This window comes from Lissotriton vulgaris, chromosome 11 (genome assembly GCF_964263255.1).
Source record: "Lissotriton vulgaris chromosome 11, aLisVul1.2, whole genome shotgun sequence".
NCBI lineage: Eukaryota > Metazoa > Chordata > Amphibia > Caudata > Salamandridae > Lissotriton > Lissotriton vulgaris.
In genome coordinates, this window is record NC_141699.1 from 537,757,719 (window position 1) to 538,043,772 (window position 286,054).

General features: G+C 45.2%; 1 protein-coding gene across 1 annotated transcript; it reads left to right on the forward strand.

The window, feature by feature from the left end:
• Positions 1-131,772: 131,772 nt before the first annotated feature.
• LOC147683107 (fish-egg lectin-like) lies at positions 131,773-239,069 on the forward strand. The gene is made up of 4 exons (XM_086942500.1): positions 131,773-132,382; positions 169,972-170,199; positions 175,745-176,066; positions 238,761-239,069. Exons 1-4 carry the CDS (start codon positions 131,773-131,775, stop codon positions 238,903-238,905), a joined length of 1,305 nt encoding a protein of 434 aa, XP_086798626.1. The 3' UTR covers positions 238,906-239,069.
• The last annotated feature ends 46,985 nt before the right edge of the window (positions 239,070-286,054 follow it).

Sequence of the window (286,054 nt, forward strand, 5' to 3'; positions counted from 1 at the left end):
TGCTCCATTTCGAAGTCTTTACGACTCCGGCGGTGCCGTTAGGGATGCCCGGATTCAAGCATTGCGACGAGTGCGACCGTACCATGTCGGTCACGGATCCCCACCGCCTGTGCCTGATGGAGCAGGCCTCGTCGTCATGGTCGACGCCCAAACATGACTGTCGGGCCCTTTCGAGGAAGGCCAGGCGGGAGTGGTCCCGCAGGCGACTCGAGATCCGCCAGTCGGCTCCGCGCCGTGTGAGGTCCCGGTCCCAGTCCCACGGGAGGTCGAGGGACAGGTCGGGGGACGGAGCCGTCACAGCTCCGGGAGTCGGCGCCACTCCTCCGGGTCCAAGTCGTCAGGTAAAAAGCATAAGAAGTCGAAGAGACATCATCGCTCTTCTGACTCCCCCGACGCTTGCGCGATGCGGCCGGGGGTTCGGGTGACACCACCCACGCGGCTCCTCGGGAGTCGCGGGCGCCGCGTTCGGCCCCATACCCCCCGGTCCCTGGGCTGAACGCGACGCCGGAGGAGATCGAGCGTTTCCTCATGGCCATGAGGTCCCTTTCTCCTCCGACGGGTTCCGCGGCGCCTTCGGGCCCAGCGAACCCGTCTCGGGGCCCTAGTGGGTCGGGTGCTTCGGCCTCCGCCGGCGCCGCAAGGCCCCACGATCCCGACACCGCCGGTGCCCTCGGGCCCCGCGCCGCAGGGTACAGCGGCCCCGGCGTCGTCGGCGCCCTCGCGCCCGGCGCCGCAGGGCGCCGCTGGACCCTCCTCGGGCGATGGATCGTCACCGGTGGACCTTACGACCCCCCCGGCGTCGGTCGGTGTGGTGTCTCCTCCGGCGTCGTCCTCGGGCGGCGCAGTCCCCGATGCCTCCTCTCAATCGGTTCCGACGTCGGGACGACGCCTATCGGCGCCGATCTCGACGCCGTTTGGAGATTTTAGTTTCTATGAACCGACCTCATTCACTTACGACCCTGAATCTCAGGAGATGGGGGAAGAGGAGAATTGGGAGGGGCCTGAGGACCTTCTGGCAAGAGAGTGCCAGTCTAACATGGACTGGACAGGAGACCTTGGGGAGGCCTGTGGCCTGGACACCTCTCCAGACACTGGATTTGTCTCTCCTCCTACCGTGGCTTCGGAGGAGGGTGCTACTTATGGTGTGGTGTTGATGAGAGCAGCCAAGGCCTTGGGCCTTGAGCTCCCCGTCGCGGCCGTGAGGACTAACCTCCTCACTGAGGTCCTTAAGCCGCAGTCATGCTCCATGGAGCCTCTGCTGCCGTTTAATGAGGCCTTGACGGACGTTCTTTTGGGCACTTGGTCCAGGCCCGCTACAGGTTTGCCTGTAGATAGGAACGTGGCCAGACGCCACCGTCCGGCCCCGGGCGACCCATGTTTCCTGTCCACCCACCCCACCCCCGAGAGTCTGGTTATCCAGGCCTCTAACTCCCAGACCGCCTTCCCGACGGCCCCGCCGGACAGGGAGTCCAAGAGGTACGAGAACTATGGCAAGAAGATCTTCTCGTCCCTTAGCTTGGGACTGCGGTCTTCCAACACCGCATGCCTCTTGGGCCGTTACACCCACTTTCTGTGGGAAACGGTGGCAGAAGTGCTGCCAGAGTGTCCGTTGGAGGTACGGGCCAAACTCGGCCAAGCCCTAGTGGAAGGCCGGGACGCAGCAAAGTATTCAATCAGGTGCGGACTGGATACTACTGACTCGCTGGGCAGAGCGATGGCTACGATGGTGGCGGTACGACGCCACGCCTGGCTGAGATTCGCCAACTTTTCAGCAGACGTCCAAAATACACTCATGGACATGCCGTTCGATGGCCGTCGCCTCTTTGGCGACAAGGCAGACCACGCGCTTGAGCGCTTTAAGGACTCCAGGGCTACGGCCAAGTCCTTGGGCCTCTCGGCCCCGCGCCAGCAAATGGGTGCCTTTCGCTCCTTTCGTGGCCAAGGAAGGGGCGCCCCCACACGTGCCGCCAGCCACTCGCCGCAAACTGTCGTCCAGCGTGGCGGCGGCCATGGTAACCGCCGTGGAGGCGGTCGGGGGAACAAGCGGAGCCAGTCCACACCTGCCCCCGCAGCATCCGCCTGTAAACCCTCCTAGTCCGTGCTTTTCGGCCCATGTGACGCCAGTGCGAGGCAGGGTTCGCCATCACCACTCTCAATGGCGCACAGTCACTTCGGACAGGTGGGTGCTGCAGATCGTCCAAAGGGGCTACTCCCTCCCCTTTGAGACGACCCCTCAAGCCATGCCACCGCAACACCACCGCATATCGGGGGATGACTTGCGGCTCCTGCAGGAGGAAGTTTCGTCCCTCTTGGCCAAGGGGGCCATCGAGCGCGTTCCTGGGCCAGAAGTAGGACGTGGTTGCTACTCCCACTACTTCCTGGTACCCAAGAAGGGCAAAGGGGGCCTACGCCCTATCTTGGATCTGAGGAACGTCAACGGCTTCCTCCGGAAGGAGAAGTTCAAAATGCTGACACTGGCTCAGGTCTTGGCTGCCCTAGACCCAGGAGACTGGATGGTAGCGTTGGACTTGCAGGACGCATATTTCCACATCCCCGTCCTGCCGGCCCACCGGCGTTACCTGCGGTTCACAGTAGGCCTCGAGCACTTTCAGTTTACCGTGCTCCCCTTCGGCCTTACCAGCGCCCCACGGGTGTTCACGAAGGTGATGGCGGTGGTCGCAGCTCATCTGCGCAGGTTAGGGGTCTCAGTCTTCCCCTACCTAGACGACTGGTTGTTGAAGGCGGGCTCCCCCCACACAGTCGTCAGCCACCTCCAGACTACGGCGGATCTCCTGCACCAGCTGGGATTTTCCATCAATGTGCCGAAGTCACACCTGTGTCCCTCTCAGAAGCTCCTTTTCATCGGAGCGGTTCTCGACTCGGCGCAGTTTCGGGTTTACCTGCCCAAACAGCGGGTTCGGGATATACAGGCTCTGATTCCGGTCTTCGGGCCGTTATCCCGGGTTTCGGTCAGGTTGACGCTGCAGCTTCTGGGGCTGATGGCCTCCTGCATCCTTCTGGTGCATCACGCACGGTGGCGGATGCGGGCTCTGCAGTGGGACCTGAAATTTCAGTGGGCCCAGCACCGGGGCAACCTGTCCGACCATGTCCTGATCTCGGAGGGCACTGCGAGACAGCTGCAGTGGTGGCTCACGGACCGCGATTGGGTCAACGGCAGATCCCTCTCCCTTCCCCAACCGGAGCACGTAGTTGTGACGGACGCGTCCCTCCAGGGCTGGGGAGGCCACTTGGGAGAGGTGGAAATCAGAGGACTCTGGTCTCCGGCGGAGTCCCGGCTCCATATCAATCTGTTGGAGCTGCGGGCGATTCGTCTGGCACTGAAAGCATTCCTCCCGTCTGTCCGAGGGAGTGCAGTGCAGGTGTTCACGGACAACACCACCGCCATGTGGTACTGCAACAAACAGGGCAGGGTGGGGTCGTGGACCCTTTGCCAGGAGGCTCTGCGTCTCTGGCAATGGCTGGAACATCAGGGCGTGACTCTGGTGGTTCAACACCTGGCAGGTTCTCTGAACGCCAGGGTGGACGAACTCAGCCGTCGGTGCTCGATGGATCACGAATGGTGTCTGAACTCGGACGTGGCGCAAGGCCTCTTTCTGCGATGGGGAGAGCCTTGGCTAGATCTATTCGCCACCGAAGAGAACGCGCAATGTCATCAGTTCTGCGCGTTGGAATTTCCAAGGCGGCACTCGCTCGGAGACACTTTTCGTCGCGAGTGGAGCTGCGGTCTGTTGTACGCCTTTCCGCCTATACCTCTTCTGCCCAGAGTGCTGAAGAAGATCAAGCGCGACCGGGCACAAGTCATCCTTGTGGCTCCGGACTGGGCACGAAGGTACTGGTATCCCGAGCTACTCAGTATGTCAGTCGATCCCCCGGTTTGTCTGCCTCTTCAGGAGGACCTTCTGTCGCAGCAGCAGGGGACGGTCCTCCACCCGAACCTGTCCAGTCTCCACCTCAATGCTTGGAGATTGAGCGGCGACAGTTGAGGCCATTTGACTTGCCTCCTGAAGTTTGCAACATCATTCTGGCAACATCATTTTGTCAGCCAGGCGTCCCTCCACAAAGACGGTATACGCCTGCAGGTGGAACAGATTTGTGGCATGGTGCACAGCAAAGGCTGTGGATCCCCTCAATGCCCCTCTCTCTGAGGTTCTTCTCCTACTTCTTTCTCTTGCCCAGCAGGGCTCTGCTCTGGGCACTGTCAAGGGCTATCTTTCGGCTCTATCAGCCTTTCTAAGGCTGCCTGACCAACCTTCTTTATTCAAGTCCCCTATCGTAAATCGATTCCTGAAGGGCATCACTCATACCTTTCCTCCTGTTCCCTTCGTGATGCCTCAGTGGGACTTGAACCTGGTTCTAACATTTCTTATGTGCGCTCCCTTTGAGCCACTTCACAACTGTCCTCTTCGCCTTCTTTCTTTGAAGACTGCCTTCCTGGTAGCCATTACCTCTGCCAGGAGAGTGAGTGAGCTCCAGGCTCTCTCTTGTAAGCCTCCTTTCCTTTCAGTCCATCCGGACAAGGTTGTTTTGAGGACTAGGCCCTCCTTCTTGCCTAAGGTGATCACTGCCTTACACATTGGGCAGTCCATCACATTGCCCACCTTCTTTCCGCCTCCGCACTCCTCGAGAGAGGAGGAGAGGCTCCACCGTCTGGACCCAAAATGTGCGCTCTCATTTTATCTGAACCGCACACAGCAGTTCCGGGTGGATGATCAACTCTTTGTGCACCGCTTTCCCTTTCTTAGCGCCCGCGTACCCAACAAACGGGCCATCTCTCGATGGATTATCATGTGCATCCAGGCATGTTACTCCTTGGCTAAGAAGGAACACCCTGTTGGGCTGAGGGCTCATTCCACTCGACGAACGGCCACTACAACTGCCTTGGGCCGAGGTGTGCCCTTGCAGGACATTTGCCAGGCAGCTACGTGGGCCTCGTTGCACACGTTTGCAAAGCACTACTGCCTGGACAGTCAAGTCCGGAGGGACGGCTACTTCGGCCGTTCCGTTCTCCAGGACTTTCTGGTGTAATTATTGGTTCGCAGACCCACCACCACGGGGATGGTATTGATGGGGTATCTATTCTAAGGTAAGTAATCTATCACTAACGTGTCTCTTTCAGATGCACAAGTTACTACTTGTGTAACGATATATCTGTAAGAGACATTAGTTAGTGATAGATTCCTTACCGACCCACCCATCCTCCCCGTTCTGAGAACCGATATCTAGGGTTAAGGTCATCCCCCTTTCAGGGCCCTAGTTTCTTGGCACCAGTGTCGGTTTTTGTCATGGCTCTGCGCTTCTGGCGCGGAAAAGCTGTGGCTAAGAACTGACGTCAGCACGCGGAGGCGGCGTCTAAGTACTCCGACGACGTCATCACGGCGCCCACGACGCCGACGACGGACGCGGAGCCGCAGACGACGCCTACCGACGCGCAAGGGTACTGCTACGCAAAACTTTCCGGATCCAGTCTGACGCCTGGGGATATTCTAAGGTAAGGAATCTATCACTAACTAATGTCTCTTACAGATATATCGTTACACAAGTAGTAACTTGTGCTTTAGTTGTTGGCAAAAAGAGTGGCCAATGTAGTAAACGACTGTCTGGCATGAAGAGGTAATGTAAAAAATAATTACCAAAATGTAGAGGCCTTTGGCAAACATAATTCAAAAATATAGGGGCCTGTGGTAACCATAATAGCGCACAAGGAATGTGAGGGGAATCCAAAAATGGAGATTAAAGGACATCTACTTTAGGACAAGAGAAGGGGCTGTGGGTAGTCTGGATAAGCCGAGTGATATCTGTCATCACTTTTCTATATCTATACAGCTGATACTCTCGTCTTTTGCTCCTTCTTAGCCTAACCCCATGCCTTGTACTCTATTAACTGTTCAGTTGCATTCATTAGTGCACCCTGATACTACAGTGTTATCCCATGACCAGCCCTTGTGCCCCTGTCTGGAGTCAAAGCACATAATATTGAGATAAAAAACACCAGGGCACATCCTGCAATAAAATTCAGGTGTGTGAAAGGATCAAGTGTTCTGGTATTTGTCACTCATATTGTGTGCCTATTCCCATCCATCAATGCTTAATTTGTGCTAGTGGTTGCAGGTGGTGGTCAACAGGACTGATGTTTCATCATCAAAATTTGATCCAGAGCAAGAGAGACAAAGGCAAAAAAGGATGAAATTGGAAAGATAAAAGATAGGAAAACAGTGGAAGAAGGAGAAAGAAGAACCTCAAAAAGTGAGATTTAAGAGACAGAAATTTAGGTTAGGGTGTGGAAGAAAGAGGCATGAGATGGAATCAAGATCAGGCAACCTTTGTTCTCAGCAACCCAGGTACTGAACAGAGCAAGCAGGACTCACAAGCAAAACTTTGGACTGGACCCTTATGGTTTTTTGGTAAATTAAGCACTGCTACTCACAGCATGCTATGGTAAGGCTTGCACAGCGTATCTCTCCACAAAAGACATGTCATCCTTGGCCAAATGAAGTATGACAGAAGCACCGGCTTAAATGTCTCTGCCTCTCACTGCACACTTTTGTCATGATCAAGGACACTGGAATTATGTCATTTGCAGCTGCGTCGTTTTCCACATAATTATGAATTTACCACATTATGCATCACCTGCTGCATAATCTGAAGATTTCAACATTAAAAAATAGTTTTTAGATCAAACGGATCAATAGTTACTAAAAACGCAGCAGCATCTGAGGCTGCAAAGTGGCAGCCACTCGCAAAGGTTGATTGGTCACTTTTTCTGTTGCTTAATGTTGTATTCGGGTGTCAAACTGGTACTAGTGAGGAGAAACTTTCGCCCAGCTAGTGTAAAGATTACGAAATAATGAGGTAATACTTAAACAACTCTGCACCAATCACTTGGTGTAAAAATTGGTCTCAGACATCTTGCATAACCAGTGCCTTCAATGAGCAGGTTCTTGCACTTTTTTAATTTGAAAAGATGAGCACTTGCCCTTACCAGCGGACGTTCAATACATGTTTAATGGGAGAGCACCTGCACTTCTCAATAGCACACTGGTACTCGGGGAGAGCAAGTGCCTACACTTCTGTGATTCTATTTCAACCACTGTGTACAATTACTTCAAAACAAAAACAGGCCGATGAAAATACTCTTTTCGGAAAGGCCTTTTCACAAAGTACCTGGGGGCATATTATCAAGGGTGGCGATAGAATTATCGCCGCTTAGCGGCCGAAAACGGTCGCTAAAGCGGGGAAAATTCCCTATCGCCCTCTTAGCAAGCTGTTGCTAACTGCTGTTAGCGACAGCTTTTAGGTGATAGCGAGCGGTTTGGGGCCCTATAACGACCGGGTTCTAGACTAGATGGGATCAGCTCCTGAGAGCCCCTCCAACCCAGCCGGAACGTAACCACCTCCCTCCTCAGGACCATCTATCCAGGCGCCTGGGTACCTCGCAAAATACAAGCTCATATCATCAGAAACACCACTAAATCTATAGGGATACTAAGAATACTCACTGATTACTAAGGACATCCATGCCCTACACCACACTCATACCTCATAGTCTTGCGACCACATGGGTCCAGACTAATCTACCCTGGGGCAGTTCTGATTATCTACCATTACACACTGATTACCCTCAGTGCTCACTCAAGCCGCAATCTTGCGGGTATACACACTGCTCACCCTCAGTGCTCACTCGACACACAATCCGGCGTGCCATACACACTGGGCTGCAGCCCCAGTGCTCACTCACTTCAATCCGATCTGCAATCCGGCAGATCTACACACTGACTACCCTCAGTGCTCACTCAAGCCGCAATCTGGCGGGTATACACACTGACCACAATCAGTGCTCTCACTAACGCCACTTACCAATGACGACCACTTTCCTATGAATACCTTTAGCTCTCTGTCTCTATGTTGGGAAGTCTCTCTCACTATTCACTAAGGGTTTGCTACTACAATAATATTATGGGATGGCCGAATTACTTAGTATATCAATTATCCCTTAGTTGCAGGTCTCCTCTCTCTCCCTAATTATTCAGTTATCACTTACCTGATCAGGAGTAACATCTGTTCAAACAGTAATACCTGACTAGGAGACAAGGCTACCTCCACTGTATGGGGACAAAAGATATACACACTGTATGCAGGAATAAAAATGCTCTCTATCATAAAAACAACACATGCACACTAGTTCACTAAGAACTGGGGTATCTTTATTACAAAATGGCAATAGAATACACATACATAAATCTGCGGGGTCTCTGTGACTAACAGGAACTTTTAACACACCGCTGGAAGAAAAGGATTAGACATACAATAGCCTAGGGAATAAGGACAAGATTAATATTTGTAAAGTAAAGAACGAGGTCACCTTGGAAGTATGAAGTCTTGCTCTAGCTGTCATCTGGGCTCCTCTCTCGTCTGTGCCTCAGCTCGTCTTAGATTCTCTCCTGCACTCTTGGACACACCTCTGCGCTGATCACTTTGCACTGGATTTCTCTCCCCCACGGACTCTCTCCACCTTCCAACTTCAATCTAATGGTTTCTGCCGCTCTGATAACTGTTCATTCCACTAGCTTGTTCACTCTGTGTAAATGTCCCTGTGCCAATGTCCAATTAACTCCAGCTGCTCCCACAGGTTAATCCACGATATAACTTCAGTCTCTTCTAAAAGGCATTACTTCAGACTCCAGCTATTCACAACTCCTCCTGATAAGTAACTGCTTCTGATGGCTTCCTTCAGTTTCAACTCACTGACTGTCTGTTTGTCCTCTCTTTGTTCCAAGCATCTTCTTTCTCTTCTCCTCCTGCAATTCCACTCCTCAAACTCTACCAACACTCTCCGCTTCTCCAATTCAACTCAACTGCTTCTACCACTCCAGCTCAACTCGACTCACTTCAGCTCAGCTCTTTCTAGCTCGAACTCTTTCTACAACTCCAACAACTAACTGACTCCGCATCCGCACTTCACTAATATAGAATGCTGTCTCCTCATGGAAAGTTCCAGCCAGCAGCTTCCTCCCACCGATTCCATGTACCAGGCTCCTTGCGCTAGACGCTCCCACAGTGACCAGCTGCTTGTTTCGTCTAGAGACCTGAGCCCAGAGACACTTCCTGATTAGATTCAGCTCTGGCCGGTTCGCTCCGGTTCGCTTAGGGCGAACAACAGCTCAAAACCAAAATATTACCTTTTCCCTTAAAGCAGCTCAGCTCTATCAACATGGAGTCTCTCTAGTTCTGGGCCTTGTAGGCCTGAGAAGGATGAAATAACCCTTAGCTCCGTCAGAGTACCTACATAAACCATGCCAATGTATAATATAAAGTCAGGACCACAGGATCCACCCTCTACTATAATGAAAGGCAAAGCCAATAGGCAATAGATGGATTAGAGTAAGGAATCTATCATCATATAAAGCAACTATCCTCTTCTAGGTCTGGAAGAAAGGGCTTAAAAGAGCCAACACAAGCTAGGAATACATATCCTAGATGTGAGCAAGATTAAAGTCTTTATCACTCCGAAATAGAGCCAAAAAGCCTGTCAAGACAGGCCCGCTTTGCATGTTAGCGATATTTATCGCTAATGACATGCAAAGTGGGCGTACCCAAACTGTTAGGCGATAGCAACTGAAAACAGTTGCTAACATTGCTATTTGCAAGGCAGGCTTAGTGATACTAACACCTGCCCAGACCAGTTCTTAGCCATGTTATCCAATGGGAGGTGGATAACATGGCTAAGAGAATTTTGTCGCTAATGCGTGAATATCGCTGTTATCTCAGCGATATTCACACATTTCGCCACTATCGCCGGAAAAGTTATCACTTTGGAGATAAACGTTGCTAATAGCACGTTATCTCAGCGATAAATTCTGGCGATGCTCAGCGATAAAAAAAATAGTCGCTAAGCCTATTTAGCGATAAATATCGCTACTTGTTGGTAATATGCCCCCTGGTGTTCATCTTCCATCACGTTACTGGCGAACTCGAATACCAACTCATTAGCTGTACGACAGAAGTCATGGTGCTGCCTCCCCTGGGTCTCAGCAGCGCCTGAGAAGTTCAAGCATAGCCTCCTGGCTGGACTGTACACTGATGATGTCCGAGGGCGGCAGTCTGGTGAGTCAGCCTTGTGAGGTTTCTCCGTCACCAACCATGCACAACAGGGGTGGCAGTTCCAGGTTTCCCCTTTCAGTCAAAAGCGTCTCCACCCCAAGACAAACAGAAAAACTTAATAAACCCATCTTTTACTCACCAAACACATCGAGGCAAGTGCAACAATTCCCACAGTCAGAAGTAAAGTCAGCCGCTCCCATCTCAGTTCCTCTTATACTTTCCATGGTCACTTCAAATTCCACATCTGACAACATTTAGATGCTTGTGGACTGTGGGCTTCGGCGGGCCGGAATAACAAGCGGGGAGGCCAGATATAGTGCACTATGGTTAGCTGGTTTTATTGTTGACACAGTCAGGGGGTGATATACAGTCTCTGGGAGGGGGCCGCTGGTGTCCTCGATGGTATCCGGAGGACAGAAGACGTCGGACGGGGATGGGTTGTAGGTGATTTCCCGCTGCTGGGCTGAGGTAGTCAGGGTGGTGTGCACCGTCTCTCTCGGCTGCGTCGTCGTGTCCTGGATATACACCGGTGGGCCTCGGAGGTTTGGGACGAGAGAAATTACAGAGCCGTTAGTCTTACGCTCTCGTGAAGTAACGTATCTACCACCGACACCGGGATGTGAGGGTACGGAAGAGGTGATGATGAGGGAGGGGTGGATAGGGAAGTGGAAGAGACAGACAATAGAGGGGGCAAAAGGGGTGAACAGGGTGCTTACGGGGTGGAAGGGACCTATATATATATATATATATACAGTTCTATAGTGCTCAGGGTTGTGCAGCTTTATACAATATTTACAACTATCTACAAGAGACACACAGAGACGGATGTTGGTTACTCACGTGGCCCGCCGCAACTCCCTGGTGAGTTGCGGCCGCTCTCCAGCCACCTCCTGAGGACTCCACCAGTCCTCAGACCACACGTCGCCGTCGGCGTCCTCCTCCTCTGCTTCAGTTTGACTCTCCGACTCCTCGCTCCTCGCTCTCAGCTCCGGTTCCTTCCTTGCTGCCTCCTGCCACGAGTCCGCTGGTTGGAACGCCCTTCCTGGTGGATCGTCGGCTTTTCTACCTTCCGGGTCGTAGCTGGGGGCGGGACTTCCGGGATTGTGGAGAACTGCTTCCGGTATCACGTTTTCCGTGTTCGGGTCCTGGCGTACCTGCAGGGGATGAGAGAGAGAAGAACTCCTGGGGAAAGGAAACAAGGTGTAATCGGGGTTAGACAAGTCGGCACCCGCGTGAGGCGGCCGCCCCGCTAAGGGAGGGACCGTGACCTTTCCACAATGCTTTAAACGACTTTGCCCTCATATTGTAAAAGGAGCACAGTGGATAAACAATTCAAATGACATTTACCTAAAAGTATTTCATTTTATCAATAGCACAGACAATAAATATACCGTCCTTATTTATAGCGCCAATTAAAAAAAGGTTTATGTTACTCAGCTAACTGGTCGGCTGAAATAAGGGGTGAGAAAAAGAAAACGTACTTTTCAGATTCTGTTCCAATTCAGCAGTCCGTCGGCAGTCTGACATAGAGTTCTTGACAGCCTTTGGCCGCACTGTGAATGTGTGTCCTTATCTCTAGCGCAGGCCTGCTTGAGGGCAGGAAGGAAAGGAAACCGCAAAACCCGAGTCATAGCACATTAACATACAAAAACAAGAGACTTGGTGCTGATGAGCAGTCCTGCAGTTCCCCCGGGGCACAAGCAGGCATCCACTTCTGTCAGAACAGCTGATCGCAACAAAAAGTGGATGCCTACTTGTGCTGGGGAACTGCCAGCAAAAGAAAAAAAGCTTGCGCAGCAGCAGGAGGAGGCGCGGCAGCGGGGGGGAGGAGGGGGGACTGCACTTGCAGGAGCGATAAGAGCTGCCATATGGCGGTGCACGCTCCCACAAGTAGATCACCTCATGTGCATGCGTTGCCATTGATGGCAATGGAACGTGGGCACGTGTCCGATTGGAAAAGGTATTTTTGCCTATGCAGCGCATGCGCGCTGCGTAGGCGAGACCTTAAAAGGGGACAGGGCAGACCCTAAAAAATTATAGACCAATTTCCCTGCTGGATACTACCTCCAAATTGATGGGACGGCTTTTACTCTCCAAACTAGAGGACTGGGCACAGGAGAATAATCTACTAATGCAGGCCCAGTATGGGTTTCAGCAAGGAAGGGCTACTGTGGACCAGTGTTTAAATTTAGAAATGACTATAGAAAAATATGTCAAAATAAAGGGAGGAAAAATCTACATGGCTTTCATGGATTTGTCGGCGGCATTCGACTGCGTTGCCCATGAAAAGTTTTGGAAGATATAGGAGGAGACAGGGGCTGATCATGCCATAATAAATTGTATCAGACCAATTTATACAAATGCAACAGTAATGGTCCGATACACCAAAAATGGTGACTGCACACGCCCTTTTCAAATTGCTAGAGGAGTAAGGCAAGGCTGTGTCCTTGCCCCTTTTCTCTTCTCTATTTACACAAATGGTGTTGAAAAAGCACTTATTAAGGCTTCTTGTGATGTCCTTATATTTGGTTCTCATGCCCTTCCTATCTCGGCATTCGCAGACAACGTGGTATTGATAGCCAGGACAGGGCGCGGCCTCCAAAGCCTGATAAACACGTATATATATCATGTATGGACTCCCTGGATTTAAGGGTCAACCACACCAAGGGGCATATTATCAATAGGGGCGATAGAATTATCGCCGCTTAGTAGCCGAAAACGGCCGCTAAAGAGGCGATAATTTCCTATCCCCCTATTAGCAAGCTGTCGATAACAGCAGTTAGCGACAGCTTGTAGGCGATAGCGAGCGGTTTGGGGTCCACTTTGCATGTCATTAGCGATAAATATCGCTGACATGCAAAGTGGGCATACCCAACCTGTTAGCGCCTATTACCAACACAGGAGTGGCGATGGAAATATTCGCGCTAAGCGCAAATATCTCCAAAAACTGACGCCTGCTCAGACCAGTTCTTAGCCATTATATCCAATGGGAGGTGGATATAATGGCTAAAATCCTGTTAGCGATAACGCGTGAACATCGCTGTATTCTCAGCGATATTCACGGATTTTGCCGCTATCGCCGGGAATTGTATCGCTTTTGAGATAAACATTGCTAATAGCACGTTATCTCAGCGATAAAATCCGGTGATGCGCGGCGATTAAAAAATTGCCGCTAAGCCTACTTAGCGATAAATATCGCTATTTGTTGATAATATGCCCCCCGGTCCTTTGCCATCATAGTCGGGGCCAGGAAAAGGAATAAAACCCCCTACTTACATGTAGATGGAGAGAAAATGGAGGTGGTTGACATTTTTTCCTATTTGGGGGGTCCTCTTTGATAAAGACTCGTCCTTGCCAAATCTGGTGGAAGGTAGGAAGAGGGGAATGGAGAGAGGCCTCTCAGCAATAAAAACCCTTGCACAGAAAAGGGGTGTAAGACCACTGATTCCCCTAAAAAACATTTATCAAGCCAAGGTTAAGCTGCAGCAACCTATGGGGCCGTAGTATGGGGCCGGATAACATCAAATATCCTCCAAACTACTGAAAATAATTATTTCAAGTCCCTGGTAGGCCTTCCCTCCTCTTCTTCAAACTATATCTTACATCAAGAATTGGGCCTCCTGTACATACAAGATGTAATCCAATTGGCCCCAATCCTTTTGTGGCACTCCAATTTGTGCAGGGAAACAGCGCCACTCGCACCACTTATACTAAGTGATTGTCTAAGCATGGAAAAAAGCAGAAATTTGTTGTGGCTCAGCTATGTGGAATCAGACTTGAAGGAGCTTGGTCTCCATGGTCTATTTAAGGAACCCTCAATGTGCAGAAGGGTCTCAAAGAAAAAGGTCTCCCGTATCTTTATTGCACAGGTGGACTATAAGAGGAAGGAGCACTACAAAGGAACAGCTGCAGTCATCACGTACTGCCTGAATCCACCATTGTCAGAGAGAGGGATTTACTATCTAGCAGATGTCACCATTCCTCAGCACAGATTTATACTGTTGAGGTTCCGTATGAACGTGATTCCTTTAATGTTAGGATACCCTGAGTAAAAGTGTAACCATGCGGAGCGCAGCTTATGCCCATGTGACTCCCTCTCAAGACAAATTGAGCTGCATCTGGTTTTATTTTGTAGGCTCTACAAGAAAGAGAGGTATCACTTTCTTAAGCCCCTTTCAAAGTAGAACAACACTAGGCAATGTCGAGTTGCGCTCTTCTTTTTAAAATCATTACACAACTTTTTAACATGTTTTTCACTAGCTTCTTTTCTTTGGGCCTGTATGAGAAAAAGGAAGAAGGGTCAGCTCGTATCTAAGGACCGTGGAAAAGTTACCCACTACTGCATCTTAGAGAGTGGCTCACAGAAGGTTGTGGTTAAATGGGTACCTATATTATATTATTATTCTCGTATTTTTTATTCTTATGCAAGGGACATGAAATTGGTACTTTGTATTTATTCTGTGCTTTTATGATCTTTTTAAACTGATCGAATAAATAAATGAATGGATGAATGAATGAGTGCTCCTTGGGCTGGTACTTTGCAATCTTGCTCAAGGTCCCCTCGCGACTCCTGGTTCTTTGGCCTGTGGGTCCCCCTGAGGGTCATCTTGATTTCTGCTGGGCTTTCCGGGTTGCTCCAGATGTGCCCTGACTCTCCATTGCTCGGTGAGTCCCCTGGACCTTGCTGGTCCACACTGTAAGCTGCTTGATCCTCCGTGGGGTGCTTTTGCCAAGGCTTGTTGGTGCTCCTACTGGACACCGACCCTTCAGCCCTCGACATCCTTTGTGGGACAGCTTACCTCTGGTTCCTGGTTGTCCTCGACATCTACTAGTCCTCGTGGCTGCAGAGTCAAGCACCCCTTCTTCTCACCTGAAGCACCCGAAATTGGTGGGCATTCGTCTACCGAGCCCCTGGTCACCTTGTAGTGACCCAGACTCTGGCCCCTCTGCTTTCAGGTCCCTTTCTTCCAGAATCCAGGCCTGTATTCCTCCAGACCCTTTTCACCATCACAGCAGCAGTACTTCTTCACAGCCCTTGAGAACGACTGTGGTTTATGACACCACTCCAGACCTATGCTCTCGGCTCCTCTGGGATAGGTAACTCGGGCACTACGGTATCCACTGGTGGGGTTGCTCTCCAACTTCTTAAGCTCCAAAGGGTTTGTGCGAAGTCCTCCTACAAGGGTCCTTAAACTTTAAAATTGTAACCGCAACTTCCCCATAGAATTGTACGAAGCCCGGGGTCAAGTTAGCACACTGCCCTGGTCCTCCGTGGTGTCCCCATCTATTCACCCTGTGTGGTTCCTTGGGGTCCCAGCGACTCTATGTGCCCTAGACTGTGTCTTGACTCAAGTTGTGATTGTTATACCACTATTTTAGCATATGGTTTGGTCTCCCTCTGGAGCCCACTGTGTATTGTGCTACTTACAACTGTTCTATTGATCTTGTATCGTGTGCTTTGTGTGCTTTGTGTTCTATTCTCGTGTAGAGGATACTAGAGAGTGTTATATTAATAAATATGTATTTATTATATATTATTATTAAATATGTAACTACTGTGTGGTTCTCCTTTCATTTAGTCTATATAGGATGTGATATTCTGGTAAAACAAGCTGCTTTACATTCCTTCATGTCAAGTACCCCACAAGACTCACCTGGGCTTGTGAGGCAATCCCGCAGAGAGGACATAAACTACCGCCCCTGATCCCAACAAACCCTCACGGGGAACAATGCCCGACAAGGATGAGATGGATCCAGGGATGGGGGCCAAAAGGAACAAAGGAAGTGGCTTTGGTGGTAGGGACGTTGGGACGGGTCTTGGCACAGCTGAGGGAACAAGAAACAGATTAGGGCAAGGTACTACGCGTGTGCTGGACAACACCCCACAAGACACATGCAGACAGGAGCCCCTGTTTCTGACACTCACCACTAACTATTGTTCGGGTTGTCTTAAAGAAGAGGCCAGTGCAGTGTCGTCCAGGAGCCTCACGTCCATGGCTAGGGAAACGAAGAATGAGGCACTTCTGCGCCAGGACCACCAAGGAACCAATAGTACTTAAAGAAAAGCAGACAAGGACAAGAACTCCAGGGTAAGCGCTATAGCGCGGCCCAAATGAACAATGCTCCTACGCGTTCTGCGTGTAGGAGCCAAGCAGTAGCGCTCCTGTGCCACCACCAAGGCAAATGTCTCTCCAAAGGAAAAGAATGTTAAGCGCTCCTGCGCCTCGGGCAAAAGAACAGAGGAACCAGAAGGCAAAGTGCACCTGCACTTCGAACTACAAACAGGCAGTAACGCTCCTGCGCCACTGCCAGCAAAACGAACCAAGGCTGGGAAGTAGCAGCGTGCCTTTGCAGCTGCTTCGTGAGTGTGTAATCAGCTGCGCTCCTGTGCGGCTGACACCAAAGATACAGACTGAAGCAGTCACGTAACGCGTGAGGAAAGACAGCGTTACCGTGACCTGAAGAAACCCTCAGCGTCTGCTGGGCTTCAATGCGTCTGTCAGGTAGGATTAGAAGCACCGATCCGGCGGCTTCATGCACTTTTAAATGTGCTGGCCCGGAAGTGCTTAATGCGGTGAAGGACTGCAACGGGACACCACTTCTGGCCGGAAGCGGGTATCTAAATGTCTGTGGTGGCGGACTAGACCGGGACACCACTTCCGGCCGGAAGTGAGTGTCCCGATATCTGCATGTATCCTGCGGCGCCCGGGACCACTGAAAGCCGCCACACGACACTTCAAGATTAAGCCTGAAGGCTGCTCCCCACAGCTACCAATAAGATAGCTTTCTAAAGGTTATCTTTGACCTCATACATCATAAGGGTCGTTTGGACTGGTGCAAGGTGCCCACTTTAATTAGTTTTTTTTTATAAAGGGGGGCGTGGGCCCCTTACAACACCCAAACTGGGCCTCAACAATAGTTTTAAACATGAAAATGGTAGGGTGTGTAGGTTTGAAGATAATTCTGAAAAGCACTTTGACAATTAAAGTGAGTTTGGTGTCTTTATTCCATCAATCTTAGTTAAGTAATTTTAGAAAAACACGATCAACATTTACGTCATGTCAAACATGGAAAAACACTTGATTAAGAGAGTTCTCAAACACAACAAAAAGTACATTTGACAGTCAACTGACACAAACCAATGGAATGACAGTACATGCCCAACAAACAAAAGACCAGTCCAAGTTTGAAAACAAGTGGCGGCAAAAATTATTTACAGCATTTTAAAAATACAGCCTGCCACAACAAGCTAGCCTTATGTAGAGGCGGTGCAACAGGCTGATTGCCTTGTTTTCACTCAGGGTTAATCTGTATGTTCACTTGTTTTTACGGCTAGCTGGTAAAGGGCAATGCGTTTCTGAACCCTTAATCTCTTTAGGGTTCTCCTCAGGACCGGGCCGTGCGTCAGGCTAATTTCAATGATTGAGAGAGCACAGTGGCGGTTACCAAATGGTGGAATCAATGCCCTTGAGTGTGTTCAGATGTGCTTAGTTGTGAAGGTGTAAGTTATCTGACAGACATAGATTAACTATTTGCAGTCGTGACTTTTTGATTTTATATTAATGCTGAGCTCATGAGACAGCTGGCAGCAAGTCAGTTTCTTGATTGATGAATACAAAGATTTCCACCCGATAGTGAGTAATCGAGTGCTGGATCCTGCGTATAACAACTTTCAGCGTTTACAGCTTCCTTCTCAGTATCAGTGTCCTCGACATTTTAGAATGGCCGAAGTACCACTTTATTTAGTGGACAGCATACACCAGGCCAACTTCTCACATAGGTGTGCAGCGGTTGGGATTCAAGCCTACATTGTTTTTTCCAGATACATTTATTTGTAGTGATTAACTGAAAACCACTAAAGTATTAAGGCACATATAATACTAGATTAGAATAAGTAAGTTCTACTGAACTTAGGGTTGGGTAGTTAAGGGTCTAGCACACCCTTTCTCCAACCTAAGAGAGTTTAGTTCACACAGTAGGTTAGGTAGGTGCATACACCACACCGCACTAGTTATGTCTTCTAAAGGAGAAGCCAGTGGCTCTCTGCCTTCTAGGTACAATGGTCTCACATTTTTGGATTTGAAAGCCATGTGTGCTTCTAGGATGCTGAAGACAGGGAGAAATGCCAACACCCAACGTCTCATTGAGGTGTTACTCTTGGATGACCTTAGAAAGACCCCTGGGTCAGATGAGGTAGAAACAGTGGGTGGAGCAGGGAACGAAGACCGGTCAGGAGGTGACACCTTTTATGACCTAGACTCTAACCCTGGCCATGAGTATCAAAATTATTCCAACCTGTACACCTTAGATCCTCAGGAAGAGGGTGGAGAAGGCCCCAGTGGCCATCTCTTTACTCCTCCTGGGAGAGTGCAGAGTTTACCCAGGAGATCTAGATCTCACTCTGCAGAATCTGACCATTCAGGACATTCTACAGGGACCTCAATATCTAATAAGACAAACAACTCTTATGAAAGACAGTGCCAATTTCTAGAGCTTGAGAAAGTCAAGCTTAGGCTCAGGCAAGAGCAGTTGGCCCTGGATAAGGAATCATTAGAACTCCAGAAGGAGAGAAGGAAATTTGGAATAGAGTCCCATGGTGGCAGCAACAGTGTCCCCAGGGTTAAGGAGAATACTGACTTGAGCAAGATAGTCCCTACTGACTTGAGCAAGATAGTCCCTCCCTAACATGGTGGGGATGAAATCCACAAATGGCTAATTGCTTTAGAGAGGGTCTGTAAAGTACAGAGGGTCCCTCAAGAGCAGTGGGCAGCTATCTTGTGGCTCTCCTTTGCTGACAAAGGTAGAAATAAGCTCCTCACTGTTAGAGAAGAGGATGCTGACAACTATTCAGTCCTGAAGAGTGCTCTCATTGATGGGTTTGGCTTAACCACTGAACAGTACAGGATTAAGTCCAGAGACATCCAGAAGACACAGACTCTGGACTGGGTAGACTTTGTATATTTTGCTACTAAGGCTCTGGAAGGCTGGTTGCTTGGCAGCAAATAGAATGATTTCAAGGGATTGTACAGTTTGATTTTGAGGGAGCAGATCCTTAATAATTGCCAAGACCAGTTGTTGCATCAGTACTTGGTTGACTCTGATCTGACTTCTCTCCAAGAATTGGAAAAGAAGGCAGAAAAATGGGTCAGAACCAGAGTGAAGCTGAAAACTCAGACCACAGGTGGTGACCAGAACAAGCAAGATGCTAAACCTGCAGATAAGGGTGGGGAGAAGGGTAAAGACCAGAAGTCTTCATCAGAGCCCCACAAACCTGCATGGGGGGTGGGTTGGGGTGGTCACAGTCTAACACAGGTAAAGGCAGAAATAAACCTTGGTGCTTCCTGTGTAAGGAGAAAACCCATTGGACAAAGGATGCCAATTGTCCAAGGACCAAGGATCCTCCAACCGCCACCACTGCCCCTATGGCAACTCCCCCCCCACTAGTTTAGCTCCAAGTGGGGGTATAGGGAACAAGGGTATGGTAGGGTTAACCCTGGGTTCTGAGATGGATTCTGGCCACGTCAAAACTCCAGCTCAGGCTTTTCTAGTCTGTGAAGGAGCCATCGATATTGCCTCCCTAATTGTAAGGCCCAGTAACCTAAGCAAATACAGACAACAGCCTTTAAAAATGGTAAGGAGGCCATGGCATACAGGGACACAGGAGCAAGTGTCACAATGGTGACAAAAGATCTTGTGGACCCTGACCAGATCATACTTGGTGAGATGTACCAAGTGACAAATGCTAACAATGTCAGGACAGACCATTCCTTGGCAGTTGTTCATTTCAGCTGGGGAGAGGTAACTGGCCCTAGAAAGGTTGTGGTTAGCTCAGACCTCCCTGTAGAATGCTTGTTGGGCAATGACTTGGAAACTTCAGCCAGGACACATGCAGCAATGTTGGGCATCTCTGCAAATGTGTTTGCTGTGACTAGGTCACAGGCCAAACTGTCTTCCACTGAACAGGCCCCGGATCCTGGAAAAATTGGCTAGGTGCCTTCCAAGAGAATGAGTCCGGGGTAAGACACTGCCTTACCCCTACTGCTCTGAGTGAGGATCCGTCTCCTGAGGAAGATTAACCCAGTCCCTGTGAAGGAACTGTCTTAGAGGAACTTAAACCTGATCAGGTTGAGTTCTTGGGGACAGGGGGCCCTTCCAGAGCAGATCTGAGTCAAGAGGAGCACAGCTGCCCCTCTCTTGAACCCCTCAGACAGCAAGCTGCTGCTGAGGCTGCTGGGAGTGCCAGTGGGCCCCACAGGATCTACTGGGATGAAGGACTCCTTTACTCAGAGTGTAGTGACCCCAAGCCTGGTAATACCTGGAGGTTTGTCATACCTCTGAGGTTTAGGGGCATCCTACTGACATTGGCCTAGATGTCCTGCTAAAGGGATGTCATGTGCCAAAGTAAGACTTGGGACAGACTTGTCCCTCACGTTCACTGGCCTCATATGTCAGAGGACCACAAAGGCCCCCTGATAGCACTACCTGTGTTGGGGGCTCCCTTTGAGAGGGTTGGGATTGGCATAATTGAGTACAGAAATTAGCCCTGGCAAACTGCTCAGCTCCCCCCCCCCCCCGGGTGAGGGGGAGTGCAGCCGAGCAGTTTGTGAGGGCCAATTTTGGCTGATTTTGTTACCAGGGGCTGATATTGCCGACCCACGATAAGAAAAAGGGCCCCCCAGGAGGCCACAATTGGGCCCCACCCTAGATGCCTACCAGGGAAACGCCCAGTGCCTGCTACGGCCAGTCCGGCCCTGGTCCCATGGATCCTCCAACTTCATCTGGGCACAGATATATTCTAGTGCTGGTGGACCATGCCACTAGGTACCCAGTGCACTACCCCTTAGAACCACCACAGCTCCTGTGGTGGCCAGGGCCCTCCTGGGAATTCTTTCCACAGTGGGTTTCCCTAAGGAGGTCTTAGCAGTGATAGAGGTACAAAATTGATGTCTAGTTATGTCAGTTATGTGGAAGGAGTGTTAAGTAAATTACAAATTTACCATACCCTATCACCCACAATGCAATGGGTTAGTTGAAAGATTCAACAAAACCCTGAAGAACATGATCATGGGCCTCACAGAAAAGCTCGGGTGAAAATGGGATATCCTGTTGCCCTGCCTTCTCTTTGCCTACAGAGAGGTTCCTCAGAAGGGGGATGGCTACTGCCCTTTTGAACTTCTGTTAGGACATCCAGTTAGGGGTCCCTTATGTTTAGTGAAGGAGGGATGGGAGTTACCTCTCAAACCACCTAAACAAGACATAGTGAACTATGTACTTGGTCGCCACTCCAGGATGGCTGAGTATATGAAGAAGGCAAGCAAAAACCTTAAGGCTAGCCAAGAATTGCAGAAAGCTTTGAATGACCAAAAGGCTGTGCTGACTGTCGACCAGCCAGGTCAGAAGGTATGGGTGTTGGAGCCTGTGGCCCGAGCAGCCCTTCAGGACATATTGAGTGGACCCAATACCACACCTGAGCAGAAGTAAGAGGTTACCTGCCTGGTAGACCTTGGAACTCCCTGGAGCCCCCACAGGGTGCTCCATGGGAACAGGCTCAAGACATATGTTGACATCAGCATCCATGAGCAAGCCCATGTCTGCCCTGAGGGACAGGAGGAAGAGAGCGACCCACTCCCTGACCTCCTGTCACAGAACGCTGATGATGGCTCAGTAGATGGTGTAGCTTTGGTAGGGAGCCTCACTGAGCAGCAACAGACTGATTGCAGGAAGGTCCTCAATCGGTACAGTCATATGTTTTCCCTGACTCCTAGTTAGACCACTTGGTGTACCCATGAAGTGGACACAGGTGAAAGTCTGTTAAAAATAAGATTAACAGGCAACCTGACCATGTCAGGGACTGCATCAGGACTGAGGTCTAAAAGATGTTGGAATTGGGAGTCATTGAGCCCTCAAATAGCCCTTGGACTAGCCCAGTAGTCCTGGTACCCAAACCTCACCTCATACCCAGGGTGGTAAAAGAGAAATTAGGTTTTGTGTAGACTACAGGGGACTCAATGCAGTCACTAGGACTGATGCTCACCCTATTCCTAGGGCAGATGAATTGTTGATACTTTGGCCTCAGCCTAGATCTTGATTACATTTGACCTCACTGCTGGTTATTGGCAAATCAGACTAACTGAGGATGCTAAACCCAGGACAGCATTCTCAACCCCGAGTGGGCATTATCAATTTATTGTGATGCCCTTTGGCTTGAAGAATGCACCTGCTGCATTTCAAAGGTTGGTGAATAAAGTTCTCACAGGCCTGGAAGACTATAGTGCAGCTTATATTGATGATATTAATGTCTTTAGTTTCACCTGGGAGGATCGCCTGGTCTTCCTAAAAAATGTTCTGGAGGCCCTGCAAAAAGCATGCCTCACTATCAAGGCCAGCAAGTGCCAGATAGGACAGAGTAAGGTTATGTACCTGGGCCACCTTGTGGGTGGAGGCCAGGTTAAACCATTACAAAGCAAAATCCAGACCATCATGATATGGGTTGCCTCAACTGAGTTACCCAGACTCAGGTCAGAGCTTTCTTGGGCCTGACTGGGTACTACAGGAGGTTTGTCAATTGATATGGATCTATAGGGACCCCCTTGGATGATCTGACCTCTAAAAGAATGCCTAAGAGAGATAAGTGGATAGTTAGCTGTCAAAAGGCATTTGATGACCTAAAGCAGGCCATTTGCACTGCTACCATTCTGCAAAGTCCTGACTATTCCAAACAATTCATTTTTCAAACTGATGCATCTGAGTTGGGGGTAGGGGCTGTGTTATCACAACTGAATGAAGAGGGTCAGGATCAACCAGTAGTTTTTATAAGGAGAAGGCTAACCCCCAGAGAGAAGCGTTGGTCGGAGGGAAGCCTTTTCTGTGGTTTGGGCTCTGAAGAAGCTGAAACCATACTTGTTTGGCACTCACTTCATTGCTCAGACAGACCATAAGCCCCTCTAATGGCTAAAACAGATGAAGGGAAAAAACCCCAATCTTTCGAGGTGGTCCATTTACTTACAGGGGATGGACTATACAGTGGAACATAGACCGGGGAGTAACCATGCCAATGCAGATTGTATTGGGAGATATTTTAAGTTAGAAAATGAAGACTCAACTGGTCAAGGTTAGTCTCATGTCCTTTCGTTTGGTGGGGGGGGTTGTGTAGGAAAGTAGGATCTGCTTTTTATGGTTACCCCCACTTTTTTGCTTGATGTTTCACTGTTATTGACTAGTCCGACTGGGACCCTGCTAATCAGGACCCCAGTCTATCTGCTTTTTTACTTAAGTTGCATGTATGTACTTTAGGTGCTCTCCAGATTGGATACTGGGGTACCTTATGAGTACCTTGTATATGGTACCCATGTACTCAGGGCATAGGTTCCCCAGAGGCCTCCCATGGGCTGAAGCATGTATATTGCCACCCACGAGAAGCTATTTAAATTAACACAACAAGCCTGCTACAGCAGACTGTGTAAGCTGGTGCTTGCACCACTTACTTAAGATATAGGTTCACTATATCTAAATCACTACACTTAAATACCTTTCAGTCACTCCTATGACAGGCCTTATCAATCCTGAAGGCAGGGTGCTGGGTTTTACATGAGAGGGTGGCCCTGCATGAGCAGAGTCCCTCTGCAGCCTTCAGAGGCCAGTCTCCTGGGTTGTCTGTGACTCAGTCGGACATATAGGTAGAGGTGCAATATAACCTTGCGGCAACTGCTATCTCGAAAACTGCTGCCTCGAAACATATCGTGTTTGGTCAAACACCTTGGAATCATATCTCCACATCGGTAACTGATGTGAGAGGTATGATTCCACCCTTCAGAAGCAAGCTTTGTGGGGTCACTGGTCTATCAGGTGCTAGCCTTCTCGATCCGGACAGCACAAAATGGATGCAGCCGACCAGGGACACATTTCTGCCCTCCTGCGGCTGAGTCAAGCTTGAGCAGAGGAAGGCAGCACCATAGGCATCCTGTCACAGGGAGGTGTGACCACCTTCCAGACAAGATTTAGTGTATTGGGGCTAGGTGGGTGCACTCGAAAAGTGCCTGAAAGTCTGCACTGGGGGCACATTTGGTATCCCTGTGCATAGTCCAACTCAAACCAGTTCTTAGAGCCATTGGCTCCTGCTCTGATGCGAAACTGGACAAAGGACATGGGTGTAACTACCCCTCTGTCCTGACCCTCCCGTAGGAGGGTCCCCCAAATCTGTCCAACCCTCTCCCGTGGGTATAAAAGGGCTTACTGGCTGTAAGACTTTAGATTTTATGTGGACAAGATTCTACAAGAAGAAACCACTGACCTTCAACCGTTTCGACACTCTGGACTTCGCTGGACTTCGACAGGGACCAACTTCGTCTCCCTCTCCGTCCAAAGCTTTGTCTGTTCCCTTGCTCCATACAGACCTGCGGTGCACTAAGGACAACTGACGAATTGCCCTCGGAGTGAAGGAGTCACTCCCCTGCAACTGCAGGCACCTTAACACATTTGACCTGTCTGCTGCTCCTGAGCTCCTGCGAACGCTGAAGACTTGAGCAACACAGGAGGTAGGTTTTTGAAGGTCCCTGGGGTTGATCTACCCTCTCAGCAAGTTTGAGGCCAGTATTCCTCGTGGGGACTGTATAACCCGAACCCCTGTGCCCTGCTTCCATTTGCAGTTGCATATGCTTGTTGGCAATTCCTGAGCTTGTGCATTGGACTCCTTGTAGTCCTGACCCTGAGCAGTATTTGCATCAAAGAACTCCATCCTCTTTGCACCAAGCACTCTGTGGGATGGTACTTTGCAATCTTGCTTGAGGTCCCCTAAGGACTTCTGGTCCTTTGGCCTGTGGCTCCCCCTGAGGGTCATCTTGATTTCTGTTGGGCTTTCCAGGTTGCTCCAGGTGTTCCCTGACTCTCCATTGCTTGGCGAGTCCCCTGGATCTTGCTGGTTCAGACATTAACCTGCTTGACCTGCATCCGTGGGTTGCTTTTGCCAAGGCTTGTTGGTGCTCCTGCCAGACACCGACCCCTCAGTACTCAACATCCTTCATGGGACAACTCACCTCCAGCTTGTCCTCAACATCTCCTGGTCCTCGTGGCTGCAGAGTCAAGCATCCCTTCTTCGCACCTGAAGCACCCAACATCGGTGGGCATTCGTCTACTGAGCCCCTGATCACCTTGAATTGACCTGGACTCTGTCTCCTCGGCTTTCAGGTCCCTTCCTTCCAGAAGCCAGGCTTGGGGTTCTCCGGACCATTTTTACCTTCACGGCAGCAGTACTTCTTCACAGTGCACCATTGAGAATGACAGCGGTTTCCGACACCAATCCAGACCTATGCACTTGGATTCTCTGGGATAGGTAACTCGGGTACTATGGGATCCACAAGTGAGTTGGCTCTCCAACCTCCTAAGTTCCAAAAGGTTTTCTCAAAGTCCTCCTAGAATAGTCCTGAAACTTTAAAACTGTAACCGCGACTTCCCCAGAGAATTGTTATGTATCATTTTAGAACCCTATTGTAATTTTCCGGGTTCATGCCCTTATATAGGTATAAATCAATATAGGCATAGAAATCATAACCATATTTAGGCATAGCTCATGCAGTCCAAATACGGCAGGGCTACTTCCACTAGTTCCTAAATCTACAACGATTTCTTGGAAAACTCAGCTTCAGCAGCTAGGGACTTTCCCCTGCTTGAATATTGATTTGTCCAAGAACTAATGGAGTTATCAAAGAACTGAGACTCTTTGATGACGTTATTATGTCCAACTGTACGTCAAACTCGGCAACTTCAAGGTATAAATATGCCCACACTTGCCCAAGCAAACACACGGTGGTTTGGAGCAGTTCAACTATCTACTTGCTCGATGCACCCTGCTACAGCAAGTGCCGAATGAAGCCGACCCTCCAGCAGACGCACTGAAAGAGTCGTCGTCTTTTCTCCTGCCGAGAAATCCAGCTCCAGTGTTTCCAAGCTACCCTTGCGATTTGTTGGGAAATCGATTCCCGAGACTGACCTTCTTCATTCTAAACTAAGGTACGGAGCTGATTAGACCCTACGAGAAATCTTGGACAGGTTCTTGGCAAAAGAATACTACATTTATGCTGCACCTCACTTACTTCTTCCCTCGTACTAAGCTTAGGTTAGGTACACCAGGGTAGGTGTATTTTAGAAGCACCAGTTGAATACTTTCAGCCTCTGTTATTTATGTATGTATTTATGTACGGTTTAGAAACCCTACAATTCTCTTACAGTATCATTTTATTCTACTCTTTTTACTGTACGCATTATATTTTACAACCAGTTTTACGATTGTAGCAGTTCATTTCTTATGCTTGAGAAAGAAGATTGTTCAATAAATCCTATTATTGAAAACGCTGTCTATCTATTTCTCTGCACCTCTGGAGAAACGAAGCATGCACAATTGACTGAGTGAAATATCTGTCTATTGTTTCCACGACTCTGAAGATCAGTTTTATCTTGGGTAAACAAAGTTGTCATGATTATGCGGTTGTCAGAAACGAATCCCTTCTTGTTTATTCGCGAAAGTTTCTAGTTACCTCTGAGCTAGCTGGCACTCACAATTAAGTCTAATATATTCGATAAAGACCTAGTCGACCTCAGTCATACGTCTAAACTATAGGATATATTATTCCAATGCGCAGAGCCTATTGGGAATATAGGAACTACACTACATTGTGCCCAATGTTTGGTAAAGGCACTAATTTAACCCTAGATACTAGAGTAACTCAGTCGTGCTTTTCACAAAGACCCCTTTATCCCGTAAAATACTCCAATAGACTTCTGGAGTGGGTTAAAGGATAAAATATCCGCCTTAAACTGAAGAGGACGAAAAATCCTATTTATTAGTTTTTGGTTTTGTTCAATGTTGAAGGATACAGTGTTCCAAAATTTTGTGCACCTTATCTTTATTTCCATGAAACTTGCTCTGCAAACTTTTCAACAAAATGTCCGACGAGGATAATCCCGGGGGCAGTGGAAGTACAGTAAATGCAAACCAACAAAGTTTTGACACCACAGGGTTTATTGAAGAAGACGTGGATGCAATAATCATCCTGGAAAACGTAAGGGAAGCCATAGCTATAAAGCTTACAGAAAATGGCCTATCACCAAGAGGTCGTACGGTTATATTTGTCATAGAGGCACATGAGTATCGGCTGACAGAGGTATTCAATTCATGGATTGTCTTTCCACAAGCAAATCCAACAATACATGTGTTCCACTTCTACAAGATGGAGGAACATCCAGCGGAATAAGTTCCTTCGAGGACGTTGAAATTCCACTAACTTACCAAGAGCATCAGCTCTGGTTTAAAGGCGCCCTGCAACATCAAAATCACATTACCAGGCTCGGTCCACTAGGTAGACCAGGAGCAACATGGCCGGTACTAGCCAGATATACACCACATCCTAACATTGAAAGAATGTCAGATGTAGAATTGTTAGCTCAGCTAAAACATCTAATAAAAATACGTAGACAAGTGGTACAATATGTCATGCGGACTTTAACAGTCCAACCTGCTATTAGAATTCCACAGCACACCCCTCATCAGGGGAACCAAAACAAAATCACACCACAGACTATACAACAGTCATTGGTAAATTGCCCACAAAAAGGGAACAAATTCCATTCTGGTTAGCCCAGAAAATTACTCAAATAGAGGCAGTATTTCCCGATAGTTCACCTCATGAAAAACACAGGATTCTAACAATCTGTTTAACTATGGGGATTGCACCACACGTGGAGGTCTGTGACACTTGGTGTACATTCTTTGCTTCAATCTACACAAAAACACATGGTGTCCCGTCTATGGCGGTAATACCAGACGTCCTGAGACAGATTAAAAATGAATATGGTCCAGAACCAGCCTTGAATCTTGGTATGAAATTACTGAAAGATTTCAAACAGGTCTCAGCTATTTTATTAGCTAACATTAAAGGTGAAGCAGCATCCGTGGCAATCTGCCAAAAATTAAAAGAACTTGATATTACTGAGCAACCTTATGAACTTGCCAGAATTATTGAAAAAACCTATGAAGAACTAGGAAGAGATAGTTTGGGAGGGAAACCTGTAAAGCCTGAACTGACAGAAAATCCTGTAAAAGTTTTTATCAAAAAAAATCTAACTACTCCTAAAAAGAAATGGGAAAATAGTAGACAGCCCATTCCTTTTAGGAAGTGACTCTCAGTCCAGAGGTAGATCTCCTCAAAAGGAGCACTCTGAAAAGAAGTATAACCTTAGAAATATGGATAATTTAAGAAAACCTGATAGATATCAAGATACTGATACACGTTGCTCTCGTACCTTTCAGACTTCCTCGCAGAAATCCGAAAGAAGAGGACGATCATAACACAAGGAAGAATGCGTGAAGTCCAAAGACGATCAACATGTCCAAAAAATTTTAAAAATACATTCTCCAAAAAGAAGGTAGCAAGTATAACAATCAGACATGCGGAGGATTTTGAGGACACAACTAAAGAACGGGGAGTGGGCCCAGACAATGCTGGACAGTGCAGCAGAGGTCACCATAGCTCTCAGGATCCTGAAAGATCATCTGGAAACAGTCGATCTGAATGAATGCATTCAGGTTGAAACTGCTGACACCAGGGTTAGTGTACCCCATAAGTTATATGAAGTAACACTCCGGATAGAGGGGGACATAAATAGAAAAATAAAAACACTCTTTTGGGAAAAGCTATCTAATCGTTATGACATCCTTCGGGCTGAAAAAGACTGGCAACCTAAATTTGTCAGGGAGTGCCCACATGGCGAAGAGATCATTATGCCAGCCTTCTCTAATCATATTCCTATTCATAAATAATACACCTATGCCAGAAAATGGGCTGTGGCCCGGGCTCCAGCATTACATAAAAATCATGTGGGATAGGATGAGGACTCTCTTCATCATAAAATCCAGTTAAAAATTCAACCTACTGCTCAGAGGCAGTTTCCAGCAAAACAGGAAGCTAAAAAATAAGTCAGGGAACTCTTAGATCAACTTGAATACCAAAGGGTGATTGAAAGATGCACCTCGTCAATTAACAATCCCTTGTTTCCTGACTCCAAACCAGATAATACATATCGTCTAGTTTTGGACTACAGACATTTAAACTCTTTTTGCAAAACTTTTGCAGTACAAAATGCACTCAGTGCAGCACTGATGAATAACATTGTTCGTAAAAAAAATTAAACTACATTAGATATTTCAAACGGTTTCTTCTGTCAAAACATTGCACCTGAATTCAGGTATGTGACTGCTTTCTCAATAATGGGGACACAACGACACTTTTGTCGTCTCCCCCAGGAATTCAAGAACAGTCCTGGATTATTTTCAGCCAGAGTAACAGAGTTACTACAAATGTATGATGATGAAGCATTATCTTATGTCGATATCTACCTTACAAATGATGATTTGGACAGGTACTTGAATAGGCTGACCACCATAAATACTTGGATTCGCCTCTGAAGGGTATAAATTCAACTTTAAAAAATCAAGAATTGCCCACCTCAATGTCCTATTCTTGGGATACAAACTTTCAAGTGAAGGAAAAAGCCTGGCAGCAGACTTTTTAGAAAAATGTGCGCTGCTCCAACCTCCAAAAACACTGAAAAACTTAGTCAATTCTAGGATTCCTAAACTTCGGAAGAACTTACATTCTGAATTACGCAGAAAGGGTTAAACCTCTCTGCAAACTAATCAAACCCGATTTCAAACCTACTAATTGGACTCAAAAACATACAGAAATTTTGCGTTCAGTGCAAACAGACATGTTAGCAACAAAACACCTACAAACACGCGACAATGTACACGTACCTAACCTTTAATGAAGGTGAAAAGGTACCAATAGCTTACAAATCACACTTGTACACACAAGCCGAAATGAAATTCACTTCAACAGAAAAAATTCTGACAGCGGTTCAGACTGCGGTAGCAAAGGAGAGAGCCCTTGCACAGGGTAAACGCATTAAAGTCGTTACACCTGTACCTGCCTTAGAGGCAGTGACAAAGGCAAGCATTCCAAATGCAAAAGCTCTACATCCGAGATGGATACAATGGGTTAATTCTCTTGCTGCATCAGACGTTAAATAAGTTTTTGACCCTTACTTGAAGACACAAGAATTTCTCCAATATGAACAAGAATGTCCTCTGCCTCCTGAAATTCTGCCTCTAGAACATTACGACTGTATAATATATACAGACGGATCAGCACAGCCCGCGATTGGGGGTAAACAAGCTTATAGTGCTGCGTGCGCGATTGTTAAAGGTCGCTGGCGCGATGGTAAATTCAGACCTATGGTAACAAATACTCAATGCCTAGGAGACTGTACAGCTCAGTGAGCTGAACTCCAAAGTTTCAAGATGGCGCTTGGAAATACCGATCGCTAATTCCCCACACTCATAGTGTGCGATTTTTATAACTGCGTCCAGAATTACAATGAACATCTGCAGACCTGCGTTCAAAATGGTTTTAAAAAGACAAAAGGTGTCACAAGCAAGCATAAAATGCTTTGGGAACAAGTAGTTCTTTTACAGAACGAACTACAAAAGACTCACGTGATCCATACACTGAGTCATCAGCGTGATGGCGTTCACGTTAAAGGGAATTCATTGGCTGATGAAGCTGCAAAGGTAGCTGTGCAAACGGCTTCCGTAGCTGCAATCAATCGTTCAAAAACAACAAAAGACGGTGAAACCATGCTCGCTGTCAATACTACGAGCAAAGTCAGCGGAGCCGTGTTACCTCTAAATTATCCACTTAAATATGGATACATAATTGATGCAAAGTCCGTTCCTTTTGCTCGAATCCCTGGAGTGGGGGAGAGAGTAATACCAAACAGGAACCGGAGAAGTGCTTTAATAAGAGAAGCACATTTGGGAAAGGGTCTGATACATCAGGGGATCTCTAAATCAATACTAGAATTAAGAGAAGAGTACTGGTGGCCAGAGATGAATGGTCACATTCACTAATTTGCATTACATTGCCACAACTGCAATAGAGATCGAAGGAGAAAAAGCCACCAGATTCCTGACTATAGCGTAGCCAGCCCAGTACAGACACCACTGTTAGACAGCATAAGGCTATCTACATGCGGACGTCCGAAGGGTCTAATGCAGTCCCACAAATATTAAAACAAGATTAATTTTTGATGTGGCCTCAGCACTTGGCTGACGCCCGAACTGTTATTCAAGATTTGCGAGTCTTTATCGGCACATATGCAATCGGCACGCTACATTCTGACCAAGGTCGTGCATTTAGTTCTCGAGCTTACAAGAAGGCCATGGCCAGCTTGGGTGTTGCATTGTGATTTTCGAGTCCATTCCATCCTTAGGGAAATTCGGTTGTGGAGAGAAAAAAACGTGACATAAAGCAATCTATAACAGCTAGGGTATTAGGTTCAGGTGATGGGTGGGTCAAACATCTAATAAGTGTCCAACGTAGTCTTAATAACCTGCCAAGAAATTCTCTGGGTGGAATCCCTCCATATGAAATCCTTTTTGGTACTAGAATGTTGGTTGAAGATCTCGATCGTCACACTTCAGTGGTGGAACAAAAACCCTTTGATATCAAAGATCATTTGGCTGTTTTACAGGACTTAGACTTCTTCTTGTTTCATTTAAGCAATGCCAGTGAAAAACAAACGACCACTGAAGAAAAACCACCTGTCCCAGCAAGACCTGTCTGGATTCCAAAGATTGGGGATCTGGTCAGGGAGAAAATAGCGGACAAGAAATAATTTGGGCCTTCTTACAAAAAAACAGTACCTGTACTAGCAATCCACGGATCAAGAATAGTGTTACTGCCACCCCTTGCTAGAAGAAAGGAGAACCAGTCTGTGTCAATTGACCTGGTAAAACCACATCATGTGGCAGATAATAAGTAGTAGGCCCAGTGGACTCCCGAGATGTAGCAGACAACCAAATCTTGCTACTATCCAAGAGGTTCAAACTGAAAGACTCATCACTTTTGAAGATTCTGCAGTGAGAAAAGAAGGACTATGCAATAAAGCCATGGAACTTGTGCCTCTTGAAACCCAAATAACAGTTCGTCCAGAAACTCCAGTCTACAATGATGTAGCAACTGACTATACAAACATGTCAAGGGAACAAACAGCTCCAGGGATTTCAAAGAATCCGGATGCAATACCAACTATTGACAGAACTGCCTCTGGCTATTTTATCAACTTTGATAACTATTCTGAGGATCCTAGTGAACCGGAAACTACACCAGCAAATAAAACTTTCAAGGAAAAAGTAACAGAAATTGGTCAAGAGCTTGCAAAAACATATCTGGTTTCACCATGGGTCGAATTTTGGATTGGGTTAGGTGTATTTTATCTCCTGCTATGGCTCATTCGTGTTTTAAGTCTGGGAAAGCTGATAGATGGAAAACTCATTAAAATGGACACAGCAAGTAAGAACATTAACTTGCTCCTGAAGCCCCACAAATCGTCTCATCGTGAACAACGAGACCTGTCATCAGTGAACATCACAGCGGTTCCACTACCAGGTGGAATAGCTTGGGATACTACTGACTATGACATTTATGGCCCTGTCGAGCTGCTGAAAATACTACACCAATTTAAGGTTTCCTTGAGTGATTTTTATTTCACCCAGCACATTTTCTGATGATTGGGACTTTGAAACTGTTAATAACATGATGGCAGACTTAGAAATGTCAGCAACATTTACAAAACATGAATACTTAGAAGGTTCATCAAATTATGAAGAAATGTATTGTTTTAATCATTTTGGCCATCATTTCTTGCATAAATCTGCAAACCCTTGAAATGTTTTAACTTATAATCAATGGAAACATTGTCCAACACCTCCAAAAGGTAGTTCTAAAACATTTTTTTAGACAATGTCCATATTTTACAGGTTTTAATGTTACAAACCCAGAAAGTTTTTACTTTAAAAATGTGAATAAGACAGGCATAAAAAGTATGTTGACAAATACTAAACAAATTTATTCTGCGGCCTTTTATGCTCAGTTGTCCACCTTAGGCTTTGACTTTTGGAAAGACAACATTGAGACAAAAACTGTTTTGGGGCACAAAAGACTGGCAGGTACATGGTTTAGAAGCATTGTTCAGAGCCTGCATAATCCCATAACAGATATTGTTCTTAAATGACACTGTTCAACAGACATCTTGTCTTGGCATTGTTAAGATAAAAGATTTAAACAAACCATATATACCTAAGCCCGCATTGATAGTAATACCACTTGATTGAGGAGGTAGACGTAAATTATATTCTACAACAAAACAGAACAAATCCTGAATGGAAAAAATGGTTAATATGGCCCACAGACACGAATAACTGTCAAGATAGATTCCTGAACAAGACACAAGGGTTTACAGTAACTCGGCCAGATCCAAGATATGTCCAGAGACAACATCCAGGGATAATAACAACTTATACTGTAGGAAAACTATGCCTTGAATGGCTACAGAAATTCACACTCCCGGATATAAAACAACACTTATCTTTGCTTAAAGATGGCGTTGATTTACGAGAATTCTTACTTGGACCTCGTAATCTACATCATAAACGTTTCATATACGCCGGTATATACGCTGCTTACAATGAAGCATGGAAAGTCACGCAAACGGAAACAGTGGAAAGAATACGAGAAATTGATCGTATTCATTTAGAGAAATCACTCTCTGTAATTGACAATGGGTTAACAACTCTGACGACCAGAATTTATTCTTTGGACAGCATTGTATCATCTGCCATAGACATAATGGAACAGGACTTGCTAATGTTACAACATGTCCAGTCTCAATTACGTTCTATAATACTAGTAGGCTGGACGTTGCAAAACCTTCGTTCTGGCTATATGCCTTGGCATCTAATCAACACTAAGTAATTATTTACTGTATTTAAACTTACAGATAAGCAAATCTCATTGGCACAGAGGGGAGCAGACTATACGGTGCTGAATATTAAAAAACTGGAGAGATTACTATTGACCGTTTCTGAGAAACCATCAGTTGAATGGATAATACATGGCACCATCACAAGGCCTGTATGAAGGGTTGGGTACAGAATACATTAAGTCGACCTGGGATTTACCATACACACACAAAGGTTGGAGAGGAGGAAAGGGAGTATTTCTTGGTGGTAAAAATTGTGAAAACTCACTAAGCGGTACACTAATGTGTCAAGGTATTAATTTACATGTAGCCTGCGAGGGTTCTTCCAATAACCTTTCTTGCCACCTGCAGGGTTCGCCCACAGGGGTGATAGATCCAATTTTTAGGCAGCTTTCCAATGGTAGCTACATTATATTAAATGATCACAGCTGTTGTGGAATGATGCCAGGAATAGGCTATCTTGTTACTGTGTCAGCCAGGGTCACTTGTTGTATGCAAGTATTGTTTCCTAAAACTAAGACAGACGGGGAGTCGCCGCTATGGCCTTCACTGAACATCTCTACTGTACAAATTGATACTTTAAGCAGAATGAAAGCCATTCTTTTACAAAAAACTGTGCCACTGACCTCGTCCAGAGAGACGTATGATCAGCAAGTTGCAAGGACTTCTGCAGAGATACATGCATTATTATCAACAAACTGCCCAGTACATTTCGCAGAAGTTATAGGTCGTATCTTAACCACTTGGATGCTAATGACAAGGGTAACTCGTCATGATGCACTGGTTGACCTGTGCTGATGACAAGGATAACTCGTCATGTATCATGGGGATCACGAATCTTCAGCACAGGACGGGAAAACCCCTTAGCATCCATGTGGTTAAACATGTCTGATACCAGCTGTATTGTACATGTATTTAAGAAAACAATTTCGGGACTGTTATCACCCTTTGAAGCAGTCCTGGGCATTTTTCCTAACTTCGTGTTCGGCGACCTGCATAGCATTTTGGGACTCGTAGCAGGGATCTTATTTTTATTCCTCCTGCTCCGTTATGGCAAATCCGGCCACCAGCGAAACCCAAGTCAGCATGGAGAATGCGCTCCAGGTCATGAGGTATCGTAACAGAATAACACAGATCCTTGGCTTGGCTCGTTTGAGTGATCTGAATACCATATGGTTCCTGTCATTCAGACCAATCTGGCAAGATTGCATCTTACCTGTTCTACGATGCCTGCTTTGTGTTGCCCCCCGACCGCTACCAATCCTGATGACGGCATTCATTGAGCTCTCACAGGCAAATCCAACTGAAGGTGAGATATGCGGACCAACAGGCACACAGGCACCATCTGCTATGAACATTGCTAACGCGGCTGACGCTGACGGCGATGCTTCACATCTGTGTACAATTGACCTCCTTAACGAAGTAGTTCAACTTTCATCCACTGTGGTAGACGATTTCTTTGCCAGCCTTGACAACTTAATGTTTTCTCCCGACACGAGAACAACTTTTGAAGTTAGCACACAGCGTTCTTTTGCACTCTTAAATTCGACCTTCGCTTTTTAGAAAAAAAAACTTCTAACTTTGGAACTGAATTTTTCAACGATTTGATTTGACTTTTTTTCCAAAATTGAACTTTGGCACAAGAGTAATCTGCTTAAAGTAGAACTATTCTTGGAGAACAAGAATTCTTTGAACACTTCCTAGAAACAATATTAGCCTAATCCACAAATCAAAACAGTTTGTATATTCTACTATGGGATGGTCTCGACCTTTTACTTCTGTAACTAAGAGCCATTTCATAAATCTAATTTTCGTGATTCATTCGGTTAGCATTGCCAATATCATATCATATGCTTACAATGAAATCATTGCCTTTAAATGTGTACTGTACAAAATGCTAATTTTTCGTGTGCAACCATTTCAAATGCATTTTATATGATTTTTTAGGGGTTGTAAACACATGCTATAGATTATATGTTTTAGTGCTTGAACTTAGATGAACATGATAACGTGGAGTGGGTGTTATGCATCATTTTAAGACCCTATTGTAATTTTCCCGATTCATGCCCTTCTATAGGTATAAATCACCATATCCTTATATAGGCATAGAAATCATAACCATATTTAGACACAGCTAATGCAGTCCAAATACGGCAGGGCTACTTCCACTAGTATATACAACGAGTTCTTAGAAAACTCAGCTTCAGCAGCTAGGGACTTCCCCTTGCTTGAATATTGAGTTGTCCAAGAACTCATGGAGTTTTCAAAAAACTGAGTCTCTTTGAATTACAGTTGGACATAATAACGTCATCAAACTCGGCAACTTCAAGGTATACATATGCCCACATTTGCCCAAGCAAACACACAGTGGTTTGGAGCAGTTCGACTATCTACTTGCCCGACGCGCCCTGCTACAGCAAGTGCAGAATGAAGCCAACCCTCCAGCAGACGCACTGAGAGAGACGTTGTCTTTTCTCCTGCCGAGAAATCCAGCTCCAGTGTTTCGAAGCTACCCTTGCGGGTTGTTGGGAAATCAAGTCCCGAGACTGACCTTCTTCATTCTAAACTAAGGTACGGAGCTGATTAGACACTAAGAGAAATTTTGGACAGAATCTTGGCAAAAGAGTACTACATTTATGCTACACCTCACTTACTTCTTCCCTCATGCTAAGCTCAGGTTAGGTACACCGGGGTAGGCGTATTTTAGAAGCACCAGTTGAGTACTTTTAGCCTCTGTTATTTATGTATGTATTTATTTATGGTTCAGGAACCCTACAATGCTCTTTTTTTTAATCCTCATCTTGCGAATGTATAGATAAGGAGGCTTCGGGAGTCTGATGGCTCTTCGTTCTAAGCCTTCACTGCCCCGTTGTTGTCGGTTGTCCTTGGGGAGTATACCCTTATCTATTATGACCAATCAGTTTACTCCTATCACTCTTTATTGTAATCAATAATTCCGGAGTTTGGGGGAGGAGCTAGCCTGGTAGGCTACTCGGCAGTAATCATTCCTGCCTGGAATTATTGTCTCCGCTTTAATCATTGGATTTTGTTTTCCGGTGACATAAAGGAGTTAATGGTTTGTCTGGAAATGTTGTTCCCAAATTTCCCAGAAGCTTATTCTCTTGGAACATTTACCTTTCCTATCAAATTTGTTAGTTTTTATTATAGAATTTAGCCAGTTATCATGTGTAGGCGGTGCTGGTTTAACCCAGTTGATGCAGATCTCTCTTCGCGCTAGCAAGATCAATATGAACATCAGGCTTTCATGCTTATTACTTTGGGATATATAACAACATAGTTTACCCACACCAGTTTCAAAGATGATAAGAGGGGTACTTACAGTTATGTGAGTTCCCATTACCATGGTTAGCGTCTTACCAATCTCGAGCCAGTAGGGGGCGAATGCAGGGCAGTTCTGGAACATGTGGACGTCATCTGCTTTTGCCTCTCCGCACTTGGGGCATGACTTTATGTTTGTACCTTTAAATTTAGACAGTCTTTTTGGGGTCCAATATGCTCTGTGTAATGAGAACAAGTGATTCCTTTTTAGTGAAGCTGGTTTTACACAGGACTAGCATTTTTCCAAAGATTTCTTCCAAATAGACTGTAAGTCCAAGTCTTGATCAGGTATATCTTTTCTCCATATTGTTTCCGGGACTAAGAAATCTTCTTCTCCTGACTCGATGAAGGCCCAATACCATTTTGATATTTCTTTCTTTATTGGTGTTATTTTTGTCATTTCACTTTCAAGGTTCTCATTGTCTCTTTTTCCTTTTGGTAGAGAGTTAGCCCAGCTACTTAGTTGGTAGAATTTAAATTTTGATAATTTGTCTTCAGTGATTGTATATATTTGGTCCCACATGATTAGAGCGTTTTCTACCAACAGTTGTCCCCATCTTTCAATTCTTGCTTTTTTGAGTGGTACCGCTAATGAATCTTTCAGGCAATCTGGAGTCCCAGGAGAGTCCCATATTGGGGCCATTTTACTGTAGTACGGTATGTTTACTGTAATTCTGATTTGACTCCAGAGCTTTGCAGCATTGTGTAGGATCTTTAGTTTTATTTTTTTGAAAAATTTTGGATGGCCGAACTTGAACAGGAAGTGGTCTGCTCCATCTGTCATATTCTGTAGGAAGTTTGGGTATGATTGATGTTTCCTTAGGAGGGGTCTAAAGTTCTTAAATTGGAATGATCTGTAATACTCGTGTATATCAGGGCTTGCTATTCCGCCTTGCTCTTTCCTTCTCCTGAGATTATTCCAGGCTATTCTTGTGCTTTTTGATGCCCAGATGAAGCTGGATATTTCTCCTTGGATCTTCTTCAAGGATTCCTTTCTAAATTCCAATGGAATAATGTTAAAAATGTAAGTAAATTTAGGAATGATGGTCATTTTTACTGCATTGGATCTACCCAGAAAACTTAGTGGTAATCCTGACCAGATTTTAAGAAGTCTTCTCATTTCTTTGGCTACTATATTCAGGTTCAATTGTGGGATGTTTTCGAGTTCTTTTACCATCGTGATTCCCAGATATTTTATTTTATCCCTAGTGAATGGCGTGTTGGGGCTCGTGTTCCAGCTCATCGCCTCTGTTTTGTCTTTATTTGTTAGATATCCTGAGACTTTACCAAAGTTGTTCATCGTGTCTTCGATTGCCTGATTGGCATCTTCATAGTTGTCTGTGAATACCATTAGGTCATCCGCGTATAGTGCCAGTTTTTTTGACCAGTTTTGATGTTTGAAAGTTGTTATTGAAGGATGGTTTCTGATCGAGCAGGCCAGTGGCTCAATATGTAGATTGAAAAGTAACGGCAACAGTGGGCAGCCTTGCCTTGTGCCTCTTTGTATCTCGATGTTGCTAGTCAGATTCCCGTTGATTATTATTTTTGCTCTTGGGTTCTTATATACTTACCATATGGCCAAAGCTTTCCCCGAGTTTGTTTTTCTTAATGATTTCATTTAGAAAGGCCCAGTTGACTCGATCAAACGCTTTGGCTGCGTCGTAGGTAATTATGGTTAAGGGTAATTTTTCACAAGTGGCAATATCAGCTGCTGCAAATAGTTCATGGGTGATCTCATGAATTTGTCAACCTTTTATGAAGCCCTTCTGGTCTAGGTTGATCAATTTTGGCTAATGGTGTTTGCATTACCTTGGCTTGTTGCGTGTTTATCTAGGTTCCTGATCGATACTGTGACCTTATGCCCCTATTCGGCTATAAATCCATTTATTCCCTATATTGGCTAAACCGTTCAAGTGCGATATTCAGAAAGTCATCTCTGGCCTCACACGAACAGAGCCACATTCCAGAATAGCTCTCTGCCACTTCCTTTGCAACCAATTAGTGCAATGACAGAGCAGAAGTCACTATCTGATATTCCTAGATTAACACTCCGAGTTCTTCAACAAGATAAAAACTCAGCAAACCTGGAAATCCCCGCTTGCTGTGTTTTGATTAGTAATGGAACTCTAATGAGCAACTGATCGCTATCACTTCCTAGTGACATCTTTAATTGACGTCTTATGTCCAGAAAACTTGCGTCAAACAAGGCACCTTTCAGGTATAAATACTACCAACGTTGCCTTAAGCAATTGCTATTGTCCCATTGCTGTTGTATGCTGTATGCAGTACGCTGATGCTGCTGCTGTCCCTTTGGTGGTGAAGCTACTGATACCATTATCGCTGCTAAAGCGCGAATGATGGTGTGGTGAGCTTAGGAGCTGAACAGCCGTCCCTCTGCGAAGAGCCCAGCAGATGCCAAGCTGCCCGCGGACGCTGTCCCCTCTCCTCCTCCTCGACGCGCTGAAGAGAGGCGCTGCCTTTCTTCTGCTGAGAAATCCAGCTCCAGCGTTTCTAGTCTGCCCTCACGGGTGACTGGGATACCGAGTGCCTCCTGAAGGAGATACCAGACCTCCATCATTCTATTCAGAGGTATGGTGTTGACTAAACCCTTAGATGAGAATTCTTGAAGCAAACCTTGGCAAAACCAACTTAACTTAAAGCTACTTACTTACTCCCCTTCCAAGTGTTAGGCTTAGGTCAGGTACACTGGGGTAGGCGTAGTTAGAAGCACCAGTTGAGTATGTTAGCCTAATGTATATATAACTGTATATATGTTTTATTACTTTTAAACCATTGTATGGCTAAGAAACCATATCAATGCTTTTACAGTATTATCTTGCAATACTTATCTTACTGTACGTACTTTTTATAATAACAAGTCTTGCAATTGTGGCAATACATTTCTCTTGTACGAGAAGAAAGACTGTTCAATAAATGTTAACCCTTTATGGACAAACGCTCGTCTCTCTATTCTCTACATATCGTGAAAGTAAACTGCACTAACCTGACTGAGTGAAATACCTGTCTATTGTTTCACACGACCCTAGAGATTGACTCTTGATCTGAGGAGCAAAGTTGTCATGTTGCACGGTTGTTGGAAAGCTGAATCCCTTCTTGTCTGTGCCAGGGAAGCTGATCACTTCCTATGCAGAGAAGAAAGTTTCCAGTGACCTCTGAGCTAGTTGGTAACAAACCCAATTAAGTTTAGCATAGTCAGTAGAGGCCTGGAAGATCCGCACTTCTACGTCGATACTACTGTTTGTTATTCCAATGCGCAGGGCCTAGTGGGAAACTAGGAACTACACTACATGGCGCCCAACGTTTGGTAAGGCGATAAACTAACGCAAGACGTTAGAGTAACTCAGTCGTGCATTTTTCACACAGACCCCTTTCTCCCGTAAATACTCCAATAGACGTCTGGAGTGGGTGAAAGGTTAAAATCCGCCCGAACTCAGTAGGAAAAGATTCCTATGTAAAGCTCTGGTTTATTCAACGTTGAAGGATACAGTGTTCCAAAATATTGTGCACCTAATCTTTGTCTCCTTGGAGACCAACTCTGCAAAGCCTGCATTTATAAAAAATGACAGACAGTGAAGAAGAAAGGGAAGCAGTTAGACTGGCAACCCTACTAATAGAGGAGGACTCGAGTCTCCTACAGACAGACCCGGATGCTATTATCATCCCGGTCCACTTAAGAAAATCTATAACGTTAAAACTTATAGAGAACGGACTGACACCACAAGGTGGTACAGTAATTTTCGTGATAGAGGCTCACGAATATCGGCAGACAGAGGTATTCTATTCATGGATAAACTTTCCAGCGGCAAACGCTACAACAAAAGAGTTTCACTATTACAAAATAGAGGAACCTCCGGAAGAGTACGCTCCTTTCGAGGAGACTGAAATCCCACTAAAATTCCAAGAGCACCTGCTCTGGTTTAATGGCGCCCTAAAACATAATGATCACATAACCAGGCTCGGTCCACTAGGTAGACCAGGAGCAACGTGGCCGGTTCTAGCCAGCTACACACCACATCCTGACATTGCAAGAATGTCAAAAGAAGAACTCTTAGTTAACATAAGAGAATTAACAAAAGCATATAGAGAGTTAGTAAAATTATTTATTAAAAATAACTCAAACACTCCTAAAAAGAGCTGGGATGGAAATAAACAATCCACTCCCAAGGAAAAAGTTTTCCAGTCCAGAGGAAGGTCTCCTCGACGGAGGGAAAGAACTCCGACTCGAGAACACCAGTCTCCCCAGAGGGAGCCCTCTGAGAAAAGATATAACCTTAGAAATAGGGATAATCTGAAAAAACCTGATAGGTATCAAAGTATTGATACACGTCCCTCTCGATCTTTTTCGCAGAAATCGGAAAGAAGAGGACGGTCAGACCCAGGAGAGCACACCAAGTCCAAAGACAAGGAACCTGCTCAGAGTAAAAAAATCTCAATTTTCAAAAAAGAAGGTAGCCAGTATTAGAGTAATCAACCATGCCGAGAATACTGAGGACACAGTTGAAAAACGGGGAGTGGGCATTGACAATGTTGGACAGTGCAGCAGAAATCAGTATAGCGCGCAAGATCTTGATGAGTCATCTGGAGACAGTGGACACGAATGAATACATTCAGGTTGAAACTGCCGACACCAGACTTAGCGAGCCCCATAAAATATACGAAATAACATTGCGTATAGAGGGTGATAAGACTAGGAAAATAAGAGGTCTATTTTGGGATAAGCTCTCAAAAGGCTATGATATTATGTTAGCTGAAAAAGATTGGTCCCCAGAGTTTGTCAGGGAGTGCCCTCGTGGCGAAGAAGTGATTATGCCTGCCTTCTCGAATCACATTCCGATTCACAAAAAATATACATATGCAAGGAAATGGGCAGTGGCCCAGGCACCTGCATTGTATAAAAATCATGTAGGATGGGATGAGGACTCAACTCCTCACAAAATCCAATTAAAAAGTGAACCAACTGCCCAACGGCAGTATCCCATTAAGCAAGAAGCTAAAAAACAAGTCAGGGAGATCTTAGATCAACTTGAATACCAGGGGTTGATTGAAACATGCACCTCTCAAATGAACAATCCTTTGTTTCCTGTCTCCAAGCCAGACAATTCATATCGTCTAGTTTTGGACTACAGACACCTTAATACATGTTGTAAAACATTTGCAGTACAAAACTCGCATAGTGCAGCCCTAATGAATAACATAGTTAGGAATAAATACAAAACAACATTAGACATATCTAATGGTTTCTTTTGTCAAAACATTGCACCGGAAAGCAGATATTTGACCGCTTTCTCTGCATTTGGGTCACAGAAAAAATTCTGTCGACTCCCACAGGGGTTCAAGAACAGCCCAGGACTATTCTCAGCTAGGATAACAGAGTTACTACAAATATATGATGATGAGGCATTATCTTACGTGGATGATATCTATCTCACAGACGACGACTTGGATACTCACTTGAAAAGAGTGAACACCATTATACTTGGGTTCGCAGCAGAGGGTTACAAATTCAACTTTAAAAAGTCCCGAATTGCCCATCTGACAGTACTATTTTTAGGGTACGAATTATCAAGTGAAGGGAAAAACCTAGCGGACAACTTCTTAGAGAAGTGCGCTGTACTCCAAGCTCCAAAAACGCTGAAGAATTTACAATCCATTCTAGGTTTTCTGAATTTCGGAAGAACATGCATTCTAAATTACGCAGATAGGGTTAAACCTCTCTACGGACTAATTAAACCTGATTTTAAACAAATCAATTGGACTCAAAAACACACAGAAATTTTGAGATCACTGCAAACAGACATGTTAGCAAAAACAAAATTAGATACACGTGACAACACACGCGATCTTGTAATCCGAGTCATCCCAGGAAGATGCGGATTCACATACCTAACCTCTAATGAGGGAGAAAAGGTACCTATTTCAATTAAATCTCACTTGTACACACAAGTAGAAAAAACATTCAGTCACACAGAAAGAACTGTAAAAGCAGTGCAAATTGCATTAGCAAATGAAAGAGAACAAGCACATGGTAAAAGGATTAATATCCTCACAGCGGAATCCGCCTTCGAGGCGCTATTCAGCCCAGTAAACCTGCCTACAGTGTCACTGGATCCGAAATCGATACAGTGTGTAGATTCTCTAGGAGCGGAAGATGTGAAATACTATTTCGCCCCGCAATTTGAAGAACTGAATGATTTAGAGTATGAAGAAGAATATCCTCTGCCAATCGAAATTCTGCCTCTCCCACAATACGCCTGTATAATCTATACAGATAGTTTTGTACAGCATTTCAACGTAGAGAGCAAATCCTACGATGCAGCATGTGCGATCATTAAAGGTCGTTGGCTGTGCGGTAAATTCAGACCGAAGGTAACAAAAACTGAATCTGTAAGAAACTGTTCGGTATAGAGAACTGGAATCAGATGTTTAAAGATGGCGCTCGAAAATGCAGAACGTGAATTCCCGACACTTATCGTGTGTGATTCTCATTTTTGCGTCAACTCTTACAACAATAAACTGCAGAGGTGGATTGAAAACGATTACAAAGATGACACAGGTGCCACAATAAAACATAAACTGCTCTGGAAACAGGTAGCTCTTTTATACAAAGAACTACAAAAGACTCACGTGATTCACGCACAGAGTCTTCAACGTGATGGCGTTCACGTTGCAGGGAATTCATTGGCTAATACAGCCACAGCGGAAGCAACTAAACCGGCTTCCGTAGCCACAAAAAAGCGTACAGAAAAATACATAGACGGGGAAACCATGCTGGCAGTAAAAACGACCGTAAAAGGCGACTGTGCAGCACTACCCGTAAACTATCCACTCAATTATGCATACGTAATAGATGCAAACTCCGTTCCTTTTGCTTGCATCCCTGGAGTGGGGGACAGAGTAATTCCAAACAGGAGCAGGAGGGGCTTCCTCTTACTGGAAGCACACATGGGGTTGGGTCTGAGACACCAAACAATCAAGGTTTCTCTGAAAGAATTACAATCAGAGTACTGGTGGCCAGGAATGAGCATAGATATTCAATGTTTTGCTCAAAATTGTGAAGACTGCAACAGAGATCGCAGTAATGAACAGGCCAGTGTAGTTTCAGGATCCCTGCTAGACAGCATAAGGCGGTCTATCTGCGCAATCAAAGAAGAGAAGCGCGTCCCATTGTACACAGTTAAGGCTAAACACACTTAAAAATGTAGCCTCCAGCGCTCGGCTGACGCTAGAACTGTTATAAGAGAGATCTGCTAGTCCATATTGGCATATACGCAATTACCACGTTCCATTCTGACCAGGGTCCTGCTTTCAGCTCTCGAGCTTATAAGGAGGCCATGGCCAGCATGGGAATTGGGTTGCGGTACTCTTGTCCGTCGCACCCCGAAGGGAATAGTGTGGTAGGAAGAAAAAAACGGGACATAAACGATCTATAACAGCGAAGGTATTAGGTTCAGGCGCTGGGTGGGTCAAACATTTAATAAGTGTCCAGACTAGTCTTAATAACTTGCCAAGAAATTCTCTAAAAGGTTTCAGCCCATACAAACTATTGTTCGGAATTAGAATGAACATTCAGGACCTCGATAGTCAGATGTCAGTGGTACAAGAAAAAACAACAGACTTTGATGTAAAGGATCGTTTGGCTGTTTTAAAGGGACTGAATGAAACCAGAAAATCCTTAAGCAACATAAAGTTAAAGCAACAGCCAGATACCACTGACGAGGCACCACAAGCAACAGCCCCAGCAAGGCCTGTCTGGATTCCAAAGATTGGGGATCTAGTCAGAGAAAAGATCGCGGTGAAGAAGGAATTTGGGCCTTCTTACAGAAAAGCAGTACCTGTCTTGGCAGTCACCGGAACAAGATCAGTTGTACTACCACCCCTTGCTGGTAAAAAGGAGAACAGAGTCGTGTCTATCGACCTGGTAAAACCACAAGCATGTGGCCTATAATCAACAGTAGGCCCAGTGGACTCCCAAGAAACAACAGAATACCCAAACTTGCAACAATCCAAGAGGTTCAAACTGAAAGACTAATCACATTCGATCAGCCTGCAGTGCACAGAGAAGGACTATGCAATGATGCCATGGAACTCGTGCCTCTTGAGACACAGATTGAAACAGTTCGTCAAGAAACAACACCAGTCTACACTAATGTGGCATCAGAAAATGCTACCGAAAGACAGATTGAAAGAACAATCCCATCAATTGACAGAACAGCCTCTGGTTATTTCATCAACTTCGACAACTTCTCTGAAGATCAAAACGACCCTGAAGTGATGCCAGAAACAAAAAAGACTTTTAAAGAAAAAGCAACGGAACTCTTTCATCAACTAAAAGAAATCTACCTTCTTTCTCCTTGGCTAGAGTTCTGGTTCGGTCTAGGTGTATTTTTCCTCCTGCTTTGGCTCAGCATGGTACTGTGTTTGGGAAAATTAATTGAGGGAAAGTATAGTACAATGGACACAGCAAGTCAGAACATCAACCTAGTCCTGAAACCACACAGATCATCCCACGTGAAGAAAAGAGAACTGTCAACAGTAAATGTCACAGCAATTCCAATACCTGGTGGGGTAGTATGGGAGAAAACAGACTATGACATCTATGGTCCGGTCGAAATCCTGAAGTATCCTCATCAACTGAAGGTTTCCTTAAGTGACTTTGTAAAACCTAGTACATTCTCTGATGATTGGGACTTTAACAGTATTAATGACATGATGTCTGATTTAGTAATGTCAGCTAGATTCACAGATCATGATTATTTACAAGGTTCATCTAGTTATGAGCAGTTATTCTGCTACACACACTATGGTGATCATTACTTGCATAAATCTGCACAGCCTAGAAATGTTTTTATGTATAATCAATGGGAACATTGTGCTACACCACCTAAAAGCAGTTCTAAAGCATTTTTTGAGAAATTCAAATACTTCTCAGGGTTTAACACCAGTAATGCAGAAACGTTTTATTACAAACTGTTAGATAAAACAGGAATGAAAACAATGCTGACAAATTCTAAATTGATATATTCAGAAGCATTTTATGACAAAATGATGACATTTGGTTTTGATTATTGGAAAGATAACATTGAAACGAAAACCATTTGGGGTACAAAAGATTGGCAGGTACAAGGCCTTGAAGCACTATTCAGAACCTGCAGGATACCAGAACAAATGATGTTTTTAAATGACACAATACACCAAACATCCTGTCTTGGCCTAGCTGAGATCAAAGACCTTAACAAACCGTCTATTCCAAAGCCAATGCCTGAAAATACAACTGCAGATATTGAGTTAGACGTGTCACAAATTTTACATTTTAACAGAACACATCCTGATTGGAAACAGTGGTTAATCTGGCCTACTGACACAAACAACTGTCAAGATAGATTCCTGAACAAAACACAGGGGTTAAAAATGTCCAGACTAGACCCTAGATACTCCCAGAGACAACATCCAGGGATAATAACAACATACAGTGTAGGGAAACTCTGCCTTGAATGGCTAACATCATCCACACTGGCTGAAATTAAGCAACACTTGTCTTTACTAAAAGATGGTGCTGATTTGCGCGATTTCATTCTTGGACCACGCAAACAGCGTCAAAAGCGTTTCATAGCGACCAGTATCTATGCTGCTTACAACAAGGCTTGGAAAGTCACACAAATTGAAACAGCTGAAAAAATACGAGAAATTGATCGTATTAATTTGGAAAAATCACTTTCTGTGGTAGACAATGGGTTAATGACTCTGTCTTCCAGAATATATTCGTTGGACAATATTGTATCTTCTGCCTTTGATGTGATAGATAGAGACTTGCTAATGTTACAACATGGCCAATCTCAATTACGTTCTATTGTACAATTAGGCTGGACGCTGCAAAATCTTCGTTCAGGCTATGTGCCTTGGCGTTTAATCAACACAACGTCATTATTTCCCATTTTTTAACCTTACTGATAAACAGATCAGTTTGGCACAGAAAGGAGCAGACTATACAATCCTGAGCATCGAAAAACTTGAGAGATTACCATTGACAATGTCAGAGAGTCCTGTCATTGAATGGATAATACACGGAATTATCACAATTCCGATAACAACTTTCCGATTTAAAAAGTGCCTTGAATACATACCTACTGGCCAGTATGAACAATTGGGTAAAGGATATGTAAAATCCGAATTGAAATTAGCATACACACATTCTTGCTATAGTGACAGCGACAAAAATGTATTTCTTAGTGGTGACAACAGTAAACATTCACTGAGCGGTACACTTTTGTGTCAAGGTATTAATTTACATGGAGCATGTGATGGAAATTCTAACAACCTTTCATGCCACCAGCTAGTCACACCTGCAACTCATATAGAGCCCTTCTTTATGCAACTTGCAAACGGGAGTTACATTCTTAGAACGGATCACAGATGTTGTGGCCTTGTGCCAGGGAAAAGTTATCTAGTAAGCGTAACATCCATGGTCAAATGCTGTATGCAGGCATTGTTCCCGAGTGGGCCTGCAGACACAGTGACTCCCATCTGGCCTCGTCTGAATCTCTATTCTATACGAATTGATACTTTAAGCAAAATTAAGTCTGTGCTTTCGCAGACAACAGTGCCTATAACGTCATCAAAAGAGACGTATGATCTTCTAGTTGCAAGGACAGCTACTGAAGTTCATGATCTTTTATCAACAAATTGCCCCGTGCATTTCGTAGAAATGCTTAGCCAACTCCTTAACCTGTCTAGTGCCACAGGCATCCCAGGCATATTTAAGACGATTTTTATGGGACTGCTAACACCTTTTCAGGCAATTTTGGGAATCGTTCCTAATTTTGTAGCAGGGATTTTATTTTTGTCCGTCCTGCTTCGTTATGGCAAGCCGAAACTCAGACATAGCTCCCATGGGAATGGAAGAGACAATCCTAGCAATGCGCTACCGGGACAGGATAACTAACGTCCTCGGATTGGCCAGGCTGAGAGATCTAAACATGACCTGGTTCCTTTCATTCAGACCTATATGGCAGAACTGTATCTTACCGGTACTTCGATGTATGCTATGCGGAGATGAGTGCGTGTTAGACATCTGTCTTTCACTTCCATCAGCAGTACCAATGGACGTCGATACTTTGTCCAGTCCAATAACGGCTCACGCATTGTATTGTCCCCAGCGGCTACCAATCCTGATGACGGCATTCGTTGAGACTCCTGTGCTACGACTAGGTGGTAACAGTGGAGCGAATGACAAAAGCAACATCACCCAGGTACGACCTTCTGTGAGCATTGCTGCTCCCGACTATGAAGACAGCAATCATTCTCACACCTGCCAAGTTACAGCACTATCGAATTTGGTTGAACTGTCACCTGATTTTGTAGACCAATTCTTTGAGAGCCTGTCTGATACGATGTTCTCACCCGTACAGAAACAATAACTTTTGAGAAGCTTTCCGACACACAGCGTTCCCATGAACTCTGAATTCGGCCTTCAGTTTTGATCAACAAAAACTGCTAAAAGCGTTGGAACTCTATTTTCCCGTTCAAGCATTAATTTTTTTTAATTGAACACTTTTTAATATTGACCCTTTTTTGGCACGAACAATTCTTTTCTTAACGTAAAAACTATTCTTAGAGAACAGAAGCTTCAAACTTCTATTTCTACACACATCTAGAGACATAATAACTTACATCAGCCTCTAGCACATGTTATTGCAATGCATTTATATGTGATGATTTATCTCGCCCTTCTTCTGTTTCAGAGATAATTCATGTGTAATTATTTTTGCATAATCGTTCATTGATTTCATATGCAATAATTTTTGAATGATTTCTATGCTTCAAAAACGTACAGTACCTAAATTTCACGTATTGCAATATACGCCTATTTCGATTGCATTTATGTATTTTGGGGTGGGCAATGTTACACATGCATCCTATTGCTCTAGTTTTAGTAATTTGATGGACATGAAAACGTGGAGTGGGTGTTGCGTGTTTATCTAGGTTCCTGATCGATACTGTGACCTTATGCCCCTATTCGGCTATAAATCCATTTATTCCCTATATTGGCATAACCGTTCAAGTGCGATATTCAGAAAGTCATCTCTGGCCTCACACGAACAGAGCCACATTCCAGAATAGCTCTCTGCCACTTCCTTTGCAACCAATTAGTGCAATGACAGAGCAGAAGTCACTATCTGATATTCCTAGATTAACACTCCGAGTTCTTCAACAAGATAAAAACTCAGCAAACCTGGAAATCCCCGCTTGCTGTGTTTTGATTAGTAATGGAACTCTAATGAGCAACTGATAGCTATCACTTCCTAGTGACATCTTTAATTGACGTCTTATGTCCAGCAAACTTGCGTCACACAAGGCACCTTTCAGGTATAAATACTACCAACGTTGCCTTAAGCAATTGCTGGTGTCCCATTGCTGTTGTATGCTGTATGCAGTACGCTGATGCTGCTGCTGTCCCTTTGGTGGTGAAGCTACTGATACCATTATCGCTGCTAAAGCGCGAACAACGGTGTGGTGAGCTTAGGAGCTGAACAGCCGTCCCTCTGCGAAGCCCCAGCAGATGCCAAGCTGCCCGCGGACGCTGTCCCCCCTCCTCCTCCTCGACGCGCTGAAGAGAGACGCTGCCTTTCTTCTGCTGAGAAATCCAGCTCCAGCGTTTCTAGTCTGCCCTCACGGGTGACTGGGATACCGAGTGCCTCCTGAAGGAGATACCAGACCTCCATCATTCTATTCAGAGGTATGGTGTTGACTAAACCCTTAGATGAGAATTCTTGAAGCAAACTTTGGCAAAACCAACTTAACTTAAAGCTACTTACTTACTCCCCTTCCAAGTGTTAGGCTTAGGTCAGGTACACTGGGGTAGGCGTAGTTAGAAGCACCAGTTGAGTATGTTAGCCTAATGTATATATAACTGTATATATGTTTTATTACTTTTAAACCATTGTATGGCTAAGAAACCATATCAATGCTTTTACAGTATTATCTTGCAATACTTATCTTACTGTACGTACTTTTTATAATAACAAGTCTTGCAATTGTGGCAATACATTTCTCTTGTACGAGAAGAAATACTGTTCAATAAATGTTAACCCTTTATTGACAAACGCCCGTCTCTCTATTCTCTACATATCGTGAAAGTAAACTGCACTAACCTGACTGAGTGAAATACCTGTCTATTGTTTCACACGACCCTAGAGATTGACTCTTGTCTGAGGAGCAAAGTTGTCATGTTGCACGGTTGTTGGAAAGCTGAATCCCTTCTTGTCTGTGCCAGGGAAGCTGATCACTTCCTATGCAGAGAAGAAAGTTTCCAGTGACCTCTGAGCTAGTTGGTAACAAACCCAATTAAGTTTAGCATAGTCAGTAGAGGCCTGGAAGATCCGCACTTCTACGTCGATACTACTGTTTATGTTATTCCAATGCGCAGGGCCTAGTGGGAAACTAGGAACTACACTACAGGCTAATCTTTTAGCTGTGACTTGCATGAATAGCTGGTAGTCACAGTTAAGTAATGATATAGGTCTATAAGACTCACATAGTTTTGGGTTTTTACCAGGTTTTAGGATAATGCTAATCGTCGCATCGTTCCAAGAGTCGGGTATTTTTTCTTGGTCCAGGTATATGTTGTTCATAATTTCTGCTAACTGGTTAACTAGGGATTCTTCTAATGCTATGTAAAATTCATTTGGGAGCGCGTCAGGGCCCGCAGCTTTTCCTTTTTCAGGCCTCTTATAGCCGCTCTAACTTCCTCAGGTTTAATTTCGCTGTTTAGTTCTGACACTTCTTCTTCTGTTAAGGTTGGAAGTGGTACGGCATTGAGATATTTCCTGATCTCGTCTTTTGTTCGGTTTATGCCTTCTTTGTATAAACTGGAGAAGAAATTTGTGAACTCCTGTCTTATTATGGCATCGTCCGAACTTTGTGATATTTTGTCTTGAGTCTGGATACATGGTATGTTATTCCTTGACTGGTCAGTTGTAATTCTCCATGCCAGCGTTTTCCCGCATCCTTCCCCGTATTCATAGTTTGATAATTTACTATTTTCCCATTTTTCTTGTACTATGCTCTCCAAATAGTCGGCCAGAGTCTCTTTAAGTTTACGGCTCTTTTCTAATAAATCTCCCTTTGGTTCTAAATGATTTCCGTTGACTAGTTATATCTCTGCCGCTTTAATCTCCGCTTCCATCTTCTTGATCTGCTGTTTTTTGATCTTTGTTTTATGTGCGCCTAGGCTAAGTAATTTCCCCCTGATCACGGCTTTGTAAGCATCCCAAGTAATTCGTTTCGGCGTGCCGATTGCCTCTACACACTATTTTGAGGATAATGCAGTTTCAAGCTGGTTCACACTTTGTGTGTCTTTGAATATAGACCGTTCTACTGTCCATCTAGGGAGGGTTTTGTTTTTCGGAAGCGAGAGAGTTAATTGTACTGCAGAGTGATCCGATAGGTGAGCTGGGAGGTGTTCAATACCTTTAACACTATCTTGGAGACTCCTGTTCACTAAAAAGAAGTCTATTCTTGACCTGTGACCTAGTTTTTTATTGTGGAATGTGTAAGGGTGCGTTTTCTCTCCTTTTTGTTTACAAATATCCTCCAAGTCTAGATCTTTTTTATAAATTCCTAACCACTCTGTCATTTTAGGTAAGTTCATCTGTTTGTTTGGAGGTGATCTATCCAATTTGGGGTCGGGTATAAGGTTATAATCTCCTCCTACTATTATGGGGGCGGTGGTTGTTAGGAGTTCCGTGTAAAGTGTTTGAAGGGGGGCAGAATCGTCCAGGTTCGGACCATAGTATCCAGCTATGGTTAAGATATTGTCTTCTATTCTGATTTTGGCCACTACCCATCTTCCTTTGTTATCTACTACTTTGGTTTCTATCTTTGCTTTTAAAGATTTTTTTATGATAATTGCAACCCCCTTTATGTTACAGTCGTGCGTAGTATATATACAATCATCTACCCAGTTTAGCTTTTTTACTATTTGGTCCCACTCAGTACTTATTATTATTATTTTATTATTATATTTCTTATATAGCGCCAGAATCGACCCCCGAAGGGGTATCTCTGCGCTTGCCTTGGGAACCCGTCCTGGTTTTTCCCTGTGAGATAGCCCCTACAGGGCATCCCCAAGGTGAAAGCCAGGCATCCCGCCGCGGGGGGCCGTTGTGGAGATTAAGCAAGCTTAATGCCCAGAGTTGCAGAGTGTGAACCCATGATTAGGTCAGGCACCGAAGCGAGAATTATCGAGTCCGTGGACATTTGAGCTCAACACCCTGCTGCGTCGGGAATCGAACCCTGGTCCCGGGTCTGACCCCTGCTTCAGGGTCTGCCTGCTCTAACCAGTGAGCCACACTTCTCCACGGTGAGTCTCTTGGAGGATAATAATCTTGCTTTCAACTTCCTTTAAATATTCCAGAATTCTTCTTCTTCTATTGGGGGTTCTGAGCCCGTTAACATTCCATGAAAGGACTTTAACTAGTTTTTCTTTTATCATTTTATGTCTGGTTTTGTGTCTTCCTGTTCTGAGCTGGGGCGGATATTGTATGGTCTAATTGACTCCCATTTTACTCCATTTTTTTGTTTAATGAGGACATTTTTTCTAATTTTTTTCCCTAGTTTGCTGCCCACCCTTGTCTTGTCATAACTAGCGTCATTAAGTAAATGTGAGGTTTGATATTCCCACCCTGAGGAAGCCTCTCTTCTTCTTCTTTTGGGTAGTATCTCTACCCAATTTGTGCTCCGATTTCACCAATTTATTTAGTTTTGTATAGTTATGTGATCACTTTCCTTCCTTGGTTCTATATTGCAGATCCATTTTAGGGCCTCTTAGCGCTCTATTGTATCATATAATTTTACTTTGTTCTGAGTGACTTACAAAGGCTTGTTATGACGTTTATACGTTTATTACAAGTAATTTTAGTATTATCGTCTATTTTATTTTAGCGTCCTTTCTTTAGTTGGATTTCTCAGTTTGGATCTGGTCCTTTATCAGCTGTATGAGGTTCTCTACCTCCTGTGATTCCCTAATGTTGTGCATTTTATTGCACCACATGATTCTCAGTGCTGCCGGGAATTTTATTTGCACAGTCGCTCCTAGGTTTTTTAGCTCTTGCATATGCTGCCCCAGTTCCCATTGTCTGTCTTGCATGGCCTTGCATATGTCAGACCGAATTCTAAAAGACCAGTTATCCTTGTTTTGTGTTCCACTTTTTAGACCCTCGCTTAAGATTTTCTCTTTCAGGGTATAGGTCTTAAAGTTAATTAAGATTTTTCTTTGGGCTTTTCTGTCTTTACTTTTCCTGAAGGGGTCCCTGTGAACCCGTTGGATGTCCTCTGTCAGGTTGCAGTCTTTCGTCCATGGGAAAAACTCTTCAAAGAGGGAGACAATAAAACTTTTTATATCTGCTCCTTCTAAGTTCTCGGGTACATTTAGCACCCTGAGGTTGTTTTTTCTTCATTGATTCTCCAGAGACTCGAGTTTCTCCTTGGTAAATCTCTCACTATCTTTCAAGTGTCTTATTTCGTTTTGATTTAAGTCAACCTTTTTGCTAAGGGTCCCAACTGCCATTTCCACTGCGGTGACCCTCTCGCCCAGATCATTTCGTTTTTGGTCCAAATTTTCACATACCTCGCGTATCTTGCATTGGTTTCCCTCAGAAATAGAGAATTTTCCCCTCATTTCTCCCATTATTTTGTCCATAAACATCTCCATCATTTTTCCCATTTGATTTTCTACCAAGGGATCATTGCTTGCTTGTTCTGATGGACGATCGGGGATTTCTATTTGAGGTAACGTAGGGGTACCTTTATTTGTGTCTGCAAGTGGCGTGGGGCGGTTGGAGGTATAGTCGACATTTCACCTTCGTGCTTCTTTGCTAACCCCTTTGATGGTGTAAGTTCCAGTTCCTCTTCCGACGTGGTGACTATGCTTTGGTCGTCAGGGTTTACAAGTGAAGAAGGGGTTTCGATCTGCGAAGAGTTTTGACCTCCTCTCACTTGTACTGATTGCTGCACTTTAATGTAAGACCTTAGAGAGGGAGTTACTTTGATTTTTTGTTTTGATCTTCTAGACCCCTGTGCTTTTAGTTTTGAAGATCTTGATTTTATATTTTCCGACAGTTCCACTAAGTTGGGGAGCACCCTCTGTTTTCTCTTTGTGCTTCTCGGGGTCACACTCTTTTTCTGGGGAGGGATGAGGTTCTGTTTTGCAAGTTGGCGATTTCTAAGGCAATATGAAAACCTACCTCCACTTCCCAGCGTTTTTTCTGGCTCTTGCTGGGTAACCTTTCCCCCCCCTCAATTTTTCTGGACCTTGTGGTGTAAAGATGTTTTTCTAACTGTGAAAGGGTGCCTCTCTCCCCCTCACCCCTGCCGCTGCTTACTTGTATTGCCGTGGGGTGTTGGTTGCAACCTTTAATTAAGTCTGGGGCTAATTTCACAATGTCAATATCTATGTCAATATCAATCCCCCTGCATCGTACCTGTATTTCATCTGCACTGTACCGCTCTCACTCTCTTAACCCCTCGATCTGTTGCCCAGGATGTGTCGATGCTTCTTCTGCGTTCAACTCAGCCTCAGGTTCAGGGGTCAAGTGGATTCCCCTCCTGCTACTCATCCGATGCGGGGCTCCCTAGAAACTCACACACAGTAAACCGGCATCACTTCGCCCTGCATCGTGAGCTAGCATCTCCCCAGGTTCAGCATGCATCAACAGCAGCTGTGCCGGCTTCTTTCCTGGGAGTGAAATCAACCTCTCTGTTTTGACCAGCACGTCTCCCTGTCTAGAGGTCGAGCCGCTGACTCTGTCGCTCGTGTCCCGGAACAGGAAGTAAATCCTGCGGTACGCCCTGCGGCAACTCCGTGTAGCACCCAGCGCTTTTGCCTAGACTCCAGTATATGACAACAGCGGACCTTCAGGTACGTTTATGCTACTCCCCCACTGAACTCAGTTAGTCATGTTATTTAAGTAATATTAGTGCTTTCTCTGAACAGTCTTTGTAAGGTCGGTAATCCGTTGTCCGTGGTCGGCGATCAGGTCAGCAGGGGGCTGGAGGTAGCACAAAAGGCAAACTGTCAGATGGCGCTTTTCAGACTGCTTCGGGTCTATATTTCTTTTTTTACATTGCTTAGTTTTGGGATTTAGTGCATCAAATCCCCTGAGGAGTGATCAGCATATCCCATTGTGCGCTGGTGTGTCGGAGCTCGCGACCGAGCGTCTCAGCCGGCCGCCATCTTCCTCCCTCCCCTACAATGCTCTTACAGTATTATTTTATTCTACTCTTTTTACTGTACGCATTATATTTTACAACCAGTTTTACGATTGTAGCAGTTAATTTCTTATGCTTGAGAAAGAAGACTGTTCAACAAATCCTTTTATTGAAAACGCCTGTCTATCTATTTCTCTGCTCCTCTGGTGAAACGAAGCATGCACGATTGACTGAGTGAAATATCTATCTATTGTTTCCATGACTCTGAAGATCAGTTTTATCTTGGGGAAACAAAGTTGTCATGTTTATGCGGTTGTCAGAAACTAATCCCTTCTTCTTTATTCGAGAAAGTTTCTAGTGACCTCTGAGCTAGCTGGCACTCACAATTAAGTCTAATATATTCGATAGAGACCTAGTCGACCTCAGTCCTACGTCTGTGCATTGGAATAATATATCCTATAGTTTAGAGTCTATTGGGAATATAGGAACTACACTACAGAATTGCACACATTTTTATATAACTACTGTGTGGTTCTCCTTTCATTTAGTCAACATAGGAGGAGATATTCTGGTAATACAAGCTGCTTTACATTCCTTCAAGATTAAGCCTGAAGTCTGCTCTAGGATAGGTTTCTAAAGTTTATCTTTGACCTCATACATCATAAGGGTCGTTTGGACTGGTGCAAGGTGCCCAATTTAATTAGTAGACAGCATATACCAATCCAACATCTCACAGTAGGCGTCTGTCTATTAGCCCCAAGGTCTTTATACCTAGAATTGGCTGAAATGGCCTTTAAGTGATCATACTATTTGAATAGTTTATTAAAATTAAATTTTTTTGGCTAAAGCCAGAAATAAACATATGCTCACTATCTAAACCTGCATTTGAAATACAAAATTGTTTAACAGAGCACAATGTTGCTCCTGCTCAGGTTCAGCCATATGCAGATTTTCACCTATAACTACAATTTAAAAAAAAAACTATGGAACACTGTTAGCCAACTCACAGTTTGTCAAACAGCCAAACTATAAGAATGTATTACCCCCAAACATAAGATAAGCGGATAGCTATCATATCTTCAGAAGACTACTCAAGAGTTGGCTTTTTCCTACATAGCCAGCATACTCAAACACTGATGTACAGCATATTCCTGTATATGTAAACATTTGATTATATGTATGTATTTATATATGTGTATTTATTTGTAAAAATATTTATAATAACTATGCTTTTTAAAATACATAGATATTCTTCAGATCTGCTTGATAAATGTATATCTTATTTAAGGTTAAATATAAATATATTGTAATTGCAGTGAGAAAGCACAACTAAAATTGGCACTTAGAGGAAAGATTCACAGTAAGGGGTTATAATACTGAAGTTATGAGGACAGCAAAGACTAAAGCAAACAGTAAAGAAAGTGCTACATTGCTCTTTACGGAGAGTAAGTGAAAAGAATCTGAACAAGAACTACAATTCATCACTAGATTTAACACTCAACCTGGTGAATTGAGCCACATATTTCGAAGAAATTGGCACTTATTGTGTAGTGACCCAGTCAATAGCCACAAGGTAAGTAAAGGACATTTCAAAGGGCGATGTCGCTGAGGGATGACTTAGTTGTCAGTAGTCCAGAAATGATCATGGGTGGAACATGGTTGATAGGCAGAGGAGGTTTCTTCAAGTGCATAGATGTAAGGCTTGTAAATATGGAGTTAACATTCAGCGTTTACCTGTACCATTCACAGATGGGGATAATTCAACAACCTCTGCACTGCAATAGTGATCATGTAGTGAATGTTCTATGATGTAGTTGTCAGAAAATGTATATGTGCGGTACTATATTGAATGTCCACCAGAGAATACTTCAACATATCAGTGCGATCGTAAACAAGGACTCTACCTATCCAGTGGCGAGGCACTTTGAGTCAGTACATGACAGCAATTTGGGCAATTTGCAATATTTTGCCATAGATCAGGTACCAATTCGGAGTAGAGGAGGTAATAGAGAACATTGCTTGAGACAGTTGGAATCGAAACACATTTTAAGATTCAATACGAAGGCCCCTACGGGTCTTAACATTGAAGAGGACCTACATGTACATTTATAGTTTGGATTTACGGTCTGACACCCAATCTGAAAAATGACCTGAGAGGAAGGGAGGGGAAGTTTTATAACTTTTAGCACAGAGCACTAGTAATAGGAGGTACATTGCACATTAGGGCACTTGCCCAGAAATCTTAAACATCTTAGGAATTATAAAAAACTTAAGAATCTTAAAACATCTTTGAGGATTACATGACGTTTGCACTAGGCACTTTTATTTGTGACAGGACAGTAATTTGTATATGGCAGCTGAAAGTTGTATTTACTTCCATCAGTTTGTTGCTTTATATACAATACCTTCGTATTTGTTCTGCCTTGTTAGGCATTAGTTCATTGTTTGCACTTTGTTTGAGTGTATATGTTTACATACTAAATTATCACTTTATTGATATGGTCAAACAACTGCGGGTCTTAGAACAGAAAAGTTGCAACGTATGATTGTGCACTATAGCTTCATATTAAATGACACTTTGCAGAACAACAATTGCTTTCTCTCAAAACGGTACAAATAGCACTTTAGGAACAACTAGCGCTGGATTATGAAGAAAGTAATAATATATTTTCTTTTTAATATTTGGAACAAGGGTCCATTATGAGAGAGGCACTATGCACTTTGATAATAAAGTTACCATGATTTGCACTAGCACTTTCATAACCTTTGGAAAGCTAAGGGATATTTGAACCCCCGCAGAACAAACAGTTACTGTGAAGATTGACTTCTTATACCTCAATTTAGTAGGACAATCGTCAGAGGTTTACAGCACCGTATTTGCAATATTGCCCATAATGTTTTATAATCACAGTCTGCATTATTAGATTGAGCAAATATTAGAAAGTCATGATTTATGTTTAATTTTGGAGTCAGCAATTATGATGTTGATGTTAATTTTTATTGTTAAGTTTAATTTCGTTCGAGGTCTGAAACATATAGTGCAATTGTGGAACTAGTGAACAGAAACTTTATTGATTGTAAAAAATTAACAAAATTTGCACTGTCACTTTAAGAAAAAAATGTCTAAATTGCACTGTTGGACTTGGCCATTTTTGCCGCGTCCTCCCTGAACTTTTTGCCTTCCTCCTATATTTTTTCTGACCTGTTGTTGGCTATTTTATGACTCTAGCACTGATAAGCAGTGGTATAGTGCCCAGAGTGCATACGCTCTCCCTATTGTAAATTGATGTATGGATTAGTGACTCCATGATTGGCTTGTTTGGTTTACTTGTCAGACCCTAGTACAGTGCACTGAGTGTGCCCTGGGCTTGTAAATCCAAATGCTGCTGGTGGGCTTGCTGCACCGGTTGTGCCACCCACAGAAGCAGGCTTTTAAAATGTGTCTAAGGCATTGCAGAGCCTGTGTGCAGTCTGCTACTGTCATGCTGACTTGGCAACTGCACCCACTTTCCAGTCCCTAAACCGTCCCTTTTCTTCATATCAGACACCCCTAGGGTAGGCCCAAGGGCAGGGTGCATTGTAAGTATAAGGTAGGAGATGACCTGGTGTGTGCAGCATGTCCTAATAGTGAATTACAGCCATGTTCATTTTTCACCATGGCAAGGCTACGTTTTCTCCGTATTTACAACAAGGGGTGGTGAGGGACAGAGTCTCTGAATTAAGCAGAAAGCTCTCACCCAGTCAAGAGATCAGGGCTAGATCCAACACCGTTTTTTAGCTCACTGCACCATCCCAGTTTCAGAACCTGGCTGTATGCAAATTAGTCTGTTCCTGTCCTGTCTTTGGACTGGGTAAGAGTGGTCTGTTTAACTCAGACACTCTGTTCATCACCACCCCCTTTTTGTAAATCGTTTTTGGCCACTATAGGTGTGGCAGGGTATACTCAGACATGAGTCCCTTTCTCACTGCTCCATCAGGATTCAAGCAAGCCGGGCCGAAGAAGGCTGAAATGCCAGAAACCGGTCCCCGGTAGCTTGTCTCCTTTCTGGTGAAGAATTGGCTTGGTAGTTTAGTCTGCCCTGTTCCCATGATGCACTGGGCCAGGGACAGACTGATTTGCATATAGCCAGGTTCTGAGCTGGGATGGGGCAGTGAGATAAATAACGGTGATGGGTCAAGCCCAGATCTTTGGACTGGGTAAGAGTGGTCTGTTTAATTCAGACACTCTGTTCATCACCACCCCCTTTTTGTAAATCGTTTTTGGCCACTATAGGTGTGGCAGGGTATACTCAGACATGAGTCCCTTTTCCCCTGCTCCATCAGGATTCAAGCAAGCCGGGCCGAAGAAGGCTGAAATGCCAGAAACCGGTCCCCGGTAAATTGTCTCCTTTCTGGTGAAGAATTGGCTTGGTAGTTTAGTCTGCCCTGTTCCCATGATGCACTGGGCCAGGGACAGACTGATTTGCATATAGCCAGGTTCTGAGCTGGGATGGGGCAGTGAGATAAATAACGGTGATGGATCAAGCCCTGATCTTTGGACTGGGTAAGAGTGGTCTGTTTAACTCAGACACTCTGTTCATCACCACCCCCTTTTTGTAAATCGTTTTTGGCCACTATAGGTGTGGCAGGGTATACTCAGACATGAGTCTCTTTCTCACTGCTCCATCAGGATTCAAGCAAGCCGGGCCGAAGAAGGCTGAAATGCCAGAAACCGGTCCCCGGTAGCTTGTCTCCTTTCTGGTGAAGAATTGGCTTGGTAGTTTAGTCTGCCCTGTTCCCATGATGCACTGGGCCAGGGACAGACTGATTTGCATATAGCCAGGTTCTGAGCTGGGATGGGGCAGTGAGATAAATAACGGTGATGGATCAAGCCCTGATCTTTGGACTGGGTAAGAGTGGTCTGTTTAACTCAGACACTCTGTTCATCACCACCCCCTTTTTGTAAATACGTTTTCTCCGTAGGCCAGAATGGGCAGTTAGGATTATAAGATGTAATAATCTAACTGACTCAGGGAACATGGTAGAAATTCGAGTTTAGTATGCCTGAACTCAGAATGATAAAATACATCTTTTAATGAAGTTGGTTTTAACATTCTGTGTTTGAAAATGCCACTTTTAGAAAGTAGGTATTTTCTTGTCTAACTATCAAAACCTGCCTCTGCTAGTTTGTGTATTCCTTGTCTGGAGTTTGAGTGACAGGGCTTGGGGGATTCCAGGAGACAGAATGAGTCAGCCCAGTGGTAAATAGAGAGATCTGCATCTGGATGGATGGAAGTTGCACCTGGGACCTGAATAGGACTGTGTCTGCCCCCCACAGTGCTGGCTCCACCCCCTGTGGTGCGTCTGATGTCTCTGCCCTGTCTGTGAAAGGAGAGAAGGAATCATGTCAACAAAGTGCTCCAGGGCTGTGCTTTCCCTCCACAATGCTGGCTCCACCTCCTGTGGGGCGTCTGATGTTTCTGCCCTGCACTGTGAAAGTAAAGAAGGAGTCTTGTCAACAGAGTGCTCCAGAACTGGTTTGGACTGGGCAAAGGCCCCTCTGCCTTCAGAGGTCAAAGGATTTTGGGGTATAAATATTGGGACCATGATCCCAAGAAATTAGATCACTTTTGGACTACAAGAAGAAACCCTTGCTGAGGATAGAAACCTGAAGAAACTGAGGAGAGACTATCCCTAAGCTGAAGTGCTGCTTGGGGGATTGGCCTGCAGTGGTTGCCTGACTGCCAAAGGAAGGAGAAAGGAACTTTGTGTGCTTTATTTAAACTTGTAAAGGATCTCCAAGGGCTTGGAAAAGACCTTGCTCCCTGACCAAAGTCTCAGGACCAGTAGACTTCACCAGCCTTTGTGGATTGCTGCTGAAAACGCTGTTTCAGTGGCTACAGAGGCAGGGAGCTGTGACCGACTCTCATGACTGGCCCGGTCTCCTGTCGGCACTGCATTGAACAACGTTTGCATTGAGCAACGCAAGCTCTGAGCTCACCAATTCTGTCCTGATGCCGTCACCGAGCCGTTTCCTGCACCGCGACTTGTGGACACCGCGACGTGCAACGCCTCGCTATACCAACTGGTACTGGTTTGACCAACGCAATCACTGCTGCTGACTTCGAGTCCTGTGAACGCATCGGAGTTGGGCACCGCTCGCACGCTTTACGATGCACCGCCCAACTTGTACCGCTGTCCAGACTGATCGACACCAGCTCCCGAACTCCGGCTCTGTCGCCGCATCAAAAGCTGCAAGCACCGCAACTAAGCACCGTCTCGCCCTGCAACGTACGCCTTGGACCCGCCGACTCCGTCAACGGGCCATTGCCTGCACCGCATCGAGGGACACGAGTCCTGCAACGCTTTCTTTTCTGCGACGCGTCAAACACCGGAACCGGCTCGCACGCCTGTGCCTGTCACATCAAGTAAAGGTAATGTGACCGAGTCTGTCTACACTTGAGTCAGCCCGGACAGATGCGGTCTGCTGGATTTGTTAGACTCTGTGTTATTTCAGCAGCGCTGTAGCCGAACAGGGCTACCGACTCGCACAGAACTTTGATTTAAGCCTTTTAACAAGAACTCTTGATTTCTAATAGTACTGTGGACTGTTTTTGTCATTTATGGTCTTGTGGTAACTCTATATAAAAGATACTTATTTTTATAAATATACAACCTGTGTGGTGTCCATTTGTAGTGTATGTGTTCACAAATGCTTTACACACTGCCTCTGAGATAAGCCTGACTGCTTGTGCCAAGCTACCAAGGGGGTAAGCAGGGGTTATTTTAGGAGTGTACCCCCTTACCCTGACTAGAGGAGATGGCCCTATTTGTCACAAGTACCTACCTGTGCCAACTAGAGACCCCCGATTCTAGCATGCACAAAATGGCGTCAGGCATTGTTGTGAGAAAGACCACGGAAATGGTCCAAAGAAGTCACCCAAAGTCACAATAAACTCGAGAAAAACAATACCAGCTTGTTGGGACCTGTTTGTTACTGAAAATGGGTTTTGCTGAAAAAGATAAATATATATAGGTTTACTGAGCTGGGATATGTTCAAGTTCATCAAAACGGAGAAACCAGCGATTCCAGTATTCTACATGCTCCCAAAAGTGTACAAGAGTCTTACTAGTCCACCAGGGAGACTGAATATTTCATCTTGTGGTAGTCTGTTTGAAAATGCATCAAGATACATTGATTATTTTCTAAACCCAATTGTAAGATGACTATCAAAAATATATTTCAAAAAGTCAGTGGAGTCCTTGATATATGAGGCTAATCGATGGAACGAAGAAACCATGTTACTGCTAACACTTGACATATCAACTATTTACACAAGCATAAGACGTGCAGATGGTCTTAGAGCAACTGAATATTTCTTGAACAGGAGACCAGTACGATTTCTGAATCACAACAAAATGATTTTAGAATTAATGGAACGGTGTCTAACGAAGAATATTTTTCTCTTTGGTGGTGATCTTTATTTACAGGAACAGGGGACTGTGATGGGCACCTGTTTCACCCCCAGTTATGTGAATTGACATCTTGGCTGGCGGGAGGAACAGGTGCACGGTGGCAGTACCCTGTAACACTGGTCTGAAAATGTGTTGTTATGGGTCCGATTTATAGATGACGTCTTCGTGCTGTGGCAAGGCACGGAGACAGACATCGAATTGTTCATCAAGGGCCTTAACCAGAATTCCCTAAATCTAGAATTTGTGGGGCATTACAGTAGGACCACCATAGATTGTCTGGACATCAGGGTTATACCTGTAGGAGGGAAACTGGAAACAATTGTATTTCGCAAAGCTACTGCTGGGAACTCAGTTCTCCATGCGGAAAGTGCTCCTCCTGCCACATTATTCAGAAGTATCCCCTTTGGGGAATACTATAGAGCATGTAGCAACCAGGAGGAATACAATAAAATAGAGCAGGAAATGACAGAGGTTCACCCAAAGGGGATATTCGTCCGAAATTTTAAAAGGTGCATCAACCAAGGTGAGGAATCTAGAGAGACACAAAATACTGTTTGAGCCATCTAGATCTAAACAACGGCAACAACAGGGAGAGGAATTGAGGAATCAAGACAACTCTAGATTCGTAACAACATTCAATGTGAAAGACAAAGAAATCAGGTCTATCCTGAACCAACACTGGCATTTGATAAGAAACGATCCAGTGTAGGGCTCTAAGGTCAAAAGAAATCCTCAAATTACATAGAACAGATCAAAGTCTCTGAAGGATTTGATGGTCAAGACTGAATTTCAAGAAAGGAAAGGAGGTGCCCCCACATGGCTACATCAGAAACCAGATTTTAAAAAGTGTTCAAAATGCAAAGCATGCCAGCATGGCATGAATTGCACTGATTTTAGAACATTTTTTAATTAAACCATTACTTTTAGAACATTTTTTAATTAAACCATTACTATTAGAAGATTTCTGACTAGTAGATCCAGTTTCGTTGTTTACTTGTTACAATACTCCTGTCCTAAAATTTATATAGGAAGTACAACCTTACCTGTATATAAACGAGCCCTTCAGCATAGGCGAGCGATTGTAAATCAAGACAGAGCGTACCCAATTTCAAGACATTTTGAAACCCACCACTAAAGTAGCCCTGTGAGCCTGCAGTACACATGTATAGCCGAAGTTCCAAGAAAAAGGAGAGGGGGGGGACAAAGAAAAGGAACTCAGGAAATTAGAAACATATGTTATCCTGGAGTTTAACTGCAAGGAACAACATGGGTTAAACGTGGATGAGGATTTATATACTTGCCTGTCTTGAGTAATAGGAAGAAGAGTTGTAAAATGAGAATCTGCACACATGTAAGACCATGAATTCTATGTTTTTAATTATCTTTTGATTTTTAAACTGTAGTGAATATTTAATGAGGGATATACAACATTATGAATTGCTCTACTTTGTTGTTTGGGTAAAAATAACTTTTTTCTTTTGGCTGCTATGCATTTGCACTTTTGAATAATCATTGTACTGTATTGAAGGATGTATATAAGGAGGAGATAAAAGTGCTTATGTAAACCAGAAAAATTCTTCCATATAAGCCTTAACACTTTAAATCTTAAGGTTGTGTGATGATATTAATCACTGAGAATATTATCAAAATTTCTGTTTTATTATTTTAAATTTCTCCTCGTTCTTACTTTTTAATGAATATAAGAAATGGCTCGCTTTCCTGTTTTTTATAGGCCATGATATGTTATATTTATTATGCACTTGCACTTTAAAGTGAAACAATTTAGAGTCCAGAAATCAATGGTTTGACTTGAAAGTAAAAAGTTGTGTTACTTGCACATATGCACTTGCACTTTAGCCTGCCAAAATTTGCACCCAATATAAGTAGGCACTTGCCATAATAGTTTGTTGAAATCAAACTTCTAACATTTTTTGCACTTTAAATATTCGACATGCGCTGATTAAAATTAAAATGTGTTTTATTTCACAAATGTTGTGTGATAGACAAAGCGAGGAATTAACACGCCCGCAAAATATATGCAATCAACATTTGTGAATTACCTTTGGTTTTAAAAAATATGCATTGTCACTTTAATTGAAACCTAGAAATGAGGATTTCAAAATAAGTAAATAGAAGTATTGAGAAAATACGCTCTCTAGCAAAGAATGAACATGTTAAAATATGGCTGCCAGATTGCGAGAGGTAGAGCTCTTTATGCATTGTGTTGTGTCCTTTGTCGGTGTTATTCACTGTTGGTTGTGTATTTTATTGAGAAAAAATGGCGCTCTGACATCGTGAACAAGGCAGCATGAGTCTGCTGAAAGGCATAGATGTTTAAAGTATGTCGTGAATAAATCAGACAGGGTGTCAAAATCTACCCTGGAGTGCCGATGGTTATTTCTGAAAATGAAGGATAATCCTTTAATGCAGATATCTATATCTATATATATATTCACTGAAAAAACCATTGGTTATAGACCATATATAGTTAGGGATTAGCATTTACAAAACCTTAATTTACTCGCACAAAACCATAGAAATTCGCATATATAGTTAGTTGCAATAACTATATATCGCGCACCCGCAATCCACTGCTGATGATGTCACATATTACATCATTCATGACCTGGTCAGTGACATCACTGATGACAACATCCAGTGACTGTATGTTTCTGTAAAGTTAAAATATGACTTACATATTGAAGAATGAGTGGATGTATAAATGTCTGGATGAAGGATTTAGTAGGTGCATGACTGATTGTAAGAGAGAGTGATTAAATGTGTCTCACTGAGTGCATGGGTGAGTGATTAAACTGTCTTAATTTGTGCATCATTATATCTGTTGTTCTGTAAACTGCTGCATGTGTTGATCAGTAGCTATATGAGTAACTATATGGGTTATTGATTGGTTGCCCAAGTATTTGTATGGGAGAGTGAGTGTGTGTGTGGGGGTGGCTGGGAGGTGTGTGACTCTGTGCATAGATGTGTGAGCAGTTGATTCACTAGATGTATGGGTTCAAAAGTGCATGTGGAAACAGCTGCATGGGCAGTTGACTGTGTGCAAGAGTGTATTGGTGAGTGAATGGATATCTCAGTGCTACATGTAAAAGTAAGTACATATGTAAAACACAGTACATGTGAGAGTTGACATATATAAATAACTGTGAATAAGAGCCAGTGAATGTGTGAGTGGCTGTATGGATCATTGAGAACTTGTATCAGGGATTGTATAAGAGAGTAAATATGTGTTAGTATATGTTTGAATAAGTAAGGTGTGTATAACTGTATAGATGAGGAAATGGAGGTGTGATTGATTCTTTGCATGACTGACTAGGTGTGTGAGTAACTCCATGGATAAGGGACAGTCTGTGAGTGTCTGTTTACACTGATTGTATCTAAGGTTATATTAGAGTCGGAAGAGGTTCATCGTATTATCACATGAATGATATTATCAGTGATGTGATCAGTAATGTCTAATGAGATGTCATCAGTGATGTCATCAGTGATGTCACTGACCATGTCATGAATGATGTAATATGTGACATCATCAGCAGTGGATTGTGGGTGCCCGATATATAGTTATTGCAACTAACTATATATGCGAATTTCTATGGTTTTGTGCGAGTAAATTAAGGTTTTGTAAATGCTAATCCCTAACTATATATGGTCTATAACCAATGGTTTTTTCAGTGAATTTTCAAGGTTTTGTAAATGCTAATCCCTAACTATTTATGGTCTATAACCTATGGTTTTTTCAGTGAATTTCATTGGTTTTTTTAAAAGCTAATATCTATAGCTGTAACATATATTCTTATTCTAATTCAGAAATATATTTTATATATATTTGTATTATATTTTTTTAATTCAATTTATATTATAGTTTAAATAATTTTTTCTTGTTTCGCTGCCGGTCCGCGAACCGGTAAACGTTCCGTTAGTGCAAATACCGCGTTAGAAAGGCACATCGTGACACGTCCCGTAAACGCAACATATCGCGTTACTACGTAATGCCCCTTATGACGTGCTGCGTTAGCGCACCCGGAAGCGTTCTGGAACACGAACCAAGGCGCGAAACGTAAAGCCCCGGAAACGATCCGAGGCGCGGCGCGGAACGCGGAACATAAGCATAACAGGTCATGTGACTAGTTCATAAAACTTTTCATTGGTTCATTTTACTTTTAGTTTCCTAATGATGGAACGCTTGATCCTATGACGTAAAATAAACACTTTTCATTGGTTTAGAACATTTTTTTTCTCAAATGATGAAAGTCCCACCTTTTTTCCTCACTCCAACTTTCATTTTTATGAGAGAAAGACCTGTTTTTGTTTGCTTAGACATGGCATTTGTATTAGCTGCAGCTGGTGGATCTCCACCACCTCCACCACCACCAAAGAAGAGAGGACCGACTAGCCAGGTCATCTTCCAAGAAGAAGAAGAAGAAGAGGAAGATGAGGAACAGGAGCAAGGGACAAGGGGGTTTCTGAAAGAAATGCCAAGGACGTCCCATGTGAAAGAGAATTTTATCTGGCAATTTTTTTCTTTTCCTTCTCATGAAAAGAAAGTAAATGTCAGGTACGTTACCTGCCTCATCTGCAAAAATAAACTCTCGAGAGGGACCGAAAAAATATAGCTTGGTAATCATACCATGCATCGACACATGGAGAGGTGGCACCCTCTTAATTATAGTACTGCACAACTTCGAGATTTGGTGGATAACCCCCGACCGGCTAAAACATCCACCAATGACTTAGCAATAAGTGAGTCAGAGGCAAGGGAAACGGTCCCAAATCTCCAAAAGAACTTTGGGAAGAGGAGATTGACATGTGTAGCTTGTGGAAAATTAATTGCATGTGGAGAGAGGAGTATTACTTTAATAAATAGATCATATGAAAATCATCAATGTCCAAAACGTCAAAGAAAGTAATTTTTTTTTGTTGCTCCTGTTGAGCCCTTTGAAGAGAATCATTTTTGTTTCCCCTTCCTCAAAAAAAACACAAAAAAATATAAAACATCAAAAATAATAAAAAAAAGTTCTTTTCAGAACTACCTTCCCTTTTAAAAAAAATTGCTAGAATGTTTAGCACTCTAGCATCCTCTATTTCTTTTGATTCGCTTCCCGGTTAGCGTTCCGGTACGCGAACTGGGAGCGAACTAAAAAAAAATATTTTTTAAAAAAAGACGAGTAAATAAACAGAGAGTAATGTGAAAAGAAAGACAAATAGAGGGAGTAACACAGTTACTGTTGAAAGAGGGACTGATAAAAGAAGTGAAAAGAGTAGTATAAATAAGTAATAGAAAAAGAAATGAAGGAAGTAGCAAAGGCAGGAAACTAAGGGTTAAAGAAAAGAAGCAGTGGAACTAATAAAAGTTAAATCTGATAGACATGTAACGTAAAGAGTACTAAACACTTACCTTATAATTGTCATTACCGTACTGAATTATCATTTTTATACTTTTAATCTGTGTAAGAAAGAACAAAAAAATTTAAATTAGTACAAGGTGGTAAAAAAAGAGTGAGCATGAGAGAAAATGAATACATATTAGAAATCACGATTCAAAGTAGAAAATTAATTAAACATATTTAATGGTTTATTTTTGCTGTTATCAGAAAATATCAAATTTCACTGAAAACAGTGAGTTGAAGGTATTCATCATATAACAGCGGGGAAAAAACCACGATCAAAATGATTGTGTTTAAAAAACCCAAATAATATAACTAAGCAGAAATAGGAACTTCTCCAAAGTAACTTACTTTCTATGACGTCAAAGGATATCCTATGAACAGCTTATACTCTGTTGTGCTGTTACTATTTTCTGCCCGCCACTTTCTGAAAGATAAACTCCATTGTTTTAAGAAAACTGAGACATACAAAGCAATTTAAAACAGCACACTAAGTTACAGCAACACCTAGAATCATTATAGTCCAATTACCTACCCTAAAATCTGACTTCAAAAATCAAGTCAAAAGCCAACATTGCTTCGTACTCAATTAGTAATGTTTGCTGAAAGACTGGCCATTTTTTAAATTTCAAATAAGCTGTGTAATATCCAGATGTTGTCAAAGGACCAGCATATTATATAATAGCTGCAGTTGCAAAGGTTCTTCCTGAAATCGATGACTGTGTAGCCCAACATTTTTTAATTAGACTTAACAACTTTTTTTCATCCAGTTTATGTAGTTCAAATTGTAAAATGACATTTCACCCATAAGTTTCTATAAAAAATATGGACAGCATTGCAGACTTACGTTTCCTCTACTCTTTATTTTGATCTGCTGCTTGACTTAGCTTATAAAAAACAAACAGTTTTCGCTCTGTACTACAATTATCCACAAGGCCATATAGAGTAGGAGCCATTAGAACCTCTGTAAATTCCTCTAAACAAATCCCAAGCTTCCTTTCCTAAAATTTTGGTTGTAAGAACACCAGGTAAGAATTTTGAAGGTGGAAAGGCAATCTTTTTTTGAAAGTTAAAACAGAATCATTGCAGAATGACCAACCGTTTCCAGATTTCAAATAAGCTGTAATATGTCCTGAATTAGTTGAAGGACCGTTATGATATATAATTGCAGTAGTTATAAAAGTCCTTCCTGATATTGACAACTGCGAAGCCACACAATTATTAATTAAAGTTGTCAATTTAGTTCCATCAGGCCTACATCGTTGGAACATTAAAATGACATACTGGCCATAACTTCGTAAAATTAACGTGGACAGCATTCCAGACTTACATTGGCTGCACTCCATGTTTTGATCGGCTGCCTTTACTAGCTTATTGAAGGATACTGATTTACTGTCAGGCAAAGTTAAATATATAAATCTTTCTGAGTCTACACTACTAGTACTTGATAGCCTACAGTTCTCGCAGTCATGCTGCCATTGATAAGAAAGGCCAAATAGATAATCTACATCTACACCCTCATCTTGCAATACATCAAGCATATACATTAAAAACTCCTGACAATCCTGCTGAATATTTTCAGAGAATTCTGTTTGACCTGAACATTCGTCTAACAGAAAACGAATTTCAGACACACTTTCTACTCTCGTTCTATCAGCACTACATTTCTCTAACACAGAATTCAACAAACAGCATAAACTTTGTTCCGAATTGATCACAATCTGTTCTTTGAAAGTCTCTAGTGAAAAGAGAACATTAACAACTACATTAGCATAGCAGTTGACACCAGAACTATTTTCAAATTTAAAACCAACAACATTTTCAACAGAATTCATTTTATTCCTGCTTACAATTTTGGGTTCATCGACTTTTGGTCTTTTTGCTACAACCTCCCTACTATTACTGATATTTCTACGTTTCCGGCCTACCACACGTTTCTCAAACAAAGGATATTGAGGCAAATGTGGCGCATACTCTCTTCTTAACCTATTGTATTCCTTAACACAATCTAGATCCGCACAAATGTTTGTGACATCACAGTCAATCAAGTACAATCCTGATAAAGTTCTGACTCGTGACAATGCTACATAAGCCATACCCTCTTTGAATACAGAACTGCCAATATTCACTAAAGCAGTGTCTACACTTAAACCTTGCGATTTATGAATTGTCACCGCATATGCCAAGCAAACAGGAAACTGCTTACGGCGAACATATAAGTCTTTAACAAGCAAAAACCTAGCAGAGCAACAACCAATTAGCTGTACTTCCTCAATGCCATCAAATTTAATTTTTAAAAATTCAATTCCATCTCTACTTCTGTATTTCTCAAAATCAACAACATTCCCCATTGATCCATTTACCAGACCTCTTTCAACATGTAAATTCCTTCTCAAAATGATTCGGCAATTTAAGCAGATCAGGTCTCTGGGGATATGCCAGCATAAGAACAATCCAAATGGCCGAAAATATGTTTTTGAGACACATTTTAACTCTACCTGAGAGTGTCGAGACTTATATTTGTCATGCAGAACTCGGCCAGCCGCATATCACAGACACAATTAGAATTCAGCCCATCCTTCTATGGCATGGGGCACATCTTTCCAAACTTTTCATGTTGATGACACACCTTTTAGAGAATCTTCAACTAGTGACACGGTAATGCGAGCGAGCCGAACCACCTCAGGGGGTGAAAATGTTGAAAAAATAGTGGGCAAATGGTGCATTTCCAAGCAAATTTGAAAAAGCAGGAAGGTTAATAAAGCAATTGTGAATCTGTTCTAACAAAGACATATTCGTTTTCTATGGTTTATTTTTTATTGTGTAAAGAGAAGAAAAGTTACAATGTGAGCTGCCAGGTTGCTTAGTGATTGTTGCCATGGTGCCCAGGATTTTGATTAGTGATTGCAATCTTGCGTTCAGCTATGGTGGCAGCTCTCCAGAGCAGGCAAGGGAGCTTCATGTATGTGGTTGGTTGTAAATAAACTCGATTTCCCCTGTAGCAGTTGCATGAAGTTTACTTCAGTAGCACAGAAAATTAAGTTAAACTTCTCCACTGAAGTAAAATTCAAAATGCCCCTTGTTTTCTATTCTGGGCTCCAGGAAGCACATGCAGAAGTGATTTCGAAAAGCAAAGTGCCAAGCAGCAAAGTGTATTTCTTGGCAGTGGGGCATGTCTCCCACTGCTGACTGCGCAAAGCAAGGGCTTTCTTTGCTGAAAGGTGGCTAAATTACTCACTGCTGGGTTACAGTGGTTTCAGGGCAGTCATGGTTTTAAACCAGAGGCCCCTCCGGCCCCTATTCATTCATTGCTCATGGAGGGGGGCTGGTAATTTCGAGCAATATCAGTAAACCAACTAAAATTAAAACCAAGTGGACAAGGAAAGAGCACGTGTTAAGGGAATAAAGTTCATGTGTTAAACATCTGTTTTGGAAAATAAAAAAGACTATGAAGTTGCAAATAAAATACAGTGCTTTATCAGGAGTTGTTCAGAAATGAAAAAACACACCACGAGCGGCTCAGGAAACAAATATAATTACAGTGTTTGTTTTTAGCATGCAAAATATGCTCATTGCGTATGCAGACCACGCACGGAACCTAGGCGTCATCCTGGATTCTTCACTCTCAATGAACAGACAAGTCAGCGCCGTATCCTCTTCCTGCTTCAACATTCTTCGCATGCTCAGTAAAACATTTCGCTGGATCCCCACCGAAACAAGGAAAACAGTCACCCATGCTCTGGTCACGAGCCGACTGGACTACGGAAACACCCTCTACGCAGGCACTACCGCTAAACTCCAGAAGAAACTCCAACGAATCCAAAACGCCTCAGCCAGGATCATATTAGACATCCCACGCAACGAACACATCTCTGGTCACCTTAAAGACCTCCACTGGCTACCCGTCAATAAGAGGATCACTTTCCGACTGCTAACCCACGCACACAAATCACTCTACGACATCGGACCAGAATGCCTCAACTCACGACTGTCCTTCTACACCCCCTCCCGCCAACTACGTTCTTCCAGCCAAGCCCTCGCCACTGTACCTCACATCAACAAGACCACCATGGGAGGCAGATCCTTCTCCTACCTGGCTGCTAAAACATGGAACTCACTCCCCGCTTACCTTCGCCTTACCCAGAACCACCTAGCATTCAAAAAGCAACTTAAAACGTGGATATTTGACAAATAATCCTCCTCCCCTTTCTAAGCGCCTTGAGACCCTCTGGGTATGTAGTGCGCTATATAAATTCTCTGACTTGACTTGACTTGACTAAGCATTAGCTACTCCGAGTCAAACGCTTGGTCCATTTCTTTAAATTTGACCTGTACTAAGGCGATGCCAGCACGAATGTGAAGAAAGACCACGTTACTGTAAAATGCAAGGTTCTGTTATTAAAAGTTATATTGCCGCTTTGCATGGTAAGAGCCTTGGTTTTGTTTATCGAAGTCAAATATAAATGCTCCAATTCCAAAACAAAGGCAATTGATCGCCTCCATCCCTTCACAATTACCGCTGTGATTAGTCTCTCTTGTTGACTTTATAAGAATGCCCTGCCAGGCTCCATCCTTTCGATTACGAGTGCTCCGGAGAGAGGGTTGATACACTTTTCTGGGGAAAACATTGACCATTTGCATAAAATGTAACTTTCTGGACAGACCAGATTATGGCACTTTAATAAATAGTTTTCATAAAGTCTTCTGGGCTCCTTTTCAACACCGTAATTCTTTATCGGTTAACTTTAAATTAAAATTGGAAGAATGTAGAAAATTCCAGGATACTCGTTATGGCCTTTAAATTGCATTTGCTGCTTTAAAATGACATTTCAAAGGCAAAAAATGCCGGATTTGGGTGGTTATCTCGAATGTTTTTTTCACTTGTTAATGCAATCCCGTGCGGCCTAAACAGTTTTAAAGCACCGAAGATTTCACTTACTGAGTGCCTGGGGAGCAGAGGTGGCTCCGTGGTCTGCGTGGGAGAGGCCTCACGCTCGCCTAACGCTTCTCCTTCCTCTCCCTACGTCGCTGTACGGTACTGTGTCACTGAATTCAAGCATTCCCCCTAATATGCCCTCAGACTCCATAGCAGCGCGACACACCCACACATGGGAGGCGACACAGTACTGTGTCGGGACACACACTTTGGAAAGCACTGGCATAGGGTATGGACAACAAATGAGTGTGTCCTGAACGGCTCTATTCTTTGGGATGTCTTAAACCTAGAAAAAGTGAGTAGGATCAAGTGGCTTGACTATGTTAAATCTTTCCTTGTTGAAATTGATTGCCAACAATATTACGACGATCCACTAACAATGGTTAATATACCCAGAAAATTACTGAAAAAACTCTGTATGGAACATCTTCAAGAGAAAAGAGTAAAAGAGGAAGTAAAGAAAAAGACGGTTTCTTTACATCAACTGATATTAATAAGGGACAAACTACAGCCATACTTAACCTTATATATGACTAATTATGAGAGGTTTGTCCTGACGCGTTTTAGATTAAACATTGTTTTTAGACTTTTGACTTTCCCTGAAATGAACTCTTGGTCCCATGGTTTAATTATGTGCCCATGTGATGACTCTTCAGCCCAGTCTGATATTCATGTACTATTTTTCTGTAAATTTTATACATTGCCTTGTAGGAAACTTATCATCCCTATCCTCAAGGAAATGAACTTAAATCGATGTCGCCCAGCGTTTTTAGAATTGCAGAGATTAGATACAGTCTTAACTGTTGCAACAGTCTCAGAATTTTTAAAACAAGTATTTATATTGCGGAAATCAATCTGTATGGATGAATTTTAACTGTCTTTTTGTTTGTGTGGAAAACTGTTTTATATAGGCAATTATGTATAATACTTCTTTGTAAATGAAATTTCATGTTGTATGCTTTTATGGTTATTGTCGATTAACCAAATAAAGTATTTGAATTTGATTTGAATTTTGAACCAGCTCCTCAGGCACTCTTCTTCCCAATCTCTGTGTGAATTTTACCAGCGCCATAGTGGATTTTAAAAACTGCAATTTTCTTGCCTCAATGGCTTTTTTCCAAGTGCCCTTCTCGTCTATTAGGACTCCAAGGTACGGATAAGTGGGGGAGTGCTCTATACTGGTATTATCAAGGTAAATAGCTCGCCCTTTACTTCTTTTGTAACCACATGTCATAATGAAGGTTTTTTTTAACATTAATTTTTAGATCTAGGTTTGACATAAATTGGTGTACAAAATAAAAAGGAAGGGGGCCAGTACACAACTCCCCGCTCAACTCTAAACGGTGCTGTCAGCTCACCACCCATGCCAAATCTCACTCTGGCTGTGGCGTTTGAGTAAATCTCCCATAAAAATTTTACCAGCAATAGGTCGACTCCCATTTCCACGCGTTCTCCACCTTTTGCGTCCACAGATTTACCCTTGAGCAGGGGCAGGTTTAGAACCTGCTCAATGGTGCCCAGGCCTTCCCTAAATCCATACTGGATATCGGATATAATCTTTTTATCTTTTGACCAAGACTGTAGTCTTTCTAAAATGATACGCCCCACAGTTTTTCCAAAGGTACCCAGTAGGGAAATAGCACGATAACAGGTTGAATTAAGACGGTCACCCTATTTGAATATTGGTACCAAGATGGATTTTGACCATGAATCCAACAGGCCAATATTACAGGTTGCTTCTAATACCCTGAATAATATTGGGGCCCAAAGATCTGTGTTAAATTTATAGAAGTCAACTGGGACCCCATCGGAGCCCGGGGCTTTTCCCCCTTTACTGGCACTTAATGCATTTTCAACTTCATTTTAAGTAAGTTACAGAGCGAGTGGAAAGGATGGAAGGCTAATAGTGCTTAGGTTTGTCCCCAAGTGGGACAGAACAGTGGGTTGGGTATCCACAATCCCAAATATTTTAGAAAAATGGGCAATCCATGTTGATTCATCTATTGTCACCTCTATTTTATTTGAATCACTGGGACCTGACAAGAATCGGGTGTTTATCACTTTCCAAAAAGCGGCACTGTCTTTTAATCGGCAGCTTTTGTGTAGTTCGGACCAGAGTTCCTCTTTTAGTTCCGACTTTCTTAGTCGTATAGCTTTAATGTAGGTTTTCCTAAGTTGAGCAATCTGTTTTCTATCTCTAATGGGTGCGTTAAGAGCTATTTTCAGGTTTGAGTAGGCTTTGGTACAGGTAGAGTTAAACCAGCCATACTAATTATTTTTTACTCCTTTATATTTTTTGGTTAATGATTGTTTTATGGAGTTGGTCAGTAGTATGAAGTGTCAATATTCTCCTGTGGGGAAGAATGATCTGCCAAGCAGGTGGTTATTTCTCTTGTGAAGTTCTTCACTAGTTTTACTGTGATCTCTACCGGGTCGACCTTAGCCCACTTCAATGCATAACCATTCAACCTGGCCATTAGTAAGTTCTCCTCCCCATAAAGGTTACTCTGTTTATTTCTTTCTTCTATTGTTGGGAGGGAGAGGATAACTGTTAAAAGGAAATGATCGCTAAATACACAATCATGAGTGGTAAAGTTCAAAATAAGGGAAAAAGACGTCCCTGTTAGGAAAATAAAATCTATACAGCTGATAGCACCTTTGCCATTAAAGGTTGGTGACAACGGAACTATGGGGGATACTAATTAATTGGCGACAGTTAATTGGAGGCTCATAATCGTTTCATTCAGACAGGCCTCACTTTGGGAATGGTTGAAATGGGTGATACTTATATCATTCTCATCTAAGAGGCCACATGTTTTTTTTTATTTTGTGGGCAAAGTGCCAAATTAAAGTCGCCCCCCCCCCCAATGATAGTAGGGTTCTTTCCTTGGTGGTGAATATTAAAATCTAAAAGAAACGTACGGATTTCTTTTAATATAGCAATCAGCTTGGGCTGAGTTAGATTATTATAAAAATTAACTAACACAAGGAGATCCGTTTTATTTATATCAATTAAAATTATCTGATAATTTGTCTCTTATTTTAAAACAATAATTTCCCGGACTTGAATTAGGTTTGTGATGTACACTACTAGGCCTGATAATGATGGTATTGCGGGAGAGTAATATGTTTTATAGCCACTTAGATGTATGGGTACAACAGCCCAAGTTTCTTGTAAGCATATAATTCATAATCCCGGGTGAAGGTAAGCCACTCGCCTAGATTTACTTCTGAGAGAAGGCCGGCGATGTTCCAAAAAATAATCTTAAGCGGGACCCCTCTCATGTCATGTGACCCGGATGGTAAAGTCTGATCCCCTTCAGATGGAACCGGGGTGGGATCAGGGAGCATAGGCGGATAGTTGACCCCCCTGTCCACTGCCGGTGGGGATTTAGGGAAAAAGTTAGGGTGATGTGCCTCAATGTTTGCTTCTTTTGGGCCTAATGTTAGCCCACTGCCTTGAGTTAGTTGTCAGTCTATTTCCTCACGAGAAAATATCTGGTCAAATCTGTTCGATGTTATAACTGAACCATTCCCTTCTCTTCGAGTGATTGCTATGGGTTTATAGAACAAGCCCAAGGGAAGCACTGAGATGCTTGGGTGATGGAAGGAGCGAACCTCTTTATTATTTAAAATAGAGTGAACCATTTGTGGGGACCTAAAATTTACAACAATACAGTCACCCTCGATTGTTTTATCTGAGGAGCCCAGCCAGCCCACCCTGCGGACCATGAGTATTTTATTGATATAATCAGGATTAAAAAACTTGTATTTGGTCAACGAGTCTACCACTTTGTTTCAGAGAGATGTCCAAGATTCAGTCTGTCCCTGTTTTAGGGCTGGAACCCCCGAAAGAATTAGAACGTATGGGCAGGAGATTGGTGGTAGATCCAAGTTCACTGTATTCGATCGAATTCCAAAATGAGGTTCGTTTACCCTGTGTGCGAGCCCTTGGGTATCTCTATGCTCCTGCCTAGAAATGGACGTTACGTTTTGGGGCGGTGCATCATGTCTTAAGGAAGTTTTCAAATGTGGTTCCCTTAGCGGTCCTATAGTAGTCTCCCGGGAAGGCTGCTTTGAGCCTTCTCTTTGTACTATAGGACCATCCCTAACATATTTGGTAGGGTTCAGATTCGCTGTGGATGTTCTAAGTGAATCTATATCCTCCTTCAATAGTCCAGCTTCTGCTCTATAGTACTAAATCTTTCATTTATTAAGGAGGTTAATGAGGTCATCATGGCCTTGGTGTGTGCTTCTACAAGACCTCTAATAAGATCTTCTATAGATATATTTGAATCGTTTGGACACTGTGAGGGAGCATTAGAAATCGAAGTGGGTGCATGAATACTAACAGTTACCTCCCTTTGTGTTTTTGCTGATTGTTTTCCTATAGAATCTAGGCCCCCTTGCTCCTTTTTTCTCCCTTCCCTACCACCCTTTGTGCCAGTTTGTTTTAGATTTCCTTGAGTCCCTTTATTTCATTTTGTTTGATTCCGCGTTTTTGGACCTGACCCTCCTAATGAGGGATGTTCTGATTTTCTCTCCTGGTTCGTTGGGGCAGGGGTTTGGGAGAATGATTTGGAGTGGTAATCTGTTGTTGAATAATGACCCTCAGGGCTAAAGGTCTTGTAGTTACTTCCTCTCTGGATAGCGGAAACATTGTGGGGTCGAGGGAGAGTTTTCGCTTCGTTAATGCAATTTCATGAGTAAGAAGCGATTCTGCTCTAACCAGAAAAGCGTCCAAGGTGCCCACTGCGCTCTTTCGTTTGGCCATCTTCCTTTACAACCAACACTATGTGAATGCCTAGGGTAATTATGTACTGCGATCCACGACTAAATATTCAATGTATGTTGCTCTGGAACCAAGGGGGGGTGGCCCTGCCCTGACCCTTCCTGGCCCTGAGAGGCACAGACGGGCCCGCCCTTGGCCCGGGCTTCGCCCGGTGCGCGCCCTGCACGCGTTCCCAAATATATAGGCTATGGGCTGCAGGGGAGGAGCACAGGTGATGGCGGTTGCGGGACTTGGTCTTGGTTGTTCCGCTTAGCTCCCACTCACCCTCGGCGTCCCAAAAACCAGGTAAAAGTCCAAGAAGGCAAAGAAACCGCTGCGAGCATTGATATATTTCTTGAAGTTCCATGATATGAGTCAAGTTCCAAATAAGCAGTAATTTTGAGGAAGGTATTTACAAACAATATGTGTAGCCCATCGCTTAGGAACAATCGAGGATGTACATGCAAAAATCTCATACAATACGATTCAACATTTAACCCACCAATGATGGAAATGTGTATTTATATAGAAAATGCAAACAGAATGTATTATCTATCACAAAATGAGGTTGAAAAAACTGATTTCAATTTACCTCATCAAGTCGAGATTGTATAGCTGCTCAGACAAATATCCACATACATTGTTATGTATATATTTTTTCTATGTTCATTTCTGATTTGCACACATGATGTTTCACCATAGGCACTCGTCCCTTTAAAAATGAGAAGTTTCCTCACTACTGTGTCATGTGATCAAGGCTCTATTGAGCCGAAATGCGTCACACCGACTAACAGTAATAAAGAAAACTTCAGCACAACTCTCAGGTCCTTCTCCGTCTGTGGTACGAATGCTCAGGATGGATTTTCTGCATATATTTATATATTCACTGAAAAAAAATGCAGGTTTCAGGGACATTATATTTAGGCTGACATTTCACTCGTACAAAACCAGAGAAATTCAGCCATTGTACTTAGCTGAGCTAACTATAACTTGCGCCCCCACAATGCACTGCTGATGACATCACATATTACATCACTCATGACATGGTCAGTGACATCACTGATAACATCACTGATGACATCTCAAATGACATTACTGATGACATCACTGAAGACATCATCCTGTGAGTGTGAGTGTTTCTAAAAGGTTTAAGAATGTTATATATATACGCCAAGGTGTAATCGAAGAATGAGTGAGTGTCTGTATGGATGATTTGTTGGGTGTGTGACTGACTGTATGAGTGAGTGATTAAACCTGTATAAGTGAATATATGACTGAGTGAATAATCTATGTAAATGTGTGCATCAGTCTGTTGGTTTGCGTGTAAGTGGCTCCATGGGTTGGTGAGTAGGTAATTAAGTATCTTTATGGGTTATTGATTAGTTGACTGAGTACCTATATGGGTGCCTGAGTGTCTGTGTGGGGGTGGGGGGTTGAGGGGCTGTGTGACTCCCTGCATGGATGTATGAGTGGGTGAATCCCTGGGTGCATGGGTTCATGATTACATCTGTGAGGGACAGTATGGTTGAGTGAGTGTGTGTATGACTTTGTCGGTGAGTGTATGAATGTGTCAGTGGTATATGGGTGAGTAACTGCATATGTGAAAGGTAGTATATGTGAATGTTGGAGTATATAAATTACTGAATGTGTGTTAGTGAGTGAGTATGAGAGTGGCTATATGGGTGAGTGTGTGCTTGTGTTAGTGATTGTAGAAGAGAGTAAGTATGTGTTACTATCTGTATGGATAAGTGAGGTGGTGTGTGTATAACTGAATAGGTGAGTAGATGGCAGTGTAATTGATTCTTTGGGTGACTGCCACTCACCCATAGTTACTCACACACATAGTCAGTGTCTGAATGGGTGTATGAGTGCATATATAAGTGGCTGTATTGATGAGTGGCTGTGTGTAACAGTGACTGTATGGGTGAGTGAATGGATATGTATGTAGACGTATGAATCAGTGAGTGGGCATGTACTAACTGGTATTGGTGTGTCTATGGTTTCAAAAATGGTAGTCTGTATTTTAGAGTGGGTGTTTGAAAGGTTATATTAGGGTGTGAGGAATTGCATCAGATATTAAGTAGATGATGTCATCAGTGATGTCATTTGAGATGTCATCAGTGATGTCATCAGTGATGCCACTGACCATGTCATGAGTGATGTAATATGTGCCGTCACCAGCAGTGCATTTCGGGGCGCGAGTTATAGTTAGCTCCGCTAAATAAAACGGCTGAATTTCTCTGGTTTTGTATAAGTGAAATGTCTGCCTAACTATAACAACCCTGAAACCTGTGGTTTTTCAGTAAATATCTAAGATTTTTTAAATGCTAATTCCTAAGTATAATGTCCCTGAAACCTGTAGTTTTTTCAGTGAATTTCCAAGGTTTTTTAAATGCTAATCCCGAACTATAATGTTCACTATTCATTGACTGCTCAGAATGTTATCCCTACCAAATGTAAAACAGCAATCCTAACCATATCACTGTTGTAAGTCTGGCCAAGTTTATGAAGGTATGCATGCGTGTGTCTCTCCTTTTACCTGGTGACATGTTACATAAAAATAAACATACAAATCCTTGAATACCCATGTTTCAAACAACATACTCTTTAAATTTGTGTACAAGAAGGTGTATGCATTTTTTTTGCTCATGATACAGGGCACATGCGTATTCAATAGTATATTTGAGGGGCTCTATAACACCTATATCCGGAAGGCATGTCTGCCTGTGCAACCGAATGACAGAGCAGAACTTAGAAGATTGGACCACTTATTAGAGAAGCTACCCGCGTTTTACCATCTTCAAATGCATGACACATGTGAATACATGTACAAGAAGACATATACCTCAGTCAGGAGAGCACACAGACCTTTAAACTTGACAGTTTACACTTCCTAGTTCAATATAGAAACAGGAAAGAAAAGTACAGAAAGAAGCAATATAATTGCAGAAAAAAACAAGAGAGGTGCAGAAAGAGTAAGAAATGTGCAGAAAGAGGCAGGAAAAGTTCAGAAAGAGACAAGAGAAGTACAGAAAGAGTCAAGAGAGAAGCAAAATGAGGCAAGAGAGGTGTATAAACAGGAAAGAAAACTTCAGAAAGAGGCAAGAGAGGTGCAGAAACAATGATTCGACAGGAACTCATGGTTCCACCGGTCACATCCTTGCGTACATTGCAGGATACTATGGTATACACCCGGACAGCCATTCATGACGAATTCACATCTCACTATGATATATTATATAAATCCTGCATACAGGCCAGGCCCACTGAGATTCAGTCCTTTTTGGCAGACCTGACGTTACCACAACCTACTCCAGTGCAACAGGAGGAACTAAATGTTCCCCTCTCACAGGAGGAAATCAGAGACTGCCATTAGACAATTAAATATGCTAAGTCACCAGGTCCTGATGGCTTGCCGGTGGAATTTTATAAGGCGTATTCAGACATCTTACTTCTGCAGTTATTGAATTTATATGCAGCTACCATAGAAGATTCTTCACTCACAACCACACAAAACGAGGTGACCCTAATCTCCTTACTTAAGCCGGGTCGAGACCCTCAACTCCTCAGCTCTTATCGCCCCCTAGCGCTCGTTAATACTGACTACAAAATATTTGCATCTGTACTGGCCAAGCGTTTAGCCCCATTTGTAAAGACATTAATTCACCCTGATCAGAATGGATTTGTCCCTACCAGGAGAACATCTATCAACATACGCAGGCTGTTTTGTGTGCATACATATGCCCCAAATGACTGGCCCCGATCTAGGGGCCTGGTTCTCGATTTAGAGAAAGCTTTCAATTCCCTGGAGTGGTCTTATCTTGCAGTGGTCCTACGTAAATATGACTTAGGGGAAGGTTACATACAGATGGTAAGTCTCCTCTATCAACGCCCTACGGTACGGGTTAAGACAGGGAAATTAATATCTGGCGCCTTGAGAATAAGGCAGGGGACACAACAGGGTTGCCCGTTGTCCCCACTGCTTTTCTCCCTAGCTATGGAGACCCTGGCGGTGCTCCTCAGAGCCAGTGGTGATGATTGGGGCATACCATTGGGCGACAGAATGCACGTGATCTCGCTATGTGCAGATGACCTACTACTGTATGTTAGAGATTTACAAGCTATACCTCCAGTTATAGTAACCATTTTCCACCAATTTGAACAATTGTCAGGACTTAAAGTGAACTGGGCAAAATCAGGAGTATACTCTTTCACTAACGCAGTGACCGAAACAGATATTACTATCATTGGAGCCACTCTGGCTTGGTACCTATCCATGTTTAGGTATTTATGCGTTTAGATCTACAGATCCCCCACTGATGTATTGGATGGCAATTTGGTGTGGGCCATAACAGCAATTAGAGCGCCGGTACTTTTTTGGAAAACATTGCCATTAAGTGTAATGGGTCGTGTCACCTTGACAAAAATTATCATTCTACCACGACTGCTATATTATTTCTCAAATCTTCCAATATATGTCCCTGTCAGGATTCTCCAGGGCTTGGAAGTCATTGTTCGTGATTTGATCTGGAATAAAGGCAGACTGCGAATAGCGTTAAGCAAATTATATGCACCCACGAGCAGTGGTGCCCTAGCAGTCCCGAACATGGAATTATACTATCTGGCTTCTCAGCTACAGTGGGTGTCTAAATGGATGAGCGGGAAAGGACTGGCGGACACTGCAGCTATGACACCACCGTGGCCACAATCCCAGTTATACTACTACTTTCACCCCATTAATTGACTTCCCTGTCCATCCCAGATGTATGTAGCATTGGCTCATGAGTGCTATTGAAGAAGTCTCTATCTGACCTGTGATACAACTCCTTATGCTCCACTGATACCAATAGTAGGGACCCCCAGGGGCAAAGAGAAAGTGTTTGAAATTGAATTGCAGACATGGCATGAGGCAGGTTTAGACGCAGTGGGCGACTTGTATGCAGAGGGCAACCTTCTAATATTTGATACTCTGTCCATAGAAAATGATATTCCTGCAGGTCAATTTCTTCTACATGCAGCCATAGTGCGTGTAGAGACTAGGGTCTGCTTCCTATGGTCACCCCCACTTTTTGCTGTGATTCTCTGGTTTTTCGACTTTAATGTGGCTGTGGGCCTGCTAATCAGACCCACAGCCCAGCTGTTCTCTCTCTAAATTGATACCATGCACTTTAGGTGCATACCTGATTGGTTACTGGGTCATCTTTGTGAGCTACTGTACAGTGTACCATAGGTACCCAGGGCATTTATGCGTTTATATCTACAGATCCCCCACTGATGTATTGGATGGCAATTTGGTGTGGGCCATAACAGCAATTAGAGCATGATATAGCCATACCATATACTTTTTAGTGCATTATAATCCTTGCGGTTAATGCAAACTTTGGTTTGGCTTTATCAAAACATGTCGAGTAAGGTGTAAAACACTTTGAAATGCTAATTCCCCCCCCCCGCCAACTCTGGGGTCCGGGGGCAGCATTCCACCCTTCTAGAGGGAAAAGACATGTAGTTTACTGCTTTACCCGGTTAAAGTTAAACAGAGCCTCAGCATCACAAAATGGATGCTGCTGCCACAGACATGAGTCTGACCTCCTGTTGCTGGGGGAAACTCCAGCATGGGCGGCCTGGACAATAGGTTTCCTGTCCAGGGAGGTGCCAGCACCTCCCCAGACAGGGGGTTTGTGTATTGGGGCAGGGAGGGCTGCATTCGGTGAATGCATCTAGACACTGCCTGGGGCACACAAGGTCTCCATGCATAGCCCGGTTCAAACCAGTTGCTGGGGCACTCCAGCTCCAGCTCTGGCACGAAACTGGACAAAGGGAAAGGGGTGTAACCACCCCCTTCTCAGGTCCACCCATAGGTGGGACCTAGTCAGGTAATCCAGCCCCCATCCTTAGTATAAGTATAGGAGCTGTGTCGCCTGGATTTTAGATTATCCTGGACGAATCTTTGTAAGACATATCTTGGACCTTCAATGTTCCATTCTGACTGGAACATGGAAGACATCTCCCTTGTGGTCAAGGAGTGACCACCCTGTGCAAACAGGCACCAACAGCAACTTCACCAGTCTGCAGTTTAAAGGATCCTGTCGGAACCCGAAGACTCTGCGCCTCAAGAACTGGACTTTCAGACTTCTCTGACCCCGACCCACACCCACAGCAAAGCTGAGACGGTGGCAGACACGAGAGACGTGCGACCGGACATCTTGGACATCCTGCATTTTGCTAACTGCACTCTTTTCCTGAAGCCTCAGTAAGTTGTGCATTGGGCTCCGAGAAGCCCCAGCCCCGAGCATCATTTGTACCAAGGCCCAGGCCCCCAGTGTCATGTGGGCCCCGCCTTCACATTTGTGCTAATGCTTCTTCCCGGTTCCTTACCCGTTGGCTAGTGAGCCCTCTGAAGATGCCATCTTGAATTTACTTTGCTATCCTGGTTGCTCCAGGCTTGCCCCAGCTTCCTTCATAAGGAGAAGCACCACAGAAATTGGTGGTCTGCAACAGAGCCAATCTTTACATCCTGCGTGGGTTGCGGTTACCAGGCCCAGACTGGGCATAGCGGGCACCGGGCAATCCCCTGGTGCGCACAAGGGTGGGGGCCGGTTTCGAGCCCTTGGGGGCCGATTTTGTTACAGGGCTGTTTTTGCAGCAAACCGGCCCTAGCAAAGCGCTCGGCGGCACCTCCAACCCCCCCGAGTGGGGAGGGAGGGGGGGGGGCCGCCAAGCACTTTGCCAGGGCCGGTTTTCTTTCCCAGTCCGGGAAGGCTTGCTGGGTCCAAACAGGATACCGACACTGCAGTCATCTAGATCCATTGTGGGACAGCTCGAATCCAGCTCCTGGTCATCGTTGATGCCTCCTGGACCTCATGGCTGAAGAGACAAACTCACCTTCTTCACCTTAAAGCACCTGATATCGCCTGGTTCCTTCCTGGTCACTGGCTAGTGACCAGACTCTGTCCCCTCTGCTTTCAGGTTCTTCACATCTCCGATCCACCCTTGGATCCACCAGGACACTTTTCCTCTGGTCGCCTGCAGCACTTCTTGGCAGCTCTCCATCGAAAACGACGATGCAACCCGACACGAAAGACACCTATGCACCGGGCTTCCCTGGGTGAGGTAGCACGAGTACTCAGATGCTCCTGTGGGTTTTGACTCTCGAAGTGTCCTAGTTTAAAAGCGTTCTATCCTAGTCCATCCGGAAGTGTCATTTATCTGTAACTTTGTAACTTTTACGAACTCCATAGAAAGTCAATGGGAAGCCTTGCCTATGTTTAGACACTGCACGCTGCTCCCGTGGGTCTCCTACTTCCTAACCTTTGGTTGCTTAGTGTAGCCCCAGCGATTCTACAGGCCCTAGGCCTGCTTTCTAACTCTGACGTGGTACTTATACCCATTTCTTAGTATATGGTTAGTGAGGCCCCTAGGGCATAATGTATACTGTGCAACTTATTGTGTATTAACTGTGTGACTTGTATTGTATTTTTACCTCTGACCTCATAAAGAGTGCAGAGGGGTTGTGTTTAGATTAAATACATATATATTTAATATATACCTTGTGTGGTGTCCTTTAATTTGGTATTCAAGGGATTATGTATGGTAAAACAACTTGCTTAACTCACCTACTGAAGTCTTAGACTGAAGACTGCTGGTTCATACTACCACTAGGATAGCTTTTTATAAGGTTGACTCTACAACCACCATCAATAAGGGTTGATTAGACTGGTGAAAGGTGCCCACTAGAACCAGTGGACATCATATGCCAGGCTAACTTCTCACATTGGTGTGCAGCGGTTGGGATAAGAGCTTGCAATTTGTTTTACCGAATAATCTTGTAATATCATCTGAAATATCATATCAAGGTACCTGTAGGTACATATAAATCAAGTCTTAGATATACATAAGTTCTACTGAACTTAGCAGTTGTAGGTGGTAACGGCCTAGCACACCCTGACTACAACTCCTAGAGAGGTTCTAGTAGGAAACCATTTAGTGTAGGTAGTTGCACACACCCCACCTCACTAGAAAATGTCCTTGGAAGCAGGCCTTAGTGGACCTCTTCAAGAAGAAACACAGAGGGTGCCTCCTAAGTATGACACATTTACTTTTCATGAACTGAGAAGTCTGTGTTCAGTCAGAAGACTCAGACAACCTTTAACCACCTGGTAGAAATCTTAGTGGCCTATGATGTAGAGAATTCATCAGACACAGATAACCAAGGTAGCAGATAGTGGGGCCATCTCTCAACAGAGGAAAATACCACTGGAGATGATCCATTGGTATCTGATGAAGATGCTGACCAGGATGCAGCTGATGAAGCTGACCTAGGCAACCTAGGACTAACTGGAAGTGGAGAGGGCCAAGTCAGGCCCCCCTCCACTCACCTCAGTAGGCCTAACACTGGAAACAGAAGGCCCAGGTCACAGTCCAGTGGCTCCGAGCATTCTGATTCCTCAGTAGGGTCCAATGCCTCAGCTCTGAGGAGGATGTCATCCCCTCAGAGAAGAAAGGATAAAGATAGGATGAGAGAAGCCAAGCTTAGGATCAAGAGGCAAGAAATTGCCCTTGCAAAAGAGACCCTGGCTCTTCAAGGAGAGAGAAAGTTGTGTGGACTAGAGCCCACTGGTGGCAGCATAATACCTAGAGATAAGGAAAGGTCTCATGACCATAGAAACCTGAACAAGAAATAGCAACACTGAAATGGCACTGGATTCTGGAACAATGGAACAGTTGCCTACCAGGAGGAGAAGCAGTCTGGTTAAGGCAGTGCCTTCCCCCTTGCCTCAGGAAGTCAAGTCAAGTCAGAGAATTTATATAGCGCACTACATACCCAGAGGGTCTCAAGGCGCTGAGGAAGGGGAGGAGGATTACTTGTCAAATATCCACGTTTTAAGTTGCTTTCTGAATGCTAGGTGGTTCTGGGTGAGGCGAAGGTGAGCGGGGAGTGAGTTCCATGTTTTAGCAGCCAGGTATGAGAAGGATCTGCCTCCCATGGTGGTCTTGTTGATGCGAGGTACAGTGGCGAGGGCTTGGTTGGAAGAACGTAGTTGGCGGGAGGGGGTGTAGAAGGACAGTCGTGAGTTGAGGCATTCCGGTCCGATGTCATAGAGTGATTTGTGTGCGTGGGTTAGCAGTCGGAAAGTGATTCTCTTATTGACGGGTAGCCAGTGGAGGTCTTTCAGGTGACCAGAGATGTGTTCGTTGCGCGGGATGTCTAATATGATCCTGGCTGAGGCGTTTTGGATTCGTTGGAGTTTCTTCTGGAGTTTAGCGGTAGTACCTGCGTAGAGGGTGTTTCCGTAGTCCAGTCGGCTCGTGACCAGAGCATGGGTGACTGTTTTCCTGGTTTCGGTGGGGATCCAGTGAAATGTTTTTTTGAGCATGCGAAGAATGTTGAAGCAGGATGAGGATACGGCGCCGACTTGTTTGTTCATTGAGAGTGAAGAATCCAGGATGACGCCTAGGTTCCGTGCGTAGTCAGTCGGGATGGGTGCTTTACCAAGGGCTTCCAGCCACCAAGAGTCGTCCCATGCAGAGGGGGATGTACCTAAGATGAGGACTTCTGTTTTGTCTGAGTTCAGTTTCAGACAGCTTTGTTTCATCCATTCGGCAACTTCTTTCATTCCTTCGTGTAGGTTAGTTTTGGCGGTGCTGGGGTCATTGGTGAGAGAAAGGATTAGTTGAGTGTCATCCGCGTAAGAGATGATGTTGAGGTTGTGTTGGCGGGCGATGGCCGCGAGGGGGCTCATGTATACGTTGAAGAGGGTGGGGCTGAGTGAGGATGCTTGTGGTACGCCACAGATGACTTCAGTGGCCTCGGACTTGAATGGTGGAAGGCGGACTCTCTGGGCTCTTCCTGTGAGGAACGAGGTGATCCATTCAAGTGCTTTTCCTTGTATTCCGATGTTATTGAGGCGTTGTAAAAGGGTGCTGTGGCAGACTGTGTCGAATGCTGCAGAGAGGTCGAGGAGGATGAGGGCGACTGTGTCTCCATTGTCCAGTAGAGTTCGAATGTCGTCTGTTGCTGCGATGAGGGCGGTCTCAGTGCTGTGTTTTGCTGGGAAGCCCGATTGTGAGGAGTCGAGGGATTTGTTGGCTTTGAGGAAAGCGGCGAGCTGGTTGTTGACAGCTTTCTCGATGACTTTGGCCGGGAATGGAAGGAGCGAAATGGGGCGGTAATTTTTGAGTTCGGTGGGGTCCGCTGTGGGTTTCTTCAGAAGGGCGGTGAGTTCAGCGTGTTTCCAGTGTTCTGGGAAGGTGGCGGAGTTGAAGGAGCAGTTGATGACGTCTCGGAGGTGCGGTGCTATGATGGAGTCTGCTTTGTTGAAGATGTGGTGAGGACATGGGTCTGTGGGGGATCCTGAGTGGATGGAATTCATCAGGCGGATGGTGTCCTCAGTGGAGATTGGATTCCAGTCGTTAAGGGTGTTCACGGGGGGAGAATGTTCAGCAAATGGTTGGGTGGGATGGTCTCTGGGTTGGTTGTCGAAGCTGTTGTGGATGTCTGCAATCTTGTTGTGGAAGAATGAGGCTAGGGAGTCGCAGAGGGCTAGAGAGGGGGTGATGTCGTTGGAGTTGGCCGAGGGGTTGGAAAATTCCTTGACGATGTTGAAAAGTTCCTTGCTGTTGTGGGCGTTGTTGTCGAGTCGATCCTTGAATGCTGTTTTCTTGGCCTTTCGGATAAGTTGGTGGTGAGTGCGGGTGGCGTTTTTGAAGGCGTCCTTGGTGCTAGTGGTTGGGTCTTTTTTCCAGGCCTTTTCAAGGGAGCGGCAGAGTTTCTTGGACTTCTTAAGATCATCATTGAACCATGAGGCCTTCTTGTTGCCAGGTTTGCTTTGACGTTTTTTCAGTGGTGCTAAGGTGTCGGCGGTGTTGGATAACCATAGGGTGAGGTTGGCGGCGGCTTGGTTTGGGTTAGAAGAGTGGGCTGGGGTGTTTAGAAGGAGCGATGCGGAGATCTGGTCAGTGGTGATTTTGTTCCAGTTTCTTTGCAGAGTTGGTTGGAGGTGGTTGGTGGGTGGGTCAGACTTCACAGAAAGCAGATTGTGAGACCCAGGAAGAAACTGTCCTAGAAGAGCTTGAGCCTGATCAGGTTGAGTTTCTTGGGACAGGGGGACCCTCCAGGGCAGATCTGAGGTAGGCGCAGTTAGACTGCCCTTCTCTTGAACCCCTCAGACAGCAAGCGGCTGCTGAGGCTGCTGGGAATGCCAGTGGGACCCACAAAGCTTCCAGGAGGTTGGTTATACCTTTGGCATTCAGGGGCTTTCTTCTCACACTAGCCCATGATATTCCCCTTGCAGGACATCTTGGCCAGAACAAGACTTGGGACAGGCGTGTCCCTCACTTTCAATGGCCTCATATGTCAGAAGATAACAAGGAGTTTTGTCGTTCCTGTGCCCCCTGCCAAGCCAGTGGCAAATCAAGTGGCACCACAAAGGCCCCCCTAATACAACTACCTGTGGTGGGTGTTCCCTTTGAACGTGTAGGGATTGACATTGTTGGAACAATGGATCCCCAAACAGCCTCTGGGCACAGGTTTATTCTGGTGGTAGTGGATCATACCACCAGATACCCAGAAGCTATTCCCCTAAGGACCACAACAGCACCTGTTGTGGCAAGAGCCCTCCTGGGAGTTTTCTCAAGAATGGGTTTTCTGAGGGAGGTTGTCTCAGACAGAGGTGCAAACATTATGTCTGGATATTTAACTGCTATGTGGAAAGAGTGTGGAGTGAACTACAAGTTCACCACACCCTATCATCCACAGTGCAATGGTCTAGTTCAGAGATTCAACAAGACCTTGAAGGGCATGATTGAGGGTTTACCTGAAAAGCTTAGGCGAAGATGGGACATCCTGTTGCCCTGCCTTTTGTTTGCTTACAGAGAGGTTCCACAGAAAGGGGTTGGCTACAGCCCTTTTGAACTTCTGTTTGGGCATCCTGTCAGAGAACCCGTGTGTCTGGTGAAGAAGGGATGGGAGTTACCTCTCAAACCTCCCAAACAGGACATTGTGGATTATGTACTTGGTCTCTGCTCCAGGATGGCCGAGTACATGAAAAAGGCATCTAAAAACCTTGATGCTAGTAAGGAATTGCAAAAGGCCTGGCATGACCGTTTACCAGCCAGGACAGAAAGTGTGCATGTTGGAGCCCGTGGCTCTCCAAGACAAGTGGAGTGGAACCCACACTATTGTTGAGCAGAAGGGAGAAGTCACCTATTTGGTTGACCTTGGAACTCCTAGGAGACCCCACAGGGTGCTTCATGTCAACAGATTGAAACCATATGTTGACAGGGCAGACATGGACTTGCTCATGGCCACAGAAGAGGGACAGGAGGAGAGTGACCCTCTCCCAGACCTGCTTTCTCAGAACCCTGATGATGGTTCAATTTATGGTGTAGCCTTGGCAGGCAGCCTCACTGACCAACAGCAGCAGGATTGCAGACAAGTTCTACAGTCCTACAAACATATGTTTTCTCTGACTCCAAGTCAGACGACCTGGTGCACTCATGAAGTGGACACTGGGAACAGTCTGCCTGTTAAAAGTAAGATTTACAGGCAACCTGATCATGTCAGGGACTGTATCAGGACAGAGGTCCAAAAGATGTTGGATTTGGGAGTCATTGAGCCCTCAGAGAGCCCTTGGGCCAGTCCAGTAGTCCTGGTGCCTACACCTCATGCCCAAGATGGTAGGAGAGAGATGAGGTTTTGCGTGGATTACAGAGGCCTCAATGCTGTCACTAGGACAGATGCCCATCCAATACCAAGGGCAGATGAACTCAGTTGACAGATTGGCATCTGCCAAGTTTTTGAGTATATTTGACTTGACAGCTGGCTACTGGCAGATCAGACTAGCTGATGATGCAAAGCCAAATACAGCATTTTCAACCCCTGGTGGGCATTATCAATTTGTGGTGATGCCCTTTGGTTTGAAGAATGCACCTGCCACATTCCAATGGTTGGTGAACCAAGTCCTCTCAGGTCTGGATGACTACTGTGCAGCTTATCTAGATGATATTGCTGTATTTAGCTCCACTGGGGAAGATCTCCTGATCCACCTAAAGAATGTTTTGGAGGCCCTGCAAAAGGCAGGCCTAACTATCAAGGCTACCAAGTGCCAGATAGGACATAGTCAGGTTGTATACCTGGGCCACCTTGTAGGTGGAGGCCAGGTTCAACCATTGCAGAGCAAGATCCAGACCATAATGGACTGGACTGCTCCAACCACCCATACTCAGGTCAGAGCTTTCTTGGGCCTGACTGGATACTACAGGAAATTTGTCAAAGGGTATGGTTCCATAGTGACACCCCTGAATGACTTGACTTCTAAGAAAATGCCAAAGAAAGTTCAGTGGACAGTAAGCTGTCAAAAGGCATTTGATGACCTGAAGCAAGGCATATGCACTGCTCCTAATCTGCAAAGTCCAGACTACTCCAAATAATTCATTATCCACACAGATGCTTCTGGGTTGGGGGTAGGTGCTGTGCTTTCACAACTGAATAAAGATGGTCAAGACCAGCCAGTAGCTTTTATTAGCAGAAGGCTGACCCCTAGAAAGAAACGCTGGTCAGCTATTGAGAGGGAGGCCTTTGCTCTGGTTTGGGCCCTGAAGAAGCTGAGGCCATACTTGTTTGGTACTCACTTCAAGATTCAGACAGACCATAAGCCCCTCTTGTGGCTAAACCAGATGAAGGGTGAAAATCCCAAACTGCGCAGGTGGTCCATTTCCCTACAGGGGATGGACTTTACAGTGGAACATAGACCTGGGACTGACTATGCCAATGCAGATGGACTCTTCAGATATTTCCACTTAGAACATGAAGACTCAACTGGTCAAGGTTAGTTTAATGTCCCTGCGTTGGGGGTGGGGGGGGGGGTTGTGTAGGAGAGTAGGGTCTGCTTCCTATGGTCACCCCCACTTTTTGCTGTGATTCTCTGGTTTTTCGACTTTAATGTGGCTGTGGGCCTGCTAATCATACCCACATCCCAGCTGTTCTCTCTCTAAATTGATACCATGCACTTTAGGTGCATACCAGATTGGTTACTGGGTCACCCTTGTGAGCCCCTGTATAGAGTGCCATAGGTACCCAGGGCATAGGTGCACCCTAGGCCTACCAGGAGCAATAGGTTTCCTGTCCAAGGAGGTGCTAGCACCTCCCCAGACAGGGGTTTTGTATATTGGGATAGGGAGGGCTGCATTCAGTGAATTTAATGTCATTTAATTTGCGGGTTTATAGCGCGCTAGAATCGTCTCCCGAAGGAGTATCTCTGCGCAATAGACCGCTGGGGAACCCGTCCTGGCTTTCCCTGTGAGATGGTCCCTGCTGGGTATCTCCAAGGTGAAACCAGACATCCCCGGCATATGTGGGGGACCGTTGTGGAGATGAGGCAAGCTAATGCCCAGAGTTGCCGAGTGTGATCCCTGGTTAGAGTAGGCACTGAGGTGAGAATTATCGAGTCTGCTGACCCTGGTCCGCGACCCTGCCGCGTCAGGAATTGAACCCTGGTCCCGGGCCATCCTCAGCTCCTGGGTCTGCCGTATCTAACCAGTGAGCCACACCACTCCACAATGCATCTAGACACTGCCTGGGGCACATAAGGTGCTCCATGCATAGCCCGGTTCAAACCAGTTGCTGGGGCCTCAGCTCTGGCATGAAACTGGACAAAGGGAAAGGGGTGTAACCACCCCCTCCTCAGGTCCACCCATAGAAGGGACCTAGTCAGGCAATCCAGCCCTCATCCTTAGTATAAGTATAGGAGCTGTGTCCCCAGGACTTTAGATTATCCTGGACGAATCTTTGCAAGACATATCTTGGACCTTTGATGTTCCATTCTGACTGGAAGATGGAATACATCTCCCTTGTGGTCAAGGAGTGACCACCCTGTGCAAACAGGCACCAACAGCAACTTCGCTGGTCTGCAGTTTCAAGGCTCCCGTTGGAACCCGAAGACTCTGCAACTCAAGAACTGGACTTCCAGACTTTTCTGACTCCGACCCACAGCAAAGCTGAGACCCGTGGCAGACACGAGAGACGTGGGACTAGACATCTTGGACATCCTGCATTTTGCTAACTGCACTCCTTTCATGAGGCCTCAGTAAGTTGTGCCTTGGGGTACGAGAAGCCCCAGCCCCGAGCATCATTTGTACCAAAGCCCAGGCCCCCACACTCCGCGAGTGTCCCGTGGGGCCCGCCTTCACATTTGTGCTTGACACATCTTCCTGGTTCCTTGCCCGTTGGCTAGTGAGCCCCCTAAATGGCGCCATCTTGAATTTACTTTGCTATCCTGGTTGCTCCATGCTTGCCCCAGCTTCCCTCAAAAGGAGAAGCACCACAAACCTTGCTGGTCTGCAACAGAGCCAATCTCGACATCCTGTGTGGGTTGCGGTTGCCAAGGCTGGTGGGGTCCAATCCAGATACCGATACCGCAGTCATCTAGATCCATTGTGGGACAGCTCGAATCCAGCTCCTGGTCATCGTCAATGCCTCCTGGACCTCGTGGCTGAAGAGACAAACTCACCTTCTTCACCTTAAAGCACCCAATATGGCCTGGTTCCTTCCTGGTCACTGGCTAGTGACCCAGACTCTGTCCCCTCTGCTTTCAGGTTCTTCACATCTCCGATCCACCCTTTGATCCACCCGGACACCTTTCCTCTGGTCGCCTGCAGCACTTCTTTGCAGCTCTCCATAGAAAATGCAGACGAAACCCGACACGAAAAGACACCTATGCACCGGGCTTTCCTTGGTGAGGTAACACGAGTACTCCAGTGCTCCCATGGGTCTTGACTCTCGAAGTGTCCTAGTTTGAAAGGGTTCCATCCTAGTCCACCCGGAAGTGCCCTTTATCTGTAACTTTGTAACTTTTACGAACTCCATATAAACTCAATGCGAACCCGCGCCTATGTTTAGACACTGCACGCGGCTCCCGTGGGTCTCCTACTTCCTAACCTTTGGTTGCTTAGTGTAGCCCCAGAGATTCTACAGGCCCTAGGCCTGCTTTCTAACTCTCACGTGGTATTTATACCACTTTCTTAGTATATGGATAGTGAGGTCCCTAGGGCATAACGTATAATGTGCAACTTATTGTGTATTAACTGTGTGACTTGTATTGTATTTTTACCTCTGACCTCATAAAGAGTGCAGAGGGGTTGTGTTTAGATTAAATACATATATATTTGATATATACCTTGCGTGGTGTCCTTTCATTTGGTATTCAAGGGATTATATATGGTAAAACAACTTGCTTAACTCGCCTACTGAAGTCTTAGCCTGAAGACTGCTGGTTCATGCTACCACCAGGATAGCTTTCTATAAGGTTGACTTTACAACCACCATCAATAAGGGTTGATTAGACTGGTGCAAGGTGCCCACTAGAACTAGTGGACATCATATGCCAGGCTAACTTCTCACAGTGCGTACCCTGATGGCAGCCTGGGGTGACATCACAACTGAACCCCGAATGAATTTACGCATACAATACCTCATGTAATGGGGAAGGGCACACATGTGGTGCACTGGTTGGCGGAAACTCTCCAGATGCACACATTGAAACCACTGACGAGACTTCATGAGAAGTGGGCTATAGACAAGGGACGGTTGTGGACTGACAAGGAGTAGGAAACAATTGTCGCTGGCTCCATATATATACACCATGCAACTCAAGATTTAAACTTATCTAGACATACATAATACATAGGGCATACCTTTCCCCAGATAAGATCAATGACTATTTTCAACTCAATACTTCTGCTTGCCCCAGATGTAAACTAATTGGTGCTGATCTGTTGCACATGTTGTTATATTGTACCTCACTACAGTCCCACTGGCACAGAGTAGTGGACGCATTGACAACATGTACCACGACTCCACTACAATTCAAATGGGAAACCTGTCTGCTAGGGCAATATCCACAGACAAAAAAGAATAAAGTAGTATCCAGATTCAGAGATCTGGGGTTGATAAAGGCAAAATGCCTTATCACGAAATGATGAAAACACACTGACCCTCCAACGCCGGCTAACTGGGAGAAATCCCTTACAATATGGGGCCAAGCCAAGAGTGCCACGCTTCACAAGGAGGAAACTGTGGGATTGCGCAAGTACCTGATTGCGCAGGCCTTGGATGATCCCCTCAAAACACTCACTCGACCAGACACTGCTTAACAAGACTCACAACCCCCCAGAGATATTGATGTGGCCCCAGCGCAGTAAGACACTTTCAATACCCCCTCTCTTATTCTTCATGACGTCAGGTGCTGCCACCAATCAATCATGATGGGGCCACATGCAGAAAGCTGATAACTAGACACCCCCCACACACCGTATCATATCACAAGACTTCGCTATTATTCTTCCTGATTTTGTAATATATTGACCCTCATACTCCTCGACACCTGCAATACGGCATAGCTGTCACGAGCTCAAGATGGCGATCTTTTCTTTTCTATCTTTTGTCATTAGTTATAGTTCACTTATATAGGCATCATAATTAGACCCTTGATACAGTCATTACACATAGAGATAACGAGAAACATATGCAAGGCAACCATATCCATGCCTGAGCAAAGGTGCAAATGTAGACCACATGTCTATATGTAATAATTTGTTCTTTATACAAATGCATAACTTACAAGTGTTCTCAGTATTGTTGGTACATGCTTGATATGATGCAGAACAAATGTATAATGTGCTGAATGTACTTAAAGAGAACATTTTCAATAAAAAGATGTTTAAAAATAAGAGAGGTGCAGAAACAGGCAAGAGAGGTGCAGAAAGAGGGAACAGGGGTGCAGAAAGAGGCAAGAGAAGTGCAGAAAGAAGGAACAGATATACATAGAGAGGCAAGAGAAGTGCAGAAAGAAGCAACAGAAATGCAGAAGGAGGCATGAGAAGTACAGAAAGAAGTAACAGATGTGCAAAAAGAGGCAACAGAAGTACAGAAAGAGGGAAGAGAGGTACAGAAAGAGACAACCGAGGTGCACAAAGAGACAAGAGAGGTACAGAAATAGGGAATACGAGTGCAGAAAAAAGCAGCAGGGGTGCAGAAAGAAGCAACAGAGGTGCAGAAATAGGCAAGAAGGTTGCAGAAAGAGGCAAGAGAAGTCCAAAAAATAAGAAATAGAAATGTAGAAAGAGGCAAGAGAAGTGCAGAAAAAGGCAAGAGAACTGCAGAAAGAACAAACCGAGGTGCAAACAGAGTTAAGAAGTGCGCTGAAAGAGGCAAGAGAAGCGCAGAAAGAAGCAACAAAGATGCAGAAAGAGGCAAGAGAGAAGCAGATGGAGGCAAGAGAGGTGCAGAAGGAGGCAGGAGAGATGCAAAAAGAGGAAAGAGGGATACAGAAAGATGCAAGAGGGGTACAGAAAGAAGCAAGAGAGATACAGAAAGAGGCAAGATATGTGTGCAAAGAAGCAACAGAGGTACAGAAGGAGGCAAGAGAACTGTAGAAAGAGGAAAGAAAGTTGCACAAACAGGCAGAAGTGTAGAAAGAGGCAAGAGAGGTGCATAAAGAGGGAAGAGGGATCCAGAAAGAGGCAAAGGGGTACAGAAATTTGCAATAGAGGTGGCAAAAGAAGCAAGAGGAGTGCAGAAAGAACCAACCGGAGTGCAGAAAGAGGCAAGAGGAGTAGAGAAAAGAGGCAAGAGACATACAGAAAGAAGCAACAGAGGTACAGAAAGAGGCAAGAGAACTGCATAAGGAGGCAAGAGAGGTGCAGCAAGAGGGCAGAGGGATATAGAAAGAGGCAAGAGGGGTGCAGAAAAAAGCAAAAGATGTATAGAAAGAAGCAAATGAAGTATAGAAAGAAGCAACTGTGGTATAGAAAGAACCAACAGAGGTGCAGAAAGAGGCAAGAGAAGTGCAGAAAGAGGCAAGATAGGTACAGAAACTGGAAAGAGGGGTACAGAAAGAGGGAACAAGGGTACAGAAAGAGGCAAGAGTGGTGCAGAAAGAGGGAATAGAGGTGCATAAAGAGGCAAGATGGGTGCAGAAAGAAGCAACAGGGGTGCAGAAAGAAGCAAGAGAAGTGATGAAAGGGACAAGAGAGTTGCAGAAACAGGCAAAATAAGTACAGAAAGAGGCAAGAGAAGTCCTGAAAGAAGCAACAGAGGTGCAGAAAGAATCAAGAGAAGTGATGAAACAGACAAGAGAGTTACAGAGAGAAACAAGAAGGTGCAGAAAAAAGGAAGAGAAATGCAGAAAGAGGCAACTGAGATGCAGAGAGAGGCAAGCCAGGTGCAGAAAGAGGCAAGAGAGGTGCAGATAGCGGCAAGTGAGGTGCAGAATGAGGGAAGAAGGGTCCAGAAAGAGGCAAAGGGGTACGGAAATTTGCAATAGAGGTGGCAAAAGAAGCAAGAGGAGTGCAGAAAGAACCAACGGAGGTGCAGAAAGAGGCAAGAAGAGTAGAGAAAAGAGGCAAGAGACGTGCAGAAAGAAGCAACAGAGGTACAGAAAGAGGCAAGAGAACTGCATAAGGAGGAAAGAGAGGTGCAGCAAGAGGGCAGAGGGATATAGAAAGAGACAAGAGGGGTGCAGAAAAAAGCAAGAGATGTATAGAAAGAAGCAAATGAAGTGCAGAAAGAAGCAACTGTGGTATAGAAAGAACCAACAGAGGTGCAGAAAGAGGCAAGATAGGTACAGAAACTAGAAAGAGGGGTACAGAAAGAGGGAAAAAGGGTACAGAAAGAGGCAAGAGTGGTGCAGAAAGAGGGAATAGAGGTGCATAAAGAGGGAATAGAGGTGCATAAAGAGGCAAGATGGGTGCAGAAAGAAGCAACAGGGGTGCAGAAAGAGGTAAGAGAACTGCAGAAAGTGGCAAGAGAGGTGCAGAAAGAGGCAAGAGAGGTACAGAAAGAGGGAAGAGACTTGCAGAAAGAGGGAAGAGGGGTACAGACAGAGGGAAGAGGGGTGCAGAAAGAAGCAACTGAGGTGCAGAAAGAAGTGTACAGAAAGAGGTAAAAGAGATACAGAAACAGGCTGGAGATGTGCAGAAAGGGGTAACAGGGGGGCAGAAAAAACAACAGAGGTGCAGAAAGAAGCATGAGAAGTGCAGAAAGAGGCAAGAGAGGTGCAGAAACAGGCAGGAGAGGTACAGAAAGGTTGAACAGGGGTACATAAAGAGGCAATCGAGGTACAGAAAGAGGAAACAGGGTTGCAGAAAGTAGCAAGTGAGGTGCAGAAAGTAGCAACAAAGATGCAGAAAGAGGCAAGAGAGGTGAAGAAATGGGCTAGAGAAGTGCAGAAAGAGGCGCAAGAGGTGCATAAATGAGCAACAGATGTACATAACGAGGAGAGAGGGGTGCAGAAAGACCCAAGAGAAGTGCAGAAAGAAGTAACATAGGCGCAGAAAGAGGCAAACGGGTGCAGAAAGAAGTAAGAGAACTGCAGAAAGAAGCAAGTGAGGTGCAAAAAGAGGCAAGAGAAGTGCAGAAACAGGCAAGAGAGGTGCCTGCAGAAAGTAGCACGAGAGGTGCAGAATGAGGGAAGAGGGTGCAGAAAGAGGTAAGAGAAATGCAGAACGAAGAAACAGAGGTGCAGAAAGAGGCAAGAGAGGTGCAGAAGAAAGAACCAAGAGAGGTGCAGAAAGAAGAGTGGCACATAACATGTGTATCTGTAAAGCGCACATTCACCCCAATGAGGTATCTTGGTGCTGAATAACAGATGTTTATTGTTACCCAACTCAATGGTACTCCACCAGGATTTGAACCTGTGACCATGAGGTCAAACACAGGCCTTGCAGCGGATGCATTAGTCCACTAAGACACCAAAACCAGCCCAGAAAGGTACAAAAAGCAGAAGAGATGTGGGGAAAGAGACAAGAGAAGTGCAGAAAAAGGAAGAAAGGTACACAAAGAAGCAAGTGAAATGCAGAAAGAGAGGCGCAGAAAGAAGCAAGAGCGATTTGCGTACCATTAGTACCAATTTAATACCCACATTTAGCAAAAATTAGCAGGTGACCATTCTAGGTTTGCAAAGGGCCTTCCACCACACTGTAACACTTGTCGCTGTATTTTTGGTACTATTTGAGCCGTTTGAGCTAGAAACAAGTTTTTTTTTGTTCAAATCTGACGATTATGCAGCAGATGATGGATTATGTGGCAAATGTGGAAAATGTCTAACTATGCAAAAATCGTGCAGCCGAACAGTCACATAATTCCAGTAGCCCTGCTCATACCTCCGACTAGGTCCAAAAGTGCTCCTCAGTGGCTCCTTCTTTTTTTGTCTCATTGAGTTTATATTTTAGCTTCTATGGAAAAGAGGAAGACTAAACCTGAGGTTACAACTCCACAACACAGACTACCATACCACATACTTACCCTCCATAACACATAACTCCACTCTACATAATTCCTATACACTAAGTACCTCATTCTTTCTATTCACATAATTTCACTGCACAATATATCACATAATTCCACTACACACACCGTACATCCACTCCCCTCCAAAAATCATCCGTAAAAACGTTTAAGATTTTCCAATGCCAATAGCACTAATTTTCGCGAATGCGAGACCTATTACATTGCAAATACTTCTTTAACTAGTAGTCACATTTACAGAGTAGTGGAGAAAGAGTGCTGGGCCTCCGACCAGCGCTCAGGTATTCCGCTGCATAGGACCTACTGGAGGTACCAGGAAGGTTTCTTGGCCCCCAAAGTCCCTCAGGAGCAAAATGGACATCATCCCCCAAATAGTAGTGTACCAGGAGACGCATTTGCAAAGTGGAGGAGAAATGGGGCGTGACCTCCGAAGACTTCTTAGCAATCCCAATGTATGGATCTTACTGCAGGTAACAGGAGGGGTAGTTGGCCCCCAAGGACATCCTTGTGGGCAAATTACCCCTCCTATTACCTCCAATAAGTCCTACAGAGAAGGATTGTTAAGTTTTCATAGCAGGCCACACCCCCTTTGCACACCACTCTGCAAACTCGCTCCCTGGCACGCTCCCTGGTGCCCTATTGGATGGGGATTAAAGTCCCTTCGCTGCTGGGGGTCCTCAGGAGCCAACAAGCCTACCTGTTACCTCCAGTAAGCCCCGCATAGTGGGATTGCTGAGAGGTGGACACAGGTCACGCCACCTTTCTTCACCACTCTGCAAACGCACCTCCTGGTGCGCTATTGGTTGGGCGAAGTGGGTGGTGATTTCACCATGGATGTTGTGTTGCTTAGTGAGTACAGGCCCTGCTGCAGACCGCAGCCTCAGCTCAGGTATCTGAGTACATTCTTGACGGATCATTTGTGCCAACAATCTATCTGCTCTGCGATGCGTAATTTAAACAGTGCAGCCTCTCCATGGAAGGATTGCGTAAAGCGGCGGCCAAAAGACTACTAAAAATGGCTGCTGATCTGAATGTGCATGCCAGGGAACAGGTGGAGCAGGCTAAAGGCGGCCTTCCCTGATCACCTGTGCTTCGCGTTCTAGTTGCTAGCTTCCTGTGGTTCAGAAGCTCTTCCGGGTCATCGCACTCCTCGCGTCGGACCCGGTGTTTTCTCGTGGCGGGACAGCATTCCTAGCATCTCTGCATCCTGTTCCTCCGCTCGATTGCCTGCAGATAAAGAAAAGAACCCAAAAAAAACTCCTTCAGCATTAAGAAATGCGGAAACAGCGCAACACGCTGCTTTATTTACTTTATGTCAATATTACTTTTTACCTGATCTTGAACTTTAGCCTTTGTTTGGCACGCTCGCCTTCCTTCTTCTTTTGGAAGCTGCAGTGTGTCTATATGCCTCCTGGAGAGAAAAAAGACAATACAATGCATTATTGTTTTTAAGCACCTTCTCCAGTGCATTATGCCAACATTCATTGTATGATTACATGTTGACACTTACCTAATCCAGTTCTCTCAGCGCTGTGGGTATTCACTCCGCCTTTTATGATCTAGGAGAGGAAGTACTGGTTTATTTTTTACCTGAGTTTGAGGAATATTGTTTTCAAGAACTATACGGGGTGATCAGGTAGGCACATTTTCAGACCTTTACGCATTATGTCTTCTCATATACATTGGTCCTTTACTTACCTCACTTTTCTTTCCTAGTTCCTGACACAAGCCTCAAAACGCCATTATATTACTTGAGCTCCAGAAGAAGGGATATTCCTAGGTAGGGAAAGGAAGAAATAAAGAATAAGCAAATCATCACATGTCTTTATATTTGTACTTATTCATTGTCTCTTTACTATTTTTTAGTCTTTTACCTTATCCTGGTGAGTCCGGAGGTTGATTGAGTCACCCTGTGAAGTTCTCCCCTTTTTTCCATGTTTTGTTTCCCTTGCTATTTGCCACCTTGTTTAATCTCAGGTGTCATAGGGTGATTTGGAGTGGTTGTGGACGGTGCTTCACATCCCTGACGTACCTGTGGAACTATAGGTGAGATCTATACCGAACACGAAGGCCAAAAAGAATAGCATTTTTTTCTGCCTGAACGCCATGGATGTTAATCAGGTTACTTTAGCTGATTTAGCCCACAGGTTAGGCAACTTACAACTGGAAACACAATCTCTCTCTACCAAGGTGGATTCCTTACTGCGAGAAAGGAGAACTGATCCAGGTGAAAGGTCCGCTAGACCAAGTGCTAATATTCCAGTAATACAAGTAACAACTCCCCTGTCTGTCTCCTTGGCACCTCCCGAGAGTTTCTTTTTAGATACTACTAAGTTTGCTGCCTTTATTAGCCAGTGTCAGCTCCATTTCATGTGCACAGCCTCATGTTTTCCTACAGACCAAGCTATGGTAGCATGTGTTATTTCCTATCTAGGAGGATCTGCAGCCAATTGGACGATACCCCTAATAGAAAGAAACAACCCTTTGTTACAGGATTATAGAGCCTTTAGAAGGGAACTCAGAAAATTGTTTGATAGACACACTTTTATGCACTCAGCTGACACTGAATTGTTAACGTTGAAACAAGGGACCAAGGATTTAACCACATATATTTCCACGTTCTATAGATTAGAGGCCGAAGCCAGATGACCTGAGGAAAAGCGTAGTGCTTTGTTCTATAAAGGATTGAGAGAGGACTTAAAAGATGCATTGGCCCAAGTAGTAGACCCTCCTTAGTCTTGTACTGCCCTTGTTGACTTGGTGGTCAAGTTAGATCATAGAATTAGTGAGCATAAAAGAGAGAGAGGCAGGTCAGAGGGGAGAGTTTGTGCTTATCGTGAAAAGAAGATTGAACCTAATAGAGCAACCGATGAACCCGAACTGATGCAAATCAGAAGCATAAGAGGGCCCCTCAGTGAAGAAGAAAAACAGAGAAGGTGTGCTAAGAAGTTGTGCTTGCACTGTGGGAAACAGAGCCATTTTCTTAGAGAATGTCCTGTCAAACCAAGACAGACAAAGCGGTCGGAAAACTAGTGAGCCCGAAGTCTCAGGAGACAAGTACTTCGGGTACTTCAGACTTAGACTTAATTGTCTCACCTATGGAGGTAACGGCCTCTCAGTCACGTCACTTTCTTCTCTCTTCGTGTTTAAGATGGGAACATCAGACTGTAGAAGTACAGATAATGGTAGATTCAGGTGCTTCAAGTAATTTCATGGATGTTCAGTGGGCTCAGAGCCATAAAATCTCTTGGGTGTCTAAATCTTCTTGGGAAGAGGTAACAACGATTGATGGTAGTACCTTGAAATCCGGTCCCATTAAGCATGCTACGGTTAGTTTGACGTTGATTATTGAGAAGAAACACCAGGAAGACATTGCATTCGATCTGATACAATCTCCCCAATTTCCAGTTATTGTGGGTTTACCCTGGTTATGTCAACATAGCCCGATTATTTATTGGAGGTCTCTGTCCTTAATATTGAACCACGACCTTTGTAAGGAGCATATTCTTCTTGATCCACATACTTTTGAGAAAAATCTTTCACTCACAGTTCCGAATGACTGTGTTTTACCACCTGTTTATCAGGATCTCAGGGAAATATTTGACGTTGAACACTAGTCTTCCACCTCATAGGGTATATGACTGCAGAATTGATTTGCAGCCTGGAGCTCGCATACCTTGCAGTAAAATGTATTCCTTAACCAAGAAGGAGAATGTGTATTTTAGGGAATATCCGAACGATATGTTGAAGATAGGGTTTATCCGTCCTTCTAGATCTCCTAGATCTCCTGCTTCATCTTCTCTTTTTTTTCTCCCGAAGAGAGAAGGGGGTCTTAGATGCTGTATTGACTACAGGGCCCTGAATACCATTACCATCAAGAATAGGTATCCATACCACTAATATCCTCCCTCCTTGATCAAATAAAGAACGCTCAGGTTTTCACCAAGTTAGATCTGCAAGGGGAATACCATCTTGTGAGAATCAGGGAAGGAGATGAGTGGAAGACAGCTTTTTGAACCAAATATGGGCTGTATGAATATCTGGTGATGCCCTTGGAACTATGTAATGCCCCTTCAGCTTTCTAGTTTTGTTATCAGTGGGGTACCAAAAGGCATGCTAGATACCAATGTAATTGCTTATATTGACGACCTCTTTATTTACTCTCCCTCCACGCAGGTACATATAATCCACGTATGGAGGGGTACTAGAACGACTGCGAGACAATCATCTGTATTGTAAACTAGAAAAATGTCACTTCCATACTCAACAAGTTAGCTTTCTGGGATTCATAATTTCCCCACAGGGACTTAGCATGGATCCACAGAAGGTAGAGGCCATTAACCAGCGGCAACCACCTCAAAATGTAAGAAGGTACAGAGCTTTCTTGGCTTTGCCAATTTTTATAGATGCTTAATTAGTGGTTTTTCTGATTTAGCCTCTACAATCACTAGGTTGTTGAAAAAAGAAATGAAGTTTCAACGGACCTCCGAAGCAGATGAGGCCTTTTGCAAACTAAAAGAAGCCTTTACACAAGCACCCATACTAAGGCATCCAGATCCTTCACTTCCTTTTGTGGTCGAGGCTGATGCTTCACAGGTGGCAGTTGGGAGGGTACTTTCTCAAACTGATCCAAGCACAGGAAAACTCCGTCCGGTGGCGTACTATTCACGTAAATTAGCTCCAGCTGAAATAAATTATTTGATAGGAGATAAGGAGTTATTGGCCATAAAAAGTGTTTTCGAGGAATGGAGGCAGTATTTATTGGGGGCAATCACAAAATAACGGTCTTAACAGACCACCGTAATTTGCAATTCTTAAAATCCGCAAGAGCTTTATCCATGTGACAATTACGTTGGACTCAGTTCTTTAGTGATTACGACTTTATCATACAATTCCAAGCAGGCAAAAAGAACGGGAAAGGAGATGCCTTGTCTCGCTTAGGTTATGGGCCCATAGAATCATAAGGTGAACCCCCTCCTATAATAATCAGGGAGCGAATAGTTGGGGTTCTGTGTTCCGAATAAGACTTTCTAAATGAAGTTAAGAAGGCACAATCATCCACAGACATAAAGGAATTAACAGGTACTCTAGAAGTCAATGCAGCTCAAGATCTATCCTATGTATGGGAAGGGCTGGTACTCCCCACTCAAGAGCTTCAATTACAGGCCTTGGAATGGTGTGATACTCATCCCCTTGCAGGGCATCCAGGATATAAGAAGACAATTGACCTGTTACACAGACACGTTTTGTGGCCTACCATGAGAATAGAAACAAGACACTATATTCAGACATGTTATGTATGTGTCCAGGTAAAGACTTCTCACTAGAACCCTGCAAGGTTATTACAGCCTTTACCTACACCACTTACTCCATAGCACACAGTCTCACTGGATTTTATAGTGGATTTACCCAGAACGGCAAAAGGGAACACAACCCTCCTTGTAGTAGTGGACTTATTGACCAAGATGGCCCATTTCATCCCAATGAATAGCCACGCCTCATCTTGAGTGTTAGCCTCTGTATTCATTCAGCAAGTAGTCCATTTTGGTATCAGGGGGGCTCAGTTCATCTCTAAATTCTGGAGAAGGATTGGGGACTTATTGAACATATATGTACGTTTGTCTTCTAGTCGCCACCCTCATACAGACGGTCAACCAGAGAGAGTAAACCAATGTTTAGAACAATACGTCAGGTGCCAGGTCTTCAACACTCTTGCTGATTGGGAGGAGATGGTATAGATAGCGGAATCCACTGCTTACTCACCCTTCTTCTGTACTTATGGATTTCATCCCAGAACCATGCTATCTCCGCTTTCCTCCTCTTTTTTATTTTTATTTTTATTTTTGATTTTGATTTGTTGAGCGCGTAGCTACCCAAGGGCGTCCCAGCGCTATAGTATCAGCCTAAAGTGCTCCTGGGGTGGAATTTATTGGGGGAAGAGCCAGGTCTTCAGTAGCCTGCGGAATGACAGCAGGTTGGTTTCTTTACGGATGCTAAGGGGGAGGCTATTCCAGAACTTAGGGGCGTTGTATGCGAAGCGGCGCCCACCCGTGCGCGCTCTTCTTATTCTGGGAATGCTGGAAAGGTAGTCCGACCTGAGCTGTCTGGTGGATTTATGGGGGACCCTGTAAGATTTGATGAGAGATGCATAGGGTTTTAAAGGCGATGCGCTCCTGAATGGGGAGCCAGTGAAGAGCTTTGAGGGAGGGTTTAGCCGAGCATCTAGATTTCGTCCCCGTGAGGAGTCTTGCTGCGGCATTCTGAGCGTGCTGAAGTTTTTTGATGACAGCTACTGGGGCGCCCAGGTACAGGGCATTTCCATAATCCAGTCTAGAGATAATAAGGCCCTGGATAAGAATTTTTCTAGACTGGGGGGGATAAGAGGGAGGATCTTCCGGGCAGCTCGCATGAGCCCAAAGCATGTGCCGGCTATCTTTCTCGCTGGGGATCTGAAGCTGAGATCCTGGTCGAGCCAGAAGCCTAAGCTCTTGATTTCATTTTTTGGTGTAGGGGGGAGCCCATGCTGGGTGGCCAGGCAAGGGATTTAGGGAGTTTGTGTGAGTCGCCTAGGAGCATAATCTCTGATTTCTCACCGTTGAGCTTTAGTCGGGAGTCGCCCATCCATTTGGATATATTATGCAGGCAGGCGGCCAGATTCTCCATGGACTGGTCGGCCTGATTGATGGAAACGACTAGTTGGGTGTCGTCGGCGTACATGACCACCTTTATGCCAAATGGTGAGGCTATGTCGTCTAAGGGGGCCAAGTAAACGTTAAAAAGTGTGGGGCTCAGGGACGATCCCTGGGGAACCCCACATTGAAGGGGAAGAGCTTTGGAATGGCCGTGACTGTCAGCCACTTGGAAAGTCCTATGCTCCAAAAACGATTTTAAACAAGCCAGGGCGGTCCCAGTGATTCCAGTTTTGTGGAGACGGTGGAGGATGATGGTATGGTCCACCGTGTCAAAGGTGGCGCTCAGGTTCAGGAGGATCACTGCCACTGATCCCCCTGCGTCCAAGATGGATCTAGTCTCCTCTGTCACGACCAGGAGGGTGGTGTCAGTCCCCTGTCCTGGTCTGAACCCTGTCTGGGAGTGGCGAAGAAGGTTGTTGGTCTCTAAAAAGGTTGATAGCTGTTCGTTCACGATTTTTTTCTGCCACTTTGCTGATGCCTGGATGGAGGGGGATAGGTCTAAAGTTTGAGGGATCCGTGGGGAATAGGTGGGGTTTCTTGAGGAGTGCGCGTACTATCGCACTTTTCCAGGTGGCGGGAACTGTCCCTCGGGAGAGGGAGGCATTTATCAGCCTGGTTAGGAGGGGGGGATATTGTAGGAGAAACTAATTTCAGCTTGCTCATGGGCGCTGGATCGTCCGGGGACCCACTCTTCACTTGATTGAGGGTGGCCACCAACCTCTCGATGGAAATGGGGAGGAAGGCATCCAGGAAGGGGGCGTCTTAGTCGATGGACCAGGCTGGTGGGTCTGTCGGGGGGGGGAGATGGGGGAAGGTCTTTAGGATTTTGAGAATTTTAGATGAGAAGAACTCGACGAGTTGGGTGCATCTGGCGCCGGTGGGGTCCGCGGCAGGCTGAGGTTCGGGGACTTTCATAAGTGACCGTACTATACCGTAGGTCTCCTTGGAAGAGTTAGCTGCAGCTAGAATTTTCCCTTCGAAAGAGGCAGCTTGCATATTTTTTATAAGGATTTTATACTGTTTCATGGATGATTTATAAGTTTCTTTTCTGTTTGAGGCCCAATCTTTCCTCCAGAGACTTTCAAGTTTTTTGCATTTTTTTTGTAGTTCACGCAGTTCAGGAGTAAAGCTGAGTGACTTGAATGATCCCCTCTTACTGGGGAGGTGTTTGAATGGGAGGACCGAGTCTAGGGATGTTTCTATCCAGGTTTGAATTTGGGTGTCTGCTAGTGAGGGGTCCGGAACCAAGGTGGGGTGGAAGCTGTCAGCTGGCTGGTCCATGCATCCGTGTCTAGTTTGTGCCAAGGGCGAGAGGGTGCTTAGGGTGGAAGGCTGTGAGTGGGTTCGGTGGTGATTGGGAGTTTGAAAAGGATCAGGTGGTGATCTGTCCAGGGGATGGGGAGGGGTAATGATGTGGTGAGTTCCGGGATGTTGGACCCTATTTTCTCTAAGTGATGGCCCTTATTGTGGGTGGGGTGAACATTTTTCAAGGAGAGGCTGAGTGCGGCTAGATCTTCTTTGTGGTCTTTCCCTACTCCTGCAGCCACAGACTTTATAAAAGAATTACAAGAGGTACACAAGATAGCACAGACGAATCTGGAAAAAGACAAAGCTAGTTATAAAAGGGGAGCGGATGCTCACAGATGCTTAGAGCCTGGATACAAGCAGGGGGACGAGGTCTGGCTATCCTCGAAGAACCTGGTGTTGAGAGGAGTTTCCAAATTTAAGCCCAAGTACCTAGGCCCTTACAAGATATTTAAGGTGGTGAATCATGTAGCTATGAAGTTAGACCTTCCTGCCTCGATGAAAATACATCCAGTGTTTCATGTCTCTCTCCTGAAACCAGTAGAACTGGGCACACGTCTCCCTAATACCCAAACACCTGTAACGGTGGATGATGAACAAGAATACGAAGTTGAGGCGATCATAGATCCACATAGAGTGAGAGGCAAAATTTGATACACTGGAAAGGTTATGGGATTGAGGAACGTACTTTGGAACCAGCTAGTAAAGTACATGCTCAATTGGTGCGTTTATTTCACAAAAGACATCCTGATTAACCCAAACCTGTAGGGGGGTCCATAGAGAGGGTGAACTGTCAGGATTGTGCGAAGCTGCGGCCAAAAGACTACTAAAATGACTACCGCTCTGAATGCTCATGTGCTGGGACGGGTGGAGCAGGCTAAAGCCGGCCTTCCCTGATCACCTGCGCTTTGTGTTCTGGTTGCTAGCTTCCTGTGGTCCAGAAGCTCTTCCAGGTCATCGCGTTCCTTGTGTCAGACTCAGCGTTTACCCCCGGTGTTTTCTCGTAGTGAGACAGCATTCTGGCGTCTCGGCATCCTGTTCCTCCCCTCGATTGCCTGCAGATAAAGAAAAGAACCCATAAAAATTCATTCAGCATTAAGAAATGCGGTAACAGCGCAACGTGCTGCTTTATTTACTTTATGTCAATATTGCCTTTTACCTGATCTTGAGCCATAGCCTTTGCTTGGCACTCTCGCCTTCCTTCTTCTTTTGGAAGCTGCAGTGTCCAGATGCCTCCTGGAGAGGAAAAGAGACAATAAGATGCATTATTGTTTTTAAGCACCTTCTCCGGTTCATTATGCCAACATTCATTGTATGTTTAGATGTTTACACTTACCTAATCCATTTCTCAGCGCTGTGGGTATTCGCTACGCCTTTTGGTATCTAGAAGAGGAAGTACTGGTGTATTTTTTACCTGAGTGGAAGGAATATTGTTTTCAAGAATTATATTGGATGAACAGGTAGGCACATATTCAGACCTTTACACATAATGTCTTCTCATATACATTGGTCCTTTACTTACCTCACTTTTCTTTCCAAGTTCCTGACACAAACCTCAAAACTTATATTACTTGAGTTCCAGAAGAAGGGATATTCCTAGGTAGGGAAAGGAAGAAATAAAGAATAAGCAAATCATCACATATCTTTATACTTGTACTTATGTATTGTCTCTTTCCTATTTTGTAGTCTTTTACCTTATCCTGGTGAGTCTGGAGGTTGATTGAGTCATCATGTGTAGTTCTCCCCTTTTTTCCTTGTTTTGTTTCCCTTCTTCCCCAGATTGCAATTTGCCACCTTGTTTAATCTCAGGTGTCATAGGGTGATTTGGAGAGGTTGTGGACCTTGCTTCACATCCCTGACGATCCAGCGGAAACTATAGGTGAGATCTTTACACTCTAGCACTTCGGCATGATTTAGACGCAGGGTGTCTGTCTTGTTGCACAGCGTTACCCTGCAATAACTCGCTTCAAATTGGGTGACAGCTTCTTCAGAGTGTTTAACTTTGCAGTCCAGTTGTTGCCTAATGCACAAACTTATCCCCATGCAATTCCCTTTGACCACTGCCTTGCCGGCATCCCAAAAAATGCCTCTGTATACAACTGACTCCACGTTGCTTTCGAAATACATCTCTATTGCTGTACCTACTGCTTCTCTGAATGGGGGGGTCTTCTAATGCCAAAGGATCGAGCCTCCATAGGCGGGTGATGGGTTCCCCACCCTCTCCCTGCAGCATCATGATATGTGGGTTATGGTTTGAGTGTGTTTTGCCAAGGTAGTCCACACTGAGACATTTTGCTAATATCTGCATGCTTGCAACAAATCGGTCAATGTGGACATGTAACCCGTGCGGGTGCGAGTAATGTGAGTACAGTCATGCCTGCGGATTAAGGGCTCTCCACACATCGGTCATATCCCAGCTGCACACCACTCCCCTAGATTCCTAGCGTGGAAATGATCAACTCGGTTTTGGACACAACACTTGATAGAAGTCACCCCCCAACAACATGGAAACATCACACGAGAGTGAGAGCAGGTCTGTCAGTGTGTGTCAGAATGTGCCCTGGTCCGTGTTTGGGGCGTATGTGGATCCTAACACTATCCCATTGAGGTGGACGTTTGTGAGCACGTATCTGCTGTCCGTGTCTATTTCAGTCTCTTCCAGCTCGAATTGGGTTTCTAGTTGAATCCAAATTAAGCCCCCCGGCGTAAGCCGAGTAGACCGTGGCCAATATTTGACCTTTCCATCTCTGTTGCAATCTGCTGTTTCTGGTTGTATGATGTGCGTTTCTTGCAGGAGTGCCAGGTGAGTTGCGTGCCATTTAACGTACGCATATATTTCATACCTGCGGACTGGCGAGTGGATCCCCCTAACATTCCAGGTAACTATGTTTGTAAGCAGCATGCAACATATCATTTTGGAGGGGGGCCTCGTGGGCCCCTCGTGAGGCCAAATATAGCCCTGGGGACCCCATGCCCCAGAGCCAGCCTTACATTAAAAATAATAAATAAATAAAAAAGGGAGGGGGGCCACGTAGCCCCCCTCCTCGGACATTTTTTGCCCCAGGGACCCCATCCCCCGGGGCTTGGTCTCCAAGGCCCCCACAGTCCCAGCCGGCTCTCTGCATCCTGCGGGAGCCAGCATTACTTTTGGGCAAAGGGAGTTGCTGACCTGCAGCTCCCTTTGCCCAAAAGCAATTGTGCTTCACCTCATGGAAGCAAGAGCAGTTCTCCTGCTCTTGCTACCATGAAGCGAAGCAGATGTTTGCTATGAAAGGGCGGGAGCAGTGCCCAGGAGCTTCTGATGAGATCATTAGCCTCTGACATAAACCTTGACACTTTCCAAACTCATTGAAATCCTCCAAGCTATGAGTTGTAATTGGAAGCTTACCCCCAACTTGTACCACTGAGCTGTCACACCCTGCAAAAGGTGCAGAATAAAAAAGAAACATCACTGGATGGTGTATCAATAAATTCATCAAATCTGGGAATCATGCTGGAGTCTGACAAAATGGGGCAAGTAATACTACATTTCTTTCTCTCTCCTCACTTTCCATAAAACCTGTGGAATCGTTGCAAATGGTGGGAATGCATAATTGACTCCCTCCATCAAAGGCTGTAGAAACGAGTCCACACCTATTGCCTCCAGAACCGGTCATCAGCTGTAGAAAACCAGCATCTGGACATTCAACCTGTTTGCAAACAAATCTATATCGAATGGACCCCATACTTACTCTAAATTCCAAAAGACATCCTTGTTCAACATCCAATTGCTTAAATCCTTCAAAAACCTCAAATTCCAATCTGCCACAACATTTTTCACCCCCGGAAATTGTTGAGCTTATACCACAATCTTCCTCTTCAGACAAAACTCCCAAAATTGTTTCCTAAAATTTGCTAAAGCTTTTGACCTTGGATGGTTGTGTGGTCTTGCATGATGGTCGATCAGACGTGCTGTGGAATCCCCACGGTAGGAGCCATGTATAGCCTCCTGAGTGTGTTTGATGAGCCTCTTTATTCTGTTGCAACAACTCGCGGACCCAGGAACAGCTATTGTCCCCAGTGTGCAGTCGTTCTTCATCTTGACGGTGGCTGCCATTGTGAATGTGAAGCGGAAAACTCCCCCTGAATATATCAATGCTGTGGCCATCTAAATGAACGAAGGGCCCGACATACATGGTATACCGATATTCCTGCACACTGCCTCCACAAGTGACCTGCCATGCAGTGCATTGTTGAAGCTGAGGTGGTGGCAAAGCTGACCTAAAGCTGAGAGAACTTGAGGAACGTACTGGGAAGAGGAGGCCTGGAAGACTGGCGGTCAGAGGTAGGGGACAGCACCCAACGGTCACGATGTGCTGGATCCCCCGGCTGCTGGTTCCTGGCATGGGGCAGGTGTGCTCTGGCATGCACTAAGCATGTGGCGGATGATTGTCATGTCCCCCGGGGATGAGTGAATTCCGGGTGGCTCTCAGAATAACGGAGCACCTTGTAGAGGAGTACTGGGAAGTAGAGGCCTATTGGTCGCGTGGCCTGAGGTAGTGGGCAGCGACTCACATTCTTACATAGTGGATCATCCTTAGTTCATTCGGAGGTGAGGTGGGTGCGCTCTGAAGCGGGCTCTATGCATAGCGAACGACAGACGGGGCCCCCGAGTGCGAATGAGGCCCTGAACAGAATTTAAAGTAAAGGATCTTGCCCTCAAGCCGTGCAGTGCCCGCGGAGGTACCTGGGATGGGGTGCAGTACCCCGACGGGAACAGAACTATAGTCCCTGGCTGCCTGGAGTGCTGCAAGATCACAGAGTGGACAAGGGAAGCTGCATTGCTGAATTGAGGCCATTGAGGAGATCAGAAGTGACATCGACTCACCAGATGTTTGGGAGCAAATAAACTGCTGTCTGCATGCGCACCTGTCTCTCTTCTTGAGGTGAAGTAGGTGTACCCCTCACCTTCACGTGAACAGTGTTTTAACTATAAGGGAGACCAGCGTTGAGGCGGTGAGGTATTGGAGGTACACTTGAACATTGTGAGCCCATTAACTACGTGATTACTGGCAGTGGGGGGTAGACATGAACCTTGCGGCTGAGTTCTTTGTGGATATTGTGTGACCTAATATATGCAGTGTTTGAATTGGGGCTTTGCTGAACTGTGCCTGGACCTGGGAGAGGGCCCTGGTAATATGTTGGCCTCAGGGGCGGGTAGGAGCACAATTGAAGGTCTCATTTAGTGAATCAGCTGGAACATATCCCCTGCGGTTCCTGTGTCACATTGATTGTTGCTATTGACAAATCCAAACCTAGACTAAGGACCACACAGCTAGAGACAAGAGTGTCCTCCCTCCCACCATTGGGGTAAAAGGAAGTTGAAGAGGTCACAGATGATTTTATCCACCCTCACCTGGGTAGCATATTGGCAGCTATCGTGGACACTATGACGACGCTCCAACAGCACATTTGTATGGTCTCTGTGGGGCTGGGCCTCCTGCAGGCAGAGCACCACAAACTAGTGTATGGTGTAAAAAATGTGGAGCAATTTGTAGATGAAGTTCTCCTCAAACAACAATCAATGGACTGTTAAGTGGAGCATCTCTCTGCTAGACTGCTCACCCTGGAACGAAGAACTGAGGATGCTGAGGGACAGAATCGCTACAACATTAGAGTGATAGGTCTCCCTGAGGGGTTTGAAGGAAAGGACATGGTGCCCTTCCTAGAAAAATGGCCTAGTACAACAGTTGCACTAACCACCTCACTAAGGGGCCTATTACCAAGCAATAGCGATAATTATCGCTATTACTTGGTTAGAGATAAAAATGTATCGCCAACCTGCGGCGAGTTTTACCGCAAATAAACCTTGGTATTACCAAGGTTTATCGCAAATGCGATAAAAATCGGCCGCAATGCATGTATATCGCTGAAAAGTCAGCGATATTCATGCATTACCGAGCTAATGCGCTTAGCCATGTTATCCACCTCCCATTGGATAACATGGCTAAGAACTGCTCAGGGCAGGTGTTAGCTTTTGGAGATATTCACGCTTAGCGCGAATATCTCCAAAATTTGGTAATAGGAGATAGCGATGTTAGCAACTGTTTCCAGTCGCTAACATCTTGGCACGCCCACTTTGCATGTCATTAGTGATACATTTCTCTGACATGCAGAGTGGGGCCCAAGATGGTCCCTATCTCCTACTAGCTGTCGCTAACTGGTGTTAGCGACAGCTAGGTAATAGGAAGATAATTTTATCTCCACTTTCTTGGCTTATAAAGCCAAAAAAGCGGAGATAAACCCCCTTGATAATATGCCCCTAGATTCTTCACCCTAGAAAGGGCTCATATTGTGCCGGCTCGTCCCCCGGCACCAGGGAGACCCCCTCGGCTGGTGGTAGCAATATTACTTCATTATAGGGATTGAGACATTATCTTACACTGGGCTCGAACCAGTGGTCCGTTTGCAATTGAAAATAGTAAGGTGATGGTGTTCCTGGACTTTAATGCTAGAGTGCAAATACCACGTGCGTCCTTTGGGAAAGCCAAGAAACTTTTCTTTGAAGAGAGAATACAGTACTCATTAATGTTCCCTGCCAAACTTTGCATCATACTAGATGACAATACTTATTTCTGCGATACATCAGATGTGGTGTGGACTTGGTTGGAGGCGTACAAGGCAGTTGCACCCCTCTTGGGCTCCCGGGGGAACCAAGAGACAGCTTAAATGGCCCACCAAGATGACTTCCGGAGGAGACTGCCCTCTTCACAAATGGAACACAAGTACAAAGTGGCACTGCATGCTGTGGCAGAAATGGTATCATCAGAAACGACTAAGGCTGGCTTGGATACCTCTTTGGATCCCCAATTAGGGGCCTCTCTTTCTAGGAGCTCGGCCCTGGGTGGAAAGGGCATTCTGGTTGTAACTCTATAGTCTGTAGAGGACATACTTTGAGGCCTTCACCAATTGTTCCTATTGCTTCTGACAGTTGTGGATACTGGACTGCACCTGGGTATACAAAGTCATTGCTTGGTTTGTCCCTCTTTAGTGGTGACAAGGCTGGGGTTTGCACGTGAGATGAGCGCTATGGTAGCATCCGGGGGTAGGCTTGCAGCTCATTACCTCTGAGGGGCATCCCTTCTATATTACCCTAGGTTCTAGGTTGGTGTGTATCTGGGCTCTATTTTGCTTGCCCCCATCTAGATTGCCCCTACTAGGAGTTGGAAGGTGGCATTCTCATAACAATGTTGTTTTTTACAGGTTTGGAAGACCAGCTATTGCTTGACTGCCCTTGGGTGTGGGAGTTAGCAGTTGGAATTTTGTTAATTTGTCCTCTGGGTCATGGATAGCTTTAATATCTCTGGGGAGCGCACAGGGGGTCGGGTGGAAACGGAGCAGGAGTCCTGTAGTATTGCTAGTAATGGAAGACCCTCAATGTAACAGAACATTATTGTCATGGAATATTAGGAGAATGGGTTCTGCTGCCAAACAACATAATATACACAGATATCTGTGTTGGTCCGGTGCGCAAATTGTCATATTGCAGGAGACACATCTTACCCCTGAAGAAGCCATCTACCCACGGCGTACGTGGCATGGCCAACTCTATGCAACCACCTACTCTGCTTATTCCTGGGGGCGTTGTTATCGATCCAGATGGGTCACTTTATGAATCCACCCAAAGTAGTATTTATCCAGAGAGCCGCAACATATTGGTTAAGGGCGAGTTAATGAGTAGGGAAGTCACATTTGGTAGTGTATACACCCCAAACCTGGACCAGGTCCCTTTCCTTTGGGCACTGTCCATCCACTGTCTTCCCTCATAGCGGATGATTTCATCTTAGAAGGCATCTTTAACTGTGTGGCTGATAATTATATAGATAGGTCCAGAACTTCCATGCTAGGGGCACTGGCATACAGGACTTTGGGGGGTTTTTGAGACTGGGTGGGACATGGGGCCTCTCAGATGTCTGAAGAGTGCAACACATACAGGAACTTGATTTTTCTTATTATGCTCACCTTTATAAACTACATACTTTGTTGGATTTGTTTATGCGACCTGTCTGGGTCCACACTTGACCCGCACATAATAGTTAGGGCACACGCTATCTGATCATAGCCCGTTGCTGTTGACATTTTGTCCCATTGCCGAACGCTGGTGACACCCACAAGGCAAGTTAATCCATCCTTCTTGGAAGTAGCATGCCTTTGAGACTCTCTACAAATTGCCACCTCTGAGTATTTTCTTTTTTTTACTTTTTAAATCTTTTTATTAAACCTGCATCGGTTCCAATAAACAATACAGGGGTATCAGTCAAGTTATACATTGTAAAGATACACAGGAGAAAAAGTGTCACATCATTGCATGACATAGGAGGGGAACATTACGGGGTAAGGAGGTCATCTTGTTCAGTACAGCGGGGCGGTCCACAAATCTCTCCGTGGTGCATATTCCAAGTATTCTCTATCCTGAACCACTTTTTGGGGCACATCCTGGCTAGATACACCGTTTTCTCTCTAAACATGCTCCAATCAAGGTCTTTTTCCCAGGCTTCAAGTGTGGCTGGGTGATTTGCGCCCCACAATTGCGCTATGTTTCTTTTAGCAAGCTTGAACCCCAGTGTAGCCCACCGCGTCTGGTCAGTGTTCAGGTCTGTGGGCTCCCATATATTCAGGAGACACCTATGCACTTCTGTATGGAGATGAACATGCAGCACCGTTTTAATTGTGTCATGTACTCTGCTCCAGTAATAACTGATATGTTTGCATTCCCAGATGATATGCATAAATGTTCCCACATGACGGAAACGCCATTTGCATTCACCATTGTTGGACCTCCCCATATGCATCAAACGGTGCCCGGTGAGATATGTTCTGCACTAACCTAAGGCGCGCTGGAATGGCGACTATTCTAGGAGAGGACACTGCCTCTTGCCGGTCTTCATCATCTATTACAACTCCATCTTGCCTCCATTTCTCTCGCAACGTTTGGAGGGGATCTTCCATGTTATTGACTAGTTTCTTGTATATTAAGAAGATAGTTTTGTCGGGTAGGTGGCCATCTAGAACTCTGTTCCCTAAGGGTGAAGCTTCGGGGAGGGGGTTCCCTTGGGAAGATGGGACTGAAGTGAGTTTGAGATCTGTGCATATCGGAAACATTTAGTGCCTTCAAGCTTGCATTCTGTTTGTAATGTGAGGAAGGATTTGATCCCACTCTCTCCCCAAATGTCTTTGATCTCTGAAAGGCCAATAAGTTCCCATTTATCGAACCCTTTTGATTTCCATAGGTTACACAAATTTGCAGAATCCCAAAGCGGGGTGGCCAAAGTTAGTTTCTGTCCTCACCCAAGAGAATTGGTGGCATTGTGCCAGATGTGAACAGCATGGATGGTGGGGCCCGTCAAGGTATTCCTTTTGGGTCGGGAATATAGCGCCCTATTAAAGTTGCCTCCGGGGAGAAGCCACCTATTCATGGCGTAGCCTGGGTCGTCAATACGGCCGTATGTGCCATTGTTGATGGCAGCTAGATGTGCAGCCCAGTAGTATTTTTTGATGTCCGGGAGGCTGATGCCCCTATCGTACCAATTTAATGTCAACTTTTTAAGGGCAATACAAGGCTTTCCGTCCCACAACAAGTCTCTCTGGAGACATTCAACTTCTTTAAAATAATGTGTCGGGACGGGGTCTACAGTGTGCTGTAATGCATATAGGAACCTAGGCAGGGACATCATCTTGAACAGGGCAGCACTGCCCAGGAGTGAGAGGGGAAGTGATTTCCAGCGGGCAATATCTTTTCTAAGCTGACACAAGGGCGGAAGATTTTGGGTGTAACAGATTGTGGGATCGAGAGAGATAAAAATTCCCAATTATTTAAATCCAGTAGTGCTAACCCGTATTTGGCAGCCTCCTGGAGGGACAGATGGATCTCACCAAAGAGCGAACAACAGGGACTTACTCCAGTTAACTGAAAAACCAGAGAATCTACCGAACACAGCTAGGATATCCAATACAGCTATTAGGGATTTTTTGGGGGAAGCCAAATAGAGCAATATGTTGTCCGCATAAAGTGAGACGCAGTCTTCCACATCAGGGGACCACCGCAGTCCTCATATCATAGGATCCCACTGGATCCAGGCTGCCAGTGGTTCCAAAGCTAGGGTGAAGAGAAGAGGCGAAAGTGGGAACACCTGACGGGTACCCCGACCAAGTAGAAATGTAGTCGATAATTTATTATTGACTACCGCTCGGGCCATATATTCCTGGTACAGGAGTCGTACCCATTGGAAATATTGCAGGCCAAAACCCACCTTAGCTAAGACCGCCCAGAGGTAGGGCCAGTCAATAGTGTCAAATGCCATGGTTGCCTCCAAAGACACAATCACAGCTGGCTCTTGGATAGTATATGCTCTGTCCAAAACTCAGTGGATTCTGCACAAGTTTAAAGACATATTTCTGTGGGGCATAAAGCTGGATTGGTTGGGGTGTACTAAGGTACTAATTATTTTAACTAGGCGATTGGCCAAAAGCTTGGCCAGGATTTTAGGCTTGGCATTTAAAAGAGAAATCGGCCTTTATGAGGCACAGTCAGTCTTAGGGTTTCCTTCTTTATGGATGGTGACTATGTTGGCTATCCTTTGTTCACTGGGCAGTAGTCCAATTTGTCTGGATTCCTCAAACATGGCTTTTAGATATGGTGCAAGTTTGTCTGGTCGCAATTTGTATAGCTCGATAGGGATACCATTGGAACCGAGGGCTTTCCCGTAATGTAAGGAACGGATCGCTTGGGCTATCTCTTCTGATGTTAAGTCAGCGTCCATGAACTCTCGGTTTTTTAGGGAAAGGCTGGGGAGTCTAATGACTCGCAGCAAATCCTCTTCGGTGTGCCTCGTGACTGTCTTATAGACAGTCTGGAAGTGACTGGCAAATTTGTCAACTATTTCTTGTGGGTCAGAGAGAGGGATGTCGCCGTCAACTTTGAGTTCTGGGACAAGTTTGCTTGCCCATTCCTTCCTGTCCAGCCATGCTATGAGTTTTTCTGCTTCGTCTCCCAGGTCATATATCCTACCCTGTCGCTCCCTGCCCAGTGACCTGGCCCTGTCAGTAACTAGAGCTTTGTAGTCAAGCTGCTTCAGGCTCAATAAGTAAAGCTTCTCCGGCGTGACTCCGGATTCCAAGTCCCTTTCTAGTCTATAGACTTCAGTCTCGATGTCCAGGACCTCTTTTTGTTTATCTTTCTTTTTCCCAGAGATCAGCAATAATGCCTGACCCCGAATTACAGTCTTGAATGCTTCCCATAAAGACTGGGATGAGGACACAGGCCCCATGTTGTCAGAAAAATAATCGTCCATGGCTTTGATAAGGGTTTTACGGATTGACGGATCCCGTAAGTAATTGGCGCTATTCTTCCCACCTTAACCTGATTGAGGACTAAATGGACCCATGCTGGTGAGTGGCCAGAGATGCCCCTAGCCAAGTGCCTGATTTCGTGGATGTAAGTGGCTTGTTCCGTGGGCATTAAGCAATAGTCCAGGCGGACTAGGCTGCGGTGCGCCCCAGAGTGAAAGGTCTGCTGTATCTGATCTGGATGATATGTTCTCTACCCATCCACCAGTCCCATGGTGTCAAGGAAGTCAGGCGGCCATCAAGAAGAGGGTCCCACTTCCGCCACCCAACAGCCCCCCTCCCTGCTACCCTGCACTCTGGACGTGAAACTACCCATAAAAACTGCAGAGTGCCTGTCGCCCAATAGGAGAACTAAATGCAGAAGAAAGTAAGGACATGGAAATCCGTGTCCCTGTCCCCCCTGAAAAAGGATAAAAATTATAGAATCTCCAAGGTGAGGCTCATATGACAGTTCTAATTGTCCGCCCTCAGGAGGGAAACCCCCCCCTGAGGTTCGGCCGCCATGCAGCCCGATACCTGTCCCAGTCTGCAGATGAAGGCGGTCCCGGCTGTGGAGTCATCACATCCACTTCGGTTTTGTCAGGTCCTCACCTCCGTCTATACCTGGAGACGCGCTGGGAATAGCATCGAATATTTCAGTCCCTTTTCTCTGAGCCGATGTTTCACCGTGATGAACGTCTGCCTCTGCTTCTGCCCTCGTTGTGTGAAGTCTGGGAAAAAAGGAAATGTCTGCATTCTCGTCGCAGAGGGTGTCTCCTATTCTGGCATTTTGAAGGATTACATCCCTGTCCCTGAAATTTAGTACTCTGGCTAGTATCGGGCGCAGGGGCCCGAGCTTGGGGCGACCTCAGGGGACTCCATGTGCCCTCTCGATGACAAAGAATTTGCTGAGGCCTTTCGGTTGAAGATATTTTAATGCAAGGTCTTCCACAAAATGATCTGGGGCCTGACCCTCAGCCTTTTCCGGCACACCCAAAATTTGCAGGTTGTTGCAGCATAGGCGCCCCTCATAAATCATCTAGCTTGAGTTCCGTGGCCTTACGAAATAAGTGTAATTCTTGGATCTCACCCTGAAGCTGGATGACATCACCCATGAGACTGGAATTATTGAGCTCCACCTGCTTGACTTTCTTGTTAAGCTTTGTGAGGTCAGCTCGGATCAGCTTAACCTAGATGGTGATGGTGTCCATTTTATGTTTCAGAGAACTGTGACCACTGGTAATCGCCTTCCTGACATCTTTCAATAACAACTCTTGGTCTTCTCTTTCCTGCTCGCTGGGGGTGTCTCCCCCAGATTGGTGGCCCTGGAGCATGTCCTTGGGGATGGTGTAATGATGAAGTCTGTTTGTTTGCAACGACTTTGACCCCTTCTCACCTGCTGTTTTCATCTCCATTTTTGACCTGCAATTGCGGGCTTCTGCTCCCAGTGCCAGCTGTGTTTCGACGCTTCGCGAGGGCAAGATCCAGGCCTCCTCTGTCCGTCGCCAGGTGTCACATGTACCTCAAGTGCTCAGTCATCAGCACCACCAATGGTCAGGAAGTGGGAGCAATTGTCCCCAGACACTGCCGCAGCTCACCTATAGCCAGCAGCGATGCCAGCAATTTTCTTAGCAGGATGGCTGGCAATCTCCGTTGCCTGGATGGCTCCCAGTCTCACAGGCATGAGAGGAGACCTTAACGCCATTCGCGGCCGTCGCCGTGACCCACCAGCGGGCAAGAGCAAGGGCTCAGCTGTTCGGGAGGCTCCTGGGGGGTGACCCAAACACTCCCGGCTTTCTCACCACGGCCCAGGGAAATGGAGAAGCGGCTGGTTCCTCATCAGTGAGCCAGCGCTCCCAGATCAGTAAGGCAGCTCAACAGGATTATGAGACCAGGGGGCGATGGGGGAAAAGGAGCCCAGTCACGTCCACAGCCACATCTGGGGGCCTCCCTGCTGCCTCACCACTCTCTCAATACTGTGCGATCGAGTTGGGCCACCACCGGCCTCGCATAGCATCAGCTGTTCTCCCCACCGTGGTGCCAGCAGCCCCCGGCTTTGCCTCCGTCCGCTGCTTTCTACACGCTCTGCAGCTTGAACGCGATCTTATCCGGCCTCCACCTCACACGTGACAGCCCAGAAGAGCATTTTGGTAGGGGGCCCATCTGCTGGTCTCAGGCACGGCGTGTCCGTGAGGTCAAGTCCCCGGCTCACAGGATCAGGATAGGCTCTCTGCTTCCGGGACCCAGAACGTCACAGTAGGGTAGTTTCTGGCAGTGGGAGTCAGTGGCAGACGTCCTTCTTGCCTTCCCATTAATTTTCCCACCTCGGAAGAACGGATTGCGTAGCCGGATAAACGGCAGGGGATGAAGGAGTTGCGGAGCTAGTGGCTCAGGCGACATCCACACTGTGTCTTAGCCACGCCCTCCTCTGAGTATTTTCAATTTAATCAGGGTTCTGCTATGGATCAACTTGTTGAATGGGATGCTTTTAAAGTTGTCGTGAGAGGTCACTGCATGGGGCAGACTGTTGGGATTAAGAGGGAGGTAAATAAAGAGCTCTCTTCTATAGAACATAGCTTGCATGATTTTGATAATAAGCTGGGTACTTGCCATCCAAGTGCAACTTACAGAGGTTAGGGGTCGATACAATGCTGCGCTTGACCATCTCCGGTGCCTTGACCTACAGGATTGCCATGCAAAGTTCAAGAAGACGGTATGCTTTTGGCATGGTTGGTGCGCCCCGAGTCAAGGGGAGCGCCCATTGCTCAGATCTTATCTGAAAACGAGACATTGTTTTACTCACCTGGGGCTACTAAGACATTCTTCTGCAACAATTATAAAACTCTCTTCTGACAGCCTTAATCAATTTTACCTGGAGCTCTGACAGCGTTCCTGGACCCATTGCTCTTGCGTACCCTTGATCCTACTCTACGGAAGGACAAGGGGGGGCCCAGTGACAGTACAAGAGATCCGGTTAGCCATCAAGGAATATGGCCATTGGGAAAATCCCTGCGCCTGAATGGACTACCAGCCCAGTTTCACTATATTTGCTGTTTTTTTGGCCCTAGATTAGAGCAATATATGCCGAATTTCGGTGCTTGGGCTCGCTGCCAGACTCCACTAAAGATGCGTTAGTGATCCCTCTTCCCAAGATGAAGACATTTGCAGTGTGTCCATCGGTGTTTCCCCCTCTCTCCATGTTAAATGAAAACTTTAAGATTCTCAGTAAAATACTAGCATTGAGGTTGCTTCCCCACTTGTCCGATCTCATTCATGAATACCAGAATGGGTTTATTTCACTAAGGTCCTCCTCTGGGAAACTCCGCCAGTTATATCATATCCTTTATCATCAGGATATTAGCCTCTATCCAGATGCCCTAGTTATGTCGGTAGACCTGGAAAAGCCCTTTGATTTGATAAGGTGGGATTTCCCTCAGGCAGTAATAAGTGGGATGGGGCTAGGTGATGGCTGGATGAAATGGATACGCCTATTATACATTAACCCAAAAGCGAGAGTCAGAACAGGTGGTGTCGTCTCAGCTCTCTATGAGGTACATTTCCGGCACCAGACAGGGGTGCCCATTTTCTCCCCTTATGTTTTCTTTGGCCATTGAACCCCTGGCAGAGTTCTTTAGACAGAAGGGTTCAGGTCATGGGGTAGTCCTAGAGGGCAGAGAGCATATTATATCTTTATAGGCAGATAACTTACTGTTCTACCTAGCAGATAATCAACAGGGAGTTGCCAATGCTTTGATGTTGCTTGATCAGTTTTCGGTACTTGCAGGCCTCTGGGTTAATAGGATGAAAACCCACCTATTCCCTATGATGGAGGGGGTGGCACAGCCACCTGAAATGCAACGGGGGCTCACCTAGTCACCTCATTCATTTCAATATTTGGGAATCCAGGTATCCATGCTTTGGATGATATTTGGGACCGGCAGTTCTGTCTCTTAGGGCCGGTGTACAATTCTGGCAATCCCTAAAATTACCATGATGGCATTTGGATTCCCTATTCCGAGAATTGATCTGGGATGGAGGGCTCAACAGAGTTTCACTGACAATACTCCAGAGCGTCACCGAAGATGGTGGCTTCGGTGCCCTAGATTTGGAACTATACTATGTGGTTGCTCAACTTCAGTGGTTGGCCCAAAGGTTGGATGTAAAAGGGCATGGTATACAGGGGCTTCTGCTCGCGAAACACCTTAATCCGAAAGTGGTCACACCACCAGCAGGGGTGTTACTGAGAGTGGCACTACAGTGCTGGTGAAGATGCCTAAGGAGGACTACTGGAACTCCACTCCTTGCTCCAGAACTGCAGGGTTACCACATGGAGTTCCTCATTCTCCATTTACGAGCCAACAGCTAACAGATTGGACAATGGCGTGCTTAATCACGGTGAGTGATTGCTTCCAGCTGGGAGAACTTATCCCACTAGATGATTTGCTGACGCAATGTGAGTTGCCCCCCAGTTCTTAAATAATCATGCTTTGAAGAGGACGTTTGGGGATTTGTGGTCTGTTAGCAGACAAGAACCGGAAAACCAGTGTCATTCAGACACTGGTGACCTTGGGCTCTGCACATCCCTTAATTAAGTGGCTTTATAGAGCACAAATTGAGATGATCACAAAACCATTGTTAAGGACTAGGGAGAGGTGGGAAGCATTACTAGGCAGAGACCTTTCAGACTCAGAGTGGGGTAAGATTGTGGTGAGCCCTAAGCGTATTTCTAGGACTACTAAATTTAAATGTGACCAGCTGAATTATCTACATATGACCTGTCTGACTCCCCATAGACTGCAGGTCATGTATGGCGGAGAACTGCATACTTGACTCACTTGCATGGAGCTGGAGGCAGATTTTGGCCACATGAAGTGGAGCTGTCCAGGGTTGAGAGTATTCTGGAATGCAGTAGTTGTCACACTTAATTGCATGCTTGATCACTCGCTCCCTCGCACAGCAGAGGTTTGCCTCTTATGATTCTTCCCTAGACCCAAGGCACATAAATTGGCAGTAGATTTGTGGACCTAGCATTGGTCTTGGCAGGAAGATGTAATGGAAGGCCAGGACAGGTTCTGTGATAGAGACATGGGAAAGGGATGTTGACATTTGGGCCAGAGCAGAGGAGCAAGCTCTGCTTAGAGAAGATGCACAGGGGATCAGATATTGCCCTCTGGTAGGCCTTTGAGTGGAGGTGCTTGGAGCTTGGGATAGCCAGAAAGATAGTAATAGGGGGAAAATGAGGGAGGCCCTCTGCAAGGTGAGGGTACCACAAAATCCCCTTTAAATGGTCTAGATGACTGACTGAAACCTATTTGACTGTGAAGACCTGTCGTTGTGGGGTCTCCCATTCCTCCCCTGCCTCCAGTGTATGGAAGGATATGATTTGGGATCCTTATAGATGTACGGATTGAAGTAGGTCCCTCTCTACTTCTTCAACACTCTTACCACAAGGATAGTTTAGTTATTGGTTTCTTTTTCCTTTTGTTAGTTATTTTCTTTTTATGTTTTGCTGATTACTTTTGCCATTGATGGGGCCAAACTACAACTCCCAATTGTCAATGTATATATAAAGCAATAAATGTTTATAATTCACAGAATTGGTATAACTAACTATTGTCTACACTAGTAGTCAGCATTATACATAATATGGGTTTCACAGAGTCCTGGGCATTTTTGAGAAAGTATTGTTATTGTGATATGGTCTTTGTTTACTTGGACAATATTGTATGTCATTACCCATTTCAAACTGTCAGTTGAATCAAAGAGGCGTTGGACCTTTACACTGATGCAATCAAATACATGTCTCATGTATTGATTCCTGCTCTTATATGCATGCTTGTATCATTCTAATCAAATGTCATTAAAAATATGTTTTTTTTAAAAACCTTGGTGCCGCCAACTTGTTCACATATCTCACCGCTGAAACAATGTCCATCTTGAGCAAAATTGAACACTTTACTGCTTTTTTTGCCAGACTTCTTATAGCAAACAAATCTGCCAAGACTTCTAACAATTTATATGAAAATGTCTCTATGTCTCTGACCATTGCCATCCTGAATTTGCATATGGTTGTGTCCAAACTAGGGTGGCAAGGTGAGCAAAATAATGATGGGTTTAACCCAGATCTCTTGACTAGGGGAGAGTATTTGAAACGTTTTAGCACTTCATCCATCTTCTTCTTGTGTTTGCATGTCCAGTCAGTCAAAAGTACTTTATTCAGTTAATTTAAAACCATAAAAGCATAATATACAATACATAACATTAAGTTGTAAAACTATGAATCACAATAAAAGGTTTCAGACATTGGATGCATATCAAACAGATTATTAATTCTTTTTTGGATGTTTGCTTAAAAACCACTGGTCCAATTAAAGACATGATTAAATGTAATTAATTTAAGCTAGATCATGAGAATTAGTGGCCTTTTTCTTGATTTTCCTCCTCAATCTAACTGCTGCGGTTAGAAAGCTAGCTATACTAAAGGTCTCCCACACATTATATAGCAGCTGCAAATAGAGAAGTGCTGGCTTGACTTGCAAGAAACCATTATCTTTTAAAATTGGGAGAATAAAAGTCTTCCGAATGTGCAAAAAATGCACACAAAAAAAGATAAAGTGCATTGTGTCCTGGATAGAAAAGTAGTCACAGGAACATATCCCCAAATCCATCCAGGACGATCAGCGAGGAGGAAATGAAGTTGATTCAACCTGAATCTGACCAGAAGAAAATGGTGGTTGTGGTTTGTAACAGTATTCAGGTATGTTCAATTGCACAAGATGTTATTAACAATTGGTGAGCTCTTACGGTTGGTTTTACCAACTCCTTTTCTTCTCTATCCATGGCAGCCATTAACAAATATGAATCCTTTGCCCATTTCATATACCCTTTCACCAACATATCAGGCAAGTTAAATATCTCTGGTCGATCCAATTTCCGTGTCAGCCTATGGACATAACTCAGCCAGGGGATATGATTTGCTTGATCAAGAGCCATGCAGCCTCTTAATACTTCACGGTTCAACTCTAATTCAGGGTTTAACCAAGTAGCGATCCACTTCAGGAGAGGTGCAATAACAATTAAATCCTCCAGAAAGCCAGCTGCAAACTTCCCGATAGACAAAGTAGCCAGACGTGGATTGTGAGACGGATAGAATGTTTTTTAAAAACTTGTTCTCGACAACTTGAATTTCCTTTGCATTCCTAATACTCCAAATATCTGCACCATACATCGCGAGGAAGATGCAGTTCACTCCATATACTTTTAAAAGGGCTTGCATTGGTCTGGCCCCTAGTCTACGTGCAAAGCCCAGGACAGCTGCTGTAGATCTGGCCAGAACATTTCTTTTGGCATGTATTTGCGGGTCCTTCCTGTTGACACCTGACCACATCTTGCTCCCCAACCTTCCAACTGGCATCTGACTCTATCTCTATCTCTGTTAAATCTCCAAAAATACCTCTCCCGTTCCAGACTTCCAAATTTTCCAACAACCAATCCAATTCCATCAAAATTTCTTGATTTATTTCTATCTCCTGTGCGAATCTCCAACCCATCCTTAGATGATGCCCCTTTAGTCTCTGTATGCCTTGTTATGAAGGGAGCAGGAAAAATAGACTTGATTGAGCAAGAGAAGAGCCCTAGAATTCTAGCTAACTGACATAATGACATTCTCCCCAATAGTCTCAGGTGCTTCAATTCTCACCAGATCTTCTTCACCTTGTCCATCTGTAACTTCAAAAATAAAATCCAAGGTCTGTATCTGGCAACCTAAATATTTCAACTCCTGACTCAGAACTAAACAAGACTTATCCCTGTTCACAAGAAATCCAACATCCCCCAGAACTCGGAATGCTAACCCTGTGTGTTGCTATGCTAGTTCTCTCCTTACTGCCGTAACGAAGATGCCCGCGAGGTGAACAAAGGAACACTACTCAATCTCAACCAACCCATAACTGGTCTCAACACCTTAGTGAGACACCAAGGTGCTGACATCAGTTTATACCTCTAAATTGTTTCCTGCCATCTGAATTGAAGATAACCCGGAGGTGAACAAATGAGCACTTCTCAATCTCAACCAACCCACAACCGGACTCAACACCAAGGTACTGACATAAGTTTATATGGTAGACCCGTAAACCTCTAAATTGTTTCCTGCCATCTGAATTGAAGATAATCCCTGTGCTCCAGACACATTAGAAAAGATTGAATTACTAACAGAATATCGACGTCAAAAATATCGGAGGCGGAATATCGGTCAAGAATATCGAAGTGCTACTATCTACATCATGGTAAGTACAAAAATATTGAGAAAAGAAATCGTCAAAAATATTGTTGTTGGGGGGCGTGGCTATCAATCAATCAATCATAGGCATTTATAGAGCGCTCTACTTACCCGGAGGGTCTCAAGGCGCTAGGGGGGGGGGTGTGCTGCTGCTACCCGAACAGCCAGGTCTTGAGCTTCTTCCTGAAGGTGAGGTGGTCTTGGGTCAGGCGCAGGTCGGTCGGGAGGGAGTTCCAGGTCTTGGCGGCCAGGTAGGAGAAGGACCTTCCTCCTGTTGTCGTTTTTCGGATGCGGGGGACGGCGGTGAGGGCGTGACTGGCTGATCGGAGGTGTCGTTTGGGAGCGTAGAAGTTGATGCGGTTGTTGAGGTAGCTCGGGCCTTGGTCGTGAAGAGCTTTGTGTGCGTGGGTAAGGAGACGGAAGGTGATTCTCTTGTTGACCGGGAGCCAGTGCAGGTCTTTTAGGTGTCCGGAGATGTGGCTGTGTCGTGGGATGTCGAGGATGAGTCTGGCTAAGGCGTTCTGGATCCGTTGGAGTCTCTTCTGGAGCTTGGCGGTGGTTCCGGCGTAGAGGGCGTTGCCGTAGTCCAGACGGCTGGTGACGAGTGCCTGGGTGACAGTCTTCCTGGTCTCGGTGGGGATCCACCGGAAGATCTTCCGTAGCATGTGCAGGGTGTTGAAGCATGACGAGGAGACGGCGTTGACTTGCTTGGTCATGGAGAGGGAGGAGTCCAGGATGAAGCCCAGGTTGCGTGCGTGGTCTGTCGGTTTGGGTGCGGTGCCCAGGGCAGGGGGGCCACCAGGAGTCGTCCCAGGCGGAGGGCGAGGATCCCAGGATGAGGACTTCCGTCTTGTCCGAGTTCAGCTTCAGGCGGCTGGTCGACATCCAATCGGCTACCTCTTTCATCCCTTCGTGCAGGTTGGCTCTGGCGGCGGCGGGGTCGTTGGTCAGGGAGAGGATCAGCTGGGTGTCGTCGGCGTAGGAGATTATGTTGAGGTTGTGTTGGTGTGCGATGGCCGCGAGGGGGCTCATGTAGACGTTGAAGAGGGTTGGGCTCAGCGAGGATCCTTGAGGGACGCCGCAGATGACTTTGGTGGCCTCTGACTTGTACGGTGGTAGACGGACTCTCTGTGTTCTTCCGTCGAGGAAGGAGATGATCCATTCCAGCGCCTTCTCCTGGATTCCGACGTTGCTGAGGCGCTGCACTAGGGTGCGGTGGCAGACGGTGTCGAAGGCCGCGGAAAGGTCTAGTAGGATGAGGGCCGCTGTTTCTCCGTTGTCCATCAGGGTTCGGATGTCATCGGTGGCAGCGATGAGGGCGGTCTCGGTGCTGTGGTTGGCTCGGAAGCCAGACTGTGAGGGGTCGAGGGATCCGTTCATCTCGAGGAAGGCGGCCAGCTGCTTGTTGACGGTCTTCTCGATGACTTTGGCTGGGAACGGGAGCAGCGAGATGGGGCGGTAATTCTTGAGTTCGGTGGGGTCCGCTGTTGGTTTCTTGAGTAGAGCGCGGAGTTCGGCATGCTTCCAGCTCTCAGGGAAGGTGGCGGTGGTGAAGGAGGTGTTGATGATGTCCCGCAGGTGGGGTGCGATGACGGCGTCGGCCTTGTTGAAGACGTGGTGAGGGCAGGGGTCGGTCGGAGATCCGGAGTGACCGGCTAGTGACCGGCGAAGCTGGCTGCAGCTTAAGGGAGCTCAGGCATCCGCCCGACATTCCCCACAAATCCTGACATTGATCCGGCACCTGTACCGTACTTAAACGGAGACAGAGACACTGTTGCGTCCCAGGCAGCAGCTGCTGCAATTTCAGACGGAAAAAGGAGACCCGGGCCGCCGAAGACGGAGGGGCAGAGTTGCCTGGGTCCTACATTCGAGCCGGGACCTCAAGTGTCGTGAGAAGCCGCCCGCGACAGAGGTGAGACAAGCCAGTCATACGGAGCATCGGACGGAGCCTCAAGACGGGCAGTGAGTGCAGGGAGAGATAGCACAAGACCCGCCCGATATATAACTGGTGCGACTGCCCGATAACGCAGCACGAATTCGGAGACAACCGGAGGGTGGGAGAAAAGTGCGGGAAGCATCAGATTCAATCAGAACAGAGCAGCGGGCACAGCAGCTAGGGCAGGATGCCCACGTACTACAGGCCTGTGATAGACTGCATTGCTGATAAGGACATTCACACACAGACGCGTGCGTGACTGGCCCACGGACAAGGGAATGGAATGCAAAGACACCTGAGCGGCCCTCAGACACCACACAATAAAGCCAGACAGCTTTGGGTACCCTGAAAACTACTAGCACACCACAGTGGGGCAAAGTCGTGGTACCAGCGGTAAGGCAGTCGGCCATGCAGCACGAGAGCCAACAATCATACCGCGCCACATGTACTCATATTGTGCAAATATCAGATGCCCACCCCTAGAGAAGAAGCGCTCCATCTACAGTTGGCGGGACGCAAAGACTAGAGCTCCGGCAGACCCATAGGAGCAGGAGTAGTCTCCACTGACACTGATTGACAACAATAGTGGTGAACCAGGACATGAAAATTGGTAGGCTGCACAAGGGAAGAATCCTACGTTGGCAGGCAGCGGCAAAAACTATCTCCCCAAAGCCAATTGAAAGGACCTAACCCACAGGGTTCATGGTGCCATGGGAGGCAGAGGACCGCGAACGGTACAAAGTAACCGCCTAGATAAGTACACTTTTACTAAAGAACAATCAGACACGCCGGTGCCTGCCCCTTGCACTGGCAGTGGCCAGCAGGCAGCAAAGCCTAAGGAAGTCACGTTGCAGGAAGTGATGACTACCATTCAGCAGATGCAAACCTCTATTGGCACTATATCTTGCGACATAACATAACTGAGAGCAGATTTCTCCAAAATGAACACAAGAATGTCAGAGGTGGAAAACACCACTGCAGCCCTCTTGACGGACACGGCGGCGTTGCAACGACAAGTGCGCCACCTGGAGCTGGCAGCCAAGCAGATGGCAGAGAAGCTGGATGATCAGGAAGGGCGCTCGAGGCGCAACAACATTCGCTTGGTAGAAGTACCGGAAAGCGCCAAAGGGCCGGCGTTGGATCTCTTCGTGGAAGAGCTGGTACAAACACAACTGCAGCCATGTGGACTCTTTTCGGTGGAAAGAGCCCACTGAGTACCAGAAGGGCGACCCATACCAGGAGATCTCTCAAGGCCTATTCTGGCACGAATATTTAACTTCAGAGACCGGGACGCAATTCTACAGGCAGCCAAATTGAACCCCCCTTGAGGGTAGACAACAGTAACATAACACTATACCCTGACCACACAGCTAGCTGTGACAAAGCAACAACGAAATTTCCTGGATGTCAAAAGAGAACTGCGCAACCGAGAACTCAAGTACGCAATGCTCTTCCCAGCAAAACTGAGAGTAGAAGCAGAAGGGAAGAGCTGGTTCTTTGCGACGTTGGAGGAAGCCTAAGAATGGCTGGAGGGCTGGCGCCCCGCCAAAGGGCATAACAGACAAGGGACAAAGCAAAAACACCACCTCACTAGCCTTGCCCTATCAAAAGAGATGGAGGCCGAAACGAGGGTAGATGCCGGCACAAGGATGAACAGTGACACAGAATAATACCTCCCATGATCAAAGCAGGATAAGGAAAGCATCCCAAGGCGGAGTTGCCGTGCCTGGAAAAGAACTTCACGTCATGACATGATTGAAACAACCTACAGATAAGAAATCTGTTCGACAGGATGACTTAGGACCCCATAGACTAAGGGATACCCACCACAGATAACACTCAATGGCTTGTTTGAAAATTGAAGCCGTGGTCGGATCGCTGGAAGGTGCAAAAGTTCGCCACAGACTGTATAGACACGAGGGGAGTGCAAGGGGGACAGGGAGTGACTGTTCACCTTTACGCAAGTACAAAGTTATGGGACTAAAGCACTCTGCTGAGTTGGGATGGCGGGTAGTTTTAAATCCACTGTGCAGGGAGGCAGGGAGGGGGGAGGAGAGATGGGTTCAGTTAATTGGATTATTTTTAGTTATGGTTATATTTTTGACAACAGGTGTTACAACAAGGGTCAGACCAGAAGACGCTAAGGGGAATACATTGCAAATGGCTCAAGGGTGGCTCAACATTGATGATGATCATACAAACCACAAACTTGGAGATCAGTAACGCCGGTTCCTAGACATAGAACACCCGGGGTGATTTTATTGCTACCATGAATGCATCCATAGAACGACAGCCCCCTAGGGGTAACAGTGGTGCCAATCTCAAGTTAGTAGAATTCGTAGACGCTCTTGGCTTAGTAGATGTCTAGAGGACCAGATACCCAACTGAAAGGCAATTTACATTCTACTCTGGAGTACATAATAGCCTCTCCATACTAGACTATATCTACATCTTAGCTACAGGGATGCTAGGAATATCAGAAAGTACGCACCTATCCAGGGGTACATCGGACCACTCACCAATACTCACTACATACACACCCTTCGCCCCGCAACGACAAAGATTGTTCCCAATCCGCCCTAGATACCTTAAAAATCATAAAATCAGTAGAGATCTCATTAAGGCAAAAAAACGCTATTTTCAGGAAAATCAACAATCGGTCTCTCTCCAATGACTCCGTGGGAGGAATACAAGACAGTGCTACGTGGACACGCAATTTCCCTCATTGTGGGACAGAAAAGGGAACGGAAGAGCCATGTTGATAATTTAGAATGGGAGATGCCCCTAGCAGAGGCAGCACATATAGCAGACACAAATGAGGAGACAACACATAGGCTACACCTTGCACAACAAGCGTATAAAGTTTACACACAGGAGGAGGCTACGAAAATGCAGCACACGGACTATGAACTCAGAGATAAAGCAGGTCGGCTACTGGCCCGGTTAGAGAAGAAAGAATGGGAGAGTAAATGGGTGGCGCAGATCTGTTTAGATGACGGACAACTAACATCTGCACCTCAACAAATCACTGAGGCATTGGCGGGATATTATAAAATAATATATACACCAACCGCCACTACCTCAAAGGAGGACAATCTCGTATTTCTCCAAGAGATACGCATGCCCACACTAGCTCCAGATGCAGCAGCAGCTCTGGAAGCAGGCATAACATTGGAGGAACTCTCACAGGCAATAGAAGCACTACACACAGGGATGGCGGTGGGGCCCAACGGAATTCCGGTGGAATTCTATACGCAAGCAGCACCCCAGATGGTTCCACACTTGCTGGCCATGTATGAGGATAGTTTAGATAAAGGGATCCTTCCTAGAGATCAGCGCCTGACTACTATAGTTGCGATACATAAACCCGGCAAACCGCCACAAGAGTGTATGTCCTACAGACCGATTTCCCTGATAAACGCGGAAGCAAAAATATTAGCTAAGACACTGGCCACCAGATTACAACCACACCTCTCCACAGTGATTCATCCGGATCAGTCCGGATTTATGCCCAACCGGAATACTGAGCTCAATTTGAGGAGGTTACATAGTGTTATGGAACTTAGATCCACCATAGCAGAGGACGCAGTTATACTCTCATTAGATGCACAAATGGTGTTCGATTTAGTTGAATGGGCCTTCCTTTTTGCGGTCATCAGCCACTTGGGGTTCGGGCCCAAATTTTGTGCTTGGATCCAATTATTATATACCCAGCTGCTAGCTTAAGTAGTGGTAAACAGCCATATATCGACTGAATTTTCATTAAAAAGGGGGACAAGACAAGGTTGACCACTATCACCACTCCTGTTCGCAATAGTGCTTGAGCCCCTGGCAGCTTGGATGAGGCAAGACCCAGTGATACGTGGACTGCGGTGGTCGCTGGACTGGCAAGACTGAATCTCGCTATACGCGGGCAACATACTACTATATTTAACGTCCCCAGCATGCTCCATTAACTGCCTGTTAGATATCTGCATGGCTTATGGGAGAGTATCCGGATATACTATAAACTGGGCAAAGTCACTCCTCTATATCCTACACGGTTCCGCGCCACGGCTCCCACGCGGATGTACACTTCGGGTGGCTAATGACGGCTTTAAATATTTTGGCGTATTCATAACACATGATCACACACAGTTTATTGCGCAAAACCTGACGTAGCCCTTGACAAGATTCAAAAGCGACGTCAAACACTGGCGTACACTGCCACTAACACGGATGGGATGGGCGGCCCTTTTCAAAAAGGGTGGTACTTCCCAGATTTCTTTATGCACTACAAAATACACCGTTCCCGGTCCCCGCAACATACTTCACAGCGATGAACGCGGAAGTAACGACTCTGCTCTGAGATGGGAAAACTCCCCGTATAGCTGTGCACAAATTAACGAGAAGCTGGTACGATGGCGGTATCGCCCTCCCTGACATTAAAATATATTATTGGGCAGCCCAGTTGGTTGCTATTAATCAATTGCTCCATGTTCCTCAAGAGGACCCAGCGTACCGACTGGATAGGCATCTACTAGAAGCTCTGGGGATTATGAGTGCACTATACAACACCCTCACAGGTCCAACAGCACACACCATACAAGTCTGGTTTGAGGCACAGAGTGCACTAGGATGGGAGGGAGTAATTATACAAGCTATGCCACTATGGGACACAAAAAGGCTACGCAATACTAAAGGCTTTAACCAATGGCATTTGATAGGAATATCAAAAGTTGGAGACCTCTGGAAGAAGGGGAAGGTTGTTACATATGCCCATTTACAGGCTACCTACGGATTAGCGCAGACAGAAATATTCCAATACATGCAGATTAGGCACATACTCCAGTCTTTGATCACACCAGGAACACGACCGCGGCGAACGGTAAGACCATCCGCCGCTTTTCCGCCCCGGTCGCAAGGCGACCAGGCGGAAAAGGTATAATATGGTGGCGGTGTCTGTGAGACACCATCAGCTATATTATGATGGGCCAATTTGAATGCCATTCCGTGGTGGAAGGCATGCGGAGAATCCCTGCGGGGGCCCGTTGCGGGTCCCCAGGGACTCCGGGGGGGTGCACATGCGCATTTCAAAGTGCAACATGGCAGGCACCGCGCGGTGCCTATCTTGTTGTGCTTTAAAATGCACGACGTGCATTTTTACCATTGCGGCGGGCGGGGCTTTCAGCACCACCCGCCGCAATGGTAAAAATACAGGATGCGCCCCCCACTATGGCGGGCGCATCCCAATACCACCATCGGGACCCGCGCCCTTATGGCGGGCGGTCCCTTTTTCCGATGGGATGGCACCCGTCATCCTAATGGGGGCCAATGTTGGGGCTCTAGACTCAACCCTACCCTCGGTCAATGGTGCAAAAATATGAACATGGCAATGGTGGCGGAGAAGTCAGTCTACATTCACCGAGGGTGCCCCAAACAAAATGGACAAGGGTATGAGGGAAGTGGAACGCCTATCTTGGAAATATATGTAAACCCGCCCACCCGCCCACAAGATATGTCTGGGTACATATTAGTGAATGACCATACCTTGACACATGATAATATGGGAAATGTTATAGTTGGTTTCTTATTCCCACTACCACAGATGGACGAGTTGTTTATGTTTATACACAGCGAGAATACAATATGGAAAATATCTCATCGGTTTGTACACCGTAAGCGACTATTGTATTACAAGACATTGTAACAATAAACAAAATGTTAATACAATTGTTTAAAAAATATGTATATTGTTGTTAAAAATATTGTTTATGTAAAATCAAATAAATACTACATATATTTTTTAAATAAACATAGTTTAAATATGTTTAAAATTGTAAGTAGTACATATAATGTAAACAAAAAAACACATATACATATAAAATATAATATATATACTTAATATTTTTAACAATTAATTATTATAATAACGGATAAATTGTTAAAAAACATTTTATAAATTACTAGCTTACCCGTCCTGCGTTGCTGCGATCTCCGAAGAAAGGAAATTCAAGGAAACTCGTTATAATAACATTGAATTTACATTGTGTCATTTTAATTTGGAAAACATTTCAAAGTGTCGTTTTAATTCTATTTATTTATTCGAGTACTTGTGGATACATGATTTTTTGTTTTTCCGTCTGGTGTGTACATCAGTAATCAAAAGATTATGAGGGCCCTGGGGGGCCGATATTTTAAAAATATTTATGCCAGAAACCTTCGCGGGAGTGTACTCAACAACTTCCCAAAGTTTAATGGCGATCGGATGAATGGTGTTTTAATTCTATTTATTCATTCGAGTGCTTGTGGATACACGATTTTTTGTTTTTCCGTCTGGTGAGTACATCAGTATTCGAAACATTATGAGGGCCCTGGGGTACGATATTTAAAAAAAATGTATGCCAGAAACCTTTCCGGGATTGTACTCAACAACTTCCCAAAGTTTCATGGCGATCGGATGAATGGTGTAGTAATGCATAAAGGACAAACAGACAGACAGACAGACATACATACTTTCGTTTTTATATATATAAATACATATTTACACATACACCAATAATATAAATAAAAATATCAAAGCTATATATAAGACATTTAAAAAAAATTATATAAATTATACACTACATTAACTAAACAAGTAAATATTCGATAGCGTAGGGGTAACGATTACTATTCCAACTCCAGATGGTGCAACAGTAGGAAAAGTGTTGGATAGCGTAGGGGTTAAAATTACTATTCCAACTCCAGAGGGTACAACAGTAGGGAAAGTGTTGGATAGCGTAGGGGTAAAAATTACTATTCCAACTCCAGAGGGTGCAACAGTAGGGAAAGTGTGGGATAGCTTAGGGCTATAATTACTATTCCAACTCCAGCGGGTGCAACAGTAGGGAAAGTGTTGGATAGTGAAGGGGTTAAAATTACTATTCCAACTCCAGAGGGTGCAACAGTAGGGAAAGTGTTGGATAGCGTAGGGGTAAAAATTACTATTCCATCTCCAGAGAGTACAACAGTAGGGAAAGTGTTGGATAGCGTAGGGGTAAAAATTACTATTCCAACTCCAGAGTGTGCAACAGTAGGGAAAATGTTGGATACCATAGGGGTTAAAATAGCTTACTAATAATTAAAATATATATTTTTTAAATACATATTTTAATTATTAAATAACAATAAATTAATTAACAATACCAATAAATAATTACTTACAAATAATTACCAATGAATAATTAATTAACAATTAAATTGACGATAAATACAATTAAATAATAATTATTAAAAATTATTTACCAAATAATAATGAAATAAAATATAATTAATTTTCAAAACCAAAACACAATAATTATTAAAAAAGATTTAGCAATTGATAATTAACAATACATTATTGATAAGTACCAATACATTGTAATTAATCAAATTTAATTACCAATTATTAATTCAATGAACAATAAATTAATTTCCCTCAAAAATTATTAATTATTAAAAAGTTATTACCAATTAATAATTAATTAACAATACATTGATTATCAATACTCAAGAATAAAATAAATAATGAATTACTCCCCACCCTATTGCCCTATAACCTCACAACACACTCCAATAATAAATGAATACACTTAATATAATTACCAATTAATCAATTAATAAAAATCAATTACCAATTAATACAAATTAATTACCAATTAATAATTATTTAACATAAAATGTATTATCAATACCAATAAATAAAAATAAATAATTACTTAGTTACAATTACATTTCTTCTCACCTTATTCCCTTATAGACCCACAACCTGCCACAGAATTAAAACACAAAATGTATTTAAAAATAATTATTTATTCCTAAAACAAAATTAATTTACTATAATTAAATTACTTCCCATCCTATTCCCCTATAAACCCACAACCCCCTACAATACTAAAGCGCATAATTTACTTTAACTTCAAATAAATGTAACATATTTTCTAAATCTAGTACAATAATTAACAAAAAATATAGCCTTCACTTTGTCCTTCGAAATATCCTCTTCCATACTGAACTTCAATATCTGAGGTGCCTAATATTGTATGGTTGGGACAGAAACTCTATTTTGTAACCCTGAACTGTTTCTAACACTCATGGATCTCCTAAAATCTCCTTCCATCTCTCTACAAAATGGGCTAGCCTGCCCTGCGATTTTATAGAAGTAAAAGTAAGGCCTTTTTGTACAAATACTTTGAGATTGCTTGGCTCTCCTCTCAGCATGTGTAAATCGGGCCCTGGTTCGCTGCCATTGTGGGGAAAAAAACATCCCTGCTGTCTATAATAGTGTCTGTAAGCTTGTGTACATGATGATGTGTAATACTTTGACCTCAGCTGGAGAATTGACCCCGCAATCTTCTGGCATTGCCAAAACCTTATCACCAAAGACTTTCTTTAAAGCTCTTTGGACTTTGTGTATGAAACTAATGGTTCCCACATAACGGGACAAAATCCTCTATGTAAAGCATCACATTACATGAAGGTCCTCCTTCCTTCCCTGCCCACTTGCCAGTTTTTGGCACAATTTTAATCAACAAACATTTCCTTCTTTCAAAGCAAATAGCTGCAATAGCGTTACCCAAATGACATTCTATACACTGGACCCACCTTTGCATATCCTCAACATTAAGAGTTGCCGTACCAATTAGCATTACCCAAAAGACACACTGTACGCTGGACCCACTGCTACATATCCTCAACACTAAGGGACCGATTCTGATCTGGGTCAGAAATCACTCCGACCGAGCCGGATCCGGGGTGTTTTCTGACCGTTCCAGAGTCCTGTAGTCAGACCCAGCAAGTACGATGCGGCTGTATGCTGTCGGACTCGTTTCGGACTGACTCCCATTGAAGTCAATGGGAGCCTGTCGTACAATGCGTGCATGGGCTTCCATTGACTGAATGGGTACGTTCCGGACAAGTGCACCCCCTACAGTGGGTGCGCGTCAGTGCCATCTGCACCATACATGCCTGTGTTGTGTAGACCCATGGGTCTCCCCCTGTGTCTGAGCCGTAAGGCTGCCAGTAACAGGGGGTCCGATACAGACACCCAAAGTCCAGCTCCGGGAGCTATTGCGCGCCGGAAGCTCCAACTCGATCCAGCTGTTCGAATCAAGCATTGTACTGGCTCCGTCGGAATGCGCCTCCATTGCGCGCCACGGTAAGCTTACAGCCGAGACGTACGGAGCGGTTCGGACCCCGGAAAAGATTTGGACGGAAATTTTGCGCATGTTCGCATCGTACTTCAACGTCCAGACCCGTGTATGAACCGGACGGAAATGCAGCCTCCGAATCCGACCCGCTAATCCCATACCCGATTCGGAGCCCTTCCGACCGAGATTGGAATCAGCCCTTAAGAGTTGCAGTACCAACATGCGCCTTCCCAATCATATCAACAATTTTAGTTACTTGGCCGATGGCATCAAAAATCCTGTCTTGATAACCTTTCAAACCTTTATCTAGTCCCTCTCTGGTATCTCTGACATATTTATTTAAAAATACCACCATCTTAGGGTTCAATTCAGGTGATATGATACCTTATTGGCCAAATTTGGCCTTGGGAACTCAGATCTCATAGGTGTGTTAATCTCTGTTGGAATCTCCCTTCTAATCCAATGCTCCTCATATGGTGCCACATGTTGTGCCACCCATTGAGGTGAAAAAGGATGCTGGATCAAAGACAGTTCAATCATGTAACCCCCAGAAGGGTCTTTCAGCCTCTTTTCTTCTTCTTCACTCTTGGCCTTTTCTCCAACTTTCTTCTCCCACAAATGTCCCCAATCTGAATCAAAACTAGACAAATAACTCAATTCAAATCCCCACTACTAGACAAAACTTCACATGTCACCGCCTTGTGGCCCCTTTTAACGGCCTTTATAGGCTTTTCTTCACTCTTTCCACTTTGACCTTTAAGATTCTTGACTGAATATTTTTCTTATGTATTGACTTCTTGGCCTGAAAGCCAACCCGTTCTTGAGTCTCAACCTCTCCCACAGTCCAAAAGTTCCCTTTGCCTTCTTGTTTGCTCAGTTCTTTTCTAGACTTATTGCTAGCAGGCATACATTTGTCACACAGTCATCTAATCTCTTTCCTAAAGTATCTGCTAAGCTTACAAACTTATTACCCACCATACTCTGAAATTTCTCTTCAATCTCTTTATCATCCTTTCCACTCTGATTCTTCTTACAATGTTTTATATGTTAGAAGTTAAACAAAAAATCCAAACCTGCCTCAACAATAACGAAAAACCATGTCTCCCACTACCACTGACCTCTGTTCGTTTAAGCAAAGATCCAACAAAATTGTCTCAATAATAATAAATCACTTTCCCAAAATATGGCCGATAGAACTCACCGAAAGTTAAAAAAGAGCTTCTCCAAACAAATAAAATGGCCACCACACAGTCACATAAAGATGTGAAATTTACAGAGACTGATAGAGTTCAAAGAGGTAAACAACGATGAGGCGTTCACACATCAACCCTTCGTCTGCAAAAACACAGTGCCACATATATAGTAAATTCCCGGAAAAACAGGATCAGTTCCACTCTTCAATCCCCAACCTCCGGTAATTTGGAAGGTATGTTCACATTCACTAGAACCGATGAAGTAGTTATTATAATTAGTCCTAGGGTGCCGCTTGTAGCGGTTTGTGTGCCTGGAAGCTGCCCAGCTGAGGGAGGAAGGGAGCACAGCGGGACTCAATCTACCAGGAGCCCCGCAGCCACCGTCACCGCGCTCCACCCCCTGACGCTGCCTGAAGACTGCTCGCGGCCCCTGCTCCGCGAAGCCGCTCGTAGCGGTTTGTGTGCCTGGAAGCTGCCCAGCTGAGGGAGGAAGGGAGCACAGCGGGACTCAATCTACCAGGAGCCCCGCAGCCACTGTCGCCGCGCTCCACCCCCTGACGCTGCCTGAAGACTGCTCGCGGCCCCTGCTCCGCGAAGCCGCTCGTAGCGGTTTGTGTGCCTGGAAGCTGCTCAGCTGAGGGAGGAAGGGAGCACAGCGGGACTCCTTCTACCAGGAGCCCCGCAGCCACCGTCACCGCGCTCCACCCTCTGACGCCTTACAGCCTACATCACTGGGAATGCCCCCCGCTTCGCGGGACACACGCGGGTACGCGCCGGGCAAAGCCGGGGCCAAGGGCGGGCCCGTTTGAGCCCGTTCGAGCCGGAGCAGGCTGGGCCGGGCCCACTTTCTAATGTTTGGCCGCAGAGATGGACGTCCAACGTTGTTTGGTAAGTCAAGTACTATAGATTCAAGCTTCTCAAACGAGGGCCAAAACTTTCCATTTATTAGCGACGGAGTCTGGCGTTATCAAGGACAAGTCGTGCAGGAATAGTGGGGGTATGATGGGAACATTGGACTACTGCTTCTCGAGAGCCTCGAATGCGCTTGCGCAAGAGATAGCAGTAACTGAGCGAAGGCTATCACTTGATGTGGTCACACTTTCTAGCCAGCTGGTGGGTGGATATACGCCGGTTAATTCACCAGCACAGGACGTACTATGCGGCAATTCCTCCCCCCTCAGGGATATATCAACAAATGACCTGATAGACCCTGCAACAGAGACAAGGGCACCAGCTGAGATATCTTGCCCTAAAAAAAGGTCGATGACTGCCCCTTTAGCAAGTAGAAAAGATCATCTATCACAGACGCCAGGAGCCACAAAAAAAAAAACGGGATGCAGGCTATTCAAAGAAAAATTGCCCCAGCATATCAAACAAAAGAAGGTTGGATGAGGTTGCGCGGAAGTCCCTGGAACCTCATGAAGAGACTGAGCCAGTGACACTTGTTGCAGAACCCGTGGCTACCGACATGCCAACTGTCCAAGCGCCCATTGTAAACAATGCCTTCTGGGATGAATTGGGGGCCCTTTTCTTTGAACCTTTGTCACCTCTCACTCACAGAATGGCTGCCATTGAAGCTAATTTATCCTATTTAACCAATGCTCTTAACCAGACTGCAGGGGCCGTAGCCAAATTAACAGCGGTTGATGACAAGCACTCACCTGTGATTACTAACGGTCTAAATACTGTGGGTCCAGCCAAGCTAATTGTACCAGATCTTAATGCTTTGCGCTTGGGTAGGCCAGTCATTTCAGACCTAAAAGTACAAGGGCCTGGGAGTGTGGTAGTGGGTACAGCAGGGCAAGACGGAACTGTTTTTAATTCTGGCCTGGATTCAAATTCGCGACACAAATCTACACCACGCAATGATCCTACTATACCCACACAGCAACAACGCACTAGCAACCTAAGGCTCATACAAATTAACGTAACACCTGCATCTAGTCCATATGTGGTGGTTTTATCCGGGGTCCCTGGGTTGAAGAATGTGAGTGAAGAGTCACATACTTCACTCAAGAATAAAGTCAAAGATTGGCTCAATAAAAACAGACCACTGCCGCCTTCTGTGACTAGCGAAATCTTATTTGTTCGTAGGGTGTCTTGGGTGGGCCAAAGGGCAAAGGACATAACAGGGGACTGTGTTGTGATAAATTTCAGAGACCCACAGACAGTGTCCCATATCTGCCATTGGGGCCAGTCCCGTTCTGTGGCAGCTATCCAGTCGCTCCCCCTGTCATACTTTTATCCCCCGGACACACTTCACACTAGCAAAGGTCACAAACAATCCTGGAACCTGGTAAGGCACCCAATAGCGGAAGGAACTAGCCAGGGTGGGCCGAGAGATGCTCCATGTCCAGTGGCATTATGTTTCATAATAGATACAGTGGCCTGGACCTGGTGGATTGACTGTGGTGTACATTGGGCGGAACTAATGGGGAAGTGAATGATTTAGACAGGGTCCAGAGAGTACTGGGTGGAAACACAAAAGTAAGGAAAAGAGATAGTTCTAGTGGAGCCAGGATGGGGGGAAGAAGTAGGGTGAACACACCAACACCACTCATCAATAGTAATAGCCTACTTTTTACTGGTAGAAGCAGTGATACCATAACCTCTGTAGCTGTGGTTGCCAACTCATTGCCGCCCCTAGTGCACACAGTGACTCAGACCAAGGTAGGAAGTGTGGCTTTATCCCAGGACAAGGATGGGGGCCCTGGGCCTGATTCATTCAAAATACTATTGTGGAATCTGGCAGGGTTGCCCAACAAATTGATTTGTCCTGAATGGGGCTCCTTTGTGGACGAAAGCGATGTGTTCCTCTTTCAGGAGACGTGGGCTCGAACTGAGCATCACCGGTTAGGATTTGCTACATTCTATGTCCCGGCTGTCTGGGGAGGGAAGGGCCGCCCGTCCGGGAGTCTCACCATTTGGGTCGGCACCCACCTTGGCTGCACTATCAAATCCCTTAACACCCACTTGAAAGATATTCAATGCATAGTCCTTACTTGGCTCAATGCATTTAAATTGGCGTTGATCAATGTTTATTCCCGCCCTGTAAGTCCAGCTAGCGAGTCTAGCACTATTGAGGATTTATCCCTCTTTATCCCAACAATTTCGAGCGGTACTCGCCTGCTGGTGGGCGGTGACCCGAACTGCCACTTTGAACCCCTCAATGGCCTAAACGATGAAGCCCAAACTGCAGAGGACGACCATTGGTCTATTGCCCGTGACTCAGGCTCCCCCTTCCAAGGCATGGTCGCCGCTAACCATACAAATTACGGCACTCACTTTAAATCACTCCTTACGTGCCTGTAACGGCCGAACTCCCACCGACATCCCAGTCAAATGTACCTATAACAAACCAGGACAAATGTCTCTTCTTGACTACATCTTGGCTGAGACAAGGCTATGGCCACTGGTCATTGATTTTAATGTCACCATAAGAGCAGATAGTGATCATAACACCCTTATCTTAGAACTGGGTTTACCCTATACTAGCAGGAATGGTCTCCCAGCTCCTGACGCCAATGATGGTAATCTTGTCGTCTCTAATGACAGGCGCAGAGTCAGTTGGCACAAATTAGTGGATCTTTCGGAACTACTAGGGAAACTCTATAGTTCAATAATTCCTTTGTTTAGTGAGGTTGCAGCCTTAATCAACCAACCATCTTCTCACGAATATATAACTAGGTTGGAGGCCCTTAATGAGGGCATATTGTTTAACTTGGCCGAGATACTTAATCCTCGGGTGTCCGGGGGGGTAAAAAGGGTGCTCCATCACACATGGTACAATCCAGCATGTAGGAAGGCTAAAAAAGAGCTACTGCAGGCTATAAAAGAAAATGATCGAACTGCAATTAAAACAAGGACGGCACATTATAAATAGTTGACCAATTGCGCCAGGGTAGAGTGGGACCACGAAAAGTGGTCCAGCTTATCTCTGGCACTTGCAACTAAAGATTCCCGCAAATTTTGGTTTATAATTAACAACGGCAGCAGCGATCCGAAAGCAGCAATAGAACCGAACATAGCGCCAGAAGCTTGGGAAGGTCACTATCGGGCCCTTTACTCCACCGAGGGACTTATAGATGACACCAAGGATTTAGCCGCCCTGTCTGCATTAACTATGCACTCTGCGGTGATTGAGTTCACCATGCCAGAAGTCTGTAATGCCATCTCCAAACTTGCCTCAGGCAAAACCCCAGGTTTGGACAAACTTCCGGGGGATCTCTTTAAGCAGGAACCGAAAATCTGGCGTCCATATCTTCAGACATTGTTTAATGCGATCCTGAGAGGCATGAGGGTTCCCTGTTCTTGGCTGGGCACAGAGATAGTGCCTATATTTAAAAAGGGCTCTCCTCTGCTCCCATCCAACTACAGACCCATCAGCCTCATTGATGTCCCCCAGAAGATCTTGGCAAGGCTCATTCTGGACCGGTTGCAGGACTGGATAGAGGAGTCTGCAATCCTTAGCCCCTATCAGGCAGGGTTTAGGAAGAATACCTCCACTGTGGACCAAATCTTTCGTTTACAACTTTTGTTCTGGAAAACAGTGAGATTAGATGGTGGCAGCCTCTATATGGTATTCATTGACCTTCGCTCCGCCTTTGACCTTGTTCCCCGGGGGAAACTTTGGCAGTTCTCCTCGAGCTCGGTATTCCCATCCACCTTCTGTCTGTTCTGATGAGGCTACACAAGGCCAACTTTGGCCAAGACAGATGTGGGAAAACTGTAGACTCTCATCTAGATTCCCTGTTAACAGAAGGGTAAGGCATGGCTGCGTGCTCGCACCGATCCTGTTCTGCCTCTATGTCAATGGGGTAATCACGCATCTCAATAGAGTCCTGCACAACGACGCGCCAAAGCTGGCAGGAAACAGGTTCCCTGCAATTATGTTCGCCGACGACACCCTTTTGCGTTCTAAATCCCCAATGGGAGTACAGCGAATACTGGATGGTTTTAAGGCATTTTGCACCATCCGTGGCTTGGAGATCAACTCTTTAAAAACAAAATTCATGATCTTCAAGCCCCCGAGACCTACACGGCCAAAACCAAGCTTAGGGGCAACGATATTAGAAAGGGTAACTACTTTTGACTACCTGGGGGTCACAATTAATGAAAACTTGACTTGGGGCCCCCAGCAGATTAAGTCACAATTAAAATTGGCCCAACTTTCAGGCGGAATTCCTAAACTATCTAATAAGTCCACATTTAAACCTGTGAGACCACCATTGGAGGTATACAAAGCCCAAGCCAGGGGTGCCATTATGTATGGGGGCAAACTTTGGGGCTACTGCAACATGGCTGAAATCACCAGGACCGAAAACAAATTTTTAAGATGGCTGTTAGCACTACAGTCTAGTACCCCACTCTTCCCCTAAGGTTTGACCTGGGAATCAGACCGATTGACGAAGAGCTAGCGCTAAAACCCTTGAGATTCTGGCGCAGGCTCTGGGTAACTCCGGAGCTGTCACATTACAGAGAAGAACTCAAGGAAATACTGACCTTTACAGGTTCCGGAAATATTCCCTGGCTGGCTTACATAAGAAAAGAACTGACAAGGTTAGAAATCTCTGATTTATGGTCTGACCCAGAGCGGGTTTGTAAAAAGTTGTCGCGCACCCAGCTCACAAACATATTTCGTGCGGATAGACTCAATGCTGCATTATGCAACTCCCAATCTGGCTCTATAACAGCCTCTTTCTTGCTGGCCAAAGATTTTTATTTATTTGAGCAATTCCTTGATGACATTTATCCTCTTTTAGCAAAGAAACTATATGTTCAGTGGAGGCATGGAGTTCTACCACTGCAAGTTTTCACTAGCAGATGGTCACCCTCTGCCCCGAAAAATTGCCCAGCATGCAATTGTGACACTGAAACCGAGCTTCATGTGTTGCTTTTTTACTCGGGGTATCTCAAGGCTAGAAACTATTGGCTTCTTCCTTTATGTAATAACCTAGGCTTTCAACAATGCATGCAGGCATTTAGAATTTTAAAAACGGACACAACTGGTCCGATTGTATTTGCCGTTTCCAAATTTTTGTCTGCCATGTGGCATAAGCGCAGGCTCCTAATTGCTCGAACTTAAGCCTGGATTGTCAGTCCATGGCCACGTATTGATCCTTTTATGTGTTCTTAAATTGTTATGAAATGTATTTATTATTTTAACAAAAATCAATTGTGTTTAACATTCATAAATTTTGACCAAATGTGTCTGTGGTAAAATTTGCTGAAACTATATTTGCTATAACCTATTTCTACTGTCATCTATTTGCATTGTTTTTATATATCTCTGTTCTCTTTTATGGCACACTGCCGAAATAAAGAACTTTGAAGTCTGAATTAGTCCTAGTTCTATGCAGACAAATCTTGCCTTCCCTTTCTGTGACCAGTCCAGAGAAATTGCAGCGTATTTTCGCCCTTCTCATAATTTCCTTCTCTAAAATCACATGGTGGTATTCGGGAATTCTGTCCAGCAGCTTACTTTTGGAAAATTTCTCTTCTAATTTCTACCATTTCGACAAAACTTTTCTCGTCAACCCTTAAACTACAGGTTAAATTATTCTTTTAAGCATATTCTATGTCTAAAGTTTTAGTAATATGGAAGAATTCTCCCATATATTGTGTGTTCTTACCACTTAACACCTTGTTTAATCCTTTAATAACAGGAACTTCAGAAAATACTAAGGCTATATTGGAGAAGTGATACTTAAGTTTCCCCGTTACATAGAACAGGCTGGTAAGAATACTACAAGATACACCATAGGTTAATGGAAGGTGGTGATAAGTCACTCCTTCAGAAACAGAAGGCAATTGCATGCACACATAACAATCACTCACATGCATAGTTTCAATATACTCATAGAGTACCTCAGTGAAGACGTTTAACAAGAGATCACTAACTGATCAATCATGATGGAGAATGCTTCCATCAAAGGGTACTATATTAGTATTTGGGGTTTCATTAGTGACATCATTAATTCTTTCACTTGTTACTTCATTAGTATTGTTTCTTTCATCAGTTACCATTAGAATAGGTATAAGAACAGTTAATAATATCCACATTAATGTTAAAAACAAGACACTACATAAGCAAGCTTTAAATCACCTATGTTTTAAACTAGGTTTTGGAAGTTCAGTAACTTCTGCTTCAGCAATTTTTCTTTTTATAAAAATCAAAATCTATCTATACCTCTAAATTTCTAAAAATAAAAAAAGTTCATAAAATAGTAGTGTAATCCTACACTTCAAGGCTTTCTTCTTTACACCCTTTCTTTTATTCTCTTTCTTCGGTCTGCTTTGGATTTTTATTTCATTTTTATTTCAATCAGCAAGCTTGCACCTTAATTTATCATAGTTCTTTAAGGAGGTCATCAACTTCCTCAGTGTCAGAATTTTATTTTTCTTCACTTGGATCTGTGCTTTTATTTTCTTCTAGTCCATTCAGTTTCTCTGTATTTTTTACTTGGAATTCTTACTCTTTGTGTTTTTCGTACTGATTCTTTTCCTGACTCTTCTTGGTCTGTTTGACTTGAGACATCATTACTTTGTTATGGTCTTTTTCTTAACCTTCTCTTCACAAGAGTGTATTTTAGTCTGTTCACTCCACTTGGCCAATTATCACCTTTCCTTGGTTTCTGTGCATTGACTACGTTTTCACCTTCTACATCTGGGTCACAAGTTCTTTTGTTTGCCCTTTCTTCTGCCTGATTTTCTTCTTGATTTTCAGTTTTTCCAGGACCTTCTGTTTCTACAATACCTTCTCTTTCAACTGTGAACTCACTTCCTTCTGGTTCAAATACAGTTTACCCTGTTTCAGGTTCGGCTGGGAGTTCACTTTTTTCTGGATCATCAGTGAACTCACTTCTTTCTGGTTTAACGACAGTCTCCGGAACCCTAGAATCTTTTGTCCACTCTACTCGACTTGTGCTTGGCTGCTCACCATCTGTTTGTCCTTCAGAATCTGTCACTCTAGATTCATCAGCTTCACACACTTCAGCCACTGACCTTTGATTTTGATTCACCAGTTGTGGCTCTTTCAATCTTTCAGGTGGCTCTAGGGTTCGCTTAGTGTGGCTCGTGTGAATCTAATTTGGCAAGCCAGCACACTTCACTGCTGTTGTTGTCACCAGGATAATTTGTTAAGGTCTGTGCCACCTGGGGTCTAAACACGATTTTCTTACGGGTTTCTTGATGTGGACCCATTCAGGACACAATGTATTGTTGTGGCATCTTCTCCAACCTAGTGAGACACAGAATGTACCAGTTCAGCCAATCCTCTGCAATAGTCAAGCACCATATCATCAGACATACTCATCAGTTTGTTCGCTGGTACATATGCCTGTCTCATTGCTCCTATTATAAGAATTTCATGGGGACTTAATCCAGTCTTTTTGTCAAGAATGCTTCTCAGACTCATCAGCACAAGGGGTAAAGTGTCAGGCCATTTCAGTGATGTGATGCACACAGTTTCCCTAACCTGGATTTTATAGTGCCATTGATTTGCTCGACTACTCCAGATACTTCAGGTTGATAGGCACAGTGCAGCTTCTGTTAAATTTTAAATGCTGCACAAATCCGCCAAATTATCTAATTTTTAAAATGTGTTCCTCTATCTGTCTTCAAAATGACTGGAATTACAAATCTAGGAATCAGTTCTCTCAAAAGTAGTTTATCTACTGCAAGGCTGTCATTTCTTCTCAAGAGATAGGCTTCCACCCAGGGAGAGAATAAGCAAATAATGACTAGTACATATTTCAGCCCATTGCAAGGGGGCAGCTCGATAAAATCAAGTTGGAGTCAGGTAGATGGGCCTCCTGCTCTCCCAATTCATCCCCAACGTACTCTTTCTAACTGGATTTCGCTGATGACATATAATGCACCCCTGGCAAAGGCTCACTGCAATGGCCCTGAACTTCAGATTATACCATGCCTGCTTGAGGAGAATGATCATTGCGTCTCTTCCAATATGTGCATGTCCATTGTAAACCCAGGCCATGTGAGAAAGCAAAGAGTCTGGTAAAACTGGTCTCTCATTCTGATAAACCCACAGTTCATCATCTGATCTTTTACTACAGCCTGTAAATTTCAAAATGTCCTTTTCCTCATCACTTGCCTCTTCCTGCACCTGCCTTACCTCATCCCAAGTTTCAAATGTTGTTGTAGTTCTAAACATAAGATGGCATTTGATAGTTCCTCTTTCAATTGATCTGTTTAAAGCCATTGTGTTTTGTGCACAATAACCTGCAATTTGGTCTGCATATCTGTTGCCTTTTGTCACATAATCATCTCCTGATTGATGTGGGGCACATTTGACTAGTGCAATTCTTTTGGGCAATTGTAAAGCATCCACTAGTTCTTTCACAATTTTACCATTTCAAATAGGTGAACCTGAGGAAGTCAGAAATCCCCTTTGCATCCATAGCTGGAAGAAATTGCGTTCAATTCCCAACCCATATTGGCTGTCTATGAATTTGGTTACTTTCAGGCTTTTGGCAACTTTGCCTGCTCTAGTCAGAGCTATCAGCTCAGCTATTTGGAGTTTACTCCTTTTAGACAGGATGCTTCAATAACTCCTTCTAGGATGCAAACAGCATAGGAAGTGCATAATTCACCCCTTTCATTCCTCAAACACGACCCATCAACAAATATCTCACAATCTGATTCTTCCAAAGGACTATCCTCTATATCTGGCCTAGGTTTGGTGCACAACTCTATCACATCCAGACAATCATGATCCGCTTTCTCGCTCACTTCCCCACAACGAGAATTGGGCAATCGAGTTGCCAGATTCAATGTAGTCCATCTGACCACAGTCACATTTTCAGCACCCAAAATCACTCTTTCGTACTTAGTCAGCCGACTAGAAGTGAGATACTGGGTCCTGGTGTGAGTCAAAAGAATCTCAACAGAATGTGTCACATACACTTTGACTGGATAACCCATCACAATCGGTTCACTCTGTTCCAGACTCATGCAAGTAGCTGCTACTGCTTTCAAACATCCTGGCAATGCTGCAGCCACTGTATCCAACGAAGCAGAAAAATATGCTACTGGACGTTGTGCCATTCCATGTTTCTGAGTTGTGAGAGAGATGGATGTGCACTCTCAGTCCTAACAGTACAATGCTAATTATTTTGTATAGTCTAGCATTCCTAATGCAGGTGCTCTACAGAGACTGCTACTCAGTTTTATGAAAGATCCATACCTTTATCATCCAAAACAATTGGATCTTTTACATCTTTTCATGTTAACCTCTGTAGAGGTTTTGCAATCAGTGAGAAACCACATATCCACTGGCGACGATATCCCACCACTCCCACAAACATTTGCACCTCTTTCTTGAGTTTTGGGTGTATTCATCTGTTTGATAACATATATTCTTTCTGGGGTTACTTTTCTAACTCCCTTTTCTATTTTGTGTCCAAGGAACTGTACTTCCTGTTTACAAAATTGTATTTTTGCTGGGGACACCTTGTGTCCTCCCTCTGACAAATGGTTCAATAAGGCAATTGTGTCTGTCACACATGCCTCTCGTGTCTTTGATACCACCAGTAGGTCATCAATATATTGAACCAAAATCAAATTTCTAGTCATCACTAAAGTCTCTAGGCATTTTTTCAAGCTCTGATTAAAGATTGAGGGACTCTCTGTGTACCCTTGAGGAACTCTTTACCATGCCAAAACACGGTCTCCGAACCGGAAGGCAAATAAATATTGGCTTTCAGGATGCAAAGGAATCGAAAAGAACGCTTGGCACAAATCAATCGCCGTGTACCATTCTGCATCACAAGGAATTTGGTAAAGAATCACTGCTGGATTTGGCACCACTGGACAACAGGGTACTACAATTTTATATATTTTGCGTAAATCCTGCACTATCCGGTACTCCCACTGGGCTCTTTGATACCTATGATTGGCAAATTACAAGGACTGCTCATTATTTCTTTTAGGATTCCCCGTTTAATCATTTAGTTAATTACTGGAGCAACTTCGGCAATCACTTCTGGACTCACTTTGTATTGAGGTGTGTTTGGACACACAGCACCATTCTTAACTATTACCTGAATCGGATCTACTCTTGTCATTAGGCCATTCTCTTTTGCTGTAAAATCACTGCACTCTTTAATTCTTCAGGCAGATTATCTTCTATGAGAAGTGAAAACAACTCATTCACTTCTGTCCCTTGCTTTGCTAACATCATCTTATATTCAACATCCTCATCTGGGGTTTAAAATGCAATTCCATCTGGGGTACAATAGATGGTGCAGTTCCTTTTGCACAGCAAATCTCTTTCCAAGAGATCTACCGGGCTCGAGTCATATACCACAAACCAATGCATGTCTTTGAAGTTTCCAATACGAACTTTTGTGACTGGCGTTCTAATATGTTTATTTGAGTCTCCTATATTTATATAGTGTCTTCCGAGAGCGGTAGGTTCGGAATTTCTGCTGCTCTCACAGTAGAACAGAAACACAAGATGGACACCATCACAGTTGAGTATACCTTCTGTGGAGCCCACTGCCCCACAACAACTTCCGCAGATAAGCACTCGGTGGGATTGGACACTGGGACTATCACTGCTTCACCACAGTTGCAACCACGGGGGCCAGGACTGGTGCGATTCCCGGGGGTGCAACCCAGACCTCTTGCTCCACCTGCGCGAGGACTGAGGCGGTGTTCACCCTATTCTTCCCTTGAGAGCACCTTTGTTGTACTCAGTCATGCAGTACACATCATTAATCCTCCTGGGGCATAACTTAGATAGCCGCTGAACTCCCGATCCCACCATACCGGGGCATTGGTCAGCCCACCCAAAACCCAGATACCAGCAAAGGTTGCGTGCCGCGGCCGCTGGCGCCCACCTGACCTCCCCTCGAGGGTGAGGCTGCTCCGGGGAAGTTGCCGAGGGGCATAAGTGAGGTGAAGGGTCTGCCTCAATGCTGCGAGCCATTAAGTTTTGTTATCAGTGTCGCGTTCCGCCATCGCTGACGCACTCGGATGAGAAAATTAGGCGAAATGTCATCCAATGGAGGCAGCAAATCAGGGCAGCAGACCAGACTGGACAGGTGCACGCTCCCCAAGACGTCCATACCTGAACCCTCCCCTACGAGCAAGAGCGGAGGAATGCCAGGAGAGGTGGACCCAGAACCCACGCTCAGGACGTGCTAGAAGCAATTGCTGGGATCAAGACTTCGATGGAACACAAGATGGACACCATCACTGTTGAGGTCAACCTACTCCAGGTGGAAATGAACCAAAACTAATGAATGAGTCAAACAAGTGGAACTCACAACTGCAATTATAGTGGAAGATGCCTCCCAGCGACAGACAGAAGTCAAAGAACTGCAACAATTCCAGAAATTTGCTGAAACCAAACTGGATGACTACAAACGGCGCCTGCGACGTAACAATGTGCGAATTTTAGGTGTCCCGGAAAAATCGGAGGGGCAGGCATGGATCCTTTTGTCGAAGAGCTTATCCTAAACCACCTGCAACCCAGTGGGCTCGGGAAGTTTTTCGTCATTGAGAGAGCACATAGAGTCCCCGGGGGATGGCCGAAACCCGGTGCCCCCCTTGACCGATCCTAGCCAGGGTCCTCAACTTCCAGAATCGAGACGTGATACTCCAACATGCCAGGGCAGGGAAACCCCTGAAATAGGAAAACACTGAAATAACTTTCTTTCCAGGCTTTACCCAGCTGGTCCACAGACAAAGACGCTCCTTTTTGGGGATCAAAAAGGCACTGAGGGGCAAAGGGTACAAGTACGCCATGGTGTTCCCAGCCAGGCTTCGAGAGGAGGCGGGCGGTAAGGCCTGGTTTTTCGAGCACCCAGAATCAGCGGCAGACTGGCTGGATCAATGCTGATCTACACCTCTTGGACCACTGGGGTAAAACCATTGGGGGGTGGATCGATGGGTGGGGGCATAGTTGAGATGGGCCTATGAGCCAACTTGATTTAGATGGGGAATTGAGACCCTTGAGGGGCGGACCTGCTGACATTTCTGTAAAGCCACAAGCCTTTCGCCAGAGTAGCATTGATTGACAATCAGAGTTGCATGTAAGGGACTGCACCACTGTATTACTTGTGTATGGGGGATGGGGAGGCACCACATACCCCACGTTTCTACATCTAGTTATTTTGTAGGGAGACAGGCACTCTGCAGCTTGGATCATGGGCAGTTTGGAGCCCGGAGTGCAAGGGCACAGTGAGGGGGGAGGTTGGGAGGGAATGTTCAGGTTATTGAGTTTTGCAATGTATGTAGAGTTTGTTGTATTGACCACACTAACATGTGCTATAGGGCGGGAGCAGTTGCAATACACTACTATAGATGGGTACCCAGTGGGATATAGGGTTTGGAGTACTTAGCTGGATCGTCATCGGACTCGGCGACAAGATCAAGCATGGCATGGTCCACCACTATATCAAGAGACAGGCCCTGGACGTCATCTCCTACAGGAAACACATCTGATTGGGAACACATGCCAGGCATTGAACAAGGGAGGATATAGATTGGTGGCACATGCGGGCTTCACCGCTGGGTCGCTGGGTGTGGGCATTTTAATCAAAAAAGTGTTCCCCTTCACAGTGCAATGTACATGGTCCGATAACCGGGGTAGATATATAGGTGTCTAGGGGTTATGGGAGGGTAGGACTGCCACATTTGTCTCCGTGTATGTTCACTTCAGCCTTCGGAGTGACGCATTTAAAGACCTGGGTGCTATACTTCTATCAATCCCAGAAGGCCTCCCCGTGATAGGAAGAAACTTTAACGCAGTGGTGTATGGAACACTTGATCGACACCCCCCACGGGACATTAGCCCCACACAGAGGTGGTAACCAGATTTCCTCGAGTCTATGGGATTGGTGGACGGATGGACGGATTACAACCCAGATAGAACCATATAAACCTTCCTATCAGGAGCCCATCGCAGTCTATCTCGTATCGATTATATCCTAGCCCCGGTGACACAGGCAGTCAAATCAAATCAAATCAAAAATATGCTTTATTCGATTTTATGAAATACAAAAATCATAAAAGCCACAGTTTAAAAACAACAACATTTTTAAAATAGCATAAATTCTGTATATACACAGTTTCATCACAGTTCGTCGTAGCGTCCCTAAAAAAAGTACGTACGGCATCATTTTCATTTTAACTAAAAAGCAGAAGGTTCCATTTTTCACTATGTACAGCGCACTATTGCATTCCTTCTCTTTAACAAACTTTTTAAAAAGCCAGTCATGAGTAGGATACTATATTCATCGTTCAATTGTTGTAAAAACAGGTAGGCTGGGTGATATTACTGCCAACGACCTTGTCGTAGATATTGTTTTAACCATTTTTCACGTTCACACCTATAAAATTTACAAAATAGTACGGTATGAATTGTTGTTTGCTGGGAGACATTATCACAGGGGCAAATAGCCAGAACCCTCGACCAGTCATTTTTTGGGGGAAAAGTTACCAACCGGTGAAAGGATTCAAATCTAAACCTAGTTAATATGTATCTATCAAATCCATTTGTACTACAGCATAGGTATGGTTGGATCCTGTGACTGGTTAGCGTCATCTGGTGTTGTATCATCGTTCTTTTACCCAGCTCCCCGGTCAATCTTATCTCCCCAAGGTGGCTCATACATATTGATTTCAGAGCCTTCCTAGATATGGCACAAATAAGCTCCGGGTCGTCGTAGAGCTCAGGTTCATTAAGGTCATTTAAAAATTTTCCTATATAGTTTAACCATAAGATGTTATTAGACTGGTCCAAACTCATTATGTCCTTGATTATGTCTCTATTTAGGCTCAATGCCTTCGAGGTCCATACTCTGTGCCTTAAAAGGACTGGCTGCATTTTAATAAGGTCAGCAATATGCTCAATTCCTAATTCTGCATGACAGTTAAAAACGGACGTACTTTGTGGGACTGCAAGGACATATCTAAGAAACGAGTTTTCAATTATTTGGATTGCCGCCACGTTGTTAAAACCCCAGATACCCGCCCCGTACATGGCAATACTCCTACATTTTGCTATGTAGATTTTCAGCAGTATGTTGGGCGGTCTTTTACCCAATTTACGTGCGAAGTTAATTAATGCTGCTATTGATCTTTTAAATAAGAGTGTCCTGCTTCTGATTGCCGGAACCCAGGAACCTGTTCCCTCAAGGAGGACGCCCAAATAAGAAAATGTTTTCGTAGATTCAATGTTTTCGTTTCTCATAACCAGATTCTTAGTTTTGCAATGGCCTCTTCCGCATTCCATGACAAAAGTTTTTTGGGCATTTAGCTTTAAGCCCCTATGTGACATGAACTCAGTATATGTAGTGAGTGCACGCTGGATTCCTATTTATGTTCTGGTCATTAATACAGCGTCATCCGCGTAGAGAAGGGAGACAACCTGCTTATTGTTGTATCTTGGACAATCTATAACGCTTGACCTCCACTCTTCCTCCAAAGAGTTGGTGTATATGGAGAAGAGGAAGGGCGCCAGAACGCAGCCCTGCCTTACTCCCTTCTCCATGTGGAATGATTTGGTACACTCCCCTTTAAGCCAAACCTCACTTTAGCTGTCGCTCCTGTGTACAGTTGTTTTAAAAATTCCACTATTGCAGGATCAACTTTTAAATCCTCTAAGGTACTCCATAGTTTCTTATGTTCTATGCAATCAAAGGCAGCCGTAAGGTCTGCAAAGATCACGTATAGCCACCCCTTTTTGGCTTGAGTATACTTTCCTTGGAGAAGAATAAAGTTTAATACCTGCTCGATCGTGCCCATTCCCTCCCTAAATCCATATTGGACTTGACTCAGAATACTATTTTCGTCGGCCCATGTTTGAAGTTTATTTAGTATCACCTGGCCAGCCACTTTCATTAGGGAGTCCAATAACGAGATCGGTCTATAACTTGAAGGACTTTCCCGATCCCCTTTTTTATAGATAGGGACAATTATAGATTCGGACCAGGAATTTAAAAAACCCTCGGAACAGCAGGCCTTTAAAACAAGTGTAAGAAGAGGGGCCCAAAGATCTACAATTGATTTAAATAGGTCAATTGGGATCCCATCAGGGCCCGGGGCCTTGTTGCCCTTACTTTGGTTTATTGCCAACAGCACCTCCTCCAGAGTGATCTCGATCTTAATTGGCAAGTGCATGTTTCCCCATCCTTCCACCTCTTCTATCTCTGTTTCTGATGTTTCACCATTTTTCTCCTGCCTATACACCTTAAAAAAGAAATCAATCCAATGATTCTCGTCTATGGCAATTTCTAACCTGGCACTTTGTTTGTTTACAAGGAAGGGGGTGTTTACGGCCTTCCAAAATAGACACGTATCTCTGCTCCGGGCGGCCTGATGCAAGGTTTCCCACGCCTGCTTCCTAATTTCCTTTTTTCGATTATTTCTTGCCAGGTTGTAGGCCTTTCTACATACTCTGACTTTATCCCCATCTCTGGTTGGTGAATTTAGCGCCGCTTTGAGTGATTTATATGTTTTGGTGCACTCTCGATCAAACCACCCGTCACTTTTCGCTTGCCTCTTGTTGCCAGGTATGGTCATAACCTCTTGGACTGTTTGGGTAATCTGTAGGAAAGTATTTAAAACATCGCCATAGGGTAAATCTTCTTCCAAGCACCTCAAAATTAAGGATTGGGCCTTTGTAATTATGTTTTTGTTGGTAAGCTCCGGATTTTTTGCCCCCATCTTGCTCCAAAACCATCTTGGCGGGACAACACTAGATCTTGCACCCAGGCCAAACACTCTATTGTCGACCCAGTGCTATAACTAGGCATCAGTAATTCCATGCTGAGCGGCAGATGATCACTTAATCCAACCGAGTGGATCTTAAAGCTTTTAACGAAACTAGCATGTCGTGCTGACACAATAACAAAATCAATCACTGTACTAAAATCCCTGCCAATATATGTAGGTTAAAAATTATTAGATGGTAAGCATATAATATTAGCAAAATCAAGATCTAACGTTGCCATTATTTCGTTAAGTCTCTCTCCCTTGGCCGTATGCACAAAATGTTTAGTAGATCCCATTTCATCATTGCAATTCTTTTCAAGTATACAGGATTTCAAATTACAAATACTAACATTAAAATCCCCCCCAGACCATGATTACATCATTTGCTGAGTTATTCATAGATATTTACAACAAGGGGTGGTGAGGGACAGAGTCTCTGAATTAAGCAGAAAGCTCTCACCCAGTCAAGAGATCCGGGCTAGATCCAACACCGTTTTTTAGCTCACTGCACCATCCCAGTTTCAGAACCTGGCTGTATGCAAATTAGTCTGTTCCTGTCCCAGTGCATGATGGGAACAGGGCAAACCAAACTACAACAGCCAATTCTTACACTGGGAAGGAAACAAGCTCCCGGGGACCGGTTTCTGGCATTACAGCCGTCTTCGGCCCGGTTTGCTTGAATCCTGATGGTGCAATGAGCAAGGGTCTCACATCTGAGAATACCCTTCCACGCTTAGGGTGGACAAAAATATTTACAACAAGGGGTGGTGAGGGACAGAGTCTCTGAATTAAGCAGAAAGCTCTCACCCAGTCAAGAGATCCGGGCTAGATCCAACACCGTTTTTTAGCTCACTGCACCATCCCAGTTTCAGAACCTGGCTGTATGCAAATTAGTCTGTTCCTGTCCCAGTGCATGATGGGAACAGGGCAAACCAAACTACAACAGCCAATTCTTACACTGGGAAGGAAACAAGCTCCCGGGGACCGGTTTCTGGCATTACAGCCGTCTTCGGCCCGGTTTGCTTGAATCCTGATGGTGCAATGAGCAAGGGTCTCACATCTGAGAATACCCTTCCACGCTTAGGGTGGACAAAAATATTTACAACAAGGGGTGGTGAGGGACAGAGTCTCTGAATTAAGCAGAAAGCTCTCACCCAGTCAAGAGATCCGGGCTAGATCCAACACCGTTTTTTAGCTCACTGCACCATCCCAGTTTCAGAACCTGGCTGTATGCAAATTAGTCTGTTCCTGTCCCAGTGCATGATGGGAACAGGGCAAACCAAACTACAACAGCCAATTCTTACACTGGGAAGGAAACAAGCTCCCGGGGACCGGTTTCTGGCATTACAGCCGTCTTCGGCCCGGTTTGCTTGAATCCTGATGGTGCAATGAGCAAGGGTCTCACATCTGAGAATACCCTTCCACGCTTAGGGTGGACAAAAATATTTACAACAAGGGGTGGTGAGGGACAGAGTCTCTGAATTAAGCAGAAAGCTCTCACCCAGTCAAAAGATCCGGGCTAGATCCAACACCGTTTTTTAGCTCGCTGCACCATCCCAGTTTCAGAACCCGGCTGTATGCAAATTAGTCTGTTCCTGTCCCAGTGCATGATGGGAACAGGGCAAACCAAACTACAACAGCCAATTCTTACACTGGGAAGGAAACAAGCTCCCGGGGACCGGTTTCTGGCATTACAGCCGTCTTCGGCCCGGTTTGCTTGAATCCTGATGGTGCAATGAGCAAGGGTCTCACATCTGAGAATACCCTTCCACGCTTAGGGTGGACAAAAATATTTACAACAAGGGGTGGTGAGGGACAGAGTCTCTGAATTAAGCAGAAAGCTCTCACCCAGTCAAGAGATCCGGGCTAGATCCAACACCGTTTTTTAGCTCACTGCACCATCCCAGTTTCAGAACCCGGCTGTATGCAAATTAGTCGGTTCCTGTCCCAGTGCATGATGGGAACAGGGCAAACCAAACTACAACAGCCAATTCTTACACTGGGAAGGAAACAAGCTCCCGGGGACCGGTTTCTGGCATTACAGCCGTCTTCGGCCCGGTTTGCTTGAATCCTGATGGTGCAATGAGCAAGGGTCTCACATCTGAGAATACCTTTCCACGCTTAGGGTGGACAAAAATATTTACAACAAGGGGTGGTGAGGGACAGAGTCTCTGAATTAAGCAGAAAGCTCTCACCCAGTCAAGAGATCCGGGCTAGATCCAACACCGTTTTTTAGCTCACTGCACCATCCCAGTTTCAGAACCCGGCTGTATGCAAATTAGTCTGTTCCTGTCCCAGTGCATGATGGGAACAGGGCAAACCAAACTACAACAGCCAATTCTTACACTGGGAAGGAAACAAGCTCCCGGGGACCGGTTTCTGGCATTACAGCCGTCTTCGGCCCGGTTTGCTTGAATCCTGATGGTGCAATGAGCAAGGGTCTCACATCTGAGAATACCCTTCCACGCTTAGGGTGGACAAAAATATTTACAACAAGGGGTGGTGAGGGACAGAGTCTCTGAATTAAGCAGAAAGCTCTCACCCAGTCAAGAGATCCGGGCTAGATCCAACACCGTTTTTTAGCTCACTGCACCATCCCAGTTTCAGAACCCGGCTGTATGCAAATTAGTCTGTTCCTGTCCCAGTGCATGATGGGAACAGGGCAAACCAAACTACAACAGCCAATTCTTACACTGGGAAGGAAACAAGCTCCCGGGGACCGGTTTCTGGCATTACAGCCGTCTTCGGCCCGGTTTGCTTGAATCCTGATGGTGCAATGAGCAAGGGTCTCACATCTGAGAATACCCTTCCACGCTTAGGGTGGACAAAAATATTTACAACAAGGGGTGGTTTGCATATAGCCAGGTTCTGAGCTGGGATGGGGCAGTGAGATAAATAACGGTGATGGATCAAGCCCTCATCTTTGGACTGGGTAAGAGTGGTCTGCTCAATTCAGACACTCTGTTCATCACCACCCCCTTTTGTAAATCGATTTTGGCCACTATAGGTGTGGCAGGGTATACTCAGACATGAGTCCCTTTCTCACTGCTCCATCAGGATTCAAGCAAGCCGGGCCGAAGAGGCTGAAATGCCAGAAACCGGTCCCCGGTAGCTTGTCTCCTTTCTGGTAAAGAATTGGCTTGGTAGTTTAGTCTGCCCTGTTCCCATGATGCACTGGGCCAGGGACAGACTGATTTGCATATAGCCAGGTTCTGAGCTGGGATGGGGCAGTGAGATAAATAACGGTGATGGATCAAGCCCTGATCTTTGGACTGGGTAAGAGTGGTCTGCTCAATTCAGACACTCTGTTCATCACCACCCCCTTTTGTAAATCGATTTTGGCCACTATAGGTGTGGCAGGGTATACTCAGACATGAGTCCCTTTCTCACTGCTCCATCAGGATTCAAGCAAGCCGGGCCGAAGAGGCTGAAATGCCAGAAACCGGTCCCCGGTAGCTTGTCTCCTTTCTGGTAAAGAATTGGCTTGGTAGTTTAGTCTGCCCTGTTCCCATGATGCACTGGGCCAGGGACAGACTGATTTGCATATAGCCAGGTTCTGAGCTGGGATGGGGCAGTGAGATAAATAACGGTGATGGATCAAGCCCTGATCTTTGGACTGGGTAAGAGTGGTCTGCTCAATTCAGACACTCTGTTCATCACCACCCCCTTTTGTAAATCGATTTTGGCCACTATAGGTGTGGCAGGGTATACTCAGACATGAGTCCCTTTCTCACTGCTCCATCAGGATTCAAGCAAGCCGGGCCGAAGAGGCTGAAATGCCAGAAACCGGTCCCCGGTAGCTTGTCTCCTTTCTGGTAAAGAATTGGCTTGGTAGTTTAGTCTGCCCTGTTCCCATGATGCACTGGGCCAGGGACAGACTGATTTGCATATAGCCAGGTTCTGAGCTGGGATGGGGCAGTGAGATAAATAACGGTGATGGATCAAGCCCTGATCTTTGGACTGGGTAAGAGTGGTCTGCTCAATTCAGACACTCTGTTCATCACCACCCCCTTTTGTAAATCGATTTTGGCCACTATAGGTGTGGCAGGGTATACTCAGACATGAGTCCCTTTCTCACTGCTCCATCAGGATTCAAGCAAGCCGGGCCGAAGAGGCTGAAATGCCAGAAACCGGTCCCCGGTACCTTGTCTCCTTTCTGGTAAAGAATTGGCTTGGTAGTTTAGTCTGCCCTGTTCCCATGATGCACTGGGCCAGGGACAGACTGATTTGCATATAGCCAGGTTCTGAGCTGGGATGGGGCAGTGAGATAAATAACGGTGATGGATCAAGCCCTGATCTTTGGACTGGGTAAGAGTGGTCTGCTCAATTCAGACACTCTGTTCATCACCACCCCCTTTTGTAAATCGAGTTATTCATAGAGGCAGTTAGGTCCTCACTCAAATTTAATAAGACGTTCTTATATTTGTCGCTATCAATGTTGGTATAAAGATTCACTATTAGCAATTTGGTGTGATTTTGCATAACAATAGACACTAGTTGGTATTACGTGGCAGCTTTTATCATATTAATACAAAGTACCCCTATCATGTTTGACACATAAATGCATATGCCTCCCTTATTCCTCCCATGTGAGGACTGTATTGCAGGTACGTGAAAGGTTTTGTACCCGTCCAAATGTTGTTCTGCTAAAGACCATGGGGCATATTATCAAGCCTGTGCGCTAAAATTATCGCCGCTTTATCGGCCGAAAACGGCCGATAAAGCGGCGATAATGGGCTTGATAATATGCTCTGTGGAATTCCAATCGAAGCCCATGTTAGATGTCTTCACATCTAACATGTGCTTCGATTGGAATTCCATAGAGCATATTATCAAGCCCATTATCGCCGCTTTATCGGCCGTTTTCGGCCGATAAAGCGGCGATAATTTTAGCGCACAGGCTTGATAATATGCCCCCATGTCTCTTGTAGACATAGGATGTCGAAATTTCGGACAAAATCTACTTATACGTGGTTTGTGACTTTTGATTTGATACCGCTGATGTTCCAAGAAAGAAGTTTTATTGTCCCCGTATTATGTATGGGCGTTTTTTCATGTGGTCCCTCTATGTCAGTCATCCTCCCTTCAACCTGCAATTCTCTGTGTACTAGAGTTTTGCACATGGCTGGTTTTACAGAGTGGGGGTCAGCTCTACTACCAACTTCCTCATGATTTAAGACGGAGCCAATAAGTTTTTGGGGGTCAAGTTCCCAATCTACCCTTTGTTCAACATTCCCTTGCAAGGGGGGAAAATTTCATATTCTGGGCACATTGTTTTCTGCCTCATGTATTACATTTGTATTATACTGTTCAATGTCTATATCCCCACTTTTGGTGTAATCATAGTTCTCATTTAGGTGGTTTTTAAGTCAATCCACGTCTTCTATAAACTGTAGTGAATTAAACCTGTTATGTATTGGGACATTGTATATCTGGTTATACCCATAAATTGGGGGTTCCTGATAGTAACTACTCAGATCTGGGCTTCTCCTAACTAAAGGAGGCCTTTAAAAGAAGCCAAGGGGAAGGACATTTATACCTTCCTGGTTTAACTCATAGGAGCTAGTACGGGTCAAAACATCACGAACCAGAGCTGGCGATGCCAATGTTAGAACTATACAATCTCCTTTGAATGATTTTCTACCTGTTCCCACCCATGCGGTTCTTATTACCATTTTAAAGGCCCCAAACATTTTTTTTGTTAAGCCGCTCTTACTACCTAGATGATGGATGGTTTTGTTCCGTAGCATAGACCACAACTCTTTGTCGGGCTCAGTTAATATAGGAACGTTTGCAAGGATAATGGTATACGGGGCTGCAGCGGGCGGGAGATTTAAGGTTTTCCCTTTTCCATGGGCACTATATTTGCTTATTTCTGGGGCATTTTGTATTAAACTTAGGTCCCCTTTCCTACCCTGTTGGGAGAGCCTGTTTCTGTTTGGCTGGCTATCCTCCCTTCCCATATGTGGGGTAGTATGATATGCATTGCTATGCTCATTTATACCTATTTCTATAGTATTCATAGTGGTGTTATTGGCGCATTTCCTGTTTGTTGTGCCTTCTATTTCAGGGGGTCTGGGAGTTAACTCGGCTATTTTACTCAAGATGATGGTTTGATTTAGCTCAATCTGGTTCAGCCTGCTCTCTATGGGGTCTAAGAGGTTTCCTCAGTTTAATATTTAGGTCCATGAAAAATGTCTCCATATCATTGGAGCTAATAGTAGCTCTTTGTCCCTTGTTATTACCTGTGCTAGCAATAATACTCTTCCCCTGGTTTATTTTACTCTTATTTTTATTTGCCCCCTTAGATGGAGGTATCTTCTTCCGGGTAGAATCTGTTGCCAAAGTTTGTTTGTTCCTCGGCGCATTATGGACCAAGGGGGGTATACTTTCTATTGAGGCTTGTTTGGTCTTAATACACACTTTCTTGGGGGGCGGGCGTGACTGAGCATCTGAATCATCTGACGAGATGTCATCCCACCCTATGAGGACGCAACCATTACTTACATCCTGTGTTAATTGTGGCGATCTTAAAAGTTCTAATGATAGGGCCTCTGTAGTGCTCAACATTTTACTACACTCAGCAGATTTTAGGGCCTCCTTGTCTTTGATTAGGGCACCTTCCACACTGGAGATGTGTTTGTCAATTGCCCCAGTTAAGTATTTCATTAAGGACGTACTATCCGATTTCAGATCCAAGGGAGCGTTTCCTGCAGTGGATTTTCAGTTCCTTTATCAGAATAGATGAAGTAATAATAAGTCTTACTAGAGTCTGAGCTACTGGAGACAGGACAGAAGACAGGAACGCCAAGAGGATAGGCCGACCCGGCCTCCTTCGGCCTCTGACGGCCTTGAGAGTGTACCAATAAATATGTCCAGGCAGGGGTGGGTGCACAAGGGAAGAGGACACAGCTGGGCTCGAAAATGGGCTGCCGGTCCTCTCAGTCCCCGGTGAGTTGCGGCTCCCAGACGGCAAATCCAAAAACAGGTAACTGCTACGAGCTGCCCCCGTGGAGCGGGGGCAGCGAGCAGTATTTGCAAGTCCAGGCGGGGGCGGGAGAACAAGGGAAGAGGACACAGCTGGGCTCGAAAATGGGCTGCTGGTCCTCGCAGTCCCCCGGTGAGTTGCGGCTCCATGACGGCAAATCCAAAAACAGCTAACTGCTACGAGCTGCCCCCGCGGAGCGGGGGCAGCGAGCAGTATTTGTAAGTCCAGGCGGGGCGGGAGCACAAGGAGATAGGACACGGCTAGGCTTGAAAATGGGCTGCTGGTCCTCGCAGTCCCTGGTGAGTTGCGGCTCCAAGACGGCAAATCCAAAAACAGCTAACTGCTACGAGCTACACCCCGACACAGGCAGTCAATATTCAGGAAATCCGGCACTTAGGCAGAGGTATCTCAGACCACTCACCGATCTGGATGAAAGTGGTCCTGGGCCAAATGAGTGCTGGGAGAATAGTCCCTAATTATCCGTGGTACTTACGTGATCTGGAAGTCCAACAGAAAATAGCCCAAACCAGAGACCACTATTTTCAAGAAAATGAGGGTCGGGTAGATTCAGCCCAAACATTATGGGAAGCCTACAAGTCAGTTATCCATGGGTAAACCCTATCCCTGATCATGGGTAAGAAAAAAGACAAACAAAGAGATTTAGTGCGGGCAGAAGACGAAATACTTAGATTGGAAGAAGAAATAGAGCAGGCAGTGACCCCCGAAAATTACACCTCTTGAACCTAAAACAAGAGGAATTTAAAAGCATAGCAACAGATAGAGCCAGGGCACAGGGGAGAGATACATAGAGCAGGATTTATTAACTCAGAGACAAGGCAGGGAAGTTAATTGCATGGTTGGATAGGAAGGAATGGGCTGCCTGTCTAGTAACTGAACTTCAGGACAAGGGCACTGACCCTATAACTGACCCGCAGAAAATGGCCAACAGGTTTGCAGACTATTAGCAGACAGTATACCGCATGAACTGGCAGTATACAGACGAAGACAACAGTGCTCTGCTCCGGGATATCAGACTCCCCACCCTCACAGATGAAAATTGTGAGTATCTTGAGGCCGCTCTCTCGGTCGATGAGGTGGCACAGGCAAAAATGGAGATACATTCAGGGATGGCATTGGGTCCTAATGGCATACCAATTTAATTGTACAAACTAAGACTGGACAAAGTATCCCCATGCCTCCATTCGATGTTCATAGATAGCAGAGAAAAAGGGATGCTTCCTATTGATCAGAGGATTGCAAATATCGTGGTCATCCACAAGGAGTGTAAACCCAAAACCAGTTGTGCATCTTACAGACCAATATCAATGCTAAACGCAGAACCTAAGATTTTGGCAAAACTACTGGCTATACACTTAAAAAAAGTGATTGATACCCTAGTGCACCCCGACCAGTCAGGCTTCATGCCACATCGGAACACTGCCTTAAATCTACGCAGACTGCATGGCGTTCTGAGCAGAGCAACAACTATCCTAGAGCCAGCAATGATAGTATCTCGCCACTATGGCATTTGACATGGTAGAATGGCCATATCTTTTTGCTGTGCTTGACAAATTGGGATTCAAACCCACTTTCAAGAGCTGGGTCAGATTGCTATATTCAAATCCCATGACTCAAGTCGTCATGAACAACCGCAAGTCACCAGCTTTCCAACTAAGCTGCGGCACACGCCAGGGGTGTCCCCCATCACCGCTTCTTTTTGCCTTTGCCTTGGAGCCCCTGACGGCTTGGATCTGCAGAGATCCTGTGATTCGCGGTATGCATTGGTCCCTGGACTGGGAAGATAAGATATCAGTATAGGCAGATGACATTCTGCTATATGACTTCCCGAGAACCTCGTTAATATGCCTCCTGGACATCCTTGTAGTGTTTGGGAGCTACTCTGGGTTTACCATAAAATGGTCAAAGTCTGTGGTATATGTCCTCCAGGGAGAACCACCCATTCTCCCAAGGGGCTGCCTGACACAGATAGCGTTGGAAGGCTTCCGCTATCTCTGCATTTTTATAAAGCTGAGTTCCGAGCTCCATTTTGCCAGCAACCTCTTGCCGCCAATGCAGAGACTGGAAAGTGACATCAAACACTGGAAGTCTCTGCCCCTTTCATTATTGGGTAAAGCTGTCCTTTTTAAATTTATGGCATTGCCCCACTTACTATACGCCCTCCAGAATGCAATGGATCCAGTTCCCAAATCATATTTTAAAAACATAGAGAATCTTCAAAGAGATCTTTTATGGAACGGTAAACCCTGAATCGCCTTGACCAAGCTTACCCTCAACTGGTATGATGGGGGCATCAATCTCCCAGACATTAAAAAGTATTATTGGGCAACCCATCTGACGGCTATTAACCAGGGAGTGTATGGCCGTCCGGGGTACAGAGCAGGAATATCGTCGTAAAAATATCGACTAACCTAAATATCGCTGCAAAAATATCTACAGGAAGAAATATCGATGACAAAAATATCGTCTGACCAGAATATCGACAGACAGGTAAGTAATATCGTTAACATTAATATAGTTGTAATAAATATCGTTTACAAAAACATAGTTTACAATAATATCGTTTTTTAAATAATTATAAGTAATGTAGTGTTTTTCATGAATATTTTTAGTCAAAGTAGTATTTTTAGTAGTATATTATTATTTAATAATGTATTTTCAGTTGAATTAAGTATTAATAGTTCCGTAGCGGGTTGTGGGTTTATAGGGGAGTAGGGTGGGAAGTAATTTAAATATAATGAAATAATACATTAATTAATGTTTGAAATGAATATAAATAGTGTAATAATATAATAGTTAATTAATTTCAATTAGTTAATTGAATAATAATTATGTAATTAATTATGTTAATTTTTTAATTATTTTTAGGTGTGTGTACAGGATTTTTTTAGTGAAAATGTTTTTGGGTAAAGGGGTATTTTTAGGGTTCAGGGTCAGTTTTCAGTTTTTGGGTAAAGGGGTATTTTTTGGGTTCAGGGTCAGTTTTCAGTTTTTGGGTAAAGGGGTATTTTTAGGGTTCAGGGTCAGTTTTCAGTTTTTGGGTAAAGGGGTATTTTTTGGGTTCAGGGTCAGTTTTCAGTGTTTGGGTAAAGGGGTATTTTTAGGGTTCAGGGTCAGTTTTCAGTTTTTGGGTAAAGGGGTATTTTTAGGGTTCAGGGTCAGTTTTCAGTTTTTGGGTAAAGGGGTATTTTTAGGGTTCAGGGTCAGTTTTCAGTTTTTGGGTAAAGGGGTATTTTTAGGGTTCAGGGTCAGTTTTCAGTTTTTGTGTAAAGGGGTATTTTTAGGGTTCAGGGTCAGTTTTCAGTTCTTGGGTAAAGGGGTATTTTTTGGGTTCAGGGTCAGTTTTCAGTTTTTGGGTAAAGGGGTATTTAAATATAATGAAATAATAGATTAATTAATGTTTTAAATGAATATAAATAGTGTAATAAATAATAGTTAACTAATTTCAATTAGTTAATTGAATAATAATTATGTAATTATTTATGTTATTTTTTTTATTAATTTTAGGTGTGTGTACAGGATTTTTTAGTGAAAATGTTTTTGGGTAAAGGGGTATTTTTAGGGTTTAGGGTCAGTTTGGGGTTTTTGGGTAAAGGGGTATTTTAATTATATGTATGTATTATTGTTGTTATATAAAGTAATGTGTAAAATCAATTTATATGTCCACATTTATTAAGTTTATAATTAAAAAGTGTAGTAATTTTTTTTGAAATAGTTAAAAAATAAAAGTAATGTAATGTATTTTGTTAATAGTACTTATATTTATTTATTATTTAATGTAATTTTAATTATTTTAAAAAGTCGATATTTTTTACATCTATATTAATTACAACGATATTTTGGAGTCGATATTTATGTACTTACCTGTTTAAGTATAGGGTGTCGATATTTTTGTAAACGATATTTTTGCAACGATATTTATGTCAGCTATATTTTTGTAATCGATATTTTAACACCCTACCGCCGTCCGGACGACCCCGGGTATGCCATGGACAGATGGCTCCTCGCCGGGGGACTACAGCAGAGCACTCTATTCTAGGCCCCGTAAATACCTTCTCAATGGCTGACCGCACACTCGGTCCATATCTGGCATGTGGCTAACAAGCAGCTGGGATGGGACTGTAGACTCACCCTGGCAACTCCGCTGTGGAATTCCAAAAGGCTGGGGAATCTGTGGTAATCCAAAGGCTTTGATAAATGGGACCTCATTAGTATTTCCCAGATGAACGATCTCTGGGTCAAGGATGGAATTCTCGCCTTCGCCTCCCTCCAACAGCACTATCGCCTAGCAGACACTGAGTATTATAGGTATCTTCAAATTCTCCATGCCCTACACACTCACATCACCAGCGAATCTCCTCTCTTGGATGCCTCTCCTTTGGAAGATAGACTACTCGATGGGCACCTTCCTGACAAAACCATCTCTCTAATCTACAAAAAACTAATTAATAATATGGAAGACCCACTCCAATCTCTCAAGGAGAAATGGATAAGAGACGGCTTAGAACTGGATGAAGAGGATCGGCGGGAGGCGGTCTCCCCCCGAGAGAAGTGGCGGTCCAGGCCAGACTGCGTTTAGTACAGCTCAAAATCCTGCACAGGATTTACACCAAATGTCCTGGCTTGGTCCGTATGGACAGGGCAGAAAGTGGGGAGTGCAGACGTAGGTGTGGGGAAGGTGGCACTTTTATCCACTTCATATGGGAATGTGCACACATACAATCTTACTGGCATGCCATTCATCGCACTCTACGGGAGGTACTTACCATCGACCTACAGCCAGAAGCTCGCAGGTGCCTCCTTAATATATGGGCACAGACTGACCTTACCTCTTATACAATACAATGGGCAACTCTGGCAGTTATGATCGCGAAAAGGAACATTGCACAAAATTGGGGGGCCCGCCAACTGCCCACATTGGGAAAATGAGAGCAGGGCATAGACTGATGAATGTACCGGGAGAAATCAGTTTATGTCGCCAGAGGATGGCCCAGGAAATGGAACAGGGTGTGGGGGCCGTGGAATTTATACAGAGGGAATTTTTGTTCCCCACCCTTGAACGAAAATGAGACTCTTTGAAACCCGTAATTGTAATATATTGTTTATTGTAATTTGTTTTCCTGTGACATAAGTCGGAAATAAGGCAGATACCTTGTCTCTTGCTCATGAGTCAATATGGTGAGTTAGGTCAATGATGTTCAATAAAAAGAATTAATAAAAAAAGAAAATGAACATTTATCAATTATGTGGTAATGAAACCTTCACTATTTACCACCCTCCATTCACTACTTCCCATTAAGGTTACCTAGCGGAAGCTTAGTGCAAAAAGCAGCATTAATCATTACTTTATAGAATGATGCAATAGGCAAAATACTGGAGCACATGCGGCCTATTCATGCCACTTCTTTTAAACCACAAAGTTATTGCAACATTATGAATTTACGTGTTAGTTCAGGCATGTACAACACAGTTTCCCCATGTTTATGTTGGGTGTACATTAGTTTTCTATAACTACTTATTTTTAGTACGTATTATGGGGGGATTCGATTTGAGCAGGTTTCATTTTTATGAAACCTGCTCCATCACTCATTACCAGATAACTAAACTAAATACCCACCGAGTCACATAGGATTCAAACACTTGAATGAAACACTCGATCTTGACAGTCTAAGAATCTAAACAACAATATAATCAAAAGGTAAAAGTTAATGATACTTCAAAGATTACAGAAATATCCATATCAAATGAAAAAAATAGAAGACTATATTCAAACAATTAGCATTCTTTCATTCATAATCCATTAAAACAGAGAATACACATCATAATACTTTTCTGATGCACAAGCAGTAGGAAGATAGTTGCGAGTCCTGTGGTTTTATATTCCTGAATTTTAGAATGTTGATTTTCTAAATTCCTGCCTTGCTGCCTCTTTGTGAGTTGGCAATAAAGGAAAACAGTATCATGTTAGCCTCCTGGCCTTGCCATAAAATCAAAGACAAATGTCTTCTTGGAACACCATGTGGTAAAATGTTTTCAGTTTACAATGTCCTACATATACCTCAAATCCTAAAGGATTGTCAGTTCAGGTTATCTTCTTTAAATACAAATCTCTAAATGACAAAGAGGGCTACTCTCCTGGTGCCGGTGCTGCCCACGTGAGTCCTCGACTAGGGGATGCGTTGATCCACATTGTGTTATGGTCCTGGCTGAGAAAGATTTGCTATGAGATGCGTTAGGAAGCTCCACCACTAGCAGAGGATGTGATATGCTGGAAAGATTCCTCCAAACATTGGTGCCCCCAGGGGAGGTTCCTTCTCCTTTAAATCCACACTTGCATTGCATCACACTGTGAATTATTTGAAAACAGGTGAAGCGACGCCCTTTGCCCTTTTTGTGGATCAGTGGAGCCTCATGCTCTCCTACACCTTCATGACACATGTGCTGATGTGGCATGGTAGGCAAAAGAACAATGGGTTGGGGTGCAACCCCGAGCAATTGTCAGTGGTTAGTTATTGCTAGCATCCCCCGTCACCTTTGTGTGTTTGATTTATTTACATTTACTAGCCTGTTGTCTTACACTTTTGTCAATTTATATTTGATGTGTGGCCAGAATGTGATATATGTGAAAATGAATAATACAAATATCGGTTTGTTTATATAAGACATCTCTATTCCCTGTCCCAAGAGAAACATCAGAATTAATTTGCCATTACATGCATGCAGTTTTTGTATCTGAAATACTTGCATTAAAATTATCATAGTGTGATAAAAAATGATTTTCAGTTCAACAACCGGGTGTGGGTCAGAATTTCAAAAAATCCAATAAATAAACAATACACATTAGTGTACTATGTACATTTGAACTGAGTAACTTTCAACATTCCAGGTCTGGACTGCCGTCAAGTGCAAGGAAACATTGTGCAAATTGATGCAGGGAATGCACAGGTGTTTGGATTGAATGCTAAAGATGCCATCTTCTCACTGTCCGGAGGCAGCTGGACTATCGTACCAGGTTACCTTTCACATATCACAGTCGGTCCTGCTGGAATTTGGGGTGCGGACCGAAATTACGTTATCTACAAGTGGAATGGTGTGTCCTGGGACGTACAACAAGGTATGGCTTTTTCTGATGGCCATTGGTAGTACATGTTTTAAAAATAAAAAAAATTGTAAGGTGAAAACTATTAAATTAAACATTTATGATTATCATTCTCATGGGCTCTCCTCTTCACCAAGCTCATCATTGAGGGCGTACCCCAGGGCCCCGGAGACAGCCAGTCCCCACCCTAAAGAATATAGATATTTCAATTCAATACTGAGGCCAACTTATTTAAATAGCACACTTTCCCTGCGTTCATCACAGCGCACCTTTCAGAATGGGCGCCCGATGCAAACAGGGACAGTGCTCCCTATTACAAATAATGAGCTGACCCCGGGCAGCCACAAACTTGTGCTACTCCTGGGGATATGCAAGTAAAGTGAAATACGGAGCGGTCACAAGAGTGCACAATTTTAAGTCCACACCCACACTTTCAAGGCACTACATAACACTGGCCCTGTATAATGGTGAAGTGTGGCTCAATGGTTAGAGCAGAAAAGGGGGTGGTGATGAACAGAGTGTCTGAATTGAGCAGACCACTCTTACCCAGTCCAAAGATCAGGGCTTGATCCATCACCGTTATTTATCTCACTGCCCCATCCCAGCTCAGAACCTGGCTATATGCATCATGCACTGGGACAGGAACAGACTAATTTGCATACAGCCAGGTTCTGAAACTGGGATGGTGCAGTAAGCGAAAAAACGGTGTTGGATCTAGCCCTGATCTCTTGACTGGGTGAGAGCTTTCTGCTTAATTCAGAGACTCTGTCCCTCACCACCCCTTGTTGTAAATATTTTTGTCCACCCTAAGCGTGGAAGGGTATTCTCAGATGTGAGACCCTTGCTCATTGCACCATCAGGATTCAAGCAAACCGGGCCGAAGACGGCTGTAATGCCAGAAACCGGTCCCCGGGAGCTTGTTTCCTTCCCAGTGTAAGAATTGGCTTTTGTAGTTTGGTTTGCCCTGTTCCCATCATGCACTGGGACAGGAACAGACTAATTTGCATACAGCCAGGTTCTGAAACTGGGATGGTGCAGTGAGCGAAAAAACGGTGTTGGATCTAGCCCTGATCTCTTGACTGGGTGAGAGCTTTCTGCTTAATTCAGAGACTCTGTCCCTCACCACCCCTTGTTGTAAATATTTTTGTCCACCCTAAGCGTGGAAGGGTATTCTCAGATGTGAGACCCTTGCTCATTGCACCATCAGGATTCAAGCAAACCGGGCCGAAGGCGGCTGTAATGCCAGAAACCGGTCCCCGGGAGCTTGTTTCCTTCCCAGTGTAAGAATTGGCTTTTGTAGTTTGGTTTGCCCTGTTCCCATCATGCACTGGGACAGGAACAGACTAATTTGCATACAGCCAGGTTCTGAAACTGGGATGGTGCAGTGAGCGAAAAAACGGTGTTGGATATAGCCCTGATCTCTTGACTGGGTGAGAGCTTTCTGCTTAATTCAGAGACTCTGTCCCTCACAACCCCTTGTTGTAAATATCAATGGTTAGAGCGGCAGACCCTGATGCAGAGGTCTAGCCCGGGACCAGGGTTCAATTCCCCGCCTCGGCGGGTCTTGGGCTCAAAAATTCCATGGACCTGATCATTCTCGCCTCGGTGCCTATTCCAATCATGGAGTCCCACTCTGCAACTCTGGGCAATAGCTTGCTTAATCTCCACAACAGCCCCCACAACGCTAAGGATGCCTGGTCCCACCTTGGGGGTGCCCAGGAGTGGACGCCTCACAGGGAAAGCCAGGATGGGTTCCACAGCGGTGTTTGTACAAGCGCCTTGAGACCCTTGCGGGTGAGTAGTGCGCTATACAAGTATCAATTTACATTTTACATTACATTTATAACACAACAATTGCATCTGCTTCTACAAGCCTTTCAGACACCTCTGCTCGTCCGGACTCCTGCTTGACTCTTACTTGCACACATTCCATGCATATGGAATACCAGATCCGGCAGTTAAACCTTCTCTTACATTGCTCCTAAAGCGGAGAACTTTACTGGCACTTAGAATAAAATTAGGGCGGGCAGGCCGGGCTTCCCGCGTCCCAAGGAGGAGGAGTGGCTGCTGCTGCACCTTAAGTGAGCAAGGCGGTTTGGCCGGCCGTCTTGGGCCTGATAAACAGTCCTGCATACTTTACATGTTCTCCACCACCGGCTGTATTACACAACCTGGGTGGAGAACATACACAGGCTGTCAGTCCCTGTCTGAGCCCCAAACCACGGTGCTGAGACCAATCAAGATGCATTGGCTTAGAGTTGCCTGGGAGCCTGGGTGCTTCTGGGAGCCAGGAAAGCAATAGGACGGAGAAGAGGCTGCGGCTGGTGACTGGGAGGTGACGAGCAGTTAAGTCTTTTTTTTCTTTTCTAAATCACCCCCGGCCATGGTTCCCTACCAGCCGTGATTGGTTTTGTACCCCAGCAAGATTGTCACCTAAGCCGCTTTTACAAAATCCTCACACGTTTCAGTCAGACAAATAAAAGTAAACATGAGTTTCTGAATAAGTGGCAATTTGTCAGAAGACAAAGCCTGACATTTGACCATCTGAACTCTGAATTTTGGGGGTACTGCAGCACCTCCATGACCATGCTTCCGGTCCCTATGCTGCTTGCCACGTTTCTCCAGCCAACTCCTGTCTTGTTGCTTGTCCTGACCCTGACGGATCACTGACAGAATATCGACGGACAAAATATCGACCTGCAGAAAAATCGATGCTGGAATATCAAAGGCAAGAATATCGACATCCTATCTACAACATGGAAAGTACAAAAATATCGAAACCAAAATATCGATGTTAAAAATATCGTAATTAGAAATATTAGGGTTTTTTTGTAATAAAATAAGTGTAAAATAAAGTAAATAATATTTATACACCAAATAAACATAGTTAAAAATATTTAATACTTTTATAATTAATAAATAATACATATACAATATTATAACATTAATTAAAAATATACATAAAATATATCAAATATACTTAATACATTTTAATAATTATTTTAATAACTTATAAATTATTTAAAAATATTATAAATTACAAATACATCTACACACATAAAACAATAACATAAATAAAAAGTAAATAATTATATTTAATAAATTAGAAAATTACATATACTTTCAATATTTTTACAATGAATAATCTACTACATTATCAAAAATAATAATACAAATATTAAACAGCTAAATGAATAAAACTACTATTCAAAGTCCAAAAAAAACTACAGTAATGATAACATTGGATAGTGTAACACTTAAAATTACTATTCCAACTTCAGAAAATGCAACAGTAGGGAAAGCGTTGGATAACGTAAGGGTAAAAATTACTATTCCAACTCCAGAGGGTGCAACAATAGGGAAAGTGTTGGCTAGCATAGGGGTAAACATTACTATTCCAACTCCAGAGAATGAAACAGCACGGAAAGCGTTGGATAGCGTAGGGCTAAGAATTACTATTCCAACTCCAGAGGGTGCTACAGTAGGGAAAGCATTGGATAGCGTAGGGGTAGAAAATACTATTCCAACTCCAGAGGGGGCAACAGTAGGGAAAGCGTTGGATAGCGTAGGGGTAAAAATTACTATTCCAACTCCAGAGGGTGTTACAGTAGGGAAAGCATTGGATAGCGTAGGGGTAAAAATTATTATTCCAACTCCAGAGGGGACAACAGTGGGGAAAGCGTTGGATAGCGTAGGGGTAAAAATTACTATTTCAACTCCAGAGAGTGAAACAGTAGGGAAAACGTTAGATAGCGTAGAATTTAAATATAACATACTTATGAATAATTGTTGTATTTAAAATAATAAATAATTACATTTTAAATAACTCTGTATCATTTACAAATACCCATTAATAATTACTAAAAACATAATTACAATTGAATAATTAATTATCAATACATTAACAATCAATACCAATAAATATTAATTAATAAATATTAGTCACCAAATAATAAATATAGAACAATAAAATATTTTTCATCACATAAAAATATTAATTATTTAAAATTAATTCACAATTAAAATATATTAAATGATAAAATTATTTTTCATACCAAATAATACTTTTTATTAAACATTGATTACCAATTAATTAAAAATAATTTCCAATTAATAAAAATTAATTACCAATTAAAAATATTAATTGCCAATTAACAACATTAATTACCAATTAAAAAATGTAATTACCAATTTAAAAACGTATTTACCGATTAAAACATTAATTACCAATTAAAAAAACTATTATCAATTAAAATAATAAACTGCCAATTAATAATTAATGAGAAATAAAATAATTATTCATACCAATAAATACAAATAAATCATTAATTAATTACAACTAAATTACTTCCTACCCAATTCCCCTATAAACCCACAAGCTGCTACAGAAATAAACACAAAAATTAATTAAAATTAATATATAATTCCTAAAAATGTATAATTAACTTAGTATATTTAAATTACTTCCCACCCTATTCCCCTATAAACCCACAACACGCTCCGGTACTAAAACCTAAAATTTACTTTAAAATAACATTATTAATATATAAAAATAGTACACATATAATTTAAAACAAGTAAAATACTTAACAAAAAACATATTTCACATACATAATAAAATACATAACAATAATACAAATATCGATATAAAAAAAATCGATATTACTTACCTTAGGGTCGATATTCTGTCCAACGATATTCTTGACCTCGATATTCTGTACCTTCTATGTTTCCAACTCAATATTTTTGTAGATCGATATTTAAAACTCGATATTTAGACTGCACCGGCCTTGACACTTCCTACCTGTGTTATTGCTTGCTCTTTCCGTACCGCCCCTTCCATGTTGTTGCATGCCCCCTTCTTCCAACCCTGCTTCCGCACAATTGCTTGCTCCGTTCCTCCAGGCCGTTCTTGTGTTGTTGCTTGCTCCATACCTTCTCCATTGTTGCTTGCACATCCATCATGCATTGTTGCTTTCAACCGTTCCTCCCACCTTGTTCCTTGCCTGTCTCTACCGCCTCTCCCACATTATGGCTTGCACCATCCCTCTTGACCCCTGACGTGTTGTTGCTTGAACTCATCCTGTTTTGTTTCTTGCCCCATCCCTACCACCCCACGGTGTTGTTGCTGGCCGTTTCCCCTGCTCCATCACTTACTGCTACTTGCCTTTGCCTCTGCCTCCTTTCATTGTTAATGATTGCCACATCCGCCAAAATCCCCTCCTACGGTGTTGCTTGCCCCCTCCCGCCACGCCAAAAAAACAAGTGCTGGAACGCTGCCAACACTGGCTGCATAAAAGCACTTTTTTCACAACTTTCAGCCATGCTTCACAGCAGCCATGCTGTTATACAACATAATACTGTTATACAACATGACTAGAAGACATTGACTAAGCCAATAGCTCTTTGTAAAGCTAGACCTGTTGAATTTGCCAATGCTTGTTTCTAAAGTGCATTCTTGTGAACTCATCACTTCAGAGCACCGGTAGCATTTATTCTTTGACCTGCTCCTCTCCAGTAAGGGCTCTCTTATTTTTTTCTGTTGCCCTGTCGATTTTAGGGGAACTGAAGCAGATTGATGCTGGAGCAGCCTCGTACATCTCTGGTGTCAACCAACTCAACGTGGCGTTCTGCTTGAGCAGCCCCACCACAACATCGAGAACCTGGCACCCGATTGGAGGAGCGATGAAGTACTACACCTGTGGACCTCTTGGGTGCTGGGGAGTCAACTCTACTGATGACGTCCTCTTCCGTCTTGGCGTCACTCCAACGTTCTGCGAGGGAACAGGGTGGCAGCAAGTGGCTGGCAAGCTCTCGATGATCGAAGTTGGCACCGATGGGTCTGTGTACGGGGTGACTCGTGAAGGAGGAGTTTTTCGCAGGTGAGGTATACGTGACAGGAATGGTGTATTTCCACAGAACATTATGGGAAGCATTTGTGAGTGTATTGAACTTATGAGTGAAATTACTTGTTAGGAAGAAGACTCCAAGTGTTAGGGTCTCCATTGACACACCTAATCCTTTTCCCCACAGAGACTTTACAACGCATTATGGGAGAGAGTAAATTCAAATTCCATTTGCTTATATTACCCAGTACTAGCAGCTAGCTCAAGATCACATCTCTAAATGCCATGCACTATTCTGATGTTCATAGACAATACTAATATTTCTTTGCAGAAATAGAACAGCAATAATGATTGCAATGAATACTTGTGTAGTGCACACATCACAAACTGAAAGGCTTCAAGGTGCTTAAGTACTACGTAATCATATCACCCAACATTATAGTATTTGATTGTGCTATCGTAGGAAAGATGAACTTATTCATCCCTGTTGGGAATTTTGAGGCAGCCAAAGTTTAATTGACGGAAACTACAGAGAGGACCAGACTCTTTACCAGTCGTTTCCCAAACTCTCCCTAACCAATGTCCTCTATTAGGATTACTAACTCACTCCCTTTGTATGCTTGACTCTGTAGAGCAGTAAGGATGAAAAGTTAATGCTTTTCCTCCAGGAAGTGGACGAAGGTTTGGTACTTATGGCTTTACTTAGAGCTTGGCAGTTAGGGTGCAGCCGTCAGCAGGTGTCCCACCCACCCTTCTTGGAGTGCATAGGGCCTCCGTGCACTTGACATAGGGCTCTTTGTTGTGCAGTGTGTAGCCCATGGACCCAAGGGTAGATTTGCCCATTTGTCCAACAGGGAAGGGTGCAGTGTACTTTGCCTTCAGATACAAAGGCGGAATTGTTGCATGCCCTGCAACTGATAATTTCAAGATACTGTCGTGACTTAAATGTTTGCTACAGGTCAAGCAAGCTCTTTCCCAATATTTTCTTTTACTTGTACTCAACATAAAATGTCTGACCCCCATCAAGCTAAAGCTCTTGTTGCTCGACATTAAGCCAGCAGCGACAGAACTACAGGCAGAGAGCAGTCAGAAAAAAAGGAGAATAAAAGGGTGGTAGACAATGGAAAGCGTGAACTCAAAAAGAAAAGGAAAAAAGATGGAGAGAGAGAAAGAAGGAGAGAGAAGTGAGAAGAGAGGAAGGGCTTCTAAAGGTAAGAGAAAGAAGGCAAGACCAGGAGATTGTGTGAAAGAGAGGAACTCAAAGAGGGAGACTGAGCAAACAGCTAGGGGGAGAATATAGAGAGAAATGGAAACATAAAGGATGTTAGTGGAGTGATAAATGGAGTCGACGATCAATGAAAGAGAGAATGTAGTGATAAAGCAGAGGAGTTAACATTGCAGAGAAGCACTGGTTAAGTCACTTCGAACACATCTACGGTAGCAACTTGGAACTAGAAATATTTGAGCCCCCTATAACCGAGTCCCCACCATTGCCCCTGAGATTTACTGTAGAGGAAGTTGAGAAAGCGATCGAGGGTACGGCTGGACATAAAGCACCCGGCCCGGATGGTGTGCCCTCTGACATGTATAAGGCCAATCCCAAATACTGGGCCATAATACTAGCAAATGTTTTTAATTCATCTGCTTCATCGGCTGTAAATGGGTTTCCGACTACATGGTCATGTTCCATTATTATCCCCGTGTTTAAAAAGGGCAAAAGGTGGGATCCAAGGTGCTACAGGCCAATATCTCTATTAGATTCTTCGATTAAAATTCTAGGGAAAGTAATCTTAGCCAAAATAACAGCCTGGGCCTCTGAGAAAGATATTCTTTCAAACGTGCAATACGACTTTAGAGCTGGCAGAGGCACGGAGGACCAATGTCGTAATTTACATTTATTAATAAATAAATACACGACCGCTGCAAAGGGCTCTATGTTTTTGGCCTTTATGGATCTGTCCACGGCCTTTGACCTAGTTAATAGGTTGAGGCTGTGGACCATGCTTTTAGATCTAGGCCTTGATCGGGCATTGGTGTATTTTTTGGCCGAGTTACACAGGGACCTGAATGCAACCGTAAGGATGACACAGGAGGGGAAATGTACAGCAGGGCTTAAATCAGGAAGGGGGGTGCGCCAGTGGTGCATATTGGCCCCTATGCTATTTACTTTATACATCAACTCCTTGGAAGACAATTTGGTAACGGCGACAGCAGATATTCCGCGTGTAGGAGGGACGCCCATCCCAGTACTCCTTTACGGGGACGATGCTGTTTTACTAGCACGGACCCCTTTAGGGTTACAAAGACTACTAAACTCCTTTGGGGAATTTATGAACTCATTGGACTTAGTGATTAACAACGGAAAATCGCACGTTATGTCACTGGGCTCAAGAAAGAACAGCATTAAAACATTTTACTGCAATGATTCTACAATCTCTAGAGTGAAAGTGTTTACGTACCTGGAGGTTGTGTTTGATGACAATGGGTCCTGGGTTCCCCAACTGTCCATTAAAGTAACAGCTGTGAGAAGATCGTCCGCTGCAATATTAGGCTTTGCTATGAGACTTGGGGGCAAACCGTATGAAGCGATTTTATCCATATATAAAGCAAAAACAATCGCAATTGCAAGGTATGGGGCTGCAATATGGGGCTATAAACATCCTGATTCCATCCAGAGAGAGGAAAATAAATTCCTCCGTGCACTTTTAGCCCTTCCCCAATCATCGGCTACAGGGCCGTTTCTACCATTAGGCCAAACTAGGCGGCCGCCTAGGGTGGCAAGAGGAGGAGGGCGGCAGAAAACATGAGCTTAGGATTCGGATTGAGTCATTTTAATGAGTTCCTGTACTTTTCATTTAAAGCACTGCTCACATGCATCTCAAGAAATGCTGCAGCGGGTCCTCCCTTCAACCTCTTTTGTGGGCGATATATCATCCTTTTACTGACCCTATTACCGGCCTCGCACTGTGGGAAAAGCCACTCTGGTCTTTTCAGCTGGTGGACAGAATTCAGACCATTTGTCCAAATGGGTGCACAGACAAAATATCGACTCCAAAATATCGACTGGACATAATATCGAGTTTTAAATATAGACTGGACAAAATATCGACTGGACATAATATCGACTACAAAAATATCGTTTTTCAGGTAAGTGAAGTAATATCGACTGTGTAAAATATAGATAGCAAAAATATCGAATTTTTAATAATATATAATATTTTATAGTGTATTTTTATGTAATAATATGTGTGAAAAGTGTGTATTAATGTTATAAAATATTTTATTAAATGAATTTTGTTTTTTTAATAATTGCGTAATGTAATTCTGTAGCGGGTTGTGGGTTTATAGGGGAATAGGGTGGGAAGTAATTTAATAATAATTAATTAATTAATATATGTTTGTAAATATTTATAATTAATAATTAATTGATAATTAATTAATAATAATTAGTTAATTAATTAATATAATTTTGTACATATTTTGTATTAGTAATTAATTGGTAATTAATTAATTATAATTAGTTAATTACATTATTTAGAGTACATTTCAATATATATAATTTTGTGTTATTGTTAAGTAATTAATTGGGAAAAAATAATATTAATTATTAAAATAATTACAGCTAATGTGCTAATATATTTACTTTATTATTATTGTTAATTAATAATTATTTGGTAATTAAATAATATTGATACATTTTGGGTAAAGGAGTATTTTTAGGGTTCAGGGTCAGTTTTCAGTTTTTGGGTAAAGGGGCATTTTTAGGGTTCAGGGTCAGTTTTCAGTTTTTGGGTAAAGGGACATTTTTAGGGTTCAGGGTCAGTTTTCAGTTTTTGGGTAAAGGGGCATTTTTAGGGTTCAGGGTCAGTTTTCAGTTTTTGGGTAAAGGGGCATTTTTAGGGTTCAGTGTCAGTTTTTAGTTTTTGGGTAAAGGGGCATTTTTAGGGTTCAGGGTCAGTTTTCAGTTTTTGGGTAAAGGGGCATTTTTAGGGTTCAGGGTCAGTTTTCAGTTTTTGGGTAAAGGGGCATTTTTAGGGTTCAGGGTCAGTTTTCAGTTTTTGGGTAAAGGGGCATTTTTAGGGTTCAGGGTCAGTTTTTAGTTTTTGGGTAAAGGGGCATTTTTAGGGTTCAGGGTCAGTTTTCAGTTTTTGGGTAAAGGGGCATTTTTAGGGTTCAGGGTCAGTTTTGGGTTTTTGGGTAAAGGGGTATATTTTAGGGTTCAGGGTCAACAAATAAGATTGTAAAAAATTATTTTTATTATTTTCATTTATTATTTAATTATTATAATTTAATTTAAGTATTTTTAAGTATATTTTAGTAATTAAAATGTAATATTAATTTAATTTAACACTGTTTTTAATAAAGTCGATATTTTTTACATCTATATTATTGTTAACGATATTTTGTACTCGATATTTTTGTACTTACCTGTTTGTAGATACAAACTCGATATTTTGACTGTCGATATTTTGTCCACGATATTTTGGCAAGTCGATATTTTGTCCCTCGATATTATTTCAGTGATCCGTCCAAATGCAGCCTTCACGATGACTTTAGCGCCCAAATACAAAACGTGTACAACAGACTGTACAGAATAAAAGCCACACACTTCCCACCACACAGCCTACACGCTGTAGCCTACAGCTCACGTAAGCGCGGGTTTCCGTGCCCTCCTGGCAGTTGAAAGCCAACATAAATATTGCAATATAATAAAATACAACACAAGCAAGCACCGACGGCCCAGGCTCCACAGAGTAATCACTTCCGGGGCAGCAAAGGGTGAATTCTTCGTTGGTCTGTGTCTTTTCCGGAGTGTGACGTTTATTGCTAACCGATCACACAATTGTATGGGGCAGTGCAACCAATTCCCAATTCCCTCTCAGTACCGGCCCGGTCATGTCAATCAGAATAAACCAGATTTCCGATTTCCTCTACCTGTCTTCACTTATTTCAAGTCGGTTAAAGTTCTTCGTATATTGAAGTGGGTCTTAGTCATAAGCAAGGCGTACCTGTTGTCGGATTTTAAGATGCTCTTTATCGGATGACGAAAGGTAAGAACACTTTTGGGGACATCAAACCGCACCTGCTGCGGCAGGGTTGTTACGTGCGAAACTTGGAATTATTTTGACGTCAGTGACAGGTATTTGTAACATGGAGAGTAAAGTGAAAAATCCCAGTGTAGAGTTGAGGGTTTAATTTGTCACCTGTTCGTCTCTGAATGATGTACAGCAGGTGCCTAGAAAAAAGTCCAATTATTTTCATATTAACAACTAATTGTGTGAGTGGGCATGGTGTTTTGAATGCCTTTGCAAGGCATTTGAGAATCTCATTGTTTTTACAGTAGAGAGTGTATACAGGGCACTTTGAGCAGCGCCAAGCGCTGTTCGTTTTTTTTTTATCGAAATGTGTGGAGCTTTAGTTTTCATTTCAAATTCTTTTGGTAAAATTAATGATATAAACGGAGCAAAGTAAACATCTGAAACGTGCATACAGTGTTATAAATGGAGCAAAGAAAATGTGTCAGACAACCATAACAGTATCAAGTTTGACACTTCTGTCCATGAATATCTTCTTTTGAAGTACCCACTGTGGATTTTACTCTGTCTAAAACTGGAGGTCAATTTCCAACCAAACTGGAAAAGATTTTTCGGTTTCCTAATTCCATATCACTATTTAAGAGGGTTTTCTGGCTTAGAAAAAATGTGGGCTATCTTATGCTATTAAGGGAGGGATATGTTTAGAAATATAATGAACAGATTCTGCGAATTAAGACTTGCTTAAGCACTTCTATATTCCTTATTTTCTTATTGTACCCGATTGGACGACTTGTTTACCTCTTCCTTATTATCCATAATGTTTGTTATATGCTGTTGCTTTTATTTTTTTTAAAAAATTCTTAAAACAACAGTGGTCCCATGCAAAGTTATATTCACATCCAATAAATATAGATGAAATCAATTCTATATTTTAGAATGACATGTCCAGCCGGACAGAGGTCCTTCAAGTTTACTCAATAAACAGAATTTCAAAATGAAACAAGGATACCTTCCACAATGCCCCCGTGAGGTACACAAGCCTGTGCCCAACACATGCGGGGTGATTACAGTTGAAGAAAATAGGAAAGGTTCTAAGGCAAACAAGCGTTTTTCTGTTTACATATCGATTGTACAGAAAATATCAAGTTGCACCATTACATCAGTTTACACAATCAAATTTTGTATGAGGTGCATGAGCAAGTCGACGGCGTTTCGGTTCCCCTAAAGGGTCATGGGAACCATCATCAGGACAAACAAATAGTTGCCTTATTTCACTAAACCTCAAATTGCCTAAGTGAAAAATAGGAAAAATAAGAAAAGAAAAGTACACACTTTAAGAACAAGGAATCAATAATTTGAAGTTGCAAACGGGTGACTCTTAGTGCACGGTGCAACCAATTCAGGAACCAAGTGAAGATGTCGCACTGTTTCTAAAGGTGAAGAGGTGATTGCAGCAGTTAACCTAATTGAATTAAGCTCGTGTGAAGAAATTCTAACCAATGCCTCTTAGCGAAATTGCTTAATTGCAGAAGGCAGTGCAGACGTGAACGGGCACATTAGTCGAAGTGCACGTGTTTTTTTTTAAAATAACGGAGGTGTCTATTGATGCAGGGGTGCCTATTTAAAACCTATTTACACATTGCCATGGTGAGTAAACCCTGTCTGTATCAGGATTTCAGAGGCACGATCTGCTTACCGAGGCAGTGCGTGAGTAACAAGGGGCAGGACGTTGCTCAATATCGCCCGGACCGGCAATCCTAGATAAGGAGATATACTATAAGTTAGACGAAGCTGAACCGGGCATGCCATGCGGAATATCTTACCGAATTAGGAATGCGGGTGCCGTGTTACAGAGTCGTAACCGGACGACGCCAGGGTAAGCCTATATAAAACAAAGGAGTATTCAAGGATTGCAGCCTCAGTCGTGTATCAAGGCATATATCCACGCAGAGTGTACTACTCACCAGAATCGGCGGTCATGGAGGTGTTCCCTTGCGTGCTGTTGTGCTCGGACCCGGAAGTGAAGAAGGGGCGGGTGTGTCATGATTGGCCAGTGCGTGTGAGGGTTCGGCCATAGAAATAAAGGAGGGATGCATGTCGTGGGAGCCATCTTAGGTGAAGCCTAGGGTGATTCTACATGCAAAGTGACATGTCAGCATTACAGTTTCAGAAAACATTTTCTTGATCAATCAATTATTCAGCACTAAGAACAGAGTCTCTGCAGTATATAGAAGCTGTTTAGATTAAAATTAAATTAAAGCAGTCCATTCCTCTTGCAGGTTCAAGCCCGAATTCAGGCTATCTGTCTTCAATATCCACTTCAATTCTTCTCTGTTCAGCATACGAGTTAGCTTGCCCCCTCTTGATGGTATCATGACTTGTGTGATGACTGTCCACCGGATCTCATTTTCAGTATGTCCTTTGCTTAAAAAATGTTCAACCAGGGGTGCATTTGCTGTTTTGCACCTAATGCGGCTGCGATGCTGGGATATTCGCAGTTTGATTTTTTGTTTTGTCTGGCCTACATATATCAAATTGCAAGGGCAGAGAATTGCATAAATGAGGTTAGAACTATTACAGTTTGTAAAGGTATGCAGTTCATTCTTCACATTTCTGTATACAAATTCTTTATTCTCAATTGTAAAGTCACCCGCATTCCTAATTCGGTAAGATATTCCGCATGGCATGCCCGGTTCAGCTTCACTTGTGTAATTCCCTTCGTCTAACTTATAGTATATCTCCTTATCTAGGATTGCCGGTCCGGGCGATATTGAGCAACGTCCTGCCCCTTGTTACTCACGCACTGCCTCGGTAAGCAGATCGCGCCTCTGAAATCCTGATACAGACAGGGTTTACTCACCATGGCAATGTGTAAATAGGTTTTAAATAGGCACCCCTGCATCAATAGACACCTCCGTTATTTTTTAAAAAACCACGTGCACTTCGACTAATGTGCCCGTTCACGTCTGCACTGCCTTCTGCAATTAAGCAATTTCGCTAAGAGGCATTGGTTAGAATTTCTTCACACGAGCTTAATTCAATTAGGTTAACTGCTGCAATCACCTCTTCACCTTTAGAAACAGTGCGACATCTTCACTTGGTTCCTGAATTGGTTGCACCGTGCACTAAGAGTCACCCGTTTGCAACTTCAAATTATTGATTCCTTGTTCTTAAAGTGTGTACTTTTCTTTTCTTATTTTTCCTATTTTTCACTTAGGCAATTTGAGGTTTAGTGAAATAAGGCAACTATTTGTTTGTCCTGATGATGGTTCCCATGACCCTTTAGGGGAACCGAAACGCCGTCGACTTGCTCATGCACCTCATACAAAATTTGATTGTGTAAACTGATGTAATGGTGCAACTTGATATTTTCTGTACAATGGATATGTAAACAGAAAAACGCTTGTTTGCCTTAGAACCTTTCCTATTTTCTTCAACTGTAATCACCCCACATGTGTTGGGCACAGGCTTGTGTACCTCACGGGGGCATTGTGGAAGGTATCCTTGTTTCATTTCGAAATTCTGTTTATTGAGTAAACTTGAAGGACCTCTGTCCGGCTGGACATGTCATTCTAAAATATAGAATTGATTTTGTCTATATTTATTGGATGTGAATATAACTTTGCATGGGACCACTGTTGTTTTAAGAAATGTGCTCCCCGAGGTCCCTAGCTGACTTAATTGGGGTCCCTTGTTGTCACAAAAGTTGCTTTTATTTTTGTCACATCTTGTTGACATATGTAAAGCGTTCTGACCCTCATACGTGTTACAAAAAACTGCTAAATAGTAATGGGACACAAAAAACTGCTAAATAGTAATGGGACACAAAGTTGAAATAATGTGGAGTATTGCCAGCTATACACTGGGGAGGTGTTCTTTGGGTTTAGTGTTCCATTTTTGATCTATGGCTGAGGCACGCAAGCCTGGTATAAGGAAGAGGCCATGGTAGTAAAAGGGAGGGGGTGGCATTTTTCAATTCTTGCCTAGGGTGGCAAAACACATAGAAACGGCCCTGATCGGCTACCTTTTCGGTCCACCTCGAATTGGGAATGGGATATATCTCAGACATAATTAACATGGCTCCTATCTTATTATGGATTAGAACTTGGTTGAACCCCAATCTTACCCTTAACCATAAGATCTTTAGGGACCGTATGAAGTTAGAGAGAGCTAAGGAAATCCAGTGGTTGTTTTTTATTAAATCAACATCTAGGACTCTGGGGCGCCCAGAGATTTATACAAACCCAGAGGGTCTGATAAAAGCTAACCTAAACTGCGTTAAAACTAACTTCATGAAGACTAGAGAGCTGGAGAGGGAAGCGATAGAACTAAGGAAATCGATGGTAAGGGCCCATTATCTGCTTATTTCGTCCCTATCCATTCAACCATATCTTATTATTGTAACGATTCCCTTTCACCGATGGTTGCTAACGAAATTTCGATTTAATCAGATTTATTTGTTATTAAGTGATCTGAAGGGCTGGAGTAGGCCGGAGGATGCTGCACCTTGTAAGTGTGATGATCACTCCCTCCAAGACACGATACATTTCATGTTTTTTTGTCCCTTTTATACTGTGGATCGGTCAAAGTTTATTCTTCCACTGTTAAAAAACAAGGGTTTTACGCAGTCTAAACCAGCATTACTCTATTTACAATTCATGGAACATCCGGTAGTCATGTTTGGTGTTGCAAGTTTCCTTGTTGCATCTATTCGAAGTAGGAAGGCTAGATTGGCAATCCAAATGGCACAGGATCATCTAACACATTGAGTTACATTGAATGGGATAAATTGATATAATTGTGAAATAGTTTTTTAATGGCAGCAAATCTATGAAATTTTGACATCATTTCTGTATGCATGGTATACAGACAAACTGATTTTTATCTGATTTTTATGTGATAATGTTTTTAAAATGTTTTTACTGAGAACTTATCAAATCACCTGAACTGCTCGTTTGGATTGCCGTGTTGCTGGCTGGGCGTGCGACCTCACAGAGGGATTCTGCTTCCACTTTCAACCCCTGAAGGCTTCTCTGACCTCGCCGGACCCGCTTTGCGGGTCCCGCAGCGCCTTGAGATCTGAGGCTGCTGTTTGCTGTGTGAGGCTATCGGCGGAGGAGCGGGCAGGAAGAGAGCCGGCGGGGCTGCGAGCACAGGCAGGGACTCCAGTCTCCAGGAGCCCCTGCGCACCCATTCCATACACCTGGGCTGCTCTCCCCGCTGGCCACGCCCCCGCTCTGTGCTTTGAAAACCGGGTTGCACCATCAGACCCGTGGATCACCTGAACTGCTCGTTTGGATTGCCGTGTTGCTGGCTGGGCGTGCGACCTCTCAAAGGGATTCTGCTTCCACTTTCAACCCCTGAAGGCTTCTCTGACCTCGCCGGACCCGCTTCGCGGGTCCCGCAGCGCCTTGAGATCTGAGGCTGCTGTTTGCTGTGTGAGGCTATCGGCGGAGGAGCGGGCAGGAAGAGAGCCGGCGGGGCTGCGAGCACAGGCAGGGACTCCAGTCTCCAGGAGCCCCTGCGCGCCCATTCCATACACCTGGGCTGCTCTCCCCGCTGGCCACGCCCCCGCTCTGTGCTTTGAAAACCGGGTTGCACCATCAGACCCGTGGATCACCTGAACTGCTCGTTTGGATTGCCGTGTTGCTGGCTGGGCGTGCGACCTCACAGAGGGATTCTGCTTCCACTTTCAACCCCTGAAGGCTTCTCTGACCTCGACGGACCCGCTTTGCGGGTCCCGCAGCGCCTTGAGATCTGAGGCTGCTGTTTGCTGTGTGAGGCTATCGGCGGAGGAGCGGGCAGGAAGAGAGCCGGCGGGGCTGCGAGCACAGGCAGGGACTCCAGTCTCCAGGAGCCCCTGCGCGCCCATTCCATACACCTGGGCTGCTCTCCCCGCTGGCCACGCCCCCGCTCTGTGCTTTGAAAACCGGGTTGCACCATCAGACCCGTGGATCACCTGAACTGCTTGTTTGGATTGCCGTGTTGCTGGCTGGGCGTGCGACCTCACAGAGGGATTCTGCTTCCACTTTCAACCCCTGAAGGCTTCTCTGACCTTGCCGGACCCGCTTCGCGGGTCCCGCAGTGCCTTGAGATCTGAGGCTGCTGTTTGCTGTGTGAGGCTATCGGCGGAGGAGCGGGCAGGAAGAGAGCCGGCGGGGCTGCGAGCACAGGCAGGGACTCCAGTCTCCAGGAGCCCCTGCGCGCCCATTCCATACACCTGGGCTGCTCTCCCCGCTGGCCACACCCCCCTGTCCACCGACCAATGATAGGTACTTCCAGCGTATAACACAGACCATAGATCCCGCGCCGCGGGAGCGCGCGGGAGGGCGCCGGGAGAAGCCTGGGACAAGGGCGGGACCGTCTGTGGCCGTCCGGGGCCGAAGGAGGCCGGGCTGGGCCACCCCCCTTATCAGTGACCCATAGTACCTTTTCCAGTAAGTGACATTAACATATTGTTTTTGATTGGTGAGAAGTACGGCAATGTCTGCATCGACAAGTACTGCTAACAGCCACTTGACAACTCCTCCGGTTGAGTCTGGTCCTCTGGCAATTGGCCCTTTAGATTAATTCTTTTTTAATCGTTCGTTGTCAATTGACAAAGAGTTATCCTTGGCAGAGAGGCGCGCAGAGCGTAGATTATCAATAGAACTACTCAAGAATTCTACGGATAAGCTTTCAACTCTAACGTACCCCACCCTGGTAACCCCTCTATCCTCAGTGAATCTTCCAGTTGCCAACGAACATTTTGAGGGACAGGCACAAATAACAAACAAGGATGTTGCAACAGAATTGAATAATCCCTGTGGGAGTATTATCCAACCTACATCGCTCCCTGACTCTGGTGCTCAGGTTACATTGGCCCAATCTAAGCTCGGGTCTAAAAGGAAAAGACCAGCCCCAGTAAGAAAATGTAAAATGGTGGTCAAACCCCCTCAAAAGCACAGGAAGCTACACAAATCTGTGAACATTGGAGAGGTTGTCATTGAAGAAAATCATAGTACAGAAAGTGTTCCACACATTAATCTTGCCCCTTTGGACAGTCAAGATAAAGAAGAGAATACTTGTACTGACTCCGCTGTACCAATTAATGAAAAGCTGCTATCACTTGCAAATGTGCTTCCTGAGTTGGAAAAATTGCTTAGACTAATACTTACCCCTATTGAGGATAGAATTGTCAAGCTTACAGATAGGCTAAATCATTTTGAACAGGCAACACTAGACAATTTCTATTCCACAAAATCCCTGATTAAAGCTAACGCTAGGGTGGATGTAAGCACAAAGCCCCAGGTCCTTACTAACCCTGTTACTCAGGACAAGGGAAGAAGGTCTCAAAATAACTCCCCTTTACCTTCTAAGCAATGCAACCCTACGGTCAAAACAACTATAAAATCTGCTGATAGAGCCGACAGAGCACACGTAGGTTCTGTTCAATCCCAGCCGAACACTACTTATCCTCCACAGTATACAATACCCCAGACACAAAATCCATCAACTGCTACGAGCGCAGAGGTTACAGTTTGCCCCCAAGCGGGTAAAGTTCCCGTATCTGCAAAAGCAACCAATAACAAGCAGACAGTTTCAAACAATCCTGTGGTTGGGAACGGGGCTAATGTATGCCCTTTAGTAGGTAAAACTCTAGCACCAACCCAACCAAATAATAAACAGCAGATGTTGAAACCTGCCCCCCAACCCGTTCCCAAAGTTCCTAAAACAATCCCACCTCCATTGACAAAGCCACCCCACAGAAAACCCCCGGTGAATCTTACTCCGGATTCCTTCCCCTATGTAGCAGTTCTTATAAATGTACCACCATTACCCACAGGGCAGAGAGAAACTTTCCAGATGCTCAAAAATAAGATCATGCACTGGTTAAGGGAAAATCGTCCTCTGCCAGGTGACATCGATGGGTTAATTATAGGGGTAAGGAGAATAGACTGGATGGGGTATACACCGAAAACCTTGGGTGGGGACTGTATCGTGGTTAATTTCCAAGATCCAAGGGTGGCAGGATGGATAACTAGGCAGGGATGGGGAACAAACAAGGGAGGTATTGGAATTGTAGACCTTACTTTTTTTTACCCCCGCCCAACCAGTGTAACAATTAGCTTGCTCAATGAACCCCTAATCCCCCCTACTGTACCATGGTCAGTCAATTCCTTACCAGCTCCTCCATTTGGTCATAACCATACTACATGTATAAATTATAACCCTCACGTAGGATGGCAGGACCCGGGATGGGGATGTTGACAAAACAACAAAGATAGGAACAGTTGGACAGGAGGGAATAATAATGAGTTCAAAGGGGTTTGTGGCGATCATGTTGACACCATTGTTACATGCTCAACGGTTGGTTACATAGAGATGGGGAGTTTTGTTGAAGAAGGTGGTACTAGACTGGAAAATACAAATGCTAATGCTGTGACATTACCCTCAATAATAGCTAACATGATTGCTGATCCCATTGATGATCATGGGAAGCAGATTAATAACATCGAAAGCCCGATGATCGCTCAAGTGTCTTCCAACACTAACATTCACGATGGGATTGAGTCTAGCATTGGTACGCTTTTATCTTGGAATGTTGTTGGGTTGGGTGGTAAGTTAGATTCCCAATCCTGGGTGGATTATATCAGTGGGTTTGATGTCTGTTGCTTTCAAGAAACCTGGGCTTGTGACCCCCTTTTCTGTTCTGGTTATTTAAACTATTATACACCAGCATCAAAAGGTGGAAGGGGGCGGCCTAAGGGAGGCCTCACTGTTTGGATAAAACAGGACTTGCGCATCAACATCAAAATGTTGGACCTGGGAACCAGTGATCTACAAGTGTTAAGAATCTCTACAGGCAAGGGTTCATCAATGGATTTGTATAACGTTTATGCAAGAGGTAATAATGTAACCAATTCTTCTACCTTAGAGTTGTTGTCTGCTGCCTTAGAAACCAAGTCCCAAGATAGCATGGTGATAATAGCTGGGGACCTCAACAGGACTTTTGAACCTTTGGACTGTACAAACGATCCTTTAGGGAAGGACTAGGACAATCTTTGGGGAGTACCTTCTCTATGTTTAAAACCCGTAAAGCGATGGACAAAAGACATTTTATTGTTAAATGCTATTTGTATGGAACATGGTTTAAGAGCACTGAACGGGAGAACACCAGGGGACAAGGAGGGTAGCTGTACTTTTGACAACGGTATCAGCAGGAGCAGAATTGATTATATATTATGTAGTCTCCAACTGTGGGAGGGAGTTATTGACATGGCCATCAGGCCCAGGGTTGAAAGTGACCACAACCCCCTTTGTGTGACCCATAGGTGGTGGAACGTTGGAGTGGGAAACTTGCATCTAACGAATGACGAAGTCCCAGTTATGAGTAATGATGAACGTAGGTTAAAATGGCCAAAGGTATTGGCAAATGAGGCTACCATGACCTATATCAACCATGAGGTTGATAGTGCAATTTCCGCAATGGAGGCAGCAGATCCAATAGCTCCGGGGGCTAGTGGTATCACGGAAATCCACAACAAGTTATTTTCCCTCCTGAAACCATGTTTTTTTTACAAAAAGCAAGAAAGGGAGGAAAACTAAAGATGTTGGAAGGTGGTTTGATAGCCAATGTAGATCGGCACGACTAGAACTGGGACAAGCTATTAGGAATAGGGACCGCGCTGCAATAAAAGAGAATAGGAAACTGTACAAGATGGCCATCTACAGAGCTAAAAAGAAATGGGACGAGGACCATTGGGCTGAGTTAAAAGAGGCTTCAGGTAACAAGGACTCCAGGACCTTTTGGAAAATTATCAAGTGGGGTAGAGGAGGTGGCTCTGCAGAGCCAGATAATAATGTAGCAGAAGATGCCTGGGTTGACTACTTTAGACCACAGTATGCTGAAGTCATCCATCCTGGGGTGGCCGAAGGCATAACACCAGTCTATGCTATCGACAATTTGTTTTCCCTTAGAGAAGTAGAAATTGCGATTAGTTCCGTGAAATGTGGGAGAGCGCCAGGGCTAGACGGGATTCCCCCGGATATTTTTAAATACGACATGACTAGATGGGCGAGGTATACCTTTCTAGTAGCAAATGCCCTAGCCAAGGGGAAGGTGGTCCCCGACCTTTGGAAAGGCGCAATTATCATTCCCATTCATAAGAAGGGTGATCGCTCACTGCCTGCCAACTACAGGCCTATAAGCCTAATAGCAACCATGCAAAAAGTAGTGGGGAGAATGGTAGCAAACCAGCTTATGGACTGGGTTGATGACAACAACGCCCTTTCTCCATACCAAGCTGGATTTAGGCGAGCAACCAGTACCATTGACCAGGTCTTCCGCTTCACTATACTGAGGTGGAAGACGGTTCTACTAGGAAGGGGCTGTCTGTATGTCGCGTTTGTCGACCTGCGGGCGGCATTCGACCTAGTCCCCCGGTTTAAGCTATGGTTGGTTCTGCAAAGGCTGGGGATTCCTGTCGATTTGCTCACACTAATCATGCGATTGCATGAATCCAATTTTGCAGGAGTACAGTGGGGTGGAAACGGGGAGACAACCTCGGACTTCCCAGTCGAAAGGGGTGTCCGACAAGGCTGTTCCATGGCTCCCTTACTCTTCTCGTTATTTATTAACGGGATCGTTAAGAGAATGTTGGAGGCTAGCGTAGACGCTCCGTCGTTAGCGGACACCAGGGTCCCGATCCTGATGTTCGCTGACGACACCCTTATCTTGTCTAAGACCCCTGCAGGGCTGCAACGTGCACTAAACATTTTTGATGTTTTTTGCACAGAGCATGGGCTTGAAGTGAACGTGGGAAAAACAAAATTGATGGCCTTTACCCTACGTCGCAGAATATATCCCAAGGTAACCCTAAATAACAGCAGGTTAGATACTGTTAAAGAGTTCACGTATTTGGGGGTACAGATTGCAGAGGGCGTTGGCTGGTCGCATCATTTGGAAAAAGTGGTCTTAAAACACCAACAGCTCTCAGGTGCTTTGAGGGGGGAACACCGCAAATCCAAGACAAAACCGATTAAACCAGCACTTGTAGTGTATGATGCGAAGGTCTTGGGTGCCACATTATATGGCGCAGAGTTATGGGCTTGGGACAATCTTGTGGCTTTACAGACTTCTGAGAACAAGTTCCTGAGAGGGATCACAGGACTTCCACAGAGTACCCCCTTAATCCCATTGTTTCTGGAGTTGGGTAGGCGTCCAATTGCCGACAGAGCTCGATTGCGCTCTGTCCTCTACTGGAGACGTCTTTGGACGACTCCAGAAATTAGACAATACGCGGAGGGTTTTCTTTGGATAATTAAGGAAGATATCTTCCACAAGATAAAATGGCTCAAAAACCTGAAGGCCATGCTGACTAACTTAGGGCTTTCCAATCTTTGGAATAACCCTGTGGGAGAAGACTTCCCAAGCAAAGAAGCCCTCAAATCACAATATTGGGATTGGGTGGGTGGTAATCTGTTGAATGACGCTAGGTCCGACTCTATGGCTGGTCGCTACCTGGAGACAAAAATCTTTCCTATCCTAGAAAACTATTGGGATACTATTACGGTACCAATGGATAGGAAGCTCGTCTTTCAGTTAAGATCCGGATCTATCCCCTTAAAGAAACTGACGGCAGGTTGGCATAGATCGACCAATAGGTTATGCCCAGCCTGTGAAAATGCCGTGGAGAGTGTAGGCCATTTCCTATTCATATGTCAAGCATACTCATTACCGAGGAGAATATGGCTTACGCCTGTATGCAAAAACCTGGGGACACGCGACAGCGCAGTGGCTTTAAGAATCTTGTGTACAACAACCCAGGAATCGATAGTCATTGGGGTAGCCAAATACCTGGGTTGGGCTTGGGCAATCAGGCGACGATCTCTGGGGGGAATTAGGTAATCTGGTTTTCCTTTTAATTTACGATTTATATGCAAAATTATTCGCCACAAATAATTTATTTATTTTGTTTTTTTGTTTTTTTGAAAACCTTTATTGTGCCTTCACAGTTTACACAGCTTGTCGCCTACAACCCAATTGGGCCGGCCGCTATACACGGTGTCAAAGAAAAACGATCTTTACAATACAGTTGTGCCGGCAGTCGTCGAAGTCATGAGGGTAAAGATCGGTAAACAAGTGGTGATGGCGAAATGCAAATGGTCCATGCTTAGAGTACGAGGTTTTCCATTTTCTGTTTTATACCTAAGAAAAGAACATTCAAAACTTCGGGAAGTTACAGTACGATCGGTGAAATAAGCTTATTGCCAGTTAGATATGAGTTTAGTCCTGAGTTAGGGCCAACCCTATGCCGCCCTCTATGCTAGGTAGAGTGTGAGCAAACCACCCTCATCCCTCCAGCCCTCCCCGGTGTATCCCCCCGCAGCACTCAGCCCTCCTCAGCCCAACCCGTCTTCTTCGTCTGAGTCTAGTGGGTCATCCTCAGGTAGTGGATCACAGATGTCGCCCGGTATGTGTTCCATGGGGACCACACTCTGTTCCACTTGGCCGGACATGCCCTGTTCAAGTAAACTGCCCGTTCCGTGACCATGGCCCTGTCCATATTTACGCACCATTGTGAGGCCGTCGGGGGGTCCGCCACCCCCCAGCACTGCGCGATGTCTCTCTTGGCCATCATCATCCCTAATGTTACCCAGAGGCGGCCATGCCGGGACAAGTCTGTTGGTTCCCACACATTGAGGAGGCAACGCCGCGGTTCCGGGAGCACCGAAACCTCCAACACCTGTGACACAGTGCGCATGACCTGACGCCAATAGGAGTGTATAACTGAGCACTCCCAGAATGTGTGCCCTCCTCCCCGCAGCCTCGCAAGCAGAAAGGGTCAGGGGCTCGTTGTATGCGGTGAAGCAATGTCCTGGTGTAATATGTTCTATGTAGAACTTTGAGTTGGATGAGCCTCATTTTAGACGATATTCCCGATTCCTTAGGGGATGCCAGTGCCTCGTTCCATTCATGTTCATCCATCTCGCCCGCTTCCTGCTCCCATTTCTCCTTAAGAGGCACTAGCGGGTCTGGGGAATTGTTAAGGAGTTTTCGGTAGGTGAGGGAGGTGGCTTTTTCTACCATGTAATCCGTCAGAAGGCGATCTTCTAGCGGGGATGACTCGGGGAGAGTCGATCCCGCCGGAACAGCTGCCAGTAATGCATGACGGATTTGGACATATCGGTAGGTTTCTTGTGGCCCTAGGTCATAGAGTTCTTTCAGGCGGGCAAAAGTAATGACTCCCCCATGCTCCCACATGTCCCCCACCGTTGAGATGCCGATATCGTCCCAGCGGGAGAACCCCTTACTGGTCCGAAGGTTGCCTAGGGCTCGTGAGTCCCAGAGTGGAGTGAGTTTAGTGAGTGTGTCTTTCCACCCTAGTGCAGCGGTGGCTGCGTGCCAGGTGGCCACTGTGAGCCTAGTGGGGCCCTTCAGCGGTCAGCGGTCTGAGTTTCCGTCTATCTATCATAAAGCGGGGCCAGTAGGCCACTGGTACCCAGTTGGGCCCTGTCCGCCTGGAATGCCGGGTCCGATTGCGATGCATGCAGCCACTGGTTGATCGGTCTGAGCTGTGCCGCCCAGTAGTAGAGATAGAGGTTGGGAAGTGCGATGCCGCCCTCGTACCAGCTCCTGCAGAGCTTGGCATGTGCTATACGCACCGGGCGGTTGTCCCACAGCAGACCAGAGACCACTGCCGCCACCCTTTTGAAGTACCTCTGGGGCACAGCAAAGGGGGTATTGTCTAGGATATATAGGAAGCGGGGCAGGGATTTCATCTTAAACAGGGCTGCTTTCCCAAGCATCGTCAACGGTAATCCCGCCTAGAAGCTCGCATCTTGCTTGAGGCGGTTCAGCGGTGGCGCGAGGTTCAGTTTTTCGTGTTCCGCCGGGTCACCCGTAACGTGAATACCAAGGTACTTAAATGAGGAGCCGGCCAGTCGCAGAGGGCAGTCTGGACCAAGCGTTGGGTGGCCACCCGTCAGAGCGTACAGTTCAGATTTACTCCAATTAATAGTGTATCCTGATATCTCTCCATGGTCGTTGCAAAGGCGCAAGAGGGCCGGTATGCCGTGATCGGGGTCCGTCAGGTACACCAGCATATCATCCGCGTAAAGCGAGACGCGGTCTTCCCAGCCCTCCTTCCATTTAATCCCTTTAAGCAAAGGGGTAGTCCTGATGCGGATAGCCAAGGGCTCTAGTGAGAGCGCAAAAAGAAGGGGGGAAAGAGGGCACCCCTGTCGGGTGCCGCGCCGGAGTGGGAAGGAGCGTGAAATGTGGCCGTTCGCTACCACATGCGCTACCGGTGCGGTGTATAGCAGTTTGATCCAGGAGATGAAGACGGGTCCGAATCCCATATACTGGAGTACCTCAAAGAGATAGGCCCACTCCACCATGTCGAAGGCCATTTTCGCGTCAAGCGCCAATATGGCCGCAGGTTCGCCTATGTCAACTGCTTTAGCTAACACCCCATGTACCCGCCAGAGATTGAGCGAGGTGTTCCTGTGGGGCATGAACCCTGACTGGTCCGGGTGAATAAGATCGGACAGATGAGGCAGGAGACGATTTGCCAGAAGTTTCGCTAGAATCTTACTTTCTGCGTTGAGCAAAGATATAGGGCGGTATGAGGAGCATTCCTCAGGGGGCTTACCGGGCTTTGGAATAGCCACGATCGCGGCCGTTCGTTGGTCCAGCGGGAGCACTCCCTTATCACGGCACTCTTCGTACATTCGGAGCAGGTATGGGCTTAGAACGTCTGTGCGTGCTTGGAACCATTCGACTGGGATGCCGTTTGGCCCTAGCGCTTTGCCCGTACGGAGGGCCCCAATGGCGATCCGCAGTTCGTCAGCTGTGAACGGTGCCTCAAGCTCAGTTGCGGCCTCCGGTAATAGTGCCGGGATGTTTATGTCGTAGAGTGCGCTTTGGGCTGCAATCGCGGTGATGTCCCGTTCCGGAGTGTACACTTTCTCAAAATGGGTAGCCAGTGCCTCCACTACGCGATCTGGGTCAGTCTGAGTATTGCCCTCCTCGTCTCTCATCTGCTGGATCCCTCTGGAGCTACCCCCTCTCTTATCGAGCCAGGCCAACATTTTTCCCGCTTTGTCCCCAACATCATATACTCGGTTTTGTGTATCTGAGATGTGGCCTTGTGTGATGAGCCGAGCGTGGTCTGTATACAGGCGCTGGGCAAGTGCTAGTGCATGTGTTGTGTCATCCGTGGGGTCTGCTTCATGGGCAGTGGTGGCTTCGCACAGTCGGAGCTCAAGGGCCGCGTGTTCAGCTGCCTGTTCTCTTCTATGTGACGTTATAGAACTGATGGCATGCCCCCTTAGGACTGTCTTGTAGGCCTCCCAGAGGACCTCAGCCGAGGCTGCTGTCGGTTCGTTCTCCGCGAAATAATGTGTCGTGGCGGTCTGCAGGGCCTTCCTGACCTTAGGGACCTTTAGATAAGAGGCGTGCATAGGGAAGACGCGGTGGCGCGTTCGTGTCCTTGAGGTAATGGTGAGAGTCAGTGGTGAGTGGTCTGAGATGCCCCTAGGGTGTATGTGCACTTCCTCTACGCGCTGTAACCCATCCCCTAACGCCAGGAAGTGATCAATGCGGGATAGGCTATTGTGGACGGTGGAGTGGAACGTGTACTGTCGCAGTGTAGGGTGAACATGGCGCCATATGTCTACCAGCCCTAGTGCCTCTGTGAAGCGCTGAAACCTGGAAGGACCCCCCGGGAGGGCAGCCGCTGGAAACCTATCGAGTTGCGGGTCCGCAGATGCATTGAAGTCCCCGCCTAGAAGTATGTCACCCTCGGGGAGGGACAGCAGGAAGTCGCCCAGGGCTGGCAACATCACGGAGTGCAATGATGGTGGGATGTAAACTGAAACTATTGTCAAGGGGCACCCGTCCCATTGTCCTGCCGCTGCCGCAAAACAGCCCTGTGTGTCAGTCCTAGTACTGAGGGTGATAAAATTGGAGGACTTTCTAAGTAGGATACCCGTGCCCCGGGACCCAGTGGAGAATTCCGAGTGGGTTAACATTTTATACCCCCTTCTGTCCAGGGCCTTAGTGGTGCTACCCATTAGATGGGTCTCTTGGAGGAGTATTAGGTCAGGTTTGTGACGTTTCACCTCGGACAGAACGAGGCCGCGCTTCACTTTATCACCTAGGCCGCGCACGTTCCATGCTAGAAGTTTGAGGGAGGAGCCGCCCAGTCGCATCTCCCCCGTTCGCATTACGTTAGGCTGTACATCCACCATCAATAAACATCAGAGACAGAAACCATCGGAGCAGACTCCACCTCCCCAGCAACAGTTCAATAAGCATTATAGTGCATTTTACAGTTTGTGATCGATTCTGTGAACGTCCCGTAAAAACAAACAAACCCCCCCCCAACCCCCGCCCACCCTGCCTCCCTGCCAAACGGACTCAGAACTGCCCGCCACCCCAACTTAGCAGAGCGCTTATCCCATGCCAAAAACAGAGTACTTGCGCGTCAGGGGAGAGTGTCCCCCAAAGCAGGCGGTCCCTCTGCTGTCCTCGGGTTGTCCGGGCCAGCGTCCATGAACGACTTGGTGAACAATCATAGTGGGAATAAGGTCCAGGTTACACATTTAGTTCCTCATGGTAGTGTCATTTGCCTCCAGCAGCTCCCATGTGGTCCTGCGACGGTGATCCATTCGCACTGCCCCTGGTCGACGATTGTGAGCCCGGCCGGCTCTCCTCTCCCGTCCTGTTGCGTCGGCGGTTGGAAGTGCGGTCCACCGTGCGCCAACCATCCAGCCATTCTCTTGCAGACTCCGCCGAGTCGAAGAACCAGACCTTCTTATCGGCCACCACTCTCAGTCGGGCCGGAAACAACATGGAGTACGGCAGTTCTTGGTCGCGGAGTGATTTTTTAACCTCCAAGAAGGTCCTCCTCCTGCGGGTGACCTCCGCCGTGTAATCCGGGAAAAAGGATATCCGTGAATTTTGGATTTGGATGGGCGGTGCCACCCTGGCTGCCTGGAGGACTGCATCACGGTCTCTAAAGTTAAAGAGTCGTGCCAGGATGGGGCGCGGGGCGGCCCCCGGGGTAGGTGTCCCCCCGGGGACCCGGTGGGCCCGCTCTACTGTAAAGAAGTTGGATAGTCCCTTCGGGGCCAATTTTGTCTTTATAAGGTCCTCAACATACAAATCCATGGCTCCCTTTGTTTCGGACTCCGGAACCCCCAAGATACGGACATTGTTGCGTCTGGAACGCCCTTCCTGGTCGTCCAGCTTGCTTTTAAGAAGTTTATTGTCCGCCTGTAGTCTCTCCATTGCCACTTGTAGGTCGGAAACGTCCTCTATCAATGATTTGGTCACAACCTCCACCTGCTTCACCCTTTCGCTCATTTTCTGGAGGTCGGCTCTAATAAGGGTAACCTCGGTCGAGCCCACCGTGGCCTGCACCTGCTCCAGCGCTCTCAGTACATCGTCCAGCGTGGCTTTTTTGGCACCGTCATTGTCCGCGCCCTTTCCCAGTGATTTGCGCGGCTCAGGTGGAGTGGACGTCTGGTTGTCATAAGCAAATCTTCCGAGCTTCGCCTGAGCGGCGGTCTGCCGTGGCCCCTTTCCCGCCATTGTTCCTTTACGGCGAGACACCGTTTATGATGGAGCGGGCCGGACGCCCGTAGCCGTCCGCTTGGGGGGGAGGGGGTATGCAGAAGGTCCAGACAGGGTATGGGCCAGGGGTCGCTGACGATGGCAAGGTGCTGCCGACGGCCGCGGAGCTGTTGCGATTCCGGCAAGTTCAAGCAAAATGGAGACTGGTGCCTCGCAGGTCCCACGGTGTGTGCCGAGCGCAGCAAAGGGGGCACCACAGCGTAGTGCCACTGGATATGCCGCGTGAAGGGTGAAGTGGTCGGCGGGAAGGATTGCCAGCCGGTGGCGTCGAGTGCCGTCGTCAGCGGCTATTTCCGGTTGGTCGTGCCGGGGAGGGTAGACTTCCGCCCGGCCCTAAGTTCCACTCGACACCGGTGCTCGCCTCGTGCCACCAGGCCCGTCTTCCGTGAGGGACTCGGACGAAGTTTCGTCCCGATGTTGGGGTCTGAGCGGTCCCAAATTTTCCTTGCTTGCGCCGTTCGGTCACCGCACCCAGGACACCCCTTCTGGACTGATCAGTGAGCGGATAGGCATGCGGATTGTTGCGGGATGCTGCCTCGCTACGGGAGCCTCTCTAGGTTGCTGCCGCCATCATCGGCTGCTAGCCACGCCCCCGCCACAAATAATTTTATTATGGTAATATTGTATGAGCTGCACAGAATGTTTAATGAATTTATATTTGTAATTGTTATGTTTTATTCTGTAAATGTTTTAAATTTTATAATGTGCTTTTATGAGAATTATCTCGAATAAAGCTTATACAACAAATTCTGACACTATTTTCGTATTATGTATAGTTTACTTTTATGATTTTTATTAATCGAATAAAGTGGATTTTTGACTTTTGACTTTGATAAAGCAGAGGAAGGAGGAGAAAGATGAGGAAGAGAGAATTGGAAAGGGGAAGAGACATATAGATAGAGAAAAATAATTGTTGAGGGTCCAATAAAGATGGAAGAGGGTGGAAGGGAGGGGGAAAGGTCAGCGTGAAGCAGTGCTTAATTTGTGCCGGTGCTTGCCGGTGCTTAGCACCGGCACTAAATTATCAGGGCCGGGTCTACGCATCTGCTGCGCACGCCCACATTTATGTTTTTTAAAATGTACCTTACTACTGCGGTACACGTATTATCCCGCCGTCGAGTGTGAGTCACGGCGCTCAGTGTTGTTGCGAGTGCGACTCTAACTGTTAATCACTTGCAGCTCAAGTCCAAGAAGAGAATATTCAAATTCAATAAATATAATAAAGATGTCATCATCATGGCGCCCGCGCGGCCCTTCTAGTGCAGCAGAGATGCAGTGTTGACTGTATGCCACAGTGGGCGGGCAGCGGAAGTTTGGAATCGCAACATCAACACAGTATTTGGGCACCTAGCTGGGCGGGCCATGGGGCCGGCTAGGGGTTCTAATGGGCTAGGAGCTGTGAGCGCAGCAGCGCATGCAGATTATTTTCACTTTGCCTTGCCACGCCCCTGCATAACCACCGCAGGCGCAGCTCCCCACGAGTCATCGTCCTTGTCGAAGTGAAGTCAGCCCGGCCCGACTGACGACGATATTAAGGGCAGAGCTGGGCAGCCAGGCTGTGTGACTGTGCAGGCATCATCAACTGCCTGTCTGGCAGACTGCGGTTTGGTAGCAAGCAGCATCACCACCAGGCCGCCGCTGCGCCTAATCAATCGTAGTAGTATGTAACATACATACTAAGCAAAGGCACAAGGCAGCAGTGTGCAGTGCAGCCAGCAGTGTGTGTGTCCCTGCCGAGTCCGACTGGCCCACGCCCACCACGAGTAACGGTAAGAGAAGATTAGAACTAAAGTTGTTAAGCACTTTTAAGTTCAGCAAAAATAAGTGCAGTAGCTAAGCGAAGCCGGAGCCAGCTAGCTAACTAGGGAATCCTACCCATTTGCAATTGTGCTATGCTGTCACCGACCGCGCCATAACCCTCGCATGTGCCTATTCAGCGGAGACCCCAGTCTCCATACTTACCGGCCCCCGCATTCTGCTGTTGCCAAAGGTGGGAAATAATGTCAGCCAACAAAACCTGGTATCATTAGTGGTCGTTGTTGGCCGCAGTTTATTAATAACCAAAGACATATTAATAACACAAACTGGTTTCAAGCAATCTTCCATTTTGCGAACATTACTCATCAATCATAATTATCAATCATAATTGGCATATTACACATTATGACACCCTCTTGTGATAGCGGGTGTCAGTCTCTTTGTGCCCTCCTTAGTTCGAAAATGGGGCTTGTACCCAAACCAGTTTGTTGCCAGTCTATTGGTGCTCCAGTGGTTGGTTGACCACGCCCTTTGCGTGTTGCGGAGGGGAGATTTCCAGTCGGGAGTTAGGTCCCCAGCTCGCTACCAAATTGCGCCCTGCCGTCCGGCCGGGTCTGGGCCGCGAGTGCCGTCTCCTCCTGTTACTCCCCTCCTTTATGCCGCCACGTCACCCTGCCGTGCGGCATTCAAAAGTGAGTGGCCATCCTCTTACACACCGCCCGCCGGTGTGTTTTCTTAGCCAACCAGTGTAGAATTTCCGCCACGCCGCAGGGAGGCCCACGTCTCACTGTGGCTCCCCCCCCTGCACCTGGTTCGTGGCTCCCACCTTTCACCATATCTCTTCCCTTATTTATTTTTTTTTTTTATACGCAACCTGCGAGTGACATTGCACCCCACAGGTTATCCCAAAACACCTTCATCCCCTTCTCGGATAGGTGTACCCCGTCTTGCCCATAGAGCTCCGGGCGGCCCGGGTGGATGAGGCCGTGCCGAATTGATTCCAGGCCATTGGCGAGGCAAAACTTGTGCATCGCCACATTTAGTTTCCTTCTTGCGTTGTCGACGGCCTTGTTGGAATCGGCCCCTCTCCAATGTTTCCTGCTGATCATTTCGGACCAGACTACCGTCGTAGGTCCCAGCCACGCTGCTGTCTTGGTGAGATCCCTTTGGATGGCTTGCCCGACTGCTTTTCGCCCTAGCCGGGTCAGGTCGTTTCCTCCAAGGTGGATGATCAGGACGTCGGGCAACCAGGCCGAATCTGCCATGAGGCCGTCCAGCATCGGCAGTAGCTGCTCCCATCTCATCCCTGGCTGCCCTATCCACCGGATGTATGTCGCTTTGGGCCTGTTTATGCCGCGGCCCCCCTGCCGCCACCAAGACTCCGTCCGGGACACGAATGAGTGCCCCACCACCCAGACCAGCTGCGGGCGTCCCCCTGTCGAGAGAAAGCATTCTGTTAGGTGGCTTATCTGCGCACCGTGCATTTATGAGAGGGAGGAGGGGTGCTGTCACCCTGCCGTGCGGCATCCCAAGGCGAATCCCTCTCGTTCCTCTCCCACCCCCCCCCCCCCCCGTGGCTTTCTCTCTTTTTTTTTTTTTTTTTTATATGAGGTGAGGGCGTATGTACGACTTGTACGCCCTGGAGCGCCATCTGCCCACTGCCTGGATCCTGTCCTCTGGCATGCCATGCTGCGCTGCCGAGGTCGCTGCGCCGATCCTGAAGGAGTGCGAGGCAAATGATGCCGCGCAATACCCGGCTTTACCCAAGCCTTGGCGCATTATGGCTGTAAACTGGAACTTACTCAGGTTCCTCCCGTCCTTATGTATGAAGAGGGGGCCCTCACCCGCTGGTCGAGCTCCCATGTACTTAAATAACCAGCATACCGCACAGAGCCCCGACTCTGGGATGCAATGGAGACGTATCGTCGTCCCCCTCCTTGCCCTGTCCGTTTTGGACTGTCTCAGCGTCAATTCGACTGCCCTCTCCATTGGTTTAATGTCTCTTGCCTGCAGGCATTGCTGCGCTGGGCCCGACTTGCTGGGGGCTACTAGTTCGCTTATACGGAATGCTCCGAAGAAAGCCGTCGTGAAAGCCGCCCTAAACAGCAGCAGCTCGTATTTATCCGATATTAAGCCCGTGAGAGCTCCAAGGAGCTGGCCCAGTTTGGCAAAATCAATGGGACGCCTGTCGTCCTTCTTTCTACCTTCAACCCTCCTCCAGCCTTTGAAGGCCGTCTTTAGATAGGCCGAGTTAGTGGGGTCCTCGCCTGTATAAAGCCTGGCAAAATAGGCGATGGCGGCTAAATGCGCCTGGGCCCACGATCTCGTTTTCCTCGACTCGAATGCCCATTGCACGAATTTCTCGACTGCTGTGCGAGTTTTTGCCCTGTCTTCCAGCGATCTTAGGCCCCCCACTCTCATTACCGTGCCCGCGTATGTCTTGTACCTTCTGTTAGCCTCTGCGGTAAGTGATTGCCCTATTAGCCATGATAAGTCTACTCCCCCAGGTCCCAAAGGGACGATGGAAAGGGGGTCATCTCCTTGTCCGCCCCGGGCACCAGTTCTCTGAAACGTTTCATTTGGGCCCGTGAGAGCGCGTCTGCTGCTGAGTTCTCTGCTCCTGGCACGTGGCGTGCTTTCAGCTCCAGGTTCCCTTCCAGCTGCAATTTAATTAACCGTCGCATTAGCCTCAGCATGTCCGGGCATCTCGCTGCGCCTCTGTTAATGGCCTGTACTACTCCCATGTTATCTGATCAAAGCGTGAGTTTCAGGTTTTTTATTTTCTCGCTCCAAATGGTCAGAGCCACAATGATCGGGAACAGCTCGAGAAACGTGATGTTCCTGGTGAGCCCCTGTGCATGCCATTCATCCGGCCACTGGCTGGCGCACCAACTGTTTCCCAGGACCGCGCCGAAGCCAAGACTTCCGGCCGCGTCTGTGTAAAGAGCTATCTGTTCGGCCGTTACCCAACCTGCCCTCCAAATCAGCACCCCGTTGAAATCTTGTAGGAACTCATCCCACACCTGCAGGTCCTGTTTCACGCCTGCGCTCAGCCTGATGTGGTGGTGCTTGTGGGTGACGCCGGCCGTTAGCCCTGTTAGGCGTCTTGAGAATACCCTGGCGGGCGGGATCACCCGAGCCGCAAAGTTAAGTCTCCCTATCACTCGTTGGATTTCCCTCAGGGTGGCCTTGCTCCGACCCCGTAGCTTCGATACTTCCTCGCGAAATTCTTTCACCTTGTCGGGAGGCAGCCTGGCCGTTCCCGCTATCGAGTCCAGTTCTATGCCCAGGAACGTGAGGCTTGTGGTCGGGCCTGTAGTTTTCTCTTTTTGCGAGGGGGACCCCTAGGGACCTAGATAGCTCCTCGAAGGCTGCCAATGAGCTTGCGCACACTGAGGAACCTGCCGGGCCTGTGAACAGGAAGTCGTCTAGGTAGTGCAGTTTTCCACCTTCTTGGTGCCGGTCATGCAGCGCCCATTCTATGAAAGTGGCGAACTGCTCAAAGTATGCGCATGAAATTGCGCATCCCATGGGCATGGCTTTGTCAATAAACACGTCCTCGCCCCATTGGAAACCCAATAAATGGAAGCTGGAGGGGTGGACCGGCAATAGTCGAAACGCAGATTCAATATCGGCCTTCGCCATGAGGGCCCCTCTGCCTGTCGCCTTAACCAGCTCGATAGCGTCGTCGACAGACGCATAACTCACTGAGCAAGCTTCGGGGTCGATACCGTTGTTCACAGAGGAACCTTCCGGGAACGATAGGTGGTGTATCAGCCTAAATTGACCTTGTTCCTTCTTGGGGACCACACCTAGCGGGGAGATGACTATGCCCTCATGCAATTCCTTTGGGAGGGGGCCCTCGACTCTACCCAGTTTCAACTCCTTCTCTATCTTGGCGCTAACCACTTCGGGGTGTTGGCTCGCCGACTTCAGGTTACTTGCACCCGCCGAGGGGAGCGGGCCCTGGAATGGAATAACAAAGCCTTGCTCGAAGCCCTCTACCAGTGATCTGGCCTCCGCTTTGTTCGGGTATTTGTTTGTTAATCTGCGCAGCTGTTCCGTAACAATGGGGGATCTGGCCAGCTGGCGCCTACAAATGTCCACCAGTCCCCCCCTCTCTCCTGCGTTGGGGCTACCGCTTCTTGCTCTTTTCTCTCTTCTCTCTTTTTGCTTCGTGCTTGGAACCTTTGCACGCAACGGTGGCGTGCTTGCCCCCGCAGCTAGCGCATGCGTGTTGAAACTTACAAGACGAGCCTCATGAGCAGTCCCCCGCCTCGTATCTCCAACAGATCGCCTTGGTTGCGGTTGGGGAGTACGATCTCCCATTCGACCGCCTTTGATAAGAACCGCTCTTCCCCTTTTGGTAGGAGCTCCGAAAGGGCTGGTCGCTTTTTCCCGCCCAGGCCCTAACATCTTTGGCTGTGAGCATCTTGTGGATGAAACCCGAGACATCCTCCTCATTCCACTCCATTTCGGGGTGCCTCTGCATTTTTAATCTAAACCCTTTGTCGTATTCCAACCAGGCATCCCCCGGGAACTGCCTCTGTGCTAGGTGGATATTGGCCTCGTAAAGCCACAAGTCAGCCGCGCAATGGGGGAACCTTTCCACTATAATGCACGCCATGATTCTAAAGGCGTCTAACCAATTGTCGAAACTGCGCTCCTTTCTGGCCCCACGCCTTTCTCTCCTGTCCTCTTCCTTCCTATCGCACGTGGTTAGATCAAGTCCCTCTAACTGTATTTCGAGCAGCGAAAATATGTCAATGAATTCTTTGCGCCATATCCTCTCTTTCACCGCTAGGGGGATGAGACAAGCCAAGCCTGTGGCTTTCGTAGTCAGGGACGCCGGACCAGGGGATGGCCTGATGTAATGATCGTTGACTACGCCACTCGGAGGCGGGCTTCCCGAAACGGGGCCGTAACCCCAACCGGGTAGTGGGGAGATTTGTTCCCCCTGGGTGGACAAGCTTACCTGTTCTTGCACTCTTGTCTGACGGGCCCACCCCGGGTCGACCATATGCCACGTGAGACCTGCCGCTTCCTCCGCGCGCTGCTCCCTAGGCCCTGGTACCCCCTGCCCTGTGCCATTAAGTAGCCCCGGCGCCAGCGATTTTAGACATTCCCTTACGATGTTGCTAATATGCTCACCCTTTTTCTTTTGGTCGGTGGTCTCGCTCTGGTCGCCGCCCTCTGGTCTCGGCGGGAGGGGTTTCTGCCGCACTTTCCTCGGAGGGTTCCTCTTCGATGTTCTCTTCATCGGCGTGTTCTTCAACTTCTTGGGTGCGGAAGGCCCTGGCTCTTCGTCCGCCTGTTCTACCGGTCTGTTCTCCTTCCCTTTGCCCAGGTGGGGGTGAAGCCAGTCGTCGCCGTGGATGGCCGATAACTCTCGGATCTTCAAAAGCACCTCTGCCATCTCGTCCGGCTGGCCTTCCGACATGTCGTGAGTCCCTGCGCACTGGTGTGTGGCTTCTTGGTTTCCCGCGTCTGCGTCAGGCCGTCAGCTGAAGGCACAGCTAGCTGCGTGTGCCTAACCTGGGCTCTGAGCTTGCTGCGGTTTTTACCTGCTGCTGCTTCAAGGGAGCTGGCACGGCGCGCCGCGCTCCGTCAGGCGTCCTCGGTGATACAGACCTTGATCTTCGACTGGAGCCTTGCCGTCTTCCTCTTCGTCCTCCGCCGCGTCGCCTCTCCTCTTCTTCAGTCGTTGTTGCTGTTGCGCCGTTCTCCCAGCTCCTCGAATGCGATGTGCTTCTGCTGGGAGGGCGGCGTCGCTTAAATCCTCTTGAGCCCTCCATGCAGGTCTCAGGTGAGTCCCCCTGATTGGGGGGTTTAAACAAAGCCAGGTTGACCATTGGGCGCCCTTTGGGGGCGCTCAGGTCAACAGATCACTTCCGGTCGGGTGGCTGGTGCGCACCCCGCTTCCGCTGGTTCCTGTGCGCATCGAAGCGCCCAGAACCAGTTTACCCCCGCTGGTGGCACCACGAGGGTTATGGCGCCGGCCTTCGAGCCTCCCCCACCCTTCGGGCGGGTGCGGCGGCCTCTGCAAAAACCAACACTTTTTTGGGGGGAGCGCGTGATATTGCTCCAGCCAGCTGCAGTTTCACCGGCGTGGACCGTGGGACTGGAGAAGGCGAGGCAGGCAGGCAGCTCACCTCTGACCCACGGCTCCATAATAATAAACATATATATATCTATGCGAGTTACGAGCAAATCACCTCAAGGCCGCGGCCGGCTCCATAATAAATGTATACCGTATAAGAGCGACGATTATTAGGATCCTCATAGTCACTCGCAGCATAGTCCGATGTCTGTGATTTATTCAGTTTCACTTTCACTGAAGAATGTCAGACCAGTGCCTGCCTGGCTGGCCTAGTAGTTGTCTCCCAGCATTAACTCCAGCTTCCGTGGGGGAAAAAAACAGTTATTGATGAGAGAACGCTACTCTGCCCTCATCGATTTTTTTTGCACTGATTGGGGTTGGAATCCAACGCTTCTGCGAGTAAAGATTTCCAAATCTCCATAATCGCAGCTTCTCACCTCAAAGGCAAGGTTAAACAAAGGCATTGCCATGTGTTAATTGATGCAGTTACGCAGCCCTGGTCAGAATCTCCAGCCAGTTATACAGGGACCGCTTCTGGGTCGAATGGAGAAAAATGGTAGCCCATCATCATTAATTACTGGGTACCAACCAGTCCGGCCGGGTGGAGCTTAGCGACGCTTTAGTTTCTTCAGGGATTCCTCCTCGCCTGTCCTGGCAATAGCCTTCGGGCTCCCCTATTCCTCTCCAGTCACCTTCCCTCCTCCGTGCCCCCCTCCTCAGCAGAGAGCCCCTGCTTCATTCATTCCCGTCAGACTGTGTATCCAGCTGCTAAGCATTCAGCCAGACTTGGCAGGCAAAGCGAATGTGTTGTTGATGATAGTCCGAACCAAGATAATTCCTTGGTCGAAATAGCACACTGAAGCAGGCTCCTAGCTTGTAGAGCGCTATATTTACATACCAAATAGAACACACAAATGTGGGAAAGCATGCTTCTGTCTTTTTCATCTATTTCAAATCACACGCATCTGTTACTTGCCAAAGGATAATTATGCTAAACCATGACCAAAAACAGTAGATCGGTAACTTTGGATAGTACACTCAAAAGCGCACTTTCACTGACAATGAGTTAATAAATCATGCTGGTGGTATTTTCCTATAGAGATAATGCCGGGATAAATGGCGGGTTCTAGCTTTGAGAAGTGATTTGACCACGGACAAAATCGCCTGACGAAAGAAAAACTGAGTTTTAGAGGCACATGGAATCTCGAACTGTCTGGTACAGTTGAGCTTTATAAATACATTGATACCATTCATCAATCTTTCTACTAGACCCAGCCTGCCTTTTTTTTACCCAATGACACTCTGCACGCTGGTGCTTTTGGTTCCCTTCTCCCATTATGAATAAGAAGCTGCATAACTTGTTTGTCGCTAGCCTGGTGCCGGTGCCGTCATGCACTGAGAGCTCAAAGTAAGGAAACACAATGAAGGCGGAAGTGAGGAAGCTGTAGGTGCTCCCCTAACTAATTACTATTGTAGTCCTAATGTTTAGGATATGTTAAATGTATTCAGTGTCATTGTTGTGCGTTGTTCCACAATACTGTAGTTCATATTTTTTTAATTGCCCATTTTTTGCTAATCTACACAAATACATTTGAACAAAATATTTTTTGCCAATCAGATCGTTAACACTGTTAGTGCGATTGTTTTTTTGTAATGACCTAATGCTTTGAGAATGGAACTTAGATAATAATTCTGACGTTACAAAATGAATCGTTTCATTGCTGTAAATCGTAGCAGTCGTTTTCACCCACATCAGTGGTGCACATTTATTAACATTGGAAGGTGGAACGTCTAAGGTGTGTGCATCAGTAGGTGTTCTCTTATTGTTGCCTTTAATTTAAGCATACGTGTGCTCATTGTTCCTGTGTGTTTTTGCTCCCTTACATAACTTGTACAGTGTTCCTTGTACTCGGACTGTCACCCCTTTTGTTTTTTGCCTGTGTGGTTTGTGGTGTTTGCTTTATAGCGCTCAAACGATCCTCATTTTAAGACCCTTGTCTTCATCAAAGCATAATCTTTAAACAGTACTTCTTTTGTAGAAATAAATGAATACACCCTAGGGCCATATCACTCAGTGTTGCCATTCCTCATAGCTTGCCCTTAACTGATACCCTGAACCCCGGTGCCTCTGGCTCCGCTTGACTCCACCGTCCCCTTTACCCAGAACCTCTGGCTGGGAGCCGCCTCCCATCTACCCCGGGTCACCATAGCGGTTCGTCTTTAAATGTCCTGTTATTCTGTGCTGGGGTTTGGCCGTTTGTTTAAACTCACTCCTGATAGACATAAAGCGACCCCCTGACATAAAGTGACCGGATGACCCACTGGCACCTTATATCCTTGCTAATTTACTAACTATTTTGAGCACAGCCTGCATCACTTCTGGAATAGTGTCACACTCTCAAATTTGCTTGAAAATACACCCGTTGCCTACTCTTTTTTCAACATTTTCTTGGAGAACCCCCCTTAGGGAGGTTCAGCCTCGCTCGCTCCGCTCGCCACAGTGAAGTACGGCAATTGTTTTACCCCTCACCACCAGTTTTAAATGTCACCAGCCGCAACTGACTATACTGAATAATCCCCATACCCCTTCGGCCGCTGGAAGTGACTGTGACTGACTCATTCAAGTGTATTGCATGATTTTTTTCAGTTTATTTGTTCAGAGTGTTTTCACAACATTTTGGTTTATTTTGCCACATAAGCTATGTAAAAAATGTTCTTTTGAACTCATAGACTCTGTTAAAAATGGCATACCCTACCCCAGTATTGTCAAACAGCACATACGGCATTAAAATTGTCCCTTTTCAATGCATTAGTGATTTTAGCTAATCTATTCCAAAATTGTGCTTTAAATGTACTTTTGATTTAATCTTTTTAAAAATGTTCATAGGGCAAGGAATTGGGGAACCTCCTATCAAAACCTTACTATGAGGAAGGCTCCCTTGCAGAAATTCAGATCAGGTATATATTACTTCTGATGTTTAGCAGTGCCAGTTGATGATGTAGGTGGAGCTAATATAGTGGGTGGAGCCAGTGGAAAGTGGGTGGAGCCAGAGAAAGTGGGCGTGGCCTTCAACAAACATTTGAGCACCTGCACTTCATATTTTACAAATTAAGCACTGGCGTGAAGGAACATCAGAGCAGATTTACAAAGCATATCTGAGCAGCCCTGGCAAATTTTGTCAGACGAGCTCCGTATGGTGCATAGCGAGCCTGACTGCTACAAAGGAGGGTTTTGGGGGGTTGTCCCTCATGAAAGTTTGGCGGAAAATGGTGCATTTTACAACATATACATGTTGAATTCTATTTGCTTTTAAAGCATAGTAAATGATGACCTTACTGTGCACCAGAATACGACCATCTTTGCCAGGGCTCTTCAATGATTCCCTCACTATCACCCTCCAACAGTGCCTTTCATCTCTCCATAACCCCTCTCACATGTATTTTATTTACTTTATAGTACTTATGATATCAGTGTAGGATGTCGGAGCACTTTGCATCACACACACATACAGAGACAATGAATCACAGGTGTAAATCAGTTTATAGGAAATGTTACATAAGGCAAAGTGGACTACAAGGTGTGGGACTCACATGCCATCAAAACTGGTAGGCACTTTTTAATAGTGCTTGGTCTGGAGAAGCACAAACTCAGGATTCAGAACATATCACAGTGGATCATCCCACGTGGGGGAGTGTGCACATTCCCTAACTCTGAGTGGGCCAAATTCCCCAAACCAAGATGGAGAGTTCTGGGGGGAAGAGTGCACTTCAGCTCCTGGCCACCTCAGGGGTGTGCCAAGCCAAGGAGGACACTCCTACCCTGTTTACTAATATTCCCACCTTCCCTGCTGCCAAAAAGTGGGGCGAGGACAGGAGGGCCTCTCCACTGGTTGGAGCTGCCCAGATCAGCATAACACAAGGGGGAGTCTTGGAGGCTCACTGTCAAGTGCTGCTGTTCCTGCAAAGGTGGGATGAGAAGCACCTCCACCCAGAGTAGGGTTTGTTCCTGACCTCAGGGAGCACAAATGTTTCTGACCTCCTTGGGTGGAAGTCTGTCTGGTAGCTAGCTGGCAGACATCAGTCAGCCAATACACTAGAAGCTGGTCTTTTTACAGGGGCATTTTATAACAAATCCCACACTGGCATTAGTGTGGGTTTATTATGTTGAGAAGTTTGCTACCAAACTTCCCAGAATTCTGTAAAGACATTATGGTGCTGTGAAGTTCTTAATGACAAACTTCCAGACCATATACTCTTTATGGCTTTACTGCACTTACAATGACTTAGAATGGACTTAGGCATTGTAATGGTACAGTGCTCATGCAACTGTACCCTCACCAGTGGTATAAAGCACCCAGCTAGAGGGGTGGCTTACCTATACCATAGGCAGTAGATTGGAGGCATGGGGCACAGGTGTGTGTGCCATGTTGACATGCAGCCTGCAATGGCAGTGTGTGTGTTAAGGTACAGAACCTCTAAGGGTGGCACAATAGGTGCTGAAGCCCTTAGAGGCCTTCCCTGGTCACAGTGCCCTTGGTACCCATGGTACCTTTTACAAGGGACTTACATGTGGCCAGAGATGTGCCATTTGTGAACAACACAAGTACAGTTATTAGGGAAGGAACACAGGCCCTGGGAACCTGATTGGAAGTGACTCAGGGTACATCAAGTCAAAGTGCTTCAGAAATCAGGCAAAATGTTTTGGGGGAGTACAGCAACAGAAACCCACTTTCCTACACAAGCTCTCCCCCCCAGCCCAAAGCCCAGGAGACTCACCCAAACCTGGGAGAGTTTTCCTAGTCTTTCAGGAGAGGAAGAGTAGAGGAAGTGATTTGAAAGTTGTAGGACTAACTCTGCATTACATTCTTCTGTCACAGTCAGACCCTTTGGGGGGCTGACCTACCTCAACAGGTTCAGGGCCAAATTCCCAATACTCATTTCATAGCTCTGTAGTCTTTTTACCCCATCCTTTTAGTTTGGGTCTAGATGTGCCCACCTCTGCAAATCCTAACTTAGCTAGGGTAACACTTAGCTTGCCCAGGAAGGTTACCCACAACTCGAGTAACCCCATCATGACCAACAAGGTGAGGGGTCCGGTCTTGCTATTGGACATGGGGTTGTAGTGTAGTTCCTATTTTCCCTATAGGCCCTGCGCATTGGAATAACATAAACAGCAGTGTAGACGTAGGACTGAAGTCTTCTAGGTCTCTACTGACTATGTTAGACTTAATTTAGGTTTGCGCCAGCTAGCTCAGAGGTCACTGGAAACTTTCTTGACTGAATAGGAAGGGATCAGCTTCCCTGGCTCAGACAAGAAGGGTTTCTGCCAGGAAGGAGCCAAGCAGGCATTCGAAATGGCCGCATAGTCGCTAGGCTCCGAGAGCCCTTTCGCTCCACACGTCTATCCTGATGTCTATCCTGAGACACGAAGGCATACTTTAATAGGAGAAAGAAAACGGGCACCTACCGTTTGCTCCCGAAGCTCCTGCGTGCAGCAGATCTTGATAACCGTCCCCGACGGCTCCGCGGCCCACGCGGCAATGAGACCGGGGCGTTGACTCGTCAGGGCCTCCGGCCGAAGCTGCAGCATCGGCGGCCGTTGATGGCGGTGGGAGGCCTGTCGGTGGGTGCCGCTGACATAAAGGACCGCTGCTGGCGGTGAAGACCCGGTCCGCTGGGCGGTGACCCTTGAGGGGCAGTGTGGTGGCACAGGATCGGAGGGGGCGCATGCCTCCTGCCGCCTCCCCAAGCTTTGTTGCCCGGGTATAGCCGAGGACTGCCCCTGACATAGGCGGGCGACTCCTGGGGCTTGGCAGGGATTTTAGCCTTTTGGTGGCTCTCCTTTCAGGAGCCTGCCTCACAGTTTTTTGCCCCGGGAACGCATCCCGTGGCGCCCTCAAGGTTAGGCCTGGTCTCTGACAGTGGTGTAGAGGGACGGGGCCGACTGGATTAAGATGGCGGCTGGTGCTCTCCTCTACGGCCCGCGTCCACGCCAGGTGGCTGTTGCACAGATGGGGCCGGGATGCTCACAGCATACGCAGGAGTTTACTTCCTGGGACGTGTTAGCTGCCCTAACAGTTCTGCACGAGACCATGATTTGCCATGCCTGGGACCTGGGTGAAAGAATGGACGCCATTGCTGTCTCGCCGTCTCTAACGGCCACGGTCCGATTCCAGGGAGCTGCCGTTGAATTTGCTGCTGAGTCCATGGAGGAAGTTCCAGCTCCGCAGAGGCACCGAGAGCCGCTCGAGGTTCAGGCTCCCGTGCCCACGCAGACCGACTTGATTGCTCGTATGGATGTCTCCTTGGGACACATGTCCAACTGGCGGCTGGGGATGGAGCGCTGTTTCCCCTCTTGGACTGGCCTGGTTATGTCGCAGCGGTGGCCACACTGTGTGACTCTCCTCTCCTGGATGGTGTTATGGTGTTATTAACTGTGAGCTTTTGGCAGTTCCCGAGACCGGAGTTGCTATTGTCTGATCTTTGCTGCCGGTACTTCGATGGACTTGGATTGTTGTGCTTTTCTGGGTCGGCGCCCCACCCGGATCCATCCATATTGTTTGGACCCTCAGGACTGTGCTTTACATTGATTAATGAGTGGACTTCTGGCGGTACCGCTACCAGACAGGGTCAGGGATGAAGTTGTTCATGGTCTATTGGCTTTATTGTGGACAGATAGTGCAGTGGGTATGTTCGATCGATATTTCATCGTTATTGTGCTTGGGACTTATTGTTCTTCATTACAGTATTACTTCCTTTCTGGGATTTCCGAAGTGTAGGGGCGAGGGGCGGGGCCGGGCGGCACAATGAGGGCCCTCCTCCGCTTACTTTCCTGGCTTTTCCTCTTTCTCTATCTTTCTATATTTCGGGTCTCTATTAGGGCGACAGGCACGCTGCTGGGGGGGTAGGCCGTGCCCTTCTGCGGGTGTGCAGGGTGGGGGTTTGCGGGATGGGTGGCTGAGCGATATTTGTTTCTATGGCCCTTTAGTCTTTCTTCTCTTTTTAATGTTGTCGTCGCTCATGCTCTTTGCGGTATGTTTGGTGATGAGGGGCGGGAGTTGAACTTGCTACACGCTGGGGTTGAGCCTGCATTTCTTCTGCTTTGTATATCTTACCCCCCCAATATTCCCTTCGTATTAACATTGTTTGTAGATATCCTGACTTGCACACTATTGCGGGACTGTGTACGACTGTGCAACACCTCTTCCTTAGTTTCTTATTTGAAAATGAACCTCTTCAATTCTGATTTCACTCTGTTTGTGTCTGATTACAAGTCATGTACCATTATTTTATAACCCCGTGTTTCGAACAGCTATAACTATACATATTGCTTGCAGTATTCTAGTTCTGTTTAGCGGCCGGCCGGGATGGTTGTAGGCCCATACTTGTAACTGCATGTACTACAAATAAAGGTTCACAAAAAAAAAAAGAAGGGATTCAGCTTCCGACCACCGCATAAACATGACAACTTTGCTCCCTCGGAATAAGAGTAATTCTCTAGAGTCGTGTGAAAACAATAGACAATTATTTCACTCAGTCAGACATGCGTTCTTAGTTTCACCAGAGTGCAGAGAATGGAGAGACAGGCGTTTTCAATAAAAGATATTATTTATTGCGCAGTCTTCCTTCTCATGCAAGAGAAATGAATTGCCACAATTGCAATACTTATTATAAAGTAAAATACGTACAGTAAAAGGAGTATTATGAAATAATACTGTAAAAGCATTGATATGGTTTCTTAGCCATAAGATACTTTAAAATGGATAAAATATATACATACATCAGCTAACGTGCTCAACTGGTGCTTCCAAATACGCCTACCCCGGTGTACCTGACCTAAGCCTAATACTGGGAGGGAGTAAATAAGTAGCAGTTTAAGTTAAGTAGGTTTTGCCAAGAATCTGATTCAAGAATTCTCTCTAAGGGTTTAGTCAGCACTGTACCTTGGGAATAGAATGTAGGAGCTCTGGTATCTCTCTCTCAGGACTCGATATCCCAGTCACCCGCAAGGGTAGGCTGGAAACGCCGGAGGCTGGATTTTCTCAGCAGGAGAAAAGACAGCGTCTTTCTCAGCGCGTCAAAGAGGAGGGGCAGCGTCTGTGGGCTTCTCGCATCTGCTGGGCTCTCGGAAAGTAGACAGCTGCTCTGCTCCAAAATTCACCACTGTGTGTTTGCTTAAGGCTGCGTTGGCATATTTATACCTGAAAGGTGCCGGGTTTGACGTAAGGTTGGACATAAGACGTCAATAAAGATGTCACTAAGAACTGGCCGTTCCTACAGTGCTTCGCAGGAGTTCTAGGACAAAATCAAAACAAAGCTAACAGTCAAGTCAAGTCAAGTCAAAGAATTTATATAGCGCGCTACATACCCAGAGGGTCTCAAGGCGCTTGAGGAGGGGTGGGAAATTAATTGTCAAATATCCATGTTTTAAGTTGCTTTCTGAATGCTAGATGGTTCTGGGTAAGGCGAAGGTAAGTGGGAAGTGAATTCCAGGTTTTAGCTGCCAGGTAGGAGAAGGATCTACCTCCCATGGTGGTTTTGTTGATGCGGGGTACAGTGGCAAGGGCCTGTTTGGCTGATCGTAGTTGGCGGGAGGGGGTGTAGAAGGACAGTCGTGTGTTGAGGCATTCTGGTCCGATTTCGTAGAGTGCTTTGTGTGCGTGGGTTAGGAGCCGGAAAGTGATCCTCTTATTGACGGGAAGCCAGTGAAGGTTTTTCAGCTGATCAGAGATATGTTCTTTACGCGGGATGTCTAATATGAGCCTGGCTGAGGCGTTTTGGATTAGTTGGAGTTTTTTCTGGAGTTTAGCTATAGTACCGGCGTAGAGGGTGTTTCCATAGTCCAGTCGGCTCGTGACCAGAGCGTGGGTGACCGTTTTCCTAGTTTCGGTGGGGATCCAACGAAATGTTTTTTTGAGCATGCGAAGAATGTTGAAGCAAGATGAAGAGACGGCGTTGACTTGTCTGTTCATCGAAAGTGAGGAATCCAGGATGACGCCCAGGTTCCGTGCGTGGTCTGTCGGGATGGGTGCTTTTCCAAGGGCTTGTGGCCACCAAGAGTCGTCCCATGCAGAGGGGGAGGTGCCTAAGATAAGGACTTCTGTTTTATCTGAGTTCAGTTTTAGACGGCTGTGTTTCATCCATTCGGCTACTTCTTTCATACCTTCGTGTAGGTTAGTTTTGGTGGTGCTAGGGTCATTGGTGAGTGAAAGGATCAGTTGAGTGTCATCCGCGTAGGAGATGATGTTGAGGTTGTGTTGGCGAGCGATGGCCGCGAGGGGGCTCATGTATGCGTTGAAGAGGGTGGGGCTGAGTGATGATCCTTGTGGTACGCAGCAGATGACTTCAGTGGCCTCTGACTTGAATGGTGGAAGGCGGACTCTCTGGGTTCTTCCGGTGAGGAACGAGGTGATCCATTCCAGTGCTTTTCCTTGGATTCCGATGTTTCTGAGGCGTTGTAGAAGGGTGCTATGGCAGACTGTGTCGAAGGCTGCGGAGAGGTCGAGGAGGATGAGGGCGACTGTGTCTCCATTGTCCAGTAGAGTTCGAATGTCGTCTGTTGCTGCGATGAGGGCGGTCTCAGTGCTGTGTTTTGCTCGGAAGCCGGACTGTGAGGAGTCGAGGGATTTGTTGGCTTCGAGGAAGGCGGCGAGCTGGTTGTTGACTGCTCTCTCAATGACTTTGGCCGGGAATGGAAGGAGCGAGATGGGGCGGTAATTTTTGAGTTCGGTGGGGTCAGCTGTGGGTTTTTTCAGAAGGGCGCTGAGTTCAGCGTGTTTCCAGCTTTCTGGGAAGGTGGCAGATTTGAAGGAGCAGTTGATGACGTCTCGGAGGTGCGGTGCTATGATGGAGTCTGCTTTGTTGAAGATGTGGTGAGGACAAGGGTCTGTGGGGGATCCTGAGTGGATGGAATTCATCAGGCGGATGGTGTCCTCAGTGGAGATAGGGTTCCAGTCATTAAGGGTGTTCGAGGGGGGTGCGGGTCCGGTAGATGGTTGGGAGGGTTGGTCTCCGGGTTGGTTGTCGAAGCTGTTGTGGATGTCTGCAATTTTGTTGTGGAAGAATGAGGCTAGTGAGTCGCAGAGTGTTTGAGAGAGGGTGATGTCGTTAGAGTTGGCCGAGGGATTGGTAAATTCCTTGACGATGTTGAAAAGTTCCTTGCTGTTGTGGGCGTTGTTATCTAGTCGTTCCTTGAAGGCCGTTTTCTTGGCCTTTCGGATCAGTTGGTGGTGTAGGCGGGTGGCGTTTTTGAAGGCGTCCTTGGTGCTGGTGGTTGGGTCTTTTTTCCAGGCTTTCTCAAGGGAGCGGCAGAGTTTCTTGGATTTCTTAAGATCATCGTTGAACCATGAGGCCTTCTTGCTGCCAAGTTTGCTTTGACGCTTTTTCAGTGGTGCTAGGATGTCGGCGCTGTTAGATAGCCAAAGGGAGAGGTTGGAGGCGGCTTGGTCGGGGTTTGAGGAGTGGGCTGGGGGGTTTAGAAGAAGCGATGAGGAGATCTGGTCGATGGTGATTTTGTTCCAGTTTCTTTGCAGAGTTGGTTGGGGGTGATTGTTGGGTTTGGGCTTGTTGTAGGTAAAGTGAACGCAGCTGTGGTCAGTCCAGAGGAGAACCGTAGTGTGGCTGAAGGAGACATGATTGCTGGAGGTGAAGATAGGGTCGAGAGTGTGACCTGCGATGTGGGTGGGGGAAGTGACCAGTTGTCTAAGTCCGAGGTTGGCGAGGTTGTCCAGAAGGGTGGAGGAGTTGCGGTCGTTGTTCTTTTCAAGGTGAAAATTGAGGTCTCCCAGGAGGATGTAATCTTTGGAGGGGAGTGCGTGTGGAGTGATGAAGTCCGTGATGTCCTCACTAAATTGTGCGCGGGGTCCTGGTGGTCTGTAAAGAAGAGTGCCTCTGAGTGTGGTCTTGGGGTCGATGTGGATCTGGAAGTGAAGGTGTTCAGAGTTGGGGAGATTGACGTCTGAGCTGGTTGAGATGTGGATAGATTTCTTATGGACGATAGCGATTCCTCCTCCTGTGTGGCCGGTACGGTCTTTGCGTATGATCTTATAATCTTCTGGGATGGCAATGGTGATGTCAGGGGCGGAGGAAGCGTTCATCCAAGTTTCTGTTAGGAAGGCGACGTCCGGAGAGATGGTGTCTAGTAGATTCCATAGGTCAATGGCATGCCTGTGGACCGATCGGGTGTTGAGCAAGATGCATTGTAGGTGTTTGGGGTCGGGAATCTGAGGTGTGGTCGTAGCGGGGTTGTTGACGGTGACGATGAATTTGCAGGAGTAGCATGAGAAAGGTCCATGGGTGTGTCCAGGAGCGGCTTGGACGCAGTTGGGGGAGCGGCCGGGGTTAAGGGCTAGGAGGGTGGTGGCATCGTAGGTAATGCGGGATGGTTGGGCAGTGCGAGGGCCAGGGGGTCTGGCGCTGGGCGCGGTCCAGGCGCGGACGGGCGTAGACGGGCTTACCTTTTGCGCACCTTTGGCGCGGATTGGGCGCGAACGCTGCGCGTAAACGCTGCGCGCGGGAACAACTGTCATATATGGATGGTGGAGGGGGAGGGGCGAGGGCGGCTCAGCTGGGAGGCGGGGCGGGCAACGTAGGAGGACAACAACAACAAAATGGAGGCGGAGGGGTCAGCACGGCAAGAGCGCCTGGGGTAAAACGCCAATACAGCAAGGAATATACGCGAGCAATTGTAATATGCTAATCGCGGCAGTCAAATCAAACAGCAGGCAGTAGATTACAATCAGTTTCCGTGAAAATGCGCTGCACAACAATACCAGATACAGCAATAAAGTTGCGCTGGCAGTTTAAAAATGCAAATACCAATAAGCAAAGCGGCAGTCAAAAGCACACAGCAGGCAATAGGTTACAAGCAGTTTCAATGCGCTGCACAACGATACCAGAGCCACAGGGGAGCGACCACTCAGCACAGAAGCGAAGAGCGAGTCACAGCGCTTCCAGGTACGGGAGCGCTGTTTGTAGTTTGTGGGAGGGCGGCTCAGCTGGGAGGCGGGGCGGGCAACGTAGGAGGACAACAACATAAAATGGAGGCGGAGGGGTCAGCACGGCAAGAGCGCCTGGGGGAAAACGCCAATACAGCAAGGAATATACGCAAGCAATTGTAATATGCTAATAAGCAAAGCGGCAGTCAAATCAAACAGCAGGCAGTAGATTACAATCAGTTTCCGTGAAAATGCGCTGCACAACGATACCAGATACAGCAATAAAGTTGCGCTGGCAGTTTAAAAATGCAAATACCAATAAGCAAAGCGGCAGTCAAAAGCACACAGCAGGCAATAGGTTACAAGCAGTTTCAATGCGCTGCACAACGATACCAGAGCCACAGGGGAGCGACCACTCAGCACAGAAGCTGGAGGTTTGGTTTGTTGAAAGAACTCGTTGTGCTTTCTAGGAATCTAGGGAAGTGGCTTTTGCCGTGCTTTGGACTGCAATGGCGATTTACTAAGATATAGATCTGATTCTTATGCCATTATATGGATATTATCGATTATAGGCATGTAAGGGCATAAAATGGTAATATTGATTCTGGTTCCTAGATAAACACACAACACCCACTCCACGATTTAATGTCCATCAATTACTAAAACAGAAATAAAGGTGCATGTGTATTTCAACCCACCCCAAAATACATTTTGCATTCGAAATGGTATATGCGAAATACATGAAAGATCATAGTTACTGTACGTTTTTCAAGCAGTGTTGTCATTCAGTTAAAGATGCATATATGTATCAGCTGAACGAATTTGCGAAAATAACACATGAAATGGCTCTAAATACAGAAAAGAAAGGCGAGATCATTCCATCACATATAAATACAAACGCTGTAAATGTGCTAGAGGCTGAGGTAATGTTGTCTCTACAGTTCCTAAAAATAGAAGCTCTGTTCTTTATGAATAGTTCTACTGTAAGCAGATTACAAGTGCCAAGGAAAAAAGGTAAATATTGTGGGATTTTGAAAAAAATAATTTCTCGTCCGGGGAAAAAATAGTTCCAAATGTTTTCAGTAGCTTTGGTTTTATCAACTTCGAATGCCGAAATGCAGAGTTCATGGGAACGCTGTGTGCTTGTTGTTTATTCTTTCTGTTCAGGGGAGAACTTCATTTCAGACAGACTCGCAAAGAATTGGTCTACATATTTAGGTGACAGTTCGACCAAGTTTGAAAATGCCGCAACAGTGCAGTCGTGATAATGATTGCTATCATCGATGTCTGGATCAGCAATGCTCACAGAAGGACGTACCTGGGTGATGTTGCTCTCATTTCTTGCTTCACTCCCACCTAATCGTAGTGGTGAAGTTTCAACGAATGCCATCATCAGGATTGGTAACCGCTGGGGACAACACGATGCATGAGCCGTTACAGGACTTAGCAAGGTATCGACATCCATTGGTACAGCTGATTGTAGTGTAAGACAGGTGTCCAACACGCATTCTTCTCCACATAGCATACATCGAAGCACAGGTAAGATGCAGTTCTGCTATATGGGTCTAAATTAAAGAAACCAGGTCATATTCAGATCTCTTAGCCGGGCTAATCCAAGGACTTTAGTTATGCGGTCCCAATAGCGTATAGCTAGGATCGTTTCTTCCATTGTTGCTGGAGTCATGTCTGTGTTTTGGCTTGCCATATCGGAGCAGAAGGGTCAAAAATAAGATTCCTGCCACGAGTCCCAAAAGTAGTGGTAGGCCGCCAAAGACTGAATGGACAAAATTGGGAAAAAGGCCCAGGACTGCTTCGAAGGGTGTTAACAGTCCCGAAAAAATTGTCTTAAATACATGTGTGATACCACTGGCATCTGACATATTTAGGATTTGGCTTAGCATTTCTACGAAATGCATGGGGCAATTTGTTGATAAAAGCGCATGTATTTCTGCTGTTGTCCTTGCAACTTGGAGATCATACGTCTCTTTTGATGACGTGATGGACACTGTTGTCTGTAAAAGCACAGACTTATTCTGCTTAAAGTATCAATTCGTATAGAAGAGATATAGAAAGGGAAGCCAAATCGTCGCCTCTGAGTCTCCAGGGCCGTTTGGATACAATACTTTCATACAGCAAGTGACCATGGAACTAACGCTTACGAGATATGCTTTCCCTGGCACCATGCCACAACAGCTGTGGTCCGTTATTAGAATGTAACTCCTGTTAGAAAGTTGTCTGAAGAATGGCTGTATCTGTGTTGCAGGTGTGCTGTGCTGGTGGCATGAAAGGTTATTTGAAGTCCCCTCACAGGCCCCATGTAAATTAATACCCTGGCAAAAAAGTATACCGCTTAGTGATTGTTTACAATTATTACCACTAAGAAATACATTTTTGTCCTTGTCACTATAACGTGTGTGTATAAGGTAATTTCCATGATGACTTAATGTATCCTTTACCCAACCTTTCATACTGGCCTGCTGGTATATACTCTGGGTATTTTGTAAACTGGAAAGTTGTTATCGGAATTGTGATTATTCCGTGTATTATCCATTCAATGACCGGTCTTTCTGACATTGTCAATGGTAATCTCCCGAGTTTTTCAATGCTCAGAATCGTATAGTCTGCTCCTTTTTGTGCCATACTGATTTGTTTATCAGTAAGGTTAAAGATAGAAAACAATGACATTGTGTTGATTAAACGCCATGGCCAGAACGCAGGCTTTGCAACGTCCAGCCTAGCTGTACAATAGAACGTAATTGGGACTGACCATGTTGTAACATTAGCAAGTCCTGATCTATTATATCGATAGCAGATGATACAATACTGTCCAGTGAATATATTCTGGAGGACAGAGTCATTAACCCATTGACCACAACAGAAAGCGATTTTTCCAAATTAATACAATCAATTTCTCGTATTTTCTCTGCTGTTTCAATTTGCATTACTTTCCAAGCTTCGTTGTACGCAGCGTATATACTGGCCGCTATGAAACATTTCTGACGCTGTTTGCGCGGTCCCATTATGAAATCGCGCAAGTCAGCACCGTCTTTAAGTAAAGTCAAGTGTTGCTTAATTTCTGCCAGTGTGGATGTCTGTAGCCATTCGAAGCATAGTTTCCCTACACTGTATGTTGTTACTATCCCTGGATGTTGTCTCTGGGAATATCTAGGGTCTGGTCTGGTCATTTTTAACCCCTGTATTTTGTTCAGGAATCTATCTTGACATTTATTTGTGTCTGTTGGCCAGATTAACCACTTTTTCCAATCAGGATGTGTTCTGTTTTGAAGTAAATTTGGGATACGTCTATCTCAAACAAACAGTCTGTTCCAAAACCAATACCTGACAATACAACCACAGATATTAAGTCTTTAATCTTGGCTAGGCCAAGACAGGTAGTCTGTTGAATTGTGTCATTCAAGAACATTATTTGTTCTGGGATCATGCAGGCTCGAAATAATGCTTGGACCTGCCACACTTTTGTTCCTCAGATGGTTTTTGTTTCAATGTTATTTTTCCAGAAATCAAAACCAAAAGTAATCATTTTTTCATAAAATGTTTCCGAATAAATCAATTTAGTATTAGTCAGCATGTTTTTTATCCCTGTTTTATCTAACAGTTTGTAATAAAATGTTTCTGCATCACTTGTGTTAAACCCTGAGAAGTATGGGAATTTCTCATAGAATGTTTTTGAACTGCTTTTTGGTGGAGTTGCACAATGTTCCCATTGATTATATTTAAAAATATTTCTAGGTTGAGCAGATTTATGCAAATAGTGGTGTGCATAGTGGTTATAGCAATACAACTGTTCATAGTTCGATGAACCCTGTAAATAATCATGTTCTGTAAATTTTGCTGACATTACTAAATCTGACATCATATTATTAATGCTCTCAAAGTCCCAATCATCAGAAAATGTACTTGGTTTTACAAAGTCACTTAATGAAACCTTGAATTGATGTGGATATTTCAAGAGCTCGACCGGGCCATATATTTCGTAATCCGTTTTGTCCCAAACTACCCCGCCGGGTATTGGAATGGCTGTCACATTCACTGATGATAGTTCTCTTTTCTTGATGTGAGATGATTTGTGTGGCTTTAGGACCAAGTTGATGTTCTGACTTGCTGTTTCCATTGTACTGTATTTTCCCTCAATGAATGTTCCCAAACAAAGTACCATGATGAGCCAAAGCAGGAGGAAAAGTACACCTAACACAATCCAAAATTCAATCCATGGAGAAATCAGATAGGTTTCTTTGAGTTGATGAAAGAGTTCAGCTACTTTGTCTTTGAAAGATTTTGTTGCTGGCATTTCTTCTGGTTCGCTTGGATCTACAGAAAAATTATCGAAATTGATGAAGTAGCCAGATGCAGTTCTGTCAATTGTTGGAATTGCTTTTTCATTTGCGCATTCAGAGGCTACATCGTTGTAGACTGGTGTTTCTTGACGAACTGTTTCAATTTGGGTTTCAAGATGCACAAGTTCCATGGCATTGTTGCATAGTCCGTTTTTATTCACTGCAGGTTTATCAAATGTGATTAGTCTTTCAGTTTGAACCTCTTGGATTGTAGCAAATTTAGGTATTCTGCTATTTCTTGGGAGTCCACTGGGCCTACTACTTATTATTGGCCACATGACTGTGGTTTTACCAGGTCGATGGATACAACTCGGTTCTCCTTTTTACCAGCAAGGGGCGGTAGTACCACTGATCTTGTTCCGTTGATGGCTAAGACAGGTACTGTTTTTCTGTAAGAAGGCCCAAATTCCTTCTTCACCGCTATCTTCTCTCTGACCAGATCCCCAATCTTTGAAATCCAGACAGGTCTTGCTGGGACAGGTGGTGTAACTTCAGTGGATGTTGGCTGTAGTTTTATCTTTACGTTGCTCAGGGCTTTTCTTGTTTCATTTGCGTCCTGTAAAACAGCCAAACGATCTTTGATGTCAAAGCATTTTTTCTTATCTTCCACCACTGAAGTCTGACTATCTAAATCCTGAATATGCATTCTAGTTCCGAACAATAGTTCGTACGGGCTGACACCTTTTAGAGAATTTCTTGGCAGATTGTTAAGACTACGTTGGACACTTATTAAATGCTGGACCCACCCATCACCCGAACCTAATACCTTTGCCATTATAGATTGCTTTACGTCTCGTTTTTTTCTTTCCACAATCCCGTTTCCCTCAGGATGGAAGGGACAAGAGTACCGCAATTCAACGCCCATGCTGGTCATGGCCTCCCTATAAGCTCGAGAGCTAAAAGCAGGACCCTGGTCAGAATGTAGCATGGCAATTGCATATGTGCCAATAAAGACTCGCAAATCTTTTATAACAGTTCTGGCGTCAGCCGAACAATGGGGTCTGTAGTTTTTTAAGTGAGTTCAGTCCTAATAGGAATCAATGGGACGCTGGATTTTACGTATAGATAGCCTTATGCTATCTATTCGAATGACCATGGATCTACTCCGGTCGGCTCACTGCTACGATCTCTGTCGCAGTCTGGGCAGCTTTTTGCAAATTTATAATGTTGCAGGCTCATCCCCGGCCACCAGTATTCTGATTGTAATTCTGTCAGAGATTCTTTGATCTGTTTGTGCCTTGGACCTTCACCCATGTGTGCGTCTGCTATTAATAAGATTCTCCTGTTCATGTTTGGAATTACCCTATCCCCCATACCAGCTATTCGAGCCAAAGGAATGGAGTTTGCGTCAATTACGTATGTATAATTGAGTGGATAGTTCACGGGTAGTGCTGCACAGTCGCCTTTTGAAGACGTTTTTACCGCCAGCATGGTTTCCCCGTCTATGTATTTTTCTGAACGCTTTTTTGTGGCTACGGAAGCCGGTTGAGTTGCTTCCACTGTGGCTGTATTAGCCAATGAATTTCCTGCAACGTGAACGCCATCACGTTGATGACTCAATGTGTGTATCACGTGAGTCTTTTGTAGTTCTTTCTGTAAAAGTACTACCTGATCCCAAAGCATTTTATACTTGATTGTGGCACCTGTGTCATCTTTGTAATTGTTTTGAACCCATTTCTGTAAATCATAATTGTACGATTTGACGCAGGAATGCGAATCGCACACTATTAGTGTCGGGAATTCATGTTCGGCATTCTCAAGCGCCATCTTTAAAGATCTGATTTCAGCTTGCTGAGCCGAACAGTTTCTCAGTGATTCAGTTTTTGTTATTTTTGGTCTGAATTTACCACAGAGCCAGCGACCTTTAACAATCGCGCAGGCTGCATTGTAGGATTTGTCTTCTACATTGTAATGTTGTACAAATCTGTCCGTATAGAATATACAAGAGTACTGTTGTAGAGGCAGAATTTCGATTGGCAGAGGATTTTCTTCTTCATATTTTAGCTCATTCAGTTTTTTCATGTTCGGGACATAATAGTATGTCACGTCGTCTGCAGAAAGAGAATTCTTCCACTGTATCCATTTAGGATCTAGTGCCATAGTTTGTAGATTAACTGGGCTGAATAACGCCTCAAATGCTGATTCTGCTGTAAAAACAGTTATCCTTTTGCCTTGGGCTAGGGCTCTTTCTTTTGCTATAGCAGTCTATACTGCCTTCACAGTATTTTCTTTAAGACTGAATGTTTTCTCTACTTGTGTGTACAAATGTGATTTGTATGATATTGGGACGTTTCTCCCTCATTAGAGGTCAGGTACGTGAATCCGCATCTTCCTGGGATGACTCGGATTACAAGGTTGCGTGTATTGTCACGTGTTTCTAATTTTGTTTTAGCTAACATGTCTGTTTGCAAAAATTTCTGTGTGTTTCTGAGTTCAGTTGATTAGTTTAAAATCAGGTTTTATTAATTCGTAGAGAGGTTTAACCTTCTCTGCGTAATTGAGAATATAAGTTCTTCCGAAATTCAGGAAGCCTAGTATCGATTGTAGATTCTTCAGCGTTTTTGGTGCTTGTAGTACAGCACACTTCTCTAAAAAGTTGTCTGCTAGACTTTTGCCTTCACTTGATAATTCGTATCCTAAAAACAGGACCGTTAGATGGGCAATTCATGATTTTTTTAAAGTTGAATTTCTAACCCTCTGCTGCGAACCCAAGTATTATGGTGTTCACTCTTTTCAAGTGAGTATCCAAGTTGTCGTCTGTGAGATAGATGTCATCGATATAAGATAATGCCTCATCATCATACATTTGTAGTAACTCTGTTACTCTGGCTGAGAATAATCCTGGGCTGTTCTTGAATCCTTGTGGGAGTCTACAGAAATTTTCTGTGACCCCATTATTGAGAAAGCGGTTAAATACCTGCTTTCGGGTGCGATATTCTGACAAAAGAATCCATTAGAGATGTCTAATGTTGTTTTGTATTTTTTGCGAACTATGTTATTCATTAGTGCCGCACTGTGCGAATTTTGTACCGCAAATGTTTTGCAACATGAGTTAAGGTGTCTGTAATCCAAGACTAGACAATACGAATTGTCTGGTTTGGAGACAGGAAACAAAGGATTGTTCATTTGAGAGGTGCATGTTTCAATCACCCCTTGGTATTCAAGTTGATCTAAAATCTCCCTGACCTGTATTTTTAGCTTCTTGCTTAATTGGGTACTGCCTTTGTGCAGTTGGTTGACATTTTAACTGGATTTTGTGAGGAGGAGAGTCCTCATCCCATCCTACATGATTTTTATATAATGCAGGAGCTTGAGCTACTGCCCATTTTCTTGCATATATATATTTTTTATGGATTGGAATATGATCTGAGAAGGAAGGCATGATCATTTCTTCGCCATGAGGGCACTCCCTGACAAACTCTGGTGCCCAGTCTTTCTCGGCTAACAGGATGTCATAGCCTTTTGAGAGGTTATCCCAAAACAGACCCCTTATTTTCCTAGTCTTATCTCCCTCTATACGCAATGTATTTCATATATTTTATGAGGTTCGCTAACTCTGGTATCTGCAGTTTCCACTTGAATGTATTCATTCGTGTCCACTGCCTCCAGAAGATTCATCAGGATCTTGCGAGCTATGCTTACTTCTGCTGCGCTGTCTAGCATTGTCTGTACCCACTCTCCGTTTTTCAGCTGTGTCCTCCGTATTCTCAGCATGTTCGATTATTTTAATACTGGCTACCTTCTTTCTTGGAAATTGTAATTTTTTACTTTGAGCAGGTTCCGTGTCTTTGGTCTTGGCGTGCTCTTCCCTTTGTTCTGACCGTCCTGTTCTTTCTGATTTCTGTGAAAAAGATTGAGAGGGACGTGTATCATTACTTTGATATCTGTCAGGTTTTTTCAAATTGTCGATATTTCTAAGGTTGTATCTTTTCTCAGAGTGCTCCCTTTGGGGAGACTGGTGTTCTTGGCATGGAGTTCTTTCTCTCCGCCGAGGAGACCTTCCTCTGGACTGGAATCTTTTTTCTTTGGGAGTGGATTGTTTATTTCCATCCCAGCTCTTTTTTGGAGTGTTTACATTATTTTTAATGAATATTTTTTCAGGATTTTCAAGTAGTTGGGGTTTTACCGGTTTCCCACCCAAACTATCTCTACCTAGTTCCTCATAGGATTTTTCTATGATTCTGGCAAGTTCAATTGGTTGTTCTGTTATATCTGTTTCCTTCAATTTTTGGCAGATTGCCACAGATGCTGCTTCCCCTTTTATGTTGGCTAATATTATAGCCGAGACCTGCTTGAAGTCTTTCAGTAATTTCATACCCAGAGTTAAAGCAGGTTCTGGACCGTATTCATTTTGAATCTGTCTTAGTACATCTGGTATTACCACCAGAGACGGAACACCATGTGTTTTTGTGTAAATGGAAGCAAAGACTGTACCCCAAGTGTCACAGTCCTCCACATGTGGTGCGACCCCTATTGGAAGACAGATAGTCCGAATTCTGTGTTTCTCACTGGGGGTAGTATTTGGGAATACTGCCTCTATCTGAGTTATTTTTTGTGCTAGCCAGAATGGAATTTGTTCCCGTTTTGCGGGTGTTTTACCAAGACATGATTGTATGTTCTGTGGTGTAATTTTATTTGTGTTCCCCTGATGAGGGGTCAGCTGTTGAATGTTAACTGCTGGTTGGACTGTTGAAGTCCTCATTACATATTGGACTAACTGTCTGTGAAATTTAATTAGAAATTTTAGCTGGGCTAAAAGTTCCTTGCCTGTCATTTTATCAATGTCAGGATGTGGTGTGTAGCTGGCTAGAACCGGCCACGTTGCTCCGGGTCTACCTAGTGGACCGAGCCTGGTGATGTGATCATTATGTTTTAAAGCGCCTTTAAACAAGAGCAGGTGCTCTTGGTATTTTAATGGGATTTCAATCTCCTCGAAAGGAGTGTACTCATCCGGAGGTTCCTCTATTTTGTAATAGTGGAATTCGTGTGTTGTAGCGTTTGCCGCTGGAAAGTTTATCCATGAATAGAATACCTCTGTCTGCCGATATTCGTGTGCCTCTATCACGAAAATGACTGTACCACCTCGTGCTGTCAGTCCGTTTTCTATACGTTTTAGAGTTATAGTTTTTCTTATGTTGACCAGAATGAGGATAGCATTCCGGTCATTCTGTAGGAGACTCGTGTCATCCTCTATTAGTTGAGCTGCTAATCTAGCAGCCTCTCTCTCATCATCACTGTCTGGCATTTTAATGTCAGGAGTGTTTTTTGTTGTAGATCTAGTTTTCAAGGAGACAAAAGATTAGGTGCACAATATTTTGGAACACTGTATCCTTCAACGTTGACTAAACCAAAATCTTTACATAGGAATCTCTTCCTACTAAGTCCCGGCGGATTTTAACCTTTTACCCACTCCAGACGTCTATTGGAGTATTTACGGGAAAAAAGGTCTGTGTGAAAAAGCACGACTGAGTTACTCTAACGTCTTGCGTTAGTTTTATCGTCTTACGAAATGTTGGGTGCCATGTAGTGTAGTTCCTATTTTCCCTATAGGCCTTGCGCATTGGAATAACATAAACAGCAGTGTAGACGTAGGACTGAAGTCTTCTAGGTCTCTACTGACTATGTTAGACTTAATTTAGGTTTGCGCCAGCTAGCTCAGAGGTCACTGGAAACTTTCTTGACTGAATAGGAAGGAATCGGCTTCCCTGGCTCAGACAAGAAGGGATTCAGCTTCCGACAACCGCATAAACATGACAACTTTGCTCCCTCAGAATAAGAGTAAATCTCTAGAGTCGTGTGAAAACAATTATTTTACTCAATCAGACGTGCGTTCTTAGTTTCACCAGAGTGCAGAGAATGGAGAGACGGGCGTTTTCAATAAAAGATATTATTTATTGAGCAGTCTTCCTTCTCATGCAAGAGAAATGAATTGCCACAATTGCAATACTTATTATAAAGTAAAATACGTACAGTAAAAGGAGTATTATGAAATAATACTGTAAAAGCATTGATATGGTTTCTTAGCCATAAGATACTTTAAAATGGATAAAATATATATATATATATACATACATATATACATCAGCTAACGTGCTCAACTGGTGCTTCTAAATACGCCTACCCCAGTGTACCTGACCTAAGCCTGAAGCTCTTTGAAGATTTTTGTACTGCACGGGGTTTAGAAGTAAACGCACAGAAATCAAAGTTTATGACTTTTAATCCTTCTAAATCTTTTAAGGGTACAGTGAATATGAATCAGCGTCCACTGGAAAGAGTCCAAGCTTTTACCTATTTGGGTGTTTGTATAGACCGTAATTTGTCCTGGAAAGATCATATTGAATTGGCCACCTTAAGACACAGACAGTTAACTGGAGCCTTGACCGCAGAACATCAGAAGTCATTTACTAAGCCAATAGCTCTGGTACTGGGGGTTTATAATGGTAAAGTAGTCAGCTCGGCCTTGTACGGAGTCGAAATTTGGGGATGTGAAAGTCTGAGAGGGATGTCAACCTCCGAAAATTCCTTTTTAAGGAATTTAATAAAATTACCGCAGAGTACCCCCATGAAACCCCTCTATTATGACTTAGGGTTATCCCCAATAGCGCTCATAGCATCCTTTCGTCCGGTTTTATACTGGAGGAGAGTCTGGACTACACCAGAATTAGAAATTTTCGCAAGGGGCCTGCTCGATATTATTAGTAGTGACACCTTTCGCAAGGTCAAGTGGTTAAATCACATTCGGGGCCTCCTAACTAGTATGGGTCTAGGGAACCTGTGGGATGACCCCACAAATTCAAGGTTCCCACCAAAAAAGATTCTAAAGACTCTTTACTGGCAATTTGTGGCCTCAAGGACTTTTAGGTCTGTTGACCCTGGGTCATTGACCGGAATGTTTTTGGATATTAAGGATGTCCCAAAACTGGAAGCCTTTTGGGACACTATTTTAAAACCTCTGGATCGCAAGTTATATTTTCAGTTGAGGGTTGGGAGCCTCCCGGTTGGGGCATTCACTAGTAGATGGTCTTCTGGGGCCAAGGATGATTGTCCGGTATGCTTGGCTCGCCCTGAGACCATTGGTCACCTGCTATTCGAATGCCCAGTGTACAGTGAGCCAAGGAGAGCGTGGCTCCGCCCAATGTGCAGGTTAATGAGCCCCGTTAGTGGGACTATGGCAGTTCGCATCATCCGATCCTGTACAGATATGATAGTCTGCATAGCTGTGGCAAAATATTTGGGCTGGGCTTGGGCTATCAGAAGTAGAATGCTCAAAGTTTAAAATGCAAAATGTATTCACATTACCGAAACCAAATTTTAATGATCATTTATTTATTATAGTCATTTGATGAATTTATGGTTTTATGTGTACATATTTGTATATCCCAATGGAAAACTTTTTTACTATTTTTTAACTTGGTAATCTTATATCTCATAAACTTTATATGTATGTACTGTTTGCTTTTATGACAATCGTCGAATAAAGCTTGTCTGAACTGAGCCTAATACTGGGAGGGAGTAAATAAGTAGCAGTTTAAGTTAAGTAGGTTTTGCCAAGAATCTGATTCAAGAATTCTCTCTAAGGGTTTAGTCAGCACTGTACCCTGGGAATAGAATGTTGGAGGTCTGGTATCTCTCTCAAAGGACTCGATATCCCGGTCACCCACAAGGATAGGCTGGAAACGCCGGAGGCTGGATTTTCTCGGCAGGAGAAAAGACAGCGTCTTTCTCAGCGCGTCAAAGAGGAGGGGCAGCGTCCGTGGGCTTCTCGTATCTGCTGGGCTCTCGGAAAGTAGATAGCTGCTCTGCTCCAAAATTCACCACCGTGTGTTTGCTTAAGGCAGCGTTGGCATATTTATACCTGAAAGGTGCCGGGTTTGACTTAAGGTTGGACATAAGACGTCAATAAAGATGTCACTATGAACTGGCCGTTCTTACAGTGCTTCGCAGGAGTTCTAGGACGAAATCAAAACAAAGCTAACGGGGATTTCCCAGGTTGCTGGAGGTTTGGTTTGTTGAAAGAACTCATTGTGCTTTCTAGGAATCTAGGGAAGTGGATTTTGCCGTGTGTTGGAAAAAGGATCTTAGGGCTGGCCGAGCAAAGGTGAGAGGCCTCCTGGCGAGGTTCCTCTCCTAGGATCGTACAGAAGAGCAATCACCCCCCTACAGATGGACACTACACAAAGATAGGTTCTTAACGTTTTTATCAGTACTTTTAGGCAGGTTATCGTAACGATACAGGGATAACTGGATCCAGGGATCCTCTCAAACTTAGTCTCGAAGGGAAGGGGGTAGCGGGACAGTCTTGGTACCAGCCTGGTACAGGGATACCCTGCGCTCAGCTCTCAATCCTTGAGCTGGGGGGTCCTTCGGTATGGGCCGCGGTAGCGCCAGCAGGGCTCCAGAGATGAGTTCACGAAGATGGGCCGCGGCAGCGCCAGCAGGGCTCCAGAGATGGTTTCACAAAGATGGGCCGTGGCAGCGCCAGCAGGGCTCTAGAGATGGTTTCAAGAGGATGGGCCGCAGCAGCGCCAGCAGAACTCCAGAGATGGTTTCACGAAGATGGGCCGCGGCAGCGCCAGCAGGGCTCCAGAGATGGTTTCACAAAGATGGGCCGCGGAAGCGACAGCAGGGCTCCAGAGATGGTTACACGAAGATGGGCCGCGCCAGCAGGGCTCCAAGGATAGTTCGGCGAAGATGAGCCGCGGCAGCGCCAGCAGGGCTCCAAGGAGGTTACAGGTTCCACGCGGATGAGTTCGTCTCGGTGTCTCTCCACTCCAGGATACAACTGCCTACCTGCTCCGGAGCTACCCCAGTTATAGGTCTGGCGTCCTTTGATGTCCGGACCCTCGCACTTGGAGGTCGGAGGGGCCAGGATGTACGGGTCCAGACACCCAGCAGGGGGGTGGAGCCAGCGCCCAGGGAGGCTGGGGGCGATCGAAACCAGGCGTCGGGGGACGGTTGGAGGACCATCGAAACTCTTTCCCCCATTGATCCGTCAAGTGGTCTCTTTACCCCCTGGTCGGATCGTGGTGCCTCGCTGTCGGGGCTTCGCTGGGTCTGCGGCTGGTGTGGGGCCGAGGCCACGAGGCCTGGTCGTGGAGGGCCCAAGATGGAGTCTGGGCCTGAGATGGTGGTCCGGGATAGGGCTCGGACCAGCCGAGGGTGTTGAGGAGAGGTTGTCGAGTTTCAACGGGGGAGAGCTGGGGGCTGCCCGGAGGGGCGGCTCTCGTGGAGGGTGGATGGTGCTGCTCTCGGCCGGGGAACAGGGGTCGAGGTAGTCCGGGACCCGCCATGCGGGAGGAGTGGGACCACGCCACGAGGCCAGGTCCAACAACCGTGCTTTGGACTGCAAGGGCGATTTACTAAGATATAGATCTGATTCTTATGCCATTATATGGATATTCTTGATTATAGGCATGTAAGGGCATAAAATGGTAATATTGATTCTGGTTCCTAGATAAACACACAAAAGGGTCAGGCCACTAGGCCAGGGACAGAGCAGAGCAGCCATAATTGGCTGTTGCCCTGAAGAGGCCACTGACAGCTGTCAGTGCCCATAACCACACCTTTAGCTCTCTGTCGCATTTGTGCTCCTATCTCTGGTCGTTCTTTCAACTGAGCTCCCAATACTGGTCCTCTTTAGTCTGTCTACTTGGTCTTCCTACTCATGGCCCCGGTAATCCTCATTCTTCTGGTTCTGGTTGGTGCTCTTAGGCCTTCCTCCTCATGATTGCCCAGGCCCTTCGGTTCCTTCTACCCCTGATCCTTCTTTTTCTTCTGGCCCTTGCCCACTGGATCAAGATCCCCCTGTTCCAAATCCCTCTGATCCTTCTAACCTTGTCTAAAATGTCATATTTTTCATTGTCCTGTTCATTATCATGTATTTGTTCCTGGTTTCCTCTGGTGTAGGTAGCACTGGTCCTCATAGAGTTGGTCTCCCTGGGCCTGGTTTTTCTTGTCCTGGTCCTTGTGTCTCTGGTTATTCTAGCACTACTGGTCGTCCACCTTCTTTTCCTCTCCTACTTGTCATCAACATCCTCTTACTGATCCTATTCCTTCCTTCCCCAGACTCCCCCCACAATGACTTTAGTGAGGTACAGCTTTATGGGAGGGATGGGCGCAAATAGAAACTAGGAGGCTTAAGTGGCTTGTCAATGGCTGTATTTTATTGATAGTTTTTGTGGATAATAAATCTGCTTAACGCGAACCTGTTTGTTGACCACCCTCCCTTGGTCCTTGGCTTTGGGCAGGAGGACTGTTCACTCCGTCTGTCGTCCCCCAGGAAGCTTGGGGAAAGAGACAAAGAGGATGGTAAGTACTCCATACTATTAGGGTATCAGGATATCAGATTCATGTCAGAGACTGTCACCATACCCCATGTGTAGGGAAGCAGTAGTAGTGGAGTGTCAGAGAGAATGCTCAGTGTGCCGACTTCTTTAGACCAGAGAGGATACTTTCTCCCTCCTGGTCCTTTACAATACACAGCCTTTATATCTGTGTTAATCGCTATGTTGAGGGGAGGTGATAAAATAGAAAAGGGGGGAGAACTGAATAGTGGCAAAAAATCCCCACACAAATCTCCCTTTAGTGTGGCAGTTTTCCAGACTGTGACCTCGTTGCCTTGGTAAAACTTTCCTTGGCCTCCGGTCCTCCCTGCTCCCTTGTATTCCCACCCTATTCCCTTCTCTTCTAGCCCTGGGCTCTTATACAATGTCACTCACCATCTGGGCCGTAACTCTTCTGACTTACAGCGGTATTCACGCCCTCGCCCTGGGAATCCACCATTCCCAGCACCGCCCCTCCTCGTCTTCCGTGCCCCCTTCAGTGACACTCCCGAACTCATTCGCCTTGTCCCAGCGTCTTCTCCGGTTCTGCGTCCTTAGCTTCCCACAACTCCTCCCTGTTTTGCCTTCTGGGTTCTTCCACGTCACCATGCTCTTCTTCCTGTTCTGCCTTTTCTTCTCGTTGCCATGGATCTGAATGGCTTTCGTTGTCGGGCACGCCTCTGTGTTCTTGTGGGGAAAAGGTCCCGATTCAAGAGTTATCCAGGGTGTTGCTTGATCAGTCTCTTGTTCAGGTGACAGTGGCTTCAGTTTGAGGTAGGGGGGGGGCATCCAACCGACTGGGGTCAGGTCCCACCCGACAAGCCTCCAATCCTGTCACCCAGATTTGTATATATTTTTTGGGCTTTAGATTCCAAGATTCCTTTTGCTGAACCAGAACTGTCAAGGACAGAAATGAGGGCTCAATAGAGACCGGACCTTGGCCACTTAACCCCTTCGCTGTGGGGGTAATTCCCCCACTGTGCGGGGGGATCCGCGGCGCCGCTGTGCTTGTGACGAGCCCAGCTCGTCATGACTCACAGTGGACCTGTGCTCATGACGAGCTGGGCTCGTCATAAACCCGCCCACTGGTTAATTCTCCCGCTGGCAGGGAATTAGCCGCACGTGGGCGGGCCGCGGACGTTATGACGAGCTCAGCTCGTTATGAGCACAGCTCCACTGTGACTCATGACGAGCTGAGCTCGTCATGAGCATGGAAGGGGTTAAAACACTGCTTAGCAGGTTAAAAACAAAAACTACAATTCCCAATAAACAATGTGCAGGTGGCTAACATGTCAATGCAGTGAAGGCCCACACATGACAAAGGACGTAAGCATCAATACCTGAAACCCATTCAACTGATTGAATACTATGTTAAAATGTGTTATTCAGAGGGAATAGAAAGAACTCCTGTGAATTATCCAAATGCATTACTTACCGGTCTCCTGCTTTCACTTCCCCATTCTACAGTAGCCCTCTTACTGTGTCAAACACAATTTACCTCCTACAAGTGTCCCAAAGCACTGTGCCCCCAAGCAGCGATTGCCTACTGTACTTGTACCTCACTTTGGGGCCCGGATACCACTGATCTGACTGCATCCTCTGTGTGCTGCTGCTTGCAGGGGCGGCCTTAGGCATGTGCAAGCTGTGCACCTGCCCAGGGCCACCAAACCCCAGGGGCCACCACGCCAATATATATCCTCAATATAATAATCCTCTGAGGATGGATACATATTTGCGTGGCGGCCCCAGGCAGGGATTTGGTGGCCTCCGGCTCTGTTTCACTTCCAAACACCCTGACCCCCCGCCGCCCCGCCCGGACCCCCTCTTCCGGGGCCCCCTACCTACGCTCCCTGCACAGGGACACCATGAGCCTAGAGCCGCCGCTGCTGCTTGTCGACTGCCTCTGATTTGCCAGGTTTTAAAAAATAATCCAGCAGAACCCCTTTAAAGGAAGCCTAAAGCCAGCACAATACCTTTCAGGAGAAGCCTAAAAAGAGCCCAGCCCTCAAAAATCATCAAAAGGACGATCATGAACCTCAAAAAACAATGTATTCTCATGAGTGAATAAAACATTTACGTAACATGCTTTAAAATCATACTCATTATTCTTTGCACACAGCCAAACAGTCCTGGAAGAAGAACAATATCACTGCATGCCATATCCTGAAGCTCCTGAAACAGACGCTTGATTCCTACGTTTCTAATCTGATTGTTAAAATAACATAAATGCTTTTATAAAAAATGTTTTTTTTACAGTTTTCTCATCTGCAAACAGCTCAGCTTAATTTATACACTTACCTTTGTATATGCATTTGCATTTAAATTCCCCACACATGTTGCATCTGAATTACAAAATGTTCAGTACCCTACCATTGCTTGTTGTCACTTTTTTCTTCACAGCTGGGTAAAGAAAGACCTTCACACTATTTATCCCTTCGCCAGTTAAAGTGGACCTCATTTCTACTATTTAGGCTGTGGCTGGCTAAACAGCAGAGATTATGTACTATTTTTCTAGCTGCCGGGTAAATACTAGATATTATGAACTAATTGGTCAGCGGCCGCGTAAATAGTTACTTCCATATTAAAAGGTTACATGAATTAAACACATTTTAGAAATCAAAGGGCTGTTTACGTCTATGCAATATTTTTAAAATTGGAAAGAGGTAGATTTTGTAAAAAAAAAAAAAAAAAAAGGTCTCTATTTTGCCCATATTGACTATTGATAAATTCACGGGGCCCAGTGGGGGCCCTGGACCGTCCGGGGGTGCTCCGCCTGGAGGGGGGCCGGACAATGCAGCCCTTATGGCGGCCATCACTCAGTCAAGGGATACGCTAGACGCCAAGATAGGGGCAGTGGGCGCGGATGTGACCCTATTACACCAAGACCTGAGAAATGCCGTGGCGCGGATCACCGAAACCGAATCCAGGGTAACGGTGGTAGAGGAAGACGTCACTTCTCTTAAAAAGAGAATGGCGGCGATGGAATCTGCGCAGCGGAACACAGCGCTCCGTGTGGAAGATGCCGAAGGGCGGGCACGCCGCAACAACCTCCGCTTTATTGGCTTTCCGGAGCGCTGTGAAAAGGGCAACATGGAACAATTCCTCACACAGTGGCTAGAGTCATGGATGCCACCAGGGACGCTGTCTGCTTGCTTCGTTATTGAGAGGGCACACCGTGCCCTGACGCAGAGGCCGCCTGAGGGCGAACGGCCTAGGGCGGTGATCGCTAGACTGCTGAATTATCATGACAGGGATGCCGTATTGAGGGAAGCTAGAACCAGGGAAGCCCTCCTGTATGAAAACTGTAAGATCATGATCTTCCCTGACTATACCAAACTTGTGCAACAGCAGCGTCATTCTTTCATGGCCGCCAAGGCAAAATTAAGAGGTCTTAAACTCCAATATTCCCTGTTGTACCCGGCGCGCCTCAGGGTGATCTTCCAATCACAGACACTGTTTTTTGATACACCGGAAGACCTCTTCAAATGGACGGATGAAACAGTGCGGCTTAGACCGAACTCTCAACCGGGGCTCAATCCGGGCTCTCCAGAAGGATCACCGCGAGCACAGAGAGACCAGACGGCGAAGAAGGGTCGTACCAAGCGCTCCAAATCGCGCAGAAGCGCGGCCTCGGTCGATGGCACACAGACCAGTGGTAGAACCGAGGATTCGGAACATTCTGGGACGGACCGCTGAATACTCCGGGGCCTTAACTCTCCTTTTCTGCTGTCACTGCTGTGACCTCTGGTCGGGCTCACCGAGTTGTCTGGAACTCAAGGGCTGCCCGGCACTGTTACTGCCCTGGGACAGTACTGCTTCTGTCTCTATTTTGCCCATAGACTTACATTGAAGCAGAGACAATTTTAGGATGGCGATTCCCAAAAGAAAGTTGTTTTTGGCTTAAAAAATTCTGAGTCACCAACCTTAATTGGGTCTTTTGCCATGTATGACCTTAATTACGCTTCTTTTCCTTGAGATTTGAATTTGCTTTTCTGAGATTCATAGATCAGTTATCCGAAAGAGCAAGTATGGGTACGGGCAAAGGAGGTGCAGCGTCAGCAAGACTCTGCGTGAACACATTGTGAAATGTAAGCCAATTTCATAAGAATGTTCTTTTATAACAAACAACGAGCCGCATTAAGAGTGACAAGTTCATTTCAGTGGGCTCAGTAACAACAGCTGAAATCGGCACTGGACATTCAATGTCCCCAATTTTCTGCAAAAACTCATAATCTCCAATTCAATTTCCATATTATTCAGCAAAAACTAATATCTCATATTCCCTGTATCTCATATTTGTATTTAGAGCCAATATGTCTCTCTATTTAAATCATTAATATTCTAAAAGGGTTTGTCTGGAGCAGGGGTGGCTAATCTAGGGCCAGGAGGGTCAAATCAATGCCAGATTTTCAGGAGATCCCTGTAAATTACATTTACACACAATGAATATAAATGAATGTAATTTACTTAGTATATACAATATGAAGTGCAACCCCCTTTTTAATAGACACCCCATGCGAGGGGCAGAGAGTGGCAGCCAAACCCCTAAGTGTGACTCTTCAAAAGGCACAACTATGGACTCTTGGCAACTTAAAAAATATATGTATGTCTCTAAATGTTTGAAATTTAAAAAGCATTTTGAAATCATGCTTTACAGTGCACAGTTGACATATGAATTTTTTAATGCACAAGGAATTTGTCTTCTGAACAATGTAATGTAAATATGTAGTGGGTGGTCCTGGTCTCATTGGTTGTTAAACAATCCACCCCTTCTTAACCACAAGAAAATCCTTCATGTCCACCTCCTACGTGGGACCCGATCACAAGTCAGGCTCAGTTGTCTTCGCGGCAGACACGCCTGAGTCTCGTACTGGTATGATGATGGTGGTGAGATACCGTATGACACCAGTAGTTCTTGGTGTGGAGTTATTATGGGGCAGATTTACAAGAAAGTCAGACAGTGCAGAAAGTCACCTTGCTGTGCTGTGTGACAAGAAAAGGGAAGGAATGTGCCATATTTAAAAGAATATGGCACGTTCCTGCCTTTGTCCCTGCGCTGGTGCCGTTTCAGTTTCTTAGCACCACCGGAGGCAACCTTGCACCAAGGAGTATTGTTTTGTGCAAGAAGGGGCACCTCAGAATCACAATCCTTTAGGTGTGCTGCCTGCAGCACACATAGAAAGAGAAAGTAGCGAAGAGGAATGAAGATATTCCCCCGTTACGCCCCTTGGAAGGTGTATTTTTTTGGCGCATTCCCAGGTCTACCAGCAAAGATATATCTGGGAATGTGTCAAAATCCATGGAACGCCTTTCCAGGGCAGAGTAACGCAATGCAGCGATTTGTTATGTGTTGTGTTACTCCTGATTTATCAAGCCACAAAGGGCTATGAAAGGTGGCCTTGTGTGACTTGGAAAAGTGCATTTTGGGTTTGTGCTGCAATTTTGCCACATTGCATGGTGCAAACGCGACGCAAACCCCTTTCTCAATAGGGACCTTAGTCTCGGTTTCCATGGCACTTGTGATTTGACCATTACTGACCTGACTGAACTTTAAAAATGACTCAGGCCAATATTTCACATAATTGCTTTCTTTTTTATAGGGATGGGATCACGGACAGAAACCCAGTAGGAACCAAATGGACCCAGCTGCACTACAAGTGTTACAAGTTCAGCCATGTGTCGTATGATCTCAGCCAGGTCTGGCTAATCACCACGGATGGAAAGACCCTTCAATGTGAAGTTTAATCAGTAGGGAGGGATGTAGGATGGAATAGTGTCTTCACACCATAGCCTCAGAAAGTTGTCCTGTCTGCTTCCTTGCCCACCTTGGCTAGCACCTCAATGTTCATGTTTCTGTACCTCTTGAACATCCAACAGCATTGTTGTTTTCAACCATCCACATAAACAGCCTGGTGAACCTCTTTAGTGGTAATCTTTTCCAGATGTATGGGGTAATTTAAGGTACGAAGGATGATCTCCCAGGACACCGTCTGGGGCTGCCTCCACCTACCGAGCAGCAGACAGCCTGCATACTTAAAGTTCCCGCCAACACCACAATAATCAATTTGCCAAAATGGATTCACTCAGTGCAGTGAAAGGACTTTAGGTAATCCTGAAATGTCAGACGTGTGCCAGCATGGCAGAATGCCGTGATTTTCTTTGTGTTATGCAAAAACAAACCATCAATGCAAGGGTTACTTTTTGCAAAACAAAAAATACAATGGCCCTAACATGCTGGGAGTTTTTTTCTCAGCATGTAGGGCGCATTTCTGTGGTTTCCTATTTGAAGGATTAGATAGGGCAGAACTCACACACATTGAAGTCAGATTCAGGGCACACAGGCCAGGTCAGAGGTTTCCACCGACAGAGCCAGCTGAGGATCAACCACCAGAAACCTAGCCAGTTCATCTAAATAGAGTGGGGCACTAGAGGCCTGGCATACAAGACATTTCTGCATAATTTAAATCACCGCCTATGTACAATTTTTGTAAACTTAAGTAAGCTATTATTTACGTTCTCTGTGAAACAGATGTCAATTTTGATTTTGCCCTCTCTTTTTCCAGCTTTGGTTTCTATTAAATTTCAGGATGCACATCTAAATAAAAGCATAAAGAGAGTTTAAGCATTGTAGATTCTGTGTGTCTGCAGCAACCTCCAAACTACACACACTAACCGAACAGTTTTCTTTTTAAAACAACCCCCATATTGGAAATTAAGTGGTGAAAAAGAATTACAGTGATTGAAATTTCATCTTGGAATCCATAAAATGGGAAAACATTGTGACAATGTAGTAACACGTGATCACCTATATGCGTCATTTGTTAGATTATGTAGCAGGCAAACTGAGGTAAATGCTACAGTCAACCAACTGAGTCCACTTTTCACTCCCTGCCACAATGTCCTGTGACCCCACCCTCACCACAGCCCTCGAAAGCATACACATGTTCAAGAAGGATAGGATAGAGGGGAAAATGCTGATATAAAAAAGAGGCTTAATATTTCGTTTATCCACAGAGGTTTTGTAATGTAATCAAATCCAGTTAAATACATTTTGCAATGGCAAATTAGCCAAGTCAGGCTTTACAATAGGGCAAGGTGAAAGTTATACATGAACAAACCGCTTCAGCCAGCGTTTTCTATGTTTTATCTGATTTGGGCAAAAGAAAAGGAAATGTGGCAAGCTTTTCTCTAAAATCTGGTCTCTACACAGACACTTTTTCAAGGCAGTACACAGAACGAAATTTACAGTACAATGGTCTCAACATTGGCAGATGAACGATAGTCAAATATAATTCTTCGCTATCTAATACATTGTTTTTAAAGTATATACTACTTCATATTACAAACTCAATGTTAGGACGGAAATGTGAAGAAGAAGAAGAGAAGACGAAGAAGAAGAAGAAGTGGAAGAAGAAGAAGAGAAGAGGAGGAAGAGGAGGAAGAGGAGGAAGAGGAGGAGGAGGAGTGAGAGACTGTTTGTGGGGGCATGTATAATCGACAATGTGGGGACCGACTCAGTCCTAACAGCATGGGTTAACCTTCTCAGAACCTGATAAACACTATGGGCCTTATTTACAAGAAAATGACAGAGTGGCACCACAGCCATTTAGCTGTGCAGTGATGTGTCATTTTCAAAGCACAGGGATGCCTCGTATTAATAACATTACAACACTTCACTTTGCTGCCGCACAATTGGCTGCCATGCTCCAGCACAGGCACCCTTGACTCATTTTGCAGGTGTGCCTGCGCTGCAGGGATGATTGTTTTGTGCAGGAAAGGAAACCTTCCTGCACAAAAACATTAATTAATGGCATTTTCCTCTTTCTATGCATGCAGCATAATTAGGCTGTCCGGTTTTAGGTTTAAACCTATATTAACTGATAAAACCCCACCGAAAGGGAAATAGCCCTCAGCGGTGTGAACATATAAACACTGAAAAAACACCTCACAAACAAAACATAAATGCCATTCAAAGAAAGGAAAAGAAGAGTGAAAGAGTGAAAGAGTCATTTTTTTTCTTCCTGAAGGGGCCAACACAATATAACTTTGTTATACAAGCTAGTAGCAAGAAAGACTGGGCTAACATTACTCTGCTTGAGTTTTGTTGTTTAGGGATGTCACTAAAATATTGTTTCTTCTCCTTTTTCTTTTTTAGATTTTGTGGTCTTTGGTCTAAATAAGCATGTTTTAGGTATTGTTCAATTATTTTATAAACTGTAGAGAATCAGGAAATAAAAAAAATCATATTTGATGTTTTGACTGCTTTTGAGTCTTTCACTGATGTGCCATCACATATACCCACAGAAAATAGGTAAAATCCTTGATACATCGTCCCCCAGTTTCTAGTGAGTCAGTATTGATAGTAGGTGAATTGCCAGCACCTCAGGCTTTAAACATTCAATGCAAGTTATAGTGACAAGTATATGTGAAAAGAGTGTTTTCAACAAGCATATGGGATAGTGGTGAAAACATGACACCGGACTTTTTTAAAACATGGAACGCAGTGTCACTTGCAATGCTTCTGCTATAAGGATCTTTCTAAGTTCAACAAAGATTGGAGTGATTTTGTTTGTATTTGCAGTGATTCAGCTACGTATACGAAAAAGTTGTGTGATGACCTGACAAAATCGATACCTGAGCTGAAGTGCTTCCCTGTAAAAGATTCTTGCCACTTGTTAGATGGTATGCTGAGTAAATGAAGAATTCTATTAACTTTTTAGTCAATTCTGGTGCACTGTTTTGTTATGCTTGGGAACTAAAACGCAAATATTTCTGATTTTGTGCTTTGTATGGCATCAAAGAGAGTGATAACAACTGTGTCACTTAGCTGATGGTGCTCAGTCCAAGGGGCTATGAATGCTATATTATCCATGTGGCAACCGTTTACAGAATTTATGCTGCGTGATGATGCCAAAGGCAAGAAATATGAGGATCTTTGGTCTCATATTGATAGTGATGTCAAAAAAGTACACTGTACTGCATTCCTAGATTTTTACAGGAAAACATAACTGCTGTAGTGGACATAATATAGAAAACTAGAGTCTGAAAAAACCCTTTTCTGCCAAATGTTCAGCATTATTGATGTATATGTGAAATATCACCTTGAGAGTAGGCTAGGCAACACCTTAAGTGACTTTGGAACTGCAACATGTTCCATGTTAGAGTGCTTGCCACTCGGTAAGCAAAGAAATGTTGAAGAGCAATTCAGGAACTCTTATTTTACAATGTATGAGAAATGGCTTGCAATGATGCACAGAAATGTCCCTTCACCAACACTGGCATTTGAAGTCGATGAAACCTCACTGTGGTACTCTTACAAGTTCTAGATCCCTTCCATAAAGGGGAGTTTTCCCCGTAGTTTCAAAAGTGCTACTTCATTTTTGACTGCTTCAATAACCCAGAGGTCATTGGCTTGGCAGTTTGGGCTGGACTGTTCCCATGAGGCACAGGGTCAGACTGATTTGCATATGGCCATGTCTGAACTGGGGTGGTGGAATGAGCTAAAGAATGGTATTGGATTAAACCCAGATCAGTTGACTGGGGGTGAGTGTTTGATTTGTTCAAACGCTTCGTCCATTATGCCCTTTGGTATCGCTCAATAACCCTGAGGGCATAAGCGCCCAATTCAACGCAAATGTTGCAGAACCTGCCCAGAGAATAGCAATCTTCAAGTGCAGCAGTATTGGCAGGGAAAGCTATGTCGGTGGCCAGAGTTAGCAAATTGTGTACTGGCTGTTTTGGCTTTGCCCGTCTCAAGTGCCCAATGTTGAGGGTATTTTCACAGAATGTTTTTTACATGGGAAGGAAAGAGAGGCCGCGCATTGTCAAAGACTCACTGAAGAAGTATTGTATGGTGTACTGCAATGAGTTTTATTTGCAAAAATATATTTGGACCTCATATACACTGTACGTACACGGTCTATATACCATCAATCCGTGCAGAAAGCAAGTAATAATAAAAGCAACACTTTCCATAAACACCGGAAAAACACTGTTTCTGTTGTTTTTAATGGTGCGAAAATGTGTAACCACTGATAACCACTATTTTTTTAAGGTATTGAAATCACTTGAAAAACACTGAAAAAAAACACCAGAACTTACCAAAAATAGAAACTGAAAACAGGAAAGCCTAAGCATAATGCATCACACTTAGAAAGAGGCAAAACGAGGAGACATAAAAGTATTTCTCCTCTATGCACCATTTCTATGCTGCATTTGGGGAGGCCATTGCACCACAGGTCCATCAAAAAAAGTGACGCAATGGCGGCGCTTTCGACTTGTAATTAAGTCCCTCTCTTTGTGAGGACTGTTGTGTTGTGAGGACTGGTCACAGTATTCTGTTTAGGTACTTTCAAGCGAGTACATCAAAAAACTAAAAGTGTAGTTAGATTTGCCTCAATCCCTTTTATAACCTTACCTGCGGTCAAAGCACGCGTGGAGTTAGAATAGTAATTACACACTTCATTACAGTCAATGGCTGGGCCTCATAAGTTCAAGTTCAAGTTCAATTAGTCTTTATTTCGAATAAAAAATTCATAAAAGACAACCAAATACATGTGTATAAAAACATTTTCCAAATTTGGTAAAATTGTACATTTGAACATTAGATCCCCCAATACATAAAGGATAAAAGGAAAAATGTTGTACAACAATATATTAACATTAAGACAGATAAAAAGGCAATTTACAGTTTCTTAGCACGAATGTGCCACAGCCAACCCAAAAATTTTGCAATGCAAATCACTGATTTGGTAGTGCGTAAATCTCTTAATTTGAGCAGGGCTGCGTGACTACTCCCACAGTTGAGTGTTTCACAGATTGGTTTCAACCATTTTAGTCTAGGTAGTCGATACACAGGACATGCAAAGAATATATGGCCTAGACTTTCTACCTGATCTGGGCAGAAGGGGCATTTGTTACTTTGGTTTTTTGCCCACTTTGCAGTAAATGACTTGATAGGCAAAGTTCCCACCCGAAACTGGTGGTACAGTTTGCGATCAAGTGTTTTGCATATCAGGTCCCTATAAGGTTCAAGAAATGGGGTTATCTTGTGCATTAGAAACTGTCCTGTTAGGTTGTTAGTGGAGGAGAGTGTGACCAGTACAGATTTTTTGTCAGCCCAATAAAGATCTCTAAATTCCACTTTCGATGGGAAGTTGGAGCTTTCGGGATGTAGCCATAGCTCTGGGAGGCCCATAGAATATAATATTTGTTTAACTTCCCGTAGCCATGGAATTTTCTGTGCACCCCACAAAGCTCTAACCTCACCTAATTCTTGGGCAAACAGGCTGAGTTCTTGGGTCGTCCAGAGGCGGCGCCAAAGAGCTACAAGACGGTGCTGTGCCATCTCATCCAACGGTCTACAACCTAAATCTAAAAGCAATGGTGTAATGGGGGAAGATTGGGGGAGCCCCACTAGGTTCCGAAAAAACTTGTTCTGAGCACTGATAAGAGCCGGTAAACCTTTATATCCCCAAATATCCGCTCCATACAGGGTAGCCGCATTCACCTTGGCCTCATATATTTTTATCGCAGGTGAAATGCGTTTTGTCAAGGTTTTTTTCTGTTCCTTTAACAGACATCCTGTAAGGCGAACAAATTTAAGGGTTAGCACCTCCAGCTGGGGTTTCCAAGTAAGCTGGTGGTCCAAAGTCACGCCCAAATAAGACATGACTTTAACCTGTTCTATTGGAACACCCTCTAGTGTAAATGAACTGGAGATGGGTTTATTTTTGTTAAAAACCATAAATTTGGTCTTATCAGCATTGATCTGGAGGTCATTTATTGCACAAAATTCAGAAAATCTATTTCTCATAATAATAGGTATGTTATGTTCTGGGTGTTGGTATGTGTGAGTGTGTGTTGGCACATGCCTGTCCATGGAAATGCACCAAGCATACCCCCATAATTTAACTGGGCCAACTGTCAATGTTCTCGACTGATCACATGAAGTGATAATGACTTAGTACCATGCTCAGGGAACTAATCACCTTGGCTAGTCACTTTGTCAAAGGAGGAAGCGGTTTACTAGCCTAGTTCATGTTAAGTCCCATTTTGGTTTGTCACGCCCAGACCCTTGCGCTGACATTCCGTGTGTGTGATGAGTGCATGTATGTGTTGTGGATATCTAGCACACGTGCTCATGGTGAGATTTTGAGTGTTGAGACCAGTGGGATCCATTTCGAATGGATCCTGGTGTAGCTCTTGGGTACAGCTTGCCCAGACAGTGGAAGTGGAAGCATTGGATTGCTGTGGTTGGAGAGTGAAGATCCAAATGCTAAAGTGAGGGATGATGGAGATAGGGTGCCCTTAGAAACTCAATGAGGTCCTTGTTAGGAAATGGCTGCTGATTCGTTTTTACTCAGCACTGCCATTTGGTGGATGATACAGGTGAGCAGTAGGTCAGGAGTTTCTGTTTCTAAAGATAGGTACGTTTCTAAGTCGTGCCTGCGATTTTGTCTGTCCCTAAATACTGCTGCAGGAAAAAACCACAAGAACAGAGCTTTCACTGTGTTTTTTTTCAAGAATCTCCTCGTTGGAGAAAGCACCATTGCTGTAATCTTGAGGGCTATCACCTTTTGCAAAGGCTGTGTCTGAGCTACAGCCAGACAATGATATTTGAATGAGACCTTCCCTAAACTGGTTATGAAACCTTATACAGTGGGTACACATCCCCTGTCTGGAAAATGAGCCTAAAAGGGAGACTGAAACCACCCCACTTCATTCCAGTTTTGAGCTCTTCATAACCAAGCAAGGGAGTCTCTCCAGATTACTCATAGAACTCTTGTGTGACCAGGGCTGGCGTCTGCATGAAAGCCAGTTTCCCAGATGAGAGGAGATTCCGATTGAAGTCTACAGTTAATACTGGAAGAGGTGAATGACTGCATACAACCTGGAAGCCTGCTTGCTGCCAGAGTTACGAGGAAAAGAGAGTGCCTAGGCCAGCAGGAGGAGAGACTTCCAAACAAGAGAATCCCAGCATGTTCCCTACATGAAGAACACCCAGAAGAAGATGAATGCTAGAGAGAGTGAACTCAGGAGTGTACCCTTTTCGTGTGTGGTCTCCTGGTCTTTGACTAAAGAGCAACTTCATGTCATTCGGCATCCCTGCCGTTGACCAAAACACGGGTGCTGCCACTGCCCGATGTTGGGGCTTCCCCACAACAGGAGCTATCGTCACCACAGATGAGGGAGCCCGAATCAAGTCTATTAGGCCTCGAATGCTGAAAATGAATACCCACTGGAGCCCAGAGGCTAGAACAGCCAAAATGATAGACCCATTATCATCCCCCTGTTTAACTGCAACTGTAGAAGATGAGTGTCTGCTCTGTAGGTCAGCCATGCTGATCACCATCCAGTGAGTGTTCTGATTGAAGCCCCTGCTGCTGTCCTACACCATCAACGTCAGTGCTGCAGCAGTGGGTTCACAGCACCCAACACCACAAGACGCACATCTTCCTCATGCAGGTTACACAGGGCATAGCCATGAACAGGTAGAAAGAATGAATGCATAGAGGTGAATCTGCTGTAAGAGCATTACTCTGCACGTGTGAACCAGTAGTAAAATGAACTATTGAACTGATGGGTGCATACAGTAGTAGGGCCATCCAGACTGGACAGCATCTGTGCCTAATCAATGCCTACGCCTATACTTCCTATGAGGCCCTGTATTCACTAGCTCTCTGGAGAGCTGAGGAGGGCACATTAGAGGGGGTGGCACTGCACTGAGATTCATTATTTTTTACTAAGATAAGCATGGGCTGCACAATACGTTATTATGCCTCTTGGTTGACTGTTGAGTTGGGAGCTCCTGTCCCCCACACTACCTCTATGAGAAGCCTTTGACTGTTTGTCCTTGCTACCCTCAGAGACACAGGGGTGTATTTGGCCCAGTTTGCAGCAGGGCTGAGCCCACACACCCGTAGCAAATGACTACAGCAACCCTGGCAGTGTCCCAGTAGATCCAGTCTACCCTGTGGCCCCTCAAACAGGGCCTGACAATCCATTAGCAGATTATCAAATCACCCCAATATTGTTTTTAATCATGGCCACCTGACAGCTCCTGATGGTTCTGGATACCCCCTGAGGTTCCTAAGTCCAACATGTTAGAAGTCTTGGGATAGTTGCTAGCAATAGTACATTGTTGACCCTTGTGTGATAAAGTGCCATCTTTCTTGCATTGGTGTGCCCCCACTTTTTGCTGAATTGCTGATGTGCTTTGTCTGAGTGTGCCCTGGGCTCCTGCCAATATTTTGCCCAGGGCCTGTGTGCCTGCCCTAAAACTATTGAAGCTGAAACCAAATTGGCATCTCTGGCCACATGTCGACCCCTGGTAAATGGTACCCTAGGTACCCAGGGCATTGTGACTAGAGAAGACCCCTAAGGGCTGCAGCACCTATTGTGCCACCCTTACGGTCCTGCACCCTGACACCCACACACTGCCTTTGCAGACTGAGTGGCCTGGTGCAGAACTAAACAAAGCCTCGACCTGGCCCACATCCCTGTCGGCCATGCCCACACACCCACTGCCCTGGCATACATCAGTCACCCCTCTAGCTGAGTGCCTTATGCCAGTGGTGTGGGCACAGGTGCATGAACCCTGTCCCCCTACAGTACCCAGGGCCATTCCTGGGCACTGTAAGTGCAGTGATGCCATTAAGAGTATATGGTGCTGGGAGGTTGTCATTATGAACTCCACAGCACCATACTGGCTACACTGAAGACTGACAAGTTTGATATCAAACTTCTCAGCACATTAAACCCACACTGATGCCAGTGTGGGATTTAATCTTAAATGCACTACAGAGGGCATCTTAGAGATGCCCCCTGAAACCTAACCTACAATCAACGTCTGGTCTGAGAGGCTGCCTAGGCTGCCCTGACGAGAGTAGGAAACAACCATATCTGTGAAGTGCTCAACTATGTCCCTAAGCTTTCTAAATAGTTAAAGACATTTGTCCAAATAAACATTGTTTTCAATGAAATACTGCACAATTGAAATTCTTAAGCAACCAAAATTGTATTAAAAAATATATGCACAAACAATCTTTCTGTGAAACTAATTGTACAAGCTTGATTATGCATGAATTTACTAATGTAGTGAATGAAAATATGTACATTCTATAATTTCTTTGTAAATGTTTTAAGAAAACAAAAAATCCCAATGCATTTCGGGTTATAGAAAAAACCCTTCTTCACGGAAAAATTATCTTCAAACATATATAATTTCTTCTTTGTAGTGTATCTTATTCATCAGGTCATCCCTATAACCATTGTGGTTACACATAGAATTTGCACATGAATGGAATCAACTTAAACGTGCAAAGCCCCTAGTTGTAGATGAGACAGCGAAGGTCTTAGATATATACAAAGCATGAAAAATAAGCCCAGGTGTAAAATGCGACTATGCCAATATGTAAAATGTTTTAGGTGTGTTCAAGAAAAGTAGGAAAAGTGTTGTGTTCACCAACCGCCACCAATTCAAAGTCCCCCGTAATACCAACATTCATGGTATAATTACTCACGGATTATCCCTGCCAGAAATCGATGCTCTAATGAATAAATGACATTGAGTAGATTTACAACTCATATCTCCCTTTCCAAAACTATACAGATACGTAAGCAGCCGTTAGTAAAAACAACTTCTTACCAGCTTTACAAATTCCTCAGGTATGACTAAACCGATGTCAGGGCGGTTTTGAAAACACGCCGTCTCTTTCACCTGCCTGCGTTTAAATTGTACTCGCAGACCCGTGCAAATTCAATCGCAAATTCCCCAAAGCTATAAGAAAGTAATAAACAAAAACCACTCAGACTCCGAAGAAACCCAAAATCAGTAAATTAAGGCCCATTTGAAAGCTGAAACCTACCTAGAATATTACAAGAGGACGTCTTTAACTCTCCACCATCGTTACGCGATAGAAACTGGCAAAGCCATGTTTAAACACATGACCCGTTTAAGTAGCCTACTTTGAACTGCTTGTTTGTAAACACTTTATGTGTACCTCTTCATAATGTACGATATTCCTTGAACTCGAGTGCTCGTAAATAAAGACCTAATGGTGATACTTTGCTGCACGATCCAGTACGCATACAAATGACTTTACGGTGAGGAGTCCATTTTAGTGACCGCAAGGTTTGAAAAGCCGATATCAAAAATGTGTATCTCAGTGTGGGTAAATTGAGTGTTGGATACCCATACATCAGGGAAAAATTATGGCGTGTCAGTGAAAGAAATATTTTTTATAAAAAATCAATCTCTTTGGAACACTCAGAATAAAACAGTCCCCAAAAGGAAGGTCCTGACCATATTAACCAAGTGCCCAAATTCAAATGTACGCATCACTGATGAAAAGATTAACCAGTGTGAGGATTTGTGTGTGCTGAAACCATGTTGCCAAACGCAATATGTGTACAGCTGTACCCTACATGTGCCAATCCTGTACAGATAAGTGAAAAATATCAAAAATATCAATGTCTTGCATGTCATAAAAACATAAGATATATATGGAACCACATACATACAAGATTTATAAAAAGCATAACATTTCATACTGATCATTTAATCCAGCTGGATTAATGGTACCAAGATTCTTAATCCATGTAGTTTCTCTACGCAACAGTATTGTATGATAATCTTTTCCCATAACCTCATCCACTTTTTCAAGTATAGTAAATCTGATCTGAGGAATGGTGTGGGAAGCCTGTACGCAGTGTGTCACTAAACTTGATTTAAGATGTCTATTACGGATAGTGCTTTTATGTTCTATTCGTGTTTTCACTTTTCTTGAGGTTCTCCCAACATAAACTAGCCCATATGGGCAACGGATGGTGTATATTACACCCGCCGTATTACAATCCGAAGTATGTTTTAAGGGAATGTTCTGTCCTGTCCTAGGGTGTGTAAATTTATTGCCTGTTATCACATTGCCACATTGGCCACAATTCCAACATTTACGCATTCCTTTATGTGTCGTAGTCTGAATTCTGTGTTTCTTTTTAAGAATTTCCCTCAAATTCTTTGGGCGATTGTGAGCGAACAATGGTAAACCTTCAAATAGGTTGACAAAATCGAGTTCTTGTGATATTATTTCCCACCTATTCCAGATAATCCGTTTAATTTATGCAGCTTGTGTAGATTGTTTAAGAACAGACACCATACGCTTGTTTTGTGATCTAACGGATTTCTGAAGTAAACTACTTCTAGTTTTGGTTTCGACTTTCTCAATTGCTCTTTCCAAAGTTATTTCTGGATACCCCCGAACCCTGTAACGCTCAATTTGGTCTTTGATGAGATCTTTACACTTGGTTGCATCGGATGTGATTCTTTTAATTCGAATTAGTTGCGAGAACGGCAAGTGGTCCTTTAATGATCTTGGATGTGCACTTGAGTAGTGCAGTGCATTATTCACATCTGTGGGTTTATGATATACAGAAGTGGAGAGACCATGTGATGTTTTGTATATCTCAATGTCCAAGAATTGAATGCTTTGTGAATCCATGTTGTGAGTTAATTTGATTCTGGGATGTTTGCCATTGATCTCTTGTATGCATTCCTCCAAGTTCATCCTGTTGTCATTCCAGATTACCAGTATGTCGTCAATGAATCTTAGGTATAAAACTACATGATCCTGCCACCTAGGGTTGTATAAAATATGCATTTTCTCAAAATGCGCCATAAATGTATTCGCATATGAGGGGGCCCCCGGAAACCCCATTGATGTGCCTGTTCATTAAAGATAATACTGGACTTTCTAACAAAAGTAACAGTGATATAAGGAGAAATGGAGTAATTCCAATAGGAATACTCCAAAGTCCTTATCAATATCAGAATGTAGTAGCCGCCATTCAACTGCTTCCAGACTTTCATCATGAGCTATTGACATATATATATAATGCCACAACGTCAATTGTACAAAGAATGGTGGATGCATTTATCAAATGACTCACGTCATCCAGTTTTAGTAGGCGATCTGTAGTGTCTTTCACATAGGTTGTCCACTTCTGTACAAGTGGTTGTACATGAAAATCTACGAACCGACCAATGGGTTTGTGTATCCAACCACATCCTGCCACGATGGGACGACGCAGTGGATCTGTAGCATGCTTATGAATTTTCGGAAGCATATAAATATGCGGTATTTGTGGAGTTGCTGTTTGCAAATATTTCCTAGTATTAGTGTTGATAAATCCATCTTCCTCTGCTTTGTTCACCAGTGCTTCCAATGTTTGTGTGAAAGTAAAGTAGGATCAGTTTCTAATTAAATATATGTATCATTATCTTGAACGTGGAGGTTCACTTTCTGTTCATAAAATGTAGTGTCCATCATAACAAGGGCTCCCCTTTATCAGCCGGTTGAAATGTTATGCTCAAATCTTGTTTAAGATCATTCAGAATGCGTGCTGCTCTCTTAGTCAAGTTAGAGTGTTTGGGTTTTACGTATTTGATGTTTTCTAGGTCCTTTTTAACCAATGCCTCAAAATTATCTATACTTTTGTGGGAAATCGGTGACATGAACTTGCTTGCAGGACGAAAAATTTCAGGTGTGTGTCCAGTGTCTGTCTTTGGGATCGTGGAAAAAAAAACATTTTTAAATGCAGTTTCCGAGTGAATTTGAACAATGCGACTTCAGTCTCAAGGGTATTGGATGAATATGTGGGAACGAAAGAGGTACCTTTGTTTAAAACATTTCGTTCTTCTGAAGTTAATACCCTTTTAGATATGTTAACTATTAAGTCACCCGCTTCAGATTGCGTTGAGGTCTGCCGCTCTTTGTTTTTTTTTGGTTTGGTTTTTCCCCTCCTGGTGGGTTTTCTTTTGTGGATGTTGTTTTGTCTGGCGGTAGGTTCGAGTCCTGACCTTCCCCCAAAAAAGACGATTTGTCACCTGAGGTAGTTGTTGTCTCGCCCCTAGTAGACACAACTTGCGTTGTTGATCCCGGTGCAGGTGGACGTTGCAGAGAAAGGTCTTGATCTTGCAAGACGCTTTCCTTTGAGGATGTATTATCCATTTTCTTAACCCCTTCGATGCTGATGACGAGCTCAGCCACGGGTGGCGTGTGCTGATGACGAGCTGAGCTCATCATGTAACATTGCTTTTTTAATGGTGCAGCACAGCACAAAAATCACCGCAGCAGCGATGCTATTAAAGAATCTTCTTTGTGTGTATGGTTTGGCCCACGTATAGACCTCAACCAACTTAAAGTCTATAGTGTCCCGCCAAAAGGTTCTGATTTTACGTTCATGTACCTCTTTGGCATGCGCGTCCAACCGGATATTGATGTCCTTCAAAACCTTGTGCCAGTCCTCTTGTTCCATGTTTTCTGAAATTTCATCTTTAAGTCTAGTGATGTCTAGAGTAAAATCTTTAAGCACCGTTGATAGTTCTTCAATGATAAGGAGAATTAAGTCCACACAGCAGACATGTTGCTGGACCCCTGGGTGGAGAGTCCCCGCTCTCCTGGTCATGCAACAATGCACATCTGGGCGAGGTGCTAGGCCTCCTCCCCCAGGATGGGCAGGGGGAAGCTTCAAAGGCATACAGCATTTGTGAGCTTCTCCAGACCACTTGCTGTACTCAGAAACTGGCCCCCACTGGTTCTGACACCAACTCTGGTGGGAAGACTGGAGGAGGAAAAACCTACGCCAGGAAAGGGGTTGTGCCATCCTGTGCCAACTCCACCCCTCAGGTGGGAGAGGCGAGGTGAAGCACAACTCCGGGCTCCGGCCATCTTGAAGATGGAGAGCCCTTCCCAATTAGAGATAGGCTCCTGCCCCCCTCCCAAGGGAGAGGAGCAGGATAGGGGGTGTACTTACCCCAGGACAGGGACCTACTGGTCCCTGACCTTCCCCTACCTGTAACGCCCCTAAATGTAGTATTTAGGGGTACCCTGAACCTCCCTTCCTCAGATCCAGATTTTGAAACAGGAAAGAAGACCAAGAAGAAGAAGACCTGCCGTGCAGCTGCTAACAAGAGGACGACACCAACTGACTTGGCCCCAGCCCTACAGGCCAGTTGATCCTTGAGCCTGCTCCAGCTAAATCCCTGCGTCTCCTGAAGACAGAAATCTCAAGAACCCCGGTGGACCTGCCTGCCTTGACCCTCTTAGAGACTGGGACTCTCACGAGCAGTGGCTCTGCTCAAACAGTAATACCCCTGGTGCCAGCCAGGAACCGCGAATCCAGCCCACTCTGCAACCGCCGAACCCGGCCTGTGCCCGGGTGGAAAAAAACCCTGAGAACGTCCCCCCCGGCGATTCTGACCAGGAATCCAGTGCCCAAGGACCATCCTCGACGACCTATACGATGCCTGCAGACTCAGAACCAGGGACCACTCCAACCGTGACCAGTAGAGGGTAAGATTTCCCGACGTCCAAAGACACCCCTGCACCCGACACCCCCCGGCCTCCTGTGCCCAACTCCGGAGTGCCTGCCTACACTCCAAGATCCCAACTTACCCCTCGAAGTGTTGGTCACTCCGGAAGATCCTCCGTCCCCGAGCCTGCAGCCTTTGTTCCCTTTTCAAGATCTCCATTGAATAACATTGAGAGCCCGACGGCTCAAAAGCACCATGCTCCCAGCCGCCCGAGTGCCCCTAGCAGTGCAATCTTTCCCCATCTGCCCTGCGCAAGTGACCAGGAGCCCAGCTCCCACAGCCGCGTGTCCTGCTAGCCAGCAGCCACCAACCGAAGGCCCCCTGCCTCTCATTGGATAACATTGGGCCTACCTACCTCTGCACCCGGCTTCCCCTGTGCCGCTGAGGGTGTACCAACTGTAACTACCTGAACCTGGGAGACCCCTGAGTCTATGCCCAGAACCTTAACTCTGCCAGTCGAGTACTTACCTAAAAGCTGATAACTCACTTTTCTTCCATAGGCTAACATTAACTGGTTTTCACATGGAAATTCTTTAAGTGTGGAGTTTTGGAACTTTAAAATATTCACCTAAAATCAGCCCAACAACGAATTCCGATTTATTCACCTGTTATCAGAAGAGACCTCAGTGCTGCACCTTTTAGCCCAGCACAAACCCTGAAAAGTAATTTTAACTGTACTTACCAGTAACCTGCATTTTCTTTCATATGCAACCATTGACTGTTTTTCTGTGAAATGTCTTCTGTCGATTTTTGCAAACTACAAATATTCTTTAAAAATGGTACCAACTACCAAAACGTAATTACTTACTTGTATTAGATAGAGGTCCCAGTGCTGAACCTAGGAGTCCAGTACTGGATTACAAAAGTAACATGAACCTACTTTACCTGCAAAGTGAATTTTCTTCCATAGGAAACCATTGGCTGTTTTTCTGTGAAATTTCTTCTCTCGATTTTTGCAAACTACAAATATTCTTTAAAAATCATACCAACGACCAAAACTTAATTACTTACCTGTTTAAGATAGAGGTCTCAGTAGTGAACCTAGGAGTCCAGTACTGGATTACAAAAGTAATATGGACATACTTTACCTGCAAATTGAATTTCCTTCCATAGGAGAACATTGGTAATTTCAACTGAAAAAGTTTCTAAGTTTCAACTTTTAAAATACAATAATATTCCTTAAAAATCACTACTGTAACCAAAACGCTTTTACTGTTTACACCTCATGTCCCGTGACTGAATCTAGGATCCTGTCCTGTGGTTAGAAAAGTAGTCTATAAAGTAACTAATTGCATTCAACTAGAAATTCCCATTGAGCTCAATGTTGCATTGGGTTTGAAATTGTGTTGCCTATTGCAACAAACTGTAATTATTGCATTGAAAAAGTTTATTGCCTATTTGAAAAGTATTTAACTAAAGTAACTCATCCTGAGAAAGTATATTTTGCTACCTTGTTGGTTCTAAAATAAAACTACTATATCTTTTGATACAAAACAATTGGCCTAGAGTTCAGTTCTTAAGTGTGTGAGACCATTTGCTGACTGAGTGTGCACAACAAATGATTTACACTGTCCTCTGATACAGCCTTACTGCTCGACCAAGCTACCACTTTAGAGAGTAAGGTTATATCTAACTTTAGCCTCTGCCAAACCTCTGGGGGACTAGGGGCCTCTATACACTTTACTTTGGTCCAGTATATATAGAGCACTTTCCTACACCTTGTTCTAGTGATTAGATCTGCTAATGAAGCATAATACACATCTTTACACAGTGATCTGTTGAATTCCATTCACTTATTAGATGGAGATCTACCATGGATCTAAGTAACATAATCCTCAATGCCTTGTTTCTGGTCCAAGACATCTCCCAGAGATAGGGCACCAGATAGTTAGGGGCATATTTACGAGGAAGTGGCAGAGTGTGTGTTAGCCTCCTTGACTTAACGCTGCGCACCGCCATTTCTGAAATGCAGGGCTGCATCGTATTTACAAGCATACAGTGCAGCCCTGCTTCTCCCCAGGCCCTGGTGCTAATGTAGACACCTAGTGCCAAGATAGACACCCTTGCACCATAGTGAAGGGGTACCTGTGTTGCAGGGGAATATTGTTTATGTGCAGTAAGGTATCCGTTACTTCACATAAACAATCTCAAATGGTGTTTGTAACTTCTATGTGTGATGCTTAATGCAACACTCATAGATACTGCAAATCGTAATTTTTTTAAATTATTTTTTATGTGCAGGAAGGTACACCTTCCTGCAGATTAACAATCAATGGCCTTTTGCTGTTTCTGAAACAGCAAAAACAATGAGGGCCAGGGTACAACCAGGCGTTCCCTGGTCTTAATTTTGAAGCTACCTCCTATTTACGCCACCCTTGTAAATATGGGACAGTGTCAAAATCAATGGGTGTTGCCGTGGAATGCCCACCACAACACCCATTGCCCGCCCCTTTCACACTAAGTATAGCGTGAAAGGGTGCCTTATTTACCAGGCAGCATTAAGCCATTTATTTATTTATTTATTTTTGTATTTTGTGAAGCGCGCAGCGGCCCCAACGGGGCATCCCGGCGCTGAAAAGCTCTGACGACAGGGGGGCTTAGGTCGGGAAACCAAACTAGGAGGAAAAGAGAAGGGTTTTCAGGGATTTACGGTATACATGCTCTACTTGGCAGGTGCAAAGAGCTAGCGGGAGCTTGTTCCAGTGCTGAGTGGCACAGACCGCAAAGGTTTTTACACCTGCACGGGAACGTTTAAATCGGGGGGTTTCCAGGAGAAGTAGGGAGTTGGAGCGTAGTGACCTGGATTTGACGTAAGGACGTAGAGTGGTTTTCAGATGGGCCGACCCATTGCCTTTAGATGCACGGAAGGCCAGCGTCATTACTTTAAAGACGCATCTTTTCGCAATGGGTAGCCAGTGAAGTTTACGAAGATGTGGAGAGATATGGTGTCTGGCGGGGATTCTCTCCACCAGCCGAGCGGCGGCATTTTGGACCGTCTGTAGTTTGTGACACAGGCCAGCTGTGATACCAAGGTAAAGAGCATTGGCATAATCAAGATGGGAAATGATTAGTGCCTGGATCACAGTCTTACGGCAGTCCTCCGGCAGATAGTTAATGAGCCGTTTGATTGTTCTAATTTTGGCGAAGCAGGAGGCTGCAACTGTTTGTACCTAGGTGTTGAAGCTGAGATGGTTGTCCCAGCGAACTCCTAGGTTTCTCACCGAGTCTTTGGGCGTGGGGGCTTGGCACAGGTCTTCGGGCCACCACAGACTTGAGTCAAGGGGGGATGGAGATTTAAAAAACAGGATCTCCGTTTTGCCTGCATTGAGACGGAGGGAATTGGCGTCCATCCAATTAGAGATGTCTCTAAGGCAGGATTTCAGTGGCTCGAAGGCAGAGGCAGAAGGGGTGTCAAACGAAAAAAGAACCTTAATGTCATCAGCATAGGATATGGACTTAATCCCAGTCTGAGCAATCTGCTTGGCCAAGGGGGTAAAGTAAACATTAAACAAAAGCGGACTAAGGGAAGAGCCCTGTGGGACACCCCATCTAAGCGGTCTAGCAGAGGAAGTGAAGGGAGGGGTGAAAACTTGCTGTGTGCGGTCGGACAGGTAGGAAGACAACCACTTCAGCACAGAGCCACCCAGCCCTAAGTACTCCAACCTTCTCAGCAGGATCTTATGGGAGACGGTGTCAAATGCTGCTGAGAGGTCCAGCAGCACTAACACTGCCCTCGACCCTCGGTCAAGCGTCCACCTCACGGAGTCGGCCATTTCAATAAGGGCCGACTCCGTGCTGTGGCCCGACCTAAAGCCATGCTGGGAGTCATGGAGGAGCCCATTGGACTCGATGAAGGTCGCCAGTTGGGAGTGGACCAGCTTTTCCAAGATCTTAGCTGGGGCAGGGAGAAGGGAAATAGGCCTGTAATTGCTGGGAAGGTCGGGGTCCAGGTTGGGCTTCTTCAGAATGGGGACTAAGGAGGCATGTTTCCATTTGGAAGGGAAACTTCCTGTTCTGGGGGAGTCATTCCAAATGAGATTAAGATAGGGGTTAAGTAAGGGTGCCAATTTTTTGTATTCCTTGGAAGGCCAAGGATCGTTGGGAGAACCTGATTTGCATTTGAATAGCTCTGTCATAGACTCGGCTTCCGATATTACTGTGAATTCGCACAGCCATGTTAAGTGGCTTAACGATGCCTTGTAAATAAGGCAAAGCCCCTATCGCCACCACAACGTCATGAAGAGTGATTTTGTGGCGGATATAGGGGCTTGTAAATATGCCCCTTAAATCTATAAACATTCACTGGTGCAGATGTAAAATAATTACCAATCGTCCAATGTTTTTTTTTTCCCGAAAACCTTTATTTAACATTTGCAATCAAATACAGACACGGGCCTACAACCCCCAGGGCTGGCCGCTAAGCATTTCAGTACGTTATTACAATCCAACTTCAGACCCAGCCTCCCTGGGGAGCATAGGAACTCCATCCACAAAGCACATCGGTTGCAAAGGCAGTTCAATTCGGAGACAGGATAAGAGGTTTTCATTTTGTATATAATAAGTTGAAACGATCAGGTGTCGTACAGTGTCTCGGATCACAAAAGGGGACGAGCAAAAAAAAACCAAAAAAACAACAACGTGTCCCAAATAAGTTCGCTATCATGTAGGTCAGCGGCGCTAAGACATACGACATCAGGATAAGTAGCACATTATTATTCGTCTACGCCATCATTATTGTCCGCCCCACAGCACCAAAACCTCAGAAAAGTCAAGGTATTGAGGTTCTGTGAAAATCGTAACGATGTTTTGGGCATGTTCGGATATGGGCGAGATTGGTATCTACGAACCGCAAATGACGAGTTTAGTAGGTGTACGCGTTTTCGCTACACTACTTGAAAGGATTCGTCTTATTCGTGGGTTTCTCCATCTGAACCCTCGGGTTCCATTTTAGATACGGCATCCATTTTGTTTCTTGCCCTCACGTAGCCGGCGAACGGACAATGTCCGCTTCATGACCCTGGGTTTCCCAAGTTCTTGCGGAAGATGCATATTTCTTTGAGTGTGTCTTTACGACTAGGGGGGATGACACGGCAAAGGCAGATGGCTCCGATCGAGGCTCATCTTGCCGTGCCGGTCTATTGTTTCAGCCTTGCATGCGTTAGGCTTGAATCCTTTGATCCTGTGATCACGCTTCCGATATTGCCCCTACACTCTTTTCAATCTGTTGTCTGTCTTTGTCTTCCTTGCACCTGTTTCTGTCTCTTCCCTTAGCTCGTTTACAGCTAGAATGGAATGTGCCTACTGGTGGGATAACGTGCTTTTACAGTTGGGAACCGGCAATATTACTGTAATTATGTTCCGGGCTTCTGAAAAGATGAATGCAATCCTTTTGAAGTTTACTGTGGGAACTGAGTTGTAACCTTTTGTTTGCTATGTTGTGCAATGACGAAAATGTGTATAAAAGGAGCGATCCACTTTTGCAATTCGAAGCAGACTCTCAGAACCTACACTCTGTTGTACTTCTAGCGATTTCTGTATCCCTGCAGTAAATAAACGCTGATCTTTGATGCCGAAGGAAGTGTCCCGTGTCTCTGTGATTTGTACGCCGGAACAGGTAACCCACAAAGGTTTCAGGTGGTGTCCCCTGGCACCGCTGGGCCTTAGAATAGCCCAGTCCTTCAGTTGGCGCCCAACGTTTGGCTACATCAGCGGTACCGGTCCAAAGCCTGACGATCGTGAGGAACTTTGTGTGAAATCTCCGAGGGAAGGTGCACCCTGCTTCATCGATATTGTTGTCGAAATAAGTGGTCCGAAGATTTTTCCCGCGAAGATTCCCGCCTCCTGACGGCTGCGACGGACTGATGCCCTGACTGTCGACCTGTTTTGGCGCCTGGCGTAGTCCTTTGTACGGCGAGACGATTGACGGGCCTTCCTGGTGACGCCATTGTTCTTTCAGTTAAGTATTGGTGGGTCGCTCCCAGTACACTTGGTTGTTGTTGCTGAAACTTGGTTGTTTGCATGGTTCCATTGCATTTGTGGTTCTTAGTTGTTGATTCTTAGTTGTTGGGTTTTTTCTTTGACAGTTGCGATTGCCAAAAACCGAGGGTCTCGTATTTTTACGAGGATATCGTAACTCGATAACCCTTGAAGTTTGAAACTCGGTTAGTGTGCACGATGCCTAGCCGTAGTATTTTGTTTGGTTTCCTTAAATGTTGCAGCACGGATTCCCGGTTGGAGGACTCGTGTCCGATACCTCCAGTTGGAACTCCGATTTATGAGCTCTGTAGTCGACACGGAGTGGGCCCTATTGTATATAATGAATGTTGGATCCGTTATACGAAAAACAATGGTGTCCTTAGTTGGCCACCCCATGGTAGTTTTGAAACTGAGATTTTAGATAATCTCGAAGCAATATTGTTTAAGAAGAAAGCTAGGCCAGCAATGTTTGATTCCTTTCGGTTATGGCGCAAAGAGGACAAACAGAAAGAAATCAAGCAGATTAAGAAAAATAAGAGAGACAGTATCATTACGATGATGCAAAGTGCAGAGCAGTATCAGCGAGACAAAGAGACAAAGCAGAGAAGGAAAAGGAAGTTTCTACTAGATTGCATCGCATGGCCGTGGATAATTGTTATCCGGTTTTACCGTCAAGCTCTGATAAGAAGGGAGAAGAATCGACAGAGGATCCTTTGTTATCCTATTTATTAAAATCACCACCTCCTTATGTACAGGGTACTACAGCCCCTGTAGTCCCTCCTGTTCCTCCGCCTGTTGTTCCGGCGGCTGCTGGTCAGCCTGTCATTGGTCCTGTCCTTCCGAATCCCCGTGTTCCTCAAGTGGGCCCTGCTCCTTTACCTCCCCTTCTTCCTACTGCTCCTCTGCCTGTACCTTCTCAGTCTGTTGTTACTACTACTCCTGCTATCTTGGCTACTCCCACTGTTTCTACGTTTACTCCTAATATTGTTGCTCCTGTACTTCTCTCCTCTTCTCCTTCTGTTCGTAGCCGTATACCTAATACTGTTGCTACTCTCTATTCTCCGCTTTTCGGATCGTTACTTGAGTCCGATGCCTCTGACATCTCTCAGAGACGAAGCCAAATGCCTGGAGGTAGGGAGAGTGAGACGTTAGTCACTATGGCGCGTAGGTGGATTAGACATCCTGCTAAGTACACTCCGCGCATAGTTTTTGATACGTTCTCTCAGTTCAATGAGCCCACACAGAGATTCGTGTTCGAGGAGATGTGCAAATCCTTGAGAGAAGAGTGGGATAATGATGAGTTAGATAATGTACCGCCCGATATGACTGAGCTTCAGAATCAGTTTTCGAACGGTATGATTGTAGGTGGTGATGTACGACGTGCATTAGAGCGTTTGTTAGCTTTTAGATCTACAGTGCCTCCTCGAGTGTCGTTTGACGACGACTCCGATGATTCGAAAGCACAATCTGGTCAGTATCCTATGCGAGAAGTTCCCCCAGTGTGGATGCCATGTAATGCTGCTGCTAATCCTCCAATTTTGCCACACTTCCAGAGAGTTTGGATACATCTCCCATGGATGCGATCAGAAGTCTTGCAGGTGAAACAATCTTTGCCTGACCCCCGGAAGAATCCGGCAGGTTATTACAAGGAGTTATCCCAACTTGTGGATGCTTCTATTATGAACCTTGCTGATATTGATATGTTGTTTGGTAATGTAGTACCGCAACCGATTTGGGCGAAAATTTGTCAAGAGAATCATGCAGCTGAGTTAGGTGGTGATTGGGCTGCTCTTGTAGCGGCTGATGGACGGCAATTGGTGGGGCTAAGCCTGAACGGTTAATCACGGATCTGCCCCAAAGAATCATTACGCTCATGAAAACACTTATGCCAGCGATGAGGGTGAACTGGGATAAATTGTCTGCTTGCAAACAAAAGAAAGACGAGAGTGTCTCCGATTTCTTTACTAGATTTGAGGAGGCATTCATCGATCATAGTGGTCAGGATATGAGCACTGAGGGAGGTCAGCGGTTGTTTGTCGATAAGTTTGTGATGAATTTGTTGCCTGAGCTATGCAACAAATTGAAAAATTCTGAAAGTGCATGGGCTGTTTCAACCACTGTCAAATATTAGCAACAGCTCAATACTATGAGAATAGGGAAAAAGAAGAGAATGATCGTGCAGACAAGAAAACGAAGGAGCTTAAAACTAAGGTCTTGTTGCAGCAAGCATATCCTCCGCGCTCGAATCAAAATGACTCGCAACAGCAATATCGACCGCAGGCGCAGTCTTCTGGGATGCAGTCGCGTTCTGACTCCTCTACATCCAGATCTATGCTTGGGTATAATCAGTGTGCATATTGTAGGGGTGAGGGCCATTTGAAGTTTAATTGCCCTGTTTTACGTGACCGAAATAATGGTGTTTCGGCCCGAGGAGGTCGTAGTGGTCCTCAGCAGGCATCTCGAGGTAGAGGTCGTGGCACCTCTCAAAATCAAAATGAGCGTTCTACTCCTTCATCGGACGCGAACAATTGTTTTGATCAACGAAATACCTTGTCTGGTAGATCTGCACAGTATCATGTGGATGACTATTATGTTGAGCATGAGATTGGTGCAGACGGCAATTACTAGGACAGCCATGGACAAAGAGAGGGAGTGGTATCAGTTCCGGTTGATCAGAGAGGTCCTTACGTCGCAGTTGCCACATCGGGCATAGTTGAGCCTTTTCTGTTGGACACTGGTGCAGCAAAAAGTTCCATCATGCATTCGAAACTCCCTGGCGCACCTTTGTCTGGCTTAACAAATGTTTCCGTTGGATTCTCTGGCGCCCCGGTTAGCAATCCAGTTTCTAGCCCTTTGTCCCTTACGATCGGGCCACGTGAGCTAGAGGCTCCTTTGATTTTAACTACTGGTTGTGGTGAGAATCTTTTGGGTCTGGATTTGTTGAAGCGGTTATATGCGACTCTGTATTGCTCTCCTACGGGAGTGGAGCTTACATTAGGTCAGAGAGTGATCTCTCCTATGTACTTGTCAATTGATAAGCTCCCACCGGAATTGAGTTCCCTTCCTGAGTCTTTATGGGCAACAGGTCCCAATGATGTGGGCCTACTGGACATACCACCTTATGTTGTCCAATTGAAATCAAATGTGCGATTACCACGTATTCCCCAGTATCGTATCTCTCTTGATGGCGAGCGAGCGCTCTTAGCGATCATTTATGATTTGATCGAAAAGGATGTCATCGAAGAAACTCTGGAAAATGTGTGTAATAGTCCGGTGTTACCCATTTTGAAATGAACTGACCCATCCAAGCCTCCTGTGTACCGTTTTGTCATTGATTTAAGAGAAGTGAATAAAATCGTGATCCCACAGTTTCCCGTGGTGCCTGACATTACAGCTTTGCTGACCCTGATTCCAGCCTCTGCCTCCTGGTTTTCGGTGATCGACCTAAAGAATGCTTTCTTTAGCATTCCGATTGCTGAGGAAAGCAGAGATCTATTCGGCTTCTCATTAGATGGTCGCAGCTTCAGGTCTAAACGCGCACCTCAGGGCTACTGTGAGAGTCCATCGATCTATAGTCAAGCCCTTAAGAGTCAACTTGATGCGTTTGTGTTACCTGCTGGTGCGGCCCTGATTCAGTACGTTGATGATCTGTTAGTGGCTGCTGACACTGAGCAAATTTGCAAAACTGCTACAGTATCGCTGTTACAGCATCTATGTGACTTACATCACAAGGTGTCACCTTCTAAGCTACAGTATTGTTGTCAAGAAGTAACCTATTTAGTTCACTTATTGTCAAAGGAGGGAAGAAGGTTGACCCCAGAAAGAATTGCAGCGATCGCTCGAATGACTGTGCCAGCAACTCAGAGAGATGTACGTGCCTTTCTAGGTATCACGTCATACTGCAGACAATGGATTCCAAACTTTTCATTGTTAGCGAAGCCATTGTTAGCTCTCACGTGCAAGGATGTTCCGACTCCTTTGCCATGGACCGAAGAATGTCAGAAAAGTTTTTCTGAACTGCGTGATGCGTTGTGTTTGGCTCCTGTGTTAGGTACTCCTGATTACAGTAAGCCGTTTACACTATATGTTCACGAGAGAGAAGGTTGTGCGTTGAGTATCTTGACGCAACCATTTGGTGGCAAACAGCGTCCATGTGCATATTTTTCTTCGACCTTAGACACAGTAGCTAGAGCATTGCCGAGTTGTTTAAGGGCAACAGCGGCAGCTGCGGTGTCCATTCGACAGTCCGCAGGTCTGGTCATGGATAATATGCTTACAGTGATGGTTCCGCATGCAGTTGACACTCTCTTGAATCGAACAAAAACTCAACACTTGACGAGCGCAAGGTTGTCCGGTTATGAGTTGACACTTTTGGCAAGTCATATACAGATAAAACGTTGTAATGTGCTGAATCCAGCGACATTGTTGCCAATTAATGTGGAATCAGGTGATGTAGCACCACATGACTGTTACTTAAGAACTGAAGAAGAAACGAAGGGTCGTATTGACCTGAAAAACACTCCATTGGTAGATCCCGATGGTACTTTGTATGTTGATGGTTCATGCTTCAAGTTGCCGAATGGTGATGTGACGACTGCGTATGCTGTAGTGACGCTGAGTACGGTTGTGGAAACTGCGAGATTGAGTCAGAATTCAGCGCAAGCTGCAGAGTTGATTGCGTTAACGAGAGCGTGTGTTTTGTCTAAAGGGAAGCGAGTGAATGTGTTTACCGACAGCCAGTATGCATTTGGCGTAGCGCATAGCTTTGGTCGATTGTGGAGAGAAAGAGGATTTATGACGTCGCATGGTACGAAGATCCAACACGGACAGCTCGTGAACGATCTTTTGGACGCACTTACATTGCCTAAGCAGGTGGCAATCATTAAATGCAGCACGCATCGAAAGATTACGGATGATGTTGGTCGTGGTAACGCGTTTGCGGATGAGATTGCTAAGGAAACGGCTAAGAATCTGGCAACTCGAATGTATGTTACGAGTTCAGTGAGATGGCCGACGGAGACTGGTATGTGTGAGGACACAGTTGAGAGTGTGAAAGCGATTCAGAATGAGGCCACCGAAACTGAAAAGACTAAGTGGAAAGAAAGCACGGGGAAGTTAGATGTGAATGGATGTTGGGTTGATTTGTTTAGAATATCAGAGATGGATGTTACCGGATGCGTATGTGCTTGCCGTTGTTACTATGGCCCATGGCATGTCACATATTAGAGCGAAAGGTATATGTAAGTTGTTGTCTCCAGTATGGAAGAATGATGGGATTGCTAAGTGTGCTGAGAGAGTGGTTAAGAACTGTATGGTATGTTTGATGTATAATCCTGGCAAGGGCACCCCCACTCCACCTGGTCATTTTGCTCCTCCTACATGTCCCTTTGAAGTTATCCAGTTGGACTTCATCCATATGGAGAGATGCAATAACCTGAAATATGTCTTGGTTGTGGTTTGCGCGTTCTCCAGATGGATCGAGGCCTACCCTCTTAAGGATAATACTGCCCTGTCCACAGCAAAAGTTCTACTCAAGGAATATTTTCCCAGGTACGGCATGCCACGGATTGTATGGTCGGATAATGGAAGTGAGTTTGTGGGAAGTGTGATGAAGAGTGTGTGTAAGGGCCTGGGAATTCGTCAAAAATTCCATAGTGCTAATCATCCTCAATCGGCGGGTTTAGTGGAAGGGTACAATGGTACTCTGAAACTTGCCAAAATCCAAGCAACGACTGGTTTGTCATGGCCTGATGCACTGCCTCTAGCTCTCTTATCGACCAGGGCGACTGTGCACTCTCGAGTAGGGCTTAGCCCATATGAGATTGTGTACGGCCGTCCTGCGAACGTTTGGGGGGTACCGAGGCCTAAAGAGTTCGACAGACTTGAATATCCAATGTTGATTGACTATCTTTATGATCTGACTGCTAAATTGAGTTTGATTAATCAACAGGTTTTTGAAGCTCTACCGGCACAAACAGAAGGACCTGGACATCGTCTCCAACCTGGTGACTGGGTTGTAACCCGCAACTTTGGGAGAAAACGTAATCTTGAGCCAAGGTTTGTGGGACCCTACCAGGTCTTGTTGGCAACGAGGACTGCAGTTCGGCTGGACGGCAGGAAGCATTGGGTGCATGCCACCCATACGAAAAAAGTTCCGCTTCCATTGCCAGCAGATAACTGGATAAAGAGAGGATTCGCCTCAACGGAGACCGATGCCCTTCCACGCTACGTGCCATTCAGTGATGCTCAACCTGTAGAGAACGATTCAGTTCAGTCAGATACACCTGTTGCATCGTCTGGAACTGTACCTTCGTCTTCAGCATTGGAGAATTCAAGTTCTGAACTGTCACCTGAACAATCGAACACTGTTTTGCCATCAGAACCGTTGTTTGAAGAGCAAACTCGACCTGGAAAAAGTCGATATTTTCTTCGTTCGCGTGACATGGACAAATAAAAATCCCTTTTATTTTTGAATATACATTACCCCCTCACTGTTGCTACGAACATTGTGAACATTTGCATTTTTTCATTGATTTTGAGTTTTTCAATTCTTGTTTTATACATCACATGTGTTCCTCTTTTGTGCAGCTAGGAGACTTATATTAAATTGAATGTTTATTTGATTAAAACCTACCATCTGGGTTGGCCGTAGGGCCGTGCGGGTACCTACTTCTGTTTAGCAGGTTTCTGACACTAGGTCGGTTACTTTTGTCGATTCCTGGGAACTCCTGGGAATTGATAATCGCTACTCAGAACCAGGTGCGTCAAGAACGTTACGGACGGTCTTTAGAGGATGGAGTTCTCTAAGCTGTCGGAAATAGAGAGGATGTCGGCGCAAAGATCCAAACTGCATAGGAATTTGCGAACAAAATGTTTTTTGTTTCAGGTTTTCATGTTATTCCTAACTGTTTCTATGCTACTGGTGGGTGGAGTGCATTTTGGAATTCAGTCATTATTACCTTCCACTTCACCTACTTCTCCTTCTCATGATCTGAATTCTGTTCCCACTATTTCTCCACATTCCTTTCATCTTCTGCCCCAACATGAACAGGTTAGACGTGCGGAATTTATGAACAATTCCTTTGTCCAACTTCTGCATCAGCATCAGTTGGTGATGAACACTACCAACTGTTGGGTGTGTGGGTTAATGCCACATACCATGGATAAGGGTATTCCGTATTTGGTTCTTCCTTATAGCTCCCATGGATCAGCTCGAGCATTCCAAACTATGTTCCGTAGTGCACTAGATTCCTACCCCCGTCGAGAGCCACGCTCCGCAGACCTTGGTCCTGGCCCGTACCACAAGTCTTTGGCGATAGCGATTGCTGATCTAGATAGAGATATTTTAGATGCATTGCTTATTCCAGAGGAAGAGGTGCGAGCCTACAAGGATCTGAGTGAGGCTGAGTATAGTATGTCAGTGGGTGATAGACAGCTTAAGAGCTTGTCTCCGATCTGGATCGTACCCCACCTTGGTCATTTCTGCCTGCAAGGTCTTGGTCGAAATCCGAGAGCTCAGCTTGGGAAGAGTGCTTGTACTGAAACGTATGTTTTACCGATGCTCTCTTCCCCTGTCTTCCTGACTGCCAAGGGTACCTATTTTGTATGTTATGATCGCGCTTATACGTGGTTGCCCCGTGACTTCTCAGGCACATGTTATATCGCGAATCTTTTGCCACCGACTTTTACAGTTGCCTCAGACTATCACAAGACTAGAGTTGTGAGAGGCGTTATTAGCAAAGAGGACACTGCCGGTCAAGAAGCAGGAGACTTCTTTAAGGGTTTCCTGCCGTTTTGGGGACCTATGGTTAATATTAGGAACCTGAGACAGTTGACTCGTGTGGTAGAATCGACTGCTAACATAACTGCAAGTGCTCTTGGTAACCTAACAGCAGAGCTTCAGGCGGATAGACTTATGACGTTGCAGAACCGTATGGTTCTAGACGTTGTACTTGCAGATGGAGGTGGTGTGTGCAAGGTGATCCATTCGAGCTGCTGTATTTTCATACCTGATAATGCTCCAACTGTTTATCAAGCCATCTCGAAGTTGCATAAAATCTCCGAGTCCATACACGTGGACGAAGGTGCTTGGACGCTTCTAGGATGGTTTTGGGGTCTGATGTCGACTTGGGGTTGGAAGATTCTGATGATTGTAGGGGTTGTTGTGACGTTTCTGTTCACGTGTTGTCTTTGTGTATAGTGTGGTCCAGCCTTATGTGGCCTTTGTGCTACAACGTGTATAAGAAGGCCATCTGTTACCAAAGAGACATTGATGGATAGAATAATGTTCCAGCAACAACTGAACGATCTGATGAATATCGAAATTGATTCTGATATCGAATAGTGCTTGCCTACATGAGGGCAAAAGGAGCGTCTGAGGTTCTGTGAGAACCGTAACGACGTTTTGGGCATGTTCGGATATGGGCGAGTTTGGTATCTACGAACCGCAAATGACGAGTTTAGTAGGTGTACGCGTTTTCGCTACACTACTTGGAGGATTCGTCTTATTCGTGGGTTTCTCCATCTGAACCCTCGGGTTCCATTTTAGATACGGCATCCATTTTGTTTCTTGCCCTCACGTAGCCGGCGAACGGACAATGTCCGCTTCATGACCCTGGGTTTCCCAAGCTCTTGCGGAAGATGCATATTTCTTTGAGTGTGTCTTTACGACTAGGGAGGATGACACGGCAAAGGCAGATGGCTCCGATCGAGGCTCATCTTGCCGTGCCGGTCTATTGTTTCAGCCTTGCATGCGTTAGGCTTGAATCCTTTGATCCTGTGATCACGCTTCCGATATTGCCCCTACACTCTTTTCAATCTGTTGTCTGTCTTTGTCTTCCTTGCACCTGTTTCTGTCTCTTCCCTTAGCTCGTTTACAGCTAGAATGGAATGTGCCTACTGGTGGGATAACGTGCTTTTACAGTTGGGAACCGGCAATGTTACTGTAATTATGTTCCGGGCTTCTGAAAAGATGAATGCAATCCTTTTGAAGTTTACTGTGGGAACTGAGTTGTAACCTTTTGTTTGCTATGTTGTGCAATGACGAAAATGTGTATAAAAGGAGCGATCCACTTTTGCAATTCGAAGCAGACTCTCAGAACCTACACTCTGTTGTACTTCTAGCGATTTCTGTATCCCTGCAGTAAATAAACGCTGATCTTTGACGCCGAAGGAAGTGTCCCGTGTCTCTGTGATTTGTACGCCGGAACAGGTAACCCACGAAGGTTTCAGGTGTTGTCCCCTGGCACCGCTGGGCCTTAGAATAGCCCAGTCCTTCAGTATAGATGTTGAAACAAGGATGTAAGGAAAGCCAAACCCACTACACTAACCCGGAAAAGGAAAAGGAAAGAAAAGGCGAGGAAAGAGAAGGAAGAAAAGAGGCCATAGAACAAAAATCAAAACGAAACACCCACCCCCACATCCCCCCACCCTGCACCCCTGCTGATGACTACGGCCACCCCCCTCGCAGCGTGCCTGTCGCCCAGTAACCAGAACCCGAAATATAGTAGAAAGGGAAAGAAAGGAAAAGGCAAAGAACCCCACATAATGAGGTAAATCGGAGGAGGGCATAGTTCTACGGGCTCCCGGTCTCCTTCCCCCGTCGTAGCCAGCCCCGCCCCGGACTCCGTTAGGTCAATAAAAAAAAATCCCGTTAAACATAGTGTCACAATGAGAGACTCGGAGAAAAATCTCAACCCTGGCCCCGTCGATCAAATGCGCTGAAGTCATCAATTAAGGAAAGCACTTCCCACAAAGTACTGCCAAAGTCTACCGAACAGGAGTACACAGATGAGAAAAGAACGTCATTTCCCGATGTAGATGGCTGGTACCAATGTTGACCCTCCCTGCCTCCGAAGCCAAACTTTACCCCATCCGCCATCTTAAAAGACCGACAGGGGAGGGGAGTCGACACGGTCCGAAACACCAAAGGATAGAAAGTAGAAGGTTCCAAAATGGGGATGACATGTAAATGTTCGGGGGGATGCACAATCGGGGGTTCCAACGGTTCCGTGGGGTGACCAGGCACAGTACACTCAGGTGGAGCCACTTCAATACGGGCAAACACTGCTTCCAGCGCCGGGTCAAAATACACCTTCGAGACATCTATTGAAAAGCGGGCTGGCTGCCGGGTCGCGGGCGTCGAGTCAGGATCCGGTCTCATGCCTGTGAGTCCATCCGTCGCAGACAACAAACTGCAAGTCTGGACTTCAATAGTTCCCTTAAGTGCCATGAGTGCCTCCAGCACCGTACGCAGTGACGGGCCATTTCGAGCCTGTTCCGCTAGACTCGTTCCGTCCTCCAACATGGTGGACCCCACGGAGAGGCGCCTTCTCCGGGGCAAAATTAGGCGGAGCAGGAGTAAGCCATGAGGGACTGACGGTTAGCGAGCAGTAGCACGCAGCGAGGCACCGACCCGGGGGAACGGTGATGTGAATACCGGACCCCCGGTCAGGGGCCCCCGCGACACAGCACCGTGCGTCACTCGTCACCTCACCTTCTGTAGGGCACCAGACAGCTGATGGTAACAAAACAAGCAAAAGAGTCCGAGTGTTCCAGAGACCGGACCCAACCACCTTCAGCAGTCCGTTGTTATTCAACTTGGACCCGGCAGAGCCAGCACTCGAGACCCTGGCTTCTCTGCTGGGTTAGGCCTCAATGCGACCATCGACGTAGCTCCTCTCCACAACGGCGGAGAAACTCCGGGATTGCACCACTGGAGTGATAGAGCAAAGGATGGAGGTCAGCGGAGCCGGGAGACTATGCGGCCATCTTGGTTGGTGTTGTAGCTCCTCCCCCCCAATCGTCCAATGTTGAGTTGTTTGCAGCAATTCTACTCTTTTCCAAATTTATGTTCCAGATACCATGCATTTCAGAACTGCTCCTTCAATAATTAAAACTTACAGTTGTTAAGCCTGCTCCCATTCGTCAACTACCTTGGTTTAGGTTTTAGATTTTTTGTTTTATCCATGATGAACACATTTAATTTGGAAACATTTATAGTAAATCAATACCTGTTAGTGTTAGGCCTACCATCCTTGGTGAGGTACCCCCCTGATATTTTGCTTTCACTCCTTCGTTTTTGTGAAATTATTTTTGTTGGTATTAGTTATTTGTGCACTTTTCATCTGCTAAACAGTGGTAAAATACATGTTCTCTCTCCCTTAATCATGGTAAAAATGGTAAGCACCTGATTTATACTTTTAATTTACTTATACGTCTCTAGAAAATAGTACTACATCTACCCAGGGCCCGTAAATTAAATGCTACTAGTGGACTGCAGCAGTCATTGTGCCACTCACTAAAATAGCACTGCAAAACATGCCTACATGCCTGAAGTCTGTGTGTGAACTTTTAAAACAGCCATTCTTGCCAGGCCTAAACCTTCCTTTTTAGATTTCGCCTGCACAGCACTTGCACTGTGCTTGTGAAATTTATTGTATTAAATATATCTTAAAAGGGACTTACATCCTGCCTTCACTTGTTATTGGTCCTTGTGTTTGTCACTTTACTTTTCCTCATTTAAATTGGATGTAGGAATTCAATTTCCTGTTCTTCGTGTGTGTTTCTCTCATCAGTTTCCCATCAGCATTACTGTGCTAATGGGCTTTGGTAGAACTTATTTTAAGCGACTCTGGACTTCGCTGGACTTTGTTTTGGCCCAACTTCGTCTGCCTCCCAGTCCAAAGAATCGTCTGTGAGCGTGCACCATACAGACTCCGTGCAGAACCTGTGGAGCATCAAGGACAACTGAAGATATCTCCCTTGGAGTGAAGGAGTCACTCCCCTGCAACCACGGGCACCACATCTCGATTGACCGGTCTGCTGCTCCTGAACTCTTATAGACTCCAAAGGCTCTAGCAACACAAGAGGTGGGTTTCCAAGTCCCTTGAGGTCCGAGCTGCCATCTCACCAAGTTTGAGGTCAGAATAACTTGTGGGGGCTGCAATACCTGTACCTCTGTGCACAGCATACTTTTGCAAGTGCATATGCTTATTGGCATTTCCGGAACAAGTGCACTCAGCTCTGAGTAGCCCCAACCTCTGGCACCATTTCCTACAAAGAACTCCAGCCTCCTCACACCGAGTGTTCCGTGGGCTGCTGCTTTGTGAAACTGCTTGAGGTCCCCTCGCAAACCCTGTGCCCCCGGCCTGTGGGTCCTCTTGAGGGTCAACTCTACTTTTCTTGGGCTCCCCTGGTTGCTCCAGGCCTGCCCTGACTCCTCTGTGTTTGGTGAGTCTCCTTGACCTTGCTGGTCCGAACCATAACCTTTCTTGACCTTCCTCGTGGGTTGCCGCTGCCAAGGCTTGTTTGAGTGGCAAGAGGAATCTTGCACCGGCTCCTTCTCAGGGAATGCACCTAAAATATGGAACTCGCTTCCTCAAGATTTACGTGCTGATCATTCATTATTTCACTTCACGAAGAAACTGAATCTTCTCCTCTTCAACAAATTCTTAAACTGACACCCTTAAACCACCTTTCTGGTTGGTTGGCTAACTCCCTATAACCTCTAAGTATATCTGAGCAGCACTACCTTGGTGAAAACTGTGCTTCTAACCTCTCCGTGCCACGACACCCTTCCTTAGCTACCTCAATATCTACTTTGTCCATCTAGGCTGCTGGTCATAAGAAAATTACCTTATATAATGTTTTTATGTATTTTATGCACTCCACATGTAATCTGTACACTTGCTACTGTGCAAATTCTGTATTGTGCTATTTATATATGCACTGCATACATGTTGCATTTGATGATGTGCTAACTCTATCAAGCACCATATATACTTATACAACATCTTCCTCAAACAGCATCACCTGTATATCCTGATGTCTATTGTATATTTCATTTTCATATTGTCACTATGTATCCATACCTACAAATATAACTCATGCAGTTGCGGATATGCAAATGCTGTGAAGAGCTTTGATACCTTCGGGTCAAGTTTCTGCTATACAAAACTAGATAAATTAATAAATAAATAAGTACATGACCAATTCTTTAAATACACTGCACCCTGCCCCATGTGCAGTTTAGGTCCTACCCTATAGGTGACATATATGTATTAAAAAGGAACTTTTAAGCGTGGCAAAAGTTTTTTTTTAGAACATCACTGTTAGATCTGGGGGTCTCTAGTTGGCAGAGGTAGGTACCAATGTCCAAATAGGAACCCTTCTAGTCAGGGCAAGGGGGATACACTCTTTAAATAACCCCTGCTCACCCCCTTGGTAGCTTGGCATGAGCAGACAGGCTTATCAAAGGCAATGTGTCAAGTATTTGTACCAACACTCACAGTAACACAGTGAAAACACCACAAATGGAGATTTATCTAAACTACACAAGACCAAAACAACAGAAACCCAACATACACAATTCAAGAACATGATTTTCAAAGAGTTCTTGGGTTTGCATCAAAATAATCCACAGTTGTGTCACATTTAGCCCAAAGTACCTGTAGAGGTGACAAAAATTCCAAATGGAATCTGCAGCGTTGAAAAACATGTGATGCGTCACCCCTGAGACCCTAGGGAGGCGATAGGACATCCCCGCTCGACGCAGCAGGCGTGTTGTGATGAATCCGGTCTGTATGAGGAGGGATGCGATACCTTGTATAGATTCCGGTGCGCAGGTTCGGTAGGAAGTGTCTCGCACAGGCACGCTGTGGCGATCTTCGGGACGGCGACGATCTCAGGTGCGGCGGCGATGTGCGGCGCAGCGTCGATCTTGTACTATCGCGACCCTCGATACGATAACTCTGTGACGATGTTCGCAGCGACGTGATGCGGTCCACAAGCAAGCGGGGCGGCGATCTCACCCAGCAATGACTGGCTCTGTGACGATACTCGCAGCGACAGGAATCTTCCCACACCGGGCTGATGCGTTCCGCGAGCCAACGATGCGTTGGTTCTTGCAGCGGCAACAGGCGCTGCGACGATCTCGATCTTCGCAGCTGCAGGAATTTCCTTGCACTGTCTGGGATGCGCTCCGCAAGTGAGTGTTAAGTTGAAAACTTGAGCCAATACTTGTATAATTGAAGTTTATTTAAGTAGATTTGTGCACAACCCTCACGGGCCTGGATTCAACACCAACTGCCAAAGATGAGATTCTACACAGACCATTGGCATATGAATCTAGAACATAACACTGTCACAGCAATGACATAAGCAAAATGACATAGCAAACATTCCTAATGTTAGATTAACCATAACACATCTCCCTTACTACATAAAGAAGTAATTTGTACAAAATAAAAAAAAGAAAAAGAAAATTTAAACATTAAAGGAAGAAAATAGCATCTACAAAATAAATCATGTAGTCCGCATTACAGGATAAAAGAATTAGAATTCAACGAGAATGCATAACAAAATCCTTGGGCCAAACTGGTCTTGTTCTAATCCTAGTGAAAGTATAATTTGGTGTGTTTTGAGATAAATTACTTCCCACACGGTGAGAAAGTCTGCAATTTCTGAAATTATCAACTTTAACTAAGCAGAACATATTCCACACATCCCCAGAATCTAAAACAACAACATTTTCCTTAACAACAGAAATTTTAAATGGACCCATGAATTTAGAGTGACCTTTTCTTACAAAACCAGGTTTTCTTACTAAAACTGTATCTCCAATATTCCAATTAACCGTTCTCGTTCTGTGTGTGCTATCAAAATTAGCCTTGTATTTATCTTGGTAAATTTTCCTTCTTTGAGTGATATCTGTTACTGAAAATTGATCTCTGATGGTACTATCCAGTCCTAACCACACAGGATTCAGTTTAAAACAGCACCGAAACCGCCCTCATCGCGGCCACCGACGACATCCGGACCCTGCTGGACAACGGAGAAACCGCCGCCCTCATCCTGCTCGACCTTTCGGCTGTGTTCGACACGGTCTGCCAAAGCACCCTGACAACCCGCCTCCGCCACGCCGGGATCCAAGGAAAGGCCCTGAAATGGATCACCTCCTTCCTCTCCGACAGAACCCAAAGAGTCCGTCTCCCGCCCTTCCTCGCAGAAGCCACCCAGATCATCTGCGGCGTACCTCAAGGCTCCTCGCTCAGCCCCACCCTCTTCAATGTCTACATGAGCCCCCTCGCAGCCATCGCACGTAAGCACGACCTCAACATCATCTCCTACGCCAACGATACCCAACTGATCTTCTCCCTCACCAACGACCCCACCTCCGCCAGAGCCAGCTTCCAGGACGGAATGAAAGACATCGCAGACTAGATGAAGCTCAGCTGCCTGAAACTGAACTCAGACAAGACGGAAGTCCTCATCCTCGGCCCATCCATCTCCACCTGGAACGACTCCTGGTGGCTCCCTGCTCTGGGCCCCCCACCCAAACCCACGGACCACGCACGCAACCTGGGCTTCATCCTTGACTCCTCCCTCACGATGGCCAAGCAAGTTAACGCTGTTACCTCCTCCTGCTTCAACACTCTCCGCATGCTCCGTAAGATCTTCCGCTGGATCCCCACTGTAACCAGGAAACCGGTCACCCAGGCCCTCGTCACCAGCCGTCTGGACTACGGTAACGCCCTCTACGCTGGGACCACCGCCAAACTACAGAAAAGACTCCAGCGCATCCAGAACGCCTCAGCACGACTCGTCTTGGACATCCCCCGACACAGCCACATCACTGCCCACCTGAGGGACCTGCACTGGCTCCCCGTCAGCAAAAGGATCACGTTCAGACTCCTCACCCACGCACACAAGGCTCTCCACGACTTGGGCCCGAATACCTCAACAACCGCCTCACGTTCTACACGCCAACCCGCCAGCTCTGCTCCGCCAGCCTCGCCCTCCCCACCATCCCACGGATCCGCAGAACCACGACCGGAGGAAGATCCTTCACATACCGGGCGGTCAAGACCTGAAACACCCTCCCCACCCACCTACGACTCACCCAGGACCATCTCTCCTTCAGGAAGCAACTCAAGACCTGGCTTTTCGAGCAGTAGCAGCCCCCCCCCCCCCAGCGCCTTGAGACCCTAGCGAGTGAGTAGCACGCTTTACAAATACTCTTGGTTGATTGATTGATGGATTGGTTTTCTACCTCTGAGTGCAGAAAAAGGAGAAACATTTGTAACACAATTAGGTGTCACTCTATGTGCCCACCAAGTTTCTCTCAGAGCCACTTTTAAAGATGTTCTATTTTGAATTGCACGTTGTGCACAACTCTTTACAATTTTGTTAATATTTTCAGCTAAACCATTAGCTTGTGGTGAATACAGGGCAGTTTTAAAATGGACAATTGCTAAACTAGAAAGAAATTGTTCCTTCTCTGAGGACACAAATTGTGTACCATTATCGGTAATGAGAGTTTTGGGAATTCCCTCTCTAGAAAATTCATCCTTTAGAAAATCAACAACAGTTTGAGTGTTGACTGATGGCACACACTTAGTCACTACCCATTTGGAAGTATAATCCACAAGCAAAATGACAAAATCGTTCACTTTGGTTTAACAAATCAAATGGACCAGCCATACCCAACCCCAACTTCGTCCATGGTTCAATAGGAATTTCTACAGGTGAAATTGGTGTTGAATAGGTTTTCTTAGACTTATCATTATTAGCGCACTGCCAACAATCGTTCACAACACATTCAACTTGATGGTCCATGCCAGGCCACCAGTACCACTGACTAAGTCTTGTTTTAGTTTTATTTCGGCCTAAATAACCCTCATGTGCTAAATGTATTATTTTAGATCTTAAACTAGAAGGAGGAAACAAACATTTACCTCTAAAATTCTTGTCATCTTCAATGCACAATTCATCTTTCACACAAAAATAATCCGTTAATTATGAAGATAACATCTTCCTTTCCGGCCAACCCTTCACAATGACATTTTTCTAATTGTCCCAATCTAAATCATTCATACAAGAATCACTCCACTCTTGATTTTCTAAAGCAGACTCACAAACCCAATTTATGTTAGGAGAAATTATGGCGACATCCTCAGTGAATTGGTAATCTTGACATACAATATGCCATGCAATTTTTTGAACCTTGAACATACGCATCAACAAAATTATAGTCCGACAAACCATCAACCCAACGAGAAATTCTTGGAGAAAGATTGTCTAACCCTCTTGAAGTAAAAATTCTAGAAAGTGGTTTATGATCCAATCTAACAATGAAAGGTATCCCCATAAAAAAATGTTTAAATGAAGAATGCCCCAAAATACGGCCATTGCCTCCCTCTCAACCACGGAGTACCTCTCTTCAGCTCCTCTCAAAGCACGTGTTGCAAAAGCAATTACTTTAAGTTCACCACTAACCATTTGAGACAGTACAGCCCCCAACCCACACAAACTTGCACCAGTAGTTAGAATAGTTTTTTTATTTACATCAAAATTTCCTAAAGTTGGCATTTTTGCAATACTCTTCCTCCCGTTTTCAAACGCCACATCACAATCACTAGTTCACTCAAACTGTGAACCTTTCTTCAATAAAGACCTCAATGGTTGCGAGATAGATGTAAAATTTTATATAAACGTTGAACAAAATTCTGCAAGTCCAAGAAATGAACGTACATGATCCTTATTAGTAGGTTTTGGTGCCTGAATAATACTTTTAGCTAACTCCAATTTAGGACTTACACCCTCACCAGAAATAGTATGTCCAAGATATGTTACAGATGTTACTCTAAATTTAAATTTTTCCTTCTTTATAACCAAACCTGCCGATTTCAACCTTTCCAACACTTTCCACAAAATTCCATCATGCTCTTCAAAATCCTTACCATAAACCAAAATATCATCTTGGAAAAACAACACTTTGTTTAAACCTTGCAATACTTGCTTTATTATCCTCTGAAAGCATGCAGCCATGGAAGCAAGTCCAAAAGGCATCCTTTTAAACTGAAAAGCTCCCATGGGGGTGACAAATGAAGTTAAGTGCCTTGAATCTGGATGTAACATAACCTGGTGGTAAGTGGAGGACAAATCCATTACACTAAAAATCTTCGCATCTTTGATGAGAGTGAGCGTTTCATTAATGTTTGGTAAGGGTTGTCTGTCCACCAAAATGAATGTATTTAATCCTCTCGAATCAGCACACAACCGTATCTCTTTCCCTCCATCCTTGGGTGCCAAAACCACCGGAGCCAACCACTCAGAGCTCTCAATCTCTTCAATTACTCCCTTCTCAATGAGTTTCTCAATCTCACGTTTTAGTGGTTCCATCATCAAATTCGGAACTTTCCTCACTTTAGATACAAAAGGTACTGCACCATGTTTCAATATGATTCGATGCTCAAGGTTCTTTAAAAGACCAAGACTATTACTGAAAACTGTAGGAAATTTAGTGGCAATATCTGAAGGAAATTCCTCCCTGCCTACCAACAAGACTTTCTGAGAACTGTTAGGGTTAAGAGTTATTCCCATATCCCTCTGATGCCGCCAACCAAGGAGATTATCACCCTTCTTGGCTATGTAAACTTTACCAACAGTTTCACGATCAGAAAATTGGATTTTCTTTACACAATAACCTAAAACATCAATCTTTACGCCACAATACACCACCATAACCTAATGGGTTGATGTCTGATCGCAACAATTCAACATTCTCACAACCAAATGTAGTCTCCCGATTTTTGTCACCAATCATAGTGTAGGGTGAACCAGAATCTGCTAAGACTACTATTTTCGTACTCTTACCTCCAACTAAAATCTCACATTCAGGCATTTCAATAGGATCTACGTCCACACTCCCATCATCACGTATACTAGTCACAACTCTCGTTTCATCCAGCAACTGATTCCCATTTTGTTGCTTGTAGACACACTCAAGCATAATGACCTTTCTTGCCACAGTTCTTACAAAATGCAAATCTTGCAAAACACCCTGGACTATTAGTCTAAGGTAAAGTTACCAAACTGTGCGTAGGTTTGTCTCAGGAACACAAATATCGTGTAGGGTTGTTTCTTTCCTCCTCAGGACCTCGTCGCCAATGTTAAGTTGAAAACTTGAGCCAATACTTGTATAATTGAAGTTTATTTAAGTAGATTTGTACACAACCCTCACAGGCCTAGATCTAACACCAACTGCCAAAGATGATATTCTACACAGAACATTGGCATATGAATCTGTAATAATCCAAGTACAAAGATGTTTGAGTAAATTAAGTTTTACTTTATTGAGTTCCCACAGACAATCAGGCGAGCATGCCAGCACAGCTCAAAATGGCGAATACTAATTGACAGCCCCAACTGTCCAGTACAACGTTCCTCGCGTGCCAACGGGCAGCGCGAGGCAAGGGCAACACAATGTCCTCGCGCGGGGGAGCACGTGGAGAGACCATTACATATATCTCCTTTCCTAAAAGGAAGAAAGAGGATAGGAAGGGAAAGAAGAACAAAGAGAGAGAAAGAGGGAAAGAGAAAGAGAGGAAAGAGAGAGGAAGAGAGAGAGAGAGAGAAAGAGAGAGAGAAAGGGGAAAGAGAGAAGAGAAAAGGCGAAAGGGGGAGAACACTATCATCTGTACCTGGCCGGAAGTCTGACCACTCTGGAACTCCTCCTTTGGAAAGCAAGAGGGTTATTTGAATCATGAACCTTACTGTTTTCTGAAATAGAGTTACGTGACAAATTAACATCAACTTTAGAACTTTGCGTTTTTCTGACCACATCATTTACTTTTACAATCTTGTTCATGTTCCACCAGTTGCGCCCATTGATGCGTACAGCATTGCTGCATACTTTGTCTACAATGACAGGTTTACTGAACTTGGGCTCTCCCTTTTTCACAAAGCCTTGTTTTCTTTATTTTTACTAGGCCGCCTACCGCAACCTCCCTGCTGGAGACATGTTTCCTGTCATCAAAGTATTTTTTTTGCTTAGTTTGAACTTCACTGACTTTGTTTCTGACCCTTTCATCTAGCTCCTGGGGTGTAGTGTTAGATTTGAACCATTTGGACATCCATGCAGGTCTAAATTACGTGCATGGCTTCCTACCTCTAAGTAATTTGAAAGAGGAGACACCAGTGGATGAGTGGGGGGTGGTCCTGTAGATCCACAACATTGTTCTCACCGTGGGGGGGGTATTACTTTGTTGTGTTCAATGACCCACTTTACACAATCCACAATAACTCTGTTTAGTCTCTCTACAAGCCCATTGGTTTGGGGATGGTAAAGTGAGCTTCTGAGATGAGTGATAGAAGATTCTTTAAGAAATTCTTCAACATCAGATGACACTAATTGCACCCCATTGTCTGAGATAATGGATTTGGGGAAGCCCTCCCTCATGAAAATCTCTTTCATAAAATCAAGAATCTCCTTAGAGTCAGCTCTGGGTACAAATCTGATTTTGGGGGGAAACATCACTTACAACGCATTTATTACAACGCACTACCATTACAACGCAACCATTACAACACAAACCATTACAATGCATTGCGCTGGGGGGCGCTCTAGGATAGGGAATATATTTAATTTACTATCCAACACCTTCCCTACTATCCACAGGGACTGGAGTTGGAATAGTAAATTAAATAAATCACTATCCAGCGCTTAAAAGCACTATGCGTTGTAGTGGTATGCGATGTAAAAACCGCGTTGTAACAGCAGGCGTTGTAATAGCCTGCGTTGTAACGACACCAATCCGATTTCGGGCCACTTTGTGTAGTAATCCATTGGGACAATGGCAAATTTACTCTGATGGGGCAAGGTGTGGATTGGTCCTAAAACATCGATGCCCAGTTTTTCCCAAGGAGATTCAGGAAGGGGTATGGGAGTGAGAGGATGATTGGTCATACAGAGACTCTTATCACTACTAGCACAAATGGTGCCCCCCAGCACTAGGGCATCAATGTCTCTATCCATTTTAAGCCACCAAAAGTATTCATGAACCCTGCGTTTGGTGAGAGTGGCTCCCAGATATCCCTCGTGTGCCTTAGTAAGAAGAGTATTTCTGATGCTGATAGGGGAAATTATTTTATCAAGTCTGAAGATCAAGCCATCTTCTAATGAAAGTTCATCACAGATTTTTACAAACTGTTGTATCGCAACATCTACATTCCTTTCTTTGGGCCACCCCTGGATTATGTATTGTTTAACAGCTTTCAAGGCGTCATCGTTGTCCATAGCCGCACACCGGCTTCCTTCCACCACTGAACACACATTCTTTAACTCGACAGCAGCTATTATACAATCCTCTTTTTCATCACAATCAATGTCCACATCACAATGGACAGATTCTTTGGGAGCAGGGGGCAAACATGACAGGGCATCTGCACTGACATTTCTCCCTCCTGCAATGTGTGTGACCTCAAAGTAGAATTGTAAAAGCTTTGATGCAAGACGTGCTATGCGTGGTGTAGCGTTGCGGTGGTTGGTGTTCCCCAAAATTGCAACTAAGCGTTTGTGGTCTGTTTGCAATGTAAACTTCCTGCCCCATAGGTAATTCTTGAACTTCTTGATGCCCCACCAACATGCTAGAAATTCTTTTTCAATGACTGAGTAGTGTGTTTCTGTGTCCCTCAGTACCCTTGATGCAAAACCAATAGTATGTTCCTGATGTTCAACTTTCTGTGTCAAGATTGCACCCATACCATAACTGCTGGCATCCACTGTCAACGTGCAGGGTACAGTGGATTCAAACAATTTCAATGCTTTGACAGTGCTTAGATGTTCTTTAAGCCAGGAAAATGCTTGTTGACAGTCATTGTCCCACACAAATTCATTTTAGTGTTTCAGCAATTTAGAAATGGGTCGTACCGTGGTTGCATAGTCCTGAATAAAGCGAGCATAAAACTCTGTCAGACCAAGCAGAGATGTCACTCCTGCTTTGTCTTTAGGAGCAGAGGCATCCAGGATTGCTTGGGCTAGACTTGGTTTGGGTGTGACTCCTGCACTGGAGATGGTGTGACCCAGATATTCCACCACGTCTTTAGAGAACACACACTTGTCACGTTTGAGGACAACACCATGTTCTTGAAAGATGGAGAGAATCTTATTCAAGGTCATGTCATGTTCTGCTTGATCTTTGGCATATTTAGGGATATGGTCCTGAAAGATTGCTACATTTTTTTGTCCCTTTGAGCAAATTGACCATGACTCGCTGGAAGACTGAGGCTGCTGAAGCCAGGTCAAACGTCACACAACAGAATTGGAACATGCCTGACGGGGAGTTAAAGGCAGTGAAATGACGTGAGTCCTTATCAAGCCCTATCTGGTGGTATGCAGAGGCCTGGTCTAGTTTAGAGAATACTCTGGCCCCTGCTACTATTCCTAGCATTTCAGTGATGTGAGTCCACCCAAATCACTTTATTTAGGCTTCATAAGTCAATGCAGATTCTCAATTCATTATTGTTTTCCGTGCTACAACTAAGGATGAAGACCAAATAGAGGACTCGATGGGTTTGATTACGCCTCTCTTGTGCATAGACATAAGTTCTTTTTCCAGGTCCTCCCTTAGGCTGAAGGGTATGCTTCTGATCTTATGTCTCACTGGAACAGCGTCATCTCTAACCTTTATGTTATGTTTGAATCCTTTGAGCATACCAGCTCAGCTCAAAATGGCGAATACTAACTGACAGCTCCAACTGTCCAGGGCAACGTTCCTCGCGTGCCAATGTCCTCACGCGGGGCGCACGGGGAGAGACCATTACAGAATCTAGAACATAACACTGTCACAGCAATGACATAAGCAAAATGACATAGCATTACAAACATTCCTAATGTTAGATTAACCATAACAGCGAGCGATGCATGAAAATTGAAGATTGTCTTCTTTTCTCCTTGTCCAGCTTCCCAAACAGCAGGCAACAACTTCCAGAGGCCCCACAATTGGATCAGATCAAGCACTATAGGAAGGGCAGAACTCACTCAGCAGAGTTCATGTGGGAAGCTGGGGGTGAAGTCCTTTTGTTCCTGGAACTTCTTAACAGTAGGCCAGCTCTCCTCAGGTCCTTGGAGATCTCTTCAGGCAAGGGGACACGGCACACAGCAAAGTCATTCCCTTCTCCTTAGTAGCAAAGCAACTGCAGGTCAGTTCACAAGCACACAGCAGGACAGTCCTTCCTCTTCAGTCTTCCAGCTTTCTCCTTGGCAGAGGTTCCTTCTTGATTCCAGGATGATCTAATTTTCTGAGGTCTGAGCATCCCTTTTTATAACAGTCTTTCCTTTGTTCTCTGGAGGCAGAGAGGCCTTGGCTTAGTCAGAACCAGTTCTGGTCAGTCCTGGAGCACTTTGTTTTCCTGACTTCTTCTTTCCTTTCAGAGAGAGGGGCAGGGTCATTAGCCGCCCAGCAGGAGGTGTAGCCTTGCAATGTGGAAGGCAGGCACAGCCATATTCAGTCCCAGGTGCTATCCCCTCCCACCACTCAAGATGCAGATGCAGCTATTCAGCCTAGGGCTGACTCATCCAGCCTACTGGGGCCTCCCCAGCCCCTGCCCCACACAAACCAGACAGTCAATTCACAAACAGGCCAAGGCACACAGAAAGGTCAGACAAGAGAACAGCCACTTTCTAAAAGTGCTGTTCTGAAACACAGGATTTAAAAACCATCCTTCCTAAAAGATAGGTTATTACATTCTGAGTTCAGGGATACCAGAATTTAATTTTCTATCTTGCTCCTTAGGGAAGATATGCAGGTAAACATTATACACAGCAGTCCCCATTATAGCCTATAGGCAAGATAGCCCACTCAATAGTGAAAAACGAAATTGGCAGTATTTCACTATCAGGGCATGTCACCTACATCAGGCCATCCCTACCTTTCACATGCACTGCCCCATGCCCAGCGGGGTACCTTTGGCCTTCCATAGGGGTGTCCAATGTGTACAGAAAGGGAAGGGTTAGGCCTGGCCAGTGGGGAAACTGGTACGGTTTGCATGGCAGTTAGCAACTGCACAAAGGCACTGCGGTGGCAGGCCTGAGACGCCATTTTAGAGCTACTTTGTGTGGGTGGCACAATCAGTGCTGCGGGCCCACTAGTATCATTGAATCACCAGCCCTAGCACACTCAGTGCACTTTACTAGGGACCTACTGGTAAAAGAAATATGCCAATCATGGATAACCAATCACAATAACAATTTATACAGAGAGCATATGCACTTTCCCACTGATCAGCAGCTGTAAAGTGCCCATATTCCTATTGCCAACAACCACAGGTCAGGAAAAACAAGGGAGGAAGAAGCAAAAAGTTTGGGGATAACCCTGCAAAAAGGGCCATTTCCAACAATCGCAAACTAAAATGATGGACAGAGTGTTGAACCTTTCAAACACTCACCTCAGTCACAGATCTGGGTTGAATCCATTTTTATTTTGCTCAACACATCACCCCAGTTTGGATCCAGCCATATGCAAATCAGTCTTGACCCTGCTTCTCAAGGGAACAGTCCAGCCCGAACTGCCAAGCCAGGTTCTCCCTGCACTGGAAGCAAGCATCCTGGGACTGGTTTCGGGGTATCATCCCTCATCATCAAGGTTAGCTTAAATCCAGTGGTGCAACAAGCAAGGGACCCACATCTGGGCATACCTCTGCCCACAGTTCGGGCTAGATTATTCCCATGGGTAGCTGGGTCACAACCGATTTGATATGGCTGGTCCAAACTGGGGTGATATGGTGAGCAAAATAAAAATGGATTTAACCCAGACATGTGATTGGGGATGAGTGTTTGAAAAGTTTTAGCACTCTGTCCATCATCTTGTTGTCTTGCTATGATCATCCTAAGTGGGCAGTGTATTCCCAGACTTGGGTCCCTTGTTCGTTATGTCACTGGATTCAGCTGGTCCCAGGATGCTTGTATCCAGTCCAGTGTGGACCTGAAAGCCTCATCCCTGGTCACAGGTCCCTGGAACACCTCAGGGCCTCCCATTCTGTGATATGGAAAAGCATCACAGATAAACTTAGACACAGGCATTGCAGGCTTAAGCACTGCAGTGCCTATGGCTTCATGTCAACCAACCAGTCACCCCACCCTTTCTCAACTTGTCACACTTATCCATGAGAGAGTGTGTGTATTTGTGAGCATGTCTGTTTTTCTGTGTATGTGTGAGTAAAAGTGAGAGTGGCAGTGAAGGAGTGAGTTAAAGTGAGAACAATGAGTGATAAGAAGAGTGAGTACAGCTGAGAATGAATGAAAGAGAATGAAAGGGAGTGTAAATGAACGTTTCTGTATGTGAGACTGCGTGAGTCAAGTCTTAGTGAGTCACAGAATGTGTGAGAGTGAATCTAATCTCCCTGTGCTGTCCCCCCACCATCACCTCCCGCCAGTTGCAGCTTGCATAAGCTTAAATAAACAAGCAGATACGTTTTCTTAAGGCTGCTTGTTCCCCTTTGGCACCCTTCGCTGCTTGCATTTTATTGCACATTCTGTTAATTTAATCTCCCTGTTCCATCTCACCACCACCCCCTCCCGCCCATCGCTGCTTTTCATGATACTTTTCATGAGGCACAAACGTGAAGTAAAATAAAAATACTGAACCAGTTTAGTAAATGAGAGAGAGAGACCCTTTACCTTTCAATTTGGACAAATCACCCATAAATGAAGCTATGCCAATTTTTACTGATCTAGCCTTTCTTTGTTTATGCTCTGTTGTGTTGTATTTTGAATTTTTTTTATCAAAACATATTCACCCGAAGGTGTATCACTCATTATTTGCAATTTTCACAATTTCTGTGCACATTTCTAGCAATGTCAATAACATTTTGATCTGCTGACTTTTTATGTTAGTGGTTATGTCTTAACTGTAGAAAAATGCCTCTTTTTGACATGGCCACTGTTAGAAATAGGGTCTCTAATTGGCAGTGATTTGCACCATGTCCAAGTTGGGACCCACACTCTAGTCAGGGCAAGTGTAGTATGCACTAAGTTTACCTGTGCGCACCCACTGGTATCTTGGCTCCGAGCAGTCAGATGAAACGAAAGAGGAAATGTGTAAGATATTTGTGCATACAGACAGTAACACAGAAAAAACTCAACAAAGGTACTCCACATAAGTGTACAAAAATAGTTTATCTGAGTCAAACAAGACCAAAATGACAAAAATCCAACATACACAAGTCAAGATATGAATTTTTCAATATTACATAAAGTTATAACGCTTAGAAAAACAATAGCACCGGCTGCGACTATCTGGACATGCAAGTTCAGGTCAGCCGCGATGGAGCGCAGGCCGGGTATGGAGTCGCGCAGACCCCTGTACAGTACCTTGTAGACGTCAAGAATCAAAGATTATGCGAGGCGCCGGGAAGAGGAGGCGTTGCAGAGGCAGTTGTGGCATTGGTACCTTACTGCTATGCAGGTCATTGGCAGCATGGCGCTCGGGGACAGTGCATTGCACAAACGAGGTAAGGCGTCACTGAAGCAAGTGAGGCCTTGGCTCCTGGAGGGGGTGCAGAGTTTCTGAGCCCGAAACCGGTCCTAAGACGCTTGTTTCTGGTCCAGGTAGGACCTGGCTTGGCAGTTCGGACTTGACTTTTCCCATGAGGCACAGGGTCAAGGCTGATTTGGATATGGCCAGGTCTAAACTGGGGTGACATGGTGAGCAAAAGAATGATGGACTTTACCCAGATCTCTTGACTGGGGGTGAATGTTTTGAT

Coding starts and splice junctions, on each gene's coding strand:
- LOC147683107 (XM_086942500.1), top strand. CDS start 131,773: ATGCCCCTAGCAGAGGCAGCACATATAGCAGACACAAATGAGGAGACA. Junction 132,383..169,971: donor CGGCAAACCGCCACAAGAGT/GTATGTCCTACA, acceptor TCAACATTCCAG/GTCTGGACTGCCGTCAAGTG. Junction 176,067..238,760: donor GAAGGAGGAGTTTTTCGCAG/GTGAGGTATACG, acceptor TCTTTTTTATAG/GGATGGGATCACGGACAGAA.